At 40.8% G+C, this 254,146-nt stretch overlaps 1 long non-coding RNA gene across 1 annotated transcript; it reads left to right on the top strand.

Moving 5' to 3' along the window:
• The first annotated feature begins 24,940 nt into the window (after window positions 1-24,940).
• LOC306652077 lies at window positions 24,941-151,407 on the top strand. Its single transcript, XR_013761302.1, has 4 exons — window positions 24,941-25,174; window positions 25,824-25,866; window positions 26,734-26,939; window positions 151,113-151,407. It is a non-coding gene; the product is annotated as an uncharacterized lncRNA (long non-coding RNA).
• Window positions 151,408-254,146: the final 102,739 nt, after the last annotated feature.

Genomic DNA, 254,146 nt, shown 5'->3' on the forward strand with positions numbered 1-254,146 from the left:
GGAATTGCAGATGATGTAACAAATAGTGCTTTTCAATTCCAAATGTATTTATCTTTTTCTTTTCAGTTTGTAAAAAGTTTACCAATCACCAAGAAACTCAGGCTCAATTACAGAAAAGAAAAAAGGCAAAGAATGAGGTTCAAGTATAGTTACATGTTTTTAAATCTCAGTTAAAATGCCATCCTGGATAGTTTTGGTATGGAAACCAGACCAGGTGAACAAAAGTTGTCTTCAGAGCACCAACATCCTTGAACTGGAATTTCAGTTATGTGATTTCATAGTATTGTGTGTGTGTGCATTTCTGTTCTATTTTTTCTTTTAAATTACTCTTTAACTTTATTTCCACTCATATTTTTAGGAATTACCCTGCTTCCTTGTGCATCACTTGGGTTTTGTTTCTAATGTCACATATTTCTTAAGTAATGTTTTCTAATTAAGCATAAATGTTAAGAAATCATTTTACTCTTAGATTTGTCATCCATCACTCATCTTCATCCTACTACAGGAAATAATTTCTCAAGCTTTTAAATTTTCAAAACCTTCAGCCTATGGTAATCTTTCAGTTAATGATAATCTCTAGCTGAATGAGACATTTGTGATAATTATTCAATTTCCAAAGACTAATAAATTTGAAACATGACAAAAAAGATAGAAAATCTGGATTATGAAGCAGAGAGTTCACATATATACTTTACATTTAGAACATGAGCTAGAAGAAATACATCATTTGCATGCTTTGTATGGATGAAAGCAAAGGGATAGACAATTGAGAGCTAAATTTCTTCATGTATGTTTATATACAGGTTGATGAGCAATTAAGTGTAGTTTAGCTATTTTCCTTTCATCCTGATTTATGTTTATGTTGAAAGAGTCTCAGTATACTATTTTCTATATAATTGGACATTTTTTTCTTTTAAATACTTAATGAATAGTTTTGTTACAAGGACTGTGTGAAGATATCTTAGGAGATAACAATATGATGTATTTTAATGTTTTTAAATAAAATTGAATACTGTTTACATAAGAATTATTCTAATTGCTTTCTCTTTATTTCTACAAAGAGAAAGTACCACATTTCGCCAAACTATTCTTTGTTATGGAAAGTTATCTTTCATATTTTTTAAAATATTTCCTTGGCTTTTAGGCAATGATTGAAATGTATATGACATTTTTACTGGCCTTGGATAATATAAATTTAATAATTTTCTTTTTAATTTTCCCATTTGATGAATTACTTGCACATCTATCCTGAAAATTTTCAGTTTATAAAACACATATCTATTATCTTTCTATAAATTATACTTTCCTGGTATTTTTATATAAAATGGGAATAAATTCATGTTTTGAAATGAATCAAGGAATCTCCTTAGTTATATGTAATAATGACCTGTGTTTATGGCTATCAGAGGAAAACCTGAAATTAAGATATTTAATTACAGACATCGTATTCATTTTTAGAAAGACTAGCACATTCGTTCTTTTAATATTTGATTGTACTTCTCATTAATTTGCTTTAAGAAACTTTGATCACTCTTTCTCTCTCTCTGTATTAAGATTGAACCAAGTGGTGCTTTACCACTGAGCTACATCCACAGTTCCTCTTTTTTTCACTTTTTATTTTGATACAACTTGTCACTAAGAACTGAGTTGCCTTCAAACTTCTGATCCTCCAGACTTAGCCTATTGGGCTGCTGGAATTATTGGAGCGTGATACTGTATCCAGTCTAAGACCTTTGTCTGTAATCAAATCTTTGCAAAGTGTGCTCTTTTATCTGTGATTTCCTTCATTTGTTTCTTTAGTTACTTAACTACCAAACACAGTCACTGGGAATATATTTCTGAGCCAGACTGTCACTGTGTTAGGGTCTGGCCTCCTGAATCATGTTCAAATGAACTGTACTTTGTCATGAACTGTTCTAGAGCATGGCTTCTGCTGTGTCTTTAAAATATTAGGAAGCTATCTGTAAATTCATGTGACTGTGTGTACATGTAGGAATTCTCGGTATTCACTGGGCAGTCACATTCTTAATCACAGCAACCTAGGCAGCATTGAGCTGATTCTTCTTTAGGCTCTGTTTTTAATAAGGCAATCTGTTTGACCTGTAGACTTTTATAATACTATTTTGTTTCAGAAGTATGGTCTATGCTACAATGTAAAAAGGACTGTGATCCCACTCCCCTGCCTCCCATCCCCCACACCCCCACACAACACACTGCCCTCAGTCAGGAACTGCTCTGCCTTTCTATCAAGTGCATTTTCCTATTGGTTTCTTAAAGTTGTCCCAGGTTATCTCATGCCAGCCATTCCAAACTTACTTCTGATGCCACAGGGTTGATTTGACCATTCATACTTCGTAGATTAGATGCTGAAGGACAGGAAATGGGAGGGAATTAAGTCCAGAACAAATGTGGTCCAACCTGGAGCACTGGGCTCCAGCTTTGCTTGGGACTTCTGTCAGACATATGTCCCAACATTAGCTACTTTCTGGACCACCTATAGGATCTCTTATAATCATTATAATTTGTAATTTTATCACTACCATTTCTATTATACTTATTATGTGAAGAAAAAATGTGGGACTGTAGTTGTAAGGGATCCCACAAAAACCACACCGGTCATGAGAAATCACATAAGGGAATTTATTAAGCAAACAAAGTGTCTCCCTGCTGGGTAAGAGAGAAAATGAGAGGAAAAGAAAGGGAAGGAAAAATGTCACATGCTAGAGAGAGTGGAAAAGCGAGGATAGAGAAAGTGAGTAGGAGAGATAGAAGCATGAGAAAAGATGGTGGGGTAGCTACCGTGAATTTTGCAAGGCTAACGGGGGAAAAATAACAGAGAAGGATACTTGCAAGCTAAATGATGAAACAGTAGCTAGCTAGGATGTTCACAGACTGACAGTATTTGGGAGGTGGGGAAATGGCTGCAATGGAAAGGGCGGGGGGAGCAGCTTTGTACATTACATTCCCCTGTTTCTGTTTTTATAAGAAAATCTTTTGTTCTCCAGTTCTTTCCAAAGCCTTCTCTCCCCTTCCTTCCTAAGTGACTGGGGCTGGTTTTGCAGGTGAGATGTAAAAAGTCCATTCTCCTTCCAGACTTCCAAAGGCAGTGGTTTTCATGAAATTCATCTCCTCGATTTGACTTGTCCCCTATACCTACATTAATGCCTGTCCCCAATTCTGGCTTCATTCACCCCTCTAATTTTAGGAGCTCCTTCACTGCTGTAGGGAAAGGGGGTGATGACTGATCTGGCTTCTTTGAGCTGGAAGGGGGCAGTGTGGGTCAAGCAATTTGGAGTTCCCTTTTTAGAAATTGGGTTACTCAAGGGTTCCATGCTAGAAGTCAGTTTAGGGAAGAGCAGGTCATAAAGGCATCTGGGGATGGGTGCTTCTATGAGAGAAGAACAAAAATAAATGAGTGCTGAAATGATAATGATACAATATAAATGTTGCAGAATCTGGAACATGCCAATAAATATCGTAAAGATGACAGAAGTCAATAATTCCTCAGCAGGGGGTGGAAGAACTGAGAAGTTGTTCCCATAACAAGGCCTAGCAAATACTGGAGAGGACAAGGACTTTATTTGGGAACTTTAACATTGTCCAGGTTATCAGGAATGTAAACACAACATTTAGTAGAGATCTCTATACTTCTGTTACTAGCAAACATAGATTAAGCCTACCTGTGTCTGTAGGCCTTAAACTGACTAAAACTTCTGACTCTGGCAGTTTCTGTTGATAGTTATCAGGCACATTTGCCTAACAATCTCTCTTTTGTAGCTTTTAGTCTTTATGCTAGTGGGCTAACACAAGTTTACATCTTAAGTTACATTTAAGTATTATTTCTTTAAATGCCCAAGAATGGCTATATTTTGGTTTTAACTGTTTTGCTATGTGTTTATGATCAAGCTGGTCAAAGTGACCTGTTCATGTCTGTTAAAGAGTCAGCTGAGTATCCACAGGGGTCACTCATAGAGAACTTAAGAGCAGCTTCTTAGCTCCATTAGTGCCATTGATTAGGTAGGGTCTCCTCAATGAGGTGGCTTCCCTTGAAAGCACTAGGGATGTCTCCTTGACCCTCTTCTGCAGCAGATGCACTGAGTGGCTTTTCCTCTAGTGGCCTCATCAATCTCCTTGATCAGGAGGTTGTGTGACCCAGAGTTGCAAAGCTCCTTAGAGAAGTCCTCTTGTTCCCTGGGTTCAGGCTGACTTTGAGGGCAAGACCCAAATATGGACTTTTCTTGACCTCTCTATTTAATCTCAATCTCTAAGTTTGATCTTAACCATTAAGCAAGTCAGTCTCACCAGTCATAAAGTAAGAGTACTGGGCTTTAACTTCAATGTCTATGACTTTACAGTTATTTACCCCCTTTTATCTAATTGGGGTTTACATTATCTGTCCTATAGTTGATGGTTTACTATTCCAAGTTAATTTATGATGTTCACTCTTGAAGCAGTACTTCTGCAAAATATTGATCAGGCAACCATTAGAGTTTACAAGGAAAATACAAAATGGAATCACCAACAGTAAAACATTCAGTTTGTGCAATAGCTATATTGAATTTTTGCTGAGTTATTCATTATATCCCCTGTTTAAGATCACAGTAAACTTTACAACAAACATCAACCTTTTGAACACAAATTTAATTGAGTTAAAGTCTGGCTTACTTTGGAGCCATTCTAATGTTCAGCAGGGTTGTGAGGTAGAGCCTTATCTCAGGTAAGGTGGAGCTTTTAGCTTTATTCTCTGATGGAAATGCAGATCTAAAGAGTTATGTCAGCAATCTTTATATATGTGCAATGTTAGGTTCCAAAGTTACTGTAAGGTGGTCAGGAACCAGAGAAGGGAGCTGATGAAACACTGGTTATCTAGCAAAAGAATTCCTTCCTGCTCAAGAGCTGTGTGCCTGAGATCAATGTGCTGCCACAGCAGTTAGGCATCTTGTGCCCCTGCACAGGAGCACTCCCAGGCACCAGGCATGCCACAGTCATGAGGTCAGAGACCCCAAACTCAGTCATTGTTGTCCCATTTTTCTACTGTGCATTACACTCTTTCTTAAATGTAATTTTAAGAAGTTTACATATATTGACTCCTGAGTTTATATGAACATTAGTTAACAAAATTTAACATTATATCTAAAACATGAATTAAAGAAAGGCTTAGAGAGCTTTTAAGTTTCCTTTTGTGTGGCAAAGTGGTAAAATATTTTCATGCTTAACCTTTTAAAAAATCAGCCTCTCAATAACTTTTAGAAATATATTTAACAAATTTTACATATACCCTATTGATGACAGGTCCTATAATAGAACATTAAATGATAGTTTTACCATTACAGACAAGTTTAATTTGAAGAATAGCAGCTTGATAAATTTTCTACTTTAAAGGCTTGTATACCTGGAAAATATGAACACATTTAATATACAAAGAATAATGTTTAAGTATGTTACCCCATGGAAAAACTTTGTAAGTTAATCAGATGTCTCTAACAAACACATTTGAGTAATCCCATACATGTCAACTTTAATTCACTCATCTTATTATGAAAAAAAAACAAGATATCAGACAAGTGTAAAAATAATAAGATGTCAGAGAAGTGTAAACAGTATTTGCCATCTCTTTCCTGTTGAAGTCCTAGAAAAATTGATGTTAGACATTTTATAAACATCAACTTTTTTTAGTTTGACCACCTAGAGACTTGTGAGTTAATTTTAAAGACATTTTACTTCTATTAGTTTACCCAATATAAATTGAACCTTTTTAAATCATGTGAATTAAAACTATTTGGATCCATTTTTAAAATTTTAATTTTTATGCACGCTTATATTTAACACAAAAGCAAAGGCCTTGTAATGCTTATCTCCATTGCAATGTAACAGATGTTTGAAAATAATTCCAGAATTGGATAAAAATAACTGATCAAAAATCACTAACCTAGGTATGAAGGATCAAAATTGTGAGCTCAAAAATATAGCACTTAAGAAAACAAAAGTCCTAGAAGAAAAATGATAATGGTTGCTAATTATAGCATGAGAAAATGAGAAAGAGAGAAGAGGTGAAAGGGAGAGAAAAAAGTATTCTGAGTTGCAGCCCAGGAGAAATTTAAAAAGGACACTTTTTGCCTTGGGTTTGAGACTGGTTTCCCACTGAGCATTCTGGTTTCCTCCATTTACATTTCAATGTAAGCCTTGACTGAGATCTGGATCTGAAAGGGGCTAAAATGTTCTAGCAGAAACTTGATGCCTAGGGCATTTTAACCCTTTTTTCTGTTTAGTAATCAATTCAGGTTTGGATGCAGAAAATTGTGAAACAATTATCTCCCACTACTTGTGGGGAATGGGGCTGCTATATTATACTCCATACTAGGATATGCCACTGATGGTTGGGTTGATTACTCCCTCCACATTGGTGTATGCAGGACCTCATGGCAGGAGGGCTAGGTGGGTTGGGCCAGGGAATGGAAGCAGAAACAGAATGGGGTAAAGGAGATGGAGAAGCAGGGGAAGATGAAGAAACAGGGCTGGAGGGGCCTGAGACTGCAGGAAGATCCAAGAAGCAAGAGAGAAGAGACGTGAAGATAAGGAATCCCTTTCCATATGCTCGCTTGCTCATGGAAGCTGTGTGCCATTACACAAATGAATTTTTATGGTTTTAAGTCAGGGGTAGGGCGAAGGGTTCCCAGGTTTGAATCTGCCAGATTGGAGGACCCAGATCCCATGGTGGGGATTGATACAGCCGATTCTGTGGCCAGGGCATCCAAGGCCAGAGTACTGGGCTGGAGATGAGGGGCAGTGCATTGATTGTGTCATCACAAGAGCACCAATGTTTGTGCAGGGCAAAAGCCAAGAAGAGTTGAGGACCTGATATCAGGGTTTTTGAGTGCGAGTGCAAGTGGGAGTATTAGGATGAGTCTCAACCCTGAGAGAGAATCTCCACTATAAAAACAGGAATCCACCTGGTAGATAAGACTGACTATATAAGCCAGCTGTAACTACAAAAGTTGTGGCTGGGGGTACCCCCACACCTCAGCTGCCTCAAGAGCCCCAGACACTCGATGGTTGCTTCTCAGGTGAGCAGAGGTGTGTTTAAGTGGTCTAGAGTGGGGACCTCTCTAAGGGAACTCACCAATCTGAAGTCCGGTGTTCCATGCAAAAAGCTGAGCATCCGGGCTAATGGAAGGTGGGGCTGTGTCTGGGGGGTCAGTGGGGCATCAAATGGGTTTCCACTTGCTTAAGAGACAGTTTTAAGACACAGTGGAAGGACCCATCTGAGTCGCAGCACCAATGTAAGGGATCCCACAAAAACCACATCGGACACGGGAAATCACGTAAGGGAGTTTATTAAGCAAATGAAGTGTCACCTTGCAGGGTAAGAAAGAAAATGAGAGGAAAAGAAAGGGAATGAGAAAGGTCACCTGCTAGAGAGAGTGGAAAAGTGAGGAGGATAGAGAAAGTGAGTAGGAGAGAGAGAAGCATGAGAAAAGATGGTGGGGTAGCTACCGTGAAGCAGTTGAATTCTGCCAGGCTAACAGGGGACTAATAACAGAGAAGGATACTTACAAGCTGACTGATGAACCAATAGCTAGCTAGGATGTTCACAGACTGATAGTATTTGGGAGGCAGGAAAATGGCTGCAACAGAAAGGGTGGGGGGAGCAGCTTTATACATTACAGTAGTAAAGAGCCAATAAAAAAGACTGAGAAACATGCCATGAAAGCCAGGTTAATTGAGAACTGTGACAATTGAGTGTACCCAAATAGTTAGGGGCAGAAGTCAGTGATCTCTTTAAAACAACAGACAAGACTAATAAAACCAAAGGGGATTCATTTTTTAAAAATAATTTTATATGTCAATGGACCTTTATTTTATTCATTTATTTATATGTGGTGCTGAGAATCAAACCCAGTGCCTCACACATGCTAGGCAAGTGGTCTACCACTGATCTAAAGCCCTAACCCCAGAAAGGGGATTCTATTGAAAATATCAACAAGATGGACAAAAACCCCAAACATAATATTAAAAAACCTGAACAATAAAAATTGACGCTGTCCAGCGGAGTCAGTTTGGTGCAGGAGACAAATGAATAGCGAGGCTCTTGAATTCGGAATGGTTCATTGTAGATTCAGGAAACCCAGGAACCGGAACCTTGAACCTGGAACCCCAGTGCTCGAGGAGAGCCGGCTTATATCCCCTCCAGGAGGTGAAGGGTAGGGCTGACACCAATTATGTGAAGATCAGGCAAGGAGCCAGCTGCCCAATCATGGTAAAGGTCAAAACAAGCAGGCACAATCAGGAGCACTGGAGAACACATGTGCATGCATTGTATGCATGGACTTAATTGAATACAGCCAATGACAAATCACCTGAATGTGCTTATGTTAACTAACCTCCTCACTGCCAATGTGACCAAAACAACTTCTGGCTGGTTGCCAGGTGCCATCTTGGTGTAGTCTGCATGGCATAGCCCCCAACAATTCCCCCTTCCTTATATGAAATGAAAAGGAAGCTGGCAGGGATCATGTCTGTCTTAGGTCTCGGGAATCAACATCCTGTCCTTACCCATCATCAAAGGATTCCAAGGCAGGGTTGGCCCTTCTGTCTTAGGTTGGTACAGTGTTTTCCCATGGTTACCCATCTTTGACTACTGATCCAGCATACTAAGCCATATACTGGGAGATTGTCCTGCTCCAAGGGTGGCCATGGCCTGTTTTATGATCACATTATAAGCCAGTTGACTGGCTTTGAGGCGTTTGTAAATGTAGAATAGAATTAACACAAGCATACCCAAGCTTATTAGTGTGGGACTTAAGAGTCCCCCAAATTTGGTGCCGAATTGTGTTAGTTTATCTAATGCTTGCATGATAAGTCCTCCTGGTTTGACTTCCACCTTAGTGGCATTCATGGTAAGGATTTGTTGTCAAAGCCTTGTTACTAGCTCGTCGAATTTATCTGTCCATTGTTGTGCGATCTGTGAAAATAACTGTCTAGAGAAGTTCTCATTAAAAGTCACAAAAAGAAAAGGAAGAGCTAGGCACACAGGAGTATATGAAAAAATAATCATTTCACCCTCTCTACATATTTCAGTACTAACTCCATTAACCTTTTGATCAGTGCACTTCCCTTTACTTATAGACCCTCCTTAAAGGTGAGGCACCAACATGAGGGATTAGAAAGTGAGTTACACAGGATGAAAATAAGCAGCTTTCTTTACTGAGAAAAAGATGAAAACCATGTGAGTGGCTAAATCAGCTTATGAGGGACTATGGGTCCAGCCAATTCTAATTTGGGAATCGCCCGAGTGATGCAATCACTATCAGCAAAAAGATTTGTTACTCCTTAAATTCTACAAGGGCTATGACAGCTGCTTCCATTTCCACCAACTGAGCCGATTTTTGAGATGTAATCTGAATAATAGTATCTTGATGAGTAACTACTGCAGCAGTATCATTAGAAGAAACATTCAGGGCCATAGGAAAGGATTGTGTCAAGGAACCATCTGAATTCGTGGTCTAACACCATTCCCCTCTAAGGCTCCATACATTTGTGAGCCCTGAGTTGAAGAGCCCTTTGCCCATTTCTTAAATGATTTGGTAACATCTTTCCCTCAACATCAATAACTAATTTGCACTCGTTAGACCAATGTTTTCCTTTTCTGCACTTTGGGCAAAGACCTGGGGCACGAGGTGTAACAGATTTTACTGTAGTTATCTCTTGTCTTTTGTTAGGACATTTTCTCTTTGCCACTGTATGTATCTGTGCATACACTCCAGGATCATATTGATTTTGAGTATCTATTGAAGCGTATTGGCCTTCTCTTATTCAACATTCCTACCAGGAAACCTTGCTACTGCATTTCAGGAAGCAGTTTCAACAGCTATTTCCTGCCACTGAGCTCTCCAATTCAGATATTGTCCTCCAGATAAACTGTTTTGCATAGCTGTTTCCATTCAGTCATAACTGCCTCATTAAAGCTTTTATGGGCAGATTCCATGAATTTTGGGGATCTTCATATCAGATTTAGCTTTCTCCTACATTTTTCACTTGTTCTTAAACTTTCTGAGTAATTGTTTTCTAAGTCACTACCACACAATTATTCCTCACTTTGTTCTCTTTAACAGTTCTTTTCTGTTGCTATTAGATCCTGTTTATGAAGATCGCCTTGTGGCACATTGAGCAGCTTTTTCTCTATAAATCCTGGGATTATTTCTGCTAGAGTTTGAACATATGATTGTGCAGTGTTTTCCTTATTTTTTAATTCCTCCCCAGTGTTTCCTTCCTCCCCAGAACTTTCCTGTTTTTGGCTACCCCAGTTAAATTCCTCTTTAATCTCTTCTAGCACTTCTCCTTGTAATATATTTTTATGCCTCCTTTTTGAATTATCCTTTCAGACTGATTTCGTGATATTTCTGAACCCATCTTTTACTGTACAAAGGCCACACTAACAGTAGTACAAACACACAAACAATACAAAAATACACACATTCCAGAGAAACACATTCATTTACTATAGGACGTCCTTTTGCTGTCTCTCAGGACAGCCTTCTGTTAACTTGAATTTGACAAACACACAAGCAACACAAAATACACACATTTTTGCATGTCACTGTCGTGTCCTTTGTGAACTTTCCTACTATCCCTCGCCCTTAAACTGCTCTGGCCAGGAACTCCTGCGAGATTCCTACTTTCCCTGCCATACATACTCCCGGAGGTGGACTTTGAATTTTCCCTTGCCCTATTCCTGTGAGGCTCCTAAGTTTACTTTCCCCACCCTTCTGATTTCCTTTTTTCCTGTACGATTTTCTTTCTCCCTGTACAATTGTTGCCGATTTCCCTCTCCCCGTATGATTTCCTTCTCCCCATATGGGCCACCATTTGCCGCCATCCGTGGCAACAATTCCATGGATATTTGTTACTGCCTACAGTAACAATTGTGCGGACACTTATCAGAGGCAGACTGGAAATAAACTACTTCTATTTCTGTGCTGCTTCCTTGCTTGCTTGCTTTTTTAGAGGAAGAGAAGCTTCTTTGAGAGGAAGAAAGACTTTGCTTTTAGAGGAAGTTTTAGACAAAGAGAGGCTTGCTATGTTTATCAGAGATCTATTTGTTCTTAGAGTTCTGCTGCTTCTTCTTAGAGGTAGGTCCCGCATCCTGTGAACTAGGTGCTATCTGAAGTGTTTCTTAGTTGTGTGTCCCGTGTACTATGATCTAAGCTGCTTCTTCTCTCTGCTAGCTGCTGCTTCTCTCTTCTAGCTGCATCTTCCCTCTGTTAGCTGCTGCTTCTCTCTGCTAGCTTCTTCTTTCTGCTAGCTGCTTCTTTTATCCTTCTACCTACTGCCTGCTTATATTCCCTACAGGAGGTGGAGGGCGGGGCCATTCCAGTTGAGATCAGGCTAGGAGCCAACTGCCCAAACATGGTAAAGTTCAAAATGAGCAGGCAAGATCAGGAGCACTTGGGAACATATATGCATGCATTGTATGCATGGACTTGATTGAATATGGCCAATGACAAATCACCCAAGTGTGCTTATGTTAATTAACTTCCTCACTGCCTATGTGACCAAAACAATTTCTGGCTGGCTGCCTGGCATCATCTTGGCATAGTCCATATGGCATAGTCCCCAATAACAAATATAAGGCCTGCTCTCCTCCATTGTTCACTCCATGTCAAAGGGAATAGTGGTTAAGAGCATAAAAAAAGAGTATAAATCATAGGTGAAGAATTTGAAAACACAGTTGAAATAGATAAGATTTTAGAAAAAATTAAAATTTTAAAGCACCAGAAAAGAAAAAGAACCTTGAATATACCAAAAACCACTGAATAAATTGAACCAGTAATTAAGACAGCCCCTAAACCCTTCCAAAGTAAGAAGTTGGGCAATTTAGTACAGATAAATTTTAGTCATGGCTTAAAACTAGGTGTTGCTGCTTATTATCTTTGACCATTATGTAATCAGAACTTTAACTCCTTACTCATTTGTAGCCCTTCGATATCAATTGAAATGACAACACTTGATAAGCAAGAAAGAACATGTAAAAATAATTGACTGAAATAGTCTACAGTACAAAAGTATATTTACTAGTTCTACAGATATTTATTGTACTTCTAACAGGTGTCAGGCTTTATAGTTTGATATTTAGTGCTGAAGTTTAATATTTAAACTTATTCAGGACTAAATAGGAATTAAGCTACAAGAGAGATATACTATAGTATATCATTTTGACATATACGATCCTAGGCAATAAAACATCTAGGTGTAGTCAAGTATTAACTGGAAGCCTTTACTTCAGCTTGTTCAGTTGGGAGCACAGATGATAGTGTAGGACCCCCCAAAAGGAAGACCCTTACTCGAGTCTCAGGATGGCACACTCCAGGAAACATGAGAGACCAGCGTGATGCAAAAGCATGAGGCACTTTAATAACGGATCTCCGGGCCAACACGTATCTCACGCAGGACATAGAGGAGTTGACCACGAGGCTCAGAAGTCAGGGGTTTATATAGGAAAACTTAGGGAGTTTGGCATGGAACTCATAATTGGCTGATTCAAACATAAGTGGGCACATGACTACATTGATTACATCAGCAAGTAGTATGTGCAAATTGACATGCCAGCAGTATGGTAGGGCAGTTTATTTTGGTTAGCAGGGGTCAAGTTAACCTTAAAGAAAAGGGAAGAAGGGGGAAAGTGGGTGACACCAGTTGGTCCACGGCCTTGTGGAGATTGTTTATCCTCCATGGCCAGTTAGTTTCTGATTATTTGGCAGTCTTATTTTAGTCTTGTTTAGGTATGTTCAGGCCTCAAGCCTGTCCCTCTTTGTTTCTTTTTCTAAGTTCATTTGCTAGACTACAGATTCTGTGCTTTAATTATGGGCACTTAAATTTTAACTCCTTCAATAGATTTGCTTCAGAACTGACACTTGTCACTAAAATGTTCACTTTTTTATCTTGCTATTTATCATCTTAGTTACTATCAATACAGAAATTATCTCTACCCTAAGTTTTTTCTTATGAATCATCTTTCTAATAAATTTGATATTATTTATCAATGAAAATATTTTTTCAGGATCTGGGTTTAGAGCTCAGTTGTAGAGGGCTTGTATAGCATGTGTGGGGCACTGGGTTCAATTTTCAGTACCACATATAAACAAATAAATATGCATTGACAACTATAACAAAAAACAAACTTTGTGCACAATGAAACAAATCAAATGCATTCTGCTATCATGTGTAACTAAGTAGAACCAATAAAATTATTTTAAAAATACATTTTCAACTCTAAAGGAGATATTTCTTCTAAATGTTTTAAGATAACAATCCTCATTTTTAGTTTACTGAGAAACATCTTTTTAGTGCTCTGGAAAACTGATGACAAATTCCAAAATATAGTATTAGAAATTATGGATTTATAGAGTCTGACAAATTTTTTTCTCAATATTTACAGCAGATCAGCTTTCCTAGATAGCCTAGAACCTTTAAAAAAGAGTATTTGAATATGCTTTAGTAGCATCTTAATTATGTACTTTTTTCTAGTAGCCTGTCATAGAAAAATTAAGTACATTATATGTGCTTTATTCTTCTTTGCTAGAAGTAATCCTTCAATTGTCATCTGTAAATCATTCTATAAAATGGATTGACAATTGATCCATTACAGTGGTGATGAGAGAACCAAACTACTGTGGTCTCTTTGGGAATGTAAGGAACCCCATTTTTTTCCCTAGGAAATTTGAAATAATTATTTTAAAATTTTTGTCCCCTGCAGTTTTCCACACTGCTTAGAATTCACATGTCAGTGCCAATCATTTCTGGAAATAGCTGCTTCTCCAGTACTGCTTTCTTTGACCTCTCAAAAATTCTGATGCAATCTGGCTGAAATGAAAGTCTCATTGACTGATTAAGTTTGTCCCCCTGAGCTAGTTTACCAGTGTCAAAAGAAGGACATTGTAAAACTATCTGTCCATTTGGTTTTCAATTTTCATAACATGAATAGTCTACATTTTTGCTTGCATTTTAAAAACCTTTTATATATTCAAGTATATATAAAAATCCATTTTGCATTAAGTGAATTTTAATGTTTTTGTTTTTTATATGCTCTTAGCTCTTAAGCATTAGACCCTGTTGACAATGAAGAACTTTTCTTAATGTTTTCAGTGGAACTAATAAGAATGTGAGCCTCTTTTCTCTTTAATTCTGCATATGCTGAATTGTGCTTGTATACACACTATAACCAGCTGTATGTTCCTTTGCATTCAATTTTATGTAAAATATTTGTATACTTTTAGTATTAAGAAAAATATTTGAAAGACAAAAATTACTACCAAAGAACTCTCTAGTAAAATTGTATTTTTTTTCCAATAGACAAAATATAAAAGCATATTCATATCATTTTTTTCCTTTTAGCTTTCAATTGTATAAGAATTGCCTTAGAATCTCTTTTGAATTAAAATTAATAAATGTAATATCCAAGTAACATTTTTTATAAAAGTAAAGTAAGCCATATTTAGACAATAAATATTCAAAAAAGAAAATGTTCTCAAAAGCATTTTTTAAACTTTGAAGCCACTTAGATATTCATATTTTTTTACATCCCTAACAAAAATCTGAAATGGATAGTCAGCATCCCATAGCATCCAGACTGCTATACTTTCCAGTTGAGCATATTATTTCAAAAGATTAGCCCTGATTCTTCCTATAGAAAAATAACACCCACATGATATATTTAATTTTTCAATAGGAGATGGGTTTCTCTAAATACCTGGAATAATAATTAACATTTAAAAACCTAATATTTTGAAAGCTCACTGGTGATGAACTCAAGAAATAAAGAAGTGATTTTGTAGGACTTTTGTGAGGATAGTCATAATTTTTGATGGATCAAAAAATGTACTATAATACAAATATCAAACTTTGTTATGAAGGCATTGCTTGTGGAATCTGAGACATGATAAACTGCTTTATATTTTACTAAATTGATTATAACATTGGACGAAATCTTGGCAAAATTCTTCAGGAATCACATATGTGTGGAACTACCTGCAGATACAACAAAGAGATTATTTTGTATAGTATAGTTTAGAATAGTGATAAAATACTTTCTGTTCTGTAAAAAAAAAAAAAAAAATCATGAGGCACCATTACAGTGGCACCAAACCTATACATGAAGCAGGAAAGTTCCAAAGTAGATAAATGAACTAGAAAGTGCTCATTTAAGATTAGGTTAACTGTAATCTTTTAACTGATAAGTAACAGAAACAAACTTGAAATGTGACTAAATAACTGATCCAAACCAGGCATTAAATAGCAGGAATTATAAAAAGGCTAAAAAGTGAACTTTACAAAAACATATTACTTGAATTTTCAGAAACTAAAATTAGGTTTAGTTAGAAATTTACAGTTTTCAATTGGAATCAAGCTTCTCTCTCTTGTGTGGAGACACAAAATTTTAGGGAAAAAAAAACTAAACAACTCCAGTATGCTGTAACTGCAAAGTAATGGGACTGGCTCCAAAATCCACAGACACTACTGGTACTCTCTCATAAAAGTTACATCTTTACTAAAATAAAATGAGCTGGTTCAGGGAACTGGAAATTACTGAAAGTGAAATGTGCGAGCTAGAAGCTAAAATGGGCCTTTGAGAATGCTTCCCTCCTCCAGTTTATTGATCAGGACAGGTTTGCAGAAGAAGCTGAGAATTGTCTGGGACCACTGAACTCATTGACGGTAGAACAGTAATGGGCATTCCAATTTCATTTTCATAAGGCCTAGCTATAAATAACTCCTGTTCCAAAACTGTTAGGAAAAGAAATATCATTAAAAATTGTAGAATAAGGACTATGGTTATAACTCAGTGTATAACTCAGTAGGGGAGTAGAACATTTCCCTAGCATGTATGAGTCACTGGGTTCAGTACCACATATAAATAAATAAAAGAGAGGTCCATTGATAACTAAATGTTTTATAAAAAATATAGAATAAAAGAACACATACAACATGCAAGATTCTTATAGAGAAACTAAAATAAGTCAATGGGCAAGAATTTTAACTAAAAGTTTAATTTTTTTAAAAAATTAAATGCTGATTAGAAATATTCAAATGAACAGAAATCTTATTCTTGGTATAGTTCTTCCTCAAAGTACTTTAACTACACTCTAGATCCACTTACTACAAATGGGATAATGAAATTTTTGTTAGATCAAAATGCTCTATGCATGGACAACTGTAGAAATTGAGAATAACTCTCAGAGCAGTGCCTCAGGCTGTGTCGTGTTCTTAAAATAAGTACTTTAGTCAAAATAGGCACCAAAGGGAAGCAAACCCACCATATTCTTTTAATGTTTGCTTGATCAGTGTTAAAGTGCTATGGCTGAAGTTTTTAGAACTATACAACCTGAAAATTGGTCCCTGTAGATGTCTTATCTGTGATTGTGAGTCTTCATTCACTTTCATATATGTATCATTTTTACTGTGATATTATTTTGTTTAATAAATACTTTGTGATGAGAGGTGTTTAGAGACAGTATGTTGGTTTTCTTTTATTTACTTGGAATGACCCAAACATTACTTTTTCCATATGAAAACAAGTTTGGAAATGTATCTTGTTACCTACCCTTAAATATGGCACATCAAAAAACACTTTAAATACAGATATATAAAGAAGTACATATAATTATTGAGGTTGAATTCAAGAGAGTAGAATGGGTTTGAAAAATGGTACTTTGATCATTTGAATCTTAAATTCTATCAACTGCTCTGTACTGAGAAAGGAGAAGTGATGAAGAAGAAAAAACCATGAACCATTGTTCTTCCTTTAGGCTACTTTTTTGGTAAAGAAGATTATGAACTGCCAGGTTTGGTGACAGAGGTTACTAGTCTACCCAATCTCACTTCCAGGCTGACCTATTTCTGGCTTTCATGGGTGAGTTCAAAAATGTCTCCATCTATGTCTAATACAGGAAGACTGGTGTGCATGTAAGGGAGGAGAGGCAGGAGAAAATAATAGAAACCTGGAGACCCAGACTGACAGATTCAGTACCTGTACAGTGCCAGAAAGGGTCACAGAGAACTGCTAACCTCACATTTTATAATGCATTCTTGTAGGTAGAGTAGGAAATCATTCAGTTTGCGAAGAACAAACATTTGAATATAAAATGTTACAGGTACCTCTTCTCAAGAAGGAAAGAGATTTGTTTAGTCCAGTTTATACATAAAATAGTTTAACTCAATTAGATTTACAAAATGCCCTTTTATGCTTAAATACGCACAGCAACCTCTCCCCCACATTCACACCCCTTTCTTCACACATGGGACTGTAGGGCCCTGCTCCCAGGGTTGACGCTGGAGAACACACCATATTTACTACCCTCTCCCAGATGAATCAGGTCCCTAAGACTGTCTTTTATTTCACTAGATGACATAATTTCAGTAATTGACAGCAACTATTTATAAGTTACTTATTATATATAAGTGTTGTTCTAAACTTTTGTCAGAGCTTACTTTTTCTGGTTATTGTATTTTGATTATTATTTTTAGAATAACTTAAAACTGGTAGATTTTGATGAATATTAAATAATGATAAAATAATTTTGCTTTCAATTAATGTGTCAATCAGTACTTTTCTGAATTTTTGTTTACATTTTAATTAATTTGGCCTTAGCATTATGTACCTAATATTAAAGTAGCTATTGTTAAATATTCCCATTTTCTTAAATGTGGAATCTAAGGCACAAGCCAGTGATTTGGAAAATGAAATTGATATTTAAACATAAATAATCTTGATACCATGCCAGAATTCTTATTCGTTGCTTATGCTTTGACTCTTTAAAATAGCAAATATTTATAAATGTAGTAATTTTGTATCTGTATATATTTACCACTTGTCAATCTGTGTTGAGTACTCTGCAGAACCAGGAAGCACATCAGGTGGCCAATACCATAGTGTGACAATATCACTTGAGTAAATCTTATGGGAACTGATATGAATCTGGCTAGTCCTTAGTAGGGAAAAGAAAACAAAGAATTAAATATACTGAAATCCATTAATAATATATAGGATTTCTTAGTCCTTATCCTCACCATGACTCCATTCACAGGGATACTGAGATGGCTACTCCATGGCTTCTTAAAGCTTCAACAAAATTGGATTTATGAATTCTGCTGACTACATCTTGTCTTGTGTCAGCATATCATTACATAATTAATCTAAACACAATAATTCTAAGACCACAAATTTTTACTTACGTTTATGTGCTGTATGTATATGGTATAAAGTGTAGATATTTAGTTTATCTTAATCTAACCTAAAGATTTTTTCCTTTTGTCCTTAAGACATACTGCCAAAATTATTTTCCAGCTGAAATTAAATTAATCCAAAATAGGTCAGTTACACTGAGATACACAATTTTACTTTCCACAGTTAAAAGCTTTTATCACCTTTAACCTAATTCTAACATTTACTTGCTATACCACTTTTTTATTGAATATCCTGAAGTCATTAGTCTACAATCCAGTTGAGTTTTACTGATAATTTCCTTGCAGAAATCCATTCAGAAAAGGTTTCCATGGAATAGAAATTACAATGTATTTTGTACTCTTCTTGTTACATGAAAAAGTTTAGACTAAGAGAGACCTCATTGCTTTTGAGTGTTACTAATTGCTGTAAATGATGCAAAACATTTGCCATTCCTTTGTCAATTTAATATGGAATACACTGATTATCCAGAAATGAAGATTAGAGTTCCCAATTTTATATGTCATTAGCACTAGAGTTATTATCATCTCTAAGCCTCTAAATCCTGATCATTGAAGAAAGAGTAATTTTTAAAGGTAGATTAAGAAAATAAATTTATTTTTACCATATGTTTTATTTCAAACAAGAGAACTTTTTTTAGGCTGAGATTACTATTACATATAACTTTTTATGACACATAATTTTATATATCTGACTAAAATATAAAAGATATCAAAAAACTTAAATCAATTCTTTATTAAATTGGATAAAAATTGCATAAGCAATACCAGAAAGTTAAATCATGGCTAACAGTAACTGGAACAATGCTGACACCATTTTATTTATTATCAATTTTACTATTAATCTCACAACTTTGAGAAATAAGTAAAACAAATTATTTTCTATAATTTTTGGTAATTAATATGATGGAAGGTAGCTTTCTGATTTATCTTTCAGATGCTAAGACTGAGTTGTAAGGAGGTTAAAGACAGAGCTATAAATTTGCTTATCCTATAGCTTTGCAAGTTGCCAGGTGTAGTTCCCCCAATACTTTACTCTCCTGCTTCTGAGAAGATCATGAACAAGCATGCTTGTCCAAATAGGTTCCTGGTCTACAATCAGAATTTTGGTATTGGTATGAAATGAAATATACAATCTCTCAAACTCAACTAACTGTCACATGATTCTGAAGCCAGAATTGGGGACATGCATTTAGTGTAAAAATAGGGGATCAGGTCAAATCCAGGAAATGAAGGCCATGAAGGCCATCTGCCTTTGGAAGTTGTAGACTGCCCCTGGGAGAATGAAACATTAAGGATCTCCAGAGCTCATTGATTACCAAATTTACCTGCCCTTATCAAGGACTGCATGCAAGGAGCTGCTAATTAATGCTCCCTGGGCCCTTGCCTGGCTGAATCACTTTGGCCCTCCCCCTGCCCCATCTGCTTCTCACTTTTTACATCTCATCTGCAAAACTAGACCTAGTCACTAGGCAGGAAGGAGAGATAAGAGGGGAGAGAACTGGAGAACAAAAGAGACCTGAACCTATAAAAGATGTAGGGTGTGCTAATTTCTTGGGACTTTAGAACATCAGCCATGGCCCCCTTCTCCCTCCAGGGAGAAGTCTGTATTATTAGTTTTAAATAAAACCTGCTTAATATGCTTGCCATGGCGTGCTTCTCTAGTGTTCAAACTTCAACAGAACTCGTCACTGGTAAATGGTGGTGTCAATTCTACACAAGCCAATTTTTATCATTAATGAAAATGACTATATTGTAATTCCTAGACCTCTGATTTTTACTGGTCATGAAAAAAGTGTAGAATTTTCAAAAGGATCAAGAACAACTTACAGTATAAAGACTCAAACTGAATTGACCCTCACTTATTTGAAGTCCCAAGTGTATTTACTATGTAATAAAATAAATAAATAACCAAAGCAACAAAGATGATTATATTATCCCATGGAAAATAAGAATTTATTTTTTCTCTCTGTTTTTCTTTTTTTCTTTTCTTTTTTCTTTTTTGGTACTGGAGATTTAACCCAGGGACACTTTACATCTGAGCTATTATTTTAAGTCAGGGTCTTGTTAAATTGTTTAAGGGCTTTACTACCTTGCTGAGGCTGTTCTTGCATTTGCAATCATTCTGTCTCTGTCTCCCAAACCACTGGGATTGCAGGCACGCATGAAATGCACCTGGCAGTAATCAGAATTTCTTACTGGTCTGTGAGAAGACAAAATTTCTTTGCTAACTTTAAAGAAGATAGAGGCGAAATTTAAAGCACTCAGAGTATTCCAAGATAAAAGGGGATTTTTGATGGTCCTTGACATTCCTTTTTCATTTCAAATACTCATGAATGTTTCTCTGTCACAGCCATTCATTTTGCAATTACGTCAAAGAACTGTAAATGCAGTTTGACAAAGAGAGGAGGGGTAGGAACAATTAAAAGGGAAATAACAATATAAACTATTTAAAAATGATTGTATAATCTATGCAAGCATATGTAAATAACTTGTAATTTTTTGTTTAAACATAGGTGGCACACTCATTTCCTTTCTAAGGAAGGAAATATCAATAGTAATTTACACTTCAAACAAATAGCAAAATACTAACTGAGTAGAAGTATACAAATTGTCAAAGATAAATTTACCATTTAAAAAGTAAATGTTTAATCCATTATTGAGTAATACCTGAAATACTCATACTTATAAAATTTATTAAAATTTTCCAAAAGAGAAACTATTGTAATAATTTGTGAAAAATTAAAAATTCAATTTTGTAAAACTGCATGGATTTTTAAAAACTAAGTTCTATCAAAGTATTCATAAAGTAACAAAATTTTCAAAGCTAATCTACAATTATTTTTCTTCCTCTAGTAGAAACAATGTACTCAAAACAAAAAGAACATCTAATTTTGTTTTACTTTCGAGTCCCTTAAAATCAGATTAACTAAAATAATATAAGTAAGTAACTACCACTTAAATTACTAAGCACATAATAAATGCAATCATGGTGGCAAGCATATAAAGGAACACCATTTCAGAGGTGGATTTTAAATTCTTGAGTCTTGAAACTCATTTCAAGTTCTTAAAAATTATTAAGGACCCCAAGTATTTACTTATATAGATTACTGCTGATGTTTACCATAAAATATGAGAAAAAATTAAAATATTTAGTTATGCATTAAAAACTCCTCTCATGTTAGCATAAATAACATTTTTTATGATTTTTTTCCAAAAAAATTAGTTAAGAATGTTTTTTTAACATTTTAATAAACTATTTAGAGTCTACTTTGATAGAAGACAACTGTATTGTATATTTGCTTTTGCTTTCTATCTTTGTGAAATGTTGCTTTACTCCATATCACAACATATCATAATATAAATAGCTATATGAAGAAAATCAAATCTCACAGATATGAAGTTGGAAAAGAGGAGAAACATTTTAATATTATTTTATAATTTTTGTAGATAGTGTTCTTTGATATATTAGAATTAGATTAAGTTCTTTTTAAGGTTATATTGTAACTTAAATAATATCCATACACTATTCATACTTTTGTGAAAATTCACTGGTCTATCTTGCACTTTAAATGAATATTTTACCATACATGATTCTATAATATGAGGTGCTGATAGCTGGATAAAATATTTATTTTTGAGTTATAGATTGAAATTTTTATATATTTATTCAAAATAAAAAAATCTTATATTTGTTAATATCACAACTGACCACATCAGAAAAGTTTCTACATAGTGGGAAGATATTAAACTTAAAGCAGCATATCCAAAATTTCAAAATCTAATTTGTATTTATAAACCTGAATTTTAGTATTGGCTAGAAATACCTACAATTGATTTGCTTGAAGTGACAAGCTTAATTCATTAATTTCAAGAAAAATCTGCCAAATATCTAAGTCTGGATAACCACACTTTGTCTCTTGGTCATTTTTCCTAGAATAAATGATATTCCTTTTAAAAAAAAGGAGGGTAGGGGCTAGTTCACCTTGTATTCAAATAATCACCCAAAACCTTTTCTTGCAATAACTGTAGTATTTCTGTGTGAAGTCCATATGTTTTTATATAATTCCCATTTCAGCATACGTATACAACACAAAAATACTATTGATTTACTCAAGGATGGAAATTTAATAAAATCAATGCATTTTATTGCTTGGCAAAATATTTTATGTGTAACGGATACTTTTTCTCTAACAATGTGCAGTGGTGAAGAATACCATGATACACTTTGGTGGCACTGCCTGAACGTATACCAGGAAAGAGCAGTTTTATTCTTATTGCATCTGGATCAACAGTGCAAATATTAACACAGGGGAAAAAAGCAAATAATATTTAGTACACTTCTGAAAATATATTTTTACCTCTGGACACTCCCTGAAAGGGTATCAGAAACCTGGGGTCCATGGCTACACCTGGAAACCCTTGCCTTTTAGCATTTTTCCTAACAACCAATGCAAACCACCCACAAATTTCTGCCAATTATTGTTCAGAGGTTTCAGAGAAAATTTCCAAACTCATATGTGTAAGGTATAAAGCCACCCTTCTCTCCCATTACAGGAATTTTCCGCCTCCCAACCACTTGTCAATCTGTGCTCCACCCGTCTCTTCCATTACAGGAATTTCCAGCCTCCCCATCACCTGTCAGTCTGCATTCTTCCCGCCTCTTACGTTACAGGTTACAGGAATTTCTGGCTTATTCTGCCATCATCTTCCTGCCTCCCACGTTACGTCCTAACATGTTATTGGTCCATCAGTCAGTCTGTAAGAATTCTCCACCACGATTGGTTCCTCACACCCACAAAATTCCAATATCTGGGAGAAGCTCTAAGCCATTTCTTCTTTTATTTTCTTTTTTCCACTTTGAGCGGACCTTATCCATCCCCATAAATAAAGTCTTTTGCATGAGATCTCGTATCTGAGGAGCGTTTTTTCTGGGAGTTACCGGCGAGCCACAACTGAGCCAGCAACCCCTAACATCTGGTGCTGAAACCCGAGATGGGTTTTTCCACTGACAAAGCAAGCGAATTCCCATCGGATAGCCCCAGCACCCGAGGATACAGGCTCACCTTCCATTTATCTGGACGCCCATTTTTTGCATGCAACACGGGACTCCAAAATTGGTGAGTTCCCCTTTGGCAGGCCCCCTGACTACTTAAACACGTCTTGGTTGATCTGAGAAGTGGCCGTTGATAATATCCAGTGCTCTCACGACTGCCAAGGTGTGGGGGGTACCTCCTTGGTCCTTATAGCTGGTCCTAGTTGCTGGGCAGATTCCTGATTTTATGGTGCTGAGATTCTTTCTCAGGGTTTGAGGCTCTTTTATATGTTTTTGTCTTGCTCGAAATTCTGTCCACGTCCTCAAACTCTCTTGGCTAATGCTTGGTTAGACACTGATATTGGTGATGACCAAACCTCTGTACTAATCTTCTCGTTGCCTGGCACATGGTTTTTGGGACACCATTAATCACTAGCTAGGTGGGTCTCAGTCTTCACCATGGGATCTAGGATTTCCACCCCAGCAAACTCGCCCTTGAGATGTTTAAACCATCTCAAACACCTTCACCTGTTCCCTGAATTAGAGCTAAACTGTCCTTTAGATAGTAAGTCAGAATGGTCTATTTATGACACCCTAAATTCTAGCTTTATGCCTAATTATACTAGATATAATTAAGTACATATGTGGGCGACCTGGTGAATGGAAAGAGACTTTTCCCCTTCGTGTTTTTCCTTTCTTTCATGCTAAACCTAGTCTCTGCTCTCCTCAAAAACCTGAACATGTTCTCTTGGCTTCTTCTCCCCCTTTTAATCCTTCTTTCTCTTCTGAGTTTAATCCAGCTGATGAGTCATCTCCTTACAGGCCTCCTTCTGCAGAAGCTCCTGTTCATTCCTCTCCTTTGCCTCATTCTGTTTCTCCTTCCACTCCTCCATTCCGCCCACCAAGTCCCCCCACCACATGGTCTTGTACACATATTCTAGCTCCTTTACAGGAGGTGGCTGGCGTGGAGGGAGTAAAACCTGAACATGTTCTCTTGGCTTATGCCTTATTTTCAAGTTTTTTCTTTCTTGCTTCTGGGCTCTCCCTGCAGGCTCAAGCCCTCCAAACCTACTAGCCCCTTTCAGATTCACATCTCAGTCAAGGGTTACATTGAAATGTAAATGAAGAAAGGTGCAGGAGGAGACCAGTTTCAAACCCAAGAATAAAAACGTGTCCATTTTAAATTTCTCCTGGGCTACAACTCAGAATATTTTTCATCCTTTCAAATTTTCTCTCCTTCTCATTTTCTCATGCTTTAATTAATAAGCATTATCATTTTTCTTCTAAGAAATGCTGTATTTTTGAGCTCATAATTTTGATCCTATATACCTAGGTAAATAATTTTTGATCAGTTCTTTTTATCCAACTCTACAGTTATTTTTGAACATCCATTACATTGCAATGGAGATAAATATTACAAGGCCTTTGCTTTTGTGTTAAATGTAAGCATGCATAAAAATTAAAATTTTAAAAACGGATCCAACTATTTTTCATTCACGTGATTTAATGAGGTTCAATTTAAATTGGGTAAACTGATAGAAGTAGAATGTCCTTAAAATTAACTCACAAGTCTCTAGGTGGTCACCCTAATAATATATTAATGATTATAAAATGTCTAACATTAATTTTTCTAGGACTTTTCTTCAACAGGAAAGAGACGGCAAATACTGTTGGCACACTTGTCTGATAGCTTGGTTTTTCTACAATAAGCAACATGTATGGGATTACTCAAATGTGTTTGTTAGAGACATCTGATTAATTTATAAAGCTATTCCATGGAGTAACATACTTAAAAACATTATTCTTTGTATGTTAAATGTGTTCATATTTTCCAGGTATGCAAGCCTTTAAAGCAGAAAATTTATCAACCTGCTGTTCTCCAAATTAAACTTGTCTGTAATGGTAAACCTATCATTTAATGTTCTATTATAGGACCTGTCATCAGTAGGGTATATGTAAAATGACATTTAAGAAAGAGTGTAATGTGCAGTAGCAAAAATGGAACAACAGTGACTGAAATTGGGTTCTCTCATGACCTCATGGCTGTGGCATGCCTGGTGTCTGGGAGTGCTCCTGTGCAAGGTCACAAGATGCCTTACTGCTGTGGCAGTATATTAATTTCAGGCACACAGCTCTTGGGCAGGAAGGAATTCTTTTGCTAGATAACCAGTGTTTCATCAGCTCCCTTCTCTGGTTCCTGCCTACCTTACAGTAACTTTGGAATTGCTGACATAAGTCTTTGGATCTGCATTTCCATTAGAGAACAGAGCTCCATATGATCTCAGCTTAATCTTCAAAATCTGCATTTATACACTCCTTTGCCCCTCACTGAAAAGCCCCACCTTACCTGAGATAAGGCTCTGCCTCACCACCCTGCTATACATTACAATGGCTCCAAAGTATGCCGGACTTTAACTCATTTAAAGTTGTGTTCAAAAGTCTGATGTTTGTTGTACTGTGATAGCTATGGCACAAACTGAATATTTTACTGCTGATTCCATTTTGTATTTTTCTTGTAAACTCTAATTGTTGCCTGATCAATATTTTGCAGAAGTACTGCTTCAAGAGTGAACATCATAAATTAACTTGGAATAGTAAGCCATCACCTATAGAACAGTTAATGTAAACCACAATTAGATAAAAGGGGGTAAACAACTGTAAAGTTATAAACATTAAAGCTAAAGCCCAGTACTCTTACTCTATGACTGGTGAGACTGACTTGCTTAATGGTTAAGATTAAACTTAGAGATAGAGAATAAATAGAGAGGTCAAGAAAAGTCCATATTTGGGTCTTGCCCTCAAAGTCAGCCTGAACCCAGGGAACAAGTGGATTTCTCCAAGGAGCTTTGCAACTCTGGGTCACACAACCTCCTGACCAAGGCGATTGATGAGGCCACTAAAGGAAAAGCCACTCAGTGCATCTGTTGCAGCAGAGGGTCATGGGAAAAGGGACACATCCCTAGTGCTTTCAAGGAAAGCCCCCTCATCAAGACCCTGCCTAACCAAATGGCACTAATGGAGCTAAAAAGCTGCTCTTAAGTTCTCTATGAGTGACCCCTGTGGAAACTCAGCTGACTCTTCAACAGACAGGAACAGGTCACTTTAACCTGCTTGATCTTAAACACCAGGCAAATCAGTTAAAACCAAAGTATAGCCATTCGTGGGCATTTAAAAAGTCAGTTTAAGGCCTACAAACACAGGTAGGCTTAATCTATGTTTTCTAGTATCTCTACTTCTACTGAATAACCTAGACAATGTTAAAGTTCCTAAATAAAAGCCTGTCTTCTCCAGCATTTGCTAGGCCTTGTTATGGGAACAACTTCTCAGTTCTTCCACCCCCTGGTGAGGAATTACTAATTTCTGTCATCTTTGTAATATGCATTGCATGTTCCAGATCCTGCAACATTTATATTGTATCAATCTCATTTCAGTACTCATGTCTTTTTGTTCTTCTCACATAGAAGCACCCATCCCCAGATGCCTTTACAGCCTGCTCTCCCCCAACCGGACTTCTACCATAAACACCTCAATTGGCCCAATTTCTGAAAAGGAACGTACAAACTGCTTGCCCCATGCTGCCCACTTCCAGTTCGAAGAAGTCAGATTGGTCATCACCCCTTTTCCCTACAGCAGTGAAGGAGTTCCTAGTATTAGAGGGGTAAATGAAGTCAGAATTGGGAACAGGCAGTTAGTGTAGAAATAGGGGATCAGTCAGATCAAGGAAAATGAAGCTCATGAAAATCATCTGCCTTTGGAAGCCTGGATGGAGAATGAACTTTTTACATCTCACCTGCAAAACCAACCCCAGTCACCTAGGCAAGAAGGAGAGAGAAGACTTCAAAAAGAACTGGAGAGGAAGATTTTTTATTTTTTTATAAAAAAGGAAATGGGGGAATGTAAGGTATAAAGCCACCCTTCTCTCCCGTTACAGGAATTTTCCGCCTCCCAACCACTTGTCAATCTGTGCTCTGCCCACCTCCTCCATTACAGGAATTTCCAGCCTCCCCACCACCTGTCAGTCTGCATTCTGCCCGCCTCTTACGTTACAGGAATTTCCAGCTTATGCTGCCCTCATCTTTCTGCCTCCCACGTTATGTCCTAACATGTTATTGGTCCATCAGTCAGTCTTCAAGAATTCTTCACCGTGATTGGATCCTCCCAGCCCATAAAATTCCAATATCTGGGAGAAGCTGTACGCCATTTCTTCTTTTTATTTCTTTTTTCCACCTCAAGTGGACCTTATCCTTCCCCGTAAATAAAGACTCTTGCATGAGATCTCATATCTGCAGAGTGTTTTTTCTGGGAGCTACCAGCGAGCCACAACTGAGCCAGCAACCCCTAACAATATGAAAGTGATAACACCTTATAACAATGGTTGTTCTTTTATACCTAACCACCTGGAGGAATTTATAAATATTATTTCTTCCATACCAAGCTCTGCTAGCTTTAAATTCCATTTTCATTAATGAGAATGTTCTGTGGTTTCAAGTCTTGATGCAACACCATTCTTGTGTGGCAATAAGTTAATCCACATAGAATTTGCTATAGAAACAACTGCAAAAGCAAATAAGTAAAAATTAATCTTACAGAAATCAAGATATACTTTGGTATTAGCATTGTTGGGACTAATGACACGTTAGCTAACTCAGGGTGACTCCTTACTCCCTGGCAAGTGAGCAAGATCAAGGCCTCAAAGGTGGTTTCAAAAGTTAATGACTATAAATCGGACCACTATCAGGGATTGGTTAACAACAGTATTGGGAATGTGATCAGCTCGTGCTTGCCATATTGTCCTCTGGGACTCTTGCCTGCATGAACACCCCCCCCCCAGTGCCTTGCTGACCTTTAAGCTGATTGATTCCCACCTAGCCTCCACACTATATAAAAGCTGTGTGATTTCCTCAATAAATGAGTTCCTGCTGCGACTGGTCTCCCTGAATTGTCTGATTGTCCTCTGCCTGGAGGGCTGGGTGCCAGCGATCAGTTGGCCCTACCTTTTCTGGTCTGACCTTGTTGGGGAGGGCTCCCTTCCCTTGTCCCTGGTTGAGAAGAGCAAGGGGGCTTAAGACCCTGACATTAGCATAAGCTATTGTTAGTAGAAAAGCAAGTGGTCTAGAATAGTAAAAGAAAAAAAAAACATGAAATTATATCATTTTAAGGACAATGCCTGTTCCATTTTGAGTTGTTTTCTCAATTTTAATTTATTGTTCAATTTGAAGCATCTATCATTTTTGTCAACAGTGTCTATGAAAATAAATATAAATATAAGAAAATTTTAATTTCATAGTAATAGTTCATTTATGAGAGAAAACAGTCTAAACAGACATATCCTCTATACTACTGAATCTTATAGTTTGATTACAAAATTCCAGTATGTCAATCAAACACAGGCACTTCCTCCCTTAAAAAAACAATCTGACCTGTGTCAGCACCTTTAAATGTGGCATTGGACTTGGTGGCTTTATGTAAAGTCTCAGGTGTCAGAGAGAATGGGGCTGCATACACTGGCAAATTACCCATTATAAAAATAACTCAATCATCTTTTTTTTTTTTTTTACTTTTTATTTTTTTATTTTTTATTATTGTAAACAAATGGGATACATGTTGTTTCTCTGTTTGTACATGGCGTAAAGGCATACCATTTGTGTAATCATAAATTTACATAGAGTAATGTTGTTTGATTCATTCTGTTATTTTTTCCCTTCCCCCCACCCCTCCAATCATCTTTTAATACCTACCTCCTGGATACTTTGCATTTAGCAATTCCTACTCAGTTTCTAAAAGGGGTAATGCACTCTAGTTCTCTGAAGAAAGCAATTCCTATAAAGCTAATGGTAGAGGTTTTTTGTATATTATGGTGAAAAGGGACATGTGGAACACATCTTGATTTTCTGGGGTTACCAAAAAGAACTTTAAGTACTGAAGACTCAAGAGGTAACTTTGGTTCACTTGTAACAAACAAGTATCTGAAACAGTATCTGAATACCAAGAATAAGAGAAGGCAGCAGGTGATTTATGGCAGAAATGCCTCTGGTGGTTTTTTTTGAGAGGTGTAGTATGGATTGATCTCTAGAGTCCTGTATATCAGAGCTATGCCCCAAATTTTATGCATTTTAATTCTGAAACAGGGTCTCATTAAATTGCTCAGACTGGCCTCAAATTTGTGATACTCCTACCTCAGTTTCACAAGTAGCTGGGTTGTGGGAATGCACCACAATGCCTGGTCTGAATAAATTGTAAGCTGTGAAGTCTTAAGACTCCACATATTTATTTATATTTTTGAAAACTCTAAAGTTACTACTTTAATATACTCCTATTGGATGGTATTGGGGTTTCAGTGTTGAGCAAAGCTACCTTTCAATATAATCCTGTTAAATTTTACATTTGGAAAACATTAAATGAAATTATAACAAACAATGAAATATTTTTAATTATTTAGACCTGACTTAAAAGACTTCTCAAACTTCTGTCAAGTTATGATATTTAAAGACTATTTGCTTTCCAAATTAGTGCTAATATAATAGCAGAAAAAACAGAATTTAAAAACTGAGAAGATCTACAAACACAACTTGCAAAGAAAAATATAAACTATGATGAAAATAATCTTCATAAAATGTATATGGAAATACTTGTAAAGCCTTATTCTAAAATTCTTAGCAATGTGCTAGCCATATGTTCAGACCTCTCTTTCAATGAAAGAAACTGACTTTCCTTTATATTTACCAAGTTAACTATTTAAAAAATGTGAGTTTGAAGTTACTAATTTACTATCTACAGAATTATAAAGGTATCAAACACACAAGATGGAACACCCTATTTTCAAAATAGGTTTCTATAAACTGTTGAACTTTAGACAAATAAAATCTTTGAAAATGTAAAAGGTACCACTCAGAACAAAGACGTCTATAAGAACATAAGTATGTCAAATGCTTTCATTTATCTAATAACTTCTGTGTTTCTTCTGTATCTGACTATGATAGCAAATTTCTTTAGCATTATTTGAATTTTTAGATGTACTACAAAAACACAATTATCTTACTATTCCATCTGACAATACAGATAGTTACTTCAGGCAAGGCAATCACAATACCTACATGTTTCTGGCCTTATTTATAACCATTATTCATAAAAAATAACCCTGAAAAGTCATTGTTATTATATAATTTAATACCATTTTTAAAATATTAGGGGAGTTCACCATTTAAAGGTGCCTTTTGGCAAAATGTACTCATCATTTGGATTTTTTCCAGAAAGTTAAATATACCTACAGATTTATTATACACATGTAGAACAATCAGTAATAATGTGAAATAAAATATCAAAAATATTTTTAGAAGACTTATAAAATGAAGCAGTTTTACAAAAAGGTATGATTCTGGAAATGCTGTAGTATATTAAACAGAAGTTGAGTAAATAAGCCAAACAGAAAATTCCAAAGATTGGTTATGAGGTTGGTATATTTCACTGTGCAATCCAGCTCATTTTCTTTACACTTTAACATTACACAATAAACATACCTTTACATTGTGCATACTCATGATGTTCCCACAGTCATCCCTGAAAAATCTCAGCATTTTACTACATTACAACAGTTTTCAGAATGCATGGCTGATTAACTTAATAGTAATACATTTTTTAAAGAAAATTGTTTGTCAGGAAAAGATACAGAATATACCACCTAATCAATTTAAATACCAATAAATAAACAGTGATGGTCCTGGTGCTGTTAAAAAAATGTCTTTCTATTACTAAAGAAAAATAAAATACTGAGTATTTTTAAATGCTTACCAGATACTCAAGGACCAGAGTCAAAAAAAATTATCTTGGTGAACTATGTCATGTAAGATTACTATGTTTGCATGTTTTAAATTCTTTAAGAGTAAAACTGTAAAACAGAAATGAAAGCCGATTGTTTAATCTGTGGAAAGACAGATTTATAAAAACTTGAAGTAATTTTAACATATAAATCAATTGTTATAATATTCTCTTAAGTTAAAAACAGCAATTTGCTAAGCGGATGAATGGTAGAAAAACTGAAGGTATCAACTTTTCCCATTTTTATGATATTCTGTTTGATATTATAGTACATAAGGTCATCTCTAATATTACAACTCAGCATCTTCTGCTTTTTTTTCTTTAATGTTAACTTTTTGAGCCTCTGGGATTAATTTATATACAGTTCAAGGTAGGCTTTCTTCTGCTATGTTGCTAAACAGTTGCCTCAAATATTATTTATTTATTTATTTGTTTTGGTACCAGAGGTTGAACTTGAGCCACATCCAAACCACCTCTCCTTTTTTTCAATTTTTATTTTCAGGCAGGGTCTGGCTAATTTGCTGAGGCTTGCTTCAAACATGCCATCCTGCATTGGCCTCCTGAGCCACCAGGATTGAAGGCATTTACCACATATCTGAATCAAACCAATTTTGAATAATTCACTTTTTAAATATAATGGCATCATGACATGTTTATATACAGTTTTTTTATTTTTTATATTTAATATATGCCACTAATTTACAGTTACCATGCTTCCCATGTACCAATATGTAAATTTTCCCTATCAGATATTTATCTATGTCAGTACTTTTAATGACTTCATAGTATTTCACTATACATTAAGAATATTATTTTTTTCTATTGAATATGTTAGTTTCAGAAAATAGTTTTAAAGGTCTAATTATATATTCAGTCATATTATTTCTATCTGCTTTTATTTCTTAAAATTACTCTTATACAGCTTTGGTTTTAAAATAGTCTAAATAAATATACCTTCTCTTAGAGCTGTACTGGGTTTGCCTCCTTTGTGTTCCAAACAGATCTCTTTTAATGCCACCAAATTCTCTGTCAGCTTACTTCTTCCTTTATAAACTGTTGCATATGTACCCTATAAAACATATTTTGGGAGAACAAGCAAGAGTATCATAAGAGGGTAACAACGAAGAACAATAAAGAGTCATAACTAAATTTATAATCTCTAAGCATGCTGAGATCCATCTTGCAAAGAAAACTCCACAATGTCCTGTATTATATATTCTTGTGGCAAAGATGAATTTCAGTTACATACACATAGCGTCCATGTTTTTATAAGACCAAAAAGTGTCTCAGAAATATAAAACAAGAATTTAATTTACTTTTTGTGATTTATTTCAAATTAAGATTTGGATCACTAGTATTAAAATCAAAGGTGCTTACCCTGTAATGGTATGTGAAGACTGAAGAACACTGAGCAATTAAATGAAACAATAATTATAATGTTAAATCAAAAATATGTGGCTGGGGATATAGCTCAGTTGGTAGAGTGCTTCCCTTGTTAGCAAAAGACCCTGGGTTCAATCCCAGCACCAAAAAAAAAAAAAAAAAATCAAAAATATGTTTTACCCAGGTTTTCAAACATTTTAAAACCTTTGCACATTAATTCCTTAAAAAGAAAAAGAAGCTTCCGTAACAACTGGCTATTATTTTCCTTCCTGCTATTTATTATTTATTATTTTCTATCTTTTTTATTTATTAGTTTATTTATTACTATTTACTTATTATTTTCTTTCACTTTGTTACTGTGGAAGACAGAATGTTTCTAAATCAGTAGAATTACAGGTAGTGAAAGGTTCAAGTAAAAAACACATTTTAAGAATTTCTTACCCTTCAAGGTAAATATTTATTTCTAAAGCTATTTTTCAGAAATTTTAACTATGTAAATTCCCATGACAGCACAGACAGGAGACTGCTAGGAGGTTAAACAAACAGAAATCTGTTGTGTTATCAAGAAAGCAAAATATTTTGTTTCAATAAAAGATTTTAAGCCTATTAAAAACACTCATTTCCTCTCAAACTGATAGGATACTTTCAAGAATTGAAAGTTCTGGGCAATAAAAGATGGCGGACTAGAGGGTGGCTGCATCTCTTGTCGCTCCAGAACCCAGGATTCAAGAAGGGGAGGCATTGAGAGACTCGGACTAAAGTAGAGCCACGGGATGAGTCTCCCCCCCTGGGTGAAGCTTGGCCCAGGTAGCAGGCCCGGATAGGGGCGGCTTCTCAGAGCAGAGCAGGGCAACTAGAGTCTTCCCCAAGTAGCCCTGCTCCCTTCGGCGGTGGGCTCCTCCCACACGGCCAGCTTCTCAGAGAAGGCCCCCCAGTGAGAGCCTTTCTGCACAGAACCAGCTCCACATCCTGGAGCCAGTGGCGAGCTCTGGCCCACAGGCAGCTTCAGGGAACAGGACATGGCAGCCATGGACTTCCCCAAGCAGCTCAGCTCCCTCCGACGGCAGGTGCCTTACAAGTTTAGCTTCTTGGAGCAGACTGCCCAGTGAGAGCCTTTCTACATAGAACCACCACAAGTCACGGAGCCAGCAGAGAGCTCCAACCCACAGGCAGCCACTGGGAACAGGGCAGGGCAGCCAGAGACTTCAACAGGCAGCCCTGCTCCCTCCCGCTGCAGGTTCTTTTCATGGGGTGATCCAAGATGGCAGTGTGCAGGGAGCCTGCATCTTCTGTCGCTCCAGAACACAGGATTCTAGAAGGGGAGGCATTGAGAGACTCAGACTCAGAATAAAATAGAACCACAGGGTGAGTCTCCCCACTGGGTGAAGATCGGCCTGGGTGGCAGACCCGGATAGGGGTGGTTTCTCACTGCAGGGCAGGGCAGCTAGAGTCTTTCCTAGGTAGCCCTGCTCCCTCTGGCAGTGTGCTCCTCCCACACAGCCAGCTTCTCTGAGCAGGCCCCCACACTGAGAGCCCTTCTGTACAGAACCAGCTCCGAGTTCCAGAGCCAGTGGCGAGCTCAGGCCACAGACAGTTACAGGGACCAGGACAGGGCAGCCAGGGACCTCCCCAAGCAGCCCTGCTCCCTCCGGCAGCAGGTTCCTTTCATGGCCATCTTCTTGGAGCAGACAGCCCAGTGAGAGCCTTTCCACACAGAGCCAGCTGCAATTCCTGGAACCAGTAGCGGGCTAGGGGCAGCTTTCTTCAGAAGCACTGCATTATCAAGTTCCTCCAAGATTTCAGGCTACTGAAGGCTGGGAGGAGATATACTGGAAATCTACAGGGACACTATAAGACAATAGAGGAAATCTGCAATATCTCAGAGTCCCACTGACATCTGACGAATATGAGAAAACAATGGAATAAAATGTCCCAAACAAACCTACATACTATATCAAAAAAACACAATGACAGCACAGCAGAAGAAATGTCAGAAAAAGAGTTCAAAATGTACACAATTAAAACAATCAGGGAAGGAAATGAGGAGATGAAAGAGCAAATGCAGACATTAAATGATCTCACCAATCAACAGTTAAAAGAGCAAATACAGGAAGGGAGAGATCATTTCAATAAAGAGTTAGAGATACTGAAAAAAGCAAACAAACAGAAATCCTTGAAATGAAGGAAACAGTAAACCAAGTTAAAAACTCCATAGAAAGCATAACCAATAGGATAGATCACCTGGAAGACAGAACCTCAGACATTGAAGACAAAATATTTATTCTTGAAAACAAAGTTGACCAAACAGAGAAGATGGTAAGAAATCATGAACAGAATCCACAAGATTTATGGGATATCAGAAAAAGGCCAAATTTATGAATTATTGGGACAGAGGAAGGCTTAGAGAAACAAACCAAAGGGATGAACAATCTATTCAATGAAATAATATCAGAAAATTTCCCAAATCTGAAGAATGAAATGGAAAACCAAGTACAAGAGGCTTATAGGACTCCAAATATACAAAATTACAACAGACCCACACCAAGGCACATTATTATGAAAATACCTAACATACAAAATAAAGACAGAATTTTAAAGGCCGCAAAAGAAAAGAAACAAATTACATTCAGGGGGAAACCAATAAGAATATCAGCAGATTTTTCAATCCAAACGCTAAAAGCAAGAAGGGCCTGGAACAACATTTACCAAGTCCTGATAGAAAATGGGTTCCAACCAAGAATCTTACACCCAGCAAAACTTACTTTCAGATTTGACGATGAAATACCATCCTTCCATGATAAACAAAAGCTAAAGGAATTTACAAAAAGAAATCTGGCCTTACAGAACATTCTCAGCAAAATATTCCATGAGGAAGAGATGAAAAACAATGATGCAAATCAGCAACAGGAGGAACTAGCCTAAAGAAATAGCCAAATAAAGGAGAAACGAAATCATGTCAAAAAACAAAACTGAGTCAAATGACTGGGAATACAAATCATATCACAATAATAACCCTGAATGTTAATGGCCTGAACTCATCAATCAAAAGACATAGACTGGTAGATCGGATTAAAAAGAAAAATCCATCAATATGCTTCTTGCAAGAGACTCATCTCATAAAAAGAGATAACCATAGACTAAAGGTGAAAGGATGGGAGAAAACAAACCATGCACATGGACACAGGAGTATCCATCCTCATTTCAGATAATGTGGACTTCAAGTAAAATTAGTCTGAAGAGATAAAGAAGGACATTACATACTGCTTAAGGGAAGCATAAATCAGCAAGACATAACAATCATAAATATCGATGCCCCGAACATTGGCTCATACATGTACGTCAAACAAATCCTTCTCAATTCCAGAAATCAAACAGACCACAACACAAATAATACTAGGCGATTTTAACACACCTCTCTCACCACTGCATAGATCTTCCAAACAAAAATTGAATAAAGAAACCATAGATCTCAATAACACAATCAACAATTTAAACTTAACAGGACATATATAGAATATACCACCCAACAGAAAATGAATATACTTTCTTCTCAGCAGCACATGGATCCTTCTCTAAAATAGACCATATTTTATGCCACAAAGCTACTGTTAGCAAATAAAGAAGATAGACATACTACATTGTACTCTATCAGATCATAATGGATTGAAATTAGAAATAACTGACAGAAGAAAAAAACAGAAACTTCTCCAATACCTGGAGATTAAATAATACACTATTATACGATGCATGTATAACAGAAGACATCAGGAGGGAAATTAAAAAAATTCTTAGAAGTAAACGAGGGCAAAGACACAACATATGAAAATCTCTGGGACACTATGAAAGCAGTACTTAGAGGAAGATTTATTTCATGGGGTGCATTCAACAAAAGAAGTAGAAATCAACAAATAAATGACTTAACACTTAAGCTCAAAGCCCTCAAAAAAGAAGAGCAGAACAACACCAAAAGTAGTAGAAGACAGGAAGTAGTTAAAATCAGAGATGAAATCAACAAAATTGAAACAAAAGAAACAATCAGAAAAATTAACAAAATAAATAGTTGGTTCTTTGAAAAAACAAACAAAATTGATAAACCCTTAGCCACACTAACAAAGAGAAAGAGGAAGAAATCTCAAATTACTAAAATTCTGGATGAACAAGGAAATATCACTACAGACACAAGTGAAATACAAAATATAATTAGAAGCTATTTTGAAAATCTGTACTCCAACAAAACATAAAACTTCAAAGACATCAACAAATTTCTAGAGATATATGAATTACCTAAACTGAACGAGGTGGATATACACAACTAAAATAAATCAATTTCAAGCAATGAAATAGAAGAGGTCATCAAAAGCCTACCAACAAATAAAAGTCCAGGACCAGATGGGTTCTCAGCCGAGTTCTACAAAACCTTTAAAGAAGAGCTAATTCCAATACTCCCCAAAGTATTCCATGAAATAGAAGAGGAGGGAACCCTCCCAAACTCATTCTATGAAGCCAATGTCATCCTGATAACTAAACCAGACAGAAACACATTGAGGAAAGAAAATTTCAGACCAATATCCTTAATGCACATAGACACAAAAATTCTCAACAAAATTTTAGCAAATCGCATACAAAAATATATTAAAAAGATCATGCACCACAATCAAGTGGGTTTTATCCCAGGGATGCATGGTTGGTTCAACATCCGGAAATAAACAAATGTCATTCACCATATCAACAGACTTAATGTTAAGAATCACATGATTATTTCAATAGATGGAGGAAAAGCATTCAATAATATACAGCATCCCTTCATGCTCAAAACACTAGAAAAAATCGGGGTAGTGGGAACATTCCTTAACATTGTAAAGGCCTTGTACGCTAAGTCCATCAGCAATATCAATCTAAATGGTGAAAAACTGAAAGCACTCCCCCTAAAAACAGGAACAAGGCAGGGATGCCCTCTTTCACTACTTCTATTCAACATTGTCCTTGAAGCTCTAGCCAGAGCAATTAGACAAACCAAAGAAATTAAAGGGATAGGAATTGGAAAAGAAGAACTCAAACTGTCCCTGTTCGCTGATGAAATGATTATATATTTAGAGGAACCTGGAAATTCCACCAGATAACTTTTATAACTCATAAGTGAATTCAGTTAAGTAGCAGGTTACAAGATCAATGCTCATAAATCCAATGGAGTTATATACATAAATGATGAATCTTCAGAAAGAGAAATTCGGAAATCTACCACATTCACAATAGCCTCAAAAAAAAAATACTTGGAATCAATCTTACAAAAGAGGTGAAAGAACTCTGCAATGAGAACTATAGAACACTAAAGAAAGAAATTACAGAAAACCTTAGAAGATGGAAAGATCTCCCATATTCTTGGATAGGGAGAATTAATATTGTCAAAATGGTCATACTAACCTAAAGTGCTATACAGATTCAATGCAATTCCAATTAAAATCCCAATGATGTACCTTACAGAAATAGAGCAATCAATTATTAAATACATCTGGAGGAATAAGAAACCCAGAATACCTAAAGCAATCCTCAGTAGAAAGAGCGAAGCAAGGGGTATCACAATACCAGATCTTCAACTCTATTACAAAGCAATAGTAACAAAAACGGCATAGTAATGGTACCAAAATAGAAAGGTAGATCAATGGTACAGAATAGAGGATGTGGACACAAACCCAAATAAATACAATTTTCTCATACTAGACAAAGGGGCCAAAAATATGCAATGGAGAAAAGATATCCTCTTCAACAAATGGTGCTGGGAAAACTGGAAAACCATATGCAACAGAATGAAATTAAACCCCTATCTTTCACCCTGCACAAAACTCAACTCAAAATGGATCAATGACCTCGGAATCACATCAGAGACCCTGCATCTTATAAAAGAAAAAGTAGGTCCAAATCTTCAGCTTGTTGGCTTAGGTTCAGAATTCCCTAATGGGACTCCCATAGCACAAGAAATAAAAGAAGAATCAACAACTGGTATAGATTCAAACTAAAAAGCTTTCTCTCAGCAAAGTAAACTATCAGTAATGTAGAGAGAGAGCCTACAGAGTGGGAGAATATCTTTGCCACTCATACTTCAGAGAGAGCACTAAATTCCAGAATATATAAAGAACTCATAAAACTCTATACCAAGAATACAAATAATCCAATCAACAAATGGGCTAAGGAAATGAACAGACACTTCACAGAAGAAGATGTACAAGCAATGAACAGAATTATGAAAAATGTTCAACATCTCTAGTAATAAGAGAAATGCAAATCCAAACTACCCTAAAATCTTACATTTTTTAAATAAGAATTTACTTACCTTTCCAAACTTTTCCAATTTTATGTAGGTTTCCATTCTCCCAAGCCCAATTTCTGACTGAAATTAAGTACTATGATGAATTGATTATTTATACTTAAAATTTCATCTCTTCCTCTACTTCTAAAACTCTCCAATTCTACAGTGTTTATGAATATAAACAGTTGGTTACAGTCAAATTTTTCAACATCTATCAAGTTTTAAAAGCATCAGTATTCATAATTGAAGTAGTCAACCTACCTTACATATGGATTGGATAATAGTCTGCAGTGAATGCCTTATTTTATTTTAAGACCCCAAATTTTAAACTACCACAGACTTTGATTTTAAGATACTAAATAATCTTGTAAAAATTACTATTTGATTTTCTTTTTACTAAATCACAAAATAATTTTCTGACCAATCTTTGAATTTCTATGGAGAATTGAAACCAATCAGATGCTATTTATTTCAGGTTCTCCAATCAAAATACAATTAAAAAGAAAACCAATTTATATTCTACTGTAGTTCAGGAAACATGAAAACACAAAACCAATAATGTAATCTCATTTTTCCCTCCTTAAAGCTTAAAAGTGAGTTCCCAAACCCTTTCTTTTAAACCTTAAACTCACAGTTGAATTTGTATTGAGACAATAAATGGGGTAGGTGGAATATATCAAAATATGTTACAGAAACCCAATATACCCAATGTATATTTCAAAAGAAAATTTTAAATGATAAACAACCTTAACACCAAAGTTTTGGAAAAACAATGCAAACAGGTGGAAAATAGGAACTGACAGAACAAAATTTAAAAAAAAATTAAACAGAAGCAAAGAATAAGAATTTTCTTAAAAAATGTTTTCTAGAATCCCTTTGCAATAGAAGATACAATAATAATCTAAAAAAAACACTTCTTGCATAGATGATGCTAATGTCCTTAAATAAAAATCTAGTTAAAGGAAATAATGCATAACTTCAGTTTTCAAAGGTATATAAATCATATTAAATTATTAAAATATTGCATTGTACTCCAATCCTAGAGAATCAAACATGCAATTTTTCTGAAGCTGTCAAATAAAATAAAACTGATACTTAGTGGTTAGACTTGGCATCACTTACCACTTTAGATAAAACAGTGAACTTTCCAAACTTGAATGAACAAAAGTAGAAGTATCACAAAGGAATTGTTTTTATCCTTTTTATAATGACATACACCAAGTTAAAATGATGTAGAAAACTGCAGGTTCAACTAACAAGTCCTTAATTTAATTTTGATATACTAAAACTCTAGTCATAGGTAGTATATTACTCCATGACTGAAGAAGATCTTTTTTGTTGTTGTTGTTGTTGTTGTTGTTGTTACCTTTTCTCTTTATGTACATGATGTTTTTCATGGAAAACATTAAATTAGAGAAATGAAGTTTTAGAACCATCATATACTACCTACCCAGGTACTGTCTTGTATGTAACTGTTTACTATGTTCTTCCTTTCTACTAATAGCTGTGCAGAATAATGAAGCAAAACCACAAGATACAACACTTTCCAGAAACAAATGAAATTTTTTTACTTCATTATGGATAATGAAGCCAACAACCCACTCTCAGGTACATGACAGTCTGAGTCCAATAATTTTTTACTTTTTATATAAAATGAGGCTTACAGGGTTAACCAAACTATGATAAAATGACATTATTTTCTTATACCTATCTGTGGAATTTAGATGTTTAAATTTCCAAACATGGAACTACTGCACTTTCAACTTGAATTTTAAGTTTTGGGTCATCTTTTACTGAGAGAAAATAACACTACTTTGAAAACACACATAAGCCAATAAAAACAAAACAATGATTATCCATGATAAAATATATAAAGTCATTGTCTATAGCAATGAGAGTCCATGAGAAGACATAACTGTGACCTAGAAACCTTTTCTTCTCAGTAGTAGGAAAATTTTCTTACTCATTTGAGTATGTTAAGTGAATACGAGAATGTCCTTAACATGAAGTACACATTGGTCTAGGGGTGATCATGACAAAAACAATGGAGTTTGCTTTAAAGATTATGCAAGTGAGAAAAATAGATTACATAAGTATACTGACTATAAATTAATCATTTTAAAGGTGAAAAGTTACTGTACAATGTAAGAAATGATTTGGAAAGGATATATGAAAAATTTAAGACTACAAATAACCACTCTTCAGAGAATAAAATTTAATGACATTAGAATATGCTAAAAATCTATTTTTTAAGAGTAACAGGTTGGCAAAAACTAACTGTATTTCAGCTAGTTGAGGGGATTGTGAATGTTCCCAACACAAAGAAATAATGAATATTTAAGGCGATAGATATGCCAGTTACTCTCATCTGTTCAGCACACATATATACATGTATTGAAATGTCATTATACCCAATAAATATACAAAATTATTTGCCAATTAAAAATAAATTATATATAATGAAAAACATAATTTAATGATCATATTGTGATTAAAAAGTTAAATTTGAATAATTGGTCTCTAATATAAATACCACCACTGAATTCCACCCAAGCAAGAAAGTGGAGAATTCAAACAAAAGGCAGTTACATTAGTGAACTATCAGATCCTAATGCAAAGAGTAAAGCATATTGCAATACCAATTCTAATAATTTCCAACCTTAAGGATTTAAAGATCACACCTGAATAGTAATTATGATAATTGATAAATTTTTAAATGGAATTTTTAGAAATGTTTGTTTGCATTTGTATTCGTTGAACATAAGATTAACAATAATCACTAGCTTATGTACATGCTCTCCAGTGTAAATTATTCAGAGGACAGAAGACAAAACTCATTTATTTAACGTTTATCAAGCACAATGTTAGGTGCTGAGCATACAGTGAAGAAGACAGACATGATCCTCGTTTTCATGAGTTCAAAAATCTAGAGTGAGCTGCACCTTATTTTGAATATTTTAAAACTTTAAAAGTTGCATAAAAACAGAAACAATAGCTAAAAAAATAAAATGAATGTTATATTTTAATATAATATAAAAACTTCCTTACTACTGCTTTCCAGACCAAAGGTGATCATTTTTCTGATATATCATTGTTCTTAGAAAATCCTTCACTTTTTCACAGCCTAAGGAAATTCCTATGAAGATAGCTGTTACAGCAAAAGCACATGAACACTAAAATATAAATACAAAAGATAAATTACATCTTGTAATAGATCTTCCTATAATTCAGTGTACTATTTAAGCAGTAGCAAGTGCAATGAGAGACTTCTAGCTGGCTTTGTTTCTAGCAACATAATTTATGCATCAGAGTCATGAAACTGGATTAATAAGCTGGAAATGCATTTCCAATTTAGCTTTAGAACAAGTGAATAATATGCTGAGATTCTACAGGTGCCATGTTAAAGGTGAGCACGTATTGAAAAACACTGTGGACAGCAGGAGGTTACTTCAAACACCCATTTCCCTCCCTGTGAAAATTACTGAATTGCCCTATTTGACAGCAATGGGTTTTGCTACTTGACATGTGGGGACAGAAAAGAGACTGAAAATCTCAATTCTACTAGCCATTGTTTTTTACAAAAATTATCAGCATAGAAATGAGGAATCCACATAGTGGGAAGAAACAAGCACTTCTAATGTACCTAATTTTATATTTTAATATAATAACACAAATATTTATATATAGACTTTCATTCTATTGATGTTACACATAAAAGTCGCATAAAGCGTGTACTGGGTATGCTATTATGGGAAATGCAACAAAACTCTGATGAATTCTGACTATCAGCATATAAGATTTCCCATTAGTTTAATATTTAACTGTGTTAAGAGAATACTTCATTTATTATCAATTATGTATAAGTATTGCATAGCACTTCCCAATCCAGTAACCGGTATCTTTAGTATGAGATATAATTACTAAGTATAACATGGTATCCTGGATGGGATTCTGGGACATAAATGGTTGGTAGTAAAAATAAAAAGAAAACTATTGAACTTTGAATGAAATGTGGAGTTTCGTAAATAGTAATGTACCAATATTGGTTCCTTAGTTGTACAAAACATATTAAAGTAACACTTTACTAATTATAGGAATAACTGGGTATATGGTAAAAATCACTGTATTTACTTTGTGATTTCTCTGCTAATCTAAAATTAAAAGTTTATTAAATATAAAGTCAATGGGAAGGATGAAGTTAAGAAAGGGAGACTCAATATAAAAAGAGTTTTATAGATATAATAGATATTCCAATAACCCTGAATAGATGAGATGGGACAAAAGGGCAACATGATTGAAAAGTGTAGAAAGATTTTTATGATTTTTATTTGGAAAATGTGGAGTTTCAGGTTTACAACATTTGTTCTATTATGTAGAAGAGATCAGCTCCTTGCTTAGAGTTAAACAGTGCACTATGCAAAACTGAGGGTCCACTTGAGGTTGATACCATGGATTTATAGATCCCATCACCCTTCCTTGTCACTCCCTCCAGCAAAAAATGAATTCTAGGATTCATTTTCTTAATTACCATCTAAAATGAATGGTATGTTACCCACAGACTTAAACTCTTAATAATACATGTGAATAATGTTTGTTTTTACTGCTTTCCATCTATTTCTAACCTTACCCTTGTTCTTCAAACAAAGTCTAAGATTCAGATTGTATATTGAAGAATAGAACTCACTGAGGGAAAAAATCTAATTTTAGACACATAATGAATATGGCATCTATGTAAACATGAATTCTTAGTGTTGTGAAAGATAGTTTTCTTTTCCCACCCCTTTTCCACTATCCCATTAATTTGCCTACTTCACACCTTCAAATATAAACCAAAGTAAGATTTTTCATTTTCAAGAATAATTTTTAATATATATTAAAAACAATCTGCTTAGTAATTGTAAATGATAACAAAAGGGATGCATGGATAGAAACCTAAATATAGCTGGCATGATTAATCTGAAACTAAAAAGCCATTTCAAAATCAAAAAACATGGGAAATAGATAGGAACAGACAATAATAATAAAAGCTCTAATTATTAAGCATTCATAATAGGGTTTCACATACACTGCAAGAGACAACTCTTTATTTTTATTTTTTTTCTTTATTTTTTTATTGTAAACAAATGGGATACATGTTGTTTCTTTGTACATGGCATAAAGGCACACCACTTGTGTAATCATAAATTTACATAGAACAATGTTGTTTGATTCATTCTGTTATTTTTTCCCTTCCACCCACCCCACCCACCCCTCTTTTCCCTCTATACAGTACTTCCTTCCTCCATACTTGCCCCCCTCCCTAACCCTAACTCTAACCCTGATACTAACACTTTCCTCCCCCCCATTATGTGTCATCCTCCACTTATTAGCGATATCATTCGTCCTTTGGCTTTTTGAGATTGGCTTATCTCACTTACCATGATATTCTCCAATTTCATCCATTTGCCTGCAAATGCCATAATTTTATCATTCTTTATGGCTGAGTAATATTCCATTGTATATATATACACCACAGTTTCTTTATCCACTCATCAATTGAAGGGCATATAGGTTGGTTCCACAGTCTGGTTATTGTGAATTGAGCAGCTATGAACATTGATGTGGCTGTATCTCTGTAGTATGCTGATTTTAAGTCCTTTGGGTATAGGCCAAGGAGTGGGATAGCTGGGTCAAATGGAGGGTCCATTCCAAGTTTTCTAAGGAATCTCCACACTGCTTTCCAGAGTGGCTGCACTAATTTGCAGCCCCACCAGCAATGGGTGAGTGTACCTTTCTCCCCACATCCTTGCCAACACCTGTTGTTGCTCACATTCTTGATAATTGCCATTCTAATTGGGGTGAGATGGAATCTTAGGGTGGTTTTGATTTGCATTTCTCTTATTACTAGAGATGTTGAACCTTTTTCCATATGTTTGTTGATTGCTTGTAGATCTTCTTCTGTGAAGTGTCTATTCATTTTCTTAGCCCATTTGTCGACTGGATTATTTGAATTCTTGGAGTAGAGCTTTTTGGGTTCTTTATAGATTCTGCAGATTAGTGCTTTATCTGAAGTATGATTGGTAAAGATATTCTCCCACTCTGTAGGCTCTTTCTTCACATTGCTGATAGTTTCCTTTGCTGAGAGAAAGCTTTTCAGTTTGAATCTATCCCAGTTATTGATTCTTGCTTTTATTTCTTGTGCTATGGGAGTCCTGTTAAGGAAGTCTGGTCCTAGGCCGACATGTTGAAGATCTGGACCTACTTTTTCTTCTATAATCTGCAGGGTCTCTGGTCTGCTTCTGAGGTCCTTAATCCATTTTGAGTTTAGTTTCATGCATGGTGAGAGATATGGGTTTAGTTTCATTCTGTTGCATATGGATTTCCAATTCTCCCAGCACCATTTGTTGAAGAGGCTATCTTTTCTCCATTGTATATTTTTGGCCCCTTTGTCTAGTATGAGAAAATTGTATTTATTTGGGTTTGTGTCCGTGTCCTCTATTCTGTACCATTGATCTACCTTTCTATTTTGGTACCAATACCATGCTTTTTTTGTTACTATTGCTTTGTAGTAGAGTTGAAGATCTGGTATTGCAATACCCCCTGTTTCACTCTTCCTGCTAAGGATTGCTTTAGCTATTCTGGGTTTCTTATCCTTCCAGATAAATTTCATAATTCCTTGCTCTATTTCTGTAGGGTACATCATTGGGATTTTAATTGGAATTGCATTGAATTTGTATAGCACTTTAGGTAGTATGACCATTTTGACAATATTAATTCTTCCTATCCAAGAACATGGAAGATCTTTCCATCTTCTAAGGTGTTCTTTAATTTCTTTCTTTAGTGTTGTATAGGTCTCATTGTAGAGGTCTTTCAACTCTTTTGTGAGATTGATTCCCAAGTATTTTATTTTTTTCGAGGCTATTGTGAATGGGGTAGTTTTCCTAATTTCTCATTCTGAAGGTTCATCACTTATGTATAAAAATGCGTTGGATTTATGGGCATTGATCTTGTAACCTGCTACTTTACTGAATTCACTTATGAGTTCTAAGAGTTTTCTGGTGGAATTTCCAGGTTCCTCTAAATATATAATCATGTCATCAGCGAACAGGGATAGTTTGAGTTCTTCTTTTCCAATAGTGGGAAAATTCCTTAACATTGTAAAGGCCATTTATGCTAAGTCCACGGCTAATATCATTCTAAATGGTGAAAAACTGAAAGCATTCTCCCTAAAAACTGGAACAAGGCAGGGATGCCCTCTTTCACCACTTTTATTCAACATCGTTCTTGAGACTCTGGCCAGAGCAATTAGACAAACCAAAGAAATTAAAGGGAGACAACTCTTTTTAAATGACAGCTTTGAGAACTGCATGGTAAGTGTTGGGGATGCAACTCATTGGTAGCGAACTTACTTAGTATGCTGGAGAGGATGGTTTTGAAAATCCCCCAAAAAAACTATCACATGGTATTAAATCATTTTTCACTCCTAATCAGAACAAAGTGTAATTCAGAATTTATTTAAGTACAAATCTTTTATAAAAATTGATAGCCAAAGAAAACTTTTGACAAGAAAATCAAGTGACAAAATATATTTTAAAATGTTTAAGCATTGATGTGCAAAACTATGATAATCACAGACATGTACCAAAATCAAGTTGGTTATGCTTTGTCAATGTGCTCAGAGTGTGTACAGAATAAAATATTTATATATTTCAGAATAAAGTAATTATATACTTTAGAATATCTAATCAAAACAGAAGCTTTTGTGAATAAAAAAATCCCATGATATAATAATATATGGAAAGGAAATAAATAGCTGTGAGAAACGTAGAAGTCATCATCAATTGTTCTTTCCTCAGACACAAAGTTCAGCTGGGTACCAGGTTCTGTATATCTTCTCTCAGCATGACCTCTAGAGTCTGTGTTCTACTTTCTTTTTCCATGTGATGGACACACCATACCTAATTTGGAATAAATTCCTAATTCATCTACATACCTCTTGTCTATCTCTCCATATCACCATCAACGGGTGTGTCATGAGGGAAAATCTGTCCCCATATTCTTAAGGAAGAAAACAGTTTTTGCTCCTCACTGAGTTCAAAATTGTGGTAGTGAGCCATGGAGGCTGGGGGAAGGAGGAGAGTCAGACATATGTGGGTATTAGAATGTACTCAGGTTGGTAACCTGAAAGAGACTTGTGGGATGATTCACATCTGGAACCCTATCATTACAATCACAATCTACTGATTCCTTCCTCATTCCTCCTTTAACTTCTGGAATTTTCCTTTGGGAAACTCTCACCAGGAGATATCTGGGCCAAACACAAAACCCAGTGGTGGTGCTGGATCTTGCCTGTGGTATGGTTGATGTGGAGGAAGGTGTTTCTCTGGGACAAAGCCTGTATCTTTAAATTAGGGAATGCCTCAGCAACCTGGCCAGATGCTCAGTAAATATAAACAGGCAAATGGAAGTATGTGGTGATGGCTCACAGGGTTTGGCTTTCCAGGAGTAATGTTTGCTGGCAGGTTAAAAAAAAAAAAGTTCTTCATCCAATTTCAATCTTTTTCTACTTATGTTTACAGCTCTTTCTCTCAAGGCTCATTACAGTGAGATAAGTGGCTGAAAGTCATATCTGTGATCTCCCAATCATTGAACTGACTTTAGGTCCACTGACAGAAATGCCTCACTTGGTTACCAGGGCTCCTGTGACATGAAAGCAAAAGATGGTAGAGCAACCACATTCAAAATGGAAGGGGCAGGCATCGGACATGTCTGGTGTGAAGGGGGCTGAGGTTCCAGGCTGCAGTAGAAGACACTTTGTTTCTCTCCCTAGAGGCTATTTCCAGGCTTTGGGCATCATGGATTTAGAGGAGTGCCTTCCCTGACATGGTGCCTGCACTGCACATAGGGCCTGAGGAGTGGCGTGACAGCCCGATGGCATTACAGTTACCATGGCAACCAGAGATGCTTCTGGTCCCGACCACTTCAGGCCAAGATTCAAGACAAGTGCCGGCTAAACTGTGAGGGTAAGAGGAAGGGAGAGAGTAGCAGGGGTCTGCCCTTTTCAAGAAATGTGATGCTAACTTCTTCACCCAAGAGAAGAGGAGCCAGGCTGTGTGCAGAGAGAAGCCCCATGGACTGTGGATCCATCCAGGTCCAGGCAGGGCAAGGGACCCTGCTGAAGCCTGTCAACTCGCACTACCTCCCAGACCCTCTGGGTGGCACTGTGCTTGTTTGGCCGCACCGGGTACCATGAGTGATCAGTATCCATCTCCTGCTGCAGGCAGTTAGCCTCCAACATGTTGAATGGGCCAGGCTGGGATGGAGGGGGACTTGACAGCATGTGGGACACCAAGCTTAGCACCGGCCCCAGCAGCATTGCCTTGGCAACCCACTCCTCCAGGTCTGTCACACCCAGAATTTGGCTGAGTCAGAAACTGGTCTAGGACCCCAGTAGTCACAAGGAATGATGGCTGGTGACAGCTCAGGGCCAACGAGCATACAGTGCAGCTCAGGGGCTTAGGTGATCATGGAATTGGGAAATATCATACCCAATCAGGCGGGTTGCCCCTACCTTTCTAGGAAGCCCAAACAGGAGACAGATGGAACCTGGGATGTTGGTCATCTCAGTGCAGGTGGGTGGCTGCTGTGATGCCTAATGAGTAGACGAGGGAGTCATTCACTCAGCATGCTGGATGGATGAAAGAAAGGTGCTGACCAGCAAGGAAAGATGTTCTGTGCTCACTCCACCTGCCATGTCCCACCATCTTGGTTGCTGCCTAAAAACTAGGCTGCCCAGAGAAATGTTTCTGGTGTGATTTTTCAAGACCCTTCAAGTCATTTTTAGATGCAGAAATATCTTGACAATCTGTGTTCACTCAAGGATTTATTTCTTGACCAGAAAGAGCCTGTCTGGCCTAAGGCCCTCTGGCTTATGGCCAGTAGTCCAATTAGCAGTCACTGGAGGATGTAAAATGTAAGCTTGTGGATAAAACAAGAGCCTCATGATGACATGATGAGCACAGTCTCACAGGGCAAATACCATATTTGTACATGCATCATGCTGAAATAGGAATGATACAAAGCTTCAAAGCTGAATACTCCAAATGAAGGGTAAGGACATTTTGGGGGTCCAAAAAACAGAAGGGTGTTGGTGCTGGAAACAAATCTCAGTGAAGAGACACAAAAAACACTGTCATTGTTAATGGTCTACCCTCTGATGTCAGGACATTCCTTCAGCTTCAACACACTGTACCAAGTCAGGAAGTAGGAATTGCCAGATCACTGTGTAAGCGAAGAGCATGACTGAGCTTAATTGTCTTTGCAAAGACATCAATGCACTTGCAAATATTTGGCCCTCTCCTGTTGCTTGCAAAAGGCAGCTGATGATACACATGCTTTTATTTTTTCTAGCACAAGACCTCTGAGGAAAGGCTTTTCTTTACGGCAGAGCACCTGCACCCATGACCTTCAATTTCAATGAGTACAGGCTGGGACAGGCAGCACTGAACCTGGGCTCTCAAAATAAAGAGTGCATTGCAATATCAAAATTTAAACCAAAGCACCTCCACAAAAAAGAAAATGTGATGACTCAACATGAGCAAAACCTGAATTTCAAAACACAATACATTGTAAATATCCAAATGTGTGCTAGGTATTACTGAGCCAGAAAAGTGCATCCTCAAGCATTCTCAAATTTGAAAATCCTTTCTATTTCTTAGACTTCCTTATATCCACCACCAACATGCCACAAACTTGATGTCTCTAATTTCTTTCTTTCAGTGTGAGTTCTTTCCAAGAGAGGTTCCTGAGTCATTCTTTCCTTACAAGGCACAATCCAATACTTGCCAGAACCAAGGCAAACATGAGAACACCATATCCTTCTCCCAATTCCACACCACATCTCTTCCAGAGATGCATCCAAATAAACAACTGTCTCTAAAAGTGCTTCATTCCTGGGAATACTGGACATCCAGTGATACTGGAAGACTCAGTTTGAAATTCCCCCTGTTCTTCCTCAATGCTACCAGCAGAAGCTCACATGAATTCAGCCCCAAATTGTACAATTTTTCATAAAGTAATATGCAACCCAATGCAAAGCAAAACTTTCTGAGAAAACCCAGGGCCAAGGGTGGCTGTCTTTTGTCTTCACCTCTTGGTTTTCCAGTTGACAATTGAGGTTCACATGGACAGTGCTCAGGTGTGCAAGTCCACTTCATTTGCAGAGACTCTGGGAGTGTGCCCAAGAAGCCTCCTAACTCCCAAAGACTAGTGCAGTTATCATTTTGAATTTCATGGCATTGCAACCTGGGGCCCATTGTCTTCTTCAAGAACTTGCTGATGAAATACCCCCATCAGTAAAGATCAGAAAAACCTTAAAAAAAGGAAAAAAAATACCTCCATCAGTGTATTCATGAGAATGGTCTAACCCATCCAATCCTGAGAGTTGACTCATGTCAAGAAACACCTACTCTTAAGAAATGCAGGTGACTGGGGACACTTGGCTAAGTTTCACTGCAGCTCCCTGTGGAAAATGCTCATTGGAAAAGACTTGCATGTCCAACTTGTACTTTTTGAACTGTGTTCATTCATTTGATTAAGACAGGAGAAAAAATTAAGTCGAAGGAGGGTTGGCATACTTCAAAGACTTAGCTTTATGCTCTTTTCTGAGGTGCTGGGGTTCGAACTTGCCAGGTGTATGCACACACTAGGCAAGTGCTCTACAAGATGAGCTATTTGCTCACTCCTAGAAGGGTGACTTTCAGGTCTATGGGTGGATCCTCTACCACTCTGACTCTGAAATTCTATGCAGAAAAACATCCCCTAGACAAATCCAAACAAATTCTCATGAATTCTTCATTTTCTTCAAGGTGTGATTTGAATTAAACCATGGACTCTGACTCTCTCAAGGTAGTTGGGAGCTGCCTGTGCAATAATGAAGGTTGTGATGGCCCAGTTGCTGTAGTGATCCAGTCCAGAGAGAAGGAAGCCTATGTGCAAAAGCACACAGCATTTATCATTTGAGGCCTTGAGTTCAGACACCAACTCTCAGAGATAGAGGATCCTGAGAGAAAGCAAGCTGACCCTAACGTCTCACCAGTCCTGCATCCTTCAGATTGCCTGCTTTGCTGAAACTTTCCCACAAATGACCTTTTGGTGAAACCTATATTATGAACATTCTGAGCTAGTTCTGGGTCAGTCTCTATCAGAGCTTGGTTGTTTCACCTGGCCCCACCTTTTTCTATGTGTGTCTATTTGTCTTTTCTTCATCCCCCATTGCTCCTTGTCTGGTTTCTAAATTAATGGCCCAGGCATGATTCTCTGTGATACCACCATGTACCAGTGATGGGTCCTGCATCTTCAGGTGTTGAAGTATAACATCAGAGAAGCACACCAAGGCAAGCATACTAAGCAGGTTTTATTTAAATGTAATAATACAGACTTCTCCTGGGAGGGAGAAGGGAGCCATGGCTGATGTTCTATAATCCCAAGAAGTGAGCATGCCCTACATCTTTTATAGATTAGGGTCTTCTTTTTTTTCCTCCAGTTCTCTCCCCTCTTATCTCTTTCCTTCCTGCCTACTGACTAGGCCCAGGAGATGCTGGTGACATAGAAACATGAGAAGCAGATGGACATGGGGAAGGGCCATAGGGAGGATTTAATCAGGTAACAGTTACAGAGTTTACAAGGAAAATACAAAATGGAATCACCAACATTAAAACATTCTGTTGGTGCAATAGTTATCTTGGCTGAGTTAATCATTATATCCCATTTGAGATCACAATAATCTTTACAACAAACATCAAACTTTGAACACAACTTTAAATGAGCCATTCTAACATGCAAAGGTGTAAGGCAGAGCCTTATCTCAGGTAAGGTGGGGTTCTTCACAAATCTTAGGTAAAATGTTCTAATTCTGAAGCTAATTTTTGCCTCTTTTGCTATAACCAGCATGACCAAATTCTCAAGTTCAGCGAGGGGCAAAGAAGAACTAGAAAATAAAGATTTATAAACACAGATTTTGAAGATTAAGCTGAGATCAGATGGAGCTCTGTTCTCTGATGGAAATGAAGATCTAGGGAGTTATGCCAGCAATCTTTATTTATATATGTCTTATTATTAGGTTAAAGATTATGTAAGCATTATTCTTTGTTTTCAGGAAGGTTATGGAGACTAGGACATCTACATAACTTTTTCACAGCTGCAAAGTGCAATGTTAGGAGCTCTGTAGCTCTCAAGAAAGTCCAATGTCCACTTTTCTACTGTAAAGTAGGCAGAAATCAGAGAAGGGAGCTGAGGAAACACTGGTCATCTAGCAAAAAATTCCTTCTTGCCCAAGAACTGTGTGCCTTAGATCAATATCAGACCTACTGCACATTGCCTCCCCAGGGAGGGTACTGCCACAGCTGTTAGGCATCTTGTGTTCCTGCACAGGAACACTCCCAGGCACAAGGCATGCCACAGCCATGAGGTCAAAGACTCCAATCTCAGTCACTGTTGTCCCATTTTTTGCTATTGCACATCACACTCTTTCTTAAATATTATTTTAAGAAGTTTCTAAAGAATAAAATTTAACAGACACAATGTCAAGAGTAAATTAGTGTTTTTAAAGGAATCCTTGTCATTTTAACATATAGATTAAACTTTGGTTTGTAAGAGTATATTAGTATTTGACCTTAGGAAAAACCTTAAATAGTTTTAACTGATTGTCTCATGTACATATAACCAACTTAGTTACATGCAAACTTGTTGAAATTTGCCCTTTACTTACACAAAGACTTTTTGTAGTGCTTACTTAAACCTTCATGTATTTTATCACACAAAGACTTTTTTATCCAGAAATATTTTCTTTTCCATTCTAAGTATGAATACATTCCCATACTTAGAAACTTTTGTTTTTCTTTCCTATCTGGTGACCCCTTTGTGGTGAAAAAATCCATGCTCCTTCCAAATAGCTGAATATGAGTGAGGAATCAAGAAGGCATATTTGAAGTCTGTGTAGATGTTAACCTGTTTACCTTCGGGTAGAATTAGAGCCCTAAACAGAGCAAAGACTTTGGCCTTTTGGAGAAGTGGTCCCTTCTGGAAGATAATTGGCTTCCAGAAGTGAGGTGGTGGTGACCACTGTGTAAGGGGCTCTACCATGTCCATCTGTACTCAGCACAGAACTGCCATCTACAAAAATGGTTAGGTCAGGTGAGGAGAGTGGGTAATTGAAGAGGTCTTCACAAGGTGAACATAGGGCCTCTAGCACCTGTGGGAGTGGAAGGTATTTATGGCTTAAGAGGTCCTGTAGTTGATGGATGGAAATCACAGTTATTGGTTGGAATAGAGCAAGTTTTAGAGCTTCCTTAGTTAATTCAACTGCTGCAGTCAGTGCTCAGAGACATGGTAGAAACCCATGAATGTTGGAATCAAGCTGCCTGGAGAGATATTCCATCAGTCTGTAGAAAGATCTGGTTGGTTGCACAAGGAGACCAGTGGCAACACCCTGTAAATTAATTAGATGTTTCCAAAAAACACATTTGAGTAATCACACACATGTCAAATCCTTATTTTACCATAAAAGTCAAGATGTCCAATAGGTATATTGAACAGTATTTGTGGTCTCTTTTCTGGTGAAGACAAGTTCTACAAACAAATGATTAATATAAATTAACATTTTTAAACCTGACCACCTGGAGACATGTGAGGTAAGTCATGACATGTTCATAATTTTTGGACACAAAATAGATAACACAATGTACACATAACACAAAAACAAAGGTCTTGTAGTTTTCATAGGTGAGATTTTCATTGCAATGTAACAGATATTTAAAAACTCGAGCTCAACAAAAATAGGGATGATTAAAACATCAATGTTATGAGCTCAAAAAATATAGAATTTAAGAAAAAAAAGACTAGAGTCCTGGAAAAATAATATGGTCCTTAATTATTACTTTGTTGGAGTTCTGGTAAAAGGCTTTTTTGCATCTGTGGGGAGAGTCATGTCCGTTAGGTGGACTTGGTCGGAAATATCTTGTGGTGCCTATTGGATGCAGGCTCATTAGTCTGGGGTGAGAATGGAAGAAAGACATGCTAAGTGAGATCATATGTCTGGGAAAGATATCTAAATTTCTTAATATAAGTAGAGGAGTCAGCAGAGAAAGATCCTAAATGTTTCTCAATCTGGGAAAGATCCTGGAGTGAGACTGGAACTTGGAATCACACAAAGCCTTCTGCACCAGCCACCTTCAGAGGAGAAAGATGCTCTGGGTTAGGTGGTGTGAGGACTCTGAGGAGGAACAGAGGGATGAGCTGCATCTGCAAGAGGAGGGGGCAGGTTTGCAGGAGGAGGACAGGAAGAGGAGGGTGAATTCTGGCCAAATCATGGAGGGGGTGGGGTTTGGGACAGGCTCTGTGAGGAGAATGTGGGTGATGAAACAGGTAGAAGAAAGGGCAGGGTAAGCACCAAATTACAAAAAGAAAAGCTTGCAAATGTTGGTGAGTGCCCTTTGGTGGTCATCTTGAGTTATTATCTAAAACATATTGAGGCCAGGCCATGGTCAAATAAAAAGCTATCTCTTTACAGCTTAAGTCTTGGGGGAGTCCCAGTTTAGTAAAATTATGGTAGAGACAGCCCAAAGGAGTTCTGGGGTCCAATGAGCTACTGGTATTTCCCATTTTCCATCCAAATTTACCCAGATAGATGTACAGAAGGAGAAAAAGGTGTTCCAATTTTAGTTCAGAAAAACAGTGGATGGGCCAAAAGGCAAAATGTCTTTTGACTTTTGGGGATCTAGAATGGAATAAATGGGGGGCTAATGGAAACTGGAGTGTCTCCATAACTACCAGAGCCCAAATGGAATGGACAGGGGGGGTCTGTGGCACACATAATGGACAGATCCATGAAGATTGAATGGTAAAGATTGGAAAGGCAAATGGGAAAACCCCCAGGGAACTTACCCCATCTATTACCAAATAAAGGGAAATGGGATGGAGCAGAATGGAGCAGAACTGAGAAGAATGGAATGGGATCTCCTGGTTCATCTGAGGGAGGGTGTGGACCTCAACCCCAATGGGGGAAAACCTGAAAACCCTTCTGGGTTTTGGCACCAAACATAAGCTCAGGGGCATGGCAAGTGGCCAAATAAAATTGGACAGAAGGCGAAAAAAGAAAACTTCATTGGAATTTGATTCTCAGGTGAAATTTCCAGCCCCCTGGGGTACAGTTCATGTTAGGGAGCCAGAGAAAATCACACATGGCTCTGGCTGCCCAGTGTCTCTATAGGCTGGAATGGGTGGGGGTCGTGCTGAATGACAGGTGGAGGTAAGGGTCAGTGGAGTTTTCCTGCCCATTTTATTGGTCACCATGTGGCATGCTGCCCTTTGCTCTGTTGCTCCTCTTTCCCTCATATAGTCACTCAAATCCTGACCTAATAGTAATCATTATAATTAAAATTCTTTGTGGTGAACATTTTATTTTGCTAAGAAATTATGCCTTGTTTCCCAGGCTGATCTCAAACTCAAGACATCAGTGATCCTCCTGCCTCAACCTCTCAAGTAGCTGAAACTACAAAGTACAGGCTACCATAGCTGGCTTCTCAATAATTTTTAAGAGTATAAAAGGTTTGAGACCTAAATTTTAATAACCATTCCTCTGTTCTTCTGTTTGGCACCTCTCTCTTCACCTTGGTTCTTTCTGTTCTCATTGCCTAGAATGTTCTTGTCTTAGTTAAAATCCTCCCCATTGTTTAAGGGACATTGTACAGTGTACCTCCTCATTCCAGATCACTCTGAAAAGAAGCCTCCCTCAAACCTGTTTCTGACATTCCACGTGGAGCTAATCATCTCTGCAAATCCGACTCTCCACAATTCCAGGTCCCTGGTTCTCTGCATAGAGCTCAGCTACACTCCCATGATAAAATCCCAGGTTCTGGGCTCTCTACAAAGAACTGAGATTTCCTAGTAAATGCTGCTGTCATAGACTCTAGTTTCCTGGCTCACCGTGTGGATCCCAGCATCACTATGATTCCTACCATCAACTGAACCCCAGTTCCTTTTTTCTGAACATAGAGTTCAGAGGCACTGAGTGCCCTCCTTTGAAATAAACTCAGTTACCTGTCTCTCTTGTAGACCCTAGGAGACCTGGAATTCCTTCTATAAATACAAACTCAGCTACAATGCTTTCCACATAAAGATTAGTAGGACAGATAGTCCCACCATACCTGGATAGTCCCTGCAGCTCCCTGGATTCGGAGAAAAACCCCAAAAGTACATCTTGTCATTATAAAAACCATTTTTGGTTCTATGTGTGATACCCAGCATCCCTGAGAGTCCTGCAATCACAGAACCCAATTTCCCTGGCTCTCCACATAGATCTCAGCAGACCTGAGGGTTCTGCCATCATAAAACCCAAAGTACCTGCCTCTGGAAGTACTGTGACTTAGCCTGGGAAGTCTTACCATGATAGAAACCCAGTTCCTTGGCTCTGTGCAAAGAGATGAACATCACTAACATTATGGAATTCCAGTTTTCTGGCTTTCTAGGTGAATTCTTAGGGGGCTTCAAGTATCACAATGAACAAAATCTGAGTTCCTGGCACTCCATATAGAGCTCAATAACCCTTCAACTCTTGTCATCAGTAGAATCCCACCTGGCTCTCCATTGACTCCAGAAACCATGAAGTCTTGAAATCAAAATCACCAGTCTCCCTGGGTGTGGTGGCACATGCCTGTATTCCCAGTGGCACAGGAGGCTGAGGCAGGAGGATCATGCATTCAAAGCTAGTCTCAGCAACTTAACAAGGACCTAAGCAATTCAATGAGACCTGTCTCAAAATATTTCTTAAAAAGGGGCTTGGATGTGGTTCAGTGGTTAAGTACCCCTGGGTTCAATCCCCAGTAGAAAAAAAATATCCACCAGTGTGAGTTCTGCCTTCATGTAACAACTGTAATCTGTCTCTAATAGAATGCAACAAACCATGGAGTCCTTCCGTTAGAGAATCCCAGTTTTCTGGTTCTCAACATAGATTGCAGCAGTGCTAGTTGTCTTGCCATAATAGCCTCAATTCACCTGATCTACATAGTTCTCAGCAATGATGTTAGTTATGCCAACATAGAAATTTCACTGGCACTCCACATAGGGCCCAGCATCACATTGTGTTCTGCCATCATCAAATATAAGTAATTCTTGACATAGAGGACAGCAGCATTATGGAACCTGCCATCAACAGAACCCCAGTTCACTCACTCCATTTACAGGTCAGCAGCCCTGCAAGGACTTCCATTATACAACCGCAGTTCCTTGGTTCTCCATTTATAGACAAGTGGCCTTTCATGTCCTAGTATCAGTATAAACCAAGTTTGCTGGATTTAGACATAGCACTTGTATCTTGCCTTTTGTCGAACCCCTGTTTCCTGTCTTGCACATGGAGCCCGGCAACCCTGAATGTTCTGCCATCATAGAAAACAATTCCCCAGCTGTAGAAAAAAGTTCAGCAATTCTGTGAATTACAGAATCACAGACCCCAGTTCCCTGATTCTTGACATAGGTTCCAGCAGACCTGTGAGTCCTTCCATCAATAGAAACTCAGTTTCCTGGCCATCCTACAAGACCTCAGCAGTCCTGTGGATCCTGGCTTTAGAAACTCCATTTCCACAGAGATCATATTCCTGACTTCCCAACAGCATGAAACCTAGAAAACAGGTAGGCAGCTTCTCAACAAGATTGGTGGAAAAAAGTGGGGAGAGATAATACTAAAATTTAATACTGGACATTCAAAGCATATTGGAGTCTGATGAGATTGGATATAATAAATTAAGAAAGAAAAGCCCACTGCCACAGTTGTAGACAACAGCCAGAGTGTTTCCTCTGTGAGCAAATTGGAGGGGTAAGGGAATTAAGGGAAACCACATTTTTAGGAGGCCTAAGGCATATCTGGGTATGAAGCGTTTAGAGATCAAAGACACTTCCTGATGAAACTGAAAGTCACGCTGTCCAATATCATTGGGCTGGAAGGAAGCCACATCTCTCCCAGCTGTGGAGGACAAAGGAAGGAAGCATTTTGCAGCCATGGTGCAGGGGTCAGCAGTTGGAGGAACTGATTCCTGACAAACCCAAATTTGGCCAAAAATACTGGCCTGGTAAACAGATTGCATGACATACAGTGGGCCTATGTGACCAGAAGACAAATGTGAAGAGGGGTTTTCATAGGAAAATATTGGTCATGGAAACTCACCTTTCTATACCCCTCCCACTCCAATCTAGCTGCTTGCAGGACTGGCTGGGAGACACATATTTGGCCAGGAACATTAAAGGGCAGAAGTGGGAGAGATTTAGTTTGAAAACTCATCCTGAGACAAGAAAATATGGGGTCCACAGGTGACAGAGTGAAGAATAAAAAGAAACAAATACTGAAAATTTATCTCTTTCAAACCAAAATGATAATTATCAAGAAAACAAGTAACAATAAATATTGGGGTGGATGTGAGGGAAAGGGTACACTCATACTTTGTTGGTGGGACTGAAAATTAGTGCACTCTGGAAAGCAGTATGGATATTCCTCAAAATATTAGGAATGAAACAACAATTTGACTCAGTCATCTCACTCCTTGATATGTATATATATATCCTAAAATAAGCATAATGCGGTGACAGAGCCACATCAGTGTTTATAGCAGCAAAATTTACAATAGCTAATCTATGGGTTCAATTAGGTGCCCATCAACAGAACTGCAGTTAAATTACTGTGTGCATTGCTTACATGTACACTGTGACCTGCCATCATAGAACTCCAGTTGCTTGGTTCTCCATGCATGAATCCCTTTGTTTCATTCATCATGAATACTAGTCGTCTTCTCTCCATCTAGAGTCCAGCAGTATAGTGGGTCCTTCCATGGTATAAAGTCAGTTCCCTGGCTTTCCATTTTAAGCCCTTTATTATTTTTAAGACTGGCATCATTGAACCCCATTTCCCTGTGTATCCACAGAGCACTCACCAGCCCTGCATATCCTGCATCAATAGAACACATGTTTTGTGACCCTCCCTTTATATACAAGAAACCCTGAGATTTTTAACCAAAATAGGGCCCATGTTTCCTGGTTCTATCCATTAATGCCAATATCTCTAAGGTTCCTACCTTCATAGAAAAAGGTTCCCTGCTCTCCACATAAAGAACAGCAGACCTGTGAATCTTGCCCTCATTAAACACCAGTTATGTCAATCTTCATGTATAGTTCAGCAGTCCTGTGTGTTCTGATATCACAGAATCCTAGTTTCCTGGCTCTCCACATAGACATGAGCAACTCTGTAGTTGCTGACATTGTAGAAATAAAGTTCTTTGGATCTGCAAGTAGACATTTGCAACCTTGTGAATCCTGCCATCAGAAAACTCCAGTTCCCTGGATTTCTACCTGGAATTCAATAGTTCTGCACATTTCATCATAGAACACCAGTTCTCTGGCTCAACTCATTGAGTTCAGCAGCCCTACTGCTAGCCATTTTAGAAGCCCAGATCACTGTGTAACCACATAGAGCAAATATCTGAGTTCTGTTATCAACAGAAATTCAGTTCTCTGTATTTCCAACAAGAGCACAGCATTTCTGTGATTTTTTCCATCAAAGAAACCCAGATGTCTGGCTTTGGACATATGGAAACCAGTGGTAGACCTACAATCATATAAACCCAGTTGCCTTGCTCTCCACATAGACACCAACTATAAGAACTAATATTATACAATCTCAATTTCCTGACTCTCCACCTAGATCCCAGAATCTCTGTTGGTTCTTCCATCACAGATTTCTGTTCCCTGCACCTATCATAGAACTGAGCAGACCTGCACATCCTTCATCAATATAACCCAAACTACCAGTATCGCCATGTGTTGCCCAGCATGACTAGCATACTTCTATCACTTGAGCCACAGTTCTCTGTATATCCACATAGAGTCCACCATCCCTGGGAGTCTGTTCATCAAAGAAACCAATATCCCTGTCTCTCAAGACAGGTCCCAGAAGTCATTGGTGTCTTGCTATCACAGAACCCAGTTCCCTATTCTCTGCATAGATCTCAGTAGTATTGCAATTTCTACCATCTTATAACACAAGGTACATGTCTGTGCACAAATAGTCTAACAATCCTTCAAATCCTGCCAATGGCAGAATCCCATTGCCCTCAAATTTCACATAGATATCAGCAGCATTGAGATTAAACTCCTGAACTGCTTGCCATCAAAATAATCATAATTCTTGTGATTTACACATATAGTTCAGCCTTCCTGGAATTCATGCCATCATAGAACTCAGTTCCCTGTCTTGCTATGTAAATTCCAGCAGCCCTAGGGTCTTTTATCTTTGAACTCCAGTTAAACTCAGCAGTACTGCACATTCTTCAATCAATAGATTCCCCATTCTCTGTCTCTCCACTAGAGCCCAGCATATAATGGCATATAATGGACTCATATAATGGCAGCTCCCTGAGTCTAGCCTCTGTTAAAATCATGTCATCATAGATTTATTTCATGGCTTGCCACAGAGACACTGGAACTGTGAGTCCTATCATCAATAGAACCCCAGCATATATATCTCTGTGACACTCTGATTTCTGCCATCATAGGACCCAGGACTCTGGTTCTCTACTAGAAGCCCAATATTGTTCCCTGACCTAGGATCACAGAATCTCAGTTCTTTGGCTCTCTCCAAAAAGCCCAGAACCCCTGTGACTGATGCTGTTATAGAAATTATGTAGTCTAACATTTCTGCACATCCTGTAAACAATAAAACACCAGTTCCCTGTTTTCACCTAAGCTCATCAGTGCTGGGAATTTTACAGAGAATTCAATGATCACAGAGCCCCATTTCCATGAATCTTCATGTAGATTCCAGCAACCAAACATATTCTTCCATCAACAGAACCCTTGTTTCCTGGCTTCCTATGTACAGTTTAATAGCCCTCTGAATCCTACTTTAGAACTTCAGTTTTGTGAATCTCCATGTAGAGCACTTTAGTTCTTTGAGTTCTGCCATCAATATTTTCCAAAGTTCATGACTCTCCAAATAGACACAAACAGCATTTTGAGTACAGATAACAACATAAACCCAGTTCCCTGACTGTCCACATGTAGTCCAGGAGCACTGTTTATTCTACAACTGAGGAAACATGTTACCTAGCTCACCATTTAGAATCCAGGAAGTATGAACATCTTGTGCCATCAACAGCACCCCACATCCCTGATTCTCCACATGGGGCTCAGCATCTTTCAGTATTTTGCCATCATACACTCATTAGGTGGGTTTCCATGTGAAGTCCTGCAAGTCTGTGAGTCCTTCACTAAATAGAACCCCTATTGCTTGGCTCTCCACATAGAGTTCAGTAATTCTACAAGACCTTCCCTCATAGAGCTCAAATTCCCTAACTCCCCACATAAAGCCCAGCAGTCCTCTGTGTCCTGCCATCACAGTTTCTAGTTCCATAGCTCTATGTATAGAGAAAAGAAATTCTATGAGACTTGTTATTATATAATCCTACTTTCCTTGCTACCCACATAAATCCAAACAGCCCTCTAAGTCTTGCCATTAAGGAACTCTAGTTTCCTGACTACAAATTTAGCCCTCAATCCTGCAATTTCTGCAGCTCAACAGTCTTGCTATCTGTGCCATCATAGAAGATTAGTACCCTGTCTCTCCATGTAATCCTAGTGGCCCAGCAAATAGTTCTGAAAATGTAATACCTGTTCCCTTGCTCTGCATGTATAACCTAGAAAATCTGACTGGAATTTCATCAAAAACAATCCAAGTTTTGTGACTCTTCATGTACTTTGTAGAAAATTTGAGAGACTTACCACCACAGAATTATTTTTCCTTGGCTCTGCAGGTAGAACTCAGCAGCGTCATGAACCCTGACATTAGAGAAAATTAGTTGCCTGGTTCTCCACATAGAGCCAAGATTTTCCAAGAGAACCCCAAGCATAGAAGCCCAGCACTCTAGTTTCCCAGATGAAGCCCATTAGAACTGTTGTTATCAATGCTATCACAGAATCACTGTTCCCTGTATTTACACATAAAAGCAAGTAACACTGTTCCACCATCATAAAATAACAGTTCACATGCTCTTCTCCTAGAGTCCAGTACACCTTAGTGTCTTATCATTACAGAAATCCACTTTCCTAGCTCACCAAATGAAATCAGCTGTTCAGAATATCCTGCCTTCATAGATCCCAGTTCTGTGGTTCCCCATATAGACATGAGAGACCTTGCAAATACTGAACATAGAACAAAATTTCCCTTAATCTCCTTGTAGACCTGTCAAACCTGCCCATATTTCCAAGAATAGAAACTCATTTCCCCATCTCCCCTTGTAGATATCAGCATCTCTGGGAGTTTTGTCATCAGAGCCCCATTCCCTGGTTTTTCCCACAAAGCCCAGCATCCAGGTTTCCTCCATTCATTACAATCCCAGTTACTATGCTCACCAGAATTCAGCAATTCTGTCCAGCAGTCCTAGGATTTCTGCTATCATGGAAACTCTGCTCCTATTTCTCCACTTTGATCTCAGCATTGCCATGCATCCTGACATGAATAGATCCCTGGGTTCCTTGTTTGAGTATATAGTCCAGCAACATTGTTACTCTTGGCACCATAGAAACACAGTTCCCTGGCTCTCCACATGGAACCCAGCAATCCTGCAAATCATGCCATCATAGAACCTCATTCCCTTGCTATCCAGGTGGATTCCTGCAGCTGCTTGTCCTACCATCAATAGAACCCCAGTTTCCTGACTCTACTCTGTGTGGCCTGCATCACAGTGCCCCTGGTTTATACTTAATGACCCTCAACCCTGCGAATCCTATGATCATAGACTTCCAGTTTCTTGGACTTTCATGTGCAGTCCAATGCCCTGAGATTCCTAGTATATAGAATTCCAGTTCACTGTCTCTCCCATTGGAGCCAACAACTCTGGGTATCTTGCCATCATAGATGCCAGATCCATGATGGTTGTATAGCTCACTAGTCACATGAGTCCTGTTAACGTAGAAACTCAATTTCTTTGCATGCCACAAAGACTCCTGCAACCCAGGCACTCCTGACATTATAGAATCCAGGTCCTGGAATCTCTAATATGTCCCAGTGACACTGGGAGTTCTCTCATCAGAGAAATCCATTTCTCTGCCTATCCATATAGAATACACCTGAACAACTATTCCAGTACTATAGAAGCTTAGTTTCCCATCCATCCATATACAGTTCAACAGTTCTGGGTGCCCTGCCAACATAGAAGCCCAGTACCCATGTTCTCAATGTAGAGTTCGGCACCCCTGAATATTCTGCAATCATATGACCCTTTTTAGACTTGCCACCTAAGAAAAGCAGCCCAGAAAATCATGCATCAAAGAACCACAGCTTTCTGGATCTCACATAGAATGCAAGTGTTCAATGAGTCCTGGCATCACAGAAACTTAGATGCTTGACTCTCCATATAAAGCCAAGAAGTCATGAGTGTGCTTCCATTACATAGTAACCCAGTTCCATAGCACTATACTAACATTCCTGTGGTTCAGGAAGTCATGATGTCATAGACTCAGTTTATTAGCATTCAACATAGATCCATGCAGGACTGGGAGTCCTCAATCATATTCTGTGACTTTCTGAAGTGCTCAGCAGACTGGAAATTTCTGTCATTATAGAAGATCAGTTATATGAAATGTAGACAGAGCCCAGAATTCTGCACATTCTTCCATCAACAGAACCGCTGTTTCATAGAAGCATATTAGCCTTAGGTAATATATGGCTTAATGTAGAACATATTAGCCTTAGGTAAGCTATGATCATAAACTCCAGTTCCCTATTCTCATAGAACTTACCTCCAATGTATGTACTACCTTCATAAAGCCCAGTTCTCTTGAATTTCATGAAAACCCTGCAATACTGTTGGTCCTGCCATCTTCCACTCCAGTTCCTAGGCTGACCAGGTAAAGCCAAGCAGTCATGGGAGTAGTTTCATCATAGAAACCCAGATCTCTTCTTCCCCATGAAAATCACAGAAGCCTAGAGTATTCTGCCATATAAAGATGCAGTTTTCTGTGTCTTTATATAGATCCAGTCAATTGTATGTACTGCCATTATAAAGACACAACTGTAGGCTGTCTTCATAGATTTCTGCAACTTTGGGGGCACCTGACATAATAGAATCCAAATTTCCTGCTCTCCATGTAAGGCATAGCTACCCTGTGTGCCCTTCAATCAAAGAAACCTATTACTCTAGCTCTCAGTACAGAACCTAATAGAGCTGGGTGTCCTGTCATCATAGAACATCATTCCATGGCTATCCACATAGACATCAGCAGTTCTACAATTCCTGTCATGATAGAATTTCAATGCCCTGGTTACTCAGTTTGGGCTAAGCTTCATGTGAATACTGCCACCATATGAATTTAGCTTTCTCTCTCTCAATTTAGAACTCAATATTGTGACATTTTGCTATCCATTGAATGTAATATTCCTGGCTCTCCACCAAGAGCTCTGATTATCACAAGTTCTGCAACCTTAGAATCCTAGTTTCCTGGTCTTGATCATAGGTGCCAGCCACTCTGGCAGTCCTGCCAACATAGAAACAAAGTTTCTTTGCTCTCCACAAAGAAATCAAAAGCCCTGCAGGTCCTGACACCATGGAGTCTAATTTCCCTGGATCTCCAAGTAGATTCTTGAGTCTTTCTAGTAATATCAATAGAGAACACCATTTACATGACTTTCAATGTGGAGCAGAGCAATACTGAGTATACCACCATGAATAGAACTCAAGTTCCCTGATTCTCAATGTGGAGTCCAGGAACCCTGGTGGATTGACCATTATAGAAACTAAGATCCCAGGTTCTCCACATAGATCACCGGAGTCTTGGTGTTCTTGCCATCATAGAACCAAGTTCCACATAGAGCTCAGTTGAATTGTGAATTCTGTTACCATAAAATCTCAGTTCCATTGATCTCCACATAGAACCCAGTAACTTTACAAATCTTGTCAGCAATGAAATCTCGCTTTACTCTTAATTCACATACAGCCCAGCAGCTCTAGGTTTGCTGTAACCAAAGAAATGTAATTCTCTGTCTCTGCACATAGAGCCCATCAGCTCTGAGTGTCCTTTCATCAATACAATCTATTTTCTTGTTTTCTTGAAGTACCCAAAAGTCCTGTCATCATATGGCCCCAGTCCCTTAGGACTTCCACGTAAATTCCTGCAGACTTGAGAGTACTGAAAACGTTTTTTTTTTAAAGTTTGCTTGCTATACCCATGGAGAACAGCATTTCTGAGAGTAATGCAATCATAGAAAACAAGTTTCCTTCTATTCAGACCTGAGGAACTGTGAATTCTGACATAATAGAAGACCATTTCTCTGGGTCTCCAAGTACAGTCAAGATGATATGGGATGCCAGTCTTTATCCAACCTGTATTCCTGGCTCTCTACATATATCACAGCAGCTCTCAGGTTTATGCCATCATAGAAAACATTTTCTTATTCTCTACATAGAGCTCAGTTGTCCTGAGAGCTCTGCTATCATAGAACAACAGTTTTGTAGCTCTCAAGGTAGAGTCCAGGAGCCCTGTGCATCTTACCATAAATGTAAAACCTCATTTTTGTTTGGTTGGTTCTTCATGTACAGCTCAAACACACTGGGAATTCTACCATCAATAGAATTCCATTCCTTTGTTCTCCACATGGACCACAAAAGCACTGTGAATCCTGCCAACATTAAATCAAGATCTCCCAATCTTCACCACAATAGGCCAGAAAACATGTAAATCCTGTCATAATAGAACCCCATTTCCCTAGGACACATAAATCCCAGCAACTCTGTGAGTTTCACCATTATAGAGTGTCAAATCTCTTGCTATACAAATAGAGACCAGTAGCTGAGAGTCCTGTGATCATAGAACTTCAATTTCTTGGCACTCCACAGAATTTTGCAGCATGGAGAGTCCTGCAATCATTACTCCAGGTCCTTGACTCTCCAAATAAGACCCTGAAGTCTTGAAAGTCCTGCTCTTTCAGATCCTCTTTTCTCTTGCTCTCCATGAAAATTCCAACATTCCTGTCAGTTTTGTCACTACAGAAACCCATTTGCTGATTCTCCTCAGAACCCAAGTAGCTTTGGGTGTCCTGTTATCAAAGAACACCAGTTCTGACTCTCCACATAAAGTCAGACAACTTTGGGTATCATTACACCATAAAATACAATTTACCAGGCCTCCATGAAGAGCCATGCAGTTCTGGGAGTCATGCCTTAATTTAAAACCCATTACCTGTCAGGGGTGAAACGTGGTCCTTAGTTGCAGAATTCAAGTATACACCTGGTTTCATCAATCTCACTAACCCTAGCCCTATCCATAATCCTAAAGTTACTCAGAATCCTCAGGGTAATAGGGCAAGAATGTAGCATTCAGCTTCCACAGATCTCTTGACAGAGATATGTGAGTAAAATCAAGGACTACATCACAGACAATTCTTAGGGTGAAGAAGCTCCCAGAATTCCCCAAGGTGTGACAGTCAAATCCTAACGTTAACTCTAATTCTGAGAGTCTTAATGAACTTCAGCATTTTCCTGGCTCTTCATGAGGGATCCTGGGAGCTTCAATATCCTTAGGATTCTATGTCATTTAGTTCAGAATTTTGCCCACTTATGGGAAATGATGGAAGTTTTTGTCCCTGGGCACTCTGGGTAATGTAGTCTGCATTTTTCTCACTCATAGGGTGAGGAGGAAAGTGCTTCTGAAAGCTTCTGCCCCTGAGGACTGAGGGTAATGTATTCCACTGTTTCTCTGGTTCTCTGTAGGGGAACTGGGATTTTTTGCCACCTCAGGCTTGTGAATAATTTAGTGCCATGTTTCACCAGCTCACAGGAGGTGGGGAGTGCCTATGGTTTCCATCTCCCCTCCCAAGATATATGGGTAATGTAGTCACACATTATTATTGCTGGGGGGGTAGCATTCCTATGAGCTTCCTATGTAGCCATGTTTTGCCAGTTCTCTATGGGGGACCCTGGGAGCTTCCTCCTCCTTAGGATTGTGGGTGATGTGGTCCCACATTTTTTACAGCTCACAGTGGGGAGTACTCATGTGAACTGCTGCACCTGAGAATTATGGGTGATGTAGTTCAGCGTTTTGCCCACATAACCTCTGCCATATGTTCTTGTAAGCTACAGGCTGCATGCTTCCCAGGCACCCTGAAAATCCCTAGTACTATTGTCCAGTGACTACTCATGCAGCTTGAACCACAGAGGACTATTGGAGGTGCAATCTTCACATTTTCTCTCAGGTATGCTCAGGTATTCTGAGCAGTTTAGTGCAGTATTCTACCCATACAGCCCACACAATGGAGGGTCATGGGGGCTCCAGGCTGCACATTCCCCTGGGTAAGCTCAGGAACTCTAGTCAGTTCAGTCCAGTACACATTGGAGAGATCTCTTGGAGCTTCAGGCATCAAGGTTCATGGTTAGGGTAGTCTATTGTTATGCCCATGCATCCCTCACCCCAGAGACTGGGAGCTGTATGTCACATGGATACCCAGGGACATAGAGATTTGTCCTAGGGCAGTCACATCCTGATGCTCAACCTTCACCATGTAGACCTTTGGAAGCTTCATGCCATGTGCTTTGCCCTGGTATCCCAAGAATTCTGGGTACTGCAGCTGAGTGACTGCCCAGTCTTCTCCACAAAGGACTGTGGGAGATGAAGCGGTATGTTTGCACCCCAGGGATTCTGGGCAGTGTATTCTGGCACAGTCATCACCACAGTGGCTTCTGGGAATTGTCAGACAGCATACTCCATTGGGTGTAGAATTACCCAGAAATTCCTGGTAGTGTTAATAAAACTCATAGTCACATAGTGGAAAGATCTCTTCGATACAGCCACAATATTATTATCAATTGATAAATAAACTTCTCAATACTTTTCAAGTATTTTAACACCAAAAAAGTCCACCATAAAAATAAATAAAACTGGGAGATTCAAGATGGCAGATTAGAGGGAGGTTGCATTTTTTGTCTCTCCATAACTCAGGTTTCAAGCAGAGAATATCTGTTTTTGGTGAGGCAGTCTTTGCTGTTTATTGATCCCCTGCTTTTTAGCTCATTTGTCCACTGCAATCACCTGCAGTCTGTCAGCATATTTACTACTTTTTGAGTGCAGATTACTAACTGACTGGTGCCTATCATCCACCATTTGCACATTTGCCTGCCTCTTGCCTGCCAATCACCTGCCTTTCACCTACTCATCACCCACCACCTGAGGTCCAGTTGCTGATCATTCACCAATAACCTGCAGACTGCAGAGTGCCAGTGGATCACCAGCTGCCTGCTGTGGCCTGGAAGTCCACTGTCACAGTACCTGCAGGTTTGGTAACACGTGGCTTCCACAATTTTGAGACAACAGCCAGAACCTGCAGAACCCCCAGCCAGAGTCCTGTCTCCAGAACCACTCAGCCTGAGCAACTGCACCCTGACTCCAGGAACCCCAGCTGACCACACCCACAACCGAAGCTGCAGCTCCCATTTGCAGACACTTTGGAAGCCAGTGCAGCCATTTTGGATTATCCTGGAAGCAGAAGTTTCTATCTAAACGGGGCAAATCCAATCCTGAGACACCTGTTGGAGACTTGAAACTCATTGTCAGGTACCTCTCATGCATCAGGCTACTGAAGACTAGGAGGTTTGAATAGTATATGACTATTATAGTGTAGTTTTCCCCCTTTTTGAAAATTTGTTTTTATTTATTTACTTTTCTTGCTCTATTTTCTTTTGTTTACCTGTTTCCTTATTCTCTTTCTCCCTTTTCTCATGCTAACAACTAACTTATTTTGATTACACTTTCACTCTATGATTTAGAACTTCTATATACTCTTTTCCTATCCCACTAACAGTTACATCCTACACCTTTCCTCATCCTCTTTGTCCTCCATTAGAAACTGCAGACCTTAGTTCAAATCTATTTGTTATATTGTAAATAATAATTAAATTCATCCTCTCTGTTTATTATTGTTAACATCTTCTTAGGAGCTATTTGGTTTAGGGGTGCATATTGTCTGCACTAGGCACTGCTAATGTTGATCTCCCCCTTAAAACTCATTCTCAACCCATACCCCCTGGTTGCCCTTAGTACATTTAAGAGTCCCTCTGCCTCACCCCAAACCTCAAACCAAATGACACTTTAGATACCAAAATTTTAGGGATCTTTATTAATTTCCGAGAGCACTCAGGGAAATGAAAAGATTTCCCTACATTATCTTTGCTTTTCCTGCAAACCTGAACTTTCTCTCTTCTTCCTCCCTCTCTCTGCCTTTCTCTCATACTACTTTCTCTTTCTCATGCTCTCATGCTATTTTACTAAAATAATTAATGGCCATTATCACTTTTTCTTCAAGGATTCTTGTTTGGTTTTTCTTAAATGATTTATTTCTCAAGTTCACAATTTGATCCTACTCTTGCTTTGTTTTTCTTAAATGCTATGTTCTTTGAGTGCACAATTTTGATCCCATATAATTAGGTTCATGCTGTTTTGATCAGTTCTATTTTTATTCAACTCGAGTTATTTTTTAACATGTTACATTTCAATGGAAATTCTCCTACAAAAACTACAAGGCCTTTGCTTTTGTGTTATATGTATATGTTGTCTGTTACCATGTTGTCTGTCTATATATGCATCCAAATATATTGCTTATGAATCAAAATAAAAAAGTAAATTGACATATCTTTAATTCACATGATTTAAAAAGGGTCATTTAAGATTGGATAAATAAATGAAGGTGAAATGTCTTTGAAATTACTTAAAAGTCTCCAGGTGGTCAAATTAATGAAATGTTGATGTCTATAAAATGTCTAATATCAATTGCTTCTAGGACTTTTCTTCCAAAGCAAAGAGACAGCAGATACTGTTAAATACACTTGTCTGATATCTTTATTTTTAATTAGATTTGACATGTTTGTTAGAGACATGTGATTAATTTATAAATTTAAAATGCTTACTCTAAAATATTTCTTTGTGTCATCACTAAAAACAAGGTTACTAAACCTTCATTCCTAACAGGTATAATTCTATATACAAAAGGATCCAAATGTTTCAACTATGTTTCAATCAGAGTACTTTACATAACAAAATATTTCATCTTAATTTATCTAAGTTCAGAAATTTCATGAGTTGTTTCAGAATGTGAACAAAAAAAGGGTTCTATGTACAAAAATATATTTAGTACAAGGGGAAAAAGATATTTTTCTTTAGTATCAAGTACCTAGTAAGAAAAGAGCACATTCCCATAAAGCCTTAAGGCTTTCCTGACTCTCCTCTGAGAATCCAAATGGATATGTTGTGCACAAGTTCATCAAGAATTTAAACTTAAGCTAACTTTAGTATGTCACTTCAAACATGAAGTCAAACTTAATTCTCTTTTTCTGTCTTTTAAATGTAAACCATGTAGAAGTTACTGTTGCTCTAATTACAGAAATTTTTTTTCCCAAAACATAGCTCTTCTGGGAAATCATTACACATTTACTCAAAGACAGTTACTTTGGATTAGGCAGAGGGAGAAGAAAATGTTTCTTCATAGGAAGGTCTTTCTGTGATGAAACCCGGGATGGGATTCATAGTCATTGCCAGCTGGCTCTCCCCTCATGGGGATCTGAACCACCTTGACAATGCCTCCTCCTTCCTGGTCAATATCCACCATAGGATGTTTCTGCTTCTTGCCATTATTAACATCCTCATCCACCACAGAATTTGACTCTGGATGGTCTTCCCTCTATTGGTGGAGAGTTCTCAGAGCTCTTCTAGGTGGCCCTGAATTCTCTCTCTCTCTGAAAATCCCAGTGATCGGTCAGGGTCTCCCTCTGCTTTGGCCACAGACCTGTCAGGGATGGTGACAACCCTCACATATGGTCTGCACCAAAGTGGGAAATCAAAAAAGTAGTGAGAATGCCCCTTCTTCTCCTGTTTCCCTTCTCTGGGCTCCTGAGAACTATTAGCCATGGGCTCTGCCAAATCTATAATTCTCTGTGACCCTCCCAATCCCCTGGCTTTCTCCTCAAAAACAATCAACCTCTCCATTTGACTCCAGATCTCAAACCTTGCTGGCTCATTTTCCATTGCTACACAGTCTTACCCCAATATAAGTTACACTCCTCTTGGATACAACTTCTGTCACCACAGCAGCAAGCAGGTAAAGATTCCCTATTTTAAAATCCTCTCTTCTCTTCACTCTCACCCCTCTTTGTGTCAATAAGAATAGTATTGGTGATTCATTTATATCATTTAATGTTCTATAGCAGGACCTGTTAGAGCCTGATTTATTTAAAGGTTAATATCCTGAAACATGAAAGCATTTTGCAACTTTGCCACACAAAATGAAAATTAAAAGCTCTCTCAGCCATACCTTGATTTATGTTTTCTATGTAATGTCATTGTGTTAACTAACCTTCACATAGACTCAAAACAATATGTGTAAACTTCTTAAAATAACATTTGAGAAAGAGGCAAAAATAAACTTCAGAACTAGAACACTTTACCTAAGATTTGTAAAGAGCCCTGCCTTACCTGAGATAAGGCTCTGCCTCCCACCCTGCTGCATGTCAGAATGGCACAAAAATAAACCAGACATCAGCGTGTTTAAAGTTATATTAAAAATATTGTTTTTTGTTTTAAAATTACTGTGATTTCAAGAAGGGGATATAATGTATACTTCATCCAAAATTCAAGACAACTATTATGCAAACTAAATATTTTACTCTTGTTAATTCCATTTTTTATTTTCCCTGTAAATTCTCTAACTGTTGCCTGATTAATGTTTTGTAGAATTACTACTTCAAGAATAAATGACCTAATTAATTTGAGATAATGAGGCATCACCTATAGAACAGATAATATAGACCCAAATTAAATAAAAGGGGGTATATAACTGTAAATTCATAAACATTAAATTTAAAGCCTAGTACTCTTACTTTATGACTGGTGAGACTGGCTTGCTTGATGTTTAAGATCAAACTTAGAGAATGAGATTAAAATACAGGGGCCTAGAAAATCAGTATCTGTCTCCTGCCCTCTGAGTCAGCCTGAACATAGGGAATGCGAAAGCTTCTCTAAGGAGCTTTGCAACTCTGGGCCACACAATCTCCCAATCAGGGAGATTAATGAGACCACTAGAGGATGAGAAGCTAATCAGAGTGAAGAACTGCAAGAGAGCTTCTCACACTAAATGCAAAATTGACATTTCTTCTCCTTGGATGTATAATTCTCCCACATGGAGCAAATACCCTATTCTAATAAAATCATTTTTCTCCCCATCTAGTACATACCCAAGATTATTTTGTTTTTTTTTTTTAATTTTATAAAATTTACAAAGCCACTTTACTTTGAAGCCTATGAAGTTTTCACCTAACCAACTGGACTCAAAATACTGACATTTAAGACATCCAATAAATTGAACCAATAAATTTGAAATGATGTAGGAACATTAAAATTCAGAAAGTAAAATTTTCCAAACTAATTTGTGAAAATCTGTAACTGTCATTAAATCATTCTTAAGTTCCCTGATTAGGTCATATAAGCAATGTGTCATAAACATCAAATGAGGAACACATATTATAAGTTATTCCATAGGTAACAAGCAAATACAAAAGACAAAATTGGCATGGCAAGATTTTATATCAGAAAGCATGTATTTTGAAGAAATTAGTGCAGTGTATATCAAAGAGATTTTTAAAGACATTTGAGGTTTGTAGTGTTAAATGTCCCTTTTCTTCTAAAGAGAGGCACAAGCAAACACATTAATTCACATGCACACACAGACATAATTACTATTGCCATAGTACTTGAGTGTATTTACTAATTTTTTATTTGTTATAAACAACTATATTCTCAGGGATATACTACCTGCACTAGCTGATATCTGGAAGTTACTTCATTTCTATCATATCAACTAATAATTCACAGCAAATTATAAGCAACTGTTAGATTCTCTATAAACAGAAATTCTCTGATAAGTCTCATATTCACAAATAAATTGAGCATAATGAGTTGCTCACCTTATCACGTCAACATTTTTCTAAATAATAAGCATTTTGCTGATATGTAAGGCATGTATGTTAGAGGGTTTTCTACAGATACTATATGCACTTGGTTTTGAAAGTATGATTTTTTTTCATTTCTTGGCATGCACAGGACTTCTCCTGAATACTAAATCTGTGGAAATTTGTAAGGTGTGATCTTTCATTAAAAGCATTGTCACATTTCCTATATTTGGAGGGTTCAATCACTACTACACTATCATTGATACTTTTTAAAATGTAGAGCTTTGAGTATAAATTTTGGCACATTTTTTTTTTTTTACAATGGTCTTCTTTACAATATAAATTCTCTGGTGATCATGAGGTGTGATCTCATAATAAGTGCTTCTAACACACTTGTCAGGATTTTTTCAAGCATGAAGTCTCTGTGTCAAATAAAACTTGATTCTTGATTTAAAACTTTGCCACATTCTCATTTATATGGCTTTTCTTCAGTATGAATTCTCTGGTGTGATGCAAGTGTTGATCTTAAAAAAAAAAGATTTGCCACATTCTTTACACTTGTAGGACTTTTCTCCAGTATAAATTCTCTGGTGATAAGAAAGGCCTGAAGTTTGACCAAAAGTTTGGCCACATTCTTTACATTTGTAGGGCTTCCCTCCAGTATGAGTTCTCTGATGTTGAATAAGATGTGATCTTCTAATAAAAGCTTTGCCACATTCTTTACATTTGTAGGGCTTCTCTCCAGTATGAATTCTCTGGTGATAAGAAAGCCTTGAAATTTGACTAAAAACTTTTCCACATTCTTCATATTTGTAGGGCTTTTCTCCAGTATGAGTTTTCTGATGGTAAGAAAGGCCTGAAGTTTCACTAAAAGCTTTGCCACATTCTTTACATTTGTAGGGCTTCTTTCTTATATGAGTTCTCTGGTGTTGAGTAAGATATGATCTTCTAAAAAAAGCTTTGCCACATTCTTTACACTTGTAGGACTTCTCTCCAGTATGAATTCTCTTGTGTTGGGCAAGGTGTGATCTTTGAATAAAATCATTGCCACCTTCTTCACATGTGTGTATCACTCTCGAGTATGACATATCTGTTGTTGAGTAAGTGATGTATTATTAAAAGCTTTGCCACACTCTTTACATTTGTACAGTTTCTCTCCAGTATGGATTCTCTGGTGAATAATAAGGGTTGAGCTTTCATTCCACACTTTGCCACATTCCTTGCATTTGCAAGGATTTTCTCCAGTATAAATACTGTAGCATTTAAAAAGGATTGAACAACACTTAAAGACTTTGACACATTTCTTACATTTATCTGGGCTTTTTTCATAGTGAATCGTATAGTGTTTAGTTAGGTTGGATGTTGAAGTAAAACAGTTGTCACACTCTTTACATATGTAGGGATTATCATCACTATGATGAAGGATTGAGGAACCTTTAACGGTATTGACATTCTTTAAATATGTAGGACTTCCGTCCAGTATGAATTCTCTGGTGCTCAGTAAAGCTTGTAATTTTATTTAAAGTTATTTCACATTCCTTGTATCTGTAATTCTCTTCTTTGATATGAAAGCCTGCCTGGATAAATTTTGTGCATTGATTAAAAACTTTCTCAATAAATAATAAAACTTTCTTTTATTATCTTTGTAAAGTTTCTTCTTTAAATGATCACTGTGACATTTTCTAGGATTTAAAAAAGGATTAAAATTTTATGAGTTTCACAGAATTTATAGTTTTACACCAAAATAAATATAATGGTAATTACTTAGCCTAGAGGCCTGTCTCCAGGTCTTGAATGATTTATCATAAATATAGAGGTCTTTCCAAGTATCTATATCTGACTTTAGATTAAGCAATAATAGGTAAGTACAAATATTCCCAAATTCATAAAAATTCTACGCTTTTACACAAGGATAAACTTGTCATTGGAAACTTTTTGTAAAATAACAATCAGATTGGTCACAGTCAGAAATGTGTTCTTTATTTTTTAGTCTCTTGTATAGAGAAATATTTGAGTGAATTTTCAACTTGTTGTTCAATTTTAAAATATTCAGGTTACTAACTATAGCTCGGGATAGTCTCCAGAACAATATTCCATTTTTGTTCCTGAGGAAGGATATAACTTCAAAAATGCTGTGTAGATATATTTAAAAGTACAATTAGGTCCTCACAATGACTGGCATAAATTAAGCAGTCTTGATTTTGTGTAATAATATAACCTCATGACAGTGTAATTTTCATTATAAATTATCATCATGCATGTTATGATAATTAAGACAAACTTCTGACCTTCACGCTCTTCTACAATTTTCTATCCCATGTTTAAAAGTAAATTTTTAATGTCATACATTTTGTACCTTCCCTTTGTTGTGTTTTTGAATAAATATGTTATTCCCTGCTCTGCTGAAAATTCTTGGATTTGATGAAAGAAATCAAAATAAAAATTATTCTACCTACTGTACAGTGGTGAAAATAATTTGCAAATATATAAAATTGTATTGAGGTGGGGAAAGTAGCCAGAAAGCAGTATAATCCAAGGACACTCTTATTCCAGAAATATATGAACTTCACAATAACCTGAAAGTACATGGAAGGGAATGCAGAAAAGAAAAAGAGAAATCGAGGCAGAACTCATGGGCCAGTGATGCTTCATTCAGCACCAGTGGGACACATCATTGGAGACAAAATGGCTGCAGGTCACCACAAGGGAGGGTCTGGGTTTTATATGCAGCCTTAGCAGAGTCAGAGATGGGAGAAGTTACTTACTTTTGGCAGATGCCTTTGGAAGAGGGGGGTAGGGCCAGAGCATGGGATGATTTTTGATGGTGGGATTACTTAGGGCAGGGTGTAAGGACAGGTAGATAACCACGTCATTGAAAACTGACAAGACTGTGAGAACTTCTAAAACCATCTTGCAATTTTAAGGTACCACTGATGAACACAACACTCAAAGTGTGACTAATGTAACCACAACAGTGTCAAATTACAGCTTCTCAGTTCAACTTTTTCAGATTCCACATGTGACTCAGATGTTGCAGGAAATGACTTTCTTCCCTATTTTTTTTTTCTTTCTTCCTTGGAAGGGGCTACCTGGAATTGAACATAAGGATGTTTTATCACAACTACATCAACAGATCTTTGTTTATACTTTTTAAGTGTTTTGAAACACAATGTCACGAAGATGCCAAAAACTCATTTCAAACTTGCAATCCTACTTAATGTTTCAGTCTCCCAATTGTCTGGAATTGCAATTAGGTATCATTGCACCTGATTTATTTTTACTTAGCAACTTGCAAACATTTTCCAAAATGACTATAATTGTCTATTGTGAAGAGACTAAGTGAAAAAAATCTCAATGAAAATGAAAACACACACCAAAAAATGGGAAAATATGACTCAAGCAGTCGAATAACACTAGAAATTGAGAGTTAGGAAACTGAGAGGTGTGAATTATCTAAGGAATGCCAAATAATCACTTCAGAGATGTTCAATAAGTTAACAATGAAGAAAACAGAATGAAACTCAGAAAGAAAATTAGCAACAGGAAAAGGAGAATTGCATATTGGAAATAGTCTTCAAAATATTTTGTGTTTTTTTTTTTTTTTTCTTATTTGGAAGTAGAACTTAATTTATTTTTCAATTTTGGAAGAACTAAAATATAAATATTAACTGTGAGCCTTATAAAGGAATATCTGATAAATTAGAAATGTGAGAAGAAAAAGATTTCAAATATTAAATACTCAGTTGAAAGATTCAAGGTAAAGCATTTATCAAAGAAAGTTTAAAATTTTTCAAGAAGGACTGGAGATGTAGTTCAGTTGGTAGAGTGCTTGCCTCATAAGCAGAAGGCCCTGGGTTCAATCCCCAGCACTGCAAAAAAAATTAAAAATCTTCAAGAAAAAAATTTTGATGTAACTAAGAAAAAGAGAGATGTCATCTATAAAGATACTTCTATACGGTTAATAGTTGATTCTTAGCAGAAGCCTTCCAGGCAGGAATTGAAGCATGTAGTAATGAGTGGTGAAAGAAAAAGAAAACATTATCTCTGAAAATGTGTACAAGGAATAAAGCAGCTGTGACATCAATTACAAAACATTGACAATACATGTAAAGATGGATTTTTATAAGAATCCAAAGTTCAGTTTAAAATACAGTACAAACTAAATACTTTTATTTTTTAAATTTTCTTTTTAGTTATACATGACAATGAACTCTATCATTCTTATGGTTGTATAAGATGTGAAGTTATACTAGTCATGCATTCATATATGAACATAGGAAAATTATGTCTGAACCATTCTACTGTCTTTTAAGTATATTTATATAATCACAAAATAATGACAAAACAGACATAGAATACAAAATGTGGGGGCACCTGGCTCTCCTTGCAGTGCTTGACAGATTTCCACTGAGGATGATTGCAAAGACTCATCCTAAAAGGACTGCATGACAGATGTATGCCTCCCTAGCTTGGATGTTATTCTGTGGAGTTTTGCTAATAATATATTACTCACTTCAGTCTGGGGATCTTGCTAGAAGTGATGGGAATAATTCTTCAAATTTCCAGAACAACATCATGGAGACAAAACACATGTTGAAACCCTAATGTTTTTATATGTTAAAAATCAAACACTGCATTTACTGGCACAGGCAGAACCTGTTGGGGCACAGAAACTTATAGATAACAATGTTTCCCCAAGTTCTAAGCACAAAGCACCTCCCACAGTAGCTACTAGATATGGACCAGCTTATTTTATCAATGGCAAGCCCTGGTGATTAGGTAAGAATAATCTGTAAGGTTACTGTTTTTTCATAATCTTTCAGTAAAAACAATTTCTGTCTATGGTTTGGAAACTTCTTTGATTTTATTAGTCACAAGCCTGTCATCAAAGCCTGAAGAAAAATGTATATAAACACAGTCTTCCCCAGAATAAAGTGGGAATGATTGCACCAGAACTACAGTCTGTGTCTTTTATTCTCCATCCATTGCCCACACTGTCTCCTCGGGCCCCGTTACTAGTGTGGAACCATGGACTCCTACTAGGGCTGGACCCCGGCAACAAAAGGAAATAGGAATCAAATCATCACCATAAAAATCTATGAACCACATATTAAAGCAGTTTTTTATAAAATGATAAACTACAAGAAATAAAAAAATAACTTGCAGAATTACAGTAATAAGTTCTTCCTTATCAGCAATTTAAGTTCAAATGAACTCTTATGAAATGCTAATCAGGATACATAATGCGACTAACAAGATTAAACATAAAATTATGTAACTCTACCAGATCTAAATCTACAAAATACTACCTTTAAAAGAAGACTAAAAGCAAAAGGATTAAAAGCATATTACATTCAAAAGCATAAAGATGACAATAATTATAAAAGATTACAACAGGGCTTTCTGAGATGTGGAGGAAGGTGTCAGTGAGGTATGTAGAAAGGGATGGGCTCTCTGAGATTCGTTGTGTGGGCTCTCTGAGGTGTGTAGAGAAGTCTCTATTAGATGTGTAGAAGCTATCTATGAGGTATGAAAAATGGCTTTTGCCCATGCAGGAGTGCTATCTCAGTTGCGTATTAAGGGCCCTGTGAAGAAAATACAGAGATCCATCTTATATAAGCAAGGAGAACACCCTGTGGTGGAAGGTTTCTTTTAGGATAGTAGACAAAATCTCTCAAGTGTGTATGTAACACCCTTGGAGGTGAGTATGGAGCATTTTTGGTGAATATTGAGGTCTTTCTGAGATGTGTGGGTAGGGTTTGCTGAGGTGTGTAGCATGAACATTCTGAGGTTTGAATTAACATTTCTCTGTCACTTTTAGGATTTACTCTCTGGGGTGTATAAGGAGGGCTTTCTGAGTTGTTTAGGGTTTGCTCAATGAAGTGTGGAGGACTTGACTCTAAGGTGTGTAGGGATGGAATTTAGAGTTGTGTAGGAAAGGTTCTTAATGTGAGTAGGGAAGAAATCCTTAGATGTATAGGGAGGTACTTTTGAGGCAGATAGAAAATTTTTCCAAGGTGTGAAAGTGGATCCTTTTCATTGTGTGAGGAGGGCTCCATGAAGTATTGAGGGAGGGGTCTCTGAGGGTTGAAGAAGGCTTTATGAGGTTCATAGTAGGGCTAATTGACATGACTGTGATTGCTCAATTAAGTAAGTAGGGGTATTTTTGGTGTATATGTAAGGTCAGTAAAAAGGGATTTCTGAAGAGTGTAGTGAGGGTTTTATGAGGTCAAAAGAAAGGTTCACTCAGGTGTTTAGAAGGGTTTGAAAAGGAGTATTTATATACTCACTTATTTGTATAGGGATATGTCTATTTTGCATATATAGGAACTTTTCTTGAGCCATATAATGGGGACATTATTCAATGTGTCAGGAGGACACTCAGATGTGTAGGGTGGCTTTTTTGATTTTTGTATGGAGATGATTCTGAGCTGAGAAGGGAGGGTTACTCTTAGGTTTAAGGTTAGATTTTTATTATAGTGCCTGGATTAGGGTTGCATTTAGAGTTAGTATTAGAATAAAGGGGATTGTGTTAGTGTTAGAGGGTTAAGGTTTAGTTCAGTGTTGGTGTTAGGATCCAAATCAGTATTTGCATTGTAATGGGAAGGCCTCTGTTGTGTCTTTAAATGGCTCTCTGAATCATTGTAATGGCTCTCTGGTGTATTATGCGGGTTCCTTGAGGTGAGTACACAGACTCTCTGAGGTGATTACAGAAGGCTTCCAAAAAACCATAGTGATTACTCACTGAGTTCTGTAAGAATGTCTCTCTGAGATGTGTAAGTATAGTTCTTCAGATGTGTAGTGAAGGTATTCTTTGATTTGTCAGCAAGAAACTAAGATGTTGCACAGAGGGCCCTCTGAGATTTGTAGCTGTGTAATCAGGATACTATTATGTGTGTCAGGGGGCTCCTTTACATATGTGGTAGTGCCCCCTGAGATGAGTTGAGAGGGTTCACAAAGGTGAATCAGGAAGGTGCTCTGTAAAGTGTAGAAAGGGCTAATTGAATTGTGTTTCAAGGGTCATTTGAGGTGAGTCGTCAGAGATTTGTGAGATGAGTAGGAAGAAAAACCTGATAAATGAGGAAAGGCACTATTATGTTAGGCTTAGGATCAGGATTTATGGTCAGGTTCAGATTCCTGCTCAGTGTCAGTGTCAGGGAGCGCTTCCTGGTATGTAAGAAGGGCTGAAATTTAGGCTTAAATCAGGGTTAGTGTCAAGCTCAGGTCAGGTCCAGTATTTTTAATTTATAGGGCAGGACTCTGTGGTGAGTCAAAAGGGCACTATGAGTTGTATATTGAGGACTTTCTGTCATCAGTAGATAGACACTCTGAGGTGTTTATAGTGCACTTGCAAAGAAGTTTAATTAGTAGAACTGGCTTGCAAAGGAATCTAATTTGTACAAACTGAGGTATGTGAAGACGTCCTCAGAAGTGTATAGGAAATGGATTTGAGGTAAGTAGAACAAGCTTTCTTTGATGTCTAAGGAGGGTACTCTGAGATTATTTGGGAGGTGCTTTAGATCCGTAGTATGCGACTGTGGACAGAGGGAACTATGACATATGTAAGAAAGCTCTACAAAATGTGTTTGCGATATCCTAGTGGTGTGTGGGAGGGTTTCCTGAGGTGAGCTTGGAGGGTTCACAGAGGTTCATAGGGAGTGTGTTCTGTGAATTGTAGAAGGGGCTTAATGAGTAGTGTTTGGTGGACCTTTTAATGTAAGGCATGAAAGTTCTGTGACATGAGTAGGGAGAAAACACTTATGTAGAAGGAAAAGTTCTATGAAGTTAAGGTTAAGGTTAGCATTAGGATCAGTAATGTGTCAAGGTCAGGGTCATAGTCACTGTGAATGTCAGCAAGAGCTCTCTGTGGTATGTATGGTGGGCTTAGTATTAGGGTGAGAGTTAGGGTTGGGTTCTAGGTTGGGGTCAGTATTTTGAATGCACAGGGAAGGTCTCTGTTGTGAATTGGAAGAGGTCTCTTTGGCATGTACTGAGGGCTTTCTGAGGTGAATAGATGGGCTTTCTGTGGAATTTAAAGAGTACTTAAAATGAAGTGTAGTTAATAAAGAGAACGTTTAAAGGAATCTTATTTATACTTGCTGAGGTGTGTAGGGAAGACTCTCTGAGCTGTATAGAGACTGCTATTGAGGTAAGTAGGGAGGGCTTTCTTTGATGTGAATGAAGGTTACTTTGAGATGTGTAGAGAAAACTCTGAGGTTGGTAGCTTGCTGTCTTTGATCTGTTTAGAGGAACTTCTATAAGGTCTTTAGAAGGTATCTTTGATGTGTGTCAGAGGTCTCTATGATGTTTGTTAATCGTCCTTCTGAGATGATTTGGGAGAGGTCACTGAGCTGTATAAAGAATGTGTACTGAGAAGAATAGAGTGGACTCAGTGAGTTGGTTTTGGAGGGCCTCTTTAGCTGAATAATGAGAGCTTTGTAAGACAAGTAGGGAGGAAAAACTGATGTAGAAGGGAGGACATTATGAAATGTGAAGGAGGGACCTATGTCATGTGTAGGTCAGACTAGCTGAGATGTATAGGGAAGACACTCTGAGCTTTGTACTGTAGGTTCTCTGAGGTGTATAGTGAGGGTTTGTTTAAATGCTTAAGGATGGCATTCTGATGTGTGTATGAGGGTTTTCACAGTTGCATAGTTTTCTATTAGATATGCCAAGGGATCTATAGGAGTGTAAGTGGGCCTTATGACTGAGTAGAGATGTTAACACAGTTGTGGAGGGAGTACCCCCTGAAGTGAAGAGTGAGATGTCTCTGATATGTATAGGGAGAACACACTATGTTTTGATGGGAGCGTTTTTTGAGGATAGTATAAAAAAATCTCTGAAGTGTTTGTGAAGACTTTCAATGGAGAATGATAGGGGCTGTCTTAGGTGTGTACATGCAGCACCCAGAGATGAGTAGGGAGAGTTTTGCATAGAAGTGAGATATATCTGTGTTTTCTTTGTAACACTGGTTGAGGTGTGTAGCATGGGCATTTGAGGTTTGAACTAACATCTCTCTGGTGTTTATAGGGAGTGTTTTCTGGGATGTATGTGGAGGGCTATCAGAGTTGTTTGGGTGTTGCTCAATGAAGTGTGGAGGAAGCATCCGTACACTGTGTATGGATGGCACTTTGAGGTGTGTAGGAAGGGTTCTTGATGTGAGTAGGTTGGGATTACTTAGATGTGTAGGGGAATGATTTTCTGGGGTGTTAAAACAGTTTCTCTTTGTTTAGGGAGGCTTTTCTAATGTATGTAGGGTGGGCCTTCTAGAAAGGTGTAGGGGGGATTTATAAGGTTTTTCAGTGAACGTCTTGCTACCAGAGGGATGGCTCACATAACTGAATAAGTAGAGCTTTTGCAGTGTATAGGAAAGACCTCTGAGGTTAATGGAAAGAGCTCTCTAAGATGTGTAGTGAGGACACTCTGAGGTGAGTACAAATTCTCTCTGAGGTGTTTAAAGAGCACTGCATAGAAGTATAGTTAGCACAAATGTCTTGCATAGGAATATATTTGTAAGGTATATATGTATGTCTACTTGAGGTTGTCTACACAAGTAGGTACTACTCTTGATATAAGGATGATTTCCATTGATGTTTATGGAGCATAATATGATGTGTGTAGAGAGGGGTCTTTAAGATTGGTAGTGTGTGGTTGCTGTGCTGTGTAAGGAGGTGTGTATAAATTTTGTAAGAAGGCTGTATAATGCTTGTCCAGGGCTACTTTTTGTGTGTGAGAGGGCCCCCTGAATTGAGTTGGGATGGCTCACAGAGTTGCACAGGGTGTATGCACTGGAATTCAGTAAGCTGTGTTTGGAAGGTCATTTGAGTTGAATAGTAAGAGTTTGGTGAGATGAGTATGGAGAAAAACAGGTTTAGAAGGGAGAGTACTATGAGTTTAGGGTTAGGTTAGGCATACAGTTAGGGTTTAGGGTCAGCGTCAGATCATGTCAGTTTCAGGATCAGGGAGGACTCTTTGGCCTGTAGAAAGGACTTAGGTTTATGCTTAGGGTTAGGGTTAGGTTCAGAATAAGAGTCAGTATTTATGGTGTGTAGGAAAGGCCATGGTGGAGAGTCAAAATTGTTCTCTGAGTTGTGTATATTGAGACTTCTGTGAGGTGAGTATACAGGCTCTTTGAGGTGTTTATAGAGGGCTGGCAAATAATCATTGTTTCTTCTTCTGAAGTATGGTTTTAATCACTGAGTTATGTAGAGACTTCCGTGATGTGTGTAGGGACTGCTTTAGATTTGAGTATGGAGGGTACACTTTGTTGTGTATGAAGGTTAAACTGAGGTGTTTAGAGAAGTCTCTCTGAAGTTGGTAGCATGTGGCCTCTGAGTTGTGTTTTGTAGACTTTATTAAGTGTGCAGGATGGTTCTGTGATGTGTGTTAGAGAGCTAAAAGAAGAGTGTGTGTGTGAGGGTCCTTTCAGTTGAGTTTGGAGGACTCACTCAGGTGTACAGATAGGGTGCACTGAGATGAATAGAAAGGGTTCACTTAGTTGTGTTTGTATGGATTTTGATGTGAGTAGTGAGAGCTCTGTTACATGAGTAAGGAGGACAAATTGATGTAGAAGGGAGAGTCCCATGAAGTTTAAAGGGAGATCTATATGGTCTGAAGTTAGGAATCATGGAGATGAATAGGCTAGACTCTAAGCATTGTCATGTAAGTTAACTGAGGTGTGTGTAGATGGTTAGTTGAAATTCAGAAGGATAGCACTCTGATGTGTGTTTGGAGGTCTCTCAGAGTGTGTGGGGAGGTCTATATTAGGTGGGCAGAGGGATCTATGAGGGGTGTAGGAGGCCTGTTTGGCATAGGAGAAATGCTATCTCAGTTATGTAGGGAGGGACTTCTACAGTGAATAGTAAGATCTCTGATATGAGTAGCAAGAATAAACTCAGGTGTGGTGAGAAGAATATTTGAGGATAGAAGAAAGAAACTGTGAAGAGTATTGATAGGACACTCAGAAGAATATTTTGGTGTTCTTTTATGTTTGTATTTTTGGCCCTTGGAGGTAAATATGGAGGGCTTTTTGGATAGTTTTGAGGTATACAAGAGATGTGCAGATAGGGTTTCTAAAGGTTTGTTGAAAGGGCATCCTGAGGTTTGTATAGGAGTCTCTCTGAGATTTGTAGGGAGGACTGTTAAATGAGGTGCACAAGGTGGGTGATCACTGGTAAAAATTAAGAGATAACTGCGGTGTGTATTTGTGGACATCTGTGATGAGTAAGAATAGATCTCTGGATAAATGAGTACAAATTAAAATGTGACAGGAGGGCTCTATGAGGTGTGAAACAGGGCCCTCTAAATAGTGAAATTTTGCCATTCTGAGGTCTGTAGAGGCATGGTGTGTGGTATGTAGCAGCAGTTCTCTGGTCCAAACATTGATAGAGTGATTGATAAATAATGTGTGCAGGAAATGTGTCTAAGAGGTGTATGGATGGCCCTATGAATTCTGTTGAAATGGCACTTGATATGAGTGGGTAGGGCTATGAGCTGTGTGGAGAGGTGACTGCTATGTGTGTAGAAAGTGTTCACTGAAGTGTGAAGGGAAGGTTCTCTGAGATTTCTAGTGCAGATGATTTAAGGCATGTAGGGAGGACTCTATTAAGTGTTCAGGAGGAATCTATGAGGGGTGTAGAAGGGTTTTTGTCTGTCTAGGAGTGCTCTCTGTTGTGTAGTTAGGGCCCTCAGAAATGAATAATGAAATCTATCTGATCTGACTAGGTAGAACACAATGAGGTGTAATGGGAATATTCTTTGAGTATAATAGGGGGAAACCCTACATTGTTCAGGGAGACCACTGAACAGTGTATCCAGAGTCATCTCTGAGGTGTGTCAGGCCAACCCTCAAAGGTGAGTAGAAAGGACATTTTGGTGAGAATTAAGTTGTATCCAAGTTGTGTAGAAAGGTGTGTAGTTGTTTGTAGCATGGGAATTCTGAGGTTTGAATTAACATCTCACTAGAATTTATAGGAAGTACTCTCTGGATGTATAAGAAAGTCTTTCTGAGTTTTTAACGTTTTGCTCAATAAAGTGTGGAGGTAGTGTCCCTATGGGGTATATGAATGGAAATTTGAGGTGTGTAGAAAATTTCTTGGTATTAGGAGGGAGGTATTATCTAGATGTGTATGGAAGTGAGTTTGAGGTGTGAAGAAAACGTTCTCTGAGGTGTTAAGTGGGTTCTCATTCTTATGGAGAGTGGGCTCTCTGACATGTAGAAAGGGCCCTCTGAAAGGTGTAGGAGGGCTTTATGAGGTTTGTAGGAAGGCTTATTGATGAGAGTGTAAATGTTCACTAAACTGAATAAAAGGACTATTTGCTGTGTATAGGAAAGGTCTCTGTGTTAAGTCAAAAGTTTTCTCTGAGGTCTGTATTGCAGGTTCTCTTAGGTGAGTAGAAAGGCTCTCTAAGGTGTTTAGAGAAAACTCGCTAAGAAGTGTAGTTACTAGGGCTTGTGAAGTACTAGTTTAAACTCACTCAAATATGCAGTTATGTCACTCTCAGGTGTGGAGGGAATGATGTAAGCTGGCACTCTTTTAAAGGATAGTATCAGGGGATCCAAGATGGCGGACTAGAGGGAGGCTACCTTCCTTGTCTCTCTGCAATGCTGGATTCAAGCATAGGATATCTGTTTCTTGGTGAGGGTGTTTTTGGCTTATTGATCCCCTGCTCTTTACCCCGTTTGTCTGCTGTGATCACCTCCAATCTGCCAGCATATCGATGCATTTTTTGAGAGCAGATTGCTCACTGTCAGGTGTCTATCATCTGCCATTGGCCTGCCTCTCACCTGTCCATCGCCTGCCTTACTCCTATCCATCATTCAACACTCAAAGTTCACCTCCTGATCGTCCAACAGATGCCAGCAGACTGACTGCAGACCACCAGTGGAGAATCAGCTGCCTTCTGCTGCCTGGAAGTTCACTGTTACAGTACCTACTGGTTTGATTACATGTGGCTGCCACCATTTGAGACAGCAGCCAGGCCCTGTAGGAACCCTGGCAGGACTGACTGAGCCCCGCCTCCATGATACCTCAGCCCAACCTATCACTCCTTGCCTCTGGGGCCCTCACATCAACTGACTGCTCCCTGCCACCAGGACCCCCAGAACAACTGACAGCTCCCTATCACCGGGAACACAGACTGACTGATTGCACCCATCCTCCTGGATCCCACAACCCCACCAAACACACCTGATCTAAAGGACCACTGCTGGACCAACTGCATCCTGTCTCCAGGACCTCCAGCTGACCACGTCCACCCTTGAGCTGTAGGTCCCTATTTGCCAACACATTTGGAAGCCAGAGCAGCCATCTTGGATAATCCTGGAAGCCGTAGCTCCAATCTTCAGGTGGGGCAAATTCCATCCTGAGACTCCTGCTGGAGGCTTGAAGCTCATTGTCAGGTACCTCTCATACATTAGACTACTGAACACTGGGAGGTTTCATTACTATATGACTGTTATACAGTAGATTTTCTTTTTTTTCTCCTTTCAAAAAATACATTTAAGTTTTTATTTCTTTACATTTCTGGCTTTCTTTTCCTTTTGTTTACCTGTTCCCTCAGAGTCGCTTTCTCCCTTATTTACATGTTAACATCTGATTTCTTTTGATTACTCTCTCACTCTTTCTATTTTCTATAACTTCTGTATATTCTTTTATTATCCCATTAACAACCATATTCTTCATCCCTCTGCATCCTCTTTGTCCTCCATTAGAAACTGCAGACATTATTGTAAACCTGTTTGTCTTACTGAACATAACATTTGAACTCATTTTGTTTATTATGACAATTTTGTTATTGTCCCCATAGGGAACATTTGGTCTAGGATTGCATAGTGTCTGATTTGGGCACTGCTAATATTGATCTCCCCTTAAAGAAAGGGTTTTGAAACCTATAGGACCACTGTATGCTTATAGGGGGAAATGTGCAATACCCCAGATCTGCAGTGCTAGAGGGGAAGATACATGAACAACATGAAAAAACAAGGGAAGAAAATGATCCAAACAAATCTAGATTCTATAGAAATAGAATCCAATGACAGTATCTTAGAAGAAATGTCAGAAAAGGACTTCAGATTATACATGATTATGATGATTCATGAAGCAAAGGATGAGATAAGAGAGCAAATGCAGGCAATGAATGATAATACCAATAAGTTGAAAGAGCATCTGCAGGAAGCAAAAGATCATTTCAACAAAGAGATAGAGATTCTCAAAAAAAAAATCCTTGAAATGAAGGAGACAATAAACCAAATAAAAAACTCAATGGAAAGCATCACCAACAGACTAGACCACTTGGAAGACAGAACCTCAGACAATGAAGACAAAATATTTAATCTTGAAAATAAAGTCGCCTAAACAGAGAAGATGGTAAGAAATCATGAACAGAATCTCCAAGAATTATGAGAAATGATGAAAAGCCCAAATTTAAGAATTATTGGGATTGAGGAAGGCACAGAGATACAAACTATAGGAATGAACAACCTATTCAATGAAATAATACCAGAAAATTCCCCAAACCTGAAGAATGAAATGGAAAATCAAATACAAGAGGATTACAGAACACCAAATGCACAGAATCACAACAGATCCACACCAAGGCACATTATAATGAAAATGCCTAACATTCAAAATAAAGATAGAATTTTGAATGCCCCGAGAGAAAAGCATCAGATTACATACAGGGGAAAACCAATATGGATAGCAGCCGACATCTCAACCCAGAATCTAAAAGCGAAAAGGGCCTAGACCAACATATTTCAAGCTCTGAAAGAACATGGCTGCCAACCAAGAATCCTATACCCAGCAAAACTAACCATCAGATTTGAAGATGAAATAAAATCCTTCCATGATAAACAAAAGTTAAAAGAATTTACAAATAGAAATCCTGCACTAAAGAATGTTCTCAACAAAATATTCCATGAAGAGAAAATGAAAAACAACAATGGAGGTCAGCAAAGGGAGGAACGACCTTAGAGAAAAACCACTCAAAGGAGAAACCAAGCCAACTTAAAAACCAAAAATAAGTTAAATGACTGAGAATACAAATCATATTTCAATAATAACCCTGAATGTTACTGGCCTAAACTCATCAATCAAAAGACATATACTGGCATAATGGATTAAAAAAAAAGACCCAGCAATATGCTGCCTGCAAAAGACTCATCTCATAGAAAAAGACATTCACAGACTAAAGGTGAAAAGATGGGAAAAAACCTACCATGCATATGAACTCAGTAAAAAAGTGGGGGTTTCCATCCTTATATCAGATAAAGTGGACTTCAAGACAAAGTTAGTCAGAAGAGATAAAGAAGGACATTTCATACTGCTTAATGGAACCATAAATCAGGAAGACATAACGATAGTAAATATGCCCCAAACAATGGTGCATCCCTGTACATCAAAAAAATCCTTCTCAATTTCAAGAATCACATAGACCACAACACAATAATTCTGGGCGACTTTAACACACTGCTGTCACCACTGGTAGATCTTCCAAACAAAATTCAACCAAAGAAACCATAGAACTAAATAACACAATCAATAACCTAAGACTTAATAGAATTTTTTAATAATATTCCATCCATCAACTAGCAGATACACTCTCTTATCAGCAGCACATGGAAACTTCTCAAAAATAGACCATATGTTATGCCACAAAGCAGCCCTTAGGAAATGCCAAAAAATAGAGATACTGCCTTGTGTTCTATCAGATCATAATGGACTTAGAGTGGACATCAATGACAAATTAAAAAAGGAAATTATTCCAACACTTGGAGACTAAATAATATGCTATTGAATGAAACAAGAATAACAAAAAACATCAGGGAGGAGATTAAAAAATTCTTAAAGTTCAATGAAAATGACGATACAACATATCAAAATCTCTGGGACACTATGAAAGTGGTACTAAGAGGAAACTCCATTGCATGGAGTGCATTCCAGAAAAGAAGAAAAGTCAACAATTAAATGACCCAACAGTACAGCTCAAAGCCCTACAAAAAGAAGAACAGAATAACCGCAAAAGTAGTAGAAGATAGGATCTGATTAAAATCAGAGCTGAAATCAATGAAATTGAAACAAAAGAAACTATTCAAAAAATTGACATAACAAAAAGTTGGTTCTTTGAGAAAGTAAACAAAATAGACAAACCCTTAGCCACACTAACAAATAGAAGGAGAGGGAAGACACAAATTACTAAAATACTTGATGCAAAATGAAATATCAGAACAGACACCACTGAGATACAGATCATAAAGAGAAGCTACTTTGAAAATCTGTATTCCAACAAAATAGTAACTACCCAAGATATTGACAAATTTCTAGACATATGCTCCTCCCAAACTGAACCAGGTGGACATACACAATCTAAACAGATCGATATCAAGCAATGAAATAGAAGAAACCATTAAAAATCTACAATCCAAGAAAAGCCCAGGAACAGACAGATTGTCAGCCGAGTTCCACAAGACCTTCAAAGAAGAACTCATTCCAATACTTCTCAAAGTATTCCAGGAAATAGAAAAGAAGGGTACGGTACTGAAGTCATTTTATGAAGCTAATACCACACTCATACCCAAACCAGGAAAAGACACATCAAGTAAAGAAAATTTTAGACCAATATCCTTGATGAAAATAGATGCAAAGATCCTTAAAAAAATATTGGCAAAACGTATCCAAAAACTTATTAAGAAAATTCTGCACCACAATTAAGTGGGGTTCATTCCTGGAATGCAAGGATGGTTCAACATTTGTAAATCAATAAACGAAATCCATCATATCAATAGACTTAACGATAAGAATCATATGGTTATCTCAATTGATGCAGAAAAAGTATTTGACAAAATACAACACCCCTTCATGCTCAAAACACTAGAAAAAATAGGGAGAGTAGAAACATACCTGAACATTGTAAAGGCTATTTATGCTAAGCTCATGGCCAACATCATTCTTAATGGAGAAAAACTGAAACCAATCCCTTTAAAAAGTGGAACAAGACAGGATGTCCTCTTTTGCCACTTCTATTCAACATTTTCCTCGAAACTCTAGCCAGAGCAATTAGGCAGACTGAAGAAATTAAAGGGATACAAATAGGAAAAGAGGAACTTAAGCTGTCACTATTTGCAGATTACATGATTCTATATTTACAGGATCTAAAAACCTCCCCCAGAAAACTTCTAGGCCTCATCAATGAATTCAGCAAAATAGCAGGCTATAAAATCAACATGCATAAATCTACAGCATCTTTATACACAAGCGATGAAACAGCTGAAAGGGAAATGAGGAAAACAACTCCATTTGCAATAGTCTGAAAAAAAAATAAAATACTTGGCTATCAATCTAACCAAAGTGGTAAAAGATCTCTACAATGAAAACTACAAAACACTGAAGAAAGAAATTAAGGATGACCTTAGAAGATGGAAAGTTCTCCCATGTTCTTGGATAGGCAGAATTAATATTGTCAAAATGCCCATACAACCAAAAGTGCTATACAGATTCAATGCAATTCCAATTAAAATCCCAATGATGTACCTCAGAGAAATAGAGCAAGCAATCATGAAATTCATCTGGAAGAATAGGAAACCCAGAATAGCTAAAGCAATCCTTATCAGGAAGAATGAAACAGGGGGTATCACAATACCAGAACTTCATCTATACTACAAAGCAATAGTGACAAAAACAGCCTGGTATTGGCACCAAAATAGACAGGTAGATCAATGGTACAGAATAGAGGACATGGACAAAACCCCAAATAAATACAATTTTCTAATACTAGACAAAGGTGCCAAAAATATGCAATGGAGAAAAGATAGCCTCTTCAACAAATAGTGCTCAGAAAACTGGAAATACCTATGCAACAGAATGAAACTAAACTCCTATCTCTCACCCTGCACAAAACTCAACTCACAATGGATCATGGACCTTGAAATCAGGCCAGAGACCCTGCATCTTATAGAAGAAAATGGAGGTCCAAATCTTCACCTTGTTGGCTTAGGATCAGACTTCCTTAACAGGACTCCCATAGCACAAGAAATAAAAGCAAGAATCAATAACCGGGATAGATTCAAACTAAGTAGCTTTCTCTCAGCAAAGAAAACTATCAGCAATGAGAACAGAGAGCCTACGGAGTGGGAGTATAGTTTTGCCACTCAAACTTCAGATAGAGCACTTATTTCTAGAATATATAAAGAACTCAAAAAACTCTACACCAAGAATACAAATAACCCAAACAACAATGGGTTAAGGAAATGAACAGACACTTCACAGAAGAAGATGTACAAGCAAGCAACAGATATATGAAAAAATGTTCAACATCTCTAGTAATAAGAGAAATGCAAATCAAAACTACACTAAGATTCCATCTCACCCCAATTAGAATGACGATTCTCAAGAATACAAGCAACAATAGGTGTTGAAGAGGATGTGGGAAAAAGGTACACTCATACATTGCTGGTGGAAATGTGGAGAAAAGCAGTGTGGAGATTCCTTAGAAAACTTAGAATGGACCTACCATTTGACTCAACTATTCCGCTCCTTGGCCTATACCCAATGGACTTAAAATCAGCACACCTCAGAGATACAGCCACATCAATGTTCATAGCTGCTCAATTCACAATAGCCAGACTATGGAACCAACTTAGATGCCCTTCAATTGATGAATGTGTAAAGACTGTGGTATATATATACAATGGAATATTACTCAGCTACAAAGAAGAATAAAATTATGGCATTTGCAGGCAAATGGATGAAATTGGAGAATATCATGCTAAGTGAGATAAGCCAATCTCAAAAATCCAAAAGAGGAATGATCTCACTGATAAGCGGATGATGACACTTAATAGGGGGTGGGAGGGGGACAAGAATGGAGGAAGGACGGACTGTATAGAGGAAAAAGAGAGGTCGGAGGGGTGGGGAGGGAGGAAAATAATAACAGAATGAATCAAACATCATTACTCTATGTAAATATATGAATATGCAAATGGTATGCTGTTAATCCATGTACAAAATGAAACAACACGTATCCCATTTGTTTACAATAAAAATAAATAAATAAATAAATAGGAAACAAATAAAGGGTAGTATCACAGCTTGATCAACATCAAATTCAATGAGTCACAAATATGAGACACAAATATAAACCCACACGACTAAAACTTTGAGAGTCTGGTGCTACCTATGTGGGAATCTGAGTAGAGGGCTAGACTCTACTCACTTCCAATGGCCTGTCTTCTTTCACCTCTGGTCCTTGGTAAATATGACCAGAGTTGTTGGTTCCAACATTGATACAGTGCTTCCAATCTTTGTAAAGGCCCTAATAGGGACTGTTCTGAAAAAGAAGCATCCAAAGTTGAGTAGACAACAAGAACTCATGGCTCTGGTCTTGCTATCTCAACACAAGTGAGCTGAATGGGAGTTTATCTGGAATGTGGTTGCCTAGCTACTAGTGTTCCAAGTTCAGTGTGTTCTACTGGAAAGAAGTGAGGTCACTTCCTTGGGTACCCCATGATCAAAGCCCTTTCACAAACAAGATGGTTCTAATGACCCACTGAGATGCCAATTCCTCCCATCTTCCCTTGACATACACACAAGTGGACATGGTTGCACCAAAACACCCTGGATCTTATACCCAGACTGTCCCAGGTGTAGTCAACTCACCTGGTTTGGGTCAGGCTCATTTCCTCCTTCTGGACATGTGAGTGGTCTTAAAGAAGTCATTATGCCTTACAAGTCATGAATACTTTTGTCATTTATTCCCTTGGGATTATTCTCGTGTAAGCTTTTGAAGTTGTCATCAAGTGTATAAGGCCATTTATATATGCACTCTTTGGGAACCCTAATGTTTGAGCTATGTGTCTGTAATGCACCAATGTACAGAAAACACAACATTGAAAGAAGAGGAACAGAGGATGACATACAAATCTACCAATGTGAGTCCAACATTGAAAGAGGGGAAATCATCTTCTACCTTGTCCTTGTTTCCACTGTGCCCCACTGGAAGTTTGTCATGACAGATTTTCAGAAATAGACTCCCTGTGTCATAGACCTTCCAATGCTTCCTGTGAAATTTAGAATTGTTTCAATATTTCTTCTCATTGTATGATATGGGTACACTACAAGGGATCCCTGGCACCAGAGAATGCTATTGTCCAAAACCTGTAGCTTCCAAATCTATGTGAATCCACATCATCTTCTGGTTTCAAAGAAAAATAAATCAGCAAGAGCCATGGTATTTTACTTCCAAGATGTAGTCATCAGAAGTCTCATTTCTTTGTCTCCATAGTCTCATAGCAGTGGCACTGCTCTAATTCCAGAGATTTTTTTGTAAAGTTTATGTGGCAGCAAAGTTCCAAAACCCCATTAAAGAGTAAGGAACTGGCATTTCTGTTTCCATTTCTAAATGCCTCACATAGATTAAAATATTTTGTTTATAAAATTCATGAACACAATTTTTATAAAGAATAAATGATGATGTGAAATTGCCAAAACTTTGTTCGATACCATGTTCATAACCAATGGAGTGGAATTATCTTTCTCTATTTCTTTAGGAAATGTCTGCATTGTTTCTTTCAAGGTCATAGCAGGTCACTTATTTTTTTGTGAGTTGTTGAAGACAGTTTCTTTCTACTCTTTAAACTAAAATTTGGAAAGAAGATCCCAGTAGAAGAACAAAGAATAAACTCAGAAGACAATAGTTATTCAGTAGCTAAGTTTACTGGAGGAGAGAGAAAAACCGACAATTCAGTTTTGAGAAATGGAAAAGGACTAGGTAACCACTCTCTTCAGTGTTAGTCATTCATCTAATGCAGTTTCGCTGAGTGCCCTGTGCCTAGTTTTGAGTAAACACAAAAAGCTGATCTCTTTCATTTCTGTTAAGAGACATCAAAAAATAGCAAACTATCTCAAAGACTTAGAACCATTTTTCTTGTGCACGCAGAACTAATTGGTTTTTATTTTCTTCCCACAAAGATGAGACTCTGATGATAGACTACTGGCTAGAAAATACTTGAATATCAATACTCATATGTGCAATCACCCCTGAGGGAGGACTCCCAGGTAGGGCATTGCTGAATGCTTCTGTGTTCCTTGAAATTTACTGGGGAAAAACAAATGGGGAGGATCAGCACAAGGAAGATATGCAACAGTGAATGATGCTGTTTGATTAGACTGAGGCATCAGTGAAATTGAAGAAAAGGAAATAGCTCCTGATTTTTAAACTGATAAAAATCAAAGTCATGGAAGTATATCCCCTCTTATCTCCTGTGCATTTTGAATAGCACTCTGCTGGGTAGAATTTTGCAAAGTAAAATGACAAAGGGAAAATAGAAAAAAAAAAGGATCAAGGAAGGTGTCAGGAGATTGTAAATGTAATGTCTGGGGATGCAATGGTGAATGATCCACAAAATCTCCTTTCATACTAACAACCTGAGCATATTCTAATAATAACATAGTCCGAGCTCACCTCTTGCCCTGTCCTCCATGGATCATTGATATCATTTTCTGCTCAGGGATCAGCTACAACCGGTTTCCTCCTTAAGTAAAGACTGGGTAATTCATTCCCTCAGAACACACACCTAGACTGTGGGTCTTGAGATGCAAGAAGATTATTTGCAAGATTGTTGTGTTAGGGGAATTAGAGAATTCCTTAGTCATTGATGGGCTTTGTCTAGGGTTTCTTCTTGCATAGACCTTCACAGACACAAAACCTGCATGGATCAAGTCATGTAAATTAGAGTTCTTCCTGTGCTGACAATATAGCCCATCCTGTAGGGGGCTGACTTTGCAATCAGGAAGGCCATGTTTCAAACCCCCAGTATCATGGGATTAGAAAGAAAGAAAAAAACACTTCTGTGTGTGCAAATATCTATCCTCTCAATCGTTTTCTTATTCTCCTCTCCTATTCAATGGAACCAATCCTTTTCAAGAACTAGCAGTTCCACCTGCAATCAAAATCCATTGACTCCTTTCACCCTAGAGCTGCACTCAAAGGGAGCAGTGCATCCCCAGTCACCTGCATTCTTTCAGAGTACGTGTTCCTTTACATCTTTCAATGCTCATTTGTTCAGAAGTTACATCTCAATCATTAGTAAGCTATGGCCATCTTTTTCCAGCAAATTCTCCTGATACGCATTGTACATCAGGTGGTAGTAGCATAAAATTCAAATTGACACCTCACTGGCCCTTTCAAATTTCAAGGGTTTGCGACACACCCCCAGACTGTCAAGGAAGGGGACTTCCACACCACAGCATTTGCCATGTGAACTACAAGGTCAACTGAAAAACCAACAAGTAAAGACAAAAGACAGTAGCCCCTGGTCTGGATTTCCTAGTCAGTTTTATTTTGTATGGGCTTGCTTATGACTTGATGAAAAATGGTAGGATTTGGGGCTGAATCACTTTTAGTTTGTGCTGATAGTGTTCAGGAGAAAGGGGGAATTTAACACCTACTCTCCCACAATCTTTGGAGATTCAGTGTCAAGAGGAACAGAGCACTTGTAGAGACTCTTGCTAAATTTGATGGATGTCCTCAATAGATGCATTGTAGAAGAGAAAAAAGCATATGTTGTTCTCACGTTTACCATGCATCTGGGAATTAATGGATTGTGATTTGTAGAGTAACAGAAAAAAAAAAAAACTTCATTGCAAGGTCTCCTACCAAAAAAAGGAACCCAGAGACATTAGGCAAGTTGAAGATTGGTTGTGGACAACATCAAGTCAAGAAATTAAAAGCATTTGACAATTTGCAAATGCCTGTGGTACAAGTTTCCTGCTCAGTAAATCTGATCCCATATTCGGATATTCTTGAACCACTCCTGTTTTGATGTTCAGTTTTGAGTCTTCAATTTTGCAATTTGCACAGCTGTTTCTGTTTACATTTGAGATTTTGTGGTGCAGTTTTTATTTCCAAAGCGAAGTTGAGTACTGCATATTCGAAATTCAACTCATTTAAATTGTAGTTCATGTGTGTTAATGCTGTGTATTAAAGAAAGTTTATCTCATGGTTTCTGTGGCAGAAAAAGTAAGAATCAGCATATGTATAATTTTAGCTGTCCCTTGAGAGCAAGAAGAAAGAGCCATGACCTTTCAAGGTCTTTGAGGTATTTGCAAGGAGAATTAATGTAATCTGTATAATCTGTAACCATCTGTAATGATGGTTGCTTACAGAGTGAACAGGCAAGTACTACCTCATATATTTATAGAGAATGTTGAACGTGAAGACTTGTCATGGAATGTGAGGGTGGACAAGGATGGCTGAATAGATTTAGAATGACTCTTCATTGAAGTAGGCTTTCAGCCCAACAGCCTTCTGCTTTCAGAGCCAACAAAATATCCTTGCTCTCCCTCTTTGAATACTCATCTTGGAAGCTTTTCATCAAAGCCCTTTCAGTATGTTTCAATATGCAATCTGGATTTATGAAATGTGATGCTGTGTTACCCATGCCATCAGCAGGTTCTTCTATCATCCACTGGCTTGTAGTCAGCATCCTCCTGGGGCTGCTAAGAGGACTGGTGGAAATTTTCCACAGGGCCTTGGGCTAGGCAGGCACTAGAATTGTCAAGAGAAAGAACACATGTGTGAACACAGAGTGGCCAGATATTTCTGCAACTTGAGGTGAGTTGAGGTGGTCCTGGAATTTCACAACATGCAAGTTTCTGAGTGCAGCTTATTTGAAAGGCCACAGCCAAAGAGATGTGCCCTTGTAGGTGTAGTGACCACATAATATCTCTCCTGACATGTCAGCACCATCCTATCTTCTGTACAATATCCTGAGGGAATGACTTTTCAACACACCACATAAGCCTTCAGAAGATGCATCCAAGTTCAAATAGAAGACCCACTACCCAGGTTCCAGCTGTCACCTGGCTGAACGTTCTTGGATCCACCAGAATGATTCGATGGGAAGTGTCCCAAGTCATAGATCACTTAATCCACCTTGCTCACTGCATGCTCCACTGCCATGAGATCTCACCAGCCATCATTCAGTGTGGTTACTAGGGCCCTAGGCTAGTTTCCTGCCTAGGATATTCTGGGTGTGCCCAGCCTCTGGAGGAGCAGGATAGAAAGGAATTAGTGCTAGAGTCAGGCCTCATCTTGGTGATCCACGTGTCTCTAAGCACATCCACCCAACCAGGCCCACTGGAATTTTTGCGGGAAAAGTGCCTGCTGTCATGTTGCCAGGTGCGGGAAAACTAGTGCAGTGACACATAGTGGACCTGAAGTTTAGTGTGAGATGGCAGGCATCAGAGGAGTTCCTTGTCCTGCCTGATCCTGGAGAGATCCATGGACCATGGGATTGTGCTCTTTTGGCCGAAGAGGTTAGAATCAATTTTGGAAAACCTCAGTTCCTTGGCACTTGCTCCTGTCTTCTTTCCTCTTACCCTCACAACTGAGCTGGTGCTTGTTTTCCCTCTTGATCTGAAGCAGCCAGGAGTGGAAGCTTCTCTGGTTGCCATGGGAACCCTGACGCCATCATGCTGTCAGCCTTTCATCTGTGAACTCACTTGGAATCTGCGGTGAGGGTGCCAGATCAAGCGAGCCACTCCTCAAACTCTGTGTTGCTCGAGGCTTGGAGAAACCCACTGGGGAGTGAATCCAACTGTTCACTAATCAGAGCCTGGAATCCCCTAGCCATTCCCACCTGACATTCCCCATGCCTGCCTATTCCCCAGGATAGAGGAGCTCTTTCATTTTTGCTCTTATGTCACAGCAGCACTGGTAACCAAGTGAGGCATTGTCCTGGTCATAACTGAGTGCAAGGGAATCATTGAGAGATCAGAGATATGAATTTTGCCACATTTCTAACTGTAACAAATCTTGAGAGTGAAAGTTACAAACATATCATGAGGGAGATTGAAATTGAAAAAGATCAAGGAAAACGTCAGCATATTGTGAATGTAATGTCTGGGGATGCAATGGTGAATGATCCGAAAAAATCTCCTTTCATACTAACAAGCTGAGTATATTCTAATATGCACATAGTCCGGGCTCTCCTCTTGCCCTGTCCTCCATGGATCACTGATATCATGTTCTGTTCAGGGATCAGCTACAATCAGTTTTCTCCTTAAGTAAAGTCTAGGTAAATCTTTCCGTCAGTACACACACCTAGAATGTGGGTCTTGAGAACAAAAAAAGGTTATTTGTAAGATTGTTGTTAACAGGGAATTAAGAATTCCTTAGTCATTGATTAGCTATGTCTAGGTTTATTTCTTGCATAGACCTTCACAGACACAGAACCTGCATGGATCAAGTCATGTAACTTAAAGGAGCTCTTCCTGTGCTGTTGATATAGCCCATTCAGTAGGGCATTGGTTTTGCAAACGGAAAGGCTGAGGTTCATATCCCCGGAACCATAAAGTTGGAAAGCAAAAAAGAAAAACATTTCTGAGAGTGCAACCTTCCATCCTCTCAATCGTTTTCCTCTTCTCCTCTATTACTCAATGGAATCAACCCTTTTTGAGAAGTAGCAGTTTCACCTGCAAGCATTATGCATTGACTCCTTCCAGCCTGGAGGTGCAATCAAAGGGAGCAGTGCATCCCCAGTCACCTGCATTGCTATACAATACATTTTCCTTCACATCTTTCAACTCTCATTAGTTCAGATGTTACATTTCACTCAAGAGTAGGCTATGACCTTTTAATTCCAGCAGATTTTCCTCATAGAAAATGTACATCAGGTTGCACTGGTACAGAATTCAAATTGACACCTCACTGGCCCTTTCAAATTTCAAGGGTTTTGCGACACACCCCCAGACTGCCAAGGAAGAAAACTTCCACACCACAGCATTTGCAATGTGAACCACAAGTCAACTGAAAAACCAACAAGTGAAGACCAAAGACAGTCACCCCTGGTCCTGATTTCCTAGTAAGTTTTATTTTGTATTGGCTTGCATATGATTTGATGAAAAATGGTAGGATTTGGGGCTGAATCACTTTTAGTTTGTGCTGATAGTGTTCAGGAGAAAGGGGGAATTTAACACCTACTCTCCCACTATCTTTGGAGATTCAGTGTCAAAAGTAAGGGAGCACTTGTGGAGACTCTTGCTAAATTTGATGGATGTCCTCAATAGATGCATTGTAGAAGAGAAAAAAGCATATGTTGTTCTCATGTTTACCATGCATCTGGGAATTAATGGATTGTGATTTCTAGGGTAACAGGGAAAAAATATCATTGGAGGGGTTCATACCAAAAGGAGGAACCCAGACACATTAGGCCATTTGAAAATTAGTGGTGGGAAGCAGTAAGTCAAGAAATAAGCATTTGACAATTTGCAAATGCCTGTGGTACAAGAATTCTGCTCATTAAGTCTCATCACACATTCAAAATTATTGAACCATTCCTGTTTGGATGTTCAGTTTTTTTTGTCTTCACTTTTGCCATTTGCATAGCTGTTTCTGTTTACATTTGTCATGCTGTGGTGCAGTCTTTATTTCCAGAGCGGAGTTGAGTGCTACATATTCCAAATTCAAATCGTTTAAATTGTAGTACATGGGTATTAATGCTTTGTTTTAAAGAAAGTTTATCTCATGGTTCCTGTGGCAGAAAAAGTATGAATCAGCATATCTATAATCAGCTCTCCCTTGAGAGCAAGAAGAAAGAGCCACAACTTTTCAAGGTCTTTGAGGTTCTTGCAAGGGGAAATACAGTCTGTAATGATGGTTGCTTACAGAATGAACTGGCAAGTACTACCTCCTGTATTTGTAGTGAATGTTGAACCTGAAGACTTCTCGTGGAATGTGAGGATTGATGATGATGGTTCAATAGTTTAAGAATGTCTCTTCATTGAAGTAGGGTTTCAGCACCAACAGCCTTCTGCTTTGGGAGTAAACAAAATGTACCTTTTCTTTCTTTGAATATTTATCTTGGAAGCTTTTCATCATAGCCCTTTCAGCATGCTTCAATATCCAATCTGGATTTATGAAATGTGATGCTCTGTTACCCATGCCATCAGCAGGTTCTTCTATCATCCACTGGCTTGTAGTCAGCATCCTCCTGGGGCTGCTAAGAGGACTGGTGGAAATTTTCCACAGGGCCTTGGGCTAGGCAGGCACTAGAATTGTCAAGAGAAAGAACACATGTGTGAACACAGAGTGGCCAGATATTTCTGCAACTTGAGGTGAGTTGAGGTGGTCCTGGAATTTCACAACATGCAAGTTTCTGAGTGCAGCTTATTTGAAAGGCCACAGCCAAAGAGATGTGCCCTTGTAGGTGTAGTGACCACATAATATCTCTCCTGACATGTCAGCACCATCCTATCTTCTGTACAATATCCTGAGGGAATGACTTTTCAACACACCACATAAGCCTTCAGAAGATGCATCCAAGTTCAAATAGAAGACCCACTACCCAGGTTCCAGCTGTCACCTGGCTGAACGTTCTTGGATCCACCAGAATGATTCGATGGGAAGTGTCCCAAGTCATAGATCACTTAATCCACCTTGCTCACTGCATGCTCCACTGCCATGAGATCTCACCAGCCATCATTCAGTGTGGTTACTAGGGCCCTAGGCTAGTTTCCTGCCTAGGATATTCTGGGTGTGCCCAGCCTCTGGAGGAGCAGGATAGAAAGGAATTAGTGCTAGAGTCAGGCCTCATCTTGGTGATCCACGTGTCTCTAAGCACATCCACCCAACCAGGCCCACTGGAATTTTTGCGGGAAAAGTGCCTGCTGTCATGTTGCCAGGTGCGGGAAAACTAGTGCAGTGACACATAGTGGACCTGAAGTTTAGTGTGAGATGGCAGGCATCAGAGGAGTTCCTTGTCCTGCCTGATCCTGGAGAGATCCATGGACCATGGGATTGTGCTCTTTTGGCCGAAGAGGTTAGAATCAATTTTGGAAAACCTCAGTTCCTTGGCACTTGCTCCTGTCTTCTTTCCTCTTACCCTCACAACTGAGCTGGTGCTTGTTTTCCCTCTTGATCTGAAGCAGCCAGGAGTGGAAGCTTCTCTGGTTGCCATGGGAACCCTGACGCCATCATGCTGTCAGCCTTTCATCTGTGAACTCACTTGGAATCTGCGGTGAGGGTGCCAGATCAAGCGAGCCACTCCTCAAACTCTGTGTTGCTCGAGGCTTGGAGAAACCCACTGGGGAGTGAATCCAACTGTTCACTAATCAGAGCCTGGAATCCCCTAGCCATTCCCACCTGACATTCCCCATGCCTGCCTATTCCCCAGGATAGAGGAGCTCTTTCATTTTTGCTCTTATGTCACAGCAGCACTGGTAACCAAGTGAGGCATTGTCCTGGTCATAACTGAGTGCAAGGGAATCATTGAGAGATCAGAGATATGAATTTTGCCACATTTCTAACTGTAACAAATCTTGAGAGTGAAAGTTACAAACATATCATGAGGGAGATTGAAATTGAAAAAGATCAAGGAAAACGTCAGCATATTGTGAATGTAATGTCTGGGGATGCAATGGTGAATGATCCGAAAAAATCTCCTTTCATACTAACAAGCTGAGTATATTCTAATATGCACATAGTCCGGGCTCTCCTCTTGCCCTGTCCTCCATGGATCACTGATATCATGTTCTGTTCAGGGATCAGCTACAATCAGTTTTCTCCTTAAGTAAAGTCTAGGTAAATCTTTCCGTCAGTACACACACCTAGAATGTGGGTCTTGAGAACAAAAAAAGGTTATTTGTAAGATTGTTGTTAACAGGGAATTAAGAATTCCTTAGTCATTGATTAGCTATGTCTAGGTTTATTTCTTGCATAGACCTTCACAGACACAGAACCTGCATGGATCAAGTCATGTAACTTAAAGGAGCTCTTCCTGTGCTGTTGATATAGCCCATTCAGTAGGGCATTGGTTTTGCAAACGGAAAGGCTGAGGTTCATATCCCCGGAACCATAAAGTTGGAAAGCAAAAAAGAAAAACATTTCTGAGAGTGCAACCTTCCATCCTCTCAATCGTTTTCCTCTTCTCCTCTATTACTCAATGGAATCAACCCTTTTTGAGAAGTAGCAGTTTCACCTGCAAGCATTATGCATTGACTCCTTCCAGCCTGGAGGTGCAATCAAAGGGAGCAGTGCATCCCCAGTCACCTGCATTGCTATACAATACATTTTCCTTCACATCTTTCAACTCTCATTAGTTCAGATGTTACATTTCACTCAAGAGTAGGCTATGACCTTTTAATTCCAGCAGATTTTCCTCATAGAAAATGTACATCAGGTTGCACTGGTACAGAATTCAAATTGACACCTCACTGGCCCTTTCAAATTTCAAGGGTTTTGCGACACACCCCCAGACTGCCAAGGAAGAAAACTTCCACACCACAGCATTTGCAATGTGAACCACAAGTCAACTGAAAAACCAACAAGTGAAGACCAAAGACAGTCACCCCTGGTCCTGATTTCCTAGTAAGTTTTATTTTGTATTGGCTTGCATATGATTTGATGAAAAATGGTAGGATTTGGGGCTGAATCACTTTTAGTTTGTGCTGATAGTGTTCAGGAGAAAGGGGGAATTTAACACCTACTCTCCCACTATCTTTGGAGATTCAGTGTCAAAAGTAATGGAGCACTTGTGGAGACTCTTGCTAAATTTGATGGATGTCCTCAATAGATGCATTGTAGAAGAGAAAAAAGCATATGTTGTTCTCATGTTTACCATGCATCTGGGAATTAATGGATTGTGATTTCTAGGGTAACAGGGAAAAAATATCATTGGAGGGGTTCATACCAAAAGGAGGAACCCAGACACATTAGGCCATTTGAAAATTAGTGGTGGGAAGCAGTAAGTCAAGAAATAAGCATTTGACAATTTGCAAATGCCTGTGGTACAAGAATTCTGCTCATTAAGTCTCATCACACATTCAAAATTATTGAACCATTCCTGTTTGGATGTTCAGTTTTTTTTGTCTTCACTTTTGCCATTTGCATAGCTGTTTCTGTTTACATTTGTCATGCTGTGGTGCAGTCTTTATTTCCAGAGCGGAGTTGAGTGCTACATATTCCAAATTCAAATCGTTTAAATTGTAGTACATGGGTATTAATGCTTTGTTTTAAAGAAAGTTTATCTCATGGTTCCTGTGGCAGAAAAAGTATGAATCAGCATATCTATAATCAGCTCTCCCTTGAGAGCAAGAAGAAAGAGCCACAACTTTTCAAGGTCTTTGAGGTTCTTGCAAGGGGAAATACAGTCTGTAATGATGGTTGCTTACAGAATGAACTGGCAAGTACTACCTCCTGTATTTGTAGTGAATGTTGAACCTGAAGACTTCTCGTGGAATGTGAGGATTGATGATGATGGTTCAATAGTTTAAGAATGTCTCTTCATTGAAGTAGGGTTTCAGCACCAACAGCCTTCTGCTTTGGGAGTAAACAAAATGTACCTTTTCTTTCTTTGAATATTTATCTTGGAAGCTTTTCATCATAGCCCTTTCAGCATGCTTCAATATCCAATCTGGATTTATGAAATGTGATGCTCTGTTACCCATGCCATCAGCAGGTTCTTCTATCATCCACTGGCTTGTAGTCAGCATCCTCCTGGGGCTGCTAAGAGGACTGGTGGAAATTTTCCACAGGGCCTTGGGCTAGGCAGGCACTAGAATTGTCAAGAGAAAGAACACATGTGTGAACACAGAGTGGCCAGATATTTCTGCAACTTGAGGTGAGTTGAGGTGGTCCTGGAATTTCACAACATGCAAGTTTCTGAGTGCAGCTTATTTGAAAGGCCACAGCCAAAGAGATGTGCCCTTGTAGGTGTAGTGACCACATAATATCTCTCCTGACATGTCAGCACCATCCTATCTTCTGTACAATATCCTGAGGGAATGACTTTTCAACACACCACATAAGCCTTCAGAAGATGCATCCAAGTTCAAATAGAAGACCCACTACCCAGGTTCCAGCTGTCACCTGGCTGAACGTTCTTGGATCCACCAGAATGATTCGATGGGAAGTGTCCCAAGTCATAGATCACTTAATCCACCTTGCTCACTGCATGCTCCACTGCCATGAGATCTCACCAGCCATCATTCAGTGTGGTTACTAGGGCCCTAGGCTAGTTTCCTGCCTAGGATATTCTGGGTGTGCCCAGCCTCTGGAGGAGCAGGATAGAAAGGAATTAGTGCTAGAGTCAGGCCTCATCTTGGTGATCCACGTGTCTCTAAGCACATCCACCCAACCAGGCCCACTGGAATTTTTGCGGGAAAAGTGCCTGCTGTCATGTTGCCAGGTGCGGGAAAACTAGTGCAGTGACACATAGTGGACCTGAAGTTTAGTGTGAGATGGCAGGCATCAGAGGAGTTCCTTGTCCTGCCTGATCCTGGAGAGATCCATGGACCATGGGATTGTGCTCTTTTGGCCGAAGAGGTTAGAATCAATTTTGGAAAACCTCAGTTCCTTGGCACTTGCTCCTGTCTTCTTTCCTCTTACCCTCACAACTGAGCTGGTGCTTGTTTTCCCTCTTGATCTGAAGCAGCCAGGAGTGGAAGCTTCTCTGGTTGCCATGGGAACCCTGACGCCATCATGCTGTCAGCCTTTCATCTGTGAACTCACTTGGAATCTGCGGTGAGGGTGCCAGATCAAGCGAGCCACTCCTCAAACTCTGTGTTGCTCGAGGCTTGGAGAAACCCACTGGGGAGTGAATCCAACTGTTCACTAATCAGAGCCTGGAATCCCCTAGCCATTCCCACCTGACATTCCCCATGCCTGCCTATTCCCCAGGATAGAGGAGCTCTTTCATTTTTGCTCTTATGTCACAGCAGCACTGGTAACCAAGTGAGGCATTGTCCTGGTCATAACTGAGTGCAAGGGAATCATTGAGAGATCAGAGATATGAATTTTGCCACATTTCTAACTGTAACAAATCTTGAGAGTGAAAGTTACAAACATATCATGAGGGAGATTGAAATTGAAAAAGATCAAGGAAAACGTCAGCATATTGTGAATGTAATGTCTGGGGATGCAATGGTGAATGATCCGAAAAAATCTCCTTTCATACTAACAAGCTGAGTATATTCTAATATGCACATAGTCCGGGCTCTCCTCTTGCCCTGTCCTCCATGGATCACTGATATCATGTTCTGTTCAGGGATCAGCTACAATCAGTTTTCTCCTTAAGTAAAGTCTAGGTAAATCTTTCCGTCAGTACACACACCTAGAATGTGGGTCTTGAGAACAAAAAAAGGTTATTTGTAAGATTGTTGTTAACAGGGAATTAAGAATTCCTTAGTCATTGATTAGCTATGTCTAGGTTTATTTCTTGCATAGACCTTCACAGACACAGAACCTGCATGGATCAAGTCATGTAACTTAAAGGAGCTCTTCCTGTGCTGTTGATATAGCCCATTCAGTAGGGCATTGGTTTTGCAAACGGAAAGGCTGAGGTTCATATCCCCGGAACCATAAAGTTGGAAAGCAAAAAAGAAAAACATTTCTGAGAGTGCAACCTTCCATCCTCTCAATCGTTTTCCTCTTCTCCTCTATTACTCAATGGAATCAACCCTTTTTGAGAAGTAGCAGTTTCACCTGCAAGCATTATGCATTGACTCCTTCCAGCCTGGAGGTGCAATCAAAGGGAGCAGTGCATCCCCAGTCACCTGCATTGCTATACAATACATTTTCCTTCACATCTTTCAACTCTCATTAGTTCAGATGTTACATTTCACTCAAGAGTAGGCTATGACCTTTTAATTCCAGCAGATTTTCCTCATAGAAAATGTACATCAGGTTGCACTGGTACAGAATTCAAATTGACACCTCACTGGCCCTTTCAAATTTCAAGGGTTTTGCGACACACCCCCAGACTGCCAAGGAAGAAAACTTCCACACCACAGCATTTGCAATGTGAACCACAAGTCAACTGAAAAACCAACAAGTGAAGACCAAAGACAGTCACCCCTGGTCCTGATTTCCTAGTAAGTTTTATTTTGTATTGGCTTGCATATGATTTGATGAAAAATGGTAGGATTTGGGGCTGAATCACTTTTAGTTTGTGCTGATAGTGTTCAGGAGAAAGGGGGAATTTAACACCTACTCTCCCACTATCTTTGGAGATTCAGTGTCAAAAGTAATGGAGCACTTGTGGAGACTCTTGCTAAATTTGATGGATGTCCTCAATAGATGCATTGTAGAAGAGAAAAAAGCATATGTTGTTCTCATGTTTACCATGCATCTGGGAATTAATGGATTGTGATTTCTAGGGTAACAGGGAAAAAATATCATTGGAGGGGTTCATACCAAAAGGAGGAACCCAGACACATTAGGCCATTTGAAAATTAGTGGTGGGAAGCAGTAAGTCAAGAAATAAGCATTTGACAATTTGCAAATGCCTGTGGTACAAGAATTCTGCTCATTAAGTCTCATCACACATTCAAAATTATTGAACCATTCCTGTTTGGATGTTCAGTTTTTTTTGTCTTCACTTTTGCCATTTGCATAGCTGTTTCTGTTTACATTTGTCATGCTGTGGTGCAGTCTTTATTTCCAGAGCGGAGTTGAGTGCTACATATTCCAAATTCAAATCGTTTAAATTGTAGTACATGGGTATTAATGCTTTGTTTTAAAGAAAGTTTATCTCATGGTTCCTGTGGCAGAAAAAGTATGAATCAGCATATCTATAATCAGCTCTCCCTTGAGAGCAAGAAGAAAGAGCCACAACTTTTCAAGGTCTTTGAGGTTCTTGCAAGGGGAAATACAGTCTGTAATGATGGTTGCTTACAGAATGAACTGGCAAGTACTACCTCCTGTATTTGTAGTGAATGTTGAACCTGAAGACTTCTCGTGGAATGTGAGGATTGATGATGATGGTTCAATAGTTTAAGAATGTCTCTTCATTGAAGTAGGGTTTCAGCACCAACAGCCTTCTGCTTTGGGAGTAAACAAAATGTACCTTTTCTTTCTTTGAATATTTATCTTGGAAGCTTTTCATCATAGCCCTTTCAGCATGCTTCAATATCCAATCTGGATTTATGAAATGTGATGCTCTGTTACCCATGCCATCAGCAGGCTCTTCTATCATCCGCTGGCTTATAGTCAGCTTCCTCTTGGGGCTGCTAAGAGGACTGGTGGAAATTTTCCATAGGACCTTAGGTCAGGCAGGCACTAGTCTGGTCAAGAGAATGAACACATGTGTGAACACAGAGTGGCCAAACATTTTGCATCTCTAGGTGACTTCAGGTGACCCTGGAATTTCCCAGAATGTAAATTTCTGAGTGCAGCTTAGTTTTAAGGCCACAGCCAAGGAGGTGTGACCTTGAAGATGTAGTGAGCACAGAATATCTCTACTGGCATGTCTGCACCATCCTATCCTCTGTACAACATCCTGAGTGAATGACTCCCCCAGCACCATATGAAGCTTCAGAAGATGCATCTACCTTCACCTAGAAAACCCAATTACCAGGTTCCAGCTCTCATCTGGCTGAACTTTCTTGGGAAAAAGAATCCAAACGCATGATTGAATATGAAGTGTCCCAAATAATACATCACTTAACCCAACATGTTCACTGCATGCTCTACTGCCATGAGCTCTCACCAGCCTTCATTTGGTGTGGTTGTTAGGGCCCTCGGCTAGTTTCCTGACTAGAATATTGTGGGTGTTCCCAGCACTGGAGGAGCAGGTTAGAAAGGAAATAGCACTGGAGTCAGTGCTCAGCTTGGTGATACACATGTCCCTAACCACTTCCACCCAATCAGGCCTACTGGAACTGTTGCTGGATAACTGCCTACTGTCATGTTGCCATGTGTGGGGAAAACAAGTGCAGTGACACCTTTTGGACATAATGTTTAGTGTGAGCTGTCAGTCTTCAGAGGAGTTCCTTAATTTACCTGGTCCTGGAGGAATGCACGGACCACGGGACTGTGCTCCTTTGGCTGAAGAGGTTAGAATCAATTTTGGAAAATCTCAGTTCCCTGGCACTCCCAACTGTCATCTTTCTTCTGACCATCACAACTGAGTTGGTGCTTGTTTTCCCTTTTGGTCTGAAGCAGCCAGGAGTGGAAGCTTCTCTGGTTGCCATGGAAACCCTGACACCATAGTGCTGTCAGCCTTTCATCTGTGAACTCAGTTGGAATCTGTGGTGAGGTCGCCAGATCAAGCTAGCCACTCCTCAAACTCTATGTTGCTTGAGGCTTAAAGAAAAATGCTGGGGAGTGAATCCAACTGTTCTCCAATTGGAGTCTGGGATCCCCTAGCCATTCACACCAGAAATTCCCTTGCCTGCCCATCCCACCTGGCTAGAGGAGCTCTTTCATATTTGCTCTCATGTCACAGGAGCACTGGTAACCAAGTGAACCATTGTCTCTATTGTAACTGAGTCCAACTGAGTCATTGAGAGTTCAGAGATATGAATTCACCACATTTCTAACTCTAAAATATCTTGAGAGTGAAAGCTACAAACATACCATGAGGAAGATTGAAATTGGATGGAAAATGTTTCCGTTATGCCAGGAAATATGGGTCCTGTGTACCCACACCCCAAGAGTGATCACCACTTGCCTCTGCCTGTTAATATTTCCTGACATCATCTGGCTAAGTTGATGAGGCATTCCCTCTTTGAAGCAACTGGGCTTTCCCAGGAGAAACATCTTCCTGGACCTCATACCTTCTTGAGATGATAGTCAAGATCCAGAACTAGCACAGGCTTGTGCATTTTGAACACCACTCTGTTGGGTAGAATTTTGCAAAGTAACATGCCAAAAGGAAAATAGAAAAAAAAAAAAAAGGATCAAGGAACATATCAGTAGATTGTGAATGTAATGTCTGGGAATGCAATGGCGAACGATCCTCAAAATCTCCTTTTATTCTAACAACCTGAATGTATTCTAATACACAAATAGTCCAGCCTCTCCTCTTGCCCTTTCCTCCATGGATCACTGATATCAACTTCTACTCAGGGATCAGCTACAACTGGTTGCCTCCTTAAGTAAAGACTAGGTAATTCTTTCTCTCAGGACATACACGTAGACTGTGGGTTTTGAGATACAAAAAAGGTTATTTGCAAGGTTATTGTTAACAGGGGAGTTAAGAATTCCTTAGTCATTGATTGGTTTTGTCTAGGTTTCCTTCTTGCATAATCCTTCACAGACACAGAACCTGCATGGATCAAGTCATGTAACATAAAGGAGCTCTTCCTGTGCTGATGATATAGCCAATCCTGTAGGGCATTGGTTTCAAAAAAGAAAGGCTGGGGTTCAAATCCCCAGTACCATGGGGTTGGAAACAAAACAAGTGCAAACACTTCTGGAGAGTGCACACCTTCTATCCTCTCAATCGTTTTCTTGTTCTCCTCTGTTACTCAACAAAATCAACCATTTTCAAGAACTAGCAGTTTCACCTGCAAGCATTTTCTATTGACTCCTTTCAGCCTAGAGCTGCACTCAAAGGGAGCAGTGCATCCTATGTCTCCTGCATTGCTTCAGAGTCCATGTTCCTTCACATCTTTCAACTCTCATTTGTTCAGAAGTTACATCTCATGAGTATGTCAAAACAATTTATTTCCAGAAAATTCTCCTGATAGGCAACGTACATAAGGTTGCAGTGCCACGAAATTCAAATTGACACCTCAGTGGCACTTTCCAATTTCGAGGCTTTTTGCACACACTCCCAGAATGCCAATGAAGAGGACTTCCATCCCAGAGCATTTGTCATGTAAACCAAAGGGTCAACTGAAAACCAACAAGTGAAGACAAAAGACAGATGATTCAGGTCCTGATTTCCTAGTAAGTTTTACTTTGCATTGGCTTGCTTATGACTGGATGAAAAACGGTTGGGTTTGGGACTGAATCCCTGTTAGTTCATGCTGATAGCATTGAGGAGTAAGGGGGAATTTAACACCTACTCTCCCACTATCTTTGGAGCTGCACTGTCAAAATTAACAGAGCACTTGTAGAGACTCTTGCTACTTTTGAGAGACATCCTAAATTGATGCATTGTAGAAGAGAAAAATGCATATGTTTTTCTCATATTTACTGGAGATCTGGGAATTACTGGACGGTGATTCGTAGGGTAACAGGGAAAAAAATTCATTGCAAGTGCTCACACTGAAAGAAGGAACCAAGAGACACAAGGCAAGTTGAAGATTGGTGGTGGGTAGCAGCAGGTCAAGAAATAAAAAGCATTTGACAGTTTGCAAATGCTTGTGGTACAAGTTTCCTGAACAGTATGTCTGATCCCACATTCAGATATTCTTGAACCACTCTTGATTTGATGTTCAGTTTTGGGTCTTCACTTTTGCGTTTTGCACAGCTGTTTCTGTTTACATTTGTGATGCTGTGGTGCAGACTTTATTGCCAGAGCAGAGTTAAGTGCTGCATATTTCAAATTCAACTCATTTAAATTGTAGTACATGTGTGTAAATGCTGTGTTTCAAAGAAAGTCTTTTTTCATGGTTCCTGTGGCAGAAAAAGTATGAGTCAGCATATCTATAATCAGCTGTTCCTTGAGAGCAACAAGAAAGAGCCACAACTTTTCAAAGTCTTTGAGGTGCTTGCAAAGGGAATTAGGGTCTGTAATGATGGTTGCTTACAGAATGAACTGGTAAGTTCTACCTCCTGTATTTGTAGAGAACATTGAACCTGAAGATTTGTCATGGAATGTGAGGGTGAATGATGATGGTTCAATAGTTTAAAAATGTCTCTTCATTGAAGTAGGCTTTCAGCACCAACAGCCTTCTGCTTTTGGAGCCAACAAAATGTCCTTGCTCTCTCTCTTTGAATATTCATATTGATAGCTTTTCATCATAGTCCTATCAGCATTGTTCAAGTTCCAAACTGGAGTTATTCCATGTAATGATGTGTTACCCATGCCATCAGGAGGTTCTTCTATCATCCACTGACTTGTAGTCGGCTTCCTCCTGGGGCTGCTAAGAGTACTGGTGGAAATTTTCCACAGGGCCTTGGGCCAGGCAGGCACTAGTCTGGTCAAGAGAAAGAACACATGTGTGAACACAGACAGGCCAGATATTTCTGTATCTTGAGGTGAGTTGAGGTGGTCCTGGAATTTCCCAGCTTGTAAATTTCTGAGTGCAGCATAGTTGTAAGGCCACAGCCAAGGAGGTGTGACATAGATGACCCACTTTCCAGATTTGAGCTGTCACCTGGCTAAACTTCCTTGGCAAAAGGGAGTCACCCGCAAGCATGGATGTGAAGTGTCCCAAATCATAGATCACTTAACACACCATGCTCACTGTATGCTCCACTTGCATGAGCTCTCACCAGCCAATATTCCATGTTGTTGCTAGGGCCCTAGAATAGTTTCCTGACTAGGATATTCTGGATGTGCAAAGTACTGGAGGAGCAGGTAAGAAAGGAAATACTGTTGGAGTCATTGCTCATCTTGGTGATCCACATGTCCCTAAGCACATCCACACACCCAGGCCCACAAGAAAGTTTGCCAGATAACTCCCTCTGTCATGTTACCCGGTGCAGGAAATTGAGTGCAGCGACACCTAGAGGTCCTGAAGTTTAGTGTGAGCTGTCAGGCTTCAGAGGAGTTCCTTGTCCTGCCTGGTCCTCAGGGAATCACAGACCATGGGACGGTGCTCCTTTGGCTAAAGAGGTTAGTATCAAGTTTGGAAAACCTCAGTTCCCTGGCACTTGCTGCTGTATCCTTTCCTCTGATCATCACAACTAATCTCGTGCTTGTTTTCCCTCTTGGTCTGAAGCCACCAGGAGTGGAAACTTCTCTGGTTGCCATGGGAACCCTGATGTCATTGTGTTGTCAGGCCTTTCCTCTTTGACCTCACATGGAATCTGCCATGTGTGTGCCAGTTCACAATAGCCACTCCTCAAACTCTGTGTTGCTCAAGGTTTGGAGAAACCTTCTGGGGAGTGAATCCAACTGTTCTCCAATTGGATCCTGGAATCCCCTAACCATTCACACCAGATATGCCTGCCCATTTCACCTGGCTAGAGAGGCTCTTTCATTTTTGCTCTCATATCACAGGAGCATTGGTAACCATGTGAGACATTGTTCTGATTGTAACTGAGTGCAACTGAATCATTGAGAGTTCAGGGATATGAACTTTACCACTTTTCTAACTGTGAAAACATCTTGAGAGTGAAAGCTACAAATATACCAAGAGGAAGATTGAAATTGGATGAGAAATATTTCCTTTCTGCCAGCAAATATGGTTCCTGGGAACCCAGACCCGAGAGCCATGACCACATGCCTCTGCCTGTCAATATTTCCTGAGATCATCTTCCTAATTTAATGAGGCATTCCCTCATTGAAGCCAAATGGACTTTCCCAGGAGAAACATCTTCCTGTACTTCACATCTTCTTGAGAGCTTTGGCAAGATCCAGAATCAGCACTGGCTTTTGCATTTTGAACAGCACTCTGCTGGCTAGAATTTTGAAAAACAAAATGGCAAAAGGAAAAGTACAAAAAAAGGATCAAGAAAGGTGTCAGTAGATTGTGAATGTAATGTCTGGAGATGCAATGGTGAATGATCTGCAAAATCTCCGTTCATACTAACAACCTGAGCATATTCTAATATGCACATAGACTGGCCTTTCCTCTTGCCGTGTCCTCCATGGATCTCTGATATCATTTTCTGCTCAGAGATCAGCTACAAGAGGTGTCCTCCTTAAGTAAAGATGGTATAATTCTTTCCCTCTGGACACAAACCTAGATTGTGGTCTTGAGATGCAAAAAAGTTGATTTCCAAGATTTTTGTGAAAAGGAGAATTAAGAATTCCTTAGTCAGTGATTCACTTAGTCTAGTTTCCCTTCTTGTACAGACCTTCACAAACACAGAACCTGAGTGGATCAAGTCAGCTAACTTAAAGGAGCTCTTCCTGGCCTGATGATATAGCCCATCCTGTAGGGCACTGACTTTGTAAACGGAAATGCTGCAGTTCAAATCCCCAGCACCATGTGGTTGGAAAGAAAACAAGAAGAAACAATTCTGAGAGTGCAAAACTTCTATCCTCTCAATCGTTTTCTTGTTCTCTTTTATTACTTACTGGATTAACCCTTTTCAAGAACTAGCTGTTTCATCTGTAAGCAATATACATTGACTCCTTTCAACCTAGATCTGTACTCAAAGGGAGCAATGCATCCCCAGTCACCTGCATTGCTTCAGTGTATGTGCTCCTTTACATCTTTCAACTCTCATTTGTTCAGATGTTACGTCTCAATCATTATGATGCTATGACCATCTATTTTCAGCAAATTCTCCTGATAGACAATGTTCATCAGGTTGCAGTGCCACAAAATTCAAATTGACAACTCAGTGGAGCTTTCAAAATTCGAGACTTATTGGACACACTCCCTGACTTCCAATGAAGGGGATTTCCACACCTGAGCATTTGCCATGTGAACCACAAAGTCAACTGAAAAACAAACAAGTGAAGACAAAAGACAGCTGCCCCTGGTTCTGATTTCTTAGTCAGTTTTATTTTGTATTGGCTTGCTATGACTTGAAGAAAAATGGTAGTACTTGGGGCTGAATCCCTATTACTTTGTGCTGATAGCACGCAGGAGAATGAGGGGATTTAATACCTACCCTTCCAGTATCTTTGGAGCTCCAGTATCAAAAGGATCTGAGCACATGTAGATACTCTTGCTAAATTTGTTGAATGTCCTCAATAGATGCACTGTAGAAGAGAAAAAAGCATGTTGTTCTAATTTTTACCACGGATCTGGGAATTACTGTATTGTGATTTGTAGGGTAAGGGGATATAAAAAAGATTTATTGCAAGGGTTCACACCAAAAGAAGGAACCCAGAGACATTAGGCAAGTTGAAGATTGGTGGTGGGTAGTAGCAAGTCAAAAAATAAAAAAACATTTGACAATTTGCAAATGCGTGTGGTACAAGTTTCCTGCTCAGTAAGTCTGATTCCACATTCAGATATTCTTGAAAAACTCCTGTTTTGATGTTTAGTTTTGGGTCTTCAATTTTGCATTTTGCACAGCTGTTTCTGTTTACATTTGTGATGCTGTGGTGCAGTCTTTATTTCCAGAGCAGAGTTGAGTGCTCCATATTCCAAATTCAAATCATTTAAATTGTAGTTCATGGGTGTAAGTGCTGTGTTTAAAGAAAGCCTTTTCTCATGGTTCCTGTGGCAGAAAAAGTATGAATCAGCATATGTATAATCAGCTGTCCCTTGAGAGTAATAAGAAAGAGCCACGAATTTGCAAGGGTTTGAGGGCCTTCCAGAGGGATTAGGGTCTGCAATGATGGTTGCTTACACAATGAACTGGCAAGTACTACTTCCTGTATTTGTAGAGAATGTTGAACCTGAAGATATGTCATGGAATATGAGTGTGGATGATGTTGGGTGAAGAGTTTTAGAATATCTCTTCATTAAACTAGGCTTTCAGCACCCACAGCCTTCTGCTTTTGGAGCCAACAAAATGTCCTTGCTCTCTCTCTCTTTGAATATTCATCTTGGAAGCTTTTCATCATAGTCCTTTCATCATGGAGCATGTTCCTGTCTGCAGTTATGCCATGTGATGTTGTGTTACGCATGATTTCAGCAGGCTCTTTGATCAACCACTGGCTTGTAATCAGCATCCTCCTGGAACTGCTAAGAGGACTGGTGGAAATTTTCCACAGGTCCTTGGGCCAGACTGGCACTAGTGTGGTCAAGAGAAAGAGCACATGTGTGAACACAGAGTGGTCAGATATTTCTGTATCTTGAGATGACTTGAGGTGGCCCTGGAATTTCCCAGGATATAATAAATTTCTGAGTACAGATTAGTTATAAGTCCACAGTCAAGGAGGTGATGCCTTGCAACTTTAGTGAGCATAGAATATCTCTCCTGGCATGTCAGCACCATCCTATCCTCCATAAAATATCCTGAGGGAATGACTCCCCAATACACCACATAAGCCTTCAGAAGATGCATCCTTCTCCAACTAGAAGACCCTCTTCCAAGGTTCCAGCTGTCATCTGGCTGAACTTTCTTGGAAAAAGGAGACACAAGCAAGATTGGATGTGAAGTGTTCCAAATCATAGATCACTTATCCCACCATGCTCGCTGCAGGCTCACTGCCATGAGCTCTCACCAACCATCATTTGGTGTGGTTGCTAGGGCCCTAGGCTAGTTTCCTGAGTAGGATATTCCAAGTGTGCCCAGTCCTGGCCAAGTGGGATAGAAAGGTAATAACACTGTAGTCGTTGCTCAACTTGGTGATTCACGTGTTCCAAATACATCCACTCAATCAGTCCCACTGGAAGTTTTGCCAGATAACTGTCTGCTGTCATGTTGACAGGTGTGGGAAAACGAGTGCACCGACACCTAGTGTACCTGAAGTTTAATGTGAGCTTTCAGGCTCAGAGGAGTTCCTTGTTTTACCTGCTCCTGGAGGAATCCATGGACCATGGGGCTTTGCTCCTATGGCTGAATGGATTAGAATCAATTTTGGAAAACCTCAATTCCCTGACACTCACTCCTATCTTCTTTCCTCTTACCATCACAACTGAGCAGGAGCTTGTTTTCCCTCTTGGTCTATAGCAGCAAGGAGCAGAAGCTTCTATGGTTGCCTTGGGAACCCGGACACCATCATGCTCTCAGGCCTTTCCTCTGTGACCCCAGGTGCACTATGCAGTGTGGTGTGTGCGCAGGATCACATTAGCCACTCCTCAAACTCTGTGTTGCTCAAAGCTTGGAGAAATACTCTGGGGTGTGAATCCCACTGTTCTCTGTTGGGGGCTGTGCCATGTGGGGTGCACCGGGATGGTGCCTGGTGGCGAGTCAGAGGTTGTTTTGATCACATCGGGCGTGAGGAGGTTGATTAACATAAGCACACCCAGGTGATTTGTCATTGGCCATATTCAATTAAGTCCATGAACAGAAGGCATGCACAGGTGTTCCCAAGTGCTCCTGCTCAGGCCTGCTCATTTTGACCTTTGCTGTGAGAGGGTAGCTGGCTTCTCACCTGATCTCAAATGGCATGGCCCTGCCCTCCATCTCCTGGAGGGAATATAAGTGGGCAGTAGATGGAGAGCAAGAGAAAGAAGCGGCAAGCCAAAAAGCAGCAGCTAGCAGAGAAAAGAAGCAGCTAGAAAAAAGCAGCTAGCCCTCAGATAGAGAGCACCTAGTTCACAGGATGTGGGACACACCTCTAAGAAGAAGCAACAGAACTATAAGAAATAGATCTCTGATAAGCATAGAAGCCTTTCTTTCTCTAAAACTTCCTCTAAGCAAAGTCTCTCTTTCTATAAGAAAAGCATCTCTTTTTCTCAAAGTCTCTTTTCCTCTATAAATTAGTGAATATAGGAAAAGTAGTTTATTCCCAGTCCACCTTGGATAAATACCTGTGCAATTGTTGCCACAGGCTTTGACAGTTCTCCTATCGGAGCCTGTAATCCACCAGTCATTCACACCCTACCTTCCTGATGCCTGCCCATTCCCCCTGGATAGAGGAGCTCTTTCATTTTTGCTTTCATGTCACAGGATCACTGGTAACCAAGTGAAGTGTTTTCCTGAATGTAACTGAATGCAGCTGAATCATTGAGAGATCAGGGATATGAACTTCACCACATTTCTAACTGTAAAAATTCTTGAAGAGTGAGAGCTACAAACATACCAAGAGGAAGGTTCAAATTGGATGAGAAGTGTTTCCTTTCTGCCAGCAAACTTGGGTCCTAGGAACCTAGACCCTGAGAGCCAATCACCACTTGCCTCTGCCTGTTAATATTTACTGACATCATCTGGCTAAGTTGATGAGGCATTCCCTCATTGAAGGCAACTCGCCTTTCCTAGTAGACTCTTCTTCCTGTTCCTTACACCTTCTTGAGAATATAGGCAAGATGCAGAACCAGCACTGGCTTGTGAATTCTGAACACCACTCTGCTGCATAGAATTTTGCAAAGTAAAATGTCAAAAGGAAAAGGAGAAAAAAAAAAAAGGAACTAGGAAGATGTCAGTAGATTGTGAATATAATATCTGGGAATGCAATGGTGAGTGATCCACAAAATCTCCTTTCATACTAACAACCTGAGCATATTTTAATATTCACAAGTCTGGCCTCTCCTCTTGCCCTGTGCTCCATGGATCACTGATATCATTTTCTGTTCAGGGATCAGCTACAACTGGTTGCCTCCTTAGGTAAATATGGGATAATTCTTTCCCTCTGGACACACACCTAAACTGTGGGTCTTGAGATGCAAAAAAGGTTATTTGCAAATTGTTGTGCTAAGGAGATTTAAGAACTCGTTATTCATTGATTGGCTATGTCTAGGTTTCTTTCTTGCATAGACCTTCACAGACACAGAATCTAAGTGGATCAAGTCATGTAAATTAAAGGAGCTCTTCTTGTGCGGATGATATAGCCCATCCTGTAGGGCACTGACTTTGCTATCAGGAAGGCCAGTATTCAAATCGCCAGCACCACATTGTTGGAAAGAAAACAAGAAGAAACAATTCTGAAAGTGCAAACCTTCTATCCTCTCAATTGTTTTCTTGTTCTCCTTTGTTACTCAATAGAATCAATCCTTTTCAAGAACTAGCAGTTTCACCTGCAAACAATACCCATTGACTCCTAACAGCTTGGAGCTGCAGTCAAAGGAAGCAGTGCTTCCCCAGTCACCTGCATTGCTTCAGAGTCCGTGTTCCTTCACAACTTTCAATTCAAATTTGTTCAGATGTTACATTTCAATCATGATGATGCTATGACCATCTATTTCCATCAAATTCTCCTAATATACAATATACATCAGGTTACAGCTCCCCAAAATTCAAATGGACTCCTCTCTGGCCCTTGCAAATTTTGAAGCTTTTTGGACAAACTCCCAGACTGCCAGTGAAGGGGACTTCCACACCTGAAGCATTTGCCATGTGAACCACAAAGAAAAACCAACAAGTGAAGACAAAAGACAACCACCACTGGTTCTAATTTCCTAGTCAGTTTTATTTTGAATTTGCTTGCTTATGACTTAATGAAAAATGGTAGGATTTGGGGCTGAATCCTCATTAGTTTGTGCTGATAGCACTCAAGAGAAAGGGGGAATTTAACACCTACTCTCCACTCTCTTTGCAGCTCCAGTGTCAAAAGGAACAGAGCACTTGTAGAGACTCTTGCTAAATTTGATGAATGTCCTCAATAGATGCACTTTAGAAGAGAAAAAATCATATGTTGTTCTGATGTTTTCCACAGATCTGGGAATAACTGATTGTGATTTGTAGGGTAACGGGGGAAAAAAAAGCATTCATTGCAAGGGCTCACAACGAAATAAGAAACACAGAGACATTAGGCAAATTGAAGATGGGTGGTGGTAGTAGAAAGTAAAAAAATAAAAAGGATTTGACATTTGCAAATGCCTGTGGTAGCAGTTTCCTGCTTAGTAAGTCCAATCCCACATTCGAATATTCTTCAACCAGGCCTGTTTTGATGTTCAGTTTTCGATCTTCACTTTTGCATTTTGCACAGCTGTTTCTGTTTACATTGGTGATGTGGTGCAGTCTTTTTTTCCAGAGCTGTCTTCAGTGCTGCATATTCGAAATTCAACTCATTTAAATTGTAGTTCATGGGTATAAGTGCTGTGTTTTAAAAAAAGCCTTTTCTCATGGTTCCTGTGGCAGAAAAAAACCTATGAAACAGCATATGTATAATGAGCAACAAGAAAGAGTCACAAGTTTGCAAGGGCTTTGAGGTCCTTGCAAGGGGAATTAGGGTCTGTAATGATGGTTGCTTACACAATGAACTGGCTATTACAACTTCTTGTATTTGTAGAGTAGGCTGAACCTGAAGACATGTCGTGGAATTTGAGGATGGACAATGATGGCTGAATAGATTTAGAATGACTCTTCATTGAATTAGGCTTTCAGCACCAACAGCCTTCTGCTTTGGGTGCCAACAAAATGTCTTTGTTCGCCCTCTTTGAATATTCATCTTGGAAGCTTTTCATCATAGCCCTTTTAGCACGGTGCATGCTCCAATCTTGAGTTATGCCAATTGATGCTGTGTTACCCATGTTATCAACAGGTTCTTCTATCATTCACTGGCTTGTAGTCAGCATCCTCCTGGGGCTGCTAAGAGGACTGGTGGAAATTTTCCACAGGGCCTTGTGCCAGGCTGGCACTACTCTTGTCAAGAGAAAGAACACATGTGTGAACAGAGAGGCCAGTAATTTCTGCATCTGTATGTGAGTTGAGTTGTCCCTGGAATTTCCCAACATGCAAATTTCTGAGTGCAGTTTAGTTGTAAGGCCACAGCCAAGGAGGTGTGACCTTGCAGATGTAGTAAGCACAGAATATCTCCTGGCATGTCAGCACCATCCTATCCTCCATACAACATCCTGAGTGAATGACTCCCAGGACACCATATAAGCCTTCAGAAGAATCATCAGCTTCACCTTCAAGACCCACCTCCAAGGTTTCAGCTGTCACCTGGCTGAAATTTTGTGGGATAAAGAAACAACCCACATGATTGGGTGTGAAATGCCCCAAATCACAGATCAATTAACACACCATGCTCACTGCAGCTTCAATTCCATGTGCTTTCTTCAGCCATCATTTGGTTTGGTTGCTAGGGCCCTAGGCCAGTTTCCTTAGTAGGATATTCTGGGTGTCCCCAGTCCTGGAAGAGAGGGTTTGGAAAGATATAGCACAGAAGCTAGTTATCAGCATGCAGATCCACGTGTCCCTAAGCACCTCCACCCAAGAGGCCCACTACACCTAGTGCAGGATAACTGCCTGCTATCATGTTGCTTGGTGTGGCCAAATGAGTGCTGGGACACCTAGTGGACCTGAAGTTTAGTGTGAGCTGTCAGGATTCAGAGGAATTCCTTGTCCTGACTGGTTCTGGAGGGTTCAACTGACCACGGGGCTATATTCTCCTGGCTAAAGAGGTTAGAATCACTTTTGGAAAACCTCAGTTCCCTGGCACTCACTCCTGTCTTCTTTCCTCTGGCCATCACAACTGAGCTGGTGCTTCTTGATCTGTAGCAGCCAGGAGGGGAAGCTTCTCTGGTTGCTGTGGAAAACCTGAGGCATTCTTGCTGTTAGGCCTTTCCTCCGTGACCTCAGGCAGAATCTTTGGTGCGGGCGACAAATCATGCTAGACACTCCTCAAACACTGTGTTGCTCAAGGCTTGGAAAAACCCTCTGGGGAGTGAATCCAACTCTTCTCCAATGGGAGGCGGGAATCCCATCGCAATTCACACTTGACATTCCTGATGCCTGCCCCTACCACCTGGATAGAGGAGAACTTCCATTTTTGCTCCCATGTCACAGGAGCACTGGTAACCAAGTGAGGCATTGTCCTGAATGTAACTGAATGCAACTGAATCATTGAGAGATCAGGGACATGAATTTCATCCCTTCTCTCACTGTAACAAATCTTGAGAGTGAAAGCTACAAATATACAGAAAGGAAGTTTGAAATTGGATGAGGAAAGTTTTCTTTCTGCCAGCAAATATGGTTCCTGGCAACCCATACCCTGAAAGCTATCATCACTTGCCTTTGCCTGTTTATTTTTTCTGACATCATCTGGCTAAGTTGATGAGGCATTCCCTCATTGAAGGCTTTTCCCAGGAGAAACAACTTTCGGAACCTCACACCTTCATGAGATGAAGGGCAAGATCCAGGACCAGCACTGGCTTGTGCATTTGAACAGCCCTCTGCTGTGTAGAATTTAGCAAATTAAAAATCAAAAAGGATAAGTAAAAAAAAAAAAAAAGAAAAAGATCAAGGAGGGTGTCATCAGATTATGATAATAATGATTTGGGATGCAATGGCAAATAATCTGCAACATCTCCTTTCATACTACCAACGTGAGTATACTCTAGTGCCCCCAGAGTCCTGCCTGTCCTCATGCCCTGTCCTCCATGAATCACTGATATCTTTTTCTGCTCAAGGATCAGCTACAACTGATTTCCTCCTTAGTAAAGACAGGATAATTCTTTTTCTCAAGACACACCCTTAGACGGTGGGTCTTGAGATGCAAAATGTTTATTTGCAAAATTGTAGTGAAAAAGAGAATTAAGAATTCCTTAGTCATTGATTGGCTTTGTCCAGATTTCCTTGTTGCATAGACCTCTACACACACAGAACTTGAGTGGATCAAGTCATGTACCTTAAAGAAGCTCATTCTGTGCTGAGGATATTGCACATCCCATAGTGCAATGGCTTTGCAAAAAGGAAGGTCAGGGTTCAAAACCCCAGCACCATGGAATTGGAAAAAAAAAAAAAAAAGAAGAAAAAACACTTCTGTGTGTGCAAACATTCTATCATTTCAATCATTTTCTTTTTCTTCTGTTACTCAATGGAATCAACATTTTTCAAGAACTAGCATTTTCAGCTACAGGCAATATCCATTGACTCCTTTCAGTCTGGAGTTGCAATCAAAGGGAGCAGTGCATCACCAGTTACCTGCATTGCTTCAGAGTACGTGTTCCTTCACATCTTTCAACTCTCATTATTCAGACATTATATCTCAATCATGAGTATGCTGTGTCCACCTTTTTCCACCAAATTCTCCTGATAGGCAATGTACACCAGGTACAGTGACACGAAATTCAAATTGACACCTCACTGGTGCTTGCCAATTTCGACACTTTTTGAACACACTCCCAGCTTCCCAATGAAGTTGACTTCCACATGAGAGCATTTGCCATGTGAAACACAAGGTCAACTGAAAAACCAACAAATGAAGGCAAAGAACAGTTGCCCCTGGTCCTGATTTCCTTGTCAGCTTTCTTTTGTATTGTCTTTTTTATGACTTGATGAAATGTGGTAGGAAATAGTGCTGAATCCATGTTAGTTTGTGCTGATAGCAGTCAGGAGGAAGGGGAAATTTTTCACCTACTCTCCCAGTATTTTTGGAGCTCCAGTGTCAAAATTAACAGAGAACTTGTAGAAACACTTGCTAATTTTGATGGAAGTCCTCAATAGATGCACTGTAGAAGAGAAAAAAGCATGTTTTTCTCATGATTTCCATGGATCTGGGAATTACTGGTTTGGAATTGGTAGGGTAATGGGGGAAAAAATTAACTGCAAGAGCTCATACTGAAAGAAGGAACCCACAGACAACAGGCAAGTTGAAGATTTGTGAGGGATAGCAGCAGTCAAGAAATAAAAAGCATTTGACAATTTGCAAATGCCTGTGGTACAAGTTTTCTGCTCAGTAAGTCTGATCCCACATTTGGATATTCTTGAACCACTCCTGTTTTGATGTTCAGTTTTGGGTCTTCACTTTTGCATTTTACACAGCTGTTTCTGTTTACACGTGTGGTGTGATGTTCAGGTGCAGTCATTATTTCGAGAGCTGGGTTCAGTGCTGCATATTCCATATTCAACTCATTTTAATTGAAATTAATGGGTGTAATGCTGTGTTTAAAAGAAAACTTTTTCTCCTGGTTCCTGTGCCAGAAAAAGTATGAATCAGTATATGTATAATCAGCTGTCCTTTGAGAGCAACAAGAAAGAGTCACGATTTTCAAGGTCTTTGAGGTCCTTGCAAGGGGAATTAGGGTCTGTAATGATGATTGCTTACAGAATAAACTGGCAGGTTCTACTTCCTGTATTTGTAGAGTATGTTGAAACTGAAGACATGTCTGGATTTTGAGGGTAGACAATGATGGCTGAATAGTTTTAGAGTGTTTCTTCATTGAAGTAGGTTTTCAGCACTAACAGCATTCTGCTTAGTGTGCCAACAAAATGTCCTTGTTCTCTCTCTTTGAATATTCATCTTGAAAGCTTTTCATCATAGCCCTTTTCAGCACAGTTCATTTTAAAATATTGAGTATTGGAATTTCCATATTGACAATATGCCATGTGCTGTTTTGTTACTCATGCCATCAGGAGGCTCTTCTATTATCCATTGGCTTGTATTCAGCATCCTCCTGGGGTTGCTAACAGGACTTCTGGAACTTTTCCAAAGGGTCTTTTGCCAGGCTGGCACTAATCTGGTCAAGAGAAAGAACACATGTGAAAACAGAGATGCCAGATATTTCTGCATCTCGAGGTGATTTGAAGTGGTCCTGGAATTTCCCAGCTGGTAAATTTCTGAGTGCAGCTTAGTTATAAGGCCGCAGCCAAGGAGGTGTGGCCTTGCAGTTGTAGTGAGCACAGAATATCTCTCCTGGCATGTCAGCACCATCCTATCCTCCATACAACATCCTGAGTGAATGACTCCCAGGACACCATATAAGCCTTCAAAAGATGCATCCACCTTCATCTTGAAGACCCACTTGCCAGGTTCAGCTGTTACCTGGATGAACTCTCTCAGAAAAAATGAGAAACCCACATGATTGGGTGTGAAATGTCCCAAATCATAGATCACTTAACCCACCATGCTCACTGCATGCTCCACTACCATGAGCTCTCAGCAGCCATCATTGGGTGTGGTTGCTAGGGCCCTAGGATGATTTCCTGACTAGGATATTCCGGGTGAGCCCAGTCCAGGAGAAGTAGGTTAGAAAGAAAATAGCCCTGGAACTGTAGCTCAGCTTGGTGATACATGTGTCCCCAAGCACATCCACCCAAGCAGGCCCACTGGAACTGGTGTGAGATAACTGCCTGCTGTCATGTTGCCTGGTGCAGCAAAACAAGTGCAGCAACACCTAGTGGACCTGAAGTTTAGTGTGAGCTGTCAGGCTTCAGAGGAGTTTCTTGTCCCACATGATCTTAGAGGAATCCATGGGCCACGGGGCTGTACTGTCCTGGCCGAAGAGGTTAGAATCACTTTTGGAAAACTTCAGATCCCTGGCACTTGTTCCCATCTTCTTTCCTCTGACCATCGCAACTGAGCAGGTGCTTGTTTTCAATCTTGGTCTCTGGCAGAGAGGAGTAGAAGCTTCTCCAGTTGCCATGGGGACTGTGACACCATCATGGCATCATGACTTTCCTCTGTGACCTCAGCAGATTCTGAGGTGCTGGCACCATGTCACGGGAGAAACTCTTAATCTCCACGTTGCTCAAATCTAAGAAAAACCTCTGGGAAGAGAAACCAACTGTTCTCCAACAAGAGCGTGTAATCCCTGAGCCATTCACACCCGACCGTCCAGATGCCTGCCCTTTTCACCTGGATAGAGATGGGCTCCCATTTTTGCCCTCATATCACAGGAGCATTGGTTACCAAATGAGTCATTGTCCTGAATATAACTTTAGCAACTGAATAACTGAGAGATCGGGGATATGAATTTCAGAGCTTATCATACGGTAACAGATCTTGAGAGTAATAACTACAAACATACCGAGAGGAAGATTGAAATTGGATTGAGGAATGTTTCCTTTCTGGCAGTATATATGGCTCCTGAGAACCCAGACCCCAAGAGTCATCACCTCTTGCCTGTGCCTGCTTCTAATTCCTGACATCGTCTCGTTTATTTGACGTGGCATTCCCTTATTGAAGGAAACTGGCCTTTCCCAGATGAAACACCTTCCTCTACCTCACCCCTATGTGAGATAATAGGCAAGATCCAGAGCCAGCACTGCCTTGTGCATTTTACAAAGCACAATTCTGGTTAGAATTTTCTAAAGTAAAATGCTAAAATGAAAAGTAAAAAGATGAAGAATGGTGTCAGTAGTTTGTGAATGTAATGATGTAATGGCTGGGGTTGCAATGGCAAATGATCCCCAAAATCTCCCTTCATACTAATAACCTGAGCATATTCTAATAACCACATTGTCCTGCCTCTCCTTGTGCCATGTCCTTCATGGATCACTGATATCACTTTCTGCTCAGGGATCAGTTAAAACTGTTTTCCTCCTTAACTAAAGATGGGATGATTCTTTCCCTCAGGACATACCATAGACTGTGGGTCTTGAGGTGCAAAAAGGTTTCTTACAAGATTGTTGAGAAGAGGAGAATTAAGAATTCCTTAGTCATTGATTGGCTTTGTCTAGGCTTGCTTCTCTGTCTAGAACTTCACAGACACAGAACCTGAGGTGACCAAGTCATGTAACTTATTGGAGTTGTTCCTGTGCTGAGGATGTGGCCCATCCCATAGTGCTTTGTATTTGCAAGCGGAAAGGCATGGTTCAAATCCCCAGCACGATGGGATGGAAAAAACAAGAGAAAACACTTCTGAGGGTGCAAACCTTCTATGATCTCAACCTTTTTCTTTTTCTCCTCAGTTATTCAACGGAATCAACACAGTTCAAGAACTGCCAGTTACACCTGCAAGCTATTTCCATTGACTCCTTTCAGCCTGGAGCTGCACTCAAAGGCAGCACTGTATTCCCAGTTACCTGCATTTCTTCTCTGTACATGTTCTTTTATATCTTTCAACTCTCATTAGTTTAGACATTACATCTCACTCATGAGTATGCTATGACCATCATTTTCCAGCAAATTCTCCTCATAGGCAATGTGCACCAGGTATCAGTGCCACAAAATTCAAATTGACACCTCACTGGCCCTTGCTATTTCAAGACTCTTTTTACACACTCTGACTGCCAATGAAGGGGACTTCCACACCTGAGAACTTTGCATGTGAACCACAATATGAAGTGGATACCCAACATGTGAAGACAAAGACAGCCACACCTGGCCCTGATTTTCTTGTCCGTTTAATTCTGTTTTGGCTTGCTTATGAGTTGATGAAGAATAGTAGGTTTCAAGGCTGAATTCTTCTTAGTTTGTGCTGATAGCACTCAGGAGAAAGGGGGAATTTACCACCTAGACTCCCAGTATCATTGGAGCTCCAGTGTCAAAAGGAATGGAGCACTTGTAGAGACTCTTGTTAATTTTGGTGGATGACCTCAATAGATGCATTGTAGAAGTGGGAAAAGCATATGTTGTTCTCATGTTTACCATCGATCTGGGAATTTGGGATTGTGCTTTGTAGGCTAAGGAAAAAAAAAAAAAAACATTCATTGCAAGAACTCACACCAAAAGAAGGAAACCAGAGACATTAGGTAAGTTTCAGGTTGGTAGTGAGTAGCAGCAAGTAAAAAAATAAAAAGCATTTGACAATTTGCATTTGACTGTGGTACAAGTTTCCTGCTAATTAAGTCCAATCCCACATTCGGATATTCTTGAAACATTCCTGTTGTGATATTTAGTTTTGGGTCTTCACAATTACATAACAATTTCTGTTTACATTTGTGATATTGTGGTGCAGTCTTTATTTCAAGAGCTGGGTTCAGTGATTCATTTTCCAAACTCTGCTCATTCAAATCGTAATTCATGGGTATATGTGCTGTGTTTTATAGAAAGCTTTTTCTCATGGTTCTTCTGCCATAAAAACTATAAATCAGCATGTGTATAATCAGCTGTCCCTTGAGAGCAACAGAAGGAGCTGTGAGTTGGCAAAGACTTGAGGTTTTTGAAAGGAGCATTAGGGTCTGTAATGATGGTTGCTTACACAATGAACTGGAATGTACTACTTCCTGTATTTGTAGAGTATGTTGAACCTGAGACTTGTGGAATTTGAGGTTAGACAATGATTCCTGAATCACTTTAGAATGTCTCCTCATTGAAGTAGGCTTTCAGCACCAACAGCCTTCTGCTTTCAGTGCCGACAATATGTTCTTGCTCTCCCTCTTTGAATATTTGTCTTGGAAGCTTTGCATCATAGCCCTTTCAGCTCAGTGCTTGCTGAATCTGGAGTTATGCCATGTGATGTTGTGTTCCTCATGCCACCAGCATGCTCTTCTATCATCCACTGACTTGTAGTCGGCATCCTCTTGGGGCTGTTAAGAGGACTGGTGGAAATTTTCCACATGGCCTTGTGCCCAGCTGGCACTAGTCTGGTCAAGAGAAAGAACACATGTGTGAACACAGAGAGGCCAGACATTTCTGCATCTTGAGGTGACTTGAGGTGGCCCTGGAATTTACCAGCAGGTAAATTTCTGAGTACATCTTAGTTATAAGGCCACAGCCAAGGAGGTGTGGCCTTTCAGGTATTTGTCCTGGCATGTCAGCACCATCCTATCCTCCCTGCAATATCCTGAGTGAATGATTTGCACAACTCCATATGAGACTTCTGAAGATGCATCCACCTTCACCTAGAAGACCCACTTCCCAGGTTCCAGCTGTCACCTGACTGAACTTTCTCAGAGAAAAGGAGCCACCTGCAAGATTTGGCATGAAGTGTCCAATTCAAAGTTCACTTCACCCACCATGCTCACTGCACGCTCTACTGCCATGAGCTCTCACCAGTCATCATTTGGTGTGGCTGTTAAGGCCCTAGGCTAGTTTCCTGACTAGCATATTCTGGGTGTACCCAGTCCTGGAGGAGCAGGTTAGGAATGAAGTAGCGCTGGAGCCAGTGCTCAGCTTGGTGATCCACTGGTCCCCAAGCAAACCTCCACCCAACCAGGCCCACTGGAACTGGCAGGGGATAATTGTCTGCTGTCTTGATGTCCAGTGTGGCCAAATGAGTGCAGCGACACCTAGCGGACATGAAGTTTAGTGTGAGCTGTCAGGCTTCAGAGGAGTTGTCCTGCCTGGTCCTGCAGGGATCCACAGACCATGGGGCTTTGCTCTCCTGACTGAACATGTTAGAATCACATTTTGGAAAAACCTCAGTTATCTGGCACTTTCTCCCATCTTCTTTCCTCTGACAATCACAACTGAGCTGGTGCTTGTTTTCAATCTTGGTCTCTGGCAGACCAGAGCGGAAGCTTCTCCAGTTGCCATGGGAACCGTGTCACCATCAAGCTGTCACACCTTTCCTCTGTGACCTCAGGCAGAATATGTGGTGCAGGTGCCACATCATGGGAGCAACTCCTCAATCTCCATGTTGCTCAAGGCTCAGAAAAACCCTTTGGGGAGAGGAACCAACTGTTCTCCAACCAGAGCTTTAATCCCTGAGCCATTAACACCTGACCTTCTCAATGCCTGCCCTTTTCACCTGGATAGAGGAGGGCTCCCATTTTTGCTCTCATGTCACAGGAACACTGGTTACCAAGTGAGTTGTTGCCCTGAGTATAACTGAAGGCAACTGAATTATTGAGAGATCAGGGATATGAATTTCAGAGCTTATCTCCCGATAACAAATCTTGAGAGTAATCGCTACAAACATACCGAGAGGAAGATTGAAATTGGATGAGAAATGTTTCCTTTCTGCCAGTAAATATGGCTCCTAGGAACCAAACCCCAAGAGCCATCACCACTTGCCTTTGTCTGTTAATATTTCCTGACATCATCTGGTTTATTTGATGAGGCACTTCCTCATTGAAGTAAACTGGCCTTTCCCAGGAAAAACACCTTCCTGTACCTCACCCCTACATGAGATAGGAGGCAAGATCCAGCATCAGCAGTGGCTTGTGCATTTTCACATCACTCTTCAGGTTACAATTTTTCAAAGTAAAGTGACAATAGGAAAAGTAAGAAAAAATAGAACAAGTAATGTGTCCGTGAATTGTGAATGTAATGGCTAGGGATGCAACGGTGAATGATCCCCAACTTCTCCTTTCATTCTAACAAGATGAGCATATTCTAATTCCCACAAAGGCCTGCCTCTTCTCATGCCCTGGCCTCTGTGGATCACTGATATATTTTTCTGCACAGATATCTGCTACAACCCCTTTCCTCCTTAAGTAAAGATGGGGTGATTTATTCCCTCAGTACACACCTCTTGACTGTGTGTCTTGAAATGTAAAAAAGATTATTTTCAAGATTGTTGTGAAAAGGAGAATTAAGAATTCCTTAGGCATTGTTTGGTTTTGTCTAGGGTTTCTTCTCTGCAGAGAACTTCACAGACACAGAACTTGAGTGGGTCAAGTCATGTACCTTAAAGGAACTGTTCTTGTGCTGGGGATATAGTCCATCCCATAAAGCGTTTGCTTTGCAGTTGGAAAGACCGGGGTTCAAAGCCCAGTATGCCAGAATGAAAAAAAAAAAAAAGTCAAGGAACTACTGAGGATGTCAACCTTCCATCGTCATAATCTAGTTTTTTCCTCTACTGTTAATCAATGAAAACAACACTGTTCAACAAGTACCAGTTTCACATGCAGCAATTTCCTTTGAAACCTTTCAGCAGGGAGTTGCACTCAAAGGGAGAAGTGTATCCACAGTCACCTTCATTTCTTCAGAGTACTTGTTCCTTCACATCTATCAACTCTCATTAGTTCATGCGTTACATCTCACTCATGAGTATGCCAGGCGCATATTTTTCTAGCAACTTCTCCAAATGGGCAATGTGCACCATGTTGCAGTGGCAGGAAATTTAAAATGACACCTCACTGGCCCTTGGCAATATTGAGGATTTTTGGACGCTCTCCCAGACTGCCAATGAAGGGAATTTCCACACCTGAGCATTTCCCCTGTGAACCACAATATGAACTGGAAAACAAACAGGTGAACACAAAAGACAGCCACCTTTGGACCTGAGTTTACTAGTCAGTTTTACTTTGCATTGGCTTGCTTATGACTTGATGAAAAATGGTCAAATTTGGGGTTCAATTCATGTTACTTTTCTGCTAATAGCATTCTAGAGAAACGGGGGTTTATGACCTATTCTTCCAGTATCATTGGAGCTCCAGTGTCCAAAGGAACTGAGCACTTGTATAGACTCTTGTTAATTTTGATGGATGTCCACAAGAGATGCACTGTGAGTGTGGGTAAACATATGTTGTTCTCATGTTTACCACGGATCAGAAATTATTTGATTGTGCTTTGTAGGGTAAGAGATGACCAAAGGGCCATTCATTGCAAGAACTCCCACAAAAAGAAGTAATCCAGAGACATAGGCCTCTGGCAGGTTGGTGGTCGGTAGAAGCAAGTCAAGAAATAAAAAGGAGGCCTGAGGATATAGCTCAGTTGGTAGAGTGCTTGTTTAGCAAGAACAAAGCCCTGGGTTCAAATCCCCAGCACCACCAATAAAAAAGTGAAATAAAAAGGATTTGACTATTTGCAAGTGCTTGTTGTACAATATTGATGCTCACCAAGTCCGATCAAACATTCTGATTCTTGAAACACTCCTGTTGGGTCTTAACTTTTGCTTATTAGCAGAGCTGTTTGTGTTTACATTTCTGATATTGTGGTGCAGTGTTTATTTTGAGAGCTGGATTTGTACAGTATATTACAAATTCAACTCATTTAAATTGTAGTTTGCAGGTAAAAGTGCTGTTTTAAAGAAAGCCTTTGGTTCTTGTGCCAGAAAAACTACAAATAAGCATGTGGATAATAGCTGTCTCTTAAGAGTAACAAGAAAGAACCATGAATTTGCAAGGGCATTGAGGTTCTTCCAAGCAGAATTAGGGCCATAATGGTGGATGCATAGAGAATGAACAGGCAAGTACTACTTCCTGTATTTGTAGACTATGTTGAACCTGAAGATGTGCCATGGAATTTGTGGGTAGACCATGAAGGCTGAGTAGTTCTAGAGTGTCTCTTCACTGAAGTAGGCCTTCAGCAACAACACCCTTTTACTTTCTGTGCCCCAAAATGTCCTTACTCTCCCTCTTTGAATATTCAGCTTGGAAGATTTGCACCATTGCTCTTTCTTCACGGTGCCATGTTCCAATCTGGTGTTATTCCCTGTGATGCTGTGCTCCTCATGCCATCAGCAAGCTCCTATAACATCAACTGGCTTGTAGACTGCGTCCTTCTGGGGCTGGTAAGATGACTCATGTCAATATCCCTCAGGGCCTTGTAAAAGGCAGACATTAGTCTGGATACAATAATGAATAGTTGTGTGAACACAGATCAGCCAGACAATTCCTCATCTCTAGATGAGCATCACCTACCTGGAAATTCCCAGCATGTAAATTTCATACAGCCTAGTTGTAAGGCAGCACCCAAGATGTAGCCTTGCATGTCAAGTGAGCTCAGAACATCTCTCCTTGCATGTCAGAACCGTCCTGTCATCCGTCCAACATGCTGAGTGAATGACTCCCTCCTCTCCACATTAGCCTTCAGAGGAGCCACCCACCTTAACTTAGAAGACCCACTTTTCAGGTACCAGCTGTCTCCTGTCCAAACTTTCTAGGAAAGGAGGGGCAAGCATTCAAATTGGGTGTGAAAGGTCCCAATTGAAATATCACCTATACCACCATGCTCACTGCATGCTCCACTGCCCTGAGCTCTCACAAGCCATCATTCCATGTAGTTCCTAGAGCCCTAGGCTAGTTTCCTGACTGGGTGTGCTCAGTTCTTGAGGAGTGGTTTCAGAAGAAAATACCAGTCCAGCTGGTGATCAGCTTGGTGATCCATGTGCCCACAAGCACACCTTCACCCAATATAACCTACTGGATCTTCTGGGGGACAATTGCCTGCTGTCATGATGCCCATCGTGGCCAAATAAGAGCAGTGTCACCTAGCAAGCCTAGTCATTAGTGTGAGCTGTCGGGCTTCAGGGGGTTTCTTTGTCCTGCCTGGACCTGGAGAGATCCACCAAACATGGGGCTGTGCCCTGCACATTGTCTTCCTCCTGGCCTCCTAGCTGATGAGGTTAGAATCACATTTCTTGGAAATTGCAGATCCCTGGCACTCACTCCCTTCATCTTTCCTGTTACCATCAAAACGGTGCTGGTGCTTGTTTTCAATCTTGGTCTGAAGCAGCCAGAAGCTAATTGTCTCTGGTTACCATGGGAACCATGATGCCATCGTGTTGTCATGCCTTTCCTCTGTGACTTCATGCAGTATATTGGTGCAGGTGACGTGTCACAGGAGCCACTTCTCAAAATCCATGTGGCCCAAGGTTGGAAAAATCCCCTATAGATAGAAACCAAGTGCACCCTCCAACTGGAGCCTGGAATCCCAGAGCCATTCACACCTGAAAGGCCTGATGCCTGCCCCTTCCACCTGGTTTAGATGAGCTCTCCCATATTTGGCTCTCATGTCACAGGAGCACTGGTAACCAAGTGAGACTTTGTTCTGAGTGGAATTGAATGCAACTGAACAATTGAAAAATCATGGATATGAATTTCAGACCTTATCTCAATGTAATGAATCTTGAGAGTAATTGTTGTAAACATACCCAATGGAAGATTGAAATTGGTTGAGGAATGTTTTTTTTCTGCCAGCAAATATCTTTGCTAGGAACCCAGACACCAAGAGCCATCACCACTTGCCTTTGCCTGTTTATATTTCCTGACATCATCTGGCCAAGTTGCTGAGGCATTCCCTCATTGAATAAAACTGGCCTTTCCCAGGAGTAACACCTTCCTCTACCTCACCCATCCCTGAGATGATAGGCAAGATCCACTACCAGCACTGCCTTGTGCATTTTGCACTACACTCTTCTTGGTAGAATTTTTCAAAGTAAAATGACAAAAGAAAAAGTAAGAAATACAAAGGTCGAGGAAGTTGTCAGTAGATTCTGAATGTAATGACCAGGGATACAACCGTGAATGATCCCCAACATCTCCTTTCATACTAACACCTTGAGCATATTCTAATTCCTACATAGACCTGCCTCTCCTCATGCCCTGACCTCCAGATATCACTGATATAATTTTCTGCTCAGGGATCAGCTACAACCAGTTTCCTCCTTAAGTAAAGATGGGATAAATTTTTCCCTCAGGACCCACCCAGAGACTGTGGGACTTGACATGCAAAAATGGTTATTTGCAAGACTGTTGTAAAAAGAAGAATTAAGAATTCCTTAGACATTATTTGGCTTTGTCCTGGGTTGCTTCTCTGTAGAGAACTTCATAGACACAGAAGCTGAGGAGATCAAGTCATGTATCTTAAAGCAGTTGTTTCTCTGCTGATGATATAGCCCATCTCATAGGGCACATACCTTGCATGTGGAAGGACAGGGGTTTGAATCTCCAGCACTGCAGGATGGGAAAAAAAAACAAAAACAAAAAAACACAAAAAACAAACAAACAAACAAACAAAAAAAAAAAACAAGACCAAAGACTTCTGAGCATGCAAACCTTCCATTCTCTCAACCTCTTTTTTCCTCCTCTGTTAATCAATGGAGTCAACACTGTTGAAGAAGTACCAGTTTCACGTGCAAGCCATTTCCATTGCCACATTTGAGCAGGGATCTGCACTCAGTGGAAGCAATGCTTTACCAGTGTTCTGAAGAGTACTGAAACTAAACATCATTTCAACTCTCATTAGTTCATATGTTACATCTCACTTATGAGTATGTTCTTGCTGATATTTCTTCTGCAACTTCTTCTACTAGGTCATGTGCACCAGGTTACAGTGGCAGGAAATTTAAAATGACATCTGAACTGGTCCTTGGTAATTTTGAAACTTCTTGGACACACTCCCAGACTCTGCCAATGAAGGGGATTTTCACACCTGAGCACTTTCCATGTCAACCACAATGTCAACTGGAAAACTAACAAGTGAACACAAAAGACAGCCACCCTTGGCCCTGGAGTTTCCTAGTCAGTTTCCCTTTGCATGGTCTTGCTTATGTCTTGATGAAAAATGGTAGGATTTGGGACTGAATCCATGTTAGTTTCTGCTGAAAGCACTCAAGAAAAATGGGGGAATTTATGACATACTCTCCCACTAACATTGGAAATCCAGTGTCAAAAGGAGTGGAGTGCTTGTATAGACTTGTTTATTTTGATGGATGTCCTCAACAGATGTACTGTAGAGGTGGGTAAAGCATATGTTGTTCTCATGTTTACCATGAATCTGCGAATTACTGGATTGTGCTTTGTAGGGTAAGAGATGACACAGGGACCCTACTTTACAAGAACTCACACCAAAAGAAAAAAAAAAAAAAAACCAGAGACATTAGGCATGTGGCAGGTTGGTAGTGTGTAGAAGCTAGTCAAGAAACAAAAATGATTTAACAACATGCAAATGCCTGTGGTACACTTTTCCTGCTGAGTAAGTCCAATCCCACATTGAAATATTCTTAAACCACTCCTCTTCTGATATTCAGGTTTTGCCCATGTTGGGTCTTCACTTTTGCCTTTTAGCAGAGCTGTTTGTGTTTACATTTATGATATTTTGGTGCAGTCTTTATATCAAGAGCTTGATTTAGTGCTGCATATTCCAAATACAACTTGATCTAAATATCGTCTGTGGATGTAAGTGCTGACCTGAAAGGAAAGCCTTTCCTCATGGTTCTTGTGCCAGAAAAGATACGAATCAGCATATGTATAATCAGCTGTCCCTTGAGAGCAATAAAAAAGAGCCATGAATTTGCAAGAGCATTGAGGTCCTTGCAAGAAGAATTAGGGTCTATAATGATGGTTGCTTATAGAATTAACTGGCAAGGACTACTTCCTGTATTTGTAGACTATGTTGAACCTGAAGACATGTAATGGAATTTGTGGGTAGACCATGAAGGCTGAGTAGTTCAAGTTTCTCTTCACTGAGGTAGGCTTTCAGCACCAACACCCTTCTGCTTTCTGTGCCCACAAAATATCCTTACTCTCCCTCTTTGAATATTCAGCTTGGAAGCTTTGCACCATTGCGCTTTCTTCATGGTGCATGTTCCAATCTGGTGTTATGCCCTGTGATACTGTGCTCCTCATGCTATCAGCAGGCTTCTGTATCACTGACTGGCTTGTAGTCTACATCCTCCTGGGGCTGGTAAGATGACTCATGTTAAAATCCCTCAGGGTCTTGTGCCAGGCAGGGACTAGACTGTTCACCAAAATTAACAGTTGTGTGAACAGAGATAGGCTAGACATTTCTGCATCTCGAGGTGAGTTGATGTGTCCCTGGAAATTCCCAGCATGTAAATTTCATGCAGCCTCGTTGTAAGGCAGCACCCAAGGAGGTGCAGCCTTCAGGTGGAGTGAGCACAGAATATCTCTCCTTGCTTTTCAGCACCATCCTGTCCTCAGAAGAACAAGCTGAAAGAATGACTCCCACCTCTCCACATTAGCCATCAGAGGAGATGCCCCTCTTCACTTAGAAGACCCACTTTCCTGGTTCCAACTGTCTCCTGCCTGAACTTTCTAGGAAAGTAGGGGCAACTGTCCGCATTGGGTGTGTAGTGTCCCAATTGAAAGGTTACTATGCCACCATGCTCAGGGCATGCTCCACGCCCTTGAGCTCTCACCAGCCATCATTCTATGTGGTTTCTAGGGCCCTAGGCTAGTTTTCTGACTAGAAAATTCTGGGTGGGCCCAGGCCTTGCTGAGCAGATTTGGAAGGAAATAGTCCAGCCAGTGATCAGTTTGGTGATCCACGTGCCTCCAAGTACACTTCCACCGAACCTGGTCTACTGGACCTGATGGGGGATGTTGCCTGCTGTCATGATGCCCGGTGTGGCCAAATGAAAGCAGCATCACCTAGTGGACCTGGAGTTTAGTGTGAGCTGTCAGAATTCAGACAGATTCCTTGGGCTGCCTGGATGTGGAGAGATCCACTGACCATGGGACTGCACCCTGCACACAGCCTGGCTCCTTGTCTCCTGGCTGATGAGGTTAGAATCACATTTCTTGAAAATTGCAGGTCCCTGGCACTTGCTCCCATTTTCTTTCCTGTGATTATCACAAGTGAGCTGGTGCTTGCTTTCAATCTTGGTATGAAGCATCCAGGAGTGGAAGCATCTCTGGTTGCCATGAGAACTGTGATGCCATCTTGCTGTCATGCCTTTACTCTGTGACCTCAGGCTGTATCGGTGGTGCAGGTGCCATGTCATGGAAGCCATTCCTCAAACTCCATGTGGCCCAAGGCTCAAGAAATCTCTCTGGAGTGAGAAACCAATTGCATTCTCCAACTGGAGCCTGGAATCCTGGAGTCATTCAGACCCGATCTTCTGGATGCCTGCCCCATCCACCTGGATTACAGGAGCTCTCCCATCTTTGACTCTCATATTACAGGAGCACTGGTGTATAAGTGAGGGGTTGTTCTGAGTGGAATTGAATGCTACTGAGATCAGGAATATGAATTTCAGCCCTTATCTCACTGTAATGAATCTTGAGAGTAAAAATTGCAAACATACCCAGAGGAAGTTTGAAATTTGTTGAGGAATGTTTCTTTTCTGCCAGCAAATATATCTCCTGGGAACCCAGACATCGAGAGCCATTACCACTTGCCTTTGCCTGTTTATATTTCCTGACATCATCTGGCTAAGTTGCTGAGGCATTCCCTCATTGAATAAAACTGGCCTTTCCCAGCAGTAACACCTTCCTCTACCTCACACATACCTGAGATGATAGGCATAATGACTTCTCTGAGTGAGACCCATTCTGGCTAATATCAGTACACCATCTCTGGCCTTACCTATTTATTCAATCAACACTATTGTGGACACTTGGAGAGATGTGGATACTTCATCTTTCCAAAATCCATAATAGTAGTTTGGTGCTGCCATGCAGACAGGTTCTTCACCAATTTCTGAAAACCAAAAACAATTGAAATACATGTCAATTTCCAAAACACTGAGGACCTCAAACCACCATTCATCATCCACCATTTCCACACCTTTTCACAAGAGTCTGAGTTCTTACAGGTGATGAAGGAGGTCCAGGATTTCTGACATGTTTCTGAAAAGTGCATGGGAAGCACATACATAAGTTGTTTAGATTCTTCTCTGATATGTCATTGGCTGCTATCTTTTGACAAGAGAGAAAACCTCCTAGGGCAATTGAATCAGGTGCAATCCATACATTCAAGGGACTTTGTAAAATACATCCAAGGATAATTTCTCATCATTATGGAGGACTTCTTTAGATCTTTTATGGAAGCATTCCAGACATACCTGAGATCAGTGAAACTTTGGCCCAAGGGTTACTCAAAAAGTTTCCAAACCTTTGAGCCCAATATGTGAGAACCCCTCTCACAAAAGACCTCCAACATTTCTAGATTGTGTAGTCAAGCTACAACTTCTATGTTTTCCCTTTTTTCTCTGGGTTCTGCCATAAACCTCATCTCAACCCCCATTGCTCAGGGTCTTCTGAGTCCTCTGGTTGAGCAACCCTCACCCACAAGTGCTCTGCATCTGCTGGGTCTTCTTGATGATAGAACGTCTCCTAATATTGATCAAGCTTCTTTGTTAAAGCTGTAAATTTCACCTATCTTATGCTTAGTCAGTCCCCTTTTGTTCTTTTTGTGAGCTCCCCTCACCGAATAGTGGTCAGTTCTTTCTGTTTATTTTTTTCTGAGTTCCCTAACCATTCTTTCTTCATTCCTCTCTGTGTCTTCTTAATGAGTATCACTCACATTATTGTGCTCAGTTTTTTCTCTATCCTATTCAAGGTTCCTCAAGGTAATTCTTACTCAGTTTCCTCTTGGTACTTTGGGTAAGAGACATTCACTGACAGTGTTCCATCTTTTCTCAGTCCTGTTAATCTTTTTTCAGACTACATTGCTAAAGGTCATCTTAGTCCTTTCCTGAGTGTCACTCAAACACAATTTCTTCATCTCCTAATAGCTGTCTCATCTCCAGGAAGTCCTATTTCTAGGCAATACAGGTAACAGGGAAAGAACTCCTGGTTTCTACCACAATGTCATGCTTAAAATTTTTATTGGATTAAACTTTCACCTAAAATTTCTGCTTTTCCAACTTCATTTATTTAACATAGGAGAAAATGTTAAGGAATTGGAGAGTTGGCATTATCTGAACAGACTGCGTATGGTAAGTAACTGGATCCTCTTTCAGTCTGACTCTGAAATACTTGACTGGAAAACCAATGCAAGTCAAAACCAAAGAAATTCTAATGAATTTTTAATTTCACATTTAAAATAATATTCTCAAAATCCTTAGTTGATTAGAAAGGCCCACAGATTTCAAGGGTTGGTGGCATGGGAAAAATATTTAACCCTGTCTATGTAAGAAGGTAAAGCATAGTAGATGAACACTGAGCGGACAATTTTTCAAACTGTCTGTGGTGTTCTAGAGAAAAGGAGAGGAAGGCACATGTGGGAAAATTTATGAGCTCAGAACATTATTATATAAGTAGAATTTTGGGTTCATGCAAACCTGAACCCCAATCTTAGAATCACAATTAATTCCTATTTTCTCCACACTGCCTCCTCCTCCTGGAATTTCCCTTTCAAAATTTCTCACCAGCAGATATCTAGGCAAAAAAAAATGGCCCAGTGGAGGTGATTGATCTTTCCTATTGTTTCAGTTATGCCAGTGGCTGAGGAAGTAGATACTCCAGGGCAAAGCCAGTTTTCCTAAATTAGGAAAAGCCTAATCAACTTAGCACAATGATGTCTGTAAAAATAAACATACAAACAGAAGTGGTGATGGCTCATGGCATCAATTATCCCAGGAACAGTATGCATTGGCAGAATAAAAAATAGTGAAATTTAATTTTATACTCCCTGTGGTTGTATTAGCAACAAATCTTTTCGAGAATCACTGCACTGAGCTTAGGTCTATAAAGTTACATCCACTGAACTGTCCATCATTCAAAGTACTTCTACCGTAGTTTTCATCATTCTCAAAGAAATGCCTAAGGTTTTTAACAGCAAACCTGTGAAATGAGAGTAATAAAAGTCCAAAGGACTGGCTTCCAGTAACTTGGGATTGAAGGGTACAAGAGTTCACTTTGTTTTTCACCCCAGGGTGTGTTTCTGGGCCTGGGGCATCATGGGTTCATATGAGTGCCTCCTGTGACATCCTGGCTGCTCTGCAGATATCTCTTGATGTCACAGAAAGGCAGAATGCAACGTGATATCACCATTCCCATGGTCACCAGAAAATCTTCCCCTCCTAACTGCTTGAGACAATGATTCAAGTAAAATGCCAGCTCAGCAGTGATGTTAACAGGGGAAAGGAAGGGGAAGAGTTCCAGAGTCTACTGCTTTCAACAAATGTGATCCTAAATTCTCCACCCAATTGCTGAAAAGCATAGGTATGTTGTTTGCTCAACCCTGCAGGCCTATGGGCGATCCAGATATGTCCAGGGCTATTCATCAAGCTGAAGACTGACAGCCTGCACCAACCTGAAATCCCACTAGATGGGGCTGAACATGTTTGGCCACACCAGGCATTTTTGCCACATGGCCAACTTCTCCTGCTGCAGGCATATGACCACCAAGACAAGTTGACCTGGGAGGATTGGATGGGTTCAGGGGGCTGTGATGATCACTTAGCCTAGCACTGACCCCAAGTGGCTTTGCCATCCCTGTCTGTTCCACCCAGTCTGGGCTCCCTTGAAATTTTGCTAAGTGACCTAACTGACATAGGGCCAATCCAGGGAAAAGGAATGATGGTTGTTGACAGCTGAGGGCAGGGGAGCATCCAGTGCAACTAAGTGGATTCGGTGATGACTGATGGGAAACATCCACAAAATCTGGTGGGTTCCCTTCATTTTCCTCAAATGTCCAAACACATGAGAACCAGACATTTGAAATTTGACCTGTAAGTGGAGGGTGGTTATCCCTGTGATGCACTGTGAGAAGAGGGAGTGCATCACTGAGCACATGTAATGGAGGCGAGAAAGCAGCTAGAAAATGAGGAGAGATGTCCTGTGCAATTGCCACCTACCAGTTCAAAATTGCTTTGATGCTGGTCCACAACTAGACTGCACTCTGAAATTCTCTTGATGGGAGTTTCTATGAGGTCCTTGAACTCACCTTTTTAGGGCACAAATATTTGGCCAATGTGTCTTGATAGAAGTATTCAACCTCTTGTGCTCACTACTACCAGTCTGACACAGGTCCTTCTGTGACAATGCCAAGGGTCCTTTAAGCAGGCCCTGGGAATGTAGACTACAGCCCAATAACCAGAACCTGGCAAAAATATGCTCCTATAATGTGATGTTATGGATGTTAAAAGGAAATGATAGTGACTTGATGAGCACAATGTTTCCAAGCATATCATCTTCTAAAATGCATCATGATGAAAGAGAGGATTGTTACAAAAGTTGAATATGTAAAAAGAGATAAGGTAAGAGTAGTGTGTGATGCACTAAAACACAGGATGGTTGGAGATGAAAACCAACTAGAGTGAACAGATCCTTAAAAACTGTCAGTTTTAATTGTCTCCTCAAAAATACAAGGACATTTCCTTACCTTCAAACCACTATAGGAATGCATCAGGAAGAAACTGCAAGATCATTTAGTAAGCAAAGGTAATTACTGACAATAACCCAACTGTAAAGTATACAAATGATCTTGCAGATTCTTGCAAAGGACAGCTGTTACACTTATGCTGATTTGACTTTTCTGCCATAAGATCTCTGAGGAAAGGCTTTCCTTACTCCACAGAACTTACACACAACCACCTAAACTTAAGCAAAGAGATATTTGGAAGTTCAATACTGAATGGTGGTTCTTAAATAAAAAGCACACCTCAACATCAGGGATGTAAAGGAAAAAAAAATCTCTGCTCAAGTACAAAATTAAAAATCCCAAATGGGCAAATCCTGAATTTCAAAAGTAGAAAATTTAAAAGAGTAACTGCAGATGTGAAAGACGTTAACTACCAGAAAAAAAATGAATGTAAAGTGTTTTGTATAAAAATACAAAATCCATTTTTATTGGAATTTTCTTATATCCACCACAAACATGCCACATACTCATTCTCTCTGATTTTATCCTTTATGCTAGTTATTTAGAAAAAGAGTATTTTTTAAATTATTCCTTACCCTGCAAAGCACAATCAATATTCCAGAACCATGGTAGAGATGAGAACACCACAACATTCACCCAAATCTACACAGCATGGCTCCTATAAATCCACAAAGTCAATAAAAGTTTGCAAAATAGCTTCATTTATAAGTCTGGATCTTCAGTGATACAAGGAAACCAGTCTTTAAACTCACTGTGCCACCTGTTTGACATCAGCAGAAATTAAGAAATGTATTCATCACCAATTTACTCAATTTTTAAAGGAATAATTTCTTCCCAATGCGCAGAAAAACAGATTTAGAAAATGTAGTGCCAAAAACCAGCCCTTTGTGTCATCACCTACAAAAATCAGAGCTGATGTTTAGGTTGACCTGGATCTGGTCCAGATAACAAATGCAATTCATTTTGAGAGAGCCTGGGAGTGTTCCCCAGAATTCTACTGCTTCCAAAATATTATTGCAGTTGACATTTGGAATCATACCATTTAATGGAAGTAAGCACCTTCAATCTTTATGAATTTGCTATTTAAATCCCCACTTCAGCAGTTTCCTGAGTATCATATAACCTATCAGCTTTTGATAGTTGTCTCATCATGAGTAATGCCTACTCTAAGGCAAACCCAGTCATGGAGGGAGCACTGTTGATTTACAACACAGTGTTATGATGAAAAATCATTGGAATTAACTTCCACATAAAAGTGATACTTTTCCAACTGTGTTCTATTCACTTGATTCAACAGGGGAGAAAATGTTGAGGAATTGAATGGCTTACATTATCTGAAGTACTGACTATGGTAGGTGACCAGATACTCTTCTGGTATGATCTGTGAAATGCTTGACAGAAAACAAACCCAAGACAAAGCCAAGCACAGTCTAAAGAATTTTTAATTTTATATTAAAATAATACTTTCAGAATCCTTAGTTGTGTAAAAAGTACCACTGTCATCATTTATTGAAATTGGAGTAATATTTGTTCCTTTCTATTTAAGTAGAAAAATGGATTCAGCAGAATCTTTTGCCCTGCACAGAACAGGATTGCCCACAAGCCCCTGGGGCTGTGCCTCCAACATATACTGGCTCCTCTGCTCATGGATAGAGATGTGAGGATCACATTTGTTGAAAGCACTAGACTCTGTGTCTTGTCTTCCTCCTTTTCCCTCTTACCATAACTGCTTAGCCAGGACATGACTTGAATCATTGACCCCAGTGTCCAAGATGGGAAGCTTCCCTGGTTGACATGATAATCATAGTGGCATTGCTATGACTCTGCCTTTCTGATATGTCAGGAAGTATCTGGAGAGCAGCCAGCATGTCTCAGCAGGCACTCATTTGGGCCCTTTTTGATCCAGTTCAGAAACACCCTCAAGGGTGAGAAACAAAATGCACTCTCTTACCTGAGCCTGGAATCTCCTTGCCCTTCAATCCCTAGTTGCTGGAAACAAGCCCTTTTGATTTTGATCATCTTACCTGTCTCTTATTTTATTCCCATTTCACAAGATCACTGTTAAGAAGCCAGGCACTTATTTGAGAAAGATATAAACCAGGGTAGCAAGATTTTGAATGATGGACAGTTCAATGGAAGTAACATTCTAGACCTAAGTTCTGAGCAATGATTCTTGAAAATATTTGCTACAAAACAAACAACAGGGAGAATAAAAATTATGTGTTGCATTTTTTTATGCTGCCATCGTATATTGTACCTGGGGTTACTGATGAAGTAAGTCTTCACTGCTTCCCTTTTCCAGTTTTATTTTTACAGACATCATCTGAGCAAGTAAAATAGGCCTTCATTATTTAGAAAAAAACTGATTTTGCCCTGGAGTATCTACTTCCTCAGTCTTCACCTTAATTGAAATAATTGGGATATTCCATCACATACACTGTGCTGTTCATTTTGCTCAGATATCAACTGGTTAGAAATTTTGAAAGAAAATTTTCAGGAGGAGAAGGCAGTGAGGGACAAGTAGGAATTGATTGTGGTTGAAAAGTCTTGGAGTTCAAGATTGCAATAACCTTGAAATCTGCTTGAATAATTATATCCTTAGCACATAAGCTTTTACACATTTGTTGTCCTCTGATTTGCCCCAGGCCTCCACAGACCATTGGAAAAATTGTCTGCCCAGTGTTTATTTACAACCATATTCCTCCATAAATAGATGGTGTTGATTCTTTCCCCTTGAAACCAACACTTGATGACAGTGGGACTTTCCATGCAAATAAGGATTCTGAGAGGACTATTTAAATGTGAAATTAAAAATCATTAGAATATGTTTGGTTTTACCTTGGCTTGGTTTACCAGCCAAGAATTTTACAGGTAAAATCAGAAGAGAATCAAGTCACCTACCATAGTCAGGATCTTCAGATAATGCCAATCCACCAATTCTTCAACATTTTCTCCTCTTTCAAATTAAGTGAATAAAACATGTTTGGAAAATTACCACCTTTAAGTGGAAGTTCATTCCAATGAGTTTTCAGCATGACACTGTTGTAGGAATCAGAGTGCTCCCTTCATGACCAGGTTTGCCTTAGAGTTGGCATTCCTCAACATGAGACAACTATCAGGAGAAGATAGGTTAAATGATACTCACCAAAATGGTGGAGTGGGTATTTAATTAGCAGTTCATGCTGATGTGGAGAGAGAGGGTGGTTTACAGTGACAGTGACTTGTGGGCTCCCAGAACCATCAGCAGTCTATTTGCAGGTGGGCAGGCATGTGGGTGGCCAGGATCAGTTGGAGGGTTGGAAGACTTGTTAGGTTTGTTCTTCCAAACAGCAGGGTACATGCCTGTGGATAGATGACTGTAGAGTGGAAAGTTTTATCCTTGAACCCAGGCACACTTCCCAGGCATGGAACGAGGTGTCAAGAATTGTTTGGCATCACATAATCAATTGCACCTGCATTGTCTTGCCAGTCTTTTGTGTGATATTTCCTGAGTACCTGAGAAAGTGAGAACCTGCCTTCCTTGAGGGTGGGGACATATGATATGGGATAAAATTTGCATCTGGTACCAGGTCCTCAAGCAGCAGTTTGGGCCCAGGAAGATGCCCATTTCCACTCTGGTCACTGAGATAGGCCATAACTCCTCACAAAACACTGTGACTGCTATGGCCCTGTACCCACCTAGCAACATGGAAACAGCAGGACTGCCTCCTTTCAGAGAGCCTCAGAGGATAGTTGGATATTCTCTCAACTCCACACACTGCCTGGGAAATCTTGGACTCAGATTGCTCCCAAGGACATGAGCTATTCAAAAAGGAAGGTGGGGAAAAAAGATTAGCAAGTAGAAGCCCTGGTGGTGCACACAGGTGGGCCCTGATCTGGTTACAACTGGGTCATGTCTGGTGTAACACATAACCGTGTTTGGGTTCTGACCTTACCCTTGACCTGATCACAACTGGGCCATGACCTGATCACACATTGGACTCTAGCCTCAATTTGCCCTGACTCTGTTCAAAATCTTGGTGCTGATCTGGTCACACACTGTATCCTGACCATCACCTTACCCAAGGTCCTACCATTTGTCATACTCTGAGCCATTACCCAGGTTACATAATGGGCTTGACCCTGGTCATACTCTGAGTATTGAACCTGTTCACATTCTTTTCATTCACCTGATCACATTTGGACCCTGACCTGGTCACAACTTGGTCCTCAGTTGGTCATACTCTATGCACTGACCTGGTCAAGCATAAGGCCCTGAGTTGTCACAACTAAGCCCTGAACTGGTCACAACAGAGTTCCACACTGGACAGACACTGGGCCCTAACACTGGTCACACACTATGCCCAACTTAGTCACATGCTGGACCCTGACTCTGGTCACATTCTGGGCCCTGATCCTTATCATATTCTGGGTTTTGACCTAGGAAATACTCTGAGTCCTCATCTTAGTCACCCTCTGGATCCTGGTCCAGGTCACACTCTGGACACTGACCCTGTTCATCCTCTATGCTGTGGCCTTGGTTACATTGTGGGCCTGGATCCAGGTTAAACAATTGGCCTTAACTATGGTCATCCTCTAGGCCCCAAGCCTGGTCAAACACTGGGCCTGTACCTTGGTTAAATTCTGGGGCCTGACACTTGTCACCATTTTCCCTGGTACTGGTCACACTCAGCACACTGACCATGATCACACACTGGTCTCTGACACTTGTAACACTCTATACACTGATAATGGTCACACTCTGTGACCCTGGTCACAATCTGTGCCCTGTCCCTAGTCACATTCTGTGTTCTGACATTGGTCATACTCTAGGTTGTCATAAGGCTCACATACTGGACCCTGGCCCTGGTCACATTCTGGGCACTGGCCATGGTCACACTCTGGGCCTTAACCTTGGTCACAATCTGGGCCTTTACCTTGGTCATACTCTGTCTCTGGCCTTGGTCACACTATGGGCCCTGGCACTGGTCACCCTTGCTGCACTTCCCCTTGGGGTGGGAGATTGAAAAGGAAGCATCAGGAAGACTGTCAAGTGACCAGAGTGTGCTGAGAGTGTGGGAGTGCATCCCACAGACCTCAATAATCAACAGTCTTGTCTCTTTCGGGTCCCCCAGGAGAGCAAGTGCTTGTCATGAAGTCCTTACTTGAACATGCACTGGTGTCCACAGGAGCCTGGCTAACTCCAGAGCCCCCTATTGCTACACAGTTCTCTGTAACAGTGCCAAAATACTCAGTATCACCTAGAGTGCTTACCTTCACAATCTGGGTGACTGTCTCAGCATACAGTCATGGGGCTCAAGCCAAGACATGCTTCAGAGTGCAGGACTTGGAGGCTGGAGTCAGGATCGCCTGGTGGCCAAAATGCTTTGTGGACTTGGTGTGGCACTATCACATTTCCAACAATGAGGGTTCCAACAGAGAATGGACACCTATATGGGACTTCCAGGACACTAGACAGAGTGAGCAAGGTCATGATCGATGTCCAGGATGCTGTGACTTCTCTCCAGCTGAGAGTGGGCCCCTCCAGTTCAGCCTGCAGGAGCCACACCAAAAGGTGGTACTGGTTGTAGATATGTTACCAAGCCAGTTGAGGCAGGAGCCTCTGGGAGTCCCAGCCAGTGCTCCTCTTGACTGATATTATAGGACTCAAGCAGAGAGCAGTCTCAGAAAACATGGGCTATGACATCACATCAGGTGAGCAGGATACTGGGTGGACACAAGTGCTGTGTGGCCAGCACTTGAGGGTGCTGGGGTGAGGTGAGATAGATACCATCAAGGATCACCACACTTTCCAGTGTCTAGGGAAGTTAGTCACCCACATGGGGACGGATTTATCCTAATTGTCATGGGGATGAGCTGGTGGCTTCAGAAGCAGCAGATTTTGCACATTCATCACTGACATCCCCTCCACACCAGGAGGGACCTGCCCAACCCCGCCAGAACCTCAGTTGCCAGTACTCATTTACACACTGTATCCAAAGACTCTGTTATAAGGAAAGTAAGGGCTAGGCCTCACCTGGTTAAGAGGCCCCTTCAGAGAGTCTGATTCTTCCCTCCTTCTCCTTTGCAGGTGTGGTGATGCCTGGGCCAGCTTGTCCACTCTCAGGTACCATTCATTCTTTATTCCACTGTGGCTACCACACAGCAGGTCATGAAGGCCCAGACAGCACCTGCCTTGATCCCCCCAGTGGGGATTCCAGAGGTGCTGCCCAGAAGAGCAGACTAGGGAGGGAGTTTTGGATGTCCCCCAGCCTGCCTGGTGTTCCCTAGCTTCTCACTGTTGCACCTCAACTTGCCTTGCCTCTTCCTCCTCTTGGGGATAAAAGGGTGCACAGTGTCTCCACTTGCTGCTACCCTGGGTGCAGCTTGGGGTCCTGCTGACACTGAGCACTTACCAGCATGTCCTTCCAAACAATGTTGGGCTCTTTTGCAACAAGGTCTTTCACTCCACCCATGCTGGAGACCTAGCCTGGAATATTGGAATCCCCAACCACCTCTCAAACCCAGTTGTCCCTCATCCAAGGACAGGACTCAAGTTTGCCTTTGTTCCATCATTCTAGAGGTGGAACACCTAAAAAAAATTATATTGAGTAAGAAATATATCCCTTGTGATATATCCCTTGTGATGAATTCAAAATATCATTTGAGTGTTTATGTTTACAGAATTGGAAACTTCTTGGGTCAAAGGGACTTTCCAATGTTCAGTGCCAGGGGAGTAGTGAGTGCCCAGCTCAGTCTTCTCCCAATATGCATTCCTTTTCTCCCCAAAAGCTGGGGTATTCTCTGGTGATGAACACCAACCAGCAGGGCACTTCAAGTATGAGCAATACTATTACTTGTGTCCAGTGTGCCCATAGGTGGTGATAGCAGAAAGTCAACCCTAGCACACAGACTGAGTGTTCAGGTCCCTGGCTTCATCCATGTGGATGTAACTGTTTGGCAAGGATGGGTGGGCTCACCTCTGTACTGGCATCTTCTGAACTCACTTCCCAGGAGACAGGACTTTCTGGGCAGTTGAGAACAGATTCCCCTGGATGAATTCCCATTGTACCCAGTCGGGGGCAAAGTCCCATCTAATCTAGCCCCAGCAGGAAGTCAGAGCCATGCCCAGGTTCAGAAACAGCCTGTAATGCATAATTCCTTCTGTCCTGGAACTGAAGTGGTCCTTGCTTAGTTTTTCACAAGGTACAAGATCCCAGTAGCCTATGATCCAGTACTGAGTTCAGATTAGGGGGTCAGCAACTCATACAGAATGCTGTGGATTTATTTATCATAATCCTGTGGACACATAGGGAGTGTCCAGGACTTGGAGACTGAGCCAGTGGCATGATGACCTATTCTGGGATCAGCTAGGACTCTCTAGGAGACTGAGACTTACAATGGACAGCATTTTTGGACACTATGTTTCAAGGGGTTTAGTCTCAGTGGTGTATATAGGAGACCAGCGAGGAGTTTCTGTCACTGATCTTGCTTTGGAACCACAGGAGAGAGGGACACAACCTCAAAAATTGCACATTGTCTGCTGCTACATGTGCAGGGCTACGTGTGCTGGACAGGTGCAGGTGAATCCAAAGTCACCCTATGCCCAGCAGGTCTGGTGACTGGCATCCTCTCCACATCCTGCAAAGAAAATATAATATTCAAAGAGTAGCTGAGCAAATGAGAAACAGAAACAAATTAAGCATTAGAAGTAAACCAAAATGGAAGGATTTACTATACATCTTGTTACATTACAATGGAAGGTAAATAGTCTCAACCCTTCAATTAAAAGAGCATGCTGGCAGAATGCACTAGAAAATAAGATCCAACTATATATTGTTTGCAAGAAATGCACTTTACAGGCAATGAAAGTCACAGGCTGAAAATGAAAGGATGGAAATTGATAGCATATCAAGAGAAACCCAAAGAAGCAAGAGTAACTACAGTCAAATCTGATAAGCAGACTTCAAAGCAAAATTAAACAGAAGAGACAGGGAAGGTCATTTCATACAATACAGGGAACAACTCAGGAAACAGATGTAATAATAAGAAATATTTATGGCCCACACGGGTGCAACTAGTTATTTAAAAGAGACACTGCTTGAATCAGAACCTGACAGACTGCAATAAAATATCACTGGGTGATTTCACTACATTTCTCTCACCAATAGGTAGATCATGCTGAATAATACAGCAAAGACTCATTGAAACTGAAAATATTTTAAATCAAGTAGATTTAACATACACCAGTAGAATATTTTATTTAGTAACAGTTGTATACACTTTCTTCTCAGAAACTCAAGGAAACTTGTTCAAAATAGACCATATTTTAGATCACAAGGCAATATTTAGGAAATATAAAAATACTGATGTAATATCTTGTATGTTGTCAAATCATAATGGCATGAAATTAGAATTTAACACTAACAAACACTTTGGAACCCACTTTACACTAATCAATGGGCAATATAAGAAATCAAAGAAGAAATTTTAAAATTCTTATACTCAATTTAGACTACTTACACAACATATCAGTACCTCTGGTACACTGTGGGGGCAGTTCCAAAAGGAAATTTCATAGCTCTGAGTGTCTAAATAAGAAATCAAAAAGGTTTTATATAAATGAGCTAATCTTACATTTCAAAGTCCTTGAAAAACAAAAACAAATCAATCCAAAACCAACAGAAGGAAATAATTAAGATTAAACCAAAATCAATCAAATTGGCAATAAAAACTTAAAGAATTGATAAAACAAAGAGTTAATTTTTTGTTGAGATAGAATTGATAATCTCTTACACGATCTAAACAAAAGAAAATAAGAGAAGACAGGTGTCAATGAAAATAGAGAAAGAAAAAGAGAAATCACCAAAAACATCACAGAAACCAGGGAATCATTGGGGATTTTTTGTAAACTTATACTCCAAAATCCTGGAAAACCTAGGAGAAATAGAACCATTTCTAGACACATAAAACCTGCCAGGAGTGAATCAAGAGGCAAAAGAAATATGAAGAAACCACCAACTCGCAATGTGAGAGAAAAAATGAGAAGCTCTTCAAGAAAGAAAAATCCAGGACCAGAAGGAGTCTCACATGAATTATACCAGAGATTTGAAGAACTATTCACCATGCTCCTCAAGTTATTTCCTTAACTAGCAAGGGTTGGGAGACTTCCAAATTAGTCTATGCAGCCAATGCTACACTCATACCCAAATCAAATAAGAAACATCAAAGAAGGAAAACCATGGAACAATATTCCTAATAAAATTAGGTGCAAAAGTCATTACTAAGGTATTAGCAAAGTACATTTAACAACATATTAAAAATACTGTACACCATTACCAAGGTGGTTGGATCCCAAGGTTGCCAGGATGGTTTAACATAAAATAAATCAATAAATGCAATTCATCACATAAATAGAATTAAGAAAAAAATTTACATATTCCCCTCAAAATATGCAGAGAAACACTTCAACAAATGTCCGCATTTATTTATGATAAAAACCATAAAAACCTAGGCATGAAGAAACCTCTTTTAATATCATAAAAGTTATATTCAACTAATTCAAAACCAAACTCATAGTAAATGGGAAAAACTGAAAGATTTTCTTTCCAATTCAGAACAAGACAAAAATTTCAACTCTGGCCACTCCATTTAAATATAGTGTTAGGAATTCTATCCAGAACAAGTAGGCAAGACAAGGAAAGAAAAGAAATAAAGATATGCAAGAAAGGCATTAAATTACCACTGCTTGCCAAAGATTGCTGAAGCTAAAGATGAGGAAGTTCAGCATAGTATCCGTTTTTAAAATCAACATACAAAAATTAACAGCTTTTCTCTCTACCAATAGTGAATCTACTGATCAAGAAAGTAGAAAAATTGTCACATTCACAGTTCATTCAAAACAAGAAATGAAGAAAGAAATAGTGAGAGAGTGAGAGAAAGAGTGAGAGAGAGAGTGAGAGAGTGAGAGAGAGTGAGAGAGAGAGTGAGAGAGAGTGAGAGAGAGAGAGAGAGTGAGAGAGAGAGAGTGAGAGAGAGAGAGAGAGTGAGAGAGAGAGAAAAAAAGGAAGGAAAAGTAAGACAGAGGAAATAACTGGGACACATTCAAACCAAAGACACACAAGAGCTCTAAATTTAAAGCTATAGAACATTGAGAAAAAAAATTGAAGCAAATCCAAGAAGATGGAAAGACCTTGCATGTTCACAGACAGGCATAACTGATATTGTTAAAATAGTCATATTACTAAAACAATATATACTTTTACATCATTTCACTTCAAAATAACACTGACATTCTCCACACAACTAAAAAAAAAAAAGAAAAAAAAAAAAAAAAAAAAACAGGCCTTAGTTTAATTTGGAAAAATAAAAGAGCCTGAAAGCCAAAGAAAATACAAATGGAAAAAGCAATGATGGAGGAACCACCATATTTGATTCAAATTATACTACAGCCTCATGTAATAAACCTACAGGGTATTGGCCTAAAAATAGGCACACACACCAATGACCCAGAATAGAAGACACACAGGAAAAAAAAAAAAAAAAAAAAAAAAAAAACAAAAAAAACAGACACCAACAGTCATCTGATCCTTGACACAGATGCCAAAAACAGGAATTGGAGAAAAGGTCACCTTTCCAACCAGTGGTGCTGGGAAAATGGTTATCCACAGTAGAAAAATGAGTGTACACCTGTTTCTCTCACCCTGCACAAGAATTAACTCAAAATGGATCCAACACCTTGGAATTAGACCTGAAGTTATGCAACTCCTACAAGGAAACAGGGTCAACACTCCAACTTTAAGATGCAGACACATCTTTCTTAGTGGGACCCCTAAAATGTAGGAAATAATGCCGAGAGTTAATAAATGGGATTGCTTCAAGTTAAAAACCTTCTGCACAAGAAAGAATAATTCACTTGTATTAGCCCACTAGAATAACAACTGGAAGCTACAAAAGAGAGATTCTTAGGCAAATATGCCTGATAACTATCAAGAGAAACTACCAGAGTCAGAAGTTTTTAGTCAGTTTAAGACCTTCCTTAGCTACACAGGTAGACTTAATCTATGTTTGCTCATATGATTGTCTAGCCCTAAGTAACAGAAGTATAGAGATCTCTACTACACACAGGTTATACCAATAAAGGGATATTTTACAAAATCAGATGACATTAAGTAGCTTAACTATATTTTCTGGGGACATCAATGACACTAAGAGTTAAATGTTGTGTTTACATTCCTGATAACCTGGACAATCTTAAAGTCCCCAAATAAAGGCCTTGTCCTCTCCAGCCTTTCCGAGGCCTAGTTATGGAAACAATTTCTCAGTTCTTCCACCTCCTGGTGAGAGATTGACTTCTGTCATTTTCATGAAACTCAGTGGCATGTTTCAGATGCTGCAACATTTACTTTGTATTAATCTCAGTACTCATGTCTTTTTGTTCTTCTATCATAGAAGTACCCACTCACAGTTGACTTTACAACCTGCTCTTCCCCAACCAGACTTCTTCCTTGGACTCCTCGATTGACCCGATTTTTTAACAAAAGGAACTCCAAACTGTTTGCCCCTCACTGACCCCTTTCAGCTTCAAAGCAGCCAGAACGACCAATGTCCCCATTTCCTTACAGCAGTTAGGAGTTCCTAAAGCTAAATGGGGGAATAAAGCCAGAATTAAGGACAGGTAGTTAGTGTAGAAATAGGGAATCAGGTCAATTCGAGGAAATGGAGGTCATAAAGTCATCTGCCTCTGGAAGTTGGAGACTGCCCCTGGAAGAATGGAATGTCAAGGACCTGCAGAGCCCATTGATTACCAAATTTACCTGCCTTTATCAAGGACTGCAAACAAGGAGCTGTTAATTAATGCCCCCTGGACCCTTACCTGCCTGAATCACCTTGGCCCTTCCCCTGCCCATGGCTTCTCACTTAATGCAAAACCAGGCCTAGTCATGTAGGCAGGAAGGAGAGATAAGGAGGGAGAGAACTGGAGAACAAAAGAGAAATTAACCTATAAAAGATGTACGCACGCTCACTTCTTGGGACTTTAGAACATCAGCCATGGCCCCCTTCTTCCTGCCGAGAGAAGTCTGTATTATTACCTTTAAATAAAACCTGCTTAATATGCTTAAAAAAAGGAAAGTATAATTGAGAGGGAGTATGACAGATGGGAAAAAAAATCTTTGCTATCTACTCTTTGGATGGAAAATTAATATCTAGACTGTTTAAGGAAACTAACATTTTAAGAACACAAACCCCAAATTAGCCATTAATAACTGAGAAAATGAATTAAACACTTCTCAAAAGAAGAAATACAGACGTCTATTAAATATATAAAAAAAAGTACAAAATCATTACTAATTAGGAAATGCCCATTAGATGGGGCATTGAGTGTGTATATTCTAACACAGATCAAGACAACATGTAGTCATGGTTGAACTGAGATTTGATTTTTGGTGAGTTTATTCTCCCCTGTACTGCCCTCACTAACAACTACTGAGATGAAGAGTATTCACAGACCACCCATCCACTGGTGTAAGCAAACCCCTACTTGGCTGAAAATTAGTCTGAGCCTCCTCCCACTTTACTGGGGGCATAAAAAGATATCTTTTGCTCATTAATATCCCACGTCCACATGGCCTCTCTCTTTGTTCAAGTAGTTTACCCAGGTGTGTGTCTATAAGTTTGTCATAACATTTACAGGTTGTACAATGCTCTTTCTTATGCATTAAAGAGTTAAGAAGCAGCATATTCAGAGGGGTATGGAGCAACTTGGGCCAAGCATAGTTGCACACACCTTTGATTCCAGCCACTCACAAGGTGGAAGTAGGAGCATCACAAGTTTGAGGCAAGTGTGAGCAACTTATCAAAATCCTGTCTCATAACAAACCATATTCTGAGGAACAGCTCAGTGGTAGAACAGTTACTGAGTATGTGTGAAAGCTGGGTTCAATTCCCCCCCACACACACACACAAAAGAGAATTTGGAAGTTTTAGACTTAAATTTCCTATTGGTATGACCTATTTTAAAAGGAAAACTGTGAAGAAATATGTTGCAAATTATCAGGGTTAGAAATCCGTGACATTTTAAGAAACTCTTAAAAAAAACAGAAGTTGTGATCAAATTTCAAATTATCAAGTAAAAACTTTATACACAAAATTCTGTCTGGTAATATACTAAAGTCCCATATATTTATTACTCAGATTAAAGAGTTAAACTCCATGATAAATGATGTTTCAATTAGATTTTAATTATCCATTTGTATCCCAAAAGATAAGCACTGTTCCATTTGTATCCTAAAAGATAAGCAGCGTGTAAAATTCACAAACATTACCAGTATTTCATTTAGAGTATAAGACTGGCCTGAACTTGGGATCCTCTTTCCTCAGCCTCCCTGGGGCTCTGATGAGAAGCCAGAAGGAGGCCACACTGTGTGCATCTCTTGATGACTGTGACATACCTCTTGCCCCAGCCTATAGTTGAAGACTGGTGGGCACACAGACAGCCTCCACAGTTTCCTAATTGGAGCCATTAACCTGCAAGTCCCTTTGCCAGTGCCCACCTTTGATGGTTTAGGAAGGAAACCTCGCTGATTAGGGTGGTTTCACCAAGGCAAGTAGTGGATTTATTTTTAGTGAAGTTTATTTAATATAATTTGAAAAGTTAAATAACAGGATTTGAAAAGACCTACTTGTTTGACCAAACTATGACCTTTAAGTCAGTATGAGAGACTGAGAATTTTTTAAAAAGCCATCACTCTGCAGATGGTACAGACCTGTATTCCCTGAGCCCAGGGAGGCTGATGCAGGAGCATGCAAGTTTGAGTATAGCCTCTGCAATGTCAAGAACTTGTGCCAAAATAAAATAAAAATAGGTCTGTCACTCAGCAGTAAAGATTCCTGAGTCCAATTTCTACAAATTAATTAATCAAATAAATTAAATAAACTCCACCCAGAAGAAACCCACCCTCAACATCTGATGAGCCTGGTGATTTGATGGAGTCCCAAGTGATGACTGGTTACCCTGACTTGCTTATTGTAAGACTCCTGGTAGGTCAGATAGTAAGAGTCCCTCTCATTTCTGGGGTTTCCTGGTCATTGTTCTAATCAACTTCTGACTACTCTGATCAAAATGCCTATGAACAATGTAGATGAGTACAGGTTTATTTGTCTCCAGGTTTCAGAGGTTCAGACCACAACTGCAACACCATTTCTGTGAGCCCAAGGTGAAAGCACATTTGCAGAAGCACATGGCCAGCTGAGGAAAGCTTCTCAGCTCTGTGAAGCCAGTGATTTGGGAGATGAGAGTGGCTGGCCAAGGGGAGAAACTGTAATCCTCAAGTTCTTTGCTCCTCTGACCTACTCCCTCCAGGCACAGCCCTGCCCACAGTGACCACCTAGCAATCCATTCACTTATTAATTCATCAAATGGATTAGTGTCCTAATTATGTCTGAGCTATTGTGATCTCATCACTTCACCTCTGAAGGTCCTACACAGTTCCACCGGTAAGTTTGGTGGACACTTCATGTCCACACCATGCCGGTCATTTTCCTCTCATCGACTCCACCTGTCCCTTGGCTACAGATCTGTTCATCCAGGCAGTATTGAGGAATACATTCAATCTCTCTTTTTCTCTGCAAACCTGTTATCAGGTCCCAGTATCTGTAACCCCCTGAGTTGTCCATCTTGAGATAATTTAATACCTATCATTGATTCTTTTCCTTTCCTTTCCTGGTTGCCATTTCTTTTGGCATGAAAGCCTGAATCCAGGAAGTTCAACCACATAGCCCTGTTTATTTTTCACTTTGAGAAATGGCCTTGCTAATTTGCTGATGCTGGTCTTGAACTGGCAATCCTACTGCCTCAGCCTTCAGAGTCCCTGCATGGTTGTACTAGAATTTTCTTAGCAAAGGTCTGTGTGTAAAAATGAGCTTTCTCCAGCATTCACTACAGACATCCTTGGGTCCCTACCCTCCACTCAGTTTCAAACTCACCTCTACATTTCTCATGTTTCTACATCCAGTCCATGCCCAGTGCCAGATGTCTTAGTTCATTCAGACTTCTGCAAAAAAAAAAAAAAAAAAAAAGGCAACCAAACAGTTAACTCATAAACAACAGGTATTCATGTCCAGTGTTCTGGAGGTTGGAGCCTAAGAACAAGGCACAGCTAGGGAGTCTGTTCTCCCCACTGTGCCTCAACTGTGGCTGGGGCAGGGAGCTCACTGGATCCTACTATGAGGCATTCAGTAAATGTCTTTGCTCCTGACCTAGGACATTCCAAAGGTCCTCCTGATAACATTACATTGTGTTTGCAGTCTCAACATGAATTTGAGGCATCACACATTCAGAGTGTAATAGGGCAGGGGAGGAGTTCAGCTGGGGTGACCCAACCCCAAGACTGTGTCAGATGGGTTGTGCTTCAAGGTCTCTCTGGGCTGAAGGGTATCTGATCCTGTTATCCAGTGAGAAATCAGTGCCTGCCAGCAGACCTGTTTACTGAAAATACCTAGAAAACCACTCTGGTTGTGAGAATTCACAGGAGAGATTTCATTCAGATGAGGAAGGTATATGCCCTGAAGTGTGGGTGAGAGAGAGAGAGAGAGAGAGAGAGAGAGAGAGAGAGAGAGACAGAGAGAGAGAGAGAGAGAGACAGAGAGAGGGAAAGAGAATTGCTGGGGTGGTATTCTCAATAAATGGAATCATACAGGCTAATAACAATGCCACTAATGACTGTTGAGAAATATTGTGGGCTAAAATGATCTAGGTTGTAAAATGGTTTGTGTGGGGGTGCAGAATAATAACAGCAGCAAGATAGCAGGGAGAGATGACTACAGACTTGTTAACCCTTTGTCCCTTTATTGACCACAACTGAGCTTCTGCAGTTGCACACCCTGCTTCAGGAGGCTATCTATGCCATGCTGAAGTACAGAGGAGTGTCCACCAAGAGACCAATGTGTTGAAGTTGATCCCCAGTTGCTGATGCTGTTGGGAGAGGTGGTCCTTAAGAGGCAGGACCTGGTGGGAGGAATCCAGAGCTTGGGCACCTAAGCCTGTCTGTGTCCTTACATCCCAGCTGCCATGAGGGACTTAGGCCTCCTCTGCCACACATTCCCACCTTGATGTGCTCTGCTCCACAGGCCAGAGCTGCAAGGTCAGTTATCCATGAAGTGTAACTTCTGAAATATTTCCTCCTGGTGAGCAGTCCACCTCAGGAATTTATTCACAGCAATAGAAAGCAGACAGTCTTTAACCTGGAATAGTCTAAGTCCTAGCTAGTCCATTAATGAACATAACCCACAAGAGAATCCAGGGACAGGACAGAGAGGCCTTGGAGGCCTCCTGCTGTGGGTCTTGATGCAGTAATCTCAACAGTGTGTTTGTGTGCTGGGGGGGGATGCTGGGCACAGGACAGGGAGCAAGATTCCAAGGCAGTCTCCAAACAGATGGCTGCGATGTTCAGTTGTACTGGTTTAATGCTTATTCACAACTAAAACTGTCTTCTTTCCCTTCTTTTGTGGAAGGTATTTTTGGGCTTGCAGGAGATTTTGGTTTAACTATTTCCCAGAAGAGATGTTTGCTTCCAGGTTTGAGTAGGGTTTGGAATGGGGCTAGGTGCCTTCCTATTGCCTAGACACCTTCAGAATCCTACACACCTTCCTGGACACTGTGCCCCAGGGCCCCACCTCCCAGACTCCTGAAGGCTTCTCCTACATGGACACTCTGCCCCAGGACCCCACCTCCCAGAATCATACAGGTCTTCCTCCATTCTGGAAACCATGCCCCAGATCCCCAACTTTTGTCCTCATTCAGAACCCTCCTCCTGCCTTGACCCTGTGCTCCTGGTCCTCACCTCCCAGATTCCTTAAGACCCCTCCTTATTCCTGTACCCTGTGCCCCACTCTCCATCTCCCAGACTCTTTCAGAGCCTCCTCCTGCCTGGACCCTATGTCCCAGGTCTCTAAATTCTTGACTCTTTCAGACCATTCCTCCTACATGGATACTCTGCAACAGGTTCACACTTCCCAGAATATTTCAGGGCCCTCCACACCCGCCTGGTTCTCATTCACCTTGTCTCCATATGCCAGACCTGCTTTTTCTTTCCCTGTGCTCTCCTTCAGCTGAGCCTGAAGCCCTGTCATGGAAATTCTCCCATGTCTGGAGGCTCCTCACCAGGCCCCACCTGCATCCCCCTGGAGACCCTGAGATTCTGGGGCTGTTATTCACTGTGGAAGAGAAGAGAAAGTAAGAAATGGGCAACCTAGAGGGTTTGAGTGATGCCCAGGCTCTCTGCTGACCTGGGATGACCCAGTTAATTTTTTTCCAGAAACCTCTTTCCACTTCATACAGAGATTGCCTCACCTTTTCCTAGGAAGCCACTCCCTGCCACTTGGCCCAAGGGGATTTCATTGAAAAGTAGGGAGGGTGCTGTCAGGGTTTCTGACTTGATGGGACTGGGGTCAGTGCTCCCCACCCCCTTACCTGATGTGGCACCTCAGAAAATGTCCAGGAGCTAACAGCCTCCCCTCCATGACCCCACCCATCCTGGACATTTGGTCAACACTGTCTGGAACTCTGGCTTTCCTGCACGTGCAAGTCTGGCCTCCACGGTCAGATGGGAGGCAGTAAGGGACTGAGTGTGGAAGATGATCAGAGACTCCAAAGCACAAAAGAGCAGTTCTGGGACAACCCAGAGTGCAGGGTGTCCAAGGATGCACCCTGCACCACCAGGCTGCAGGCCCCCAGGACTCTTCTCATCAACATGGACATCAACATGCTTCATCATTGATCATGGACACCCTCACACACACACTCACTGTTCAAGCACACTGAACATGCACACTCCTTATACACTCCCCCACACACTATCCTCTTGCACACTGCACGTACACACTCGCCCCTCCACATAGACATTCACTCCTCATGCACTGTCCACATGGCACTCAATCCTCACATAGTTTCTCATGCATGCCTCACATGTACACTCACTCATCAATGCTCTATATGTACACTCAATTCTCATTTACACCTCACATGCACTTTCCACATTCACACTCACACCTTATGCACCGTCCACATGGATACTCACTCTTCATGCATACTCCACATGAACACTCAGTCCTCATTCATATTCCACATAGGCATTCACTCCATATGCACACTCCACATGCACTCACTCCTCATGCACATTCCATATGCACAATCACTCCTCATGAAAACTGCATGCAGACACACACTCCTAGCACACAATCCATGTGTACACTCTCATACACATTACACATTCACACTCATTCATCATAAATACTCCAGATGAACACTCACTCCACATGCATTCTCCACAGACACTCACTCTGCATGCACATTCCATAGGGATACACAACCCCTCAGGCACTCTCCCCACACACACACTTCTCGTGCACACTCCACATGGACACTCATTTTTCACACACTATTTATTCACATTCACACCAAATGCACTCTCCATGTGTACAAACACTCCAAATTCACTGCCCAGCATATATGCACTCCACTTTTGCACACACTATCTGCACAGGGTCACCACAACAGTTTGCACACAGTACACCCATGCTGCCCCAATATCTATAGGCTGGGAAGCCTTGCAGCCAAGTGTGATGCAATGCTCAGTCCAGAAGAAAGCCAGGTCACCTCCTACAGAATGGGACTAGGTGTACAGTAGGCAGCTCTGCTACCTGGTGGTGCACAGTTCCATGTATAACAGTCATTGGAATCTAGAAAGAATGGAGTTTATTTCAATTAAAATCTGCCTATATTCCTGATTAGGTGACTGGATGGAAGATGGCCTGAGATCCTCCAGATATGTGTTCTGGAGCACACCATGTGTCCATTGGGTAGATGGATCCAACAATGTGGGAGGTTTGGGAAAGATTTTAGATTTCTGGATACCAGATAAGGGGTAGAAGTGCAGTCCCAGGACTGCTGGGCACAGACCCAGGCAGGTAGATTTAGGTAGGCTTCTCAGAGACAACCACAGTCAGATGGTAGCCTCTTTCCACCATTGGGTGTCATGGAGGAATGACCCCATTAAACTACAGACACAGTGCCATGATGAGGACCCTTGTACCTGTCAGTCCCACTGGACACCTGGCTCAATCACCATGCCTGGAATCCAGCTGGGACAAGAGAAAAGCCACACCTTCCACATGACTGCAGTGACTGCTCAGGGTGTTGACTCATTCAGATTTCTGACTCATAGGCAGCCCACCCCAAACCAACAAAAACAACAAAACAAATATGTGTTAACATTTTGAGGGCAACCTCATTTTCTCTAACAATTCTAAATTAACCCAACTTTTAGAGATCCTCCTATGTTATAATCTGAGCTATTAGGCATGACAACATAGTAACATATGCACCAATTCTGTGAAGGGACAGTTAGATCCCAATTATGCTGTGACTGGCTTTAAGAAGCTGAGATCATTGAGTCACAAGTATCAACTTAGAATCCTGCCTGCAAGCCTTCATAAAGGGCTTCAGTACCCAGTCTGATGTGAATTTTCTTTCCTTCATTCTCTATTTCTAGAGAGGCAGCTCATTTAGGAAAGCAGATTCCCATTCAAAGGTGGAGTTGAGTTAACTTGTGGAATAGGAAACAGTCTTATAACTAACTTCAATAACCAGAGCTTACAATGAGGGTACACAAGTCATGAGAGACAAAAGGCTCTCTTCAGACAAAATAGATATATCATTTAAGTGGGCAAAACCAAAAAATAAATGTACCAGTCAAACCCACCAAACCCATAAGCAGAAAAGGAAAAATGGAGGTAGCCATGGACATTCTGACTAAAGTAGCTCTGAAGTTATGGACAGTGAGCTCAGGTGGGATCTGGGCATCTGTTTCCTGGCAGGGGTTTGTCTGGTGAGAAAACCAAGGTCCCAGCTCTACTAGAGTTGGGGCAGTGAGTGTGCTGCTAAGTACATTCCTTCCTAGCCTGGTACAAGTCTCAGGAAGAAAAGCAGATTTGTAGGTTGCTAGAACAAAAGAGACACCACACTCTAGGCAGCCCCAGGAGCAGTCTCTGTGCTTTTGAAAAGGAATCCTCACCTTATAACTGGATGGGGTTCCAGGAGGTTCCCAGGAGGGAGAGGGAACTTCAACCTAGCCCTGTAGTTTATTGACATGCTACAGAAAGAAATTTCAGGACCTGTTAGGAGAGACAGAGAATTATTCAGAAAGTCAAGGCAGAGTGCTGCAGAGTTTTGGTGGGAGATTTGTTCAGAGGAATTACGTAGGAAGCCTTCTCTCTCTCTGCTAGATGTTGCAGGGTTCTTGTGTGTCAGAGGAGCCTCTGATTTTAAATTCCAGACTCCAGGAAGTAGACCACCCTGGACCTGTCTATGGGAGGGAAGCAACCAGGCCACAGGTGTGACCACTATATACCAGCATCTGACTTTGATGAGGGGTCACCCCACAACTATCCCTGAAGTGAACCTGATATGAAAGTTCCCATGATGGTTCTGGGGTAGGCTACTGTAAGTGACTGTGGGAGGAAACAGCTTTGTCAGGGGTCCAAGGACAACAGAAAATCCCTCAGTCTGGCAGAACTGGGCAGAGTCCCGGGGAGTGGGTCTGTAGCCCTGCTTAGTGTCTCCAGTTGGGACATCTGATCCTACTAGCCTAATTCTTGGGGCACATTAGGAGAGAGAGACACATAGTGGTGCAGAACCCAGAGAGATAAGCATTTATGATCTGCCAGTGTTGTTCTCCAACTGCAGAGGGGGCCCACTAGTGGGACAAATTGAGAGAGACCACATCAGGGGACTCTAGCTGCACACACTAGTCTCATTCCTTTCTGTGTCCCAAGACCACTGTGGGGAGTTTTGTGTGACCAGGCTGACCAGGTCACCTGTGCCTAGAGATCCCTGTGGTGGGGAGTGGAAGGTGGGGTGGCAGCCATGTGAAACCCTGGAGCCATGGTAGTAGGTGGTCAGTTCTCAGGGTTCTGTGCTTAGCCCTTATCAAAATTGGGGAAAGCCAACTTCAACCTCAGGACACAATTGAGCATGAGTGTGTGTGACCTTAGACCCACTGTGCTTCCTGGTTGGGTATTACTCTTATGTCTTCTCTGACACCATTCTCTTATGAAGAAATGTCTCCTATTAAACAAGAAGGGAGCTGAGTCTGGCAGAGTGCCCCACTTATAATGCCAGCCACTCAGGAGACTGACAAAGAGGGATCAAATTTGAAGCCACCCTGAGCAAATTACAGAGAGTCTGCCTCAATATAAAACACAAAGAGGGCTAGGGTTTGCTCAGGAAAAGAGCACCCATGGTCCCAACCTGACAAAGGGGAGGAGCAGAAGGGGAGAAGGTCTTCAAGCAGGATCCAGGCCAAGTTTTCCCCTGGGACATGCAGAAATTATAAATTTTGTGCCTGAGGACTTGGCATTGGGCAATACTGCCCACATAATTATCGCCAGTCTCCCTGAAGTTCTTGGTAAGTCTCATGATCCCTGAGGGGAGGAGAAGGAAGGAGTGAGGAGGAAAGAACACCTGTGACACTCTGTACCAGGCACCCCTACAGGGCTGCTCACCTGTAGTCACACAAGGTCCCATTACTTCCTAGGGGTGCTTTATCTCAGTCTCTTCTAAAACTCCAGCCTGTGTTGTCATCTGTGTAGGAAACAGGTTGATGATAACAACATGCCCCACTCTGTAGCACTGGTGAACCTTGGTGGGTCTGTCATGGAGGGACAGGATTTGCCTGTTCACTGGTGACCCTGGATGAGAAGCCTGATATGCAAGAACATATTCAGGTACTGTGGTGGACTTTCTTCCCACCCCTCATACAGGTTCTCACAGAAGCCTGTGTGACTCCTGTTGTCAGTGTTCAAAGACCTGGTACATCATGTCTGGGTGGGGTTCCAGCAGGGCCTGGCACCAATTGGTGTGCTCCTGCCAGGAAAGGTCTGGAGAGGAGAAGGTGAAAAGGGAATACCCAGGCTTCCATAGAGCTGAGCATGAGAAAACAAGAATTAGAAACCAGGCCTGTGGTTCCTAAGGAAATGTGGGACAAAGAGGACCCTGGCTCCAGCATGCACTGGATAGGAAACTGAGGCTCTGTTACCCAGTCTTCACAATCACATTGTGACCCCAGTCCTGAACAGTGCTCAGCTCCCCCTGGGACAGAAGCCCCAAATCAAAAATTCCTAAACTCAAGAACAACAGAATCAGAAACATAACAGGAGCCAGATTCTTCAGACCTCTGACTGCAGCTAGTGGAGACAGATGTTATTAGGTCCAAGGCAATGCTACACTGCAGGACACAGTGAGTTCTGAGGGTCCCACATTCTAAGGTCTTGGTAGCAAAAACATCTGTGTCTTTCTCACTCTGTAGGCTATTATGACATCACAAACTGTATCGGAGTTAAGGAGAGAGGCTGCACAGGAAAACTCACAATGCTGGACATTGTTCCCAGAGCAACATGGGGAGAAGACACTAGGGAGCAGAGGAGGCAGTGAAGATCCCATGAGACTGCGAATCAGGACCAAGAATACATCAGAAGAGGGGACAACTGGAGAAGAGTGAGAGCTACATTTATGTGAGTACTAAGGTCATAAACTGTCCTGTGAGACAGTTCCCCAGACCAGCAGTTCTGTCTCCTGTGGCCTGTGGTGGTGCACTCATCACCTAGGTGTTCTTAGTCTTCTTTGAATCCTATTTTCGAACTCTTTTTGCACACCATTGCTCAGGGTCTCCTGTTTTCTTGGGATAATTCCCCACCAGTGCTCAGGCTTTGTGGGTTTCCATCCTTAATCTCCCTTTTACACCATTGCTCAGGGTTTTCTGAGGCATGTGAGTGACTTTTGTGGTTTGACACACTTTACCTACCAGTTCTCACTCTCCAATGAGTCCTGGGCAACCTAAATCCCTTAGTGAACTCTCTGGGTGAGCCCCTTTCTTGATAATGTCACTATACCATCTCAGTCCTTACCTGCATGTCCAGGTCAACACAACTGTGGAAAGGTACAGAGATGAGGATACTTTCTCTTTCCAACCAACTCAATAGGTCTTTGGTGCTGCCATGCAGATAGGTTCCTCATAAGTCTTCATTAATACCTGAAAATGCCAGTTTTAATGGGTGTCAATTTACACAGTACTGAGGACCTCGTTCCACCACTCATAGTCCATCTTTCCCACATCGTTGTTCAAGTGGTGGAGTTCTCATGAGTGATGTAGCATGCACAATATTCTTGTCATCTCTCTGATAAGTGGGTGGAAAGCATATATTTAAAGTGCTTTCAGGAGCTTTTCTAATATTTCACTGTCTGCTCTCATTTGACCAGAGAAAACTTCCTAGGACATCTGGGTTAGTCACAATACTCAACTTAAAGAAACAGTGTGAAATGTAACCACGGACAATTTCCCATCATCATGGAGGACTTATTTGTATTTTAAAAATAGGACCATTCCCACCATCCCTTAGGATATTGAGACATTGACTGAAGGACACTCTCAAAAAGGATCACAAAACCCTGACACCTATAGGAGAGAAACCCTCTACCAAAAGAGCTGTCTCCTCTGGATTCTGTGTTCAAGGGCACCTCATCTAACTTGCCTGAGTCTTCTCTGTATTCTTCCCTAAAACTCCTCTTGACCACAATTATTCAAGGTCTTCTTAGTACACTGGGATAGTCCCCTTCTCCCACCAGTGCTCTTTCCACTCTGGGTATTGTGGGTGGACACACTTCACCTACCATTCACTCTCCAATGAACACTAGGAAACCTGTTTCACTTAGTGAACTCTCTAGGACAGACTCTTTCCTGCTAATGTCAGTACAACATCTCTGGAATTATCTGTGTGTCAAGGCCAACACGAATGTGGAAACTTGAAAAGATGTGAATACTTCCTTTTCTAAATGACTCAATACTTCCATGGTGCAGACAGGTTCCTCATCAATGCTTGAAAATGTCAGACAATTTTAATGGATGTCAATTTCTGAGGCACTGAAGATCTTATTCCACCACACATCATCCATCTTTTCCACACCTTTCCTCCAGTATCTGAGGTCTTATAGCATTCCCAGGATTTCTGACATCTTTAGGAACAGAGAATGTAAAGCATATATTTAAGTATTTTCAGGGTCTTCTCTGATATGTCACTGGCTACTCTCTTTTGACAAGAGAAACCTTCATAGGACATACGCGTCTGGCACAATGCACAACTTCAAGGGACAATGTGGAAAGTGACCAAGGACAATTTTCCATCATTATGGAGGACTTATTTTGATCTTTTAATAACACAATTCCCACCATCCCTCAGGTTACTAAGACATTGTCCTGGGGGACACTCTCAAAAAGGATTCCCAAACTCAAACACCTGTAGGAAAGAAATTCTTTGCCCAAATTGCTCTGTCTCCTCAGAATCATGTGGTCAAAGGTCCCTCATCTACCTTGCCACAGTCTTCTCTGGGTTCTGCTCTAAAACAATTTTTATCCCTTATTGTTCAGTGTCTCTGAGTACTCTGTGAGAGCACCCCTCTCCCACCAGTGCTCAGTCCTCTCTCTGTTCTGCCCTAAATGTTCCCTTGCCCACCATTGCAAAGGGTCCTCTAAGCCTTCTTTGTGAGCACCCCTCTACCACCAGGGCTAAGTTTCATCTGGGTTTATTTGTGCACTATATTCAATACCTGTGCCCCCTCTCCAATGAGCCTCAGACAACATGTTTCACTTGTTGAACTCTCTTGGTAAGCCCCTTTCTGATAATATCAGTACAATATCTCTGGTCTTATCTGCATGTTCAGCCCAACATTACTGTGGAAAATTGTAGAGACATTGATACCTTCTTTTTCAACAACCCCAATAGGCCTTTGGAGCTTCCATGTAGAGAGACTCCTCAACAATGCCTGAAAATCTGGGACAATTTCAAAGGATGTCAATTTATATGGCATGAAGGACCTCTTTCCAACATGAATTCTCCACCATTTCCTCCATCATTCCTCAAGTGGCCAAGTTCTTATGGGTCATGTAGCATGCCCAAAATATCTGACATCTTTCAGAACAGTGGATGGAAACCATATATTTAAGTATATTCAGGATCATCTCTGATACATCACGGTCTTCTCCCTTTTGAAAAGAGGATACCTTCTAGGACCTCTGGATAAGGCACAATACATTCCTTCAAAGGACAGTGTGAATTGTGGCCATGGAGAATTTTCTATCATTATGCAGGAATTCTTCAGACCTTTGAAATATCACCACTGTCCCACCACCCCTGAAGTAACTGAGAACTTTTCTCCTGAAAGGGTCAAAGGTTGTGAGTCATCGTGATGAGCAACCCTCTTCCAACACAATTCATCTCCTCTGGCTCCTACCTCATCTAACTTTTCTCAGGCTTCTCTGTGTCTTGCCCTAAATCTCCCCTCCACCATCATTGCTCAGGGTGGTCTGTGTCCTATAGGAGAGCTCACCTCTCCCAACAGGGCTCTGTCTTCTCTGGGTTTTCCCCTAAATCTCCCCTCACCCATCATTGCTTGTGGTACTCTGAATATTGGGGGTGTGTCCCTCACTCACTCTTGTTCATATTCCACCAGGTTCTATGGTGATAGCCCCTCTCCTGGAATGCTGAACCATGTTAGGAGAAAGACTATCACCAAGAGGATCAAGTGGAATCAAAGCACTAGAGGGTGAGGGGCATTCACTCACAGGACTCAAAAAACCTGAGCAATTTTGGATGAGGGATGTTTTAGGATAGGACACAAAGAAGACAGAGCACTGTTGGGAGAGGTGCTCTTCCCCAGAGATCTAAGAAGACCCTGATCAATGGTGGTTGAGAGGAGATTTAGGGTAGAACTTAGAGAAGAAAGAGCAAAAATAGATGTGGTGTGTTTTAACATAGGGTCCAGAAGAGATGAATTCCTTTGGGAGAGAGGTTCTCACATATTTCATCAGAGTTCTGGAACCTATTTGAGAGTGTACTCGGGCCAAATTTTCAGTGACCTCAGAAATGGAAGGAATGGTCCCATATCAGAGCTCTAAAGAAGTCCTCACAAATGATGGAAAGTTGTCCTTAGTCAAATTTTACACTGTCCTTTGAAGGTATGCCTTGTGTCTGACTCAGAGTTTCTAAGACATTCCTCTCTTGAAAAAAAGAGTACAGACAATGGCATACCAGAAACGATTCTAAAAACTTAAATATGTGCTTTCCATCTATGGTTCAGGAAGATGTCAACAATCCTGGCCATGTATCATTACCCATAAGAAAAGAGTCACTTTAGCAATGGTATGAAAATTGTGGATGTTGAATTGTGGAATGAGGTGCTCAGTGCTGTGGAAATTGACATACATTACAATTGATCCAGGTTTTCAGGAATTGGCGAGAGGCCTGTCTGCAAGGCATCACTAAAGGACTATTGATGTTGGAGGAGGAAATGTCCACATCTCTTCAAGTGTCCACAGTAATGTTGGCCCAGAAATACAGATAAGGCCAGAGATGGAGTAGTGACATTGGCTAGAATGGGGACTAACACAGAGAATTTACTCAGAGAACAAGTTTGCCTAGGGCTCAGTGGAGAGTGACCACAGATGGCAGATGTCTGCCCAAACCCAATACCCAGAAGTTACTGAACACTTGTTTTCAGGCATTAATGAGGAGTCTGTCTGCATGGCAGAACAAAAGGCCTATTGAGTTTGTTGAACACTGGAAGCCTCCACATCTCTCCAAGTTTCCACAGAGTGTTGGTATGAACATGCAGATAAAAACAGAGAATGTGTAATCACTTTACCCTGAAAGTGACTTGCCCAGAGATTTCACTTTCCCTAGAACCAATTTCCCTAGAACCAGGTGGAGATTTATCACTGGTTACAGAAGTGTGCCTACCAACATGCCCATAAGGAGATGAGCACTGGTAGGAGAGTGGCAGTCAACCACAGGGCTCAGATTTTCCTTAAAAATGTTGCAGTACTGGAGATTAAGGACAGGACACAGATAAGAATGAGCAGTGATAAGAGAGAGACACTCACACACATGACTCAGAAGACCATGAATAATGGTGGAGTAGGTGAGGGTAAGACAGAACCCAGAAAAGGCTGAACAATGTTAGGCAATCTATGATCAACACAGGATCTGGAGGAGGTTGAGATAATATTGGCTGCAAGAACTTAGCACATGGCACAAAGGAGACTGAACACTTCTGTGAGGGGCAGTCACCCAGAGGACACAGAAGAGACAGGGTACTGAAGGATAAGGGGCAGTCCAAAACAATATTCAGGAAAAGCAGAGAATCTGTGTTTGTGGAACACTCCCTAAAGGACTCAGATGACAATAAGCAATGGTATGTGAAGGGAGATTAAGGACAGGAACCAGAGAAACCTGAGCACAGTCAGATGAGTGGTGTTCACCCACAGGACCCAGTGTAGTCTGAGCAAGAATATCACAGGGGAACCTGGAAGAGAACAAATAGAAGACAGAGCACTCAAAAGTGAGATGTGCTCAAAAAAGGCACTGAGAGTAATGAGCAGGGACTGGTTAGGGAACTCCAGTTAAAGAAATGATTTTGTTGAACATAGCAGTTTAAACAAAGAAGGCTGAGCTATGTCAGGAGAGGAGCTATTGCCAAGAGGACTCAGTGGAATCAGAGAACTAGTGGGTGATGGGCACTCACCACAGGACTTAGAGTACCCTGAGCAATGTTGAATGAGGGGAGATTTAGGGCAATACCCAGAGAAGACTGAGTAGTGTTAAGAGAGGGATTCACACCAAAAAGACTTAGAGACCCTGAGTAATGGTGTTTCAGTGGAAGTTTTGGCAGAATCTAGAGAAGGTAGAGCAAAGATAGAAGAGGCTTGCTTGACTACAGGATCCAGAGGATATTGAGGTCTTTTGGAAGAGAGGTTGTAACCTGTAGTGCTCTGAGTTTTTGGAAGTTTTGGAGATTATTCCTTTGGCCAAAGTTTTAATGAAATCAGTTATGGTGAAAATCATATCATGTCAAAGATGAAGAAATCTTCCATAATGATGGGAAATTGTGCTTGGCCACAATTCACACTGTCTTTTCATGGTGTACATTGTGACTGACTCCAAAGTCCTGGAGTTTTTTCTCTTTTCAAAAGAGAACAAGTAGTGACATATCAGACAAGATCTTGAAAATACTTAAATATATACTCTCCATCCACTCTTCAGAAAGATGTCAGAAATTCTGATCATGCTACATCACCCATAGGAACTCATCCACTTGAACAATGTTGTGGAAATTGTGGACAATGTGTGGTGGAATCAGGTCTTCAGTTGTGTGGGCATTAACTTTCTATAAAATTGTCTTCAGTTTTCAGATTTTGGTGAGGAACCTTTCTTCATGGCAGCGGCTAATGCCTATTGAGTTTGTTGGCATAAGGAAATTATCCACATTGCTCCTGGATTCCATAGTGTTTTTGGTATGCATACACCAGAGATGATATACTCACAATAACCAGAATGAGACTCACCCAGAGATTTCACTAAGAGAACCAAGTTGCCTAGGTTTCAGTGGACAGTGAGCACTGTTGTCAGATGTGTGTTTAACCACAACACCCACAAGAGACTCAGCACTGGTGGGACAGGCATGCTCAACCACAGGACTCAGAGGACCATGAATATTTTTGTGGAAGATTAAGGACTAGAACCACAGAAGAAAACAAAAGTGGGAGAGGAGTGCTCACCCACAGGACTCAGAAGACCATGAGCAATTGTGGGGCTCATGAGGTTAAGACAGAGCCCAGAAAAGGCTGAGCAATGTTAGGCTATCTATGATGACATGCAGGAACCCGAGTAGGCTGATATAAGATTGGTTATGGGAACTTATCCCATGACCCAGAGGAGACTGAGCACTTCTGGGTTAGGGGCACTGATCCAGAGTCCCAGAGTATTCTGAGCACTGCTGGAGGATGGATGCTCACCAAGAGGACACAGGAGACAGGGTACTGGAGGATAAAAGACCATCCAATAAAATATGCAGGGGAATCTGAGCCCCTGTGTGTGAGTGACACTCACTTCATGACTCAGATGTCACTGAGCAATGATGTGTAATGGGAGATTAAGAATATGACCCAGAGAAGCCTGAGCAGTCTCAAATGAGTTGTGCTCATGAAAAAGACCCAGAAAATAATGAGCAAGGAATGTTTAAGGAACTCAAACTAAAGAAACACAGAAGACTGGTTCTGTTAGGTTTGAGGCCCTCACCCACAGGAACCAGAGGAGACAGTAAGGACAAGTTAGGCAAACTTAGCAGCTTAAACAAAGAAGCCTGAGCCATGTTATTTGAGGGACTATCACCAAGAGGTTCCGGTGGATTCAGAGCAGTAGTTGGTGAGGGGAGCTCACCAAAAGGACTAAGAATCCCCTGAGCATTGTTGGATGAGGGGAGATAAACGGCTAAACCCAGAGAAGACATGAGTTTTGCTAGATTACAGGATCCAAAGGAGAAAGAGATCTTTTGAGAGGAGAAGTGCTAAGCCTAAAAGGATCAGAATTTTTGGAACCTTTTTAGTGTATCACTTGGGCCAAAGTTTTATTGACCTCAGGTATGATTGGAATGACCCTATTTCAAATGTCTGAATATGTCCTCTGTGATGATGAGAAAATGTCCTTGGCCACATTTCATACTTACTTTTAAAAGTGTGCATTGTGACTAACTCAGAAGTCTTATGAGGTTTCCTCCCTTGTCAAAAGAGAGCAGCCAGTAACATATCAGACAAGATCATGAAAACACTTAAATATATACTTTCCATCCACTGTTTGGAAAGATGTAAAAAATCCTAGACATACTACATCACCCATGATAACTCAGTCACTTGAGCACTGGTGTGAAAATGGTGGATGAAGTATGGTGAAACGAGGTCCCCAGTGCTGTGGGAATAAATATTCATTAAATTTTATTTGGTTTCAGAAATTTTTGAGGAGTCTGTCTGCATGGCAGCAACAAAGAACTACTGAGGTTTTTGGGAAAAGGAAGTATCCACATCACTCATTTCCACTGTATTGTTGGTATGGACAAACAGGTAAGACCTGAGATGATTTTGTTACATTAGCTGGAATGGGAAATTTCACTAAGAGAACAAGGTTGCCTAGTGCTAAGTGGAGAGTATGCACTGGTATCAGAAGTGTGCCCACCCACAACACCTAGAGGAAACTGAGCACTGGTAAGAGAGGTGCACTCAACCACAGGACTCAGAGGACCCTCATCAATGGTGGGGTAGGTGAGGTTAAGAAAGAATTCAGAAAATGTTTAGCAGTGTTAGGTTACCTATGATCACACACAGGAGAAAGAGGAGGTTGAGATAATATTGGCTGCAGGAATTTAGCACATGGCATAGAGGAGAATGAGCACTGCTGGGTGAAGGGTAGTCACACAGAGGTCCCAGAGTATTCTGAGAACTGCTGGATGAGTGGAACTTTACTAGCGGACCCAGAGACAGAGTACTGGTGGGTAAAGGGCACTCCAAAACAAAGATCAGGGAAAACTGAGCATCTGTGTGTGAGTGTCCCTCACCAGAGGACTCATATTACACTGAGCAATGGTGTGTGTGAAGGGAAATTAAGGACAGTACCCAGAGAAGACTGAGCACTGTCAGGAGAGCGGTGCTAATCTACAGGACCTAGGTGATTCTGACCTAGTATTTTGTTGGGGAACCTGGAAAAGGACAGAGAGAAGACTGAGCATTCAAATGTGAGGGGAGCTCAACAAAAGGATCCAGGTAAGAATGAGCAAGGAATGGTTAGGGAACTCAGACAAAAGAAACTGAGAAGACTGAATACTGTTGGTGAGGGTTGCTTACCCACAGTACCCAAAGAAGAGTTAGTAAGAAAAAGTTAGTTGAACTTAGCAACTTAAACAAGAAAAGTTGAGATATTTTAGGAGAGTGGCTATCACCGAGAGGTCCCAGTGGAATCAGAGTACTAGTGAATGAGGATGCTCACTACCAGGACTCAGAATACCCTGGACATTGGTGGATAAGGGGAAATTTATGGCACGACCCATAGAAGAGTGAGCACTTGTGTGAGAGGGGTGCTCAACCAGAAGACTCTGAAGACATTGAGCAATGATGGTTGCAATTAAGTTTAAGGTAGAAAACAGAAGACAAACAAAAATAGATAAATGGTGCTTGAATAGAGGATTCAGAGGAGACAGAAGTCATTTTGGAGAGGACACCTGTAGCATTCTGAGTTTTTGGAACCTCCTGTAGAGTAATCCCTTGGGTCAAAGTTTTATTGACCTCATTTATGGTCAAAATGATCCCATTTCAAAGTTCTGAAGAAGTCCTCCATAAAGATGGAAATTATCCTTGGCCACATTTCACACTATATTTTGAAGGTGCACATTGTGCCTAATCAGAAGTCCTAAAATTTCTCATCTCTTGTCAAAAGAGACTACCACTGACATATCAGACAAGATCCTGAAGATAATTAAATATATTCTTTCATCCACTTTTCATAAAGATGTCAAAAATCTGGGTCTGCTACATCACTCATAAAATCTCAGTCACTTGAGAAATGGTGTGGAAAAGGTGGATGACGAGTAGTGAAATGAAGTCCTCAGTGCTTTGGCCATTAACATCTTTTAAAATTGTCTTGGTTTTTCAGACATTGGTGAGGAGACTCCATGGCATCACCAAAGTGCTATTGAGTTTGTTGGAAAGAAAAATCCACATCTCTCCAAATGTCCATATTAGTGTTGCCTTGGACATGCAGATAAGGACAGAGATGTTCTGACATTCGTCAGAATGGGACTCACCCAGAGAAATCTCTAAGAGTACTGAATTGCCTAGGACTCAGTTAAGAGTGAGCACTGGTGGTGGAAGTCTGCCCAGTCACAATATCCACAGGGTACTGAGCACTGGTGGGACAGGTTTTTTCGCCTGCAGGACTCAGAGGACCCTAATAAATGATGGGAGTGGAAAATTAACGGTATAAACAGAACAGACTGAGAACTCTCAGGTGAGTTTTGCTCATGCACAGGGCCCAGGAGAGTGAGCAATGTTGACTCAGCTCAAAGGACAGTTTATATCCTTCATACTCATGTGAAAGTAGCACTCACTATTCTCTAATTGTCCCCTCTTCTCATGTGACCTTGCTGCTGCTCTGTGGTCTCATGAAATCTTCTCTGCCTTCTCTACTCCCTAGCATTATTTCCCCATGGTGGTCTGAAAACAGTCTAGCAGTGTGTGGTGACCTACCCAGTCTCTCCCATTAACTCAGACAGTCTGTGATGTCATAATGGCCTAGGGGAGGGGACAGGAATAGCTTTTTTTCTTCCAAGGCCTTGGAGAGTGTGTGGGGCCCTCAGTACTCACTGTGTCTTCCAGTGTAACTTTTCCATATACCTAATGACTTCTGCCTCTACTGTCAGCAGTCAGAGGTCTGAAGAGACTGCTTCCAATTCTTCTTCTGATCTAGTTGTCGCTGAGTTTAGGAATGTTCAGTTTGGGGCTGCTGTCATAGGCATCAGGGGTGGGGTCAAAATTTGACTGTGCAGACAGGATAATAGAGGCTCAGTTTCACAACCAGGTCCTGCTGGAGCCAGTGGTCTATTTGTCCCACCTTGTTCACAGGGACCTAAGGCCTTGTCTCTAACCATTGTTTTCTTGAGCTCAGCTAGGGACCCCGGTCTCCCTGTTCTCCTCTCCCCTTCTCCATTTCTTACCTGGTGGATGCACACCTCTTGGTGCCTGGTGCAGTGTTGCTCAGGTGCTCTTTTCTCCTCAATCCCTGTTCCTCCTTCCTCAGAATTTCTGGAATTTATCAAAAACTGTTGGTACCCTAGTGATAATTATTGTGGCAGTGTTCCCAAACCCCAAGTCTTCAAGCACCAACCTCATGGTCTGCTCAGGTCCCAGGTGCAGCCTTGTCCTGGACCCTGCCCTGAGTCCATTACCCCTTCTGCTCTTCCCCCTTTTCAGGGTGAGGAAGGCCCTATGACTGGGACCCAGGGTCATCTTCTGAGCTGTCCCCCAGCTGTCTTCCTATTTTATTTTGAGACACAGTCTTTGTATGATGCTCAGGGTGGCTTCTCACTTGATCCACCTGCTCAGCTTCCTGAGTGTCTGGCATCATAGGTGGGGCACTCTACCAGCCTCAGTATCTTAAGTTTCAACAGGAGACCATCTTTCACAAGGGCCTGCTGTTGTGAAAGCTGTAAATCAAATCCACCCTGAAGCCAGTCAAGAAGCACAGTGCACCTAAGATTACACACACACTCACTTGTGTCCTGAACCTGAAGCCAGATCAGCCCAATTTGAGGGCCAATTGCAGAGCCCTGTAGAGCTGCCCACTCCTAGCAGGGCTCCAGGATCTCATGTGTCTTCCACCCACTTTCAGCCTTCACCTCAGTGAGTTCTAGGCTTGGGTCTACGGACCTCAGGGACCTGGTCAGCTTGGTCATACAAAACTCCCCACAGTGGTCTGGGACACAGAAAGGAAGATGACATAGACTGCTCAGTGTGGGTCCCCTGATATGAGCTCCCACAGAATATCCCTCTGGTTGGACCCCTCCTCACCTGTGGAACAAGGCAGGCAGATCAGAAGGGCTTTCCTGTCTGGGTTATACACCATCACTTGTCCCTCTGCCCTAATATACACCACCAATTAGACTCCTCCAATCAGGTGACCCAGCTGTAGGTTCTAAGCAGGGCCACAGACCCACTCAGTAGGACTCTATACAGCTCTGCAGTTTGAGTTTTCTGTTGTTTTATGGAAGCCTGATAAGACTGTTTTCTCCCACAGTTACCTCCTGGAACCCACCCAGGACCCTCATGGAACACTTCACGTTAGGTACACGAAAGGGGCAGTTATGGTGTGGCACCTTACAGCAGGCAGGTGCTGGTAGGTGGGAGGACATGTCTCTGGCCTGGTTCTTTTTCTCCCAGAGCCAGCCCCCAGAGTGGACTTCAGGGCCAACTGTAATGGAATGGATATATTTGGCATGTCTGAGACAGATGTGTGTTTTAGGAGGACCTGTTTTGCCTTAATGCTTGGTGACCTTTCCCCCATAGTTAATGTCCACCTTCAAGGAGTGTTGAAGGCAATTTGGTCAGGGGACAGAGTCCCTCTGGAAAGCATTGGTGCTCTCATGAGACAGATCCAAGGAGCACTGGCTCTGCCGTATGAAACACAGCCAGAGGGAATGACCATCACCCAGAAAGGTGCCCTGTCCACACACCAAGGCTATCAGTGTTGTAATCTTGGACTATGAGACTGCAGAATTGAGCTGGAAGTTCAGGTGCCTATTGGTCAGTTTTCAATTTCTGCAAGAAAACACTGGAGTCAGCCGACTGTATGTAGAAGAGATGATTTTCCTTGGGTTTGGTGTGTCTAAGAAATGGAATCTGCCTCCAGACTGTTCTGGTGAGGGCCTCTTGATAAACCCGTGAGCACCACAACAGCAGAGTGTGTGGAGCAATTTTTCCATTTCCAGGTGGGGCAGGCAGGATCTGCTCTCTATAACAACTCTCAGAGCATCACCTGTTGTCCAAGAGGACCCCATTCTTGGAGTCACTGCACTGATCACAGAACTGCCCAGTAGGCAAAGCTCCAAAGGTGCCCCTTTTCCACCTGGTTTCACACTGCAGAGCTCAAGTCTTTACTCACAGTGGACCCGGCTGGGCATGCCAACCACAACTAAACCACAGCAATCTGCAAGTGAGATCCCTGCAGCTACCAAGGACCACACATTTTTCTTTCCTTCCTGGGGTTCAGCAGAGGGAGAAGTGAGGGTGATTGCCTTTCTGATGGACAGAGAATGTGCTGAGAGATCAGTCCCAAATGCACATCTCCTGCTCTCTGCTGGTCACAGAAAATAGAAATGCCCGGTTTTGTTTGCTTCAAACAAATTTTTCTGTTGTTCCATCTGGAGCCAGGTTTGAGGAAGTGTGCTTTCAACCTATTCTATGTCTTCAGAGTCCGGTCTCCTGGGAGTTGAGTTCAGAGGGCACCTACAAACAATAGAGCACACCCCTCTCCACCACCCAGCTGGGATCCATGGTTAAAGCCAGGGACCTGAATGTCAGTCAGTACCTGGCATTCATAGGCAGTGTGCTATTGGATTCTTTCTGCTCCCAGCACCCATGGACACACACTGGGCTGATGTGGAAGTCACTGCTGACATCTGAAGTGCACTGCTTGTTGATTTTCACTACCTGAGAATCCCCCAGCTCTTGTAGAGAGGAGGAGTGCATGTTGGTTGAAGACTGGGCAGGGAAGTGATTTATCCCAGGGTAGTGAAAGTTGGAGAGTCCCTTTACCCAAGAAGTTTTCAATTCTGTGAACATAATAAAAACTCAAATAACAGTTTGAATTTATCATGAGGGTTATGTTTCTTGATCAATTTAAGTTTTTATAGATGTCCCATTTCTGGAATGATGGAACAAATGCAATTTTGGGGCCTATCTTTGTGTGAGTGCCAACCAGTTTTGAGAGATGACTGCAGATTTCAGTCTTCCCAGGCTAGGTCCACAGGGTGGGTTGAGTGAGGGACCTGGTTTCAGAAGAGCCCAACTTTGCTAGGAAGGAGGTACTAATAAGTGCTTAAGGTCACACAGATTCCAGCAAGTCCGAGGGTAGCACCAATTGGGGAGCAGTGCACCTTTCACTCCCAGGGAGGAAAAAGAGAGAAACAATGGTTGAGAGGTGTCACTGAGAAGCCCTGGGCCATCAGGCAGGCTGTTGGTCTTCTACAACTCCCTCCCTGGCCTGCTCTTCTGGCCAGTGCCTCTAGAGGACCCACTGGAGGAATCAGGGCAGGTAATTTCTGGGCCTTTATGTCTCTGAGGAGAGAATTGGCTACATGTTCTGCTGGGAGATAGTCACTCTAGAATAAAGAACATTTAGTTTTTGAGTGTGGACAAGCTGACTTAGGCATCATCATGGCTGGAGGAAGTGAGGGAGGTAGGTCTCAGTTTGGCTCTGAAAGATCCTCTCAGCCAGGTGAGGCCTGGCCCATGCCCTCTTTATCCCCAAGTCCTTGGATCCAGTGTGTAATGAAGTCTTGGCAGCTGAGATTCTGGTGGGGTTGGGCAAGCCCAGCTTGGAGTACAGGGAATGCTGTGGCTGCCTCTGTGGCCACCATCACATATCCTGGTACAAGCAGCATGTGTCTGTCCCCATTTGGGTGACACCCTTCCTCAGCCACTTGGTAAACCCTGATGGTCTCTGGCCTGCATCACCCTAGCTCACTTGAGTGCTGGCCACACAACACTGGTATCCACCCAGGACCCTACTCGCCTGAGATTTTGCAACAGGGCCTAGATTCTCTGAGGCTGCTCTGGGCTTGAGCCATGTAATGAGAGCTGAGAAGAGTTTGGGCTGGAAGTCCTAGAGACTCCTGCCTCAACTAACTTGAAGGCAAACCCTTGAGTCACTCCATGTGCCAGGAAGGCTTGGCCTCTCTACAGCTTCAGCGCAACACTCAAGAACAGCAGCCACAGGCACCATCCCATTTCCTCTGGCTTCTGACCATTCCTCCCACCCCACTGCTTGGTATAGACCCATAGAATCATGGACCCTGGAAAGTGCCATATGACACTTAGCACACCCAAGTCTGCCCCAAGGAGGTCATGCAGTGGGGCTATCCATGTGACTGGGGATATACTCTCTCCCTGAAGATGAGGCATGGGGCTTGAAAAGCAGCCCAAATACCAAAAGTCCTGAATCTCCCACTTCACAACAAGAACACAGACCCTGTCAGAACAGAAGAGACCTCAGGCCCACCCAGTCCTTCTGCCCACCATCCACAACCCAGTCCCACCTCCTGGAGAAGGACAGACCAGAGGCCAGGAGCACACAGTGTGGGCTACTCAAGGTCACATCATGGACAGACACCTGCTCCCATATGCTTGAGTGCTGAGCTGTTTCACCTGGGAAATGGAGGTGACACAGCATCTAGGAGGCCAGGCAGCCTGAAGAAGCAGGTTTTCCACAGGGAGTGTTGTCAGTCCAAGCTCTGGACATGGCTGCTGTTCCCAGATGCAGAGAGCTGCCTGTGGATGTTCTCCCTTTCTTCCCACCCCTGCCTGACTCCTCTCTCCTCACCAACTCTCCCTTCCTTTCTCTTTCCAGTCTCCCTGCTGGAAGAGCATACTGTCACCACAGTCCCTGCCCTCTCCCCTCCCCATCTGGCCCTTTTATCAGTCTCTTTTCCTCCAGGTCCACCAGGGTTGTCCTGGGATCCTCTCATACTGCATGTGGCCCCATCGACTCTTACAAACCATGGTGACTTTCTCCTGTTGCAAGGCTGCAGCTCTCAGAGCCCCTCACATATCAGTGTACCTGGTCTCAGCAGCAGCCCTCTGGTGCCTCAGGTCCACAAGCTGCCATTGGTGGGCTGTTTCTAATATACTCAGCCTCCTTGTCTAGCCCTCCATCCTGCTACCCTGGCCAAAGCTAGAGACACATACCATCTGTCCAGCTTCAACTCTCCTGGCTGTGCTGCAGGGAATCTCTAATTAGGTTACTGCCTTGCTGTGCTACAGGGACACATCCAAAGAGGGCTCCTTCCTCCCACCAGAATGAGTCCTGAAACCCAGGTTTCTGTCCAAACTACTAGCCTCTCAGAGAACCCAGTTTCCTTCCCTCATCTCTAGACATTTCTCTAAGTGCTCTGCTGCTACCAATTTCTTCTCACCACTAAGAAGAAACACTAACTGAAAAGGGAAGCACTGGAAAGTCCTCCACTAAGGACACCTTTAATCTTCACCAAGATACAGACTGCAATATTCTACTGAAGTCCCTGTGCCACCACTTCCCATTAACTCCTTCTCAGGATCTAATACAAGCCCATGTCTTCTCCATTTTGGAAAGTTTCACGAGTAGAATCAGGAGGGGGAGCTACTTTGAACTAGAGTGTGCGTGGTGCTATGCATCTACATCCAGAGGGTTTTCACACTCTACTCCATGCTGTTAGTGACCTGTCCATGATTAATTTGTTGCAGAGGCTCCTCCTCTCTCATGTTGATGGACAGATTGGACCTGACCCAACTTCAAGTGTTCCCCAGGTCCTTTCCTGCCTCCTGGCTCTGACTTAGACAGCAAGTGCTAGACACAGTGAGGTGCCTATGGAGGCACCTAAGATTCCCAGACTTTAACAAACTGTCAGAGACTTACAGGATGAAGGATTTGCTTTGGCTCTGAGTTTTAAAGGACTCCAGTCCAGGCCTGCTTGTGGCCTGAGGTGAGGCAGCACATTGTGGAGGAGTGTGTGTCAGAAAAAATTCCCCACCTCATATCTGGGATTCAAGAGAGAAGCAGGATAAGCCTAGATCTCACAGTCCTCTTCAAACACACCCCTAAGGTCCCTGAACCCCCTCCAGATCTCACCTTCTATGTCCTCTTGGGAAGAGAATGATTCAGAGACTGACCTTGAACACTTGGCCTGTGAGTGGTCTGTCCTGCAGGCAGTTCTGCTGGGTTGATTCCTGGTATGGCATGAGACACACCCATGCTAAGACAATCACTAAGTTTCCTTGAACACCAGTCTGACCAGCACCCTGTCTGCAAGGGAGGCCCAGGGCCATCAATTTTTTGCCCTGACTTTATCCTGGGGCAAAGCGTGAGGCCAACTGTAGCACGGAGTGGATATAAGGGGTGGGACAGATGCCTCTAGGATCTGGCCAAGACTCTGACACCCCTGCTGTCCTTGCCATGTCCCCGCTGCCCCTGGGAATATGCCGTGCTCTCTGTGCAAGAGCCCACCTTGCCACATTGATGGGGGCTCAGCCTCTTTTCTGGGCAGTGGCAAGCACACACACCTTCTTACACCTCACCCAACACACAGAATGCAACACAGCACTGACCATGTGCAGACACACCTCTTTACACATCAAGAACACACAAAATACAACACATCACACAATGCAAGCACACAACTCCTCATACAGTACACAGCAATCACAACACATCACAGAAAATACCGCAGACACATACTGTCTTACACATCACACAACACAAAAATGAAACACAGCACACACCACGTGTACACACACCTCCTTCAGTTTTAAATCACACATGATGCAACACAGCACATACCACACGTAAACAACCTTCTTACACATCATACTACACAACCTCTACACAACAAAGAGGATACATCACGTGCACACACACCTTCTTACACATCATAAAACACACAAAATGCAAGGCGCAGCACATACCACAGCACACACACATCCTTATACATCACACAACACACTACCAATGCAACACACAGCACACACGATGTGCACACACACCTTGCACATCACAAAACACACACAATTCAATGTATAGCACACACCATATGCAACTGCCTTACACATCACAAAATATAAAAAATACCATACAGCATACAGCATGTGCATACAAACCTCCTGGCACAAGGAGATCCAAGATGGCAGACTAGAGGGAGGCTGCATTCCTTGTCGCTCAATAACGCCGGAATCAAGCAGAGGATATTGATACCGCCGTTTACCTGTGACAAGTTCTGCTCCTTCTAATGTTGAAGATTGAACACTAGAGAAGCATGCCAAGGCAAGCATATTAAGCAGGTTTTATTTAAAGGAAATCATATGGACTTCTCCCAGCAGGAAGAAGGGGGCCATGGCTGATGTTCTAAAGTCCCAAGAAGTAAGCGCACCCTACATCTTTTATAGGTTAAATTCTCTTTTGTTCTCCAGTTCCTCCCCCCCTTATCTCTCCCTCCTGCCTAGGTGACTAGGCCTGGTTTTGCATTAAGTGAGAAGCCATGGGCAGAGGGAGGGCCAAGGAGATTCAGGCAGGCAAGGGCCCAGGGGGCATTAATTAGCAGCTCCGTGCTTGCAGTCCTTGATAAAGACAGGTAAATTTGGTAATCAATGGGCTCTGCAGGTCCTTGACATTCCATTCTTCCAGGGGCAGTCTCCAACTTCCAGAGGCAGATGACTTTATGACCTCCATTTCCTCGAATTGACCTGATTCCCTATTTCTATACTAACTACCTGTCCTTAATTCTGGCTTCAATATCTGATTCATGGTGAGGCACTTTTTGCTGCTTATCAATCCCCTGGTGTTTACGCATTTGTCTGCTGTGATGACCTGCAGTCTGCCAGCATATCGATGCCTTTTTGAGAGCAGATTGCTCACTGTCAGGCATCTATCATCCACCATTTGCCTGCCTCTCGCATGCCCATCACCTGCCTTACTCCGATCCAGCACCCAATGATCGAGGTTCACCTCCTGATAGTCCGATATAGTCAGCAAACTGTTCGCCAACTGCCAGAGAAGCACTGGCTGCCTGCTGCTGCCTGGAAGTTCACTGTTACAGTGCCTGCAGGTTTGATTACATGTGGCTGCCACCATTTTGAGACAACAGCCAGGTCCCATAGGACCCCCAGCTGGACTGACTGAGCCCGATCTCCAGGATCCATCAGCCCGACCGATGACTCCCTGCCTCTGGGGCCCTCACATCGACTGACTGCTCGTTGCTGCCAGGACCCCCAGAATAACTGACTGTGCCCTATCACTGGGACCCCAGACGGACTGATCGCACCCAGCCTCCAGGATCCCGCAAACACACCAAACACACGGGAAATCCAGGACCCCTGCCCGACCAACTGCATCCCATCTCCAAAACCTCCAATTGACCACGTCCATGCCTGAGCTGCAGCTTCCCTTTTGCCAACACATTTTGAAGCAGCTATCTTGGATAATCCTGGAAGCCAGAGCTCCGATCTTTGGGTGGGGCAAATCCCATCCTGTGACGCCGGCTGGAGGTTTGAAGCTCATTGTCAGATACTTCTCAAGCATCAGGCTACTGAACACTGGGAGGTTTCATTACTATATGATTGCTATACAGTAGATTTTCTTTTTTCTCCTTTTTTTAAAAAAATAAGTTTTTATTTCTTTACTTTTCTTCCTCTCTTTTCCTTTTGTTTACCTGTTCCCTCAGAGTCTCTTTCTCCATTTTTGCATGCTAACATCTGATTTCTTTTGATTACACTCTCACACTTTCTATTTTCTAGAACTTCTGTATATTCTTTTCTTATCCCACTAAGAGCCACATTCTACATCCCTCTGCATCCACTTTGTCCTCCATTAGAAACTGCAGGCCTTATTGCAAACTTGTTTGTTTTATCGAAGATAATATTTGAACTCACTTTGTTTATTTTGACAATTTTGCTATTGTCCCCATAGGAGCTATTTCTTCTAGGATTGCATAGTGTCTGATTTGGGCACTGCTAATATTGGTCTCCCCTTAAAGAAAGGGATTTGGAAACCTATAGGGCCACTAGAAACCTAAAGGGGGAAATCTGCAATATCCCAGATCTGCACTGCTAGAGGGGAAGGTACATGAACAACAGGAAAAAACAAGGGAAGAAAATAATCCAAACAAATCTAGATTCTATAGTAATAGAATCCAATGAGAGTATGTTAGAAGAAATGTCAGAAAAGGACTTCAGATTATACATGATTAAGATGATTTGCAAATCAAAGCATGAGATAAGAGAGCAAATGCAGGCAATTGCTGGGGACCAGCCCTAGCAGCAGAGTCCAAGGGTCCCTAATGGCCTGAAATGTAAAAGCCCCCAATAGATTAGGCGGCGCAGCGTCGGCGATGGACAGCAAACCACACGGACTCGGGTCAGTGTTGGAATGCTGACAACTTTATTGAACTCCTTTACAGCTTATATACCCTTGCTCCCACTTCTTTAAAAGTTTCAATAGATAACAGAAGTTAGGTTGTAAAATCAGCCAACTGGTGCCACCTGACACTTAACATTTTTCCGTAATGGGCTCTTCTTGACCCGAAACCTACAGAACATGCTGACGCACATTTTTCTTTAAGATTTAACCTTTACCTAAAGCTAACAACAACATCACAAAACATGTTGCTTCAGAATGTTCAGCGTTCCCCATAGGAAAATTAGTGTTTAGTGTAATCAATTGAACTTATTTTGTTGGAAATGATTTGAATTGTTTGTGTTCCTACCATCCCTCAACTGAGAAGCTTTATTGAGCATAATCACTCACTGTAGCAAGGTGAGCTTCCATTAGAAAAACAAGAAAGGGAAAAAGTCAATATTTTAAAGAAGGGGCTCCGGCTTTACTCAACTTACGATGAGTCCTTGCCAGCGTCTTCCAAGGAAGGCCTTAGCAGAGCCCAACTTACGACGAGTCCTTGCCAACATCTTCCAGAGGAAGTTTCCAACCTCTGGCATGGGCTGTTATCCGCCAGGCACATTTCCTTGGCATGAGTTCTATATGCCGGGTGCCCCCGCAGTTCCCCCTTTTTTGTTTTGAAGATCAAAAAGACCTCTTTGAATTTGAAGGCCCTTAATAGCCCTTGTTAAGAGTCGAAGGATGACTGGAAGACAAATAATCATCATAAAAATGCAAAATCCAATTAAAGCAAATTGTAGAATAGTGTTAAAAAGGGTACTATCAGTAATAGTTTTCTTAATATTGGTAAAAATATCCATGGGAAGGTTGGCATCTGGAGCAACATCGATAGCCCAAATCACTGGGCAGCAAAGACTAAGATCTCCAGCCTTTTGTGCCTCAGCCACAGCTCCTAGAAACCCTATTTTTGCTACTGAATTTTGTTTAGATGATTTTTGCCTATGAGTAACAGGCGCCACAAAAGGAGGATAATCCTCATTATGATATCTAAAAGCAGCCTCCTCTAAATCTTCCTGATCTGAGGGTGACAATTGATCGGGATCATTACCTTCCTGAATTTCCTCATCATCAGTCTCATTAGTATCACGATTCTCATCCTGTGCACCTTGATTATTTTCAGCTGAAACTGCTATAACCTGATTATTGGCTGGCTCCTGATCACTAGATGGAGATAACAATAATTTTCGTTCCAATTGCTCTGCAGGTGGTTTTGTATCAAAACAATCTCTAAATAAACCCCATAATGCAAAAGCATCCTTAGGAACTCTCTCATTTCCATATAACTTATAATAACTTTTCATATCACGGCCGACCTGTTTCCATATTTTTAAATCAAGAGCGCCTCCGTCTGGAAACCATGGTGAACATTCTTGTATAAACTGAAAAAAATGACGTAATTGTATAGAACTTACTGTAACACCTCTTTTCTTTAACAAATGCTTTGTTATATCAAGAAATAAAGTTCTCTCTTTAGATGCTGTACTACCCATTTTATCCAATCCCTGCCCTTTCTTTCTCAGTCTCTGTTACTGAGGGGACCGCGGCTCCCCGGGCAGTATCCTAGCTGCCAACCGCCTGAAAAAAAGAAAAGAATAAGACACTTACCAATCAGGTCCCTGTTCGGGCGCCAAACTGCCGGGGACCAGCCCTAGCAGCAGAGTCCAAGGGTCCCTAATGGCCTGAAATGTAAAAGGTCCCAATAGATTAGGCGGCGCAGCGTCGGCGATGGACAGCAAACCACACGGACTCGGGTCAGTGTTGGAATGCTGACAACTTTATTGAACTCCTTTACAGCTTATATACCCTTGCTCCCACTTCTTTAAAAGTTTCAATAGATAACAGAAGTTAGGTTGTAAAATCAGCCAACTGGTGCCACCTGACACTTAACATTTTTCCGTAATGGGCTCTTCTTGACCCGAAACCTACAGAACATGCTGACGCACATTTTTCTTTAAGATTTAACCTTTACCTAAAGCTAACAACAACATCACAAAACATGTTGCTTCAGAATGTTCAGCGTTCCCCATAGGAAAATTAGTGTTTAGTGTAATCAATTGAACTTATTTTGTTGGAAATGATTTGAATTGTTTGTGTTCCTACCATCCCTCAACTGAGAAGCTTTATTGAGCATAATCACTCACTGTAGCAAGGTGAGCTTCCATTAGAAAAACAAGAAAGGGAAAAAGTCAATATTTTAAAGAAGGGGCTCCGGCTTTACTCAACTTACGACGAGTCCTTGCCAGCCTCTTCCAAGGAAGGCCTTAGCAGAGCCCAACTTACGACGAGTCCTTGCCAACATCTTCCAGAGGAAGTTTCCAACCTCTGGCATGGGCTGTTATCCGCCAGGCACATTCCCTTGGCATGAGTTCTATATGCCGGGCGCCCCCGCAGGCAATGAATGATAATACCAATAAGCATTTGAAAGAGCACCAGCAGAAAGCAAAAGATTATTTCAACAAAGAGATAGAGGTTCTCAAAAAAAAAAAAAAAACAGAAATCCTTGAAATGAAGGAAACAATAAACCAAATAAAAAACTCAATGGAAAGCATCACCAACAGACTAGACCACTTGGAAGATAGAAACGTAGACAATGAAGACAAAACATTTAATCTTGAAAATAAAGTTGCCCAAACAAAGAAGATAGCAAGAAATCATGAATAGAATCTCCAAGAACTATAGGACATCATGAAAAGCCCAAACTTAAGAATTATTGGGATTGAGGAAGGCACAGAGATATAAACCAAAGGAATGAACAACCTATTCAATGAAATAATATCAGAAAATTTCCAAACCTGAAGAATGAAATGGAAAATCAAGTACGATGGGCTTACAGAACACCAAATGCACAGAATCACAACAGATCCACACCAAGACACATTATAATGAAAGTGCCTAACATTCAAAATAAAGATAGGATTTTGAAGGCCAAGAGAGAAAAGCATGAGATTGCATATAGGGGAAGACCAATATGGATAGCAGCCAACTTCTCAACCCGGACTCTAAAAGCTAGAAGGGCCTGGACAAACATATTTCAAGCTCTGAAAGAACATGGTTGCCAACCAAGAATCCTATATCCAGCAATACTAACCTTCAGATTTGAAGATGAAATAAAATCCTTCCATGATAAACAAAATTAAAAGAATTTACAAATAGAAAGCCTGTACTATAGAATATCATCAACAAAATATTACATGAGGAGAAAATAAAAAACAACAATGGAGGGCAGCAAAGGGAGGAACTACCTTAGAGAAAAAGCATGCAAAGGAGAAACCAAGCCAACTTAAAAACCAAAAATAAGCCAAATGACTGGGAATACAAATTATTTCTCTATAATAACCCTGAGTGTTAATGGCCTAAACTCATCAATCAAAAGACATAGACTGGCAGAGTGGATTAAAAAGAAAGACCCAACAATATGCTGCCTGCAAGAGACTCATCTCATAGAAAAAGACATCCACAGACTAATGGTGAAAGGATGGAAAAAAAAACTACCACACATATGGACTCAGTAAAAAAGTGGGGGTTTCCATCCTTATATCAGATAAAGTGGACTTCAAGCCAAACTTAGTCAGAAGGGATAAGGAAGGACATTTCATACTGCTTAAGGGAACCATAAATCGGGAAGACATAACGATAGTAAATATTTATGCCCCAAACAGTGGTGCATCCCTGTACATCAAACAAATCCTTCTCAAATTCAAGAATCACATAGACCACAACACAATAACTCTGGGTGACTTTAACACACTGCTATCACCACTAGATAGATCTTCCAAACAAAATCCAACCAAAGAAACCATAGAACTCAATAAAAAAATCAATAACCTAGACTTAAAAGATATATATAGAATATTACGTCCATACACTTTCTTCTCACCAGCACATGGAACCTTCTCGAAAATAGACCATATGTTATGCCACAAAGCAGCCCTTAGGAAATGCAAAAGAATAGGGATACTGCCTTGAGTTCTATCAGATCATAATGGACTGATAGTAGAAATCAAACACAAAATAAAAAAGGGAAATTACTCCAACACTTGGAGACTAAATAATATGCTATTGAATGAAACATGGATAACAAAAAAAATCAGGGAGCAGATTAAAAAATTCTTAGAGGTAAATGAGAATGATGATACATCATATCAAAATCTCTGGGACACTATGAAATCGGTACTAAGAGGAAAATTCATTGCATGGAGCACATTCCAGAAAAGAATGAAAAGTCAAAAACTAAATGTCCCAACATTACAGTTCAAAGCCCTAGAAAAAGAAGAACAGAATAACAGCAAAATAAGTAGAAGGCAGAAAATAATTAAAAACAGAAATGAAATCAATGAAATTGAAACAGAAGAAACTAGTCGAAATATTGACAAAACAAAAAGTTGGGTCTTTGAGAAAGTAAACAAAATGGATAAACCCTTAGCCAAACTAACAAAGAGAAGGAGAGAGAAGAGTCAAATTACTAAAATATATGATGGAAAAGGAAATATCAGTACAGACAGCACTGAGATACATAACATAATGAGAAGCTACTTTTAAAATCTGAATTCCAACAAAATAGAAACTACCAAAGACATTGACAAATTTCTAGAGACATAAGCTCCTCCCAAATTGAACGAGGAGGACATACAAGATTTAAACAGATCAATATCAAGCAATGAAATAGAAGAAGCCATTAATAATCTACCATCCAAGAAAAGCCCAGAACCAGAGAGATTCTCAGCTGAGTTCTACAAGACCTTCACAGACGAACTCATTCCAATACAACTCTAAGTATTCCAGGAAATAGAAAAGGAGGGTACCCTACCAAACTAATTCGATGAAGCTAACATCACCCTCCTACCCAGACCAGGAAAATACACATCGAGGAAAAAAAATTTTAGACCAATATCCTTGATGAATATACATGCAAAGATCCTTAACAAAACATTGGCAAACTGGATCCAAAAACATATTAAGAAAATTGTGCACCAGGATCAAGTGGGGTTCATCCCTGGAATGCAAAGATGGTTCAACATTCGTAAATCAATAAACGTAATGCATCATGTCAATAGACTTAAGGATAACAATCATATGGTTATTTCAATTGACACAGAAAAAGTGTTCAACAAAATACAACACCCTTTCATGCTCAAAACACTAGATAAAATAGGGATAGTAGGAACATACCTGAACATTGTAAAGGCTATTTATGCTAAGCCCATGGCCAATATCATTCTTAATGGAGAAAAACTGAAACCATTCCCTTTAAAAAGTGGAACAAGACAGGGATGTCCTCTTTCACCAATTCTATTCAACATGGTCCTCAAAACTCTAGCCAGAGCAATTAGAAAGACTAAAGAAATTAAAGGGATACGAATAGGAAAAGAGGAACTTAAGCTGTCACTATTTGTGGGTGACATGATTCTATACTTAGAGGATCCAAAAACCTCCTGCAGAAAACTTCTAGGCCTCATCTATGAATTCAGCAAAATAGCAGGCTATAAAATCAACATGCATAAATCTAAAGCATTTTTATACACAAGCGATGAAATAGCTGAAAGGGAAATGAGGAAAACAACTCCATTTGCAATAGCCTGAAAAAAAATAAAATACTTCGGCATCCATCTAACCAAAGAGGTAAAAGATCTCTACGATGAAAACACAAAACATTGAAGAAAGTAATTATGGAAGACCTTAGAAGATGAAAAGATCTGCCATGTTTTTGAACAGGCAGAATTAATATTGTCAAAATGGCCATACTACCAAAAGTGCTATACAGATTCAATGCAATTCCAATTAAATTCCCAATGATGTACCTTACAGAAATAGAGCAAGCAGTCATGAAATTCATCTGGAAGAATAAGAAACCCAGAATAGCATAAGCAATCCTTATCAAGAAGAATGAAATAGGGGGTATCACAATACCAGAACTTCAGCTATACTACAAAGCAATAGTAACAAAAACAGCATGGTATTGGCACCAAAATAGATAGGTAGATCAATGGTACACAATAGAGGACATGGACACAAACCCAAATAAATACAATTTTCTAATATGAGACAAAGGTGCCAAAAACATGCAAAGGAGAAAAGATAGCCTCTTCAACGTATGGTTCTGGCAAAACTGGAAATCCATATGCAACAGAATGAAACTAAAACCCTATCTCTCACCCTGCACAAAACTCAATTCACAATGGATCAAGGACCTTGATATCAGAGCAGAGACCCTGCATCTTGTAGAAAAAAAGTAGGTTCAAATCTTCACTTTGTTGGCTTAGGATCAGATTTCCTTAACAGAACTTCCATAGCACAAGAAATAAAAGCAAGAATCAATAACTGGGATAGATTCAAACTTATTAGCTTTCTTTCAGCAAAGGAAACTATCAGCAATGTGAAGAGAGAGCCTACAGAGTGCAAGAAAATCTTTGCCCCTCATACTTCAGATAGAGCGCTAATTTCCAGAATATATAAAGAAGTCAAAAAACTGTACACCAAGAATACAAATAACCCAATCAACAAATGGGCTAAGGAAATGAACAGACACTTCACAGAAGAAGATCTACAAGCAATCAACAAACATATAAAAAAAGTTCACCATTTTTAGTAATAAGAGAAATGCAAATCAAAACTACACTAAGATTCCATCTCACCCCAATTAGAATGGCGATTATCAAGAATACAAGCAACAATAGGTGTTGGAGAGGATGTGGGGAGAAAGGTACACTCATACGTTGCTGGTGGGGTTGCAAATTAGTGCAGCCACTCTGGAAAGCAGTGTGGAGATTTCTTAGAAAACTTGGAATGGACCTACCATTTGACCCAGCTGTCCCACTTCTCGGCCCATACCCAAAGGACTTAAAATCAGACTACTACAGAGATACAGCCACATCAATGTTCATAGCTGCTCAATTCACAATAGCCAGACTATGAAACCAACCTAGATGCTCTTCAATTGATGAATGGATAAAGAAACTGTGTATATATACAATGGAATATTACTCAGCCATAAAGAATGATAAAATTATGGCATTTGCAGGCAAATGGATGGAATTGGAGAATATCATGCTAAGTGAGATAAGCCAATCTAAAAAAATCCAAAAGATGAATGATCTCACTGATAAGCAGATTATGACACGTAATGGTAGGTAGGAGGGGGGCAAGAATGGAAGAAGGAGGGACTGTATAGAGGGGAAAGAGTGGTGGGAGAGGTGAGGGGGAAGGAAAATATAACGGAATGAATCAAACATCATTACTCTATGTAAATGTATGAATATGCAAATGGTATGCTGTTACTTCATGTACAAACAGAAACAATATGTATTCCATTGGTTTACAAAAAAAAAAAATTTAAAAACCTCCTTGCACAGGACACAACACACATCAAAACACACAGCACACACCAGGTGCATGCACATAACTTACACATCACACATTACACATCACTGCACGCCCCACATGTTTATACGCCTCATTACATGTCACAAAGGCACTCCACTCAAAACACAAAAACCCTCACGAAGGACACATCCTTTACACACAAAAAACACACAACATTCACAGCACCCATGTGTCCAAATAAACAGCACACACATCTCATGCACACCCACTTGCACACTTTACCCACATCACTTGTACACATGTCACTACACACATACAAATTTATTTGACTTTACTGGAAATTTTTATGGCTCATTACATTGTCAGTGGTGGGAAAGTTGTGTGCATGTGTACTGTGTCCTCCACTGCAAACCAGGTTCCTTGGCTGTGGGAAGACTCTGGGGGCATTGGAATCTAGAGGAGGGGCTCAGAATCACTGGGGCTCTACTCCTGGCCCTAATGAGTCTCTCCCTGACTCTGGTCTCTGTTGATACACTGAGGGCCCAGGCCCCAGCTCAGGTGATGCCACTCACTCCAGGCCATATATGTGTGCCCACAGGACAGAATCCATGCCCCACAATGCAGCATTGCTATGCCCTAAAGCTGCAGGTTCCCACCACCCCTCACGCACATGGTCTGTCCATCTAATAGCCAATTCCAGGGAATTACTGCCCACAGATTCTGAGTCTTTCCATTTCTCCCCTGGTCTGTACTCCAGCTGTGGCAATGTAGAACTAGGAAGTGGAGATTAAGCATGGGGCAGGCCTCCAGGCTCATAGATCCTCTCTGCTGGACTCTCTCCAGCCCTGACTGTGCCCAGTGACCTGCCCTTAAGGCCAGGAGCAGCTTGGAGTGGACTTGGCAGGTGAGAGCTCCATGTTTTTAGAAGGTCTTGCTGTGGGCCCTGGCATAGGGGACAAAGAAAGGATGATGAGGGTTCAGGAGGGGCAAAGAGACCCTGGTAGGTGGACACCCAGAACCAGACTGCACATGGCAACCACTGTGCAGATGGTATGGATAGCACCTTCTTGAGGGGCCAAGATTGGGGACCCTTGGGAGTGCTCATAGGAGAATAGGCACTGGGGAAATCATTATATCTTCCTGGGACCCAAGAATCTGGAGTCAATGCTGATGGGACTGGGGACTTTAAAAGAATCAGAACTAAGAGAAAAATAAATTTGATTACAATTTGGTCAAAGAGAGGAAGAAACTGATCTACCAGCACCATCTAGGGCGGCACTGCCATCCACAGGCACTGAGATAGGAGATAAGCAGGTGGAGAACCAGGACCCTGACAGAGCCTGGTGAGTGCCCCCAGTACTGCTTTACTTCCTGTGCCAGGCTGTGGCCTGACCAGGCTCCACTTTGGCATATAGGATGGCTTCCTGCAGGAAGCTGTGATCTTGGGGAATGTGGAGTATATGAGGGCAGGAAGAATTGATGACCTGTGTGGAGCCCATCCACAAATTACCCCCTAGTCAAGCAGCATTTCTGTGGTCTGCAAGCAGTGAGACTAATGCCTGAGGAAACAGAAAGCTTTCCACATTCCACTGCCAAAGATGAGCAGAAAGGTACATGGCAGAAACTCCACTCCAATTCTGACTAGGCAGAACAAGAACATGATCTCTCCACTCAGCAGTGCTGAGCTGCCAGGGTCTAGCCCTAGCAGGAGTCCACGGGTTCCACACAGGTAAACAGGGTGCAGGAGACAGCATTGGTGATGGATGGAGAATGAAAGACACAGACTCTAGTTCTGGTGCAATCATTACTACTTTATTCTGGGGAAGTCTGGGTTTATATACATATTTCTTCAGGCTTTGATGACAGGCTTGTGATTAATAAAATCAAAGAAGTTTCCAAAGCGTAGGCAGAAATTGTTTTTACCAAAAGATTATGAGAAAACAGTAACCTTACAGATTATCCTTACCTAATCACAATTATTTTAAGAATATTTAACTAAGTCAATGAGCTAATTCAATGTTTATTTCCTTAATATCTAAACTCTATATGACCTAAGACTATTCTTATTACTTTTGCAGTAAAGTGATAGACAAATAATGTCATGTGACCATCTCTACTAGGTTCATCTGGTTAATATCTGAATTGCTGAGTTAAGGGCTACAGGAGGGCAGCAGTCCCAATGGTTATTGTGTACCAATGTTTATTATAGGGGTGACCTATTCTTTGTAGGAAGGAAGGAATGTTGTGAAACATTATTCTTTTACCTTACCACCACATATAAACAAAACCATCATCTGTATTAAACCACCCTGTGGGAGACAGGGGGAGATCTATATCTACCTTCTCTAAGGGCTTCTCTTTAGGGGAGTACCAGGGCTTGCCATTGATAAAATAAGCTGGTCCATATCTAGTAGCTACTGTGGGAGGTGCTTTGTGCTTAGAACTTGGGGAAACATTGTTATCTATAAGTTTCAGTGCCGCAGCAGGTTCTGGCTATGCCAGTAAATGCAGTGTTTGATTTCTAACATAATAAAAACATTCTTCTGTATTGAGGTTAACATCACAGGGTTTCAACATGTGTTTTGTCTCCATGATGTTTTTCTGGAAATTTGTAGAATTATTCCCATCACCTCTAGCAAGATCCCTAGATTGAAATGAGTAATATATTATTAGAAAAACTCCACAGAATAACATCCAAGCTAGGGAGGCATACATCAGGCATGCAATCCTTTTAGGATGTGTCTTTGCAATCATCCTTCAGTGGAACTCTGTCAAGCACTGCAGGGAGAGCCAGGCACCCCCACACTGAGCCAGGACATTGTCAGGGGGAGCCAATGCACCTGCCATCTGGTTTTCAAAAAGAGCACCTACTGCTTTGCACCGGGATAGAGGCTTATATTTATGTTCCTATAACGTGAATGTGATGAATAATACAAGGGCATGTATGTGACACGATGAACACAATTTTCCAGAGCTTATCATCATCTAACATGCATAATGATGAAAGAGAGGAATGTTACAAGTCTTCAAAGTTAAATATGCAAAAAGGAATGTGCTATAAATATTCTGTGGGGCAGTAAGACACAGGGGTATTAGAGATCAAACCAACTTCAGTGAACAAACAGTGAAGGTATTTTCATTGTTAATGGTTTTCCAAAAAAAACAAAAGGAAATTTCTTCAGCTTCAAACTACTATATCACTAGAACAGGAAGGAATTTCAAGATTATTCAGTAAGCAAAGATAATTACTGACAATAACTCAACTTGCAAATAACTCAAATGACATTGCAAATTCTTAGACCTAAGCTGTTGCTTCCAAGGGACAGTTGTTTACACTTTTGCTGATTTGGCTTTTCTGGCAAAAGACCTCTGAAAAAATGCTTTCCTTACTCCACAATAACTGCACATAAGCACTTAAACTTAAGAAGAATTTATTTGGAATTTCAGCACTGAATTAGGCCTCTAGGAATAAAGTGTGCACCTATATATCAGAGATGTAAAGAAAAATTCTATACTAAAATTTAAAAAATGAAAACCCATTCATTCTGTTATTTTTCCCTGTAAATTTATGATTTTTAATAATTTTTTTTCAAAAATGAATAAAAAAGAAGAAGCAGAATATAGATCTAACACTGTGCATACAAAAAAAAAAAATGAAAACCCAAAATAGGAGTGATAGAATTTACCTGCCAAAAAAAAAAAAAAAAAAAAAACAGAATCTAAGGGATATGCAAAATACAATATCTTTTTTTTATTAGAAATTCTTCTAGAAGATGGCGGCCTAGAGGGTGGCTACATTTCATGTTGCTCCAGGACTCAGGATTCAAAAGAGGAGGTATTGAGACACTTGGGACCAACTCAAAGCAGCTGGGTGACTCTCACCCATTGGGAAGGCATCCCGGATGGGACGGTGGTCCCGGAACGCAGGGAACTTTGTGAAGTAGAGCTGCCTGTGAGACACCCCTCCCCCCGCTGGAGCAGTGAACGCGAACAACTGGGAGTGCCGTAAAGGAGGCCTCTCGGCACGGCGCTGGGACTCGGAGCAACCACTGGGACTCCAGCGGCTGCCTAGGGGAGGAGTGGTGAGGAGAGCTGTGTGGACTCAGGACACCGGGGCTTGCCCTGAGGAAGAGGAGGAGGAATGTGGCCACAAGGATTCGGAGTGACTGCACCAGAGCTACAGGAGGTTGCCAGAGGAGAAGCTCCACAGCGAGCAGTTTGGACTCTAAACGACCGCTTCTGAACACCGGGGCCTGCCCTGAGGACGAGGAGGAGGAAGAGGAGCGTGGCCGCTTGGATTCGGGGTGACTACACCAGAGCTGCAGGCGGCTGCGTGGCGAGCTGTTTGAACTCAGACCACTTCTGAACCCCGGGGCCTGCCCGGAGGAGTAGGAGGAAGAGGAGGAGGAGCGCGGCGGGTCATTCGGACTGCATTAGCGCTCCAGGCGGCTACTCAGAGGAGAAGGCGAGTGGTGAGTTGCTTGGACGTAAAGTGACAGCGCCTGAACACAGGGGGGCTGCCTGGAGGATAAGCGTGGTGGGTCACTTGGTCTTGAGTGGCCGCACCAGAGCTCCGGGCAGTTGCCCAGAGGACCCATGCAGTGGGTCACGTGGATTCAGAGCCACTCAGAGCGACTGCTCCTGAACACCCAGGGGGTTATCTGGAAAAGGAGGAGGAATGGGGAGGGTCACTTCGACTTAGAGTGAGTGATTGCCCAGGGCTACGGGTGGTGGGTGGGAGGAGGAGGCACGAAGTGAGTTTCTTGGACTCCTAGTGACCACAACAGAATACTGGGTGGCTGTCTGGAGGAAGAGGCCTGTGGCGGGTCTCTGGGACTCAGAGCGATTGTTCGGGGCCCCAGGTGGCTGCTCAGAGGAGGGGCTGCATAGCCAGGCGATTAGGTGCAGAACAGGGTCCCAGGATCTAGGAGGCTTCTTGGTGAAAGAGACGCACAGAGACAGGCTAAGGGTGAAGCGAAGCCTGCGGGCAGATTCTCTGAGGAGGGGCAGCCTAAGGAGATTCATCTGCGAAGGGTGAGGCTCCCAGGCCCAGGAGGCAGGGCCGGGCCCCTGGGAACTTTGCAGAGGAAGGCAGCCCAGACCAGGTGGTAGCTGAAATTGAGGAGAACATCTAGGAGGGAACTGACCAGCGAGACCTCCCCACCGGGTGTGTCTTCCCTGCTGGGTGAGGTTTCCCCACAAGGACGGTAAAACCAGAGACTCAGGCCCAAACAGGCCTTGCCTCAGCCAGCAGCCTAGGTCCCCTTTGGATGACCATTGGTCAACAAGTGGAGGCACCTCTGCCCACTAGCAGGGATTATACCCCACCTGAAGGCCACCACTCCTAGAGAGGCAGCTTCCTTGTGGAGCACTGCATTATCAACTTCCTCCAAGACTTCAGCCTACTGAAGGCTAAGGGGGATATATATAGAAATCTTCAGGGACATTGTAAATCACTAGAGGAAATCTGCAATATCTCAGCGGTCCACTGATACCTGAACAATATGAGAAAACAAGGAAAGAAAATGCTGCAAACAAATCTAGATGTTACAACAATAAAACCCAATGACAGCATGGCAGAAGAAATGACAGAAAAGGAGTTCAGAATGTACATAATTAAAATGATCAGAGAAGCAAACAATGAGATGAAAGAGCAAATGCAAGCATTGAATGATTGCACCAATCGACAGTTAAAAGAGCAAATGCAGGAAGCAAAAGATCATTTCAATAGAGTTAGAGATATTGAAAAAAAAAAAAACAAACAGAAATCCTTGACATGAAGGAAACAATAAACCAAATTAAGAACTCCATAGAAAGCATATCCAATAGGATAGAACACCTGGAAGACAGAACCTCAGACATTGAAGACAAAATATTTAACCTTGAAAACAAAGTTGAACAGAGAAGATGGTAAGAAATCATTAACAGAATCTACAAGAACTATGGGATATCATGAAAAGGCCAAATTGAAGAATTATCAGGATTGAGGAAGGTCTAGAGAAACAAGCCAAAGGAATGAACAATTTATTCAATGAAATAATATCAGAAAATTTCCCAAATCTGAAGAATGAATTGGAAAATCAAGTTCAAGAGGCCTATAGGACTCCAAATACACAAAATTACAACAGACCCACACCAAGGCACATTATAATGAAAATACCTAACATACAAAATAAAGACAGAATTATAAAGGCTGTGAGAGAAAAGAACCAAATTACATTCAGGGGGAAACCAATACGCATATCAGCAGATTTTTCAATCCAGACCCTAAAAGCTGGAAGGGCCTGGAACAACATTTTTCAAGCCCTGAAAGAAAATGGATGCCAACCAAGAATCTTATACCCAGTAAAACTTTCCTTCAAATTTGACAATGAAATAAAATCCTTCCATGATAAACAAATGCTAAAAGAATTTACAAAAAGAAAGCCAGCATTACAGAACATTCTCAGCAAAATATTCCATGAGGAAGAGATGAAAAACAAAGAAGCAAATCAGCAAAGGGAGGAATTATCCTAAAGGAATTGTCAAATAAAGGTGGAAACAAGTTGTGTCAAACAAATAAATAAACAAAATTTAAAAAATGAACCAAATGACCAGGAAACCAAATCATTTCTCTATAATAACCCTGAATGTTAATGCCCTGAATTCATCAATCCTAAGACATAGACTGGCAGACTGGATTAAAAAGAAAGATCCAACAATATGTTGCCTGCAAGAGACTCACCTCAAAGAAAAAGATACCCATAGACTAAAGGTGAAAGCATGGGGAAAAACATACCATGCACATGGACTCAGCAAAAAAGCTGGAGTATCCATCCTCATTTCCGATAATGTGGACTTCAAGCCAAGTTAGTCAGAAGGGATAAAGAAGGACATTTCATACTTCTTAAGGGAAGCATAAATCAGCAAGATATAACAATCATAAACATCTATGCCCCAAACAGTGGCTCATCCATGTATGTCAAACAAATCCTTCTCAATTTCAGAAACCAAATAGACCATAACACAATAATACTAGGTGATTTTAACACGCCTCTCTCACCACTGGACAGATCTTCCAGACAAAAATTGAACAAAGAAACCATGGATCTCAATAACACAATCAATAATTTAGACTTAACGGACATTTATAGAATAAACAATTCAACCAAGAGCGGATACACTTTCTTCTCAGCAGCACATGGATCTTTCTCTAAAATAGACCATATATTATGCCACAAAGCTAATGTTAGCAAATACAAGAAGATAGAGACACTAGCATGTATTCTATCAGATCATAATGGATTGAAGTTAGAAATAAATGAAAGAATAAAACACAGAAACTATTCCGACACCTGGAGATTAAACAATATGCTATTATATGATGAATGGATAAAAGAAGATATTAGGAAGGAAATTAAAAAATTCTTAGAGGTAAATGAGAACAAAGAAACATCATATCAAAATCTCTGGGACACTATGAAAGCAGTACTTAGAGGGAAATTTATTTCATCGAGCGCATTTAATAAAAGAAGTAAAACTCAACAAATAAACGACCTAACACTACAGCTCAAAGCCCCAGAAAAAGAAGAACAGAACAGCAGCAAAAGTAGTAGAAGACAGGAAATAGTTAAACTCAGAGCTGAAATCAATGAAATTGAAACAAAAGAAACAATACAAAAAATTGACAAATAAATAGTTGGTTCTTTGAAAAAATAAACAAAATTGACAAACCTTTAGCCACACTAACAAAGAGAAGATGAGAGAAAACCCAAATCACTAAAATTCGGAATGAACAAGGAAATATCACAACAGACAGGATTGAAATACAAAACATAATTAGAAGCTCTTTTGAAAATCTATACTCCAACAAAATAGAAAATTTCAAAGACATCAACAGGTTTCTAGAGACATATGAATTGCCTAAACTGAACGAGGAGGACATAAACAATTTAAATAGACCAATTTCATGTACTGAAATAGAAGAAGTCATCAAAAGCCTACTAACAAAGAAAAGTCCAGGACCAGATGGGTTCTCAGCCGAGTTCTACAAAACCTTTAAAGAAGAGTTCATTCCAATGCTTCTCAAAGTATTCCATAAAATAGAAGAGGAGGGAACCCTCCCAAACTCATTCTGTGAAGCCAATATCACACTGATACCTAAACCAGACAGAGACTCATCAAGGAAAGAAAATTTCAAACCAATATCCTTAATGAACATCGATGCAAAAATTCTCAACAAAATTTTAGCAAATCACATACAAAAACATATTAAAAAGATAGTGCACCATGATCAAGTGGGTTTCATCCCAGAAATGCAAGGTTGGTTCAACATCAGGAAATCAATAAACGTAATTCACCATATTAATAGACTTAAAGTCAAGAATCACATGATTATTTCAATAGATGCAGAAAAAGCATTTGATAAAATACAGCACCCCTTCATGCTCAAAACACTAGAAAAAAAAGGGATAGTGGGAACATTCCTTAACATTGTAAAGGCCATTTATGCTAGGCCCATGGCTAATATCATTCTAAATGGTGAAAAACTGAAAGCATTCCCCCTAAAAACTGGAACAAGTCAGGGATGCCCTCTTTCACCACTTCTATTCAACATCGTTCTTGAGACTCTGGCCAGAGCAATTAGACAAACCAAAGAAATTAAAGGGATACGAATTGGAAAAGAAGAACTCAAACTATCCCTGTTCACTGATGACATGATTATATATTTAGAGGAACCTGGAAATTCCACCAGAAAACTCTTAGAACTCATAAGTGAATTCAGTAAAGTAGCAGGTTACAAGATCAATGCCCATAAATCCAACGCATTTTTATACATAAGTGATGAATTTCCAGAATGAGAAATTAGGAAAACTACCCCATTCACAATAGCCTAGAAAAAAATAAAATACTTGGGAATCAATCTCACAAAAGAGGTGAAAGACCTCTACAATGAGACCTATACAACACTAAAGAAAGAAATTAAAGAACACCTTAGAAGATGGAAAGATCTTCCATGTTCTTGGATAGGAAGAATTAATATTGTCAAAATGGTCATACTACCTAAAGTGCTATACAAATTCAATGCAATTCCAATTAAAATCCCAATGACGTACCTTACAGAAATAGAGCAAGCAATTATGAAATTCATCTGGAAGAATAAGAAACCCAGAATAGCTAAAGCTATCCTTAGCAGGAAGAGTGAAACAGGGGATATTGCAATACCAGATCTTCAACTCTACTACAAAGCAATAGTAACAAAAACGGCATGGTATTGGTATCAAAATAGAAAGGTAGATCAATGGTACAGAATAGAGGACATGGACACAAACCCAAATAAATACAATTTTCTCATACTAGAAAAAGGGGCCAAAAATATGCAATGGAGAAAAGATAGCCTCTTCAACAAATGGTGCTGGGAGAATTGGAAATCCATATGCAACAATATTAATCTAAACCCATATCTCTCAGCATGCACGAAACTAAACTCAAAATGGATTAAGGACCTTGGAATCAGATCAGAGATCCTGCAGATTATAGAAGAAAAAGTAGGTCCAAATCTTCACCTTGTTGGTCTAGGATCAGACTTCCTTAACAGGAGTCCCATAGCACAAGAAATAAAAGCTAGAATCAACCACTGGGATAGATTCAAACTAAAAAGCTTTCTCTCAGCAAAGGAAACTATCAGCAATGCGAAGAAAGAGCCTACAGAGTGGGAGAATATCTTTGCCAATCATACTTCAGATAGAGCACTAATCTGCAGAATCTATAGAGAACTCAAAAAACTCTACTCCAAGAATTCAAATAATCCAGTCGATAAATGGGCTAAGGAAATGAATAGACACTTCACAGAAGAATATCTACAAGCAATCAACAAACATATGGAAAAATGCTCAACATCTCTAGTAATAAGAAAAATGCAAATCAATACCACCCTAAGATTCCATCTCACCCCAATTACAATGGTGATTATCAAGAATACGAGCAACAACAGGTGTTGGTGAGGATGTGGAGAGAAATGTACACTCATACATTGCTGGTGGGGCTGCAAATTAGTGCAGACACTCTGGAAAGCAGTGTGGAGATTCCTTAGAAAACTTGGAATGGACCCTCCATTTGACCCAGCTATCCCTCTCCTTGGCCTATACCTAAAGGACTTAAAATCAGCATACTACAGATATACAGCCACATCAATGTTCATAGCTGCTCATTTCACAATAGCCAGACTGTGGAACCAACCTAGATGCCCTTCAACTGACGAGTGGATAAAGAAACTGTGGTATATATATACAATGGAATATTACTCAGCCATAAAGAATGATAAAATTATGGCATTTGCAGGCAAATGGATGAAATTGGAGAATATCATGCTAAGTGAGATAAGCCAATCTCAAAAAGCCAAAGGATGAATGATATCATTAATAAGTGGAGGATGACACATAATGGGGGGGAGGGAAGGGTTAGTATTAGGGTTAGAGTTAGGGTTAGGGAGGGGGGCAAGTATGGAGGAAGGAAGTACTGTATAGAGGGTAAAGAGGGGTGGGAGGGGTGGGGGGAAAGGGAAAATAACAAAAAAGAAAAGAAAAAAGAAAAAAGAAAAAGAAAAAAAAAAGAAATTCTTCTATCCACCACAAACACGCCACAGACCCAATGTCGCTGATTTAGTTCTTTAAACATGACCTTTTTCAAAACGGTGTTCTTTTATCACCCTTTACCTTGCAAAGCACTGTCAAGAAATTTCCAGACCATGGCAAAGATGAGTACACCACATCCTTCAACCAAATCTACATAACATGGCATTCACACATCCACAAAATCATTATAATCTGTAAAAATAGTTCATTTAAATTGAGAGTGGCTCTCTAATAATTCAGGGAAAACAGTTTATAAATACCCACTGTGCATCCTGAGTGAAATCAGGAGAAACCAAGATATGTATTCAGCACCATTTCACTCATTTCTTAAAGGAGTAATATCTTCCCAAATCACAGCACAAGAGTCTGAGAAAATGTGTGCCAAAAACAGCTCTCTTTGGTCATCATCTTTAGATTTCCGAGCTGACATTTACCTTGACATGGAACAGTCCAGGTATAGAAGTGAAATTCATTTTTAGAGAACCTGGAATTGTTCCCCAGAAGTCTACTACTTCTCAAACACTATTGTAGTTGATGTTTTGAATCATGCTAGTAAATGCAGGTGAGCACCTTTCTTCTTCACAAACTTGCTTATTAAATCCCCAATCCAGCATTTTTGTGAGTATCATTTAACCTATCTTCTCCTGAGACTTGTCTAAACTCTAGGAATGCTGTCTCATAGTAATCCAGTTCACCAGGGGAGCACTGCTGATTCCTACAACAGTGTTTTACTGAAAACTCATTGTTATGAACTTCCACTTAAAGTGGTACTTTTCCAACTGTGTTGTATTCACTTGACTTGACAGAGGAGAAAATGTTGAAGAACTGGTGGATTGGCATTATCTGAAGATCCTGACTGTGGTAGGTGACTGGATCCTCTTCTGGTCTGGCTCTGTGAAGTACTTGGCTGGAAAACCAACACAAGGCAAAACCAAACACATTCTATGAATTTTTAATTTCACATTAAAAATAATTCTCTCAATCCTTATTTGTATGGAAAGTCCCCCTTTCATCAAACGTTGGTGTCATTTGGGAAAGAATCAAAGCTGTCTATTAAAGGAGGAAAATGATTGTAGATGAATACTGAGCAAACAGTTTTCCAACTAGTCTGTGGTGGCCTGGGGAAAAGCAGAGGACGGCACATGTTGGAAACCTTATGTACTCAGGACCTTATTATATAAGGAATGTTTGGTTTAATGAAATCCTAAATCCAAACACTTTACAAACACAGTCAACTTTCATTAGCCCCACATTACTTCCTCCTCCTGAAATTTTCTTTCAAAATGTCTAAATCTCAGATAATTGGACAAAAAAAAAAAATGGCCCAGTTGAGGTGATGGAACTTCCCAATTATTTCATATAAGGAGGAGGATGAGGAATAAGTTTATCTAGGGCAAAGGCAATTTTTTTAAATTAGGGAAGGCCTAATTGACTTTGCCAGATGTTGTCTGTAAGTATAAATATCAAAAGGAAATCAGTGATGGCTCACTGCATCAGTGATCCTGACACAATATGTGATGACAGAATAAACAAATTGTAAAAAATTAGACAAAATACTTTTCATGTTCCAGGTGGTTGTTTTTCCAGAAAAGTTCTCAAGTATCATTGCACTCAGCCTAGGTCTGAAAGTTAATTCTATTTAACTGTCCATCTTTTAAAATCCTGCTACCCTTGATTCAATCTTTCTCAAAGAAATGCCTAAGTTTCTTAACAGTGATCCTGTGAAATAAGAGTAAATAGGAGACAGCTAAGATATTCAAAGTTAAAAGGGATGGCAACCATCACCTGGGTATTGAAAGACCAGGAGGTTCCAGGGTCAGTTAAAAGAGTACACTTTGTTTCTTACCCTTGGGGGTGTTTTTGAGCCTGTTGAATCATGGGTCCAAATGAATACCTGCTGTGATATCCTGGTTGCTCTGAAGATACTGCCTGATGTCACAGAAAACAGAATGCAGCACAATGACATCACCGATCCCAAAGCAACCAGAAACACTTCCCCTCCTTTCCCCTGCAGACAAATGATTCAAGACAGTGGCTGACTCAGCAGTGATGTTAAGAGGGACAAGGAGGGGGGTGAGAAACAGAACCTAGTGTTTTCAACAAATAAGTTCTTCACTTTTCTGCCCAGGAGAAGAGGAACCAGATTATGTTGGGGTTGCAAATCTGGGGGCCAATGGGAAATCCTGTTCTGTACAGGGCAACTAATCCAACTGAAACTGTTTTCCTCCTTAAATAGAGAGGAATGGAATGAATATTTCTCTCATGAAACCAACCCTTGATGGCAGTGGACCTTTTCATACAACTAAGGATTCTGAGAGAATTATTTTTAATGTGAATTAAAAAAATCATTAGAACTTGTTTGGTTTTGCCCTGGGTTGTTTTCCCAGTATAGCATTTTACAGAGTTAGAACAGAAGAGGAGGCATTTACTTACCATTGTTAGCATTGTTAGATAATGCCAACACTCCAATTCCACAACATTTTCTCTTCTGTGAAATAAAGTAAATAAAAGAAGGTTAGAAAAGCAGCACTTTTACGTGGAAGTTCATTTGAATGAGTTTTCAGCATAACATATGGCAGGAATCAGCAGTGCTCCCCCTGTGACCTGGTTTATCTTACAGTAAGCATTCCTGGAGATGAGACAAAGATCAGGAGATAAGTTGTATGGCAATAACAAAACTGCTGAAGTGGGGATTTAATCAGCAAGTTTGTGGAGAATAAAGGTGCTCACCTGTATTTAATGGAATAATTCAAATGTCAACTGCAGTAGTGTTTGGGAGGTAGTAGTCTTCTGGGGAACACTCCCGGGTTCTCTGCAAATGAATTGCACATTTACCACTGGCCCAGATCCACATCAGCCTAAGTATCAGCAATGAAATCTGTAGGTGATGTCAGAAGGAGCTCCATTTGGCTCTGCATTTTTAAGTATCTTGTGTGTGCATTGAGAAGATATTATTCCTTTAAGAATTTCAGTGAATTGATGGTGAATACATTTCTTAGTTTCTTCTGGTGTCAGTCAGGATGCACAGAGATTATTTAAAAACTGGTTTCCCTGTATCATTGAAGAGCCAGCCTCAATTCAAATGTGGAACTTTTACAGATTTTGGTTGCTTTCATGGATTTTTGGAAGCCATGCTATTTAGATTTTGGAAAAGTATGTGGTATTCTCATGTGCACCATGGTTCTGGGAAATTTTTTGATTGTGCCTTGCAAGGTAAGAAATGATAAAAAACACACTTTTTAGGAATAACACACATTTAAAAAAGAATATCAGAGACATTGGGTATGTGGCATATTTGTTATGGATATAAGAAAATTTTAATAAAGAAGGATTTTGTAGTTTGAAAATGTTTTATGTTACATGTATCATGGTAGAAAACTTCTTTCACATCTATAGTTACTCTTTAAAATTGTCCACTTGTGAAATTTTGGGATTTCATTTTGATATTTTAGAAGAGATATTTTTCCCTTACATCCCTGATGATGAGGCACAGTCTTTATTTTGAGAGCCATCATTCATTGCTAAACTTTCAAATATTTCCTCACTCAAGTTTAAGTATTTTTATGGAAGTGCTGTGGAGTAATAAAAGGCTTTCCTTAGAATTCTTGTGCCAGAAAAGCCAATCAGCATAAGTGTAAAGAGCTTCCCCTTGCAAGTCACAGAATAGATCCAAGAATTGGCAAAATTATTCATATTCTTTGGAAATTGAGGTATTTTCAGTAATTATCTTTGCTTACAGAATTACCTTTCAGTTCCTTCCTACTGTACTGTCTATACTAGTATGAAGCTGAAGAAATGTCTTTGTACTTATTGGAGACCTATAACAATGACAATTTTGTAGTGCTGCTTCCTGATGATGGTTTTCATCTTCAACATCCCTGTGTTTTACTGCCCCACAGAATGTCCTTAGCAAATCCCTTTTTTACATATTGATATAAAGCTTTGCTACATTCCTCTTTTTCACCATGATGCATGCTATAAAATGATATACTCTGAAATTGTGCTCCTCATGTTAGTTTTAGGACCTGGTTTCATCCATCACATTCACTTTGTAGGAGCATATCTATGCCTGGTTCTAGGGCACTAGAATGTATTCTGCAACCTTCAGGGGCTGCTAAAAAGACCCTTGGTATTGTCACAGTGGGGCCTGTGTCAGACTGGCAGCAGTAAGTGCAAGAGTTTGAATACTTATGTCAAGACACACTAGTCAGATATTTCTGCCCTTAAGAGGTGAATTCAAGATCCCCTTGAAAACTGTTACCAAGGGAATTTCAGACAGCAGCCTAGTTGTGGACAGTAGGAAAGCAAGTGGGACCTGGCAGGTAGAGAGTGCACAAGACATCTCTCCTCAAACGCTAGCTCTTTAATGGCCTCCATCACACGTGCTCAGTGATTCACTCCCTCCTCTCCTCACAAGTCAGCAAAGGAACCACTATTTACCACATACAGGTCAAATTTCACAGGTTCCAGCTCTCATGTGTTTGGACATTCATGATATATGAGGGGAACCCCACCAGATTTTGTGGATATTTCCCAAATCTGATATCACTGAATCCACAAAGCTGCACTGAATGCTCCCCTGCACTCGGCTGTCAAGAGCCATTATTCCACAGCCTGGTGAAGCCCTAGTACAGCTACCTGACTAGCCAAAATCATGAGGGAGTGCAGTCCAGGAAAAGCAGATCAGGAGTGCAATGCCACTGGGGCCTGTGCTAGGTTGAATGATTCATGCACCATCCTGAATCTGTCTGTCCCTCTCAGGTGCACTAGTCATGCTGGGGTCCCATTGACTGCAGCAGGTTACTAGTGGCCACATGGCAACAATTCTTGGTGAGGACAAACATGTTCATCGCCATCTAGTGGGCCTGCATGGTGGTGTAGGCTGTCAGGCTCAGTGGCACCACATGCCAAGGAAGGAAATGGTTTGCCCATAGCCCCTTAGTGCTCTACCTGAAGAGACCCTGGGTGCTAAGATCCTGGGTGAAGAAATTAGGATCACATTTGTTGAAAACAGTTGACTGTAGAACTGGGAGTTTCCTCTTTCCTCTTACAATCACTGCTGAGGCAGTGTTTGAGTTCAATCTTTGTCTCAGTCAGCCAGGAGGAGAAGGGTTTCTGGTAGCCATGGAAACAGTGAGGTCATCACCCTGCATTCTGACATTCTGTGTTGTCAGACATTATGTATAGAGTAGGCAGAATGTCACAAAAGGCACTTATTTGGATCCATGATGCCCCAGACCCAGAAATACCCCCTTAGGAGAGAAGGAAACTGCACTCTCCTACCTGAAAATGGAATATTTTCACCCTGAAATTACAAGTTTCTAAGTGCTAGCCCACTCGACTTTGAATATCCTAGATGTCTCCTATTTTACTCTCATTTCACAGAGTCACAGGTAAAAAAAAATCTTAGGCATTTCTTTGAGATGCATCAAAACCAGTATAGCAAGATTCAAATGATGGACAGACAGTTCAATGGAATCAACTTTCTACACCTAAGCTCTGTGCAATGATTCTTGAAAAGATTTGATGCAATCACATCCACAGGGACTATTGAAATTAGGTGTCACTTTATTTTTTTATTTTTCAAAATATATTGTACCTGGGGTCACTGAAGCAGTGAGCCATCACTGCCTCCATTTGCATATTTATATTTACAGACATGTCTTGCTAAGTTGACTTGGTCTTCCCTAATTCAGGAAACTCTGCCTTGGAGAAATTCCTTTCTCAGTCCCCTGAACCTGAAATAATTGGAAAGATCCATAAAATCCACTTAACTGCTTGTTTTGCCCAGATATCTGCTATTTAGACAATTTGAAAAAAATAAAATTCCAGGAGGAGAAGGCAGTGAGGGACTCAGTTGACTGTGGTTGTACAGTCTTGAGGTTCAGGTTTTCCTGAACCCCAAAATTTCCTTATATAATAACATCCTGATCACATAAGGTTTCACACATATGACTGCCTCTCTTTTGTCCCAGGCCACCACAGAACACTGGGAAAAGTGTCTACTTAGTATTCAGTTATCACCACTTGCCTCCTTAGATAGACAGGGATAAATCTTTGGGCCTTGACACCACCACTTCAACACTTTGGGTCTTTGCAAGCAACTAAATATTCTGGGATGATTATTTTTAATGTGAATAAAAGTATTTATTTGAATATGTTTTGTTAAACTTTGGGTTTGTTTTCCATCCCAGTATTTCACAGATTTCACCCAAAAGTAGTCCAGTCACCTACTATACTCAGCCACTTTAAAGAATGCCAACCCATTAATTCCTAAACATTTTTCTTCTATCTTGAATCCATTGAAAAGAATACAGTTGTAAAAGTAGCACTTTTAGATGGAATTTTATTCCAATGAGAGTTGTCAGCATGACACTGTGGTAGGAATCAGCAGTGCTCCCCCTGTGACCTGTACTGCCTATGAGTAGTCATTCCTGGAGATGAGACAACTATCAGGAACTGATATGCTATATAATATTTATAAAAATGCTGAAGTTGGTATTCAATCAGCAAGTTTTTGAAGAAGAAAGGTGCTCACCTGCATTAAATGGCATGAAATTCAAAATAGCAACCACAGTAATGTTTGGGAATTAGTGAATTTCTGGGGCAAAATCCCAGGCTCTCAGAAAATGGTTTGGATTTGTACAACCAGGGTAGGTCCAATTCAGTCTAAATATCAGCGCAGAAGCCTAGAGCTGCTGACAAAAGAGAGGTATGGTGGCCTTGTATTTTCTTAGGCTGCAGAGCTGGGCATTGGGCGGTTATTATTCCTTTAAGAAATTGTGTGCTTGGTGCTGAATACCTATCATACATTCTTCTGATGTCAGTCAGGACACACAGACAGTCAGTATTTAAAATCTGGTTTTCCTGCAACATTGGAGATCCAGCCTCAATTCAAATTCAGCATTTTTGTAGATTTTCTTGATTTTTCTGAATTTTTGGAAACCATTCTGGTTAGATATGGTTGAAAAATGTGCTGTTCTCGTCTTTTCCATGGTTCTGAAAATTTTTTGATAGTGCTTTGCATGGTAAGGAAGGTTAAAAATGCATTTGTAACTCTCATTTAAAAAGTAAAATCAGAGAAAATGAGTTTGTGGCAAGGTTTTGGTGAATATAAGAATTTTCAAATAAAAAATATTTTGCATTTTGCAAATGCTTAGATTCCATTTTTCTTGGCACATAACTTCTATTATATTTTAGTTATGCTTTAAAATCATCTGCTTTGGAAATTCAGCATTTACCCTTTTGCAGTTTTTATTTTTGTATTATGTCAGAGATTTTTTCCTTGACATTAATGATGTTGAATTGCAGTCTTTATTTCAAGAGCCATCATTAGATGTTGAACTTCCAAATATCTCCTTTCTTAAGTTTAAGTGTTTGTGTGTAATTACTGTGGAGTAAGGAATGGCTTTTCTCAGAGGTCTTGTGCCTGGAAAGCAAAATCAGCATAAGTGTGAACAGCTTCCCATTGTAAACCACTGGATAGTTCTAAGAATTGTCAAGACTATTCTTATATTTTGCAAGTGGAATTATTCTCAGTAATTTTCCTTACTTAAATGATCTCATATTTCATTCTTGCTGTATTGCTATAGTAGTTTGAAGATGAAAAATGTCCTTTGGGGTTTAACAAAGACAATTTTTAGAGTATTTCTTCCCTGAAGTTTTATCCTCAACACCCCTGTATTTTGCTGCCACACAGGATGTCCTTAGCTCAGTTGTTTTTATATATTCAGCATTGAAACTTTGTAACATTCCTTTATTTAGTTTTGATTGCCTTGGTAGAAGATGACATGCTCTAGAAAATTGTGCTCATCATGTCAGGAGCAGGCCCTGGATTCATCCATCACACTTATGCTATAGGAGAATATTTTTGCCAGTTTGTGGGACACTAGTCTGTAGTCTGCATCCTTCAGGGGCTACTAAAAAGACCCTTGTTGTTGTCACATAGGGCTCTGCATTGGAATTGCATTAGTAAGAAGAAGAGGTTGAAAACTTCTGTAAAGACACATTGGTCAGATATTTCTGCCCTTAAAAGGTGAGTTCAATGGCCACTTGGGAATTCATACCAAGAGAATTTCAGACCAAAGACTAGTTGTGGGCCAGTAGCAAAGGAAGTAGGGCCTGGAATTTGGAGAATGCACAGGACATCTCTCCTCACTTGCCTGCTCTTTTCTGGCTTCCATTATGTGTGTTCAGTAATTCACTCCCTCTTCTTCTCACAGGACATCACAGAAATAACTACCATCCACTTACAGGTAAAATTTTACAGGTCCCAACTCTGGTTTGGGTTTTCAAGAAAAATGAGGGCAACTTCATGAGATTTTGTAGATGATTCCCAATTCAAACATCAATGAACCCACATACCTTCACTGGATGTGCCCCTACCCTCAGTTGTCAATAGCCATCATTCATTTTACCTGGTAAAGTGCTAGGCCAGGTACATCAATGGATGAAGTCCTAGGGAGCCCATTTAAGGAAGAGCAGATTGTGAGGGCAATGACACTGATGCCCATTCAAGGCTAAATGATCCTTGAGCCCTCCTGAACTCATCAGTCCTTCCCAGGTCCATTAGTCATGCTGGGGACAAATTGCCTGCAGCAGTAAATGGGTGGCCACTTGGCAAAAATGCCTGTGCCTGGTGTGTGGCTGGGGAGATAGCTCAGTTGGTAGAGTGCTTGCCTTGCAAGCACAAGGCTGTGGGTACAATCCGCAGCACCGCAAAAAAAAAAAAAAAAAAAAAAAAAAAACAAACAAAAAAAAAACAACTGGTGTGATCAAACATGTTTAGTGCCATCTTGAGGGACTGCCTATTGGTGCAAGCTGTCAGACTTACATGGCATCACTTGCTCTGGATGGATCTGGCTCACCCATAGGCCCATAAGTCTGCTCTTGCAACATACCCTGACTATTCAGCTCCTGTGAAAAGAAGTTAGGATCGCACATGTTGAAAATAGTAGGCTCCAGGACTCACCCCCTTCTTCCTTGTTACCACCACTTCTGATTCCATGCTTGATTTGAATAATTGCCTCAACCAGTCAGGAGTGAATGCATTTTGGTTGCCATGGGAACAGTGATGTCATTGTGGTACATTCTACCTTTCTGTAATGTCAGGCAGTATCTAAAGAGCAGCCATGATGTCATAGTAGGAACTCATTTGGACCCATGCTGCCCCAGGCCCAGAAACTTCCCCTGGGGTAGAACCAATTGCACTCTCCTACCTGACATGGGAACCTCCTCACCATTCAATCCCAAGTAACTGAATACCAGCCCTCTTGATTGTGAATATATTAGCTGTCTCCTCTTTTACCCTCATTACACTATCACACATAAAAAATTAGGCATTTTTTATGAGAAGCTTCAAAAGCAGTGTAGCAGAATTTTGAATGATGGCCAATTCAATGGAAGTAACTTTCTTTACTTAACCTCAGTGAAAAAATTCTTGAAAAGATTTGCTGCACCACAACCACAGGGAGTATAAAAATTAGGAGTTGCTTTATATTTTTTATTTTCCATCACATATTGTACCTGGGGTCACTAATGCAGTGAGCCATCACTGCTTCAATTTGCATATTTATATTTACAGACATGTCTTGCTATGTTGATTATGCTTTTCTTTATTTAGGAATATTGTCTTTGCCCTGGGGAATATTCTTCCTCAACCTCCCCCATACCTGAAATCATTGGAAAGATCCATCATCTCCAATGGACCATTTGTTTTGTCCAGGTATCTTCTGTTTAGAATTTTTGAAACAAAAATTTCAGAAGCAGTAGGCAATGAGGGACACATCAGAGTTGATTGTGGTTGTAATGGCTTGGGGTTCAGGTTTGCATGAACTTCATAATCTCCTTATATAATAGAGTCCTGAGCACATTAGTTTTCCCATATCTGTCTCCTTTGCCCCAAGCTATCACAGACCACTGGGAATATTGTCTGCTCAGTATTCAGCCTCTTTAAGGAGACAGGAATATATCTTTCTGGGATGAGACCAACACTTGTAGACTAGTGGTCTCTGTAAAAAACTAATGATTTTGTGAAGATTATTTTTAGTATAAATTTAAAAATTAATGAAATGAATTTGGTATAACCTTTGTTTGCTACTGCAACACAGCATTTCATAGAGTTCATCTGGAAAAGGATTCAGTTACCTAGTATACTCAGTCATTTCAGATAATGTGAACCATCCAATTAATCAACATTTTTTTTCTCTGTTGAATCAAATGAAAAGAACACGGTTAGAAAAGTAGCATTTTAGGTGAAAGTTCATTCTATTGAGTTTTCAGCATGATACTGTGGTAGGCATCATCAGTGCTGCCCCTGTTACCTAAAATGCCTAGGAGTAGGCAACCCTGGAGATGAGAAAACTCTCAGAAATTTATAAGTTATATGATAATGATGAAAATGCTGAAGTTGGGATTTAATCAGCAATTTCTTGAAGAAGAAAGGTGCTCACCTACAGATTGCATAAAATTCAAAATATGAACTGCAGTAGTGTTTGTGAATTAGTGGATTTCTGGGGCAAAATCCCAGATTCTCTGCAAATGAATTGGAATTGCACAACTGGACGAGTTCCAAGTCAACCTCAATGTCAACTCAGAAACCTAGAGGTGATGACAGAAGAGAGTTGCTTTGGCACTGTATTTTCTCTGCCTATTTTACTGTGCATTGGGCATGTAGTATTCCTTTGAGAAATAGATTGATGGTACTGAGTACACATTTTATTTTCTACTAATGTCAGTCAGGACATAAAGTGGGTATTCAAAAATTGTTCTCCATGTACCATTGGAGATCCAGCCTCAATTCAAATGAAACATTTTTATAGACTTTTCTTGATTTCCTGATGGTTAAGAAGACACGATGTGTAGATTGGTTTGAAGGATGTGGTGATCTCATCATTGCCATGGTTATGGAAATTTTTGACGGTGCTTTGCAGGGTAAGAAATTAAGAAAAAAAAAACACTTTTGGAAAAACTCAAATTAAAAGAATAACATCAGAGACATAGTATTTGTATCATGTTTTTAGTAGATATAAGAAAATTCTACTAAAAAATGATTTTGCACTTTGGAAATACTTTAGATTTTGCTCTTTGTGGTAGGTAACTTCTATCATGTCTTTAGTTACACTTTATAATTATTTGCTTTGGAAATTTAGTATTTTCCCATCTTGAGTTTTCATTTTTGTATTTTGGTATCATTTTTTCTTTATATCTCAGTGTTGAGGTGCACTCTTTAGTTCAAGAGTCATCATTCAGTGCTGAACTTCCAAATATATCCTTGCTTATGATTAGTGCTTTTGTGTAAGTGCTGTGGAGTAAGGAAATTCTTTCCTCAGAGCAGTTGTGCTAGAAAAGTCAATCAGCAGAAATGTATACAACTGTCCCTTGCAATTCTCAGAATAGGTCCAAGAATTGGCAAGATCATTTTTATTCTAAGGAAGCTGAGTTATTGCAGTAATTATCTTTGCTTACAGAATGATGTTCCAGTTCCTTGATGATGTATTGCTATAATAGTTTGAAGCTGAAGAAATGTCCTTGTACATTTTGGGACACCTTTAAAACTGACAATTCTTATAGTGTCTCTTTACTGAAGTTTGTTTATATCTCCTACACCCTTGCGATTTACTGGTCCCCAGAATGTCCTTAGCTTATCAAATTTTATATATTCAGCTTTGAAACTTTATAACATTCCTCTCTTTCATCATGATGTATGTTAGAAGATGATATGCTCTGGAAAATTGTGCTCCTCATGTCAGTATCAGGCCATGGGTTCATCCATCACATTCACTTTATAGGAGCATATTTGTGCCTGTTTATAGGGAACTAGATTGTAGCCTTCATCCTCCAGGGGCTGCTAAAAAGACCCATGCCATTGTCAAAGATGGCATTGCATCAGACTGGCAGTAGTGAGTGCAAGAGTTTGGACACATTGGCCAGATACCTGTCCTTAAAAGATAAGTTCAAGGGCCCCTTGAAAACTGATAACAAGAGAATTTTAGACAGTAGTATACTTATGGACCAGCAGCAAGGTAAGTGGGGCCTGGCAGCTAGTGAGTGTACAGTATATCTCCCCACAATGCTAGTTCCTTCTAGACCTCCATCACACATGCTAAGTGATTCACTCCCTCCTCTCCTCACAAGGCATCTCAGGAATCACCACATTATACTTACATGTCAAATTTCACAGGTTCTAGCTCTCATGTGTTTGGACATTCAAGAGATATTAGGGGAACCTGATAAAATTTTGTGAATGATTCCCAATTCTTACATCACCAAATCCACCAAGATGCACTGAATGATCTCCAGCAATTAGCTGTCAATAGTCATCATTTCATTTCCCTGTTAAGGCCATAGGGCAATTGCCTGAGTGGGCAAACTCATGAGGGAGCTCAGTCCAGGAAGAAAGATTTGGATGGAAATGCCCTGGATCCTGTGCTAGGCTGAGTGATCCTCACACCCTCCTGAACCCATCCATGCTTCCCAGGTTCATTACCCTTGCTGGTGGAAAATTGCCTGCAGCAGTACATGAATGGCCCTGTGACAATGATTCCTGGTGAGACCAAATGTGTTCATTGCCATCTAGTAGGTCTGCATACTAGATGGTGCAGGCTGTCAGGGTTCAGTGGCATCACTTCTCTGGACAGAACAGGATCACCCATAGGCCCCTAGTGATGTGTCTCCAACATAACCTAGCTGTTCAGTCCTGGGTGAAGAAGATTGGATCACATTTAGTGAAAACAGTGGGCTCCAAGTCTTGACCTCTTTCTCTTCCCTCTTCCCTTCACTGCTTAGCCAGGGCTTGACCTGAAACATTGTCTTAACCAGCCAGAAGAATTGTTTCTGGTTACCATGGGAACCATGATGTCTTTGGACTTCACTTTGACTTTCTCTGATGGCAGGTGATTTCTGCAGAGCAGCCAGGATGTCACACCAGCTACTCACTTGGACCCAGAAACAGGCCCTTAGTAGAGAACAAAACTGCACTCTCCAGCCTGAGACTGCAATCTCTTTGCCATTCAATCCCAAGTTGCTGGATACCAGCCCTCTGAATTTCTTAGCTGCCTCCTCTTTTACTCTCATTTCACAGGTTAAAAAATTTAAAAAATTACACATTTCGTCCAGAAGTATCAAAAGCAAGGTAGCAGAATTTTGAATAATGGCCAGCTCAATGGAAGTAATTTTCTATACCTTGAGAAGATTTGCTGCAAGCACAACCACAGTGAGTATGAAAATTAGGAGTTGCTTTATTTTTTTAATTTTCCATCACAAATTGTACCTGGGGTCACTGAAGCAGTGAGCCATCACTGCTTCCCTTTGCATATTTATATTTACAGACATGTTTTCTAAGTTGATCAGGCCTTCTGTAATTTAGGAAAACTGCCCTTACCTTGAAGAAACTTCTTCCTCAGTCTCCCCAAGCCTGAAATAATTCGAAAGATTCATCACCTCCACTGAGCTGCTTGTTTTACTCATTAAAAGAGTTACCAGTTGTTTAGAAAATTTGAAAGAAAAATTCCAGGAAGAGGAGGTAGTGAGGGGCATAGGAGTTGAGTGTGGTTGGACAGCCTTAGGGTTCAGGTTTGCCTGAACCCACAAATTTCCTTACAAAATAATGTCCTGAGCATATAAGTTTTCCCACATGTGCCTGTCTTTCCTTTGCCCCAGGCCACCACAGAGCACTTGGAAAATTGACTGTTCAGTGTTCAGCTGTAACCACTTGTTGCCTTATATAGACAGAGGTAATTATTTGGGACATGACACCAACAGTTGGAGACTGTGGATCCTTGCAAGAAACTTAATATTCTGAGAGTATTATTTTTAATGTGAATTTAAAATTTTATTTCAATGTGTTTTTTTTTTTTTTAAATTAGGTTGGTTTTCCAGCCCAGCATTTTACAGAGTCCAACCAGAGGAGGACCCACTCACCTACTATACTCAGCCACTTTAGATAATGTCAACCCACTAATTCCTAAGTATTTTCTCCTCTCTAATCCAGTGAATTAAACATGGCTTGAATAATAGCACTTTTTTATTCCAATGAGAGTTGTCAGTAAGACACTGTGGTAGGAATCAGCAGTGCTCCCACTTTGACCTGGACTGCCTAAGAGTAGGCATTCCTGGAGATGAGATAACTATCTCATATGATAACTTGTATGATACTAAGGAAAATGCTGAAGGTGGCACTTAATCAGCAAGTTTTTGAAGAAGAAAGGTGCTCATCCGTATTTAAGGGTATAAAATTCAAAATATCAACTGCAGTAGTGTTTGGGAATTAGTGGATATATGGAACACTATCTCAGGCTCTCTGCAAATGACTTGGACATGTACACCTGGGTCAGTTTCACATCAGTCTACATGTCAGCTCAGAAACCTAGAGGTGATGACATGAGAGGTGCTTTGGCCTTGTATTTTATTAGCAGATTGCACTGTGCATCAGGCAAATATTATTCCTTTAAGAACTTGAGTGTATTTGTGCTGAATACATATTGAAGATTCTAATGATGTCAGTCAGGATGCAGAGTGGGTATTTAGAATCTGTATTTTCTCTATCTTTGGAGATCAAGTCTCAATTCAAATGAAGCATTTTTCCAAACTCTTTTTGATTTCCTGAATGTTGGGAAGTCATTCTGTGTAGATTTTGTAGAAGGATGTGATGTTTTCACCTTCGTGCAATGGTTTGGAGAATTTTTTAATAGTGGTTTGCAGGGTAAGTAATGTTTTTTAAGAAACTCTTTTTGAAAAAAACTCTCATTTAAAGAATGAAATCAGAGACATTGATTTTGTGACATGTTTCTGATGGATATAAGAAAATTCCATTAAAAGAGTCTTTTACATTTTGGAAATGCTTAGATTCTGATTTTCCTGGTACATAACTACTATCACATATTTAGTTAAACTTTAAAATTGTCTGCTTTGGAAATTCAAGATTTACCCATTTTGGGTTTTCATCTTTTTGTTTAAGGAGAGATGTTATTCCTTTATATCCCTGATGATGAGGTGCATTTTGCATTTGAAGAGCCATGATTCGGTGCTGAACTTCCAAATATCTACTTGCTTGAGTTTAAGTGTTTGTCTGTAACTTTTGTGGAGTAAGGAAAGGCTTTCCTAAGAGGTCTTGTGCCACAACAGGCAAATCAGCATAATTGTAAATAGCTGCCCCTTTCAAACCACAGGAGAGGTCCAAGAATTGGCAAGATTATTCTTATTCTTTGCAGGTTGAGATACTGTCAGTAATTGTCTTTGCTTAACAAAATATCACAGTTCTTCCCTGCTCTTTTGCTGTAATAGTCTGAGGTTGAAGAAATATCTTTGTACACTTGGGAGACCTGTCATGAAGACAATTTTTATAGTGCCATTTCCCTGAAGTTGATTTCACCTGAAAAACCCCTGTATTTTACTGCCACATAGATTGTCCTTAGATCATCCCTTTTAAAATATTCATCTTAGAAGAATTGTAACATTCATCTCTTATTTTGATGCCTGGTAGAAGATAATATGCCCTGAGAAATTGTGCTCCCCAGGTTTATCACATCTTTACATAAAAATAAAACAGTTTGTAGCTGATTCCTAAGCAGAAAGTTATATCACTGATCCATGGAGGCCAGGGCACAGGCAGAGTCAGGCCTATGTGGGAATTTGAATTTTCTCAGGTGGTTAGTATGAAAGGAGATTTTGGTATCATTCAACATTTCATCCCCAGCTATTATATTCAGAGTCTCCTGACATCTTCCTTGATCTTTTTTTCTTACTTTTCCTTTGGGCTTTTACCTTTGAAAAATTCTAACCAGAGGAGTGCTGTGCACAATGCACAAGCCAGTGCAAATGCTGGATCTTGCCTATTATCACAGGTATGGGTGAGTAGACGAAGGTGTTTCTCCTGGGAAAGGGCAGTTTCCTTCAATGAGGGAATGCCTTAGTAACTTAGCCAGACAATGTCAGGAAATATAAACAGGCAAAGGCAAATGCTGATGGTTCTTGGGGTATGGGGTCCCAGGACCAATATTTGCTGGCAGAAAGAAAACATTCCTCATCAAATTTCAATCTTCCACTTGTTATGTTTGCAGCTTTTGCTCTCAAGATTCATTACAGTGAGATAATGAAATTACAGTGATATGGCTGAAATTCATATCAATGATCCCTCAATTATTCAGTTGCATTCAATCCCACTTTGAAAAATGCTTCACTTGGTTACCAGTGCTCTTGTGACATGAGTGCAAAGTATGGAAGACCTACTCTAATCAAAGAGAAAGGGGCAGGCATCAGGCATGTTGGGTGTAAGAGGCTTGAGGATTTCAGTCTCCATTGGAAATTGCACTTGGTTTCTCTCCCCAGAGGGTTTTTCTGAGCCTTGGACAACAAGAGTTTGAGGAATGGTTCCTTAAAAATGACACCTGAACTGCAGCTACCACCCACTAAAAGGCAAAAGTGAAGACCCAACATGGATAAAACCTGAATATCAAAACAGGAGGGATTCAAAAATTTTCAAATGTGGGATAGGACTTATTGAGCATAAAAAAGTGTACTTCAAGCATTGGCAAATTGTCAAATCCTTTGTATTTATTGACTTGCTTCTACTAACCACCAACTTGCAACATGCCTAATGTCTCTAGTTTCCTTCTTTTGGTGTGAGTTCTTGAAAAAAATGTTCTTGTGTCTTCCCTAACCTTACAAAGCACAATCCAATAATTCTCAGGTCCATGGTAAACATAAGAACAACATATGCTTTACCCACTTCTACAGTACATCTCTTGAGGCCATATATCAAAATTAACAAGAGTCTATACAAATGATTCTTCCTCTTGACACTGGAGCTCCCTTGATACTGGAGAGTAAGTGTAAATCCTCTGTCTCTCCTGAATGCTATCAGCAGAATCTAACATGGATTCATACCCAAATCCTACCATTTCTCTTCAATCAAATGCAAGCCAATTCAAAGCAAAACTGACTAGGGAAAAGCAGGTCCCAGGGCGACTGTCCTTTGTCCTCACCTGTTGTTTTTCCAGTTGACCTTGTGGTTCACATGGAATGTGCTCAGGTGTGGAAGTTCCCTCCATTGGCAGAGAGTCTTGGAGTGTGTCCAAGAAGACTCAAAATTGCCATTGACCAGTGGGGTTGTCATTTTGAATTTCCTGCCTCTGCAACCTCTGTCTCTTTTTCTTCATCTGGTACACATTGCCCAGATGAAGAAGTTGCTGAAGAGATACCCACATTATGGTACTCATGAGAGTAATGTAACCTATGAACTAATAAGAGTTGAATGATGTCAACAATTACTTACTCTTAAGAAATGCAGGTGACTGTGGAAGCACTACTCCCTTTGAACATAGCTCCCTGCTGAAAGGTGTCAATGGAACTTGCTTGCATGTGAAACTGGTACATTTTCAACAGTGTTGATTCAGTTGATTAAAAAAGGAGAAATAAAAAGTTGAGAGGATGAAAGATTTGAATGCTCAGAAGGGTTTTGTCTTCTTCCCACCCATCCCTTGGTGCTGGGAATTCAAACCCCAGTCCTTCCACATGTGAGGCAATCACACTATGAGATGGGCTAACTCATCAGCAAAGGAACAGCTGCGTTAAGGTACATGACTTGAACCTCTATATGTCTCACTGTGAAATTATATGCATTGAAGCAACACTAAACAAAGCCCAAAAATGTCTAAGGAATTCTTAATTCTTCTTTGTACAACAATCTTGCAAATAACCTTTTCTGCATGTCAAGATCCACATTCAAGTGGTGTGTCCTGAGGGAAAGAACTATCCCATCTTTACTTAAGGAATGGTTGTAGCTGATCCCTGTGAAGAAAATTATATCAGTGATCCATGGAGACCAGGGCACAAGAAGAGGCAGGCCTATGTGGGAATTAGAATATGCTCAGGTTGTTAGTATGAAAGGAGATTTTGGGAATCATTCACCGTTACATCCCTAGTATTACATTCACAATTTAAAGACACATTCCTCGATCTTTTTTTTTTTCCTTTCTTTTTCTTTTTGCATTTTTCTTTGAAAAATTATAACCAGCAGAGTGCTGTGCAAAATGCACAAGCCAGTGCAGGTGCTGGATCTTGCCTACATTATCAGGTATGAGTGAGGTAGAGGAAGTTGCTTCTTCTTGGAAAGGCCTGCTTCACTCACTGAGAAAATGTCTCAGCAGCTTAGCCAGATGATGTCAGGAAATAAAAACAAGCAAAGGCAAGTGGTGATGGCTCTCAGGATCTGGGTTCCCAGGACTAATATTTGCTCACAGAAAGGAAGCATTCCTCATCTAATTTCAATCATCAGAATGTTGTTTGCAGCTATAACCATCAAGAATGATTACAATGAGATAAGTGGCAGAAATTCATATCCCTGATCTCTCAATTATTCAGTTGCATTCAATTCCACTCAGAAGAATGCCTCAGCTGGTTATGAAAGCTCCTGTGCCATGAGAGCAAAAGAAGGGAGAGCTCTTCTAATCAAAGTGGAAGGGGCAGTCATGAATCATGTCGTGTGTGAAGGGCTTGGGGATTTCAGGCTTGGGTATGAGAACATACTTGATTTCTCACCCCAGAGGGTTTTTCTGAGCTTTGGGCAACATGGAGTGTGAGGAGTGGTTGCAGTGAGCTGGCGCCCACACTGCAGATTCCACCTGAGGTCAAAGAAAAAAGACCTGACAGAATGATGACATTACGGTTTCCGTGGCAACCAGAGAAGCTGCTGCTCTTGGCCACTTCAGAACAAGATTGAAAACAAGCACCTGCTCATTAGTGATGGTCAGAGGAAAGAAGAAGGGAGCAAATGACAGGGAACTGAGGTTTTTCAAAATGGGTTTCTAACCTCTTTGGCCAGGAGAGCACAGTCCCGTGGTCCCTGGATCCCTCCAGGACAAGCAGGACATAAATCTCCTCTGAATTCTGACAGTTAACACTAAACTTCAGGTCCACAAGTGTTGCTGCACTCCTTTGGCCACACCAGGCATCACAACAGCAGACAATTATCCCCCATCATTTCCAGTGGGCATGGTTGGGTGGAGGTGTTCTTGGCAATATGTGGATCACTAAGCTGAGCACTGGCTCCAGCGCTATTTCCTTCCAAACCTGCTCCTCCATCACAGGGTACACACAAAATATCCTAGTCAAGAAAGTATTCTAGGGCCTTAGCAACAACATTGAATGATGGCTGGTGAGAGCTCAGGGCAGTGGAGCATGCAGGGAGCATGGTGCCTGAGGTGATCATTGAATTGGGACACTTTACACCCAATCTTGATGATTGCTCCATTTTTCCTAGAAAATTTAGCCAGATGAGAGCTGGAACCATAGAAGTGTGTCTTCTAAGTGAGGGTGGGTGTCTCTTCTAAAGGCTAATGTGGAGTCGTGGGAGTCATTCAGTCAGCATGTTGGATGGAGGATAGGATGGTGCTGACATGCCAGGAGAGAAATTCTGTGCTCGCTAAACCTGCAGGGCCACACCTTCTTGACTGTGGCTTTATACCTAAGCTGCACTCAGAAATTTACTTGCTGGGAAATTCCAGGGACACCTCAACTCACCTCGAGATGCAGAAATGCCTGGCCTATCTGTGTTCACACATGTATTCATCCTCTTGACAAGACTAGTTCCTGCCTGGCAAAAGGCCCTATGGAAAATTTCCACCAGTCCCCTTTGCAGCCCCAGGAGTATGCCACCTTCAAGTCAGTGGATGATACAAACCCTGCTGATGGCATGAAAAACACGGACTCATATGGCATAACTCCAGATTGGAACATGCACTGTGCTGAAAGTGCTATGATGAAAAGCTTCCAAGATGAATATTCAAAGAGGGAGAGCAAAGATATTTTGTTGGCACCAAAAGCAGGAGGATTTTGGTGCTGAAAGCCTACTTCAATGAAGAGATATTCTAAAACTATTCAGCCATCATGGTCTACCCTCAAATTCCATGACACATCTTCATGTTCAACTTACTCTAATAATAGAGAAAGTAGTACTTGCCTGTTCATTCTGTAAGCAACCATTATTACAAAACCTAATTCCCCTTGCAAGGACCTCAAAGCCCTTGCAATTTCATGGCTCTTTCTTGTTGCTTTCAAGCTACAGCTGATTATACATATGCTGATTCATACTTTTTCTGGCACACGTACCTTGAGAAAAGACTTCTTTAAAGCAGCACTTATACCCATGAATTACAATTTAAACAAGTTAAATTTGGAATATACAGCCCTGGAACCCAGCTCTCAACATAAAGACTGCTCCACAATATCACAAATGTAATCTGAAACAACTCTGCTACAAGGCAAAAGTGAAGACCCAACATGGGCAACTTGGACAAAACCAGAGTATAAAAACAGGAGTGCTTCAAGAATATCTGAATATTCTTGAATATTGGGATAAGACTTACTGAGCAGGAAACTTGTACCACAGACATTTGCAAATTGTCAAATGATTTTTATTTCTTGACTTGCTTCTACCTACCACCAACCTGGCACATGCCTAATGTCTCTGGTTTTCCCTCTTTCAATGTGAGTTCTTGCAATGAATGCTTTTCTTTTCTCCCTTACCCTACAAAGCACAACCAAATAATTCCCAATTCCATGGTAAACATGAGAACAACATATGCTTTGCCCACTTCTACAGTGCGTCTATTGAGGACATCCATCAAAATAAACAAGAATCTATACAAGTGTTCCATTCCTTTTGACACTGCAGCTTCAATGATAGTGGGAAAGTAGGTGGTAAGTTTCCACTTTTCTCCTGAAAGCTATCAGCACATACTAACATGGATTCGGCCCCAAATCCTACCATTTATCACCAAATCATAAGCAAGTCAATACAAACTAAAACTAACTAGAAAAATCAGGGCCATGGTGGCTGTCTTTAGTCTTCACATGTTGGTATTCCAGTTGACATTGTGGTTCTCATAGAAAGTGCTCAGGTGTGGAAGTCCCCTTCATTGGCAGTGTGGGATTGTGTCCAAAAAGTCTTGATATTGCCAAGGGCCAGTGAGGTGTCATTTTGAATTTCTTGCTACTGCAACCTGGTGCCCAATGCCTATCTGTAGATGTTGAAAAAAAAAAAATGGGCATAGTATATGCATGAGTGAGATGTAAAGTGTGAACTAATGAGTTTGGAAAATGTGAAGGAACACATATTCTTAAGCAATGGAGGTGACTGGGGATGCACTGCTCCCTTTGAGTGAAGCTCCCATCTGAAAGGTGTCAATGGAAATTGGTTGCAGGTGAAAATGGTAGTTCTTGAACAGTGTCAATTCCCTTTAATAACAGAGGAGAAAAAAAAAAAAAAGGTTTAGAGCACCAAAAGTTGGCTTCCTCAGAAGTGGTTTTTCTTGCCCCCCCATCCTTCCGTGCTGGGTGTTTGAACTTTGTCTTTCCACTTACAAAGTAGCACCCTATGGGATGGGCTATCTCATCAGCACAGGAAGACCTACTTTAAGGTACATTTCTTGATCACTGAGGTTTTGTTCTGTGAAGTTCTATGCAGAGAAGCAACCCTAGACAAAGCCAATCAATGGCTAAGGAATTCTTAATTCTTCTTTTCACAACAATCTTGGAAATGACCTTTTTTGCATCTCAAGACCCACAATCTAGGGGTTTGTCCCGAAAGAAAGAAATGTCCCATCATTACTTAAGGAGGAAACAAGTATAGCTGATCCCTGAGCAGAAAATTGTATCAGTGATCCATAGAGGACAAAGCATGAAAAGAGGCAGGACTATGTGGCTATTAGAATATGCTCAGGTTGTTAGTATGAAAGTGTTGAGAACAAGGTGATATCTGTGCAGCCATATTGTATGAACAAGTCCTGTCTTTAAGTGGCCTGTAACCACCCCCCATAGGAAAGAGCGTGCAAACACTAAGGAATGTGGAACTATCTTAACCACCAGGATACAGGCAGGTGCTAATACTCAAGAGCCAATACAGGACAAATAGGATGTGCTGGGCCCCAGGGCTTATCAAGGCTGTTAAGGAATATCTGTCTGAGTGGCTAGGGATATAGCTCAGTGGGTAGAGTGCTTGTCTTACAAACAGTTAAGGCCTGCAGATTCAATCCCCAGCACGGCCAAAAAAAAAAAAAAAGAAATATCTGTCTGAGGAATGTGCAGCTGTACAGTAAACCTTATTTATCAAGGACGTGGGGGCCTAGTCCCAACTAATCTCCTGTGTAGTTCTCTGCTTCCTTCCTCCAGGAATGTTCAGTTTTGGCAGGACCCAATGAAAATCAATTGGCAGTACCCAACCAAAAGAGGACATATATTTAGCTGTTCAAATGTTAACAAATAATGTACATGTCTTTGTATGTGAATGCTTGAAAATCTCTTATATATGGTGCTTTCTCACCCCTTAGGGCCACTCCCCACTCAGCCATTGTAGTGGTCTGAGAGGCTGGTTGTGGTCCCTGCTCCAGCTTGCTTTAAATAAAACCTTGTCATGTGACATGCATTATCATGTGTGCACTTTGACTCTCTGGGGATTGGTCAATATTGGACCCCAATATTTGGTGGATTGTCCGGGATAGGCTCATCCAACTCCACGTTAGGAGTGACAAACAGTCCACTGTACCAAGGTTTCTAAGAAGATTTGCCACAGAAGAAGTATTGGCCACATGCATTTGGTGGGACACAGATCCCCATTTGAGTTTGGTTGAGAATTTCCGTTTGGTGGAAGGAAAGGGTTGCAAGTGACCATGGAGGTTCCACTTTTGGAAGTCATGGGAGATATCACCAACAGTCAGGAGTTGTATCAACATCCCCAGTGGACATTTAAGTGGCTATTTGGTAAGGATTCTTTATCTGAATTTGGTAGTGTGAATGAGAAGGGCATTGTGCCTGTTAGATTGGTGTGGTTGACTCACTGGTGGATGTTAGAGACTCCTGTGAAAATTTGCTTTACTGCGGGTATTGTCTCCCTTATTCTTTTCAGTCTGCTTGGTCCTTTTCTCCTCATTTTTATGGGACAGACTCAGGTGACTCCTAAGACTTTCCTCCTGAGTCACTTCTCAGAAGTTCGCACCAGATAATGGAACTATGGTGTGGAACACCTAAAGAAAGGTAATTTTGCTATACTCTGCTCCATGGAGTGGCCAACCTTCATTGTCAGCTGATCAACTGAGGGCGCCTTCTCTTTAGAAGTCATCAAAAGAGTCTGGGATGTCATTAATAGGCCTGGTTTGCAGCATACCCCAACCAGTACCCCTAAATATTAATATGGCAGGCACTGGTGGAAGATGCCCCATCCTGGCTTAGTCCTCTACTCATGGACTGCCAAAACCCAGCCAAAGTTCTGGCAGTGACTACCCAGGGGCCATCACAACCCCCCAGCTCTCCTGAGACTCCTGCCCCTTCCCCTGAGAAACCTGAGAAACCAGTCCTCCAAGAAGGGTCTGGACACTACCCATCTCTCTTGGATCTGGATTTGGAAGGGAATCCTCCACCTTGTGCCCCACTGCAGCCCCAGGTACTACCTCAAGGAGCTGATTCCTCCACTTCCCCATTAGCACCCTGACCAAGGGTGGAAGTGCCTTCAAGGGGACTACATCCTTGGAGACACTGGGAGGAGAACAATGATGAGGAACCCTTGTCATCTTTGATGGGAGCCGCCTATTTTACCTGTCTGGGTCTTCTGCAGGGGAGGAGAAGAAGGGGAATGCACCTATCAGTATTGGCCCTTCTCCTCCAGTGATTTGTATAACTGGAAGGTACAGAAACCCCCTTTCTCTAAGAACCTCAGAGGTTTAATTGATTTGTTTGAGTCCATTTTGCATATCCAGAGTCCCACCTGGGATGACAGTCAACAGCTACTCAGAAATCTGTTCACAGCAGATGAGTGTGAGTGAATCCTCACAGAAGCAAGGAAAAATGTCCTTGGGGATGATGGAAGACCAACCACCCTACCGAACCTGATTGATGATCACTTCCCCTTGAACAGAACAGAGTGGGATTTTGGGACACCTTCAGGTAGGGAGCACTTCCAAGTCTATCACCAGATTCTTATGGCCAGTCTCCAAGTGACAGCTCACCACCCTACCAATTTAGCTAAGGTAAAAGCTGTGACACAGGGGAAAATGAAAGCCCAGCCATTTTCCTTGAATGATTTTATGATGTGTTTAGACAATATATCCCCTGAGATCCTATGGCAGAGGAAAATCAATCTGCTGTAATCATGTCTTTTATAAATCAGGCTGTCCTGTATATTAGAAACAGCTCTATAAGCAAGAGGGACTAGGAGGTATGACTATTGGGGATCTTATGAAGGTAGCAGAACATGTATTCAATACTGGAGAGATCCCCGAGGAATGAGAGGACAGAATTAGGAAAGAGAACCAGGAATTACTGGAAAGAATGAGAAAGGAAGATAGAGAGAGCAGGAGCCAACAGAGGGAAGTGGCAAAGATATTGTGGGCTGAGGTAAGAGGGGATGAGGGACAAAGTTTTGGGAGGAGTGGCCCTAGCTGCCCTCAGCATGATTGGGCAAAGCTAGATCGAGAATAGTGCACTTACTGTAAGGTGCATGGGCATTGGAGGTGGGATAGACCCAAACTACAGGGGTGAGAGAGGCCAGGAGATAGAAAGGGTGGTGATGCCCGAGTCCTTCTGGCAGGGATGGACAGCGACTAGGGGAAACAGGGCTCTGAACCCCTCCCTGAGTCTTGGGTAACCATATTTGTGGAGGGGAAGCCGGTGGGACTTATGGTGGATACCAGAGTGCAGTATTCAGTTCTCAATAATTCCACTGGGCCCATATCCCAGAGGATTAGTCTAGTTCAAGGAACCACTGGATCCAAAGCCTATCATTGGACTAGCAAGTGACAGGTGGTTCTGGGTCGACACCAGGTAACCCATTCTTTCCTGGTCATCCCCGAATGTGCGGGTCCTCTTTTGGGAGGGGACTTACTAACTAAAGTGCAGGCCCACATTCACTTTGTGCCAGACGGCATCAAGGACACACATGGCCAAGGTCAACCCCTCCACATTTTGACCATGTCTATTGCAGATGAATTTCACCTGTTCTCTCCTGGGTATCTCCCCTTTCAAGCTAAGTGACACCCGCAGGTGAACTATTGGGTAGAGACCTCCCCACAGGCATGGGCAGAAGTAGCAAGAGTAGGGCTAGCAGCGCACTGACCCCCGGGTGATTGTGGAACTTAAGACCACTGCACAGCCAGTCCAGGTCTGGCAGTACCCAGTGTCTACCCAGGTGCATAGAGGGATTGTGCCAGACATTTTTCAACTCCGGGAGGCAGGGATATTGCGGCACTGCCACTCAGCTTGGAATACCCTGCTCCTTCCCCTCAGTAAGCCAGGGGGAAAACATAATAGGTCGATCCAGGATCTGAGAAAAGTGAATAAGAATGTTGTAGACATCCACCCTACTGTACCCAATCCCTATACCCTACTGAGTCACCTGCCCCTGTCACGTTTGGTACACCACCCTAGATTTGAAGGATGCTTTCTTTAGCATAGCCTTGGCACCCAGCAGCCAACTCATCTTTGCCTTTGAGTGGCAAGATGAAGATGCGGGAACCCCTGGGCAGCTTACTTGGACCAGACTCCCACAAGGCTTCCAGAACTTCCCCATCCTTTTCAATGAAGCTTTGAGTGAGGACTTGGACACCTTCTGGTGGAACCACAGCTCTGTCACTCTACTGCAATATGTTGATGACATGCTCCTAACAGCCCCCTCCAAGATTGAGTGTCAAAGTGCAACAGAGGATCTCCTCCAGGAACTTGTGATGCTTGGCTATAGGGCCAGTGTAAGAAAAACACAGATATGCAGGCAGACTGTGAACTACCTAGGCTACAAACTAAATGAAGAAACTAAGTGTTTGACAGAGGCCATGAAGGAGACCATCCTAAGACTCCTGGTCCCCACTTTGGCCTGAGAAGTCCAAGAATTTCTAAGAACTACTAGCTATTGCAGCTTGTGGATCTTAGGGTATGCAGAGTTGGCTAAACCCTTGTATGAGGCCACTAAGGACAAGACCCCCTGGGTCTGGGGGACTGAACAATAGAAAGCATTTGAAGGACTTAAGATGGCCCTCCTAGATGTCCCAGCACTGGTGCTACCAGACACCTTGAAGTCCTTCAACCTCTTCATAGATGAGAGGAAGTGAATAGCAAATGGAGTGTTGATGCAGTGTTTAGGGCCATGGAAGCACCCTGTAGCCTACTTGTCCAAAAGGCTAGACCCGGTTGTGGCAGGTTGGCCCCCATGTTTGCAAATCATAGCAGCGGTCACATTGATGGTAAAAGGATGCTGACAAGCTCACCTTCAGTCAGCACCTGAAGATGGTAACATCTCACACCATTGACGTGGTCTTGAAACACCCCCCAGGTAGATGGATAAAAAATGTCCAACTAACTCACTACCAGTGGCTCCTGCTAAACTCCTCTAGGATCATCTTTTCAGAACCAGCCTCCATGAACACAGCCACCCCACTGCCAACCCCAGATCTGGAGTCCCCTCTACATGACTGCAAGGAGATCATGGCCAAAGTGACCCAGGGACACCCCAACCTGCAGGACTATGCTTTCCTCAACAGTGAGTTGATCTGGTATACGGATGGGAGTAGCTTTGTTTAGAATGGGGTGTGCCAGGCAGGAGTGGCAGTAGTGAATCAACAAGGAAATGTTATCTGGAGTGCCTCCCTGCCACTGGGCACAAATGGCCGAATTGGTCATGCTTGCCAAAGTCCTTGAAAGGGCAGAAGGGAATTGAGCGACTGTCTATAACTGATAGCCACTACACCTTTGGCACTGTGCACGTGCATGGGGCCATCTACAAGGAGTGGGGTTTCATACTGCAGAAGGGAGAGGATTGCACAACCTGGATTAGCTCCAGAGGCTGTTGGCAGCAGTGCAAAAGCCCTGGGTGGTTGTGATCATGCAGGTTCCTGGCCACCAGTCTTCCTGGACCCCAGAAGCAGAAGGAAATTGACAAGCAGATGAAGCACCTAGACAAGTGGCCAGTGCTTCTGTGACTCTAGCTCTGACCCTGCCAGTGCCTGAGCTTCCACAACTACCACCACTACCCGATTATACACCAGAAGACCTAAAAGGATTCACCACCACCAGAGTGCAGGACCTGGTCCACAAGGCAGTATTGTGACCCCAAAGGATGACTTATCCTTCCACCAGAACTGGGACAGTTTCTCCTCACCAACCTGCATCAAGCCAGCCATCTTGGAAAAAGGAATCTCCTGATCCTCCTTGAATTGGCCCACCTCTGGTTCCCACATCAGGCAGCCTAGGTCCAGCGAATCATGGATCAGTGTGCCGGGTATCAGGCTATGGCACAGTAGGAAGGGACTCTTACATACAGCTGCCAGAGTATGGGGGAGGGCACCAGGACAGAGTTGGGAAGTGGATTTCACTGAAGTCGAGCCCGGGAGGTATGGTTACAAATACTTGTTAGTAATGGTGGATACTTACTCAGTGTGGGTGGAGGCTTTCCCCACTAAGAAGGAAACAGCTCAAGTGGTAGCCAAGGCCTTGCTTGAAGAGATTATATCTAGGTATGGGGTTCCTGAGATGTTAGGGTCAGATAATGGGCCAACTTTCATCAGGAAAGTCCTGGGGACCAATTGAAAGTTGCATTGTGAACACAATCCCCAGAGTTCAGGGCAGGTACGAAGGATGAATCTGACTTTAAAGGAGACCTTGTCCAAACTGGCCATTGAGACTGGAGAAGTCTGGTTGACCTCCTGCCTTATGCTGTCTTCCAGACTCAGAACTCACCCTATGTTCATGGATTGACTCCCTTCAAAATTCTACACAGGGCTCCACCCCCCCCCCATAATTGTCCATACATTACTGGACCAAGGCTCTAATGTGGCTCCAAATTATTTAGCCAGTTTGAAGGCATTGTACGAGGTGTAGTGTGACATCTGGCCCCAGGTATGCTCACTTTATGAGGTCCACAACCCTCCGAGTCTGGAACATGGCATCGTTTCAGGGGCTGGGTATGGGTAAAGAGACTCCAAGCCCTCACCTTGGAGGGACATTGGAAAGGACCTTACATGGTGGTCTTAATTACTCCTGTTCCTGTTAAGGTTGATGGCATAGGACCCTCGGTGCATCACTCACACCTACACCGTGCTGGCTCTGAGTAACAGAAAGAGGCAGAGGAGTGGACAGTGCAGGGACAACCCCTTGAAGTTGAGCTTCTGGAAGAAGGATGTGGGTGACCCAACTGTTCCTAGTGACTGCCTGGCTCCAACTGTTCCTAGTGAACACCTGTCTCCCCACTTGTGTAAATGGCAATCTGCACACTCTGTTCAAAATAACTTGGAAAATGCTCCAGGCAGTAGCCCTTTGCTCCCTAATTGTAAGTACTGTGCTGATTCGAGGAAACCCCCACCTCCCGTGGAACCAAACCTTGATGATCATCAATGTGGAAACTGGTGAAGTAGCCAATGTCACCTCCTCAAACTCAGTCCCCCAAGGAACTTGGTTCCCTGACCTCCAAGTGGACTTATGTGACTTTGTGGGGGATGCATGGGACCCTTCAGACCAGGAACCCTTCCTGGGGTATGGGTGTAAGACCTCCAAGAGCCACAGCAATATCAGAAGCCTAGGGTTCTATGTCTGCCCCACTCACAATACCGAAAGCAAATTGCCAAATGCGGTGGTCCTGAAAATGCCTAGTGTAAAGCATGGGGGTGTGAATCTACTGAGTGGATCACGTGGACCTCCCCATCATTGGAAACTTAATCTCAGTGGAAAGGGATGGAGACATGCAAGAAATGGGTTGAGGTTATTGCCAACAGGGTTGCAAAAGGGAAAACTGGGCCATGCTACAACAAAGACCAATCAGGACATTCTGCCTTCCCATTAGCAACCACATTGCAACCCTTTAGTCATAAAGTTTACCCCCGTGGGAAAGAAGGCAAACTGGGAGGCTGGAAAAACCTGGGGACTAAGGCTTTACCGCAGTGCGTACGATCCTGGACTAATTTTCACTATCAAGCTAGTCAAGAGACCCCTGAGCAAAACAGCATTGGGTCTCAACCAGGTATTTAACCTGAGCAGACAATCAGTTCAGTTAACCAGCACCCCAAAACTGTGCTTACCACATTTCTCAACCACATTTCCTGTCACCAAGACCTTGCCACTGGAATCTGTCATTTTTCTGGTGGAGACCCTCGAAGACCCCTGTTAGCTCTTCTGAAACAATCCTACTTATTTCTAAACAGCTCTAAACCCAATATGACTGAATTCTGTTGGCTGTGTTATGATACAGTCCCACTGTACCATGAAGGCATAGCAACTCTAGGAAACTACACCCCTTTCCACAGCTCTGTTGAATGTTGCTGGCAATCAAAATGTACCCTAACTTACAACAAGTCACTGGATAAGGGCTCGGTATAGGCCATATCCCCCCAAGAACCAAGAGGGGACATTTCATGGCTTTTACCCTAAATATGATTCTGGGTATGGGACAAATAGGAGCCGGAACAGATAAAGCTTTCTTAATAACTCAGAAGCAACATTACTCAAGTGTAAGAGCAGCTTAGATATTGAGAGGATAGAAAACTCCATTTCCCACTTTCAAGTGTCCCTCATTTCCCTAGCTGAAGTAGTGATGAAAACAAGAGTGGGTTAGACTTGATTTTCCTACAGCAAGGAGGATTATGCATGGCCCTAGGTGCAGAATGTTGTTTTTATGTTGACCATTGGGAGTAGTTAAAGAAACTTCTCTAAAGTTAGAGAAGACTAACAAAATGAAAGAAAGAACAGGAGGCACAACAGGGCTGGCTTGAATCATGGTTCAATTCCTACCCTTGATTGGCCATATTGATTTCTACCTTACTGGGTCTGCTAATTATTTTATTCTTACTCCTAAACTTTGCCCCCTGCAATCTAAATAAGTTAATATATTTTGTTAAGGACTGTGTAAGCACAATCCAACTGATAGTGCTAAGGCAACAATATGAGAGAGTACTGGCCACAGAGGGTGGAAATGTGCAATGACCAAATGAGCATGATTCCTCATAATGAACAACTAAAGGGGGGAATGTTGACAACAAGGTGACATCTGTCCAGTCATCTTGTATAAACAAGCAATTTCATGAACTGGCCTGTAAACCCCACCCCACATGAAAGGGCATGCAAACAATAAGGAATGAGGAACTATCTTAACCACCAGGATGCAGATAGGTGCTAACACTGAAGAGCCAATACAGGACAAACCGAACTTGATGAGCCTCTGGGCTTATCAAGGCTTTTAAGAGATATCTGTCCAAGGAATGTGCAGCTGCACGGAAACCTTATCTATCAAGGACAGGGGGGCTAAACACGATTCATCTTCTGCATAGTTCACCACTTCCCTCCTCTCTTCTTCCTCCAGGAATGTTCAGTTTTGGCAGGACCAAATGAGATTCAAATAAGTTGGCAGGATGCAACCAAAAGAAGAAAAATGTTTAGCTGTTCAAACGTTAACCAATAATGTACAGATCACTGTTTGTGAATGCTTGAAAATATCTTAAAGAGAGTGCTTTCTCACCCCTTGGGGACGTTCCCCACTCAGCCAATGTAGTGGTCTGAGAGACTGCTAACGATCCAGGCTGCAGCTTGCTTTAAATAAAACTTTGTTATGTGGCTTGCATTACTTTGTGTGCACTTTGACTCTCTGGGGATTGGTCCACATTGGACCTCAACAAAGAAGACTTTGCGGTTCATTTGCCTTTGCATCCCCAGCCATTGCATACAAAATCTACTGCACATTCCTTGATCTATTTTTTTGTTTTATTTTTCCTTTTGAAATTTTACTTTGGAAAATTCTGACCAGCAGAGTGCTGTGCAAAAAGCACAAGCCAGTTATAGTGGTTTATCTTACCTATCATCTCAGTTTTGGGTGATGAAGAGGAAGGTGTATCTCCTGGGAAAGTTGAGTTTCCTTCAATGAGGGAATGCCTCCTCAACGTAGCCAGACGATGTCAGGAAATATAAACAGCCAAAGGCAAGTGGTGATGGCTCTTGGTTTCTGGGTTCCCAGGACCCATATTTGTTGACAGAAAGGAAACATTCCTCATCCAATATCAATCTTCCTCTCAGTATGTTTGTAGATTTCACTTTTAAGATTTGTTACAGTGGAATAAGGGCTGAAATTCCTATTCCTGATCTCTCAATGATTCAATTGCATGCAGTCACACTGAGTACAATGTCTCACTAGGTTACCAGTATTCCCGTGACATGAGAGCAAAAATGGGAGAGCACCTGTAATCCAGCTGGAAAGCACAGGTATTAGGCAGGTCAGGTGTGAATGGTGTGGGGATTCTAGGCTCTGGTTGAAGAACAGTGGGTTTCTCTCCCCAAAGGACTTTTCCCAGCCTTGAGCATCATGGAGTTAGAGGAGTGTCTCCAGTGACCTGGCACATGCACTGCAGAAACTGCCTGAGGTCACAATGGAAAGGCCTGACAGCATGATAGTGTCATGGTTCCCATGGCAACCAGAGTAGCTTCTGCTCAAGTTCACTTCACACCAAGATAGGAAACAAGCACCAGCTCAGTTGTGATGGTCAGAAGAGTGAAGAAGGAAGCAAGTGCCAGAGAACTGAGGTTTTCCAAAATGTGGTTCTGACCTCTTCAGTCAGGTGAGCACAGCCCCAAGGTCTGTGGATTCCACCAGGACCAGGCAGGACAAGGAAAACATCTGAAGCCTCACAGCTCACACTAAACTTCAGGTCTGCTAGGTGTCACTGCACTGTATTGGCTGAACTGGGCATTGTAACAACAGGCAATAATCCCCCACTAGTTCCAGTGAGCCTGGATGGTTGGAGGTGTGCTTAGGGACACGTGGATAACCAAGCTGAACACCGACTCCAACACTCTTTCTGAAATGACTTCTCCAGGACTGGGCACACCAGAAATATCCTAGTCAGGAAATTAGCCTACCTCTCTAGCAACCACACTGAATGATGGCTGGTGAGAGCACATGGCAGTGGAGCATACAGTGAGCATGGTGGCTTAGGTGATTTTGAAATGGAGCACTTCACACCCAATCTTGTGAGTTATGCCTGTTTTCATAGAAAGTTCAGCCAGGTGACAGCTGGAAAATGGGAAGTGGGTCTTCTAGGTGAAGGTGGGTGCCTCTTCTGAAGACTAATATGGAGTCATGGGAGTCATTCACTCAGCATGTTGGACAGAAGATAGGATAGTGCTGACTTGCCAGGAGAGATATTCTGTGCTCACTACACCTGCAAGGCCACACCTCCTTGTCTGTGGCCTTACAACTAGGCTGCACTCAGAAATTAAACTGCAGCAAATTCCAGGGCCACTTCAACTCACCTCAAAATACAGAAATGTCATGCCAATCTGTGTTCACACAGTTGTTCTTTCTCTTGACATGACTAGAGCCTACCTGGCACAAGGACCTGTGGAAAATTTCCACCAGTCCTCTTAGCAGCCCCAGGAGGATGCCACCTACAAGCTAGTGGATCATATAAGAGCCTGCTGATGGCATGACGAACACAGCATCACATGACATAACTCCAGAATGGAAAATACACTGTGCTGAAAGGGCTATGATAAAAAAGCTTCGAGGATGAATATTCAAAGAGGGAGAGCAAAGACATTTTGTGGCACCAAAAGCAGAAGGGTGTTGGAGTTGAAAGCCTACTTCAATAATTAGACATTCAAAAACTAGTCAATCATCATGGTCTACTCTCAAATTCCATGAAACATCTTCAGTTTCAACATACTATACAAATACAGAAAGTAGTACTTGTCAGTTCATTCTGTAAGCAACCATCATTACAGACCCTAATTCCCCTTGCAAAGACTTCAAAGCCCTTGCAAATTCGTGGTTCTTTGTTGTTGCTCTTAAGGTTCAGCTGATTATATATTTGCTGATTCATTGTTTTTCTGGCACAAGAACCATGAGAAAAGGCTTTATTTAAAACACAGCACTTAAACCCATGAATTAAAATTCAAACGAGTTTGTCCCAGCCCGCAGGACTTCAACGGGAACCTGGAACAGGGAGTTGGAATTGGGAGAGACAAGAGACATGAGAAATGGAGACAAGACAAAAGCCTGATCAAGTCTCATTTATTAGGGGAATAAACCCAGTTAATATAAAGTACAAAAACCAATCAGGGGAAAGCATGCGAAGGCAAGACTAGTCCACACGCCAGAGCTCTAATAAGGAAGTGTACTTAGCCAGTTGTGAAGCACCACACAATCTAGTCTGATGTACCTGGTATTGTCTGACAATTACGTGTGCAGGAGAGGCATGCCCCGCCAGCATCTGACAGGCGCCATCTTAGCTCAACATGTGGCGAGGCGGGGGCGTGGTCTGCCGGCTCCGGACACCAGTTGAATGTGGAATATGCAGTAATGAACCAGCTCTCGAATTAAAGACTGCACCAAAATATCACAAATGTAAACAGAAACACCTCTGCTACAAGGCAGAAGTGAAGACTGAACATGGGCAAAACCTGAATATCAAAACAGAAGTACTTCAAGAATATCCGAATGTAGGATGAGACTTACTGAGCAGGAAACTTGTACCAGAGACATTTGCAAATTCTCAAATGCTTTTTATTTTTTGACTTGCTTCTACCCACCACCAACCTGCTACATGCCTAATGTCTCTAGTTTCATTCGTTTGGTGTGAGTTCTTCTAATGAATTTTTTTTTCCTTACCCTAAAAAGCACAATTCAGCAATATCGACATTCATGGTAAACATGAGAACAATATATGCTTTTCCGACTTCTACAGTGCATCTATTGAGGACACTCATCAAAATTAACAAAAGTCTCTACAAGTACTCCATTCCTTTAGACACTGGAGCTCCAAAGAGAGTGGGAAATTAGGGAGTAAAATCACTCATTTTTCCTGAATGCTATCAGCACTAACTTACATAGATTCAGCCCCAAATCCTACCATTTTTCATCAAGTCATAAGCAAGCCAATGCAAAGAAAACTGACTAGGAAAATCAGGGCCAGGAGCAGGTGTCTTTTGTTTTTACATGTTGGTATACCAGTTGACCTTGTGGTTCACATGGAAAGTGCTCAGGTGTGGAAGTCCCTGTCATTGGCATTATGGGATTGTGTCCAAAGAGCCTCGAAATTGGCAAGGAACAGTGAAGTGTGATTTTAAATTTCCTGCCTCTGCAAATTGGTGCACATTACCTATCTGGAGAAATTGCTGGGAAAAAGACGGGCATAGCATACTCATGAGTGAGATGTATCATCTGAATGAATGAGATTGAAAGTTGTGAAGGAACATGTACTCTTAAGAAATGCAGGTGACTATGGATGCACAGCTCTCTTTGAGTGCAGCTCCTGGCTGAGAGGTGTCAAGGAAAATTGGTTGGAAGTGAAAATGGTAGTTCTTGTACAGTGCCAATTCCATTGAATAACAGAAGAGAGAAAAAAATGGTTAAGAGGATGGAAGGATGGCACACTCAGAAGAGTTTTCTCTGTTTTTTCCCCCCATCCCATGGTGCTGTTGACTTGCACCCCAGGCTTTCTGTTTGCAAAGCCAGTGCCCTATGGGATGGGCAAAATCATCAGCGCAGGAACAACTTCTTTAATATACATGACTTGATCTCCTCAAGTTCTTTGTCTATAATTTTCTATGCAGAGAAGCAACCCTAGACAAAGCCAGTCAATGACTAATGATTTCTTAATTCTCCTTTCCACAACAATCTTGCAAATGACCCTTTTTTCATCTCAAGACATACAATCTAGGGGTTTTTCCTGGGGGAAAGAAATATCCCATCTTTACTTAAGGAGGAAAATGGTTATAACTGATCCCTGAGCAGAAAATTACATCAGTGATCCTTGGAGGACAGGCCATGAGGAGAGTCAGGACTATGTGGGTATTGGAATATGCTCACATTGTTAGTATGAAAGGAGATGTTGGGTTCATTCAGCATTGCATCCCCAGCCATTACATTCATAATCTACTGACAACTTCCTTGATCTTTTCTTTTTACTTTTCATATTGGAATTTTACTTTGAAAAATTCTAACCAGAAAAGTGCTGTGCAAAATGCACAAGCCAGTGATGGTTGTACATCTTTCTTATGATCTCAGGTATATGTGAGGTAGAGGAAGGTGTTTCTCCTGGGAAAATCCAGTTTCCTTCAATGAGGGACTGCCTCAACTTAGCCAGATGATGCCTGTTTCCTTCAATGAGGGAATGCCTCATCAACTTAGCCAGATGATGTGAGCAAATATAGACAGGCAATGGGAAGTGGTGATGGCTCTTGGGGTCTGGATTCCCAGGACCCATGTTGGTGGCAGAAAGGAAACTTTCCTCATCCAATTGCAGTCTTCCTCTTGTTATGCTGGTAGCTTTTACTCACAAGATTTGTTACAGTGAAATAATAGCTGAAAATTATATCCCTGATCTCTCAGTGATTCAGTTGCATTCAGTTCCACTGAGGACAATGACTCACTTGCTTACCAGTGCTCCTGTGACATGAAAGAAAATATGGGGAGCTCTTGTAATTCAGGTGGAATAGGCAGGTATCATGCAGGTCAGGTGTGAATGGCTCAGGGATCCCAGGCTACAGTTGTACAACTGTTGGCTTCTATCTCCAGAATTTTTTTCTGAGCTTTAAGCAACATGGAGTTTGAGGAGTGGCTCCAGTGACCTGGCGCCCAAACTGCAGATTCCGCCTGAGATCACAGAGGAAGGGACTGACAGCAGGATGGCGTCACAGTTACCATGGCAACCAGAGAAGCTCCTGCTCCTGGCCGCTTCAGACCAACACTGAAAACAAGCACCAGTTCAGTTGTGAAGGTCAGAGGAAAGAAGACAGGAGCGAGTGCCTGGAAACTGAGGTTTTCCAAAATGTGATCCTAATCTCATCTGCCAAGAGGGCACAACTACATGTTTCCTGCATCCCTTCGGGAACAGGAATGACAAGGAAATCCTCCAAAGCCCGATAGCTCACACTAAAATTCAGGTCTGCTAGGTGTCACTGAACTCGTTTGGCAGCACCAGACACCATGACAGCAGACAATTATTCCCCAAGAGTTCCAGTGGTCCTGGATGGGTGGAGGAGTTCTTTGGTACATGAGGATCATCAAGCTGAGCACCGTCTCCAACCCTATTTCCTTCTGAATCCTCTTCTCCAGGACTGGGCACACTGGAATATCCTAGTGAAGAAAGTAGCCTAGGACCCTATCAAACACACCGAATAATGGCTGGTGAGAACTCAGGGCAGTGGAGCATGCAGTGAGCATGGTGGCTATGGTGATCTTTGAATGGGGACACTTCACACACAATGTTGTGGGTTGCTCCTTTTTTCCTAGAACGTTCAGAGAGGTGACAGATTAAACCTGGGAAGTGGGTCTTCTAGGTGAAGACTAATATGGAGTCATTAGAGTCATTCACTCAGCATGTTGGACAGATGATTGAATGGTGCTGACATGCCAGGAGAGATATTCTGTGTTTTTTACACCAGCAAGGCCATACATCCTTGGCTGTGGCCTTACAACTAGCCTGCACTCAGAATTTACCTGCTGGGAAATTTCAGGGCCACCTCAAATCACCTCAAGATGCAGAAATGGCAGGCCTATCTGTGTTCACACAGTTGTTCTTTCTCTTGACCAGACTTGAGCATGCCTGGCTTAAGGCCCTGTAGAAAATTTCCACCAGTCTTCTTACCAGCCCTAGTAGGATGCTACCAACAAGCCAGCGGATCATATAAGAGCCTGCTGATGGCATGAGGAACACAGCATCACATGGCATAACTCCAGATTGGAAAATGCACTGTGCTGAAAGGGCTCTGATGAAAAGCTTCCAGGATAAATACTCAAAGGTGGAGCACAAGGACATTTTGTTGCTACCAAAAGCAGAAGGTTCTTTGTGCTGAAAGCCTACTTTAATGAAGAAAAATTCCAATACTGGTCAGCCATAATTGTTTACCCTCAAATTCCACGACATGTCTTCAGGTTCAACAAACTCAACAAATACAGGAAGTAGTACTTGCAAGGTTATTCTGTATGCAACCATCATTGCAGACCCTAATTTCCCTTTCAAGGACCTCAAATCACTTGTAAATTCAGGCTCTTTCTTGTTGCTCTCAAGGTATAGCAGATAAAACATATGTGGATTCATATTTTTTGTGACACAAGAACCATGAGAAAAGGCTTTATTTAAAACACAGCACTTATACACATGAACTAAAATTTAAATGAGTTGAATTTAGAATATCCAGCACTGAATACAGCTCTCAATTTAAAGACTGCACCACAATATCACAAATGTAAACAGAAACACCTCTGCTACAAGCAGAAGTGAAGACCCAACATGGGCAAAACCTGAATATCAAAACAGGAGTGTTTCCAAAATATCGAAATGTAGGATGAGACTTACTGAGCAGGAAAATTGTACCACAGGCATTGGCAAATTGTCAAATTCTTTCTATTTCTTGACTAGCTTCTACCCACCACCAACCTGTAACATGCCTAATGTCTCTGGTTTCCTTCTTTTGGTGTGAGTTCTTGAAACGAATTTATTGTCCCCTTACACTACAAAATACAATCCAATACTTCTCAGATCCATGTAATACATGAGAAAAACATGCTTTTCCCACTTCTACAGTGCATCTATTAAGGACGTTCATCAAAATTAAGAGTCACCACAAGTGCTCTGTTCCTTTTGACACTGGACCTCAAATGGTAGTGGAAGAGTAGTTGGTAAAATTGCTCTTTTTTCCTGAATACTATCAGCATTATCTGAAATTATCCTACAATGTTCATCAAGTCATAAGCAAGCCATTTCAAAGTGAAACTGACTAGGAAATTCAGGGCCAGGGACAGCTGTCTTTTGCCTTTACATGTTGGTTTTCCAGTTGACCTTGTGGTTCACATGGAAAGTACTCATGTGTGGAAGTCCCTGTCATTGACATTCTGGGAGTGTGTCCAAAAAGCCTCGAAATTGGCAAAGGCCAGTGAGGTGCCATTTTGAATTTTTTGCCACTGCAACCTGGTGCACATTGCCTATCTGGAGAAGTTGCTGTAAGAAGATGGGCATAGCTTATTAATGAGTAAGATGTAACGTCTGAACTAATGAGATTGAAAGATGTGAAGGAACACTTACTCTTAAGAAATTCAGGTACCTGGTGATGCACGTCTCCCATTGGTTGCAGATCCTGGCTGAAAGGCATCAATGGAAATTGGATACAGTGAAACTGGTAGTTCTTGAACAGTGCCAATTCCCTTGAATAACAGGAGAAAAAATGTTGAGAGGATGGAAGTTTTGCACCCTCAGAAGTGATTTTTCTGGTTTCCTTTTTCCCATCCCATGGTTCTTTGGCTTTAAACCCTGGCCCTTCTGCTTGCAAAGTCAGTGCCCTATGGTATGGGCTGTATTTAAGGTACATGATTGATCCCCTGAAGTTCTATGTCTGTGAAGTTCTATGCAGAGATACAACCACAGAAAAAGCCAATCAATGACTAAGGAATTCTTAATTCTCCTTTTCACAAGTCTTGCGAATAACATTTTTTGCATCTCAAGATCCACAGTCTAAGGGTGTGTCCTGATAAAAATGATGAATTATCTCATCATTTTTTAAGGAGGAAACCGGTTATAGGTGAACCCTGAGTAGAAAATGATATCGGTGATCCAGGAAGGACATGGCACGAGGAAAGCCAGGACTATATTAGTATTAGAATATGCTCAGTTTGATAGTATGAAAGGAGATGTTGGGGATCATTCACAATTGCATCCCTAACCATTACATTCACAACATACTGACATCTTCCTTGATTTATTTATTTATTTTTTTTACTTTTCTATTTGGCATTTTACTTTGGAATTTCTAATCAGCATAGTGTTGTACAAAATTCACAAGCCAATGATGGTTTTGGATATGCCTATCTTCTGAGATAGGAGTGAGATACAGGAAGGTGTTTCTTCTGGGGAATACCAGTTTACTTCAATGAGGGAATGCCTCATCAACTTAGCTGGACTTTGTCAGGAAATATAAACAGGCAGAGGCAAGTGGTGATGGCTCTCAGGGTCTGTGTTACCAGAGCCCATATTTGCTGGCAGAAAGAAAGCATTCCTCATTCAATTTCAATTTTCCTCTCAGTATGTTTGTAAGAAAACCCATAAAAATCATGCCAGACATGGGAATTGGCATAAGAAGGTTTATTAATAAACAGAGTGTCTCTCTGCAGGATAAGAGAAAAAATGTGAGAAAAAGAGAAAAGGTATGTGCAAGAAAGTGTGTGAAAATCCAGGAGAGAGAAAGAAAGTAAGGAGGAGAGAGAAAAGCATGGGAAAAAATGACAGGGTAGCTACTTTTAAGCAATTGAGTTCCACTAGCTAACAGGGGACCAATAATGGAGAAGGATACTTCCAAGCTGACTGATGAACCAACAGCTAGCTAGGATGTTCACAGAGTGTCAGGAAAATGGCTGTAGAGAAAAGGGCAGAGGAGCAACACTCAGACTGACCATCTAGGTTGTGATGCAAAGGATGGGAGAGCAGCTTTGTATTACATTCCCCCATTTCTGTTTTTATAAGAAAATCTTTTGTTGTCCAGTTCTTTTCTGCATTATCTCTCCTTCCTCCCTAAGTTACTAGGGCTGGTTTTGCAGGTGACATGTAAAAAGTCCTTTCTCCCAGGGGCAGTCTTCAACTTCCAGACTTCCAGAGGCAGATGGTTTTCATGGACTTCATTTCCTCAATTTGACTGATCCTGTATTTCTACACTAACTGCCTGTCTCCAATTCTGGCTTCATTCACCCCTCTAATTTTAGAAACTCTTTTAGGGAAAGGGGAGCAATATCTGTTCTGGCTTCTTGGAACTGGAAGGGGGCAGCATGGGACAAGCAGTTTGGAGTTCACATTTTAGAAATTGGGTCAATTGAGGGGTCCATGGTAGAAGTCTGGTTGGGGAAGAGCAAGTTGTAAAAGTATCTGGAGTTGGATACTTCTATGAGAGAAGAGCAAAGAGACATGAATACTGGAATGAGATTAATACAATATAAATGTCACAGAATCTGGAACATGCCAATAAATATCATAAAAATGACATAAGTCAATAATTCCTCACCAGGGGATGGAAGAACTAAGAAATTGTTCCCATAACAAGGCCTAGCAAATGTTGGAGAAGACAAGGCCTTTATTTGTCCAGATTATCAGGAAGGTAAACACAACATTTAGTAGAGATCTCTAAATTTCTGTTACTAGAAAACATAGATTAAGCCTACCTGTGTCTGTAGGCCTTAAACTGACTATAAACTTCTGACTCTGGCAATTTATTTTGATAGTTATGAGGCACATTTGCCTAAAGATCTCTTTCTTAACTTGCATTCTTTATTCTAGTGGGCTAACACAAGTGTACATCTCAAGTTACATTTAATTATTATTTCTTTTAAAGACCCAAGAATGGCTATATTTTGGTTTTAACTGTTCTTGCTAGGTGTCTAAGATCAAGCTAGTCAAAGTGACCTGTTCCTGTCTGTTAAAGAGTCAGCTGAGTTCTCACAGGGGTCACTTGTAGAGAACTTGAGAGCCTTAGCTTAAGTGCCATCCATTAGGCAGAGCGTACTCCATGAGTTGACTTCCATTGAAAGCAGCAGGGATGTCTCCCTTTCATATTGACCCTCCTCTGCAGCAGGTGTGCTGATTGGCTTTTCATCCTCTAGTGGCCTCCCCAATATCTGTGATCAGGAGGTCGTGTGGCCCAGAGTTTCAAAGCACCTTGGAGAAGTCCTCTTGTTCCCTGGATTCAGACTGACTGAGGGCAAGACCCAAATACTTTCTTTTCTTGACCTCTGTATTTTATCTTAATCTATAAGTTTGATATTAACCATCCAGCAAACCAGTCATGAAGTAAATCATAAAGTAAGAGTGCTGGGCTTTAATTTCAATGTCTATGACTTTACAGTTATTTACCCCTTTTATGTAATTGGGGCCTATATTATCTGTCCTATAAGTGATAGCTTACTATTCCAAGTTAATTTATGGTGTCTGCTCTTAAAGCAGTACTTCTCCAAATATTAATCAGGCAACAGTTAGAATTTACAAGAAAAATACAAAATGGAATCACCAACAGAAAAACATTGAGTTTGTACAATAGCTATCTTGAATTTTGGCTGAGTTATTCATTATATCCCCTGTTTCAGATCACAGAAATCTTTACAACAAACATCAAACTTTTGAACGTGACTTTAAATGAGTTAAAGTCTGGCTTACATTGGAGCCATTCTAACATGCAGAGCAGGGTGAAGTAGAGCCTTATCTCAGGTAAGACGGGGTTCTTCACAAATCTTAGGTAAAATTTTCTAATCCTGAAGCTAACTTTTTGTATTTTGCCATGACCAGCATGACCAAATTCTCAAGTTCAGTGAAGCATAAAGGAGTATTAGAAAATAAAAGTTTATAAACAAGATTAAGCTGAGATCAGATGGAGCTCTGTTCTCTGATGAAAATGCAGATCTAAAGAGTTGTGCCAGCAATCTTTATATATGTATGTAAGCATTATTTGTTTTCCAGAAAGTTACAGAGACTAGAATATCTACATAACTTTTTTTTCACTGCTGCAAAGTGCAATGTTAGGAGTTCTGTGTAGCTCTCAAGGAAGTCCACTGTTCAAAGTTACTGTAAGTTGGGCAGGAACCAGAGAAGAGTGCTGATGAAACACTGGTTAGCAAAAGAATTCCTTCCTGCCCAAGAACTGTGTGCCTGAGATCAGAGCTGATAGGACTCCTGTATATAGCCTCCCCAGGAAGGGTACTGCCACAGCATCTTGTGCCCCTCCACAGGAACACTCCCAGGAACCAGGCATGCCACTGTCATGAGGTCAGAGACACCAATCTCAGTCACTGTTGTCCCATTTTTGCTACTACGTATTACACTCTTTTTTAAATGTTATTTTAATAAGTTTACATATAATGACTGCAGAGTCTATATGAACATTAGTTAACATAATTTAACATTATATCTAAAACATGAATTAAAGAAAGGCTGAGAGAGCTTTTAACTTTTCTTTTGTGTGGCAAAATGCTTTCATGTTTCATGATATTAACCTTTAAATAAATCACGCTCTCAATAACTTTTAGAAATATATTTATATTAAAATTTTTATACCCTATTGATGGTGTTCTTATAACATAACATTAAATGATAGAAATAAATCCCCAATAACACTTTCTATTCTTATAAATTTAAAATTACCATTACAGACAAGTTTAATTTGGAGAATAGCAGCTTGATAAATTTTCTGCTTTAAACGCTTGTATACCTGGAAAATATGAACATATTTAATATACAAGAATAATGTTTTTAAGTATGCTACTCCATGGAATAAATTTGTAAATTAATTAGATGTCTCTAACAAACATAATTGAGTAATCCCATACATGTAAACTTTAATTCACCTTATTGTAAAAAAAAAAAAGTATCAGACAAATGGACCAGCAGTATTTGAAGAAAACCAAGAGATCAGACAAGTGTACCAGCAGTATTTGCTGTCTCTTTCCTGTTGTAGGAAAGTCCTAGAAAAATTGATGTTAGACATTTTATAAATATTAACATTTTATTAGTTTGACCACCTAGAGACTTGTGAGTTAATTTCAAAAACATTTTCTTTCTTTTAGTTTACCCAATTTAAGTTGAACCTTTTTAAATCATGTGAATTAAAATTATTTGGATCCATTTTTAAAATTTAAATTTTATGCACACTTATATTTAACACAAAAGCAAAGGCCTTGTAATGTATATCTCCATTGCAATGTAACAGATGTTCAAAAATAACTCAAGAGATGGATAAAAAGAACTGATCAAACCTCATTAACCTAGGTATGTAGGATCAAAATTGTGAGCTCAAAAATATAGCATTTAAGAAAAACAAAAGTCCTAGAAGAAAAATGATAATGGCCATTAATTATAGCATGAGAAAATGAGAAAGAGAAGGACAGAGAGAAGAGGCAAAAGGGAGAGATAAAGGGTTTTCCCTGGAGAAATTTAAAGTGGACACTTTTTTCCTTGAGTTTGAGTCTGGTTTCCCACTCAGCATTCGGGCATCCTCCATTTACATTTCAAAGTATACCTTGACTGAGATCTGAAAGGAGCTAACAAGTTCTAGCAGAAACTTGATGCTTAGGGCATTTTAACCCTTCTTTCTGGTTAGTAGTAAATTCAGGTTTCAATGCAAAAAATTGTGAAAAATTATCTCCCACTACTTTTGAGGAATGGGGCTACTATATCATACTTCTTACTGGGACATGCCACTGACTGTTGGGCTGGTTACTCCCTCCACACCAGCATATGTGGGACCTCCTGGCAGGCACATAAGGCAGGCTGGGCATCAGAATGGAAGCTGAAACAGAACAGGGTAAAGGAGATGGAGAAGCAGGGGAAGACAGAGAAGCAGTGGCTGGAGGCACCGAGCCTGCAGGAAGAGCCAAGAAGCAAGAAAGAAGAAACTGGAAGATAAGGAATCCCTTTACATCTGCCCATACATTCACAGAAGCTGTGTGCCATTACAGGGCCATTTTGGATTGATCCTTTAGATAAAGGATACACAAATGAATTTTGATGGCTTTAAGCCAGCAGGTTAGGCAAAGGGTTCTAAAGTTGTCTATTAGACATCCCAGGGGTGAATCTGCCAGAATGGAGGATCCAGATCCCATGGTGGAGACTGATAGAGCTGAGTCTGTGCCCCGACGTCCCAAGGCCAAAGAGTAGTTGGCTGGAGTTGAGGAGGCAACACAGTGATGGTGTCATCACACAAGCATCAGTCTGTGTGCTGGGCAAAAGTCGAGGAGGGGTGAGGACCTGATATCAGGCTTTTCAAGTGCAAGTGAGAGTGCAAGCATGACATAAGCCTCAACCCTGAGGGAGAAACTTCACCATAAAATCAGAAATACACCTTTCAGATAAGACTGAGTAAGGAGCCAGCTGTAACTATAAAAGTTGTTGCTGGGGTGCCACCACGCCTCAGAAGCTTTGAGGATGCCAGATAAACTGGCCTAGGGGAACCCGCCTAGAGGACTCACCAATCTGAAGTCCAGTGATGGATGCAGAGCAGAGCGTTCGGGCAAAATGGAAGGTAGGCTGTGTCTGGGGTCACTGGGGCATCAAATGGGTTTCCACTTGCTCAAGAGACAGTGGAAGATACCATCCCTACTCATAGCACCAAGGTAAGAACACCAATGAAAACCACACCAGACATGGAAATCAGCAAATGTAATACAAAGCTGCTCCCCCACCCTTTGCATCACAAACTAGTGTGTCAGTCTGAAAGCTGCTTTCCCTGCCCTTTCCTCGGCAGACATTTTACCCACCTCCCAACTGCTTGTCAGTCTGTGAACATCCTAGCTAGCTATTGGTTCATCAGTCAGCTGGCAAGTATCCTTCTCTGTTATTGGTCCCCTGTTAGACTGGTGAAATTCAATTGTTTGAGGATAGTTACTCTGCCATCTTTTCTCATGCTTTTCTCTCTCGTTCTTGTTTTATTTCTCTCTCCTGGATTTTCACACTCCTTCTTCAACACGCCCTTTCTCTTTTCCTCACATTTTCTCTCTTACCCTGCAGGGAGACACTCTGTTTACTTAATAAACCCTTTTATACAAATTCCCATATCCGGCATGGTATTCATGGGTTTTTTGACAATGCTTGTAGCTTTCACTCTCAAGATTTGATACAGTGAGAGAAGGGCTGAAATTCCTATCCCTGATCTTGCAGTGATTCAGTTGCAATCACTTCCATTGAGTACAATGCCACACTTGCTTACCTGGGCTCCTGTGACATGAGAGTAAAAATGGGAGAGATTCTGTACTGCAGGAGGAAGGGGCAGGCATCAGGAAGGTCGGGTATGAATGGCTTAGGGTTTCCAGTCTCTGATTAGAGAACAGTTGATTTCTCTCCCCAGAGGGTTTTTCCAAGTCTTGAGAAACACCGAGTTAGAGGAGTGGCTCCCATGACCTGGTAACCACACTGCAGATTCTGCCTGAGGTCACAGAGGAAAGGCCTAACAGTATGATGGCATCACAGTTCCCATGACAACCAGAGAAGCTTCTGCTCCTGGCTGCTTCAGACTAAATTGAAAACAAGCACCAGCTGAGTTGTGATGGTCAGAAGAAAGAAGACGGGAGTGAGTACCAGGGAACTGATATTTTCCAAAATGTGATTCTAACCTCTTCAGCCAGGAGAGCACAGCCCTGAAGTCCGTGAATCTCTCCAGGACTAGGCAGGACAAGGAACTCTTCTGAAGCCTGACAGCTCACACTAAACTTCAGGCCCACTTTGCATTGCTGCACTGGTTTGGCCACACCAGGCTACATGATTTTCTCCAAGTGTTCTAGTGGGCTTGGATGGGTGGAGGTATGCTTGGGACATGTGGATCACCAAGCTGAGCACCGAATCCATCACTATTTCCTTCTGAACCTACTCCTGCAGGACTGGGAACATGAGAATATCCTAGTCAGGAAACTAGCCTAGGGCCTTATCAACCAAACCAAATGATGGCTGCTGAGAGATCAGGGGAGTGGAGCATGCAGAGAGCATAGAGGCTTAGGTAATCTTTGAGTTGGGACACTTCACACCCAATCTTGCGGGATGTTCCTTTTTTTTCCTTCAAAGTTCAGACAGGTGACAGCTGAAACCTGGGAAGTGGGTCTTCTCAATGAAGGTGGGTGCCTCTTCTGAAGGCTAATATGGAGTTTGGAAGTCATTCTGTCAGCATATTGCACAGATAATAGGATGATGCTGACATGAAAGGGGAGATATTCTGTGCTCACTACACCAGCAAGTCCACACCTCCTTGGCTGTGGCCTTACAAACAAGCTGCTCTCAGAAATTTACCTGCTGGGATATTCCAGGGACACCTCAACTCACCTCAAGATGCAGAAATGTCTGGCCTATCTGTCTTCACACATGTGTTCATTCTCTTGAACAGACTAGAGACTGCCTGGCACAAGGACCTGTGGAAAATTTCCACCAGTCCTCTTAGCATCCCCAGGAGAATGCCGCCTACAAGCCAGTGGATGATATAAGAGCCTGCTGATGGCATGAGGAACACAGCATCACATGGAATAACTCTAGTTTGGAAAATGCACCTTGCTGAAAGGGCTGTGATGAAAATCTTCCAAAATGAATATTCAAATAGGGAGAGCAAGAACATTTTGTTGGCACCAAAAGCAGGAGGGTAATGGTACTGAAATCCTACTTCAATAAAGAGACATTCTAAAACTAGTCAGTCATTGTGGTCTATCCTCCAATTCCACAACATGTCTTCACATTCAACATACTCTACAAATACAGGAAATAGTACTTGCCAGTTCATTCTCTGAGCAACCATCATTACAGACCCTAATTCCCCTTGAAAGGACCTCAAAGCCCTTGCAAATTTGTGGTTCTTTCTTGTTGCTCTCAAGGGACAGCTGATTATACATATGCCGATTCATAGATTTTCAGGCACAAGAACTATGAGAAAAGTTTTCATTAAAACACAGCACTTATACCCATGAAGTACAATTTAAATGAGTTGAATTTGGAATATGCAGCATTGAACCCAACTCTCAAAATAAGACTGCACCACAATATCACAAATATAAACAGAACAACTCTGGTAAAAAAATTGAAGACCAAACATGAGCAAAATCTGCATGTGAAAACAGGAGTGGTTCAAGAATATCCGAATGTGGGATCCAACTAACTGAGCAGGAAACTTGTACCACAGGCATTTGCAAATTGTCAAATGCTTTTTATTTCTTGAATTGCTTCTACCCACCACCAACCTGCAACATTCCTAATGACACTGTTTTCCTTCTTTTCATGTGAGTTCTTGCAAAGAAGGGTTCCTTTGTCATTCCTCACCCCACAAAGAACAATTCAATATTTCCCAGATCCATGGCTACCATGACAACAACACAGACTTTTCACACTGTACGGTGCATCTATTGAGGACATCCATCAAAATTAACAAGAGTCTCTATAAGTGTTGCATTCCTTTGACACTGGAGCTCCTATGATAGTTGGAGAGTAGGTGGTAAATCTTCCCTTTTCTCCAGAATGCGTTCAGCACTAACTAAAATGGGTTCAGCCCCAAATCCTACCATTTTCCATCTAATCATAAGCAAGTGAATGCAAAGTAAAACTAACTAGGAAAATCAGGGCCAGACACAGCTGTCTTTGTGTTCACGTATTGGGTTTCCAGTTGACCTTGTAGTTCACATGAAGGGTGCTCAGTTGTGGAAGTCCCCGTCATTGGCAGTCTGGAATTGTGTCCAAAATCCCTCAAAATTGGCAAGAGCCAGTGAGGTGTCCTTTTGAATTTCCTGCCACTGTAACTTGGTGCACATTGCCTATCTGAAGAAGTTGCTGAAAAAAGATGGGCGTAGCATACTCATGAGTGAGATGTAAAGTCTGAAATGATGAGATTGAAATATGTGAAGGAACACAGATTCTTAAACAATGCAGGTGACAGGAAATGCAGGGATCCCATTGAGTGCAGCTTCCAGCTGAAAGGTGTCAATAGAAATTGGTCACAGGTGAAACGTGTACTTCTTGAATAATATTGATTCCACTGAATAACAGAGGAGAGTAAAATAAGTGTTTTTCTTGTTTTTTTTTTTCCCCCATCCCACGGTGCTGTGTATTTGAACCCCAGTCTCTCTGCTTGCAAAGCTAGCGCCCTAGGGGATGGGCTATTTCATCAGCACAGGCTGAGCTCCTTTAAGGTACATGACTTGATTCCCTTGGGTTCTGTGTCTGTGAAGCTCCAGGCAGAGAAGCAACCCTAGACAAACCAAATCAATGACTAAGGAATTCTTAATTCTCCTTCTCCCAACAATCTTCCAAATTACCCTTTTTGCATCTCAAGACATACAATATAGGGGTTTGTCCTTAGGGAAAGAAATAACCCATGTTTACTTAAAGAGGAAACAGGTTACAGCTGTTTCCTCATCAGAAAATTATATCAGTGATCCATGGAGGACAGGGCATGAGGAGAGCCACGACTATGTGGGTATTAGAATATGCTCAGGTTGTTAGTATGAAAGGAGATTTTAGAGATCATTTGGCATTGCATCCCCAGCCATTACATTCATCATTTTCTGACACCTTCCTTGATCATTTTTTTTTTCTTTTCATTTTCCTTTGGAAAATTCTAAGCTGCACAGTGCTGTGCAAAATGCACAAGCCAGTGATAGTTGTGGATCTTGCCTATCATCTGAGGTAGGGGTGAGTTAAAGGAAGGCATTTATCCAAGGAAAGGCCAGTTTTTTCAATGAGGGAATGCCTCATCAACATAGCCAGATGATGTCAGGAAATACAAACAGGCAGTCAACTGGTGATGACTCTCGTGGCCTGGGTTCCCAAGACCCATATTTGTTGGCAGCAAGGAAACATTCCTCATCCAATTTCAAGCTTCCTCTCGTAGGTTTGTAGTTTTTACTCTCAAGAATTATTAGAGTAGGATAAGAGCTGAAATTCCTATCCCTGATCTCTCAATGATTCAGTTGCATTCAGTTGCACTGAGGACAATGCCTCACTTGGTTACCAGTGCTCCTGTGACATGACAGCAAAAATGGGAGAGCTCCTGTAATCCAGGTGGAAGGGCAGGCATCGGGCAGGTTGGGTGGGAATGGCTGAGTGATTCCAGGCTCCAGTTGGAGAAGAGTTCGTTTCTCTCCACAGAGGGATTTTCCGAGCCTTGTGCAACATGGAATTTGAGCAGTGGCTCCAGTGATCTGGCACCCGCACCGCAGATTTCGCCTGAGGTCACAGAGGAAAGTCCTCACAGCTCGATGGCATCATGGTTCCCATGGCAACCACAGAAGCTTCAGCTCCTGGCTGCTTCAGACCAAGATTGAAAGCAAACACCAGTTCAGTTGTGATGATCAGAGGCAAGAAGGGAGTGAGTGCCAGGGAACTGAGATTTTCCAAAATATGATTCTAGACTCTTTGGCCAGGAGAGCACAGCCCTATGGTCCATGGATCCCTCCAGGACCATGCAGGACAAGGAAATCCTCTGAAGCCTGACAACTCACACTAAACTTCTGGTCTCCTCGATGTTGAAGCACTTGTATGACTGCACTAGCAATCATGACAGCAGGCAATTATTCTCCACCAGTTGCAGTGGGCCCGGGTGGGTGTAGGTGTGGTTTGGGAAATGGACTATTTCCTTTCTATCTTGATCCTCCAGGACTGTGCACACCTGGAATATACTCGACAGGAAACTGGCCTAAGGTCCTAGCACCCACACTGAATAATGCCTGGTGAGAGCTCATGGCAGTGGAGCATGCAGTGAGCATGGTGGGTTATGTGATCTTTGAATTGGGATGCTTCATACACAATCTTGCAGGTTGCTCCTTTTTTCCTAGAAAGTTCAGCCAGGTGACAGCTGGAACCTGGGCAGTGGGTCGTCTAGGTGAAGGTGGATTCATCTTCTGAAGGCTTATGTGGTGTCATGAGAGTCATTCACTCAGGATGTTGAATGGAGGATAGGATGGTGCTGATATGCCAGGAGAGATATTCTGTGCTCACTACACCTTCAAGGCCACACCTCCTTGGCTGTGGCCTTACAACTAAGCTGCACTCAGAAATTTACCTGCTGGGATATTCCAGGGACACCTCAACTCACCTCGAGATGCAGAAAAGACTGACTTCTCTGTCTTCACACATGTGTTCATTCTCCTGAGAAGACCAGAGCCTGCCTGGCACAAGGACCTGAGGAAAATTTCCACCAGTCCTCTTAGCAGCCCCAGGAAGATGTCACCTACAAGCCAGTAGATGATATAAGAGCCTGGTGATGGCAAGAGAAACACAGCATTACGTGGCATAACACCAGATGGGAACATTCATAGTGCTGAAAAAGCTATGATGAAAATCTTGCAAGATGAATATTCAAATAGGGAGAGCAAGGACATTTTGTTGGCACCAAAAGCAGAAGACTTTTGAAATATCAATGAAAAGACATTCTAAATCTATTCAGCCATTATTGTCCACCCTCAAATTCCAAGACATGTCTTCAGGTTCACAAACCTCTACAAATACAGAAAGTAGTATTGACAGTTCTCTCTGTTGTCCACCATCATTACAGACCCTAAATCCTCTGCAATGACCTCAAAGCCCTTACAAACTCGTGGCTCTTTCTTATTGCTCTCAAAGTACAGCTGATTATACATATGCTGATTCATAGATTTTCTGGCACATAAACCATGAGAAAATATTTTATTTAAAACACAGCACTTATACCAATGAACTACAATTTAAACAAGTTGAATTTGTAATGTGCAACAATGAACCCAGCTGTGAAAGTAAAGACTGCACCACAACATCACAAATGTAAACAGAAACAGCTCTGCTAAAAAGCAAATGTGAAGAACTATAACTGAATATCAAAACAGGAGTGGTTCAAGAATATCAGAGTGTGTGATCAGACTTGCTGAACAGAAAAGTTGTACCACAGGCATTGGCAATTTTCAAATGCTTTTTATTTCTTGACTTGCTTCTACCCACCACCAACCTGCCACAGGCCTAATGTCTCTTGCTTCCTTCTTTCGGTGTGAGTTCTTGCAATGAATAGTTCTTTGGTCATCCCTTACCCTACAGAGAAAAATCCAACAATTCCCAGATCCATGGTAAACACAAGGACAACATATGCTCTACCCACCACTACAGTGCATCACTTGAGGACATCCATAAAAATTAACAAGATTCTATACAAGTGCTCCATTCCTTCTGACACTGGAGCTCCAAAGATAGTGGGAGAAGAGGTGGTAAATTCCCTGTTTCCACTGAATGCTATCAGCAGAAGCTAACATGGATTCATCCCCACATCCTACCATTTTACATCTAGTCATAAGCAAGCCAATACAAGGTAAACCTGACTAGGAAACTCAGGGCCAAGTGCGGTTGTCTTGTGTTCACCTGTTCCTTTTCCTGTTGACATTTTGGATCACAGGGAAAGTGCTCAGGTGTGGAAGTCCCCTTTATTAGCAGTCTGGGAGTGTGTCCAAAAAGCCTCAATATTGCCAAGGACCAGTGAGGTGTCATTTGGAATCTCTTGGCACTGAACCTGGAGCACATTGAATATTGAGAGAAGTTGCTGGAAAAATATGGGCATAGCATACTCATCAGTGTGATGTATCATATGAACTTATAAGAGTTAAAAGATGTGAAGGAACATGTACTCTTAAGAAATGCAGGTGACTGGGGATACATTTCTCCGTTTGAGTACAGCTCCCTGATGGAAGGTGTCAAAGGAAATTACTTTCAAGTGAAAGTGGTACATGTTACACAGTGTTGATTTCAATGATTAACAGAGGCAAAAAATAAAATGTAGGGAGGATGAAAGTTTGGCACCCTCAGCAGTGTTTTGTCCTGTTTTTTTCCCCCTACCCCAGTAGCTGGGGATTTGAACCACAGTTTTTCCACCTGAAAAGCAAGTGCTCTACAGGATGGGTCAAATCCTCTCCACAGGAAGAGCTCCTTTAAGGTACATCACTTGATCCCCTCAGATTCTGTGTCTGTGAAGATTTGTGCAGACAATCAGCCCTAAAGAAAGCCAAACAATATCTAAGGAATTCTTAATTCTCCTTTTCACAACAATCTTGCAAATAAACTTTTGCATATCAAGTGCCAAACTTTAATGCTGTGTCCTGAGGGAAAGAATTATCACAACTTTACTTAAAGAGTAAACCGGTTGTAGCTGATCTCTGAGCAGAAAAGTATATCAGTGATCCATGAAGGCCAGGGTATGAGGAGAGGCAGGCCTATGTGAGAATTAGAATATGCTCAGGTATTTAGTATGAGAGATTTGGGGGATCATTCACTGTTACATCCCTAGGCATTACATTGGCAATCTACTGACACTTTTTTGTTCTTTTTTTTTCTTTACTTTTCCTTTGTTCATTTTACTTTGAAAAATTCTAACAGCAGATTGCTTTACAAAATGCACAAACCAATGCTGCTGCTGGATATTGCCTATCATCTCAGGAATGGGTGAGGGAGAGAAAGGTATTTCTCTTGGGAAAGGTCAGTTTCCTTCAATGAGTGAATGCCTCATCATCTTACACATTGTCATGGAATATAAACAAGTAAATCCTTGTGGTGATGGCTCTTGAGGTCTGCTTTCCTAGGACCAGTATTTGCTGGTAGAAAGGAAACATGACTCATCCAAATTCAATCTTCCTTTCGGTAGGTTTGCAGCTTTTACTCTCAAGATTTTTTACAGTGAGACAAGGGCTGAAATTCATATCCATGATTTCTCAATGATTCAGTTGCATTCAATTCCACTTAGGACAATGCCTCACTTGGTTACCAGTGCTCCTGCTACATGAGAACAAAAGATGGGAAGGCTTCTTTAATCAAGGTGGGCGGGAGAGGCATCGGGCAGGTCGGGTGTAAATGGCTCAGGTATTACAGGCTCCGGTTGGAGAACACGATTGATTTCTCTCTGCAAGGAGATTTTCCAAGCTTTGGAAACACAGACTTTGAGGACCAGCTGCTGTGACCCAGCACTTGCACCGCAGATACTGCCTGAGGTCACAGAAGAAAGGCATGTCAGCACGTTGACATCAAGTTTCCCATGGCAAACAGAGATGCTTCCACTCCTGGCCCCTTCTGACCAAGATTGAAAACAAACACCAGCTCAGTTGTGATGGTCAGAGGAAAGATGAAGGGAGCGAGTGCCAGAAAAATACTGTTGGTCCAAACATGATCCGAAAGTCATCAGCCAGTAGATGAGGAGCCAGGCTGTGTGCAGTGCACAGACCCGCAGTAGATGAATTGCTCCAGGACTAAGCAGGACAAGGAAGCCCTCTGAAACCTGACAGTTAACACTAAACTCCAAGTCTACTAGGTGACTCTGCAGTCGTTTGGCTGCACAGGGTATCATAACATCAGGCAATTATCCTCCACCAGTTCCAGAGGGCCAGTTTGGGTGCAGGGGTCCTTGGGTCACATGGATCACCAAGATGAGCAGCTGCTCCAGTGCAATTTCCTTCTGAAAACACTCATCCAGGACTGGGCAAACCCAGAATATCCCAGTCAGGAAACTAGCTGAGGGCCCTAGAAACCACACTGAATGATGGCTGCTGAGGCTCAGGGCAGTGGAACATGCAGTGAGCATGGTGGCTTAGTTGATCTTAGAATTGGGACAATTCACTCCCAAACTTGTGGTATGCTCCTCCTCTCCTACTAAGTTTATCCAGGAGACAGCTGGAACCTGAGAAGTGGGTCTTCTAGGTGAAGGTGGGTTGCTAATCTAATGGCTAATATGGAGAGGTGGGAGTCATTTATTCAGCAGATTGGACAGAGAACAGGATGGTGCTGACATGAAATGAGAGATGTTCTGTGCTCACTTCACCTGCAAGATCACACCTCCTTGCTATTGTCTTGGAACTACAGTACACTCAGAAATTTACCTGCTGGGAACTTCCAGGACCACCTCAACTCACCTCGGGATGCAGAAATGTGTTCACACATGTGTTCATTCTCTTGACCAGACTAGAGTGTGCCTGGCACAAGGACCTGTGGAAAATTTCCATGAGTCCTCTTACCAGTACCATGAGAATGATGACTACAAGTCAGAAAATGTTATAGGAGCCTGCAGATGGCATGAGGAACACAGCATCACATGGCATATCCCTGGATAGAAACATGCACCATGCTGAAAAGAGCAATGATGCAAAGCTTCCATGATGAATATTCAAAGGAAAAGAGCAATTGATACCACTGTTTACTGGTGAGGAGTTCTGCTCCTTCTAATGTTGAAGATTGAACACTAGAGAAGCATGAGAAGGAAAGCATATTAGGCAGGTTTTATTTAAAGGTAATAACACAGACTTCTCCCGGCAGGAAGAAGGGGGCCATGGCTGATGTTCTAAAGTCCCAAGAAGTGAGCGCACCCTCCATTTTTTATAGGTTAAATTCTCTTTTATTCTCCAGTTCTCTCCCCCTTATCTCTCCTTCCTGCCTATGTGACTAGGCCTGATTTTGCGTTAAGTGAGAAACGATGGGCAGGGGGAAGGCTAAGGTGATTCAGGCAGGTAAGGACCCAGGGGGCATTAATTAGCAGCTCCATGATTGCAGTTCTTGATAAAGGCAGGTATTTTGGTAATCAATGGTCTCCAGAGATCCTTGACATTCCATTTTTCCAGGAACAATCTCCAACTTCCAGAGGCAGATGGCTTCATGGCTTAATTTCCTCAATTTGACCCGATCCACTATTTCTACACTAACTACCTATCCTTAATTCTGGTTTCACAAGGATATTTTTGGGGCAAGAAAACAAAATGTTGTTGGTGCTGAAAACCTACTTAGGTGCACAGCCATTCTCAAACTACTCAGAAATGTTGGTCTACCCTCAAATTCCACAACACATTTTCAGGTTCAAAATACTCTACAAATAGAGTATGTAGTACTTCTCAGTTCATCCTGAAAGCAGCCATCATTACAGAACCTGTTTACCCTTGCAAGGAATTCAACTCCCTTGCAAATTTGTGGGTCCTTCTTGCTGTTCTCAAGGCATAGCTGATTATACATATGCTGAATGTATTTTTTCTGGCATGAAACCATAAGGAAAGGCTTTCATTAAAAACAGCATGTACACCCATGAATTAGGATTTAAACAAGTTTAATTTGGAATGTGCAGCTCAGAACCCAGCTCTCAAAAGAAAGACTGTACCACAATATCACAAATGTAAACAGAAACAGCTATGCTAAAAGGCAAAAGTGAAGACACAACATGGGCAAAACCAGAATATCAAAACAGGAGTGGCTCAAGATGATCCAAATGTGGAATCGGACTTCCTGATTGGAAACTTGTACCACAGGCATTGGCAAATTGTCAAGTGCACTTTATTTCTGGACTCACTTCTACCCACCACCAACCTGCAACATGCCTAATGTCACTAGTTTCTTCTTTTGGTGTGACTTCTTACAATGACTTTTTTTAAACCTTACAAAGCACAATCCAATAATTCCCAGGTTGATGGAAAACATGAGAACAATGTATGATTTTCCCACTTCCACAGTGCATCAACTGAGGACATTCATCAAAATTAACAAGGGTTTCAACATGTGCTCTGTTCCTTTTAACACTGGAGCTCCAGAGATATTGGGAGAGTAGGTTGTACATTCTCCCATTAGTACTGAATGCTATCACCACTAACATGGATTCAGCCCCAAATCCTTCTATTTTTTCTCAAGTCATAAGTAAGCCAATGCAAAGTAA

This window comes from Sciurus vulgaris (assembly GCF_902686455.1).
Source record: "Sciurus vulgaris genome assembly, contig: HiC_scaffold_632_arrow_ctg1, whole genome shotgun sequence".
Taxonomy (NCBI): domain Eukaryota; kingdom Metazoa; phylum Chordata; class Mammalia; order Rodentia; family Sciuridae; genus Sciurus; species Sciurus vulgaris.